Raw genomic sequence first — 287633 nt, 5'->3', positions numbered from 1 at the left:
TCTGCAGGAGTTCATGGTGTTGATCTGAGAGGATGTCACACAATCCCAGTATTTCACAGAGCCACAGAGCCTGCCCAGTTATCTGTTTGCCTGCATCTGTTCTGGAAAGTGCAGATTTCCCCTTGTGCTCCTCTCCCTTGCCACAGGCTTTGTGTAGGATCTGTTTCAGTTCTGCACAAAGATACAAACATTGACTGAAACCCTGCACTCTGACAAGATGTGTTTCTTTGGCTCTGAATCAGCAAAACCTTAAATGGAGGGGCTTCAAGTCTGGTGCACAATTTCAAAGAAAGCTGATCTGGAAAATGGTTATTTAAGTGCACCAGTTTTTTGGGGAGCATGTTCAGTTAGGCTTTTGCTGGCTCACTGGAAATGTCATCCCTGCTGGTGTGAGACAAGCGTGGAGTCAGCAGCCTCTTGCTAATTTAGATGCTTTCTGTATCCTAGTCTTGTTTTCTAATATGGAAAGGAAAGACTCTTGAATCTCTGTCAGGTCTGTTTTGCATATGGCTCAAACTAAGACTGCAATCAATTATTTAGTAGCCACATCATAATGGGAATGTATTTTCTGAGCCTTTAGAATGCTATGATCGAACATCACAAGGCAACTGATGTGTCAGCACTGCAGAAGAGAAGGAAAGTGGCTACTACACTTGCAAATTGCTCCTTGGAGTTTGCATCAGAGCACTCCTGAGCTCTATGTGTAATTCAATAAATAACTTACACGGCTCAGTTGCCTCCAGTGGTATTCAGAATAAACCTGTCTCTAAAGGAGAGGAAAGCAGACAGATATCCATAGGTGGGGACTGCTGGTTTATGAAGGGATAAATGCTGCCAGCATGCTGTGTTCTCTGAGATGGGCTTCAGGAGACTGAGCTTCCCTACATGCAAATACCTGACATCTGGTAAAAGGCCTTTTTGCTCCAAATGTGCCCTTGGGGACACTGGTTGTAATGATATCACAGTGTTAGCCTGCATGGGCTCTGTTTAATCTTATAGGGATTGAGGCACCAGGGGAAACCAATTGTTGTAGAGTTGCACAGGGTATTTGAAGGTGTTAGGAACAAGTAAAGGTTTGAATGAAAGCAGTCAAAATGAAGGAATTATTTGTACCAGAAATTGTTTTGTTCTGCAGAGGTTTAGAATAGTCCTCAGCTACTGTGTCCCTTAGAGAAAGCCTCCTATAAAAAGTCCCTTAGGAGTGATGAAAAAATACAACTACACACATTTTGGGGCACCACATCCTGGGTGAGGTTTCTTGGAGATGAATGGTCTAATGAGGGAAAAGTCACAGGTTTGCTTGAGAGATTTCTTGTTTGAAAACTCTCCAAGCATAAAACTCTGCAAAATAGGATGGAACTCAGGCTTGTGAGATACCTGCCTAATGGAAAACCTGGAATATTTTGTCTGTTTGGAGGCACTGGCAATGAAGCATGGAATTAGAGGCCAAATTTCAGTCTCATGGATGTTAGTTCTTATGCCTTCAAGAAACAATTATTAGGTAGGAAAAAATGAGGCATCAACTTTGTTGCTTAAACATCTTTCAAGGATTTTTCAAACTATTGTCCCAGAAACATCTGTCACAGCAGCATTCAGCATCTTCATGATTGTGTGAATCACACATCCCTTGGGTGTCACTTCAGCTGCAGACATTTTGCATAATAAGCAAAGAGGTTTTGTCTTGCCCTGTGGCTCCAATTATCTTCTGTGATAATTTGCAGCATAAAGGAGCAAAAATCCTTTGGTGTGAAGTAGTGTTTTATCCAGGCTTAATTAAAAAAAAAAACAAACTCCGAACAAACAAAACCCCACCCCAAAACTCAGTTCCTCTCTGTGTATCTTACAGGAGAGGTTTCTGAATGCAAATGTGTCACTAAAGCCATATAAATATAAAGTCACATCCCATTAAGGCATGCCTACAAAGCAGAGACAGCACATCACAGATTTTCATGCACAGAGGCAATCAGAATATGGATGTAAGCTGCTTTTCAGGTTTGTCATGTGCATCACTCTCTTTTGTGCAGGTATAAGTCATCTTGTCATTATTGTGACCTTGGTTACCTGTTGCCATGCCATCCATAACAGCTGTCAACTCTGGAATTATTTGGTCTGACCAAAGTGATGTTTATTATTTTGTTGTGATGTACAAATCCTTTCATCTGCTCCTTTGCCATTCCCCTGGTAGCTCAGGGACCAGGGCTGCTGGTGGCTGGGGATTAGATGACCCTGGGCACTCTGGTTGGTGTAACCCAGCAGCATTTGGAATGTCATATGGGAGCTTCACAAAAGCTCTGCACTGATAAGTCCACTCAGAGCTGGGCTGCAGGATGTTATCCTGTGTAACTTTCTGAAGTGGGGGTTTGATTTTCATTCTGACTCTTGAGCTTTGAGCTGCCATCTCTGTGGAGATCAAGGGGAAAATGCAGCAAGTGTTTTCTCCAGCCTTTGGAGAGTGAAGTGAGCACGCAGATGTGGGTGGAAAGGCTCTGTGGAGAGAGACAAGGGGTTGCTGCTGCTGGAGTTGAAGTGCAGCCCTTGAGTTCCAGTTTGCTGCAGAACAAACAGCTTTTCTTCCTGCCTGTGTTGTGCAATACTGGGAGAACTCTTGGAGCTGGCTGTTGAGCTGGGTAAGGTGCTGGCACACCAGGGTGTGCTCTAGAGCTGCATTTCTGTGTGTGGGGTGAGACCTGAGCCTTTGAGGTAAACTTACTGTTCCATGAGGGCAAACTGACGAGAGATTTATAGATTTCAAGGCCAGAAAACCATGAACTTTTTTCCTGCTTGAAAGAGTTCAATGGCAGGCAAAACAGAGGGGGAGCTGTAATGCAGTCTTCCCTATGTCCTACCACAGTGATGGTTCTGCATTTGTCCAACCCCACTGAAGCCCTTCAGACACCTGAACCTGAGTGTGCCTTTCTGTTTCCCAGGCTCCACTCGTGCTGCTGGCTGCATTTCAGCTTCTTTCCCAGCCTGGCTTTTTTCTCTGGTGCTTGTAGAGATCCTGCCAAAACTGATCTGCCTAATCCTTTCCTGCTGGAGTGGAGTTCCTTCCACAGCTTTAGCCAGTACTTGGGCAAAGCATGATTTCTTGTGCTGCTTAGTGGTGATGTTTAAAAGATACCTTGTTCTGTGACTTAAACCAAACAAATTGAATGCAATTAAACAGCTGATGGATCCCTGCATGGTAACCCATGTGTCCAAGAACAAATAAATTGTGTAATACACAGGAGAGAGGTAAAAGTATTAAGGAGCTTATTTTCCCTGCTGTTAGCATGCTACAGGAGGTTGGTGCTTTTTCTCTTGATTTGGTATGTCTAAAGTAATTTCATCATGTTTAGCAATTATTCAGGCTCCCAGCTGTCATAGGGGTTGGAGGGAACATTAAGCTTATTCTCCTATTCTGCTCTTTCAGAAAAAATATCTGTTTTTTCAGAGTGGATAAATATAGAATCCTCAGGACCTGCAATTATGAATTCAGATGGGGAAATTTTGTTTAGGTACTTTGTAGACCAGTGAGTAGTTTGCTGCCATGCCTCGGGATCAGTGTGCTCTTGCATATGAAGAACAATTTGGGAAGCAGTTAAGGAATCTTCTAGTACCTGTTCATATGTGCTTATTTGCAGAGAGATGTACAGTATTCAGCATTTTCTTATCTGTTGAGACTCTCATTTAATGTGCTAGAGAAACATGAGCAACTTTGAAATGAGAGACCTCATCTTAGCAAGATGGATTTTTTAATAATGAGGAAAAATCTTTGTATCTATTTGGTTGACTCATTGAAATATAGAAAGTTTTCCTTCTAGTACTGAAAATGTGACCCTTTTGGCTATTTAATTTACTGTTTACTTATAAGAGCTGTGTACACACTTCTGGCTGTGGGGGGACTGCCAGTTTGCAAAGCTAATTTATGTGTAAAGATCACTTCTAGATAAGAGTAATAGCTCAGGGCCAGAAATCTCACCATGTGGTCAGAAAACTTTACAGTTAACCAAGAAAAGTGCAAACTAACACCTAATAAATAATCCAGGTGAGGAGATGATAGGTCTGAGGCAGAAATGTGGAAAATAAAGTGATGCCAAGAGAAACTTCAGAGTAGGTGAGTAGATGGTAGCTGGGGTGTCCTGTAACTGCAAGGGGAGCCATTCTGGCTGGTCTGGGAACCTTGTCAGCAAGCAGGGAACAAACTTTTATTCTATTGATACATTTTTGTCATTTTGAAGACTGGATTTTAGATGTCATCTAGACAAAGATTTTTGGCAAACAAGATGGAGACACAACACCACTTGGAAGGTAATGAAAAAACTGATGTGTTAGAAGCATTAAGCAGAAGATAGATGAAGAATTTATGTATTTGGCTACAGCCAAAATAATGGGATGAAATCAAGCCAGGTACAATTAAGATGAAACTTTCTCATGGTGAGAACTACTGGCTTATTAAGTGGATTCCTGGGAAGCACTGAAATCTCATTGCTGGCACTGTTTTAGAACCTGTAGGGATGAAGGCCATCCTGCAGGGACTGCTGGGCATCTCAGTGGGGGAAGATTTTTTTATGCAGCAAGGACCATAGTTAAAGTTTGTAACCTTGAACACTCCTTACCAGATCTCATTTCAAAATTGGGATTGTGCTCATTATACAGGTACATGAAAGCCCTGGTGCTGGAAGCCTGTTTTTAACACACAGTGAGGGAAGATTGCCACTTGCAAGCTGTGCTGGTAGTGATAGTGGCTGTTCTACCAATTAAATTGGCCAAGTGCTTAGTTATGTGTAATTTCAGAAGCTGTGTGGGCCATCTTTATGAGCAGCTCATTGATGGTGCATTAAGAATACACCAAAGTTGAACCTTTTTCAGTTGATCTGTTCTAGAGCCTTGTGTTTCCAATGTTTTCCTCCCAAGCACTGTTTGACAGAAGTGATGTTTTCCTTGGTTGCAACTGTAAGCACGAAGCCTGTACTTGGTGCAGCAATGTAACCAGCCCCCAGTTCCAGTTCTGGAAGTTGGAATGCTTCCCCAGTGCTGCAGTAATGTAATTTGAGCAGTCATTAGGATGTTATATAGTTATTTTTTCCTTCCTAGCCCCTCTTGGGAAGATCCAGCAATCTGTGAACATACCTCCCTTTGCATCTTCCAGCAGTTTGTTGATTGTTATATTTGTTTTGTTTTGCAGAATACTGTTTATATAATTTCACTTTGCCTGGGCTATTCTATCCTTGAGGGGGAACACTTCCACTTGAATTATTTGCTGGATGAATCTTAAGGTGTGTTTTTAATTCAAGTCCCGTGTTTAATTTAATACTGGGTGTATTAGCTTGCAAACTTAAAAATTAAATAATAGGAAATTTTGGCTTTCTTTTTCAAAGAGCTTTTCTAGGCATATATTTGGTATTCTTGTCCCCAAACCCCATCTCTCTCCCTTGTTTCTTCAGTTTTTCTCTATTGACATAAATCATAAAATCACAGAATAGCTTTGAAGATCATCTTGTTCCACCCCCTACCCTGGGCAGGGACACCTTCCACTAGACCAGGTTGCTCAGAGCTCCATCCAACCTGTTCTTGAACACTGCCAGGGGATGGGGCAGCCACAGCTTCTCTGGGCAACTTGTGCCAGGGCCTCCTCACAGGGAGCAATTTCTTCCTAATGTCCACTCTAACACTTGCCTCTCTGTCAGTTTGAAGCCTCATTGTCCTGTCACTCCAAGCCTTGTAAAAAGTCCCTCTCCAGCTTTCTTGAAGGCTCCCTTTGGGTACTGGGAAGGTCACAATTAGGTAACCCCAAAACCTTCTTGTCTCCAAGCTGAAAAATGCCAATTCTCTTTCCTTTTCTTCACTGTTCCATCCCTCTCATCCTCTTGCACAGGTAAAAAAATAGCCCTTCCTGTGCTGGGGACCCCAGAGCTGGATGCAGCACTGCAGGTGGGTCTCACCAGAGCAGATTAGGAGGATTTTGTTGCATCAGAGGAAGCAGCTCATTAGTTTGTAATAGTTAAGGCTGGTTTGTGATTTTTATGAGCCACAGAAGGAAGGGGTAGATCTGACTGGAGCATGACTGTGCCTTGGGCATCTCATTCTGCTGAAGGCAGTGCAGAGTGTGGAGCTCTGTGCCAAGGAGCCTGCTCCAGGCAGCAATCTCTGCTTATCAGGCTCACATAGGATGGCTCCCTTGGCTTTGACTTTCATTCAGTTCCAATGTGCATTTCACAGAGCAACTGTCCTCTCTGCCACCTCTGGCTGTAAATACTGAGAGAGCAGGAGCAGAGGAGAAGGCAGGTGGTCACAGAGTGCTGGCTCTCACTGCCTTGAGGCTGCTGTAACAGCACTTGCTGTTACAAATCACAATCCATGTGATTTGGCACATGGACCATTAGGTCCAGATTACTGAAGTTGCAATCTTTTAGTAACTGCCTAAAATGAATTAAAAGGAGCAATCCCAAGATAACAAAAACATTCCCTTGGAAGCCATAGAAAGCCCTTCTTTAGAATTGTAATATTCTGATAATGGATTGACCAGGGCTGTTGTGTGAAGTTTGCCCAGCCCCTCAAGGATGGACCAAGTGCTTTATTTGCAAATGAGGTGATGAGGTGCTTTCTGCATCTATTTCCACCCAGCCTGGAGGCTGACCTGGATCTCTGCCACACAGCTTTGCTGTGAGAGCCAATCTCTTGCTGAGGGTGCATTTGGGTGAGTCCCAGCACTTTTTCTGTCCCCTTCAGGCAGGTGATTGAGAGTTTTCTGAAAAACTGCATTTCCCTCGGTCAGTGCTGGTGTTAGAGTGAGATTGGCACCAGACCCAGCCTTAATGGTTATGAACAGCTGCTAAAGCCAAGCCTGGAATGGGAAAGGGAAGAGGGACACCTGCTGCATTCAGTTCAGACTTTAAGGGACTCTCCTGTGTACAGGAAGCCTGAACATGGAATGCAAAATATCTCTGTGGCACCCATTCATCCCCACAGGTTTAGCCCTCCTTTGCTGATGTGCCAAATGCAACACAGGAAGGAGAGGGGCTTTCTGCTGAGCATTTCCCAAAGGATTCAGTCTGCTTCACAGGATTTTATTTGTTACAGTGAGTTTGGAAATGGTTGCATCCTCCCAAAAAGCCAAAAGGTCCTGGTCTTATGCATTAGGCTGTGTGCAAAACCCAAATGCCACAGGGCTGCTTCTGGCTTGGGATATTGTCAAGGAACATTAATAATTCTGCCTGGGAGTGCTTGTAGGGGAAGCAAGAGATGGTGTTTGCTGAGAATAGGGAGAGAATTTTAAGTGGGGAAAATTGAAGCACCAATTTTTTGATGGAGAATAGTGAGCTCTGGAAGAAGCAGGGGGGGAGTTTTAGGACTGCAGGTGGTTGAAATATTTATATAAATGATGCATCATTTATGTGAAAGGAAACAAACTGGATGTTTTCTTTCAGTAGCTAAAATCCCTCCACGACCTCTCAGCTTGTGTTCGATGCTGAATTAGGATGACAGAAAAAGTGGCAGAGGATATTTGTGGTTTGTGGGAAAATGTAAGGGATTTCAGAACAGCCTGGTTTTACAGTGAGACACCAAGAGATCTGCTTTCCCTGCAAGTGAGAGGCAGGGCCCTTTCCAGAGCTTTCAAACAAGAGGAAGGGGAGGGAAGTGAGCCTACGTTCTGTTTGTGACTAAAGAAAGGAAGCTAATGAGCATTCACAGAGGGAGGCATGGGGTTACATTTATCCTGTTTTCAAAACAGCTGTTTAGGTTTTTGTTCTCTTTCACATAAACTCGTGGGTTGCTATGAATAATCCCAGGCTTTTTGCTCTGCTCAGTGCCCTAATAAACCCTAATAATGAGCTCATTTCCTAAATGTTCCTTCATTAGCAATGAGCTCAGTTAAACAAAAAGTACCAAATACAGGTTCAGTTGAAGCCTCTGTTGCTCACTCTAGGACTGCTCAACTTCCAGGCTGGGAATTGCTCATCATCTGCTGTGATGTGATTGATACACAGCAGGATCTGTTCCAGAGCTGCAGTTTATGAATTTCTTACTTATTTGAATCACTGAAGTGCCACATCTCTTAGAGGAGCAGGAGTTAAACTTTCCAGGTGGCAGAAGCAGGGTTGGTGAGGGTACAATCCAAGTGCCCTGCTGAGAGCTGGGAAACCATGAAGCCCAAATGCTGTGCCTCCAGAGGTGAAATTACCAAAAAACACAGGTGTCATGTGTTGTACCTTGCCACTCACTCAGTGCCCAGTTAGTCATTCCTCTGTACTTCATGTATTGATTTACACTTGTGCAGTGTGGCTGTAAAGGAGCTCTTCATGGTTTGTAGTCATAGAAATAATTACACAGAGTACAGAGAAGTGAAGAACTGGGACAAAATGTGAGCCAGTCCTCCCACTGTGCTGGTGCTGCCAGATTAGGTAGACAAACCTGAAGTAAAAGATTTTCTTGAAGGTTAATGCAGGAACAAGACTTTTTAACTCTGCAATTGTGACTTTGTAGTCTTCCTCTGAATTTAATTGCCATACTTCTGTCTCATCTTGGATTGGTTTTGTCCTGCATTTATAGTGAAACATGATGGAAAAAGAAATCAGTAAAACAGATTCTATGCTAACTCTTTCTATTATAAAAACAAGCAATATAATTTTTGGAATCTGTCAGTCTCAAAAATAGTTTAATATAACCTGATTCCATATAAATTATGTTAAAAGAGCCTTGTTCTGTTTTGTTCCTGATATATGTAATCTTACATAATTTTCAATGACTTTGTGTCCACTTCTATACACTAATCTAACTCACCAGTAAAATGAGATCCACTTACAATCCTGAATTGAAATAATAGTTGAGTACTTCTGAAAAAAGATGGAGGCATTTATTTTGAGAATTAGAATTTCTCATATGGCAGAAGATCCATCTTTTTAAACAATTGAGGTGCTTATTTAGCCTTTCAATTGACTCTTGGAATATTGTAATTATCAGCTGTAAAGCTTAGTGGTGATCCACATTGTCCATTTTAAAAAGATTCTTCTCAATTACATTTTAATTGAAATTAATCTGGAAGCATCTACATGAAGGGCATGGTGAAATATCCTTTCCAAGGCTGCCATTTGCTCATAGCCAAATCCAGGTTAGCAGGTGCTTTGGCAGGAACAGCAGGGAAAGCTACTGTTAGGTGAATAATGCTGAGGGATGGCAGAGTTCCCTCATGGCAGAACAGGGCTTGCTCTTCCATTTCTCTTTTTCTTTGTATGCACAAGTCTGTATTTCTTGCTGTTTCAAATCTTAATTGTTTTATTTATAGAGCTTGTTTTTTCTCTTATTATTCTATCCTGATTAGAATTAGAACATTTTATTTGGAAAATCTATAGCCAAACAAAAGGGCTGCAGATTCTGACCTGTGACTTCTCCATCCTTTTGCATCATGCAATCCTTTATATTTTCAAGAAGAGGCAGGAGAATGATCCCTAATACATATGTAGTGGGCAGTATAATTTTGGCATAAATAGGTGATGTGCATGGAATATAAAAAGCCAGTTTTTGTTTAGCACCTAAATTCTTTCATGTATGGGGTGCTTTTTTTTGATAGCATTTTTAACCTTTGTCTTCAGTGCCATGCAAGTATTTAATTTCAAAAAGCAGGATTTAACAGGGGTGGGCTGGAATGCCTTTTATTACCAGAGCTCTAATATTAATTAACAATTAGCTATTAATTATTACTAAATAATTCATTTAAAGCTACTTCTAGTATTTAAATGGATATTTAATGGCTGAGGTCACTATGACCATTTTCAGTACTAATTTTTCTAGTAATCTGTATGTGTGATCTGTTAGTCCATGTCCCTGGTACCTCTGCCTGCTCTTCATAATCACACCTCAGAACTGCTGCTTGGAAATGCTGCTGGTCCCACTTAGCAATTGGGATGACAGTTTTTCATTTGCTAATTACATTTTGTCATTCCCCAGCTCTCACTTTTTCCTCTCTGGCACAGTTTCATCACTAACATGTTCAGGAATCTGACTTTAATGTGTTCATTTCTTCGGTACGCCCCGTGGGTGGCTGGTTTAGACTCAATTTACATTTTGCATAATTAACTCTGAGCTTTGAGAGCACTGAGAAATTCACTTACATGGCACATGCCACTTTTTGGAAGATGTGCACTTGGCTGGCACAGAGCTCATGTTTTGCTCTTCTGGGGGTTCAGCAGCCACAGTCCCTGCACTACAAGAAGTTGGAGTCAGTGTTTGAAGGGTGGAGGCTGGAGATTTGGGAATGTTGGAGTGTGAGGAGGAGGCTGCTGCTGGTAGGGAAGAGGGATCAGTGTCTGACCAGACAGGAGCCAGGCAACAGACAAAGCACAGGGGTACAGTTTGGTGCTGCAGCTGCAGGATTTGAGAGCTAAGAGGATCCCAGCTGTGTGTTTAAATGCTTGCTGGATTCTGGAAAACAGTACAAGTGGGCTGCAGGGTTATGGGTAAACCTAGAGATAAATGTGGGAGTGTTGTCAGAGGCTGTGAAACAGGGGCTACATAGTCCCAAAATTTTATTCTATATTGTTATGTGTCTCCTGGTGGTTCAAATAAAAGTGATGCTGCCCTTAAAAATAATTTCCAGCAGAAACAGTAAAATAACAGAAAAAGCTCGTTGCTCGGTGCAGCAGGGTAACTCGTGGGTGTAGCATCCCTCACGTCCCAACACAGAGTAACTGCTCATTAGTTTCTGTGAGCTTGCACTCACAGGGCTTTGAGGGTGTGAAGGTGCAGGAGAAAACAACAGCAGGACTTTTGGGCTCTTCCTACCCAGCTCAGTACAGTGCCTTGCTTCCCCTTGTGGCCCAATGCAGCCCCATGCCAAGGTGAGCCACAAGCCTCCTTCCAATGTAAGGCTCAGGTTTGTGATCTCAGAAGTGACATTCCCCATGAGCATCTGCCCAAGTGATGGCTGCAGAGGAGGAAATTGGCTCTTCTGGCTCAATCCAGCATCTCTGACATGGGTGTGTGAAAATTTTCAATGCACAAATAATGTCAACTTACTCCTCCTTCTGAGCTTTGGGATCAAGTGGCAAGAATACATGAAAATACAGAAATTAATTAGCAGGCTGCAGAGAGATTTACAGGTGCAATTATTTTTATGTTGTTTGTGATTGTTTTGGCTCAAATCTATTCCTAAGGGCTTAACACAAACTATGCCTACTCTGCTGTGAGCATTTAAAAAGTTTTTGTCTAGCTTCCAGTGAGAAAGGTCATGTGTAATGCTGATTAGAAATTATTCTAGGTTTCTGTTAATAATTTATTAACCTGTCATAACTGTGAGCATCTCCAGCTACTGTTACTGACAGCCTTGTATTTATTAGCTAATGGTAATTGTGAAAATAACAGGCTTTGTCTTTTCATTTCTTAGCTGGTCAGGAATAAGAGATTCATCTTTCCAAAGAACTAATGAATGGATGGAGAAACATGCTTTATATATGTAATTTCATCTGAACTCTCAAGATGAAGTGATGCATCTCCAGTCAGGTCTGGTCACCTTGCTCTTGCTTTCTCAAACTTAATGTTGAAGGATGGAAGCATTGTGTAAGGAGTCGATGCAAACAAGGCTTTTAGGATCATGAAAAGCCAGCATTGCTCCTCAGAGAGAGTGAAGAGCAAGGCAAAATGATAGCATGAAGACATAAAGTGAGATGAACTACAAATTTCAATGCAATCAAATCTTGTTCTCCTGACATGTTGGAACATTTGCAAGAAGATAAAACAAAATCTCAATTTCAAGTTATGCAAGAGATTCAGAAGTAGTGTTTCAGATGCAGTACATTTCAAGGAATTGATTTCCAGTCAGATTGTCTGTTACCATAAAACATAGTCAGATACAGGATAGATTTCTGGTGCTTCTTGCATTGATGTTGTAGAGCTTTGTTTTGGTTGTTTTTAAAAACAGTAACTCAAAGGTGTTATTTTATTTTAAAAATAGTAACCCAATAGTAACCCAACGTTAATGAGATCCAAGTGTTGTGGTGTGCAGAGTTTGAAGTCAATATCCAGCAGCTGATCTCATCAAAACTCAACAAATCCTTGAATTCTACGGGAGTTCTGATATTCCAGCAACCTGTTGAAAGAGGAGACTAGAGCTAAACCAGCCTTATGACAGGAATATGGTGTTACTATCTGTGTGATCCAGTAAATGTGCTTAAGTAGTTGCCATGGATATGCTGTGACTCAGCTTGTGCCTGGGGAAGAGGATGGCACTCCCTCTGAGGAGTGTAAGTACATAAAACTGCAGGTTTTGTCTGCACTTTAAATCTGAAAGTAGCTCTCAGTACTCTTCAAGTATAGTTGGCCTCATCTCACTTCAACTTTCTGTTGAAAAATCTTACATATTGGATATGATAATATATTTTGTCAAGCAAAGATAATTAAACTAGAAAATACAGCATTAAGAGTTGCTTTTTGTCTAGGAAGGATAATAAATATTGTTGTCTTCTCCTGTGCATAGGTGGTAGAAATTCCACACATTTGAATCCTACCAATGAGATTTTCTTGTGCAGTAACACTGGCAATTTGCTATCCTAGTCCCAGACTTTCACTAGGAGCAGAGGTACAGGTTGTTCTCAGGGCTGGCATCTGCAATTCCAGTCAAGGGGAGCTGAAATTGTCTCTAATTACGATAGTGTGGCTTTTTAGCTTCCTGACTGACACTTTAAAAGCTATTTATTGCTAAAACACAGCATAGCAAAAGAGGCAGAGGACCTCATGAAACATGAATTGAGACTGTCACATAGGTATCAACGTGAATAAATGGCTTTTTGTTCTGATACAGCTAATTGGTATTTTTGTGAGGTATTTCTGCACTGATTGAGATGTTGAAAGGGAAATGTTATAATAGAGATGGTTTTGTCTTTATCTGTCAAATCACTCCTGGGTTTGCAGCCTGCTACAGAAATGCTGCTCTCCCACACCTGGAGTGTGCACTACAGTAGTACCTGTGTACTGTATAATTTGTATTTTACCTAAACAGGAGGGAAAAACATTTTTTTTCTTGTTTTATGTCCATATTCAAGGTCATGGGATTAAAGAAGTTATCCTGGATGACCAAGTCTTGTACCTTCCTGTCACAGCCACCACATCCTGCAATCCTCTTTGTAAATATATTTACTCCATCTTAAAAGTCGCTTACTTGTCTCCATTTCCTTTTGTCCTGACTGCCCCAGGACATCTCCTGATCCTCCTAATTTTCAGTTTAAAACCAGCCACTGTATTCCATTTCTTGGGAATTGTCTTTTGTCTTGAGCAGCAGTTAATCTTCACAGGATTTCATGTGATTGTGGGAAGCAGCCAAGTCCTGCCTCCCAGTCCCTAATTTACCAGGTTGATTGAAAAGGGCAAGCTTTCAAACTTTGATTCTCCTCTTGGTGAGGTGGCTGCTCTGCTTTCCATTCCTATTCACCATTTCAGCTTGACTTTTTTTTTTTTTTCCATATGGATGACCAGGACTGCAGAGTGACAGCTCTAAAAGAACATTGAAAATCAAATTGCCTTTCATTTCAAAAATTTTTGGAATGCACTGTCTTCCAGCATTTACTAATGTTGCTAGACATTTGTAAGCTGCTAAGAAAAATAAACAAGTTGTGGAAAATAGGTGCATGTCTTGTTGCTGAGATTGGAGATAGTATTTCCTTTATGCATTAAGGGGGGAACAGAAAATGCTGTCCCTGTGAAATGGATCTGTATCATCCACAAGCTTTCAAATCACAATTTTATCCATTGAAGCAGATAAGTTTTTCTTAAGATGGAATTGAATGCATGGTTTTATCTCTTGCTTGCCAGATAAAGTTGAGTACCTGATTCCCTGGAATTTTCAGAAATATTATCTGGCTTCTCAGTTTGTTCTTTGCAGAAATGGTGTTGGAGGAAAGGCCAATCTGTTTGTGCCATGATGCTCAAGGGACAGCTGGAGCTCGCTCATCAGCCAAATCATGTCAAAGAAATTCTTTTTCCCCCTCTTCACAAACTTGTTTCTTGGGTTTCTGAGATTCAAGATAAGCTTATCTTATTTCTGCAGCACTGTTTTCTTCCACACTTTCATTTACAAATTTAAAAAAATTGCTTGGCCCTGCTAGGCCTTGAAAAAAGGTTTGATTTTTAAAGAGTAGTGTCTCTTTCTCAACAGCACACAGCTCTTCTCAGAGCCCAGACTAGGCCCAGATTATCAGATTATAGTAAAAAATTATTTGTGAATAAGCAAGTACTGAAGCTGTCTCTGAAAGCAATCTCATCAGAACAAAAAACCTCCACCAAATCCCAAAGGTGGCCTCCTCAGCTAAGAGAACCAAAAAAATTTCCCCAAGCCCCCTTGACAGGATGAATGCACAACCAGAAAAATGGGGCATTTCTCTAAGTAGATCATTTAGGTGTGCTTCATAAAAAAGTTTTCAGTAACTTCATGCATTTTCCCTGGACTCCCTACCTGTCTTAGTGCAAAAGAATTACTGCAATTAACCTGGGGCTGATCTCCTGATTCCCCCAGAGGGACTGACTGAGCAAACTCTTGCTCCTCAGGCTGTGTAATTTCAGGCTCCTGTGTGATTTTCTGTATGGCAACATCAGAATGAGTCACAAGAAATAAAACAGATAAACCTGAGTTGAACCCAGTCACAAAGACAAATTCAGCTCCTTTTATAGCAACAAAATAGAATCCCTCTAAAGGATTAAGATAGCTCAAATACAGCACTAGTACTTTTTGTTCAGTAATTAATTTCTGTAATTCTCTAACATTTCAAACATATGATTGTTCTATGTATAAAGGGAAAGACAGATGAAAATGTGGTAAGTGGTGATTATCTGCACTCTGGTTTTCTCCAACAAAAATGTCTCAAATGGTTATTAAAAAGTACAAAGCTCTATCAGCTGACAATCACATAGTAGTAAAGTACTAAAATAATTGTTCTGACATCAATATTCAGAAATAAGGCATACATTTTTGTGGTGGATCATGCTAGGGGGTTTTGTGGTTTTTCTTTGATTTTATTTTTTTTTTAATTTAACCTTGAAGAATGAGTTCTCAAAATCTTCATGTAGTTCTTTGCTTCCTTAGTGGTTGTGGGCCAATTTTCCATGACTGTAATGAGGGCTGAAGTAGCCTGGAATAATGGAATGGAGTGAGCCTTTTGTTCTTTGAAAACTGCTTTTGGTGGCTGCATTTCTGTGAGCAGTCATTCTCTTTACAGGATTCATTTTGATGTTGCCCCACACAGTTACACACATCATTAGGAGTTGTACTTTTTCTTACAGACTTACAGAATCTGATCATCCCTATGCCAATTTTTGGATAAATTTCAGTGAAATTAATTCAAATGTATGCATTGCTCTGTAATCTACTTGATGCTTTTCTCAAATGGCATTGAAGAATTTAAGGTATTTAATATCTCAGCCTGGTAATCACTGCATTGTGATTGATTTCTTTTTCATTACTTTTATCACATCAGCTCTGCTGCAGAACATACATTAATGCCATAAACTTTCAGAAAATGCTTTTTGAGCTTACTCATGAAATAGTATAAATCATTAGTGCATTTTCTGATGCTCCTAGAATGATTTTTACAAGAAGTAATGTGGGTTGGATGTCTCTGAGAACAGAGGATTCAGTCCTCAGTAGGATTGTCTGCTGCATAAAGCTCTGTTCTGGGTGAGATTTTGATATATAACTAAGGAACCATCTTTCAGAAGTTACTTTTAATTTGTGTTTTGTTTGTACTTCATACTGACAAGAGCCCTGCTTCTGGCAACTGCTAAGTTTTCAAAAGGATTTTTCTTTTAGAATATTTTTCAACAGAATAAGTTTCATTAATTTTTTACAAGAAAGCTGCTGATTCACTGTCAGTTTTTAAATGTGAGGACCCCAGCTCTATAAGCAGAGTTGTGGGAGCTGTGGAGCTGCAGCTGTGGATCATTCCCACTGATAAAACCCCAAGAACCAAGGGTTGGCACATGGGAACACTTAGTCACTGTGGGTTATTCTTTAAAACCTTTCTTGCTTTCCTTTTTACGAGAAAATGTAATATGAATGGCTGTCAGTGCAAAAATTTCCACAAATATCAAGGCCAGTCTCATTCCTACTCTATACCTGCTTCATTCTTACTTTGTCATGAATTTTAATGAACTTGACTTGCAGTATGTAAAATACAGGCAAGATTTAAACTATTTTCTAATTCACTTTCTGTGTTTTACATTGGATTAGTTTTCTCAGTTATTGGATGGATGGAAAATTACTTATATCTGTTAAATTTAAACCCATGGAGCAGAGTAAAGCAGAAAAAAAACCTAAGAGAAACACAAAAATTGAGTGAGATGAATATTAATAAATCACTTGAAAATCAATTTTTCATTTAATTATGTGCAGAAAACACTTTAAATTGAATATATAACCAGTCTACCACTGTTCTACTGTAGTGTTTTCAATTAGAACAATTTGTCATTCACAACATTTTACAATTAAAACTTAGATAATATCCCAAAATCATGGAAAGTGCTGAGGGTTTCCAGTACTGGAAAGTACTAAATGTTACAAGGCCCTAAAGTTTTCTGGAAGATGAATTTGATAATAAATTAGATCTTGGTTTGCTATGGTCAGAAAAAGATAAATCCAAAAGATAAATCCATGATGGTTGAAGCAGCAGCCCAATTACAGGGTAATTGGCATTTGTCTTTATAGATACCAAGTCAGATAACGAGCAGGACTGTGGGCAGGTAGCAGCAAGCAGGAGAAACAAGCAGGATTATGGAGGAAGTGACCAGAAGAATGCCAGAAGATTTTCCAGCTGGAGACAGGTAAGAATTTTATGGTTTGGAGTTAACACTCGATATGAAATCTAGGTTGGCAGAATAAAGACAAGGTGGGGGGAAACAGCAACAATACACATTAGAAATAGTGGGTTCCTGTTAGCAATGAGGAATGTCAGTTTTGTGAAATTTTCAAACATTTGTGATCTGAAAAGTCAGACTGGAACATTCAGGGAACAAATTTTCCAACAAATGTAATAACTTGATTTTTTTTTTTTTTAAATCTTTGGCGTTATGACAATCAGCCTTTCTCACTCCAAACAGTTTTCTTCTCATGGGAGAAAAAAGGAACTCCAGAAGAGCAGTATATTGAGTGTGAAAGGAGTGAACTTCTTTTCACCACTTAAAAGGTAAAGCATCTTGAGCTGGTAAGAAGAGAGACACTGAGGACTGTGATTACATGGAGAGAGAAAAAAAAGGAAAGGAGGAAAAGTAATTCTAAATAAGCTGCTTTGGAGGAAACAGTTCAGATGATGGATACCTATGCTATTACTTTGCTATTATGATTAGTGGTAGATGAATCAACCCTGAAAACGATTAAAACTGACACTATCCCAAGTTCAAGTATGTGCATAAGAATTTCAGAGCATTGCCCTGCACAAGGGCATGCCTTTTGAAATTATAATTAAAATAGATGGTCTTCCTTTCATAATGAGCCAGAAACCACCATAGCAGCTTGCTGGCTCCTCAGCAGGTGCTGCAGCCCCTCCACAGGAGCAGGCAGCGTGGCTCTGCCAGCACAGAGCTCAGTGCAGATTGATCTGTTTGGCCGCATTATTGCTGCAGTCAATCTGCTTCTGGTTAGCAGGCTGAAGGAAGCTCAGAGACCTTTATAGCCTGCCATAGACTCCAATATTGCTCTTGGTTTCCAAGAACTCTTTATGAACCTGTTATAGTTAGTAAAGCTGTGACGTTGGCCTGGGAGCTATTTCCTTGGATACCACATCAGCTAAATTCTACAGGTTGTTGTTTTGTAAGGTGCTTGAAAGTTCACAAGGAAGATAAAAAAATCAAGTGTTTTCTTTCTTTGGCTTCACTTTTACAGTCTCTTGGTGGAAAAAGTCTCTTGTCACAACCCAGAGCATCTAAAGTGAAGGTGCTTGGACCAAGTTGTTTGGGAATCAAGCAGCATTTTTGGTGTGAGATGTGGCATGTCACTTCAAAACTTCATTCTAATGATAAGTGGGTCAACTGGTCCAAAAAAGACAGTGTAGGGTGTTTGACTGTGAGGAGCAAAGATTTGAGACTCAGAACAGTACAAAGGAACCCTGGGTGTTGGGAAGACAAGAGGAGCAATGTGTTTAGTGGTGGCACAAGGCTGGGAGTGGGGTCAGACTGGCTATGCTTTCAGCTGACCAGCATGTGCTTGGGTTTTGTCTCTGTTTCACTAATCAAGGGAACTCTGCTGCTCTGGTCACAGCCCCAGGAAAGCAACTGCCAGTTTGCTGGTGACTTGCCAAATCTGCTGTGCCTCCAGCTGGAGGAAAACCAAATTCTGTATGATTAATAAATGCGGGATATGCAAATGAGAGATGGTTGAATGAAACTGTGAGTGATCAGTGTTCTGTGCTCTGTGTGCCCCAAGGAGCAATAGACAGCCCTTCTATGTAATACAGCCTGGAAAATATAAACTCTTGTAAAGCTGAGCTTGGATTTCTGGGGATTCCTGACTTGTTTGCCATCAAAAACTTTGACTTCTCTATGACTCAAAGTCTTACTTAACCTGTCTTGTTTCTGCTGATGACATGTGGTTTAGAAGGATAAACATGTGCAAGAGAAGTCACAGCAGGCAAATGTGCTGACAGGTGTGAAAAAATGGGTCCTGTTTTACACCTTTTAGTTATTAGTGGTCTGTCATTGACTGCACAGCTCGAATGAAAGTAAGCCAGGATTACAGAACTGGTTTTCCAAACAATTTGCTTTTTTTTTTTGCTTGTTTTGGCTACATCCCAAGGAAGTTTTCCTGTTGCAGTGGCTGTGAAAGTTAATTTGTGGATGGCAGAGAAACAAATATACAGTAATTTCACGAATACAAGCCGCACCAATTTGACCAAAATTTTGGTGGAAACCCGGAAGTGCGGCTAATATTCCGGGGCGGCTAATACATTAACAATATTCTAAAAGCTGCCAACACGGAAGTGAGAGCCTGCGGCAGCCCCAAGCCAAGCTGGAGCCCGGCCGGCCCCGGCAGAGGTGGGAAAGCCTGGCAGAGGCGGGGCCAGCAGTGTGGGGGCGGGCGGCAGAGCCTGAGCCAGCAGGGCGGGGCAGGGGGGGCGGCAGAGCCCGGGCCAGCAGGGCGGGGGAGCCCGGGAGAACTGGGGCTAGCAGTGCAGGGGAGCATGGCAGAAGCAGGAAGGTCGGCGGGTGGGGCTGCCTGGCAGCGGGGGAAGCCCAGCAGAATCGGGGCCAGCAGCGTGGGGGAGCCCGGCGGTGCGGGGGCCTGCAGTACCGGCCAGGGCGAGGAAACGCGGCGGCGGTGCAGACGGGAGGGGGCGGCCGGCGAGCCTGGCGGCGGCGGCGGCAGCCCTGCCGGCGGGGCGAGCGAATGCAGCAGCAGGGCGAGCAAGGCGCGGGCGAAAGCGGCGCGAGCGAACGCGGCACGGGGCGAGCGAGGCACGGCGCGAGCGAACGCGGCGCGAGCGAACGCGGCGTGGGGCGAACACGGCGCGGGGCGAACGCGGCGCGGGGCGAACGCGGCGCGGCGTGGGGCGAACGCAGCACGGGGCGAGCGGCGAGCCCGGCGGCGGCAGCCCTGCCAGCCGAGCGAGCGAACGCGGCAGCGGGGCGGTGCTGACGGGAGAGGGGGGCCAGCGAGCCCGGCGGCGGCGGCAGCACCACCCGGCCAGCCCCGCCGAGCCGTGGCGCTGAGCTGGGCCACCCGGCCCCGTCGGCAACCATGAGCGGGCCGAGCCTGCCTGGCCCCGCCCCGAGCCAGTAAAGCCCGCTATACCGCGATCCTGTTACTAATTGGCCAATTTGTGAAAGCTGCGCACGGATTCTCGCGACGAACGAAAGTGCGGCTAATATTCGGGGTGCGGCTTATCTATTGACAAAGACAGCAACATTGTCGAGGCACCGGGGGTGCGGCTTATAATCTGTGCGGCTTGTATTCGTGAAACTACTGTATTTTGTTGTGTAACTTTGTTAAATGAATAGCAGGTATTTAGTAGCAAAAATAGCAGATCAGAGGCAACCTATTTGTGTCTTCTTATGGTTTGAAAATGTCTATTTGAAACAGTTTTTGGATAGTTGGGGATTCTTATCTTGATATAAAGTGAAGGTATTTGAATAACAGCATTATTTGTAAGAATAGATTTAGTTTGGGAAAAGGCACCAAATAAAAGGTGAGGTTTTACCAAATGTTCCCTTCAAACAGAAACTGCCTGGGACTGACTGATTCCTGTGAGTCAGCCTCTATAATATTCACTGACACTGACTCAATTGTTCAGACCAGCAGCCAAATCATATTTAGAAGAAAAAAATAACCAAGGTACACTGGTTGAACTTAGCTGCTTTTCTTCATCTGTGTGCACTTCAATTTTAGGGGCAAAAAGTCTTTCAAACTGAAGAAGTTGTTAGTCTGCAGTCTATGAGAGAAAAGGAAGGACAGCCAGCTGTATGAGCTGGAGTTTTAAATTCCTTCTCTTCATCTTTACTGGGTTTTTCTGGGTATACAGGTAGTACACAAACTTTTACAGTGAGGTAGTCTCCTTCCTGATTAGACCATGCCCCAGTCAGCCCAAAATCTGTGCTTCACAGTTACTTCCTCCAGCTGTTGTGGGCACTTTCAGGGACATTTCTCCTTGTCCTTGTGTCTCACATGTGTGGCTCTACACTACTCTGCAAGTTTGAGTGGGATCTAGGCAAAAAAGAGGGACCTCAATTTTTTTTTCCAGTCTCCATGCATTGTCATGCATCTAGCCATCCACCTATTTATCTGTCTTTTACTTTAAATGACCTTTTTTCCTCAAAGGGAAAAGATATGGAGTTGGTGCTATGTTTAATGTTAGCTCCCTTATTGTGTTTTACGCTGACCATTACAACCTCTTCACTGTGTGTCAGCCCCTTTGGTAGGCTTTGCAAAGTTCACTTTGATGGAGTGTGTTGAGAGCTTTGTTTATTTTGCACCAGGATACAGTTCTCAGGGCAACTAGCAGACTTGAGACTCTAAATCTGACTCATCTGCATTTGGGCTTCACAGTTTCTCAGACATCTTGCAGTGAGATCAGAGTTTTGGTGTTTTCAGATGTTTTCTCTCCTTAACCTTATAGATTGAGGTACATTTGGCATCTGTGATTTTCCCATGCACCCCACCTTTTTCTCTCCCAATAAAATGGCTTAACCACACAGCCTTGCTTTGGTTTTCCTCCTGAGAAGCTTGTGCAGTGGGCTCCCCTCTTGCAGGGCTGGCAGCTGGGGCTGTGCTTCACTTGGCCCTGGGCTGCCTGGGGTGTCTCTCCAGCAGCAGCTCGTTGGCCTGATTTGTGATTCTCTGTTCAGCCACAAAGAGCTGGCCCCAGGTTCTGTCTGGTTGGTTGATGTGTGTGCTACAGCTGGCTTCTTGTTCCCAGTCAGATGGGAAATTGTGCTGCCTGTCCACTGCTGGACAGTGCTGCCAAATGGTGCTTTAGACAGCTGCTGCTCCTCACCACAGAAGCAGAGGGGTGATAGATAAAATGTGGATGTATTTGATCTGATTGGGAATTTTCTGAAGGGCCTTTATCATTGACTTGGTGCTATCCATGCTATAAAAGGTTGGAAGTGGTGCTCTGACACCCCACCTTGCATGGATGGGCTTCCCAGCTGGTGTGGGGCTCACACAGCTGTCAGCCCTTTTCCCCAGTGCCACTGGCAGGAGAGCAGCCAGGTGTAACATCCAGGAAACACTCTCCTTTGTCACAAGCTCCTCAGAAAATCCTGCTATCCCTTCATTTACTTTGCAGGATTCTCAAGGTTGGATACAACTCAGACACTGTGAGCACTGTGCGTGCTTAAGTTATTCTGGGCCATGCCTGCACCTGCTTTTGGCTGTGCACAGAGACTGTGAGAGTTAACTGCCACTTAAAAATCACTTCCAGGAGCAAAAGCTTTCTCTGCTTTGTTGCTGTTACTTTCAATTAATTTCTGAGCATCTGAGATAACCTTGAGAGAGGCTTAGAGGAATATAAAGACTCTTGACAAACTGTTGTTTAGGTGAAACAAAGAACTAAGTTTTCTCAGAAATGAGAAGCATCTTCATGAGAAGATTTTCTTACTCTTAAATAATGGCTTTCATTGTCAGTGACAAGCTAGTTTCTCAAAATAAATGCTTATCTTTCAACAATTATTACTATAACTTCATTGTATCTGTGATGCATCTTTTAAAGTAGGGATTTACACAATAAGGCAGCAGCTCAGTAATGGAATAACAAAGAGCACAAAAGCTGAAACTATAAAATTTTAGAGAAATGTTGATTTAATTGGTTTAGTTTAGGAGGAGCTAAAATCTCACTGCTGTTGAGTAATGATGCACATTCAAAATTCCCTATGTGATTATGCAAAGGGGAGTTGGAATCTGTATGTTCCTTGGTATCACATGTTTGACTTTTATTAATGATTAGGACAAGGACCTGGAGATGGAATTATTCAAATCCTCTGAGCACACTGTGTGGAGTAAATGCCACAAGCGTGTGGGAGAATGAAAAGCACGGGATTTGTTTGGAATGATCTTTTCAAACAGGCAGTGTAGTTTGAAAAGAATAAAAATTCATCAACAGGTACAAATTCCAAGCACAGTGCTTAGGAATAGGAATGGCGTGGGGAGAGCTGGCTGTGGAGTGGCTGTACAGAAAAACTGGATGGTTATTCCCAGCGAATACTATAAAGAGAAAAATGCTGTTGAGTCATGTGCATGAGATTTTTAGCCTGTGTGGGAGATGAGTGAATTGTTCTGCTTAATTTGGGCTTGTCCTAGGGAATCAGGGGATCTTAGAGCATTTGGGTACCAAAATCCAAGCAAGTGGTGCACCGATTCAAGACTGTGGAGATAGAGAAAAAGAGAGATGTGAAAGTGTGAAAACATGTCTTGTGAGAAAGATGAGTCAAATTGATATTCTTCAGCTTGAAGAAGAGAGGATTTAGAGGATCCATCCTTTGCACCTAATTGCAGACTGCTGCAGTGTGGGAGAGAATGGCTTGTTCTGCCTGGCTGCTCTTGGTACAGCAAGCATGAACAGGCTTAAATTGAGGGAAATTAGAGGGTGCTTGCTTGGACCTTTCCAAGGTAAAGATACAGAAATGTTAGCAAGGATTGCAAAGGCTGAAATCTGTCAGGCTCTGAAGCCTTTAAGAACAGGGTGGAGAAATCCATGTCGGGAATAATATACACAGCTGGTCATGCCCCTGGGGACAGAAAAGGCATCTTTCCCAAGCTCACAGTTTGGCCACGAATTCTGGGGATCTTACTGCCTGTGCAGCTTCCATGTGCTGGGCACCAGTGGTGAACAGGAGCATGAGCAGCCTGGGTGATGCTGTGTGCATGTGGTGGAATTTATTAGCTCTTGATAGACAATAAATTTCTATAATCACTTATACACACCCTTGGCCCCCTCCCCAAAATCTGCTGTTTTCTCCAGCTCCTTGCATTTGGCACTTTGATCTCCTTACAAATGAAGAATCTACAATTGCTGAGCTGCTTGTGATGTCAGCACCCACACATCTCAAATGGCCTTTCCCATAAACTGAAATGAGAGGAAGGTAGTGAGTTATTAAAAGCCTATTTGGGCAATAAAATCTAACCAGGCTGTGGTGGAGTTTGCATCCTGCCTGCTCTGTGCTGGTGTGTGCCTGCAAATCTGCTTCAGGCATGAAGGCTGTGTGCTCCCAGGGAGTGAAGCTTAAATCAAGTGTAATGGCTACTGGGTTTTCAATATTTATGCCTTCCAAAAATGCTGTCTATTTCCTCTATACCTACCTACTCACTAGGCAAGCTGGATTTACTCTTTTGTGGGGTGAATACCTTTTGAAAGGTTCTTTCAGGCAGTAAAATAAACTCAACACAAATATTTCCTGGAATAAATGAATCTGTTAGGCTCTTCTTTCTGTTTAATGGATTAAGTGTCTAGTCCTTCAGGCTTTTAGTATTAAAAGATTTTTCTTTTGTTTCCATTTTATATAAACTGAACAATATTTCTAATTTTTCAGTGAAGATTCTGACCCCTTGAGGGTCTCTGTAAGAACTGTCAATCAGATTTTCTATGGAAAATTTATTATGAAATGGGTAGGTGGCTATAAAATGCATAAAAATCATTGTTGGATGAACTATTCACTGAAATGCTTGAGCTGCTAATATTCCATCATTTTTGTCTATTTGATGTGGTAAAGAAAACAATATTTTTCATTTTTTTGATAACTGCATTCTAAATTCATAAAAGCACCAAGAAACAGGATTTTAAAAGCAGAGCCACAGCAATGTGGGCTTCAGAGCTCAGTCTGAGGGATATGGGGAATTCAGGCTGCCTTTCATTTTGCAGCTGGCTCAAAGATAAGGAGCAGTTCTGTAACTGCTAGTGTGCAGTACAATACTTCACATTAACTTGTTTTTTAATGCTGTATTAGTTTGGAGCAGGAATCCTCAATAGTTAAATAAAAATAGTTTGGAATAGGTGAGGCAGTCAGCTATCCAGGGATAGGAATAAGCTGAAGATAAAAAGATTCACTTTGTCTTTCCCCTGCAGGTCAGTGGTGCGATTGCCCCAAGTTCTTGACTTACCAAAACCACCCTCAATTACCCTGAAGTAAAACCTTAATCTTTAAATACCTGATGGAATCAGAGCAGAAGGTGAGTTGAATCTCCACGTGTGAGGACTCCTTCCTTGTTCACTCTCATGCTTTTGTGATGCCTCGTTGAGCTGTGTTTGCTTAGACTTGGGTGAAGTTCATTCTCCTGGCAATGCCATGGCTCTAAGCAGTACATGGGATGTCCTTCTGTACCAGAGTGTGAGACTCTAGTTTGAGAATTGAGCTAGCTGACTTTAAAAATGAGTCCCTCACTCTGGCCTAACTTAAAATTTTGACTCATTTTTAGAATGAAATTCAGTTGAAATTTCTTCTGAAGTTCTAAAATGTGCAGAAAATTGCTTTCTCTGTCTATCAATCTGCTGTTATCAAAGCTGGACAAAGTGGATGGAGTGCAGTATTGTGACAGACTATTTGTCCAGGTACTCTTAGACCAGAGGTGAAAGGCCCTGAAATCATGAATATGAAGGTGTCAAGAAGCATCTAGTCAAACATTACAAACCAGGCAAGTGAGTGATTTCAAAAAGCACTTGTGCTTGTCAGCAGTCATTTTCCTGCATACATTTTGAGATGGGACATTGATCTAATTTCTAATTTTCCCCAGAAGATTTGGAGCATGTTTGGCTATACCTTTTAAAAAATGTTAGGATTTTAAGCATTCAAAAAACCCAAATGACCATTACCTCTTGCCCTGGTTGGAATTACAGATTTGGTACCTTTTTTCTGGAAAACATTCTGATCTTCTCCATGGGTTTTTACTGTCAGTTACATTTTCAGGCTTATCACTGTATCTTCTCCAACAATTGTCCATTTGATGTTGAAACTCAGTATTATGCACACAAATCTGAGGAAGAAAGAATTACTAGTAAGATGATTTTTCTATGCTGAAACACAGTTTTCTCTCTATTGTTGAGCCATGCAGTTGAACTATAATTTTAGCCCACACACATTTTTCTAGCCACAGTAATGAAATAGAAACACCTATGGTCCAATAACAGTACAAATGTGACTGAGAGTACTGAATGAGTTAGGATAAATGTAGCAATTTTCTTACTGAATTACAATGTCCTATTTGATAGCTAATCAGCAACAGCTAAAATAAGGTATTTCTGCAGCTTTTATCATCATGGAAAACACACTGACTCTTATAATTGATATTTTAATTTGTACTCTTATTCCTTACTCATTGTTTGGTTGATTCATTATTAGAAAAACAGCTAAATCAATTGTAGCCATCCCTAATAATAGGCTGCTTAAGCACCAGTGGTATTTACAGGATGTACTCAGTGTCTTGTTTCCTTATTTCTCTTTTGAAAATGCATCTTTTGGGGGTTTCATACGTTCTGAGTGTATTGAGAATCACAACTAAGTCATGACATGGTACAGATAAAGTCATTGTTCCCCCCCCCGATTTTTTTGTAAATTTTGAATTTGGCTGAGTTAATGTGATTGAATCAGTCAAAAATCAGAGGAAGGTGGGTGATCACTGGCCAAATAATTGGAAATTTCTTCCCTGTTAGAGTGAAGTGGCTAAACCTGTTATGAGCATTTTTTTTCATTACCTTGGAGAAGGCAGCAACAGGAGGCTCTTTGGAGGGTTATTCCTGTCCCTCTTGGCAAAGCAATCAGTGATGGGGATAGAAGGGGAGCAGCACTGGCTGATTTAAATTATGTAAAAGACCTTCAGGACTCTGAAGAAACTAAAGTTTAAGCAAAACTTCTTTCTAGTCAGCAAAAGAAACTGTTACATGTTTTTATTCTTCTGTCTTCTACACCCCTATTTCCCTGAAACGGACAAAGCTTGAAAATCTAATTAAATAACTCTCTGAGCATAACTTTCTGACCAGGAAATACAAATTGCTGGGAAGCACAGCTGTTTATAAATGAGCTAATAATTCATTTAAGATCCTTCTAACCTACACAGAGATTTAACATCAAACCTTGAAGCACAGAATGAAGAATAGTGAGTGTTAACACCTTCTAGAGTCTTTTTTTATTGGTCCACAGCTGTACTCTTTGCACCACAATTTTAGAGACAAGCTCTGAAAACTCCAGCACTTTTTTTTATTTGTTTACTTCACAACTACAAAGCTTTTATGTTGGTAGTGTTACTGAGAAACACTACATTGTGTTTAAAAGGGCAATTTCTGTTGTATGTATTTATGTATTTACTGAAAAAAAAGTGTGCCTTGTAGAGAAGCAAACACATTCTAAATTGCTTTTTGAAGCATTTTGGCTTATTTTCAATTCCTTCTCAGGCTTTTTTTGAATGGAATTATTTATTATTCTTGACAATTGCATCTGTGGGACTATATAGATGTTACTGAGAACACTGCTTGAAGGAAATGAACAAAGCTGTCCCGTTGAGATAAAGCTTCACAAATCAATTAGGTTTTTGTTGTCACCAGTGCTAGAGAGGGAAAGCCCCACTTGGGCACACTTGCTTGGCAACTCTGAAAGCTGTTACCTGGAAATGGAGTGACGATGACTGCTGATTTGCAAGGGGCTGGGGGGGAGAGGGGTCTGAAAGCTGTGCCTTTTCTCCTCCAGAGCATGCACATCACAAATCGTTATGAACAGGTCCCTGCTAGTGAGTTTTTTATTTAGATTTAGTATTAAGCAAGACACCTGTGCACAAGCCCCAAGAGCCACTTGGGCAGTAATTAGATTTGCAATTGCTGCCCAGCAGCGCAAAGACAAATGTACCAATAAATAATTTGTGCCAGCCAGCTGCAGTGAAAACACTGATTTAGCCCAGCAGATGAAAATAGAAGAATTTCACCCTTAAACTCTTAATTTCCACAGCTGCCCAGAAACAGGGATCAAACCTTTCTGGAGGACTCTGGCCAGAGACTGGTGTGATGTGTGTAGCTGTCATCTTTGCTGGAGCCAAGCAACTCATGGGCATCATGTGTTGTTGTGGTCCTCATCCATCGACCTGTGCAAAGAGATGCTGCTTTCAAAGCCTGGGAACTGGGTGGTTTTTTACCAACAGGTTCTTCTTTTACAGAGAGTAGAAGGTGAGTTGCTTCATGTAGATTATAAAGGCAGAAAAGTTTCAGAAATCATAGATGCGTATTTGTTTTCTTGCTATGAAGAAAAATAAAAATATATAAACCAGTTTTTAGAATGCAAGCCATCTTAGAGATGTTTTTAGAAGCAGAGAGACCTTGTACTCTGGTAAGGTAAACAGAGGGAGCAGAGGGGGTGTGTTAGACACTGCATATGTTCATGGCTAAAGGCAAACCTGAGATAACCACATCACCTCAGCCTCCAGTAAAGGAAAAAGAGAGAAATCTGGGTGACCTTGCAGCTGTTGAAGGCTCTGAGTAAGTGTTCGAAGTTGTTTAGAAGCAAGAGCAAGGAAGGAAATTTAAAGGACAGGTTGCCAGGGAATTGTGTAAGCAGTCTCCTGTAGACAGCACGCCTGTGCCAGCCCAGGAAAAGGTTCTGAGTGTGACAAGGAAAACAGAAAATGGTTACCTTGAGGGACTTGCTTGGGACACCCCCAAGGAACTCTTCAGCACTCATTAAGTAGTTGAATTAATAAATTTGAAATGCTGTGTTACTATGATTTCAAAAGGAATTGGCACTTAACCTGCACTTTTTAAACAAAGTGATCACACAGTAAATAAGCAGTGAGTTCCATGGCTGCCATTTTAACATGTGCATATTTAAAGTTGCCCTCTTGTTTTGAGAACAGTAGCACTGATTTCAATAGTGTCTGTGCTCCTATTTTACTTGCAAATTCCAATGGTTTCTGAGAAAATTGGAAACAACAAACTACTAAAAAATGCAGACTGGAAGTCATAATTTGAATCAAGATCTAATGTTCAGCAGTTTAAAATTGTGATTGCACGAAGTAATTGCAGTTGCTTCCCCTGCTTTCCCTTTAATCACTGTGGGTCTGTATTAAGACAAATTCTTGTGGTGGCTCCCCTGTCAGGGCCAGGAACACTTTGTTCCTTTTTGTTCCTCAGCTGCGGGTGGTACAAAATCCACTTTCTGCTTTCCTCTGGCACACTGGTGCTGAACTTAGCTGGAGATGAGGCACATACTTTAATGGGACAGACCTTTGAGGTGGCACAAAGGATTCTTTTTCTGGTCTTTCCCTGACATTTTTGCTTCCATGTATATGCTCAGCTTTGAGATGAGCTGTAAATGAATTTGCCCCACAGGGATCTGTCAGATTTTCACCTTTCTCTGAAGCCTAGGGAGCAGATCTCCTGCTGGAACTGTTAGGGCTTATGCCACTCAATCATTTCCCTGCTACTACTGCCACCTGAGGGATAATTGTCCTGTCCCTGGCTGGGAATCAGGAGCCTCCTTATAGCTGCAGCACTTCAGATTAGGTTCTTTGGGCTTTGTACAGTGAGTCTGAGGGAAATTGGAGGGGAGGTGATTTTCTTCCCTTAGATTTTGAAATGGATACACCATTATTTTCCAAAGGCAAATCGTGCCCTTATCTTTCTCCAGGGACCCACAGCCTGGAGCTCACCTGTGGAGCCTCCAGCCCGTGGTCTCTGCAGAGGGTGGTGGTGCTGCTGAAGTGCCTGGGAGCTGTCTCCACCCCAGAGTGGTGGCTGAGCATTGAAAGACAATTGCCCTGGATAATAATCTCTGAAGGGAGCGATCCACACCTCAGCTGGAGCTGTCACAGCTCTGGGGAGCCAGTGCTGTGCTCCTCACACATTTGGCACCCCATGAGGTGACAGAAATGCCACTGGCTAATGAGCATGAGCTCTACAATGCAGGCAGCCATTAATGGAGGAAAGCAATTAAGAATCAGTAAGCTTTTCTGAAGCTGCATTTAATGTTGGATCTAATTATTTTTACCAGATGGTAATTCTTTTGTATGTCTTGATAATGCTGTACTTCTCCTTCATGGTAAATTGAATAGCTGAAGTTGAATTTTTAGAAGAAACAAAGCAGTAGTTGGGCTGTATTGAAAACCCATCAATAAAATGTAATTCTAGGCTGTAAGAATAATAGCCTTCAAGAGCAGACCTAACATTCTCTCTTAAAAAACTTTTAAATGAGATTAAATTCTTAACTAATCTTTCAATTTAAGGAACAAGTGATTTCCCCCCTTGAACCTAATGGCAACTTTGATTTCTGTGTGTCAGAGATGAATGACTCAGAGTAATTCTTTCCTTCCCATTTCCTTTTCTTTTGGTCCTTTTCTCTGCATCCAAAGGAGAGCAATGAAGCTGGTGAAGGGTCTGAAGAGCAGCTGAGGAAACTGGCAGTGTTGAACCTGGAGGAGGTTTCAGAGGACTCTAGCACTCTCCACAACTGCCTGAAAGGAGCTTGCAGCCAGCTGGAGGTCAGGCCCTTCTCCCAGGTAACAAGTGACACAGGACAAGAGGAAATGGCCTCAAGTTGCATCAGGGGAGGTTTAGTTTGGATATTAGAAAAAATTTCTTCACCCAAAGGTTTTGAAACCCTGGCCTGGACTGTCCAGTGAAGTGATGGAGTCACCATTCCTGGAGGTGTTTAGAAGAGGTGTGGATGCAGTGTGTAGGGACATGGTTTAGTGCTGGCTTAGTGGTTGGACTCGACCTAAGGGTCTTTTCTGAGGATGAAAATGCCATTCATGACCTTGAAACTAATTGCAAAGCATTATCTGACCAGCTGGCAATCTCAAACTGTCTCCAGTATTTTCTCTTCATGATTGCTGTCAAGAGAGAAAGCAGGGATATTGTTATGACCTGCAGCATGTGTGGAAGCAGTGTCCAACTCTGTTTTTCAGAAATTTGTACTTGGAAATGAAAGTATTGGTGAACCCCTGCCTTACTAATGAGACAGGATGGACTCCAAGTCATGTCCATTAAACACCCCTGTGGTGCTTAATAAAAAATGTCCAAGAGAAGGTGAAACGTGGGTATTGCAGGTTCTGAGTTGGAAAGGGAGAGCTCTCCCCAGGTAGTGTTCCTGTCTGGAGCCTGGTGCTGCTGTGAAGTCCCTAAGCCAAGGAAGTGTTCAGTTGTACCAAACAGGATGCAGCAAAAGCGTTGATGCCTTTCTAAGAACAGAAAGTGTAGAATATTTTCGCAGGTTATTGACATTCAACTTTTCTCAGTCCTTCCTGGAAGGAAATAACACCTGCCCTCGCAGATGAAGGATAATCTCCCAGTGTGCCTGTTGGGAAGGGATCACTCCTTTTTATAGGTTAGTTTGAATTGTGGATGACAGCTTAAAGTTACCAAAGCTGCTGCTGCCAGAGGATTGTTTTAATACTGACTTTTGTAGAAGTGCTCAGTAACAAGAAAATTTACAAAAAAAATATCAGTATTTCCAGCAATTTCAAGTATTTCCTAATGCTTTATTGATGATTAACTTTGAATGTGCAGAGGTGGCTATAAATGTAAAGCAGGATAGCCTTATTACTAGGTTTGTTTGTTTGGTTTTCTTTTTAAGAAGAGACGCTAGGTTGTCATGGGAATATATGTTTTAACAAACCAGAAATGATTACGCTTTCCCGTGACTGAAATTTCAAGAAGTATCTGATGAAGAGGCTGTCAGCAGCTACAAATCTCAGGCAGAAATAAAAGCAGTGATTCTTCAACTCAGCAGTAAGAGGGTGGCACCTAGTTCAAAATTAATGGAGCCCAGTGTTAAAATAAAAGCATCTTTCAGGGAAAAGGAGACTTTCCTGAAAGCAGTGAGCTTATGGAAGGAAGTAAGCATCACTGCAGGAGTCAGCAGTTCCCCAGTTTGTCAAAGCTCTGTGACAACAAACAGCATTTACTCTGCTGTCCTTCACCCCATGTTCACCGGCCCAGAGCATTAGAATAGGAGCAGTGCCCTCTTTATGGACAGGATCAGAAATAAATGTTGTCACAAGTATAGATGGTCACATTTCCATCTGGGAACAGTTCTCACTGGGGTGCTGGAGGGCAGGTGTCTGAGCTCAGCAATCTTTCTGCACCATCACATCCTCGGGGGGAGTTAGATCACTGTGATCTCACCAACAGCTTTGTAACCTGCCACTGCACAGAGTTAACTGAGGAAATGATCAGAGAGGGAATGGCTTTGTACCCATTCAAGAGAAACACTTCTGAGAAGTGAGCCTGGCTTTATGAAGTCCTGTGACACATCAGGTTTAGGAAAAACCCCGTTTGTCAATGCAAGTGCTTGTGCATTGCAAGAGAGGGCTTTCTCTAGGGGGTTAAGTATAACTATGGAACATAAACTACTTAAGTACAGCCTAACAGTTCAAAACTTATTTTACTCGTTAAATTAGGAGAAAACTGGGAACTTTGATTACACTTATGCAAACATAACATAATGCTGTATGGGTTATTCTTGCTCCTCTATGACTGATTGTGTTGACAAGTGAAAATGTGTGGAGTTAATGCTTTCAAAATGGATTCTAATGGTAAGCATGGTACTGTTCTCTTTCTCTGCTCTGTTCTCAGACTTTTTCTCTCTTGGTGGTGCTAATTCCTCTCACTGTCTCCAAAGCATTGAGGATACCGTATTTCACACGTTCTTTTCTGTCTGCCTGACAGTGTGTGTTTATATTTGTTTTGATATGCAAACTTCAGGTGCCACTCAGGTGGGAGCATGCTGCTCTCTGAGAGAATGAGGCAGATTTATTTAAGCAGCACAAAAATAGGGGCTGCCCTTCACTAGGCTGAGAGATTAAGGATTTAAATGTGGTCAGTCATTTCCTCTCATTTTTTTTCTCTTGCCAAACATAACCAGTTTTAAGGGGAACAAGTTTAGATAAGGTACACCTGTAAAAATGTGAGGGCACTCTGGAAAAGAAATCTTCCAGTGAAGAACAGGACAGCAATTAAAGTGGTTCCAGCCAGTTGCCATTGAAATCATACAAGTAACTACTGTTTGCTGGGGAAGTAATTTCAGCTGAAAACAGACGTAGGAATGCCTGCAGAAATCACTCTTATTGATTTGTTAGCTGTTTCCAAAAGTTTGAAAAGTTAGAAAAAGTCAAATCCTTGAGGCAATATTCCTTCTCTTACTGTGACTCTTGGGATTGGTGACATCTCCTGGGCCATGCCTATGTGAAGCCTGTAAGGCATTACCAAACACCTGCTGCTTTCATTAAGTTGCTGCTGGTGGCAAAGTGAGAGTAATTGTTTCCTGAAATGAACGCTCTGTAGATATCTTCTCTATAATTTATTCTGAGCTCCCTTTTCTTAGTAAAAATAGTAATTTGAAGTTTGGAAGGAAAGTTATCATACGAATAAAAAGGTTTAATTGGAAAAACAAGTTTTCCCAATTTCCTGGCAGAAATGGCATCTGGATATATACAAATATTGAGGTCAGAAGCAGTAGGCAAATTAAAAATCTTGGCCTTTTTCCTCACTTCTCAGTGTGACAGAAGCATTGCTGATTGTAATTGGAAGACCCCTGGAATTCCTGCTGAATTTATTATTAGCCACAGGTGATCAAAAAGCCTGATCCTTCTGCTTTGTAAAAGTCCTCATTGTTTGGACCTAGCAGTGGTCATCCATATACTGGTCACCCCCAGTTCTGTCATTGGATGTCTTCAGCAAAATGGTGCCTGTTGTCCACAGGAACCAAATAAAATGGCCTGACTCTGTCAAAACTCATTTTCCAAGATTATACTGCTGCTATGTTCACAGTCCTGCAGTGTGTCCTGGCCAACTTCCACAGCCGGTTTAAGATCTTGGTCCTAACCTTGAAAAAATTATTTCATCATTTCATAAGGTAATGGCATCAAAGGTGTATTCCTGTAAGAATTTAAATCCTAATATAAGTCTCAGTGGTAGGGATGAAATCCATGAACCCACAAGAGAGCTGTGCAGCAGGGCAGGTTTGCTTCCTGAATTGCATCTGAAATTTGAAAACAGTTTCCTTGAATTGCATGTCAATTGTCAAATCTTTCAGAGACATGAAATGAAAATGCTGTGGGTTGTTTCTAAACTTGAGTGCCTTTCAAGGCTCCTCATCTCTCCAAATCCCTCAATTACAGGATGGTAAGTTAGAGTTTTGAGAAGCATTGGGAACTTGTGTGTACACTTGTTCCTAGTGTTTTTTTTACTGGAAAAGGTCTTGAAAGATAAGCCAGTAGTTACATGGCACTTGAAAGAAGAGTGCCTGGAGCACACCCACTTGATTATCTTGGAGTTTCACTGTGAATTCCATTCAGAACTGGATTCCAAATACTTTTTTTTTATTTAGAAAACTCACCATAAACCTGTAAGAGAAATTGGGTGACATTTCCAGGTCTGTTTGGAAAATACTGTTAAAATTAATTAGCCCTATCACTTTGTGTTGCCTAGAGCTATATGTAAAAACCTGAAGAGAAAATGCAGTATTGCATTAGAAATCAGTAATGAACTCTGAGAGAGAGCATGTACTGAAGTTTTCAGTCTTGGGAAGAATATTTATTGTTAGCTGCAGCTGTCAAATTATTTACTGAAAATATACCAGCCATAAGTACAGACTGTGTATTGTGGGCAATGGTACCAGATCCTAATCATTATTCTGGAATAACAAACATGATGACTGAAATAACTTTGCTAATTTAGGGAAAAGCTGCTACCACAGCTCTTTGAAACACAGTATATTCTCTGAGCTACAATTTTTGTCACAGAAAAATCAGTGAAAAGACCCAGTTACATACTCTAAGTTGACCAAATGAAATCCCATTTTGGCACACAATCACATGGGCTTGCTAAAAGGAAACTAGAGAATTATTTTCTAAGGGCAGGCGTTATGTATCAGCTACACACACAAAAAAGGTGATTTGGTTCTACTACCATTTTTTTAAAAGCCAGAATAATCCATAAACTTGAGTAAAAATTAATAAATATGCATTTGTTTGGTATAATTAAAATTTTATTGCCCCAGAACTCAGTTTCATTAGTAAATGGTGGCATTTATGTTTACCACATGACAGATTGCAAAATTTAAAGACTTGGTAGTCCTGATGTCCCAATCTAAGTAGTTTAATATGGGCTAGCAGATGAATGGTGAGAAGGAATTTCCTTTACCTAGCTATACAACATGGGCCTGTTTTCAAAGGTGTATTACCTTGTTTCACAACAGAGAGATGAACCCCATGGCTCTTACTGCAACTTTGAATTCAGGCTCGGCCAAAAGAAGCATTCATTGAAAATGCTTTAAACATGAAATATTACTTTTTTTAAAAGAATATTGTAAAGTCAACACTTGGAAAAGGCACATGTGGAATGGATCTACCTGAAAAGAAAGTATAAATTCCCATGTAGCAGAGAACTAGAGCAGGTTTTTGACACTACTCTGCTCAGCCTGTGACAACATGAAGGAATCTTTGTTCAGAGCTGTTTGCCTTGTCTATCATCACAACATTGCAGTTTTAATTACCTGGCAGTGTTTCTTGGGAGCTCACTCACGTCCCAGGTATCCTTTCTTGTGGTGCCACTGTGCCAGCCGTCGCTTGGGGCAGCCCCTGGGACAGGGAAGGCTCAGCCTGGCTGCTGTGGGTTACCTGGGAGAGGTCTGAGGATAATGAAATAACAATAACAGCTGCTTATTTATTCCAGATGCCCAAAGGACTGTGTTTCTGGAAAATTGTTAGGGCTTTCTCATTCCCAGAGGGTTGAGAGCTGCACTGTGGTCAGAAGAAAGCAAAACTTTGGGGATTTAAGTGACAGGAACAGAGGGCAAAGAGAGATACCAGGCTAACCTAGCACTTGCTGTCTGACATGCTGTTTATTTATGCTGTGTACCTCAGCCCAGTGAGTCATGCCTTTAAGTAAGAGCAAAACAGAACTGACAAATGACACATGTGAGGTTCCCTCCAGAGTTGTTTTTTCCAGTAAATAGCCAACAAAACAGTGTCTGAGAAGCTGACAGCTCTTTCCAAGCACACTAAGAACACTTGAGAGGATGAACAGCTGCTTGAAGCTGGGAAAAACTAATAGTGCTCAGGAACAGGTGAAACAGGGACCAGTTTCTCCTGAGACATTTCTTAGTATCTGTTTGCCTGTGGTGTTTCAGGCTTTCAGCTTGTGTCTGTAAGAAAATTTTCAGTGAACCATATTAAAATGGAAAATAGTCCCAGTCTAGGGCTCTGTGATATCTTGAGCTGGCAGGAAAAACAATGTGTTAAAGTTTTCTGCAGTGCTCTTCTGCAGAAGCTTCATGTGATGAAGCAGGGTAATCTCTGGAGTTAGCAGAGTTTTATACAGCTAAGAAAATACGAATATGCCCTTCTCAAATGAAATCTTGATACCTGGCAGATGGTCTCTAATTTTATCACATATTAAAGGCCAAGTGTCTGATTGGCATGGTACTTATTTTGCCTCTGAATTAAAAAAATTCCATAACAACATCTTCTGGAAAATAAACTTTGTTTTCACATGGAAATTATAAGAAAAGGACCTCAATAATGCTCTTCTGCAAAGGCAAAAAGGTGGGAGTATATAATGAGGACTGATTTAAAGCAACAGGAAGCAATCATGTTTTCATACCCAAATTTCCTTTCCTTCAGCATTCATACTTAATTGGTTTGCAAAGAGCAGCTGAGCTGCACTGAGTGATAACTTTTGTGGTAAGCTGATTTGCAGGGGAGCCAAGTCCATAGAACCAATTCATAACAGTTCACTTGGACAGCTATCAAAAAACTCCATTACCAATTCCTCAGTCAGTGATTTTCCTCATCCAGCGGTTTTTATTCTGTACAATGTTGGTGCTTAATTGCCAATTCTTAAAATTCTAGGTTATGTTTAGAAATGTAATTTTTCCAAATGTTATTTTAGGTAGAAAATGTATTTAGGCAAAAGCTAAAGCTGCAGGCTTTTTATTAGAAATAAATAACTTTAAAAATCTTTTGTGCACTGAAATAGTATGACTGTCATAAACTTGAGGATGTGGAAGACACAGAAATGAGAAAATAACACATTTTTCCTGGACACAGATAAAGTTCAGCTGTCTTTTAAAATCAGTGCTAAGTGAAAATGCCATTTCCATGTCCAGCGAGCACCTCCTGCTCCCTCTCCCCTCTATCCCATGTTTCTCCATGTGTGTCCCAGCAGCACAAGGTGAAGCAGGTTCCTGCCATGTGTCAATGTAACTCATAAACAGGCCCTGGGGCAGAGGACTTGGATTTCCAGACAGGAAGTCACCTGGAGCCTGCACTAGGGAAAAGATTCCTGCAGGCATCCTGTACTGTTCCTTTAGTCTTTCTCCAGCCCCAGTTCATCTGGGTGCTGTGTCTTCCTGCTCTGTTTTTCCCAACAGATCAGAAGCTGTTTCACAGCAGTGGCCCCAGCTCAGCTGTCACCCATCTCACAGCCCTTGCTCCATTTCTGCTGCCAGGGCTCAGACTGAAGCAGCAGCTGATGCCAGGTAAGGCTGGGCAGTGACACAGAAGGGACACTTGAAAGTTTTTCTTCTTTACATTTCATGACTCCTGTAGGCTTGGGATGATTTTTAGTTTTCAATGGATAACAGTGAAGGAAGGGCAATTTCCAAAGCTTGTCAAATGTTGTCAACCTAGAATCTGAAGTTAGCAATTAATAAAAAAACCCTGAGTCGTTGATTTGGCTGCTTGCTGGAGCTGAAATGACAAGGTATGATGTTTATTAATGATAATTTCTAGTATTTTGTCTGAGTCAAAAATTATTTTTTTTCTTTTGTGGCATTTAGTATTTCAGCATTATGGAGTTAACAGTGAGCTGGAAAACTAAACTCTATTTGGTTTCTCAGAATTGTGGGTTTAATATTTTATGCTGTAGTCTGCTTGAAAAGAGAAAACAAACCCAGGGAAATTAATTTGGGTTTGGAGTTCTTTTTGTTTGTTTGTATTAAGCAACAGCCATGCTCACTTCACCAGCTTCTGTCACTCAGTGTTATTCTCAGACTCTTATTCTCTCTCCCTTTTATCGTGCATTTCCAAGCTGAAGAGTTTTGGGCATGGGAAAACTTGGTCCCATGAACCATCCTTCTCCACACCTTTCCCAGCTTGGCTTGATTGTCTTTCAACTGAGAGTAATCAGAATTGCATTTCATGTTCAACATATTGGTATTGCAAAGGCTGATGCATTGGTAAGGTTTAGTAGACATGTGGGCTGTGCCTGGTTGCACTCCAGAGCCATCACCAGCACTGCCATTAACTGTAGTCATTATTGTGTCCTCTGTGACAGAAGGGAGAGCTCCTTGTTAAAACCAGTCTTTGTTCACCTGGGACTGCAGCCAGGAGTTTGTTCTGGATATGAGTGAAATGGGAAAGCTCACAGCTTAGGGAAACTTTCCTAGGAATTTATTGAGGAGTTATGCACTTAGCTCATTTTATGCACTTAGCCTGCTGCCTGTGGCCCCCTCAAACACAAAAGCTTGTCCAAACAAATCAGCTGTTTGGGAAAACTCCTTGCACTACCAGGGAAACATGGATTAGTTTCTTAATACACAAGTGGTTTAACTTTTGAGGATTTGGGAAACCTCTCATTTGTGTGCTGGCATAAGACCTTCTGATTTACACAATATTTTTGCCAAATGTCTTTGCCTATTTCAACTAAATAATTAGTTTATTCAGTAAATGACTGGAACCATTCATGGAGCCATGGTCAAAACATTCCTTGAAAAAAAATATGGAGTTCTCTGCCTTTGATTCCTTAATAGGCTGAGTATTTTCTGAACTTTTTTCCATATAAAATTATCTAGAAGTTCATGGGGAGCAGTGTACAATATAACAAGAACTATGAAATATTAAATGGCAAAGATTTGATTCATAGCTCTATTTTTCTTGTCTCTGTTACATTCAGGAGAAAACTCCTCAGATTTATTTCCTGGTGTTCACTTTGTAAACCACTCATTCTTACAAAACAAAGACCACAGTGGCCCTGAATACATTTTTGTAATGTGAAAAATGCTTATTGATACTGACACTGTTTAAAGATCAAGTTGTTCCACTGCACTTCAGTTAAATTAAAATTCTCAAGATTTTTTATACAATTTAATCCTTAATGTTTTTTCTTACTTACTTTTTTTTTTATTGTTGGAGTACTCTGAAGAAGTTACTACCTGTGAAAATAACTCTTCTCTTATGGACAGTTTAGGTACCTATAAAAGCTTCCTGTGCATAAAATTGTCCAAAATTCTGGTCCTTGGTGGTTGCATCTATCTAGGTGAGCTTTTTGTTGTTTCAGCCTTAAACTGAAATTCTGTAATGGACAATGAAAGTCCTACCTCCTCTTTTTCTAGTTGATTATGACATTTGCTTACTCAATACTTGAATATTTTTAATTCTTTTTAAACTAGATTGACTTTTAACCTGTTATTCAAAAGCAAGGTATAACCCAGTAGTGCTTGAAGGGGGAGATAAACTCTTGTTTTACCCACAGGGAACTGTGAGAATGAGATCCCATCTCTTCCCACTCCTGTTCTTTCCCCTCAGTCTTGCACTTGCCGATGCTTTGCCAGCCCAGTGACTACCTCGTTAATCTGCTGTGACTGTGACAAATGGTACCTCTTCCTATTGTTAACCCTGTGTGGCATTGTGGGACACTTGATTCATGTGTTAACTGAAAATAAATTACCCAACCTGTCCCCAAAGCCATCACCATCATCTTTAGCCAAGTGGAAAACAATCCCCAAACCCTTAAAAGCACAATCGCTCCTGTATGTTGATCTTGGCATTTTTAATATGCTCTTAGTTAAATATCCTAATTTATTTAGGAATCTGCCTGTACTTTGAAATCTGTGTGTTTGCACACACATCCCCTTCTTTAAGTTTTATTTCTGGGGACAGCAGGTGGTAACAGCAATACAAGCAGCAGAAATGTGCTAGCACAAACCTCTTGCTGTGTAGCACGACAAGACGTTATGCAAAACATTAGAAAGGAAGAAGAACAATTTAATATTCTAATTGAAAGAAAGAAATTGCTCATTCAGAGCAAGCTGATCTAATTTAGAATAATAAGGTTTCTCTGAAATTCATCATATCTAACTAAACATGGTGCAATAGCATGGCAGCAGGGTCATCAGTCACAGCAGCATTAAAGAATGTTTAAATGATGCCCAGCCTACAAAGAGCCTCGTGAGCCCCACGGTGCTGGGCCTGGCCTTTATCCTTGAATACCACGTGGATTGTTTGGAGTAGAGTGGTGCACAGGGTATTTCATGAACTGATTTGGTTTTAATCCTTGCTGAAATATTGTGATTATCTTTTAATTAGGAAAGTGCTGCCAATCAGACCAAACATGCGGGGGATTGAAGGTTCTTGGATGTAATAAAACCCTCTGGAGTTTAGAGGGAGAAGTTCAGCTGCTGCTGAAATCATGGCAAAGCAGCAAAATCCCAGATCAAAAAAGGTAGGAGTAGCCATTTCCTGAGAGTTTCCTAAGTGGTGGTGCCTTTCAGTGGGACTAGTACTTGTTAAGCCATCAGATGGTTTTTGAACATCTTTTGTAGAAGTGGGATTGTTATAATTACCTTCTCAGAGAAAGTGCAGATTAATCACAGTAGGGAGACTCTTATGTGAAAACAGGTCTGAGAGTCTAATTCTGATTTCATCAAAAAGGATAAGAAATATATTTTATGTCCCTGTGGGCTACCTTCATTTCATTCTATTCTGAAAGCTCTTTTGTGGAAGGGAATTATGAGACCAAACAATACTACCAAATTTTGCTAATATTTTATGTTGATCTTTCCTAGTTATTTCTGTTGCAGTCTGTATTTCAGCTTTTTCCCCAGGTAATTTCTCAGCAACACTCTCTTGCATTTGAAGTGGTTATTTTCCCTTTATAAATCCATTGTAACTTGTAAAAGGATTTTTGAAAGGTTGCAAATACTAATCTGGAAAAAAATCTTTACATGGAAGTGAATATGGCACCTTCTGTTTACCTGCTACTGTTGGCATTTGATCCAACAAGAGCTGTGATTTTTAAGTGTTTATTTAAGACAAGGATAAAAAGGGAGCCAGTCAATTGCTTTGCTTCTTTTAACCTGTAAAATGTCACAACAGGAATTAAGTACTTACCAGCATCTTTTCAGAAAGCAAAAGCCATTCTTGGAGAGGCAGAAGCTATAAAGCATGAAATCCACTATCCTAAAGCAAAACATGGGTTGTTGCCATGAAATGGCCAGCAGAACTGTCCTGAAATCTGCTGCAGATCTCAAACTCTTTTTGGTGAGCTTTCCAAAAGAAGAATCAGTGATTTCACTTGGCCAGAAGGTAGGATTGTGTTATCTTGCTTACTGAAGTTTAATGAGCTCATTTCACGTTTTTAAGTGCATTTTCTAACAGGGATTTCTCTTTCAGAAATAATTTAGGGTCATTTATATTCACTGAATGCCTGACCTATAGAACTGCTGCATTATGTTCTTTAGAAAAGAACCTTCCCAGAGGTGTATTTGATATGTGAAAAATGAGAGACTGACATTGTCACACAGTCATTACAAGTGAAAACAGCTTGAATCTCTACTTGACAACATGAAATTAATGATTATAAATAGAAACATTTAAAATTATTGAGAGCATTACAGTATGGTAATCTTCATATCACAGTGTTTTAATAATAATAATAATAATAATACACCAAATCAGAACAGTAACTTAAATTTAAAATGCTAAGAACAGTTCTCATAAGTTCTTTTTTTTCCAAAATGGAGCAGCTTCCCTTTTCATTCTTTTTAACACCATGTTCTGCCTGTCCCTGTGGAGGCTTAGATCCAAAGACTCCTTGAATTTTAAGCTGACATCTAGAAATCAATCAGTTTTTTTGTGAAAAGTAGATCTTTACTTGAGAAGCAAAAGATCCAGGTCTCTGCAGTACAGACATTTAACACCATATTTTCTAAATGATAAAGTTGGGTGCTAGCATCAATATAAAGGAATAAAATGAGAATTGGACTAGCAGAAAATGAAATTACTGTTATGTTTTATTTCTTGAATGAAAATGTGGAAATTACTGTGGCTGCTCTTGGTTGGAGAATTAATTCTGGTGCAAGATAAATTGAATGCTAACAGCTAAAAGCTGTGCCATGTAATTGGCCTTCTACAATTAGGTAAGGCTTTGTGTGACAGTCAACCAAAGCCTAAAAAATTACTACAAAAAAGGTTACTTCAAGTGACAGAACAAGCAAGGGGTATTCAGCCTTTCTAATATATTTGGAGCTGAAAGATTTTGGATGAAAGAGAAGAGTTGCTCTTGCAAACCTTTCTCTGCAAGTGCAAGTGGGATTTATAGGAGGTTTAGAACTGATTTTTGGGTACAAGTCATCTGGAAATCATTGAAATAAGTGAAAATGACACCAGAGCTGCAAGGAGTGAGGAGATTTGCCATTGTCTCCTGATGCTCTCAAGAACAACATAAATAGATTTGGGGCTGGCCAGGGAGAACACTGCTTGTTGTGGGACTTGTGACTATCCCTAACAAATGGGACTGGGCCGAGGTTTAGCCTTGGTATTAAATCAGAAGATGAGGAAATTTAATTTCATATCTGGGCAAACTGTGGCAGTTGATAACTGGTGGCAGAAAATAGCTGGTTTTCTGTCTATGTGGATAAAAGAGAATACCAATTGGAATTGTCTATGGAAATGGAAAAATTTACTGAATTGAGGATGGATGAGCTGCTGCTCAGCACCAGAAGGAACTTAAAAACCCAACCAATGTATGGCTTAGTATTTTGGCATGTATAGCAAATGCTACTTGCACATCATCACTAGCTATTTTTTTAAATTGAACTCACTCTTAAAAAAATCCCCAAACCCTCACAAGTTAAATATTTTATATAAGAGATGTCATTTTTTTTCTAAGTTGTGGAACTGTTGACCATTTTTGTATTTTTACTTCATTTGCATGAGGAAAGAGAACAGGAGAGAAAAGGAATGAAGTATTAAAAGCAAGTACATTAAATTCCTTTGATTCCACAAGTTCACTAAACTTGTCATCACTGTTGGGATGACAAATGGCAGGAGGAGTCAAAGTGTCTCCAAGTCCAGCACAGGCTTTGTTAAAAAAGTATTAATTTGCAGTAGGAAGAAAACCCAAGGAAGGAGCCCAAGGGAAGGTGGGGTAAGAGTAAGTGAGGTAAGTGTCACATGCACCAGGAACTATGAGAAATGTGCTTCTTTGGAGGGAAGGGAACAATTTCTAAAGGTGATTATAAAAGCCTCTTGCTCAATGGAGCAATGTCTGTGCCAGCTGTACAATTTGGGCTAGAAACTGTAAATCAAACCATGTCAGAACAGCCTGAGCAGCAAAGTCTTGGTTTGGGTGAGTAAGAGCCTGCACTGGGCTGGGTGGCTGCTTTTCCTCTGAGACATCAAGTTAGTCTCTGTGCTAATTCTTCACAGTGGCAGGCAGGGTCCCACAGGGAATTGTTGGATACCTGCAGCTTGGTGAGGTTGGGCTTCCCAAGCTTAAACACAGAGCAGTTGACGCATGCAGTTTTGTCATTGAATTGCTGTATCAAGTACGACCAGCAGGCTCCATAGGGCTGTGAGGTTTGTGTCCTCACTGTGCCATGCATTAATTTCACTGCTGGAAGGGGCTGGATAATAAAGCTCAGTGGGGATCCCTAAATCCAGAGGTGCAGAGACACGAGCTTCACAAGAATAAACATTAGCAGCCAGCAGTGTTCATCAGCACAGCCCCACAGTGGGAGGCAAAACATTTGGAGTTAAGCCAATGTGCTAAGTTAACAAAATTTATTTTGTGTTCAGCCACTCCAACCTGTGTGCTACTGTGCTTTAGGGATTGATGCTTCTCTTCATAAATATTGTCTCCACAAGTCATGGGAAGTAAAGCATGCATGAAGATGAGACAATACCCAAAATTAACTGAAAAGACCAACTTCGAGCTGTATCCTTAGATACCAAGTAAGATTCTACTCCAATTAGTGTCCAGTTTTCCCTCTTCCAAGATAATTTATAGTTTGGCAAAATGTGTAAAAGCATGTAAATCTAAAGCTGAAGTTTCAGCCTCAATGCTATCTCCAAACATATATTCTCAACAACAGCTTTATCTAAATTTATTTATTTAAATGCTTTATCTAAATTTATGTTTCAGAGGCTGCCTTGGCAATTTTAAGAGCCATCCTAAATCCTAGTCTAAAATTCCCTAATGATAATGGTAAGCTGTCCCATTGCTTTAAAGAAGCACCCTAAAGCTGTGGTACTGATCCTAAAAAGGATCCAAGGCCAGGAAGGTTTGCTAATCATTCATTGCAGTGGCTGTTTAGAAGTTGGTAACATGGATCTGAATTGTCTCTTCCAAAGTATTTTGACACGTGAAGGGAATGAAAGAGGAGGAGGAAAGGGATTCTTTGTTAGTTTTGCCATCTCTTTTGCCTGAGCTAGACAGTATGAGTAGAGATTTGGAAGGGAAAAAGAATATGTTTGAAAATTTCTGGTTTAGGATTATACAGTAAGTATATGCTTTGTCAGTGTTCCAAATGTCTGCTGTTCACAGTTTATACAAACTTCATGCTCAGTTGTCAAAACTTATGCAAAACTATGTAGGCATGTAGTTTTTTGTTGTCACCCCTTTTTTCGCAGGTGCCAGACATGGATCTCTTTGCCTGCTCTTAGAAGGGAAACAGAGTGCAAGTACAGCTCCTTTCCTCTGTAGGAGAAAAGGTTACTCACTGACTAACAGGATTGCTCAGACTGCAGAAAACTCACTCTCTTTTGAATGAGAAAGAAGTGTCACGCAGATAAATCACATAGGCAAAAAACAAATTAGCATTTGGTGACACAAAGCAATGAGTGGTTTTGACAAGAGTGCAATCTGGTACAACACACATTTAACAGCTTTCTGTGCTTATCAGCCTGTCAGTGACCAAAGAATACACAATGCTTCTGAAGCCTAAGGAGAATTACCCAAGATGTGATCTGTGTTCAACTTGCAAGTTTTTTTCCACTAGGATTTGAGATACAGAAGTAAAATATTTATAGCCACTTAATTAGTAGGAGGCTTTTTTTTTTTTTTCTAGTTAAGAGTACTGAGAAATGCATTGTTTCCATATAATCAATTATTTACTAGAAGATTTTGGGCTCATATCTTTGAATTAGGAATGCCAATTAAGGTTCCACAAAGCAGTTTCATACCTTTTTGGTTAAGAAAAAACTTTTTCCAGTTCTAGGCAAAACATGTTGACATGGCTGGTGATTTCACTGTGTGGGCAGTCAGGGCTCTGCTTTGTGGCTGCAGGAAGCAGCAGGAGCTGGAGCAGTGGGGTGCAGGGTAAGGCTCTGCTCTGAAGAGTAAACACTTTTCACAATTATTTGTAGCCCAGGGAAGCAGAGGAGTCATTTCAGTAATTTCAACAGGTTTGGGATGAGGTCACCTTTTGTAACTCAGCCCTTTTAACTCCAAATGCAATTTCATCCAAGTCAAGGAGCTGGCAAATACGGTTACTAGTGATTTGCCCTACAACCTGTATGATGTCTCTGCTCTTATTGTTTCAGCTAAGAGGATGGATCATGCCCAAAGAAAATTACAGTTTCTGTAAATCCTACCTTTATCTTCCCCATGTAGGTAAGTACTGACAGGAAAAGTTATCTGTGAAATGATCTGCATTGTGCCTCTCTCTGCATGCAAAAAACCCAGCTAAATCTGCACTAGATGCAGTGGCACCCTTCCATTGCCTCCAGCTTCAAGATTTGTTTATGTTCTGTGGAATAACCATTGTTGATGTTGTTCATTTTTAATGCTGTTTGATTACTTGTAATGAGCAGTCATAGTAATAAAATGAGGATATATGAAAAAACAAATGTCCATGCTAACCATAAACCCAGAGTATATCTGCAATATTTAGGTGAGAGCTTATTCCCATTTATTTGTTCCTGACACACTTGGATGCTTTTTACAATGAACAACACAACACTGCAGTCCAGGATGACAGACTGACCTCCAGGCCTGGCCCTTTATCAATAACAGGAATGAAATCTGCTGAAAACACGTCTGGTTTGTTTGCTAACAGAAGAGCTCCTAAATGAGGTTTCTGTTCTGCACAAAGTGGAGGGAGAAGAGGGAAAAGAGAGGACCAGGAAAAGATGTGTGAACACAGGACATGAAGGTGGCTTCAGGCTATACCTGGGAGAGTTCAAGGGAAGGTGCTGGGAAAATTAATCTCAAAAGAAGTCTGTGTGATAGGGAGCAGAGGCTCAGCAAGATCATTATGGGAATAAAAGAGCAAGCTTTTCTAGCCAACAAGGCAGGCCTAAGGGAATGTGAAAGTCAGCATCTAAGTCTAATGAGCATTTGCCTTCCAGAACAAGGCTCAGCCTGTCAGAGAGGGAGCCTGATGATATTTCTCAAGTGGAAAATGCATGGCAATGCTGCACCAGAGAAAAGTGACATCTCCTCTCACCATGGGATAATAAAGACAGTCTTTGCCATGGACCTGCACCTTGAGAGGGTTGTCAGCACTTGGAGGACTGGAGCAGCACAGGTTAGTGCAGGCATTGGAATTTCTCTCCATTGATTTCCACTTAACGGATTTTTTTTTTCCAAAGACGAAACAAAAGATCTTTGGTCTTGTTGAGCACATTTATTTTGCTGAAAATGAATTGGTGGTGAATTCTTCCTTCTCCAAATTTCCTTGGCAAGCCAGAAACTCTATAAAAAGACAGCTTTTGCTAGACTTTTCCCATTCTTTTCTAGAGTTCCCTTGTACAGGTAAAGTTATGCACCCAGGGCATGGAGCATCCATTCCATACAAAATCTAATTTTGCAGCATTCTCCCTGGTGATGTGGTTTCCCTATGAAAAAATCTATCTCTGTGGGGGTGGGAAGTGTTGCCAGGATAGGTTTCCATATTGTTATTGCCTTCTCTGGATACTTTTTGGTAATTTCTTACGTGACTGATTAAAGCTAGTCGTTGCAATTCAATGTAATATTGTACAAAGACAATATTACCTGTGCTAGTAAGAAAGCCATGCTGGGTAATATAAATTAGGCTGGAAGAGAAATCAATGCATATTTTCAACTTGGTCCCTCTGTTAGACCTTAACTGCCATAATTATTCGTGTTTAAACTGCAGAGGCATTTTTCTTGCAGCCAGTTAGCCGAGTGCACCTCAGCAGCCTCCATGACCTTACCTGAGTAGCCTCGCCAGCCAGGTTGTGTGGGATGGAATTGTCACATCTCCTCTTCAGGAGCTCCTGTGCTCTCAGTGAAGTCTAGAAAACTACTTTTCTGTTTGAGCTTTGGGGATGGCCTGCAGTAGTGTTAGAACAAAGGGGCAGATCAAATCCCTGTGCTAAAATTGTTTGGGTGGGCATGAACCAGCAGCACCCCGACCTGCTGTGGGTGGGAATGGCCCTTATGCAGGGGGACATGTTCCTCACAGCATCATCTCTTTCCTTCTCAGCCTGATCCAAACGTGAGGAGGGGTTGGTTTGGGAGTTTCAGCATCCACCCTGGGCATTTCTGGGCTGGGGAGACACCGATGAAGGGGTCCCAGCGCTGTGAGGGGCAGCTATGAGGGGGTCAGTGCAGTGGGAGATTGCGGGGTACAGCGCGGGGAGAGGCAGGTGTGTGAGGGGAACTGTGAGGAGCTCCTGGGGCTGTGAGGGAGGAGCTCTGACAGGGGTCCCAGCGCTGTGAGGGGCGGCTGGGAAGGAGTCCCAGTGCTTTGAGGGGCTGCTCTGACGGACTCCCAGCGCTGTGAGGGGCTGTAAGAGAGCAGCGGCGTTGTGAGAGGGGTTCCCAGCGCTGTGAGGGGCTGTACGAGAGCAGCGGCGCTGTTAGGGGGTTCCCGGTGCTGTGAGGGGCTGTGAGAGGTGTTCCCAGCGCTGTGAGGGGCTGTAAGAGAGCAGCGGCGCTGTGAGGGGTGTTCCCGGCGCTGTGAGGGGCTGTAAGAGAGCAGCGGCGCTCTGAGGGGGTTCCCGGCGCCGTGAGGGGAGGCGATTTGAGGGGGTCCCCGCGCGCTCCCTCCCGCCCGTCCCGCTCCACAGCGCTGAGGCCGGGGCGGGCGCGCGCCCGGCGCTGATTGGCTGCGGCCCGCCTCCAGCCCGCCGTGGCCGCGGGTGGCGCCGCCGCTCCAAGTTTGTGTCCGGGCGGAGCCGCCGCCGCCCGCGGGCTGCTCCGGCTCTGTGCGCTCCATCCTCCGCCCGCGGGCTGCTCCGGCTCTGTGCGCTCCATCCTCCGCTCGCGGGGTGCTCCGGCTCTGTGCGCTCCATCCTCCGCCCGCGGGCTGCTCCCGGCTCTGTGCGCTCCATCCTCCGCCCGCGGGCTGCTCCGGCTCTGTGCGCTCCATCCTCCGCCCGCGCGCCGGAGGAGCAGTGGTCCGGCCATGGCGGGGCGCGGGCGGCGGCGCTGAGGGCTGAGGGGGGTGTGTCGGTCCCCGAGCGGGCGCCATGCGGTCCCTGAACATCACCCCGGAGCAGTTCGCGCAGCTCCTGCGGGACAACAACGTGACGCGGGAGCAGTTCATTGCTCTCTACGGGCTGCAGCCGCTGGTGTACATCCCGGAGCTGCCGGGGCGCACCAAGGTGGCCTTCGTCCTCATCTGCGTTCTCATCTTCGCCCTGGCGCTCTTCGGCAACTGCCTGGTGCTCTACGTGGTGACCCGCAGCAAAGCCATGAGGACCGTCACCAACATCTTCATCTGCTCCCTGGCGCTCAGCGACCTCTTCATCGCCTTCTTCTGCGTGCCCTTCACCATGCTGCAGAACATCTCCTCCAACTGGCTCGGCGGTGAGGGCCGGGGCCGGGCTGCGGGGAGGGGGCAGCGGGGAGGGCGGTGAGGGCAGCGGGACCATTCCTGCCTGCCCTCTTTGAGGGACCCTTCCTGCCCTCCTTGAGGGATCCTTCCCCTTCCCTCCCACCCTTCTCCATCCGTCCCTCACGTTGTGTTAGAATAACCCGGTGCGCTTTCCTGCTTTTGTATTCCTTAAAAGTTGCGCCGTGCGTGTGGGGAGCGGTTCGTTGTGTGGAGCTGGCCAGGGAGCCTTGCCGTACTGCTTTATCTCTTTTTTTTTTTGGTTTTATTTTTGCTTTTCCCGCTAAGTAATGAAATCTGTCTGGCAAGTGAGATATCAGTCTTTATAGAGCTTAAGTTCCTCTGACAGCTGTCAGCCCGTGGATAGACCTCCTTAACCTTTTGTGAGGAAAAAGAATTTTCTTGGAGGAACAGGTGGCTGAGACAACATGGAGAATTTATGCTGAAATAATGCATAGTTTTAATTTTTCTGTATTTCTTTTTTCTTGGGACTTATGTTGTCTTCCTGTTGATGTTAAAAACCTTTTCATAAAGCCTTCCTGATGCCAAGAAAGAAGGATTTCCTTAACCTTTTCTATTCATCCCAATTCCAAAGTAGTAAAGAGCAAGCAGAGAAAGGTGCAGTAGAACTGTATATGGTATTTATCTTGCTTTTTTTTAGTTCTTAAAACGGTGTTTGACAGTAAGTGGAAAAATAAAAGGAATGATTTTGCAGCAAATTGTAGCCAACATCTTGTATAGCCACAAATTGAAATATTTTTCAGACTATTTCAAAACGATCAGAAAAGATGTTGATAAAGTGACACATTTATGTTTCAATTTCCAAGGCTAACTGTGTTTCTGTTGTTTGGAGACAGTGAAGGTTATTATCAGAGATTTAATTCCAGATCTTCCCAGACTAGAATGCTGGGTGGGAATGGACAGGTTGGAGGAGACTTGGAGCACATGTGAGAAATGGGTTTTATTACAGAAACTTCAGTGGGAGCTGGTGAATACAAAGCTCCTGGGACTTACTGATAGTAAGGACAACTGTGCTATTTTCTTATGAGCTGTTTTGGGGAAGATCTGTGATTCTTCTCTCTCCTAAGGAAGGCTCTGATCTTCCCAAAAATCTGATCAGAATCAACTGAAGCTTCCATGTGGGGTGAATTGCAGGAGATAGGGCATGGGCATGTGGAGCAGCATAGGGGAAAATATCAATGTCTTTATTTACACTTTGTTGCTGAGGGTGCCTGACAGAAATCTAGAATGTAAAAGGTCTGGCATAGTTACCACAAATCTCTTCAGATATTCAGTATTTGGGTAGCTAAAGTACACTGTTCTCTGGGGGTTACTGTACTTTTTGCTGCCCTCTTTGCTGTGCTCTGGCATTTTCACTACAAGTCCATCTGTAGGTCTTTTGATCTGGTGAAATCATGAACTTCAACAGATACAGTGTTGGGAGGACATTAAGTAATATCACTGATGGGTGTTTAACCCTTTACTCTGTGAGATGGGGGGTGAGAAATAAATTTGAGGAAAACAAATACATGAACTGATGGTATCCCAAGGGTATCTGATTGCTGATGCTTACACGGTGAAGCGTGAATGGTGACTACAATTGTACTGCAAATCAGAGCCTGCCAGTCCTGGAGGAGTCTTTTCCTTGCCAGCTTAACTGGTTTAATGCCTTTTGCCTTTCATTTTGGAGTCTGAAAAAATCTTACTCTCATCCATTGTAGTGCAACATCACCCAGTAGTGCACGATCCAACTCTGTTACAAAAAAGGTGCTTTGACTTGTGATGTATCCTTGGTGGACAAAGTGGTTCATCCTGAGACACTTGATGCTAGAAATTTACTGGGGATTCTGAGCCTTGTCACTTTATATCTTGATTTATTTGCTTCACTAAAACAAGGCAGTGTGAGCTGTGTATGTTTTGTACCTGTCTTTAATTTAGAACTGGTTACTTCCATGCCTGTGTATGTATGTGTGTGTTTCTTCCCTTTCAGAAACCCACAGAAGAAAGGGAGAGGGAAGGAGAGAACTGCAAACACTCTAATGCAAACAAAAGAACAGCCACAGTTTCAGAGCAGCTGAAACAGTGACTTTTTCCATAGCATTTTCACTTATACACTCTGTACTTCACCTGCAGTTAAAAATCTGTGTTCCCCACTTTGCCTGATGATCAAGCAGCACTAACACAGAGCTTTTATAAGGGTAGCAACTGGAAGCAGCACCATGTTCACTAAAAATAAATTTGAATTGGTCCTGCTTTTGATTCTCTGATCTCTTCAAGAATCTGTGTAGCTGTGTGAGTGTGATAGTGGTAATATATGATTTAATTTCCAAATTTAAACTTTGCAGCTGAAATGGCTGTCATTTCTAGAGGAGCTTTGAATGAAAATCTGGCATGCTCATCTCTCTGTAATGCAGAAGAAAATGAAGACTGTGGCTTTGTCATAAATGATCTCTGGGATCATTTTTATTGGTAAGAAGGATGAAATGGGAGCTCAAGTGGGAGTAAATGGATGCCTACAGCAGTACCAGTGTGTCTTGGTGCAAACTGAAGCAGCTGAGGACTTGCTTTCATATAGTCATAGATGGGAGGCAGCAGTAGTGGTCCTGACAGCACTATTAAAGATAAATTTGGGCTTTTGTCTCTGGGTCAAATATTGCAGCGGTTTCTTTGTTTCCTGACATTGCTTAGTTAGCTGAGTGTTGTCTTTACAGAGCTGCCTGGGGCGATGGGAGGATTAATGTGATGTGTGATATGACAGTCCTGGTGAAAGATAAGGGCACTACTTGAGCTTACCACACAGCCAGCACCGTGCTACATCCTTGTGCATTGTGCATCTTATCAGTGGGAATGTGTGCTCTCAAGACAGGTGTCAAAGGGTGACTTTTCCTGTCACTTTGAGAGTAGGGAGTCATCTGGCACCCTCCTGAATACTGAGGTGCCCTCCTGTATCTCCTCTGGCCTCCAGCTGCCACTCAGGAGAGGGGTGGGTCTTGTGTGTGTGGCTGTCAGGTCTGGTGCCTCTTGAGGTGACACTTTGCTCTTCTCTTAAGGCTTGGTGAAAAACTGACACCTTCTACCCAGCTGAGTTTTTAAGATGCTTTCTGTTCCTTACCAAATGTCCTAGGTCAAGCAGTGTGCTGCCTTACAACTTCTGTGTGTGAGAGCACACAAACATTCTCGCTGAGAGATGAGAACTCAACATTGCATCTGTATCAAGAACTGGTGTAAAACAATGCATTGCCCAGTTATGCAGCACCCATAGGGATCTGTGTGGTGATGACTGATGTGTACTGCCCCAAGTTACAAAATATGAGAAAAATCAAGTTTGCTTCAAGTGAGGTGGAGAGAGCTCATTACAAGCTGTGATAGAAATTCTAGTGTGAGGGGTTGATCAACAGCATTTCACCAGAGGAAGGAGCAATTTAATTTTTATCAGAGAATGGTTTCAGGCTTTTACTTTTGTTAAAAGAAAAAGTGATATTTGAAATGACTAAATCATAGTTCCAGGCAAAATGTCTGGTAATGAAGGCATAAAACATTGTTTAAGGGAATGCCATTTATATTTGCAGTCTTGAATGTGTTATTAGTGGGAAAACTATTCACTGCTTGAATAATCTGCAGATTTTAACAGGCAGTGCACAAGGAATACTTTTAGCCTCTTGAAAAAGAGAAGCAATTAGTTATTTTCAAATTATTTTCTTTCCCAGTGGAAAGTGGTCAGTATCAGATGCTGCAGTGCTGTCTTGACTGACAATCTGTCGGAAGTGTTCTCTGAAAGCCTAACACTGTGGAAATTTAAATATTTTGATACATCCTTAAGTTATTAATTAAAGTGTTATCATTGCTTAAATGATTCAGAAGATTCAACACTTTTCTGTACTGTCACCAATGCAGAAGGTAACACAGTTCTGGTGATTTTGAGGTGATCCCAGCACTTTAGCCTTTAACCCAGCACTGGGAAAACTTATGGAGTGAGATTTCAATAACCTTGACTGAACCTCACTGAAGTGGACTCTTGTTCTTTGTGTTTGTTTGTTAGCCATATAATCTTCAAACCATGTTCCAAACAGCCACATTTTTACCAGCTGGGTTATAACAAAGATGTAAGCTAGAATATTCCTTTAAAGTCTTCTGTTGCTCTGTGTTAAGTCTGAACACAAGTGTGAGAATTCGATTGAAATTGTTTTAATTTATGTATTTGACACAACTGGTTTTTTGTCTGTCTCAGTCAAACCAGTTCCTTCTTGTAAGCTGGAGTGGCTTTCAGCCTGACCTAGCAAGCAGAAGTTTCCCTGTTCCTTGTTCCCTTCATGGAAGGTTGGATTAAGTTTTCAGAATTTTCTGTCTGTTTTCTATGCTGTTACTGCTTAAGGTGTCCATAGCATCTCAAAGCTTGACTGAAAATTGGATCAGATATTTCTCAGGCTGTTCTGAGTTTATGGATTGTTTCTGAGTAAGATATAAACACTGGTCTAGTAAGGAAAATAACCCTGAAGTGAATAGCTGATACTAAACTGTAAGAGTGTGATGGAAGTATGGACAGAAAATTCTCTCAGGGTCAGAAAACAGCTAAGTGAGAAATACATTGGAAAGGGCATTTTTACAGAATGATTTATACCACTTTCCAAGATGGCTGGGACTTGAGAATGAGTAGTGGAGAATGGCTAATGTGTTAAGAATTGAATGTGGACTTGGGAAAGCTGTGGCAGCAATAAAACTTGAATAAATACAATAGGAATCTGTACAACTTAGAAAATGCGGGCAGGAAAATGCATTTGGTTTGGACAGTGGCACTAACAAAATTTGGTAATCAGCAGAGAGGGAGACTTGGAGAACAGAAGGATGATGAAGAGGTTGAATTTTTCCTTTTATGCCTCCTCTGTATATCTCACTTGACAGGATGATGCATTAAATGCTGAAGTGTACAGATAGACTGATATCTAAACAAGCTTAAGGAATGTGTTTGCAACAGCAGAAAAGGTAAAGTTTTAAACAGGTAGCACCTTCATAAACTGGACTGTAATCTGCCAAAATGAAAAAAGTAGTAAGTGTCTTTGTAACTTGACATGTTTGAAAACAGATGATGGAAGACTTGGTCAAAAGTGAAATAGGAGTGAGTGTCAGACTGCTAACAGAGCAAGTGAATGTGTCCTTAGACATCTTGGCTTTGCAGAAGTGTACAGTAAAGAATAAAGAATGGCTCTGGAGAGCTGCATTTGACAAATGGCTTAAACAGATGATTTAGCAGTTTAGATGTTACAATAAATCTGAGAATCTTGGTCTGTCATTTCTAGTAATGGAGTCTAGTGTTAAGAGCTGTTGCATGCTTTATTTTCTGATCTTTGCAGGTGCCTTTGCTTGCAAGATGGTGCCATTTGTTCAGTCCACTGCTATTGTCACTGAGATTCTTACCATGACCTGCATTGCTGTGGAAAGACACCAGGGAATTGTGCATCCACTAAAAATGAAGTGGCAGTACACCAATAAAAGAGCTTTCACAATGCTTGGTAAGATTTTAAGCATCTCTAGTAATTGTGTGGGAGAAATAATCTTCATTGTGGATGGCATGGCCATCCACAGCCAGAACAGAAGGCATTGATTTGACCAGTGTTTCAGAGGCAAAGTTAATTGACCTTTATAAAATAGCTCAAGGATTGTGCCTACAAGTGCAGTATTTCAAAACTCTCACAAGCAACTTAACGTCTGAAGTCAAAAATGTACTTAAAGATAAACCTTTAGCAGCTGTTTCTTTTTTTTTTCAAGAAAGGTTCAAAATGTGCAAGCACTGCTTAAGCAATGTCACAGGGAAATGGCCCTTCCATTGTTACACAGATTTCCTTACTGCTCCTTATGCAGATGAAGTGGCTTTTCCTGTGGAATATCATAAATAGAAATAGTTTGAGACAGAACGGTAATGTCAAAAAGAGCATGCTCTTATTGATCTGAGTGTTGACTGATGTATGCCTCACAGAAAACTTTTCTTGGCTACAATTTTCTGCCTTGCCTGACTTTTCAAAGCTGTTAAACTGTTCATACTGATTGCTGCTTGTTGGACAAAGTGTTTAAAAATGTTTTTGTTTGCAGGCATAGTCTGGTTGCTGGCTCTTATTGTTGGGTCACCCATGTGGTACGTGCAACGGCTTGAGGTAGGTTAGGTCAAATATGGGTTTGCTTATTAAACTCACTCCTTGCTGCATCTTCCTGTACCTTTAGGTGGAATTGAATCAGCTCCTCTGAAATTAGAGGGGGATAAGGGAGGTGGAACTTTGCTTCTGTGTACCAGCCTGGGAAAAGCTGAGGGTTGGAACTTGCATGCACTGGAAGAAGGAATCCCAACAGGGACTAGTCGTGCCCGCTCTCCCTAATTGCATCAAAGAACAATAATTACATCTGTCACCTCCACTGTGGCTTTCTTTTGGTGTATAGATGCACAGAGCAGTAGAGGGCTTAGATTGCTGTTTCAGGATCATTAGTGCTCCCCAAGATCTGGAAGAACTGTGCTTAGTTTAAAATTAATTAGCTGCTCATTAGAGTGGATGAGTTACCACACACGTTTGGAGGTTAAGTAGGAGGCTTGGCAGAGTCTGCTGCTCGTGAGTCTGAATGTTAATAATTTTCTTTTTTTTTTAAAGTGAAGTTTCTATACATCCTTCTTTTTTTACTTACAAAATGTGTAGCCAAGGTCTCCTTTGAAGTGCAAATCACAGCATCTCCCGGCCTCTCTTTGTCAATTTGGATTGAGCCCGATACTCAATGTGGAGAAGTGCTTGAAAGAATTTTATCACTTCAAAAAATCTGTTGAATTTTGGTCATTCCATTAAGAGCAAGGAGTATCTGAATATGCTTGGGTTTTACACTGGGGAAAAACACCTCAGTGACTCATCTTCTTTGCATTTGTTACAGGTTAAATATGACTTTCTGTATGAAAAAGTGCATGTTTGTTGCTTGGAAGAATGGGCCAGTCCCATTTATCAGAAGATCTATACGACCTTTATTCTTGTTATACTCTTCCTTCTTCCACTGATGCTGATGCTTTTTTTGTACACTAAAATTGGCTATGAACTCTGGATTAAGAAAAGAGTGGGAGATGCTTCAGTTCTTCAAACCATTCATGGGAGCGAAATGTCTAAAATATCAAGGTTTGTAAACAAAATACACTTGGAACTTTGACTTAGAGAAAGCTTTTTTCCTCATTTTTTTATTCCTATGGAATAGACTTGAAAATAGACTTGAAAAAACCTTGCAAGACATGCTAATGTCATGCTGCAAAATGTTCTGCTGTCCCAGCAAAGAGAAATGAAGTGCTAGATTTATGTGATGATGCATTTTTCTTTTGTTTCCAAGGGAATTGTGTCCTTCTGAGCATTCCTTGAGGGTTTTATTTGCATCTACAGCCATCAGAGCATGGTCACAGGTGTAACTTGAAGAGAGATATGTAACTGCCAGCCAGTTCCCAGTGATTCAGTGTGGAATTCTTGGTGCAATTTCAGGAAGAAGAAGCGAGCAATTGTTATGATGGTGACAGTGGTGTTTCTCTTTGCAGTCTGTTGGGCCCCTTTCCACGTGATTCACATGATGATGGAATACAGTGAGTACCTGCCATATCTCATAAAAATGTCTGGGTTTTTGGGGTTTTTTTAGTAATGGAATGTTGGGTTGTGAAAAGTTAATGATGCTACAGCATTCAGCTCTGGAATACCTTCTGCTAGCAAAGGTTGGTGTTGTGCTTATAAGAAAGACTTAAGGAAAAACAGGACTGTTAGAGGGGTGAGCATCTCTGTGTAGATTGTTTTTCTTATCATGTCTGTTATGCTGAAAAGTCAAAAGTACTTGGCTGGAAGGTAAAAGTTATTTCTGAGCATAAAACCTCTTGAAGTTTTTTATTATATTTAATTTAACTTAACAGTTTTGAGTTAAACTTAAAATGAAACATACATCCCTTTTATTGAGGTAGGCATATTGGAAATATAAATACCAGACATCACAGTGATGATGCCCAATGAATCCAGCTGGAATTTTTCCAGTGCTTTTTACTGAAAGCAGCTTGGAAATGCCCTCAATGCTTGTTGTGTTGGCTTTTTTTGCTATTTGCCTGATGCTCAGGGGTCTTCCACTGTTCATCTCCCCCTCCTCCATGGATACTGGAGCAGCCTTTGTGCAGGAGCAAGAGGAAATTTTCAGTAATTGTACTCTACTTGCTGAAGGCAGGAGCTGTTTCTTTGTCTCCTATCACAAATAGATAAATCAATAATTCAGCCAGTCAGCTTTTTGGCTCATAAATTTTCATCTTCCAATTGTTTCTGTTACTACCTACATACAAAGCAGGACTGTGTAGTAGATGTTGATTTTATGTTGTTGATGAAACTCAATTACTAATGCTAAAACTGGATATAAATAGTCTAAGTAGTAAGCATTTATAACATTCTGTGCTTACAGAATGTTTTTCTTTTCCTCTCCAGGTAATTTTGAGAAGGAGTATGATGATGTGACAATCAAAATGATCTTTGCAATTGTCCAGATCATAGGGTTCTTCAATTCTATTTGCAACCCTATTGTGTATGCTTTCATGAATGAGAACTTCAAGAAAAATTTTCTGTCTGCCCTCTGCTTCTGCATTGTGAAAGACAGCACATCCCCAGGCAGACAGCTTGGGAACTCAGGAATTACCATGAGGAGGAAAAAGCCAAATGCATCTCAGAGAGATGCCATGGATTCAGATGAAGGCAGGAGGGAGGCGTTCAGCGATGGCAACATCGAGGTCAAGTTCTGTGATCAGCCAGCTTCCAAAAGGAATTTGAGAAGGCACCTGGTCCTGTTCAGCTCTGAGCTGACTGTGCACTCTGCAGTAGGAAATGGACAGTAGCATCACAAGGGGTTTGGGAATGGAGAAATCATTCTCTTTGTGATCATTTCAATAAGCCATTTAAAAGAGTTTGCTACTTTGCATGCTGAAATGAGGGGGGAAATGATGTGTGGACTCTAATCATGTTGGGCTAGTGGCTGAGAAAATGTAATACTTATTTATGAAGACAAGGAGTAAAACTTTGGAAAACAGCATTACTGTATGATTTCCAGAAGAAAAAAAAATATTTTTGTCCTGAGCTAATTTAGGGCTTGTTTGCCCTCTGCTTTAGGTAAACAAAACAACTGCTGCTCGCTCCGTTTATTCTGTGTCTGGACTGTACAAGCTGAATGCCAGAAGACAGGAAGTATGGAGAGAATGTGCACCTTTTTGGGAAAACTTGCAAGTCTGCTCTCTGCAGCTTTGAGGACAGAGCAGCCTCAGCTCTGAGTTCAGGAAAGAACTGCTTTAGAAAAATGAAAGGGATTGTGGAAGAGTTATCCAGAACGTGACTCTGAAGAGATTTAGGATTTTAACATCGCATGCACGTTCAGATTTTGTTACCATATTAATAATTAACAATGCATGCATAATTACTGTGCTGTTTTTACAGTTAAATTCTTGGGTACAAATTTAAATGCCATTGTATTGCCCTGCAAACTGCATTATTCTGCTGGAAAATGGAGGAGCTGCAAAAATGCTGTACAAGAGAGTGTAGATGCAGGAGGTGTTGTCTGTAAACACTGAATTGAACTTGCAGTCATGCTTGGACACATGACTCTTGGGTTGAAAGGGTGGTATTGCCATTTTCTGGAGGGTTATAAGGGCCTCATCCAGTCTGATGGGACTTCACAGAAGACTTTGAATGGAATATCATGGTCTTTTGACCAGACATGCTTGTGTTTTTGTCTGTCCATCATCTTCAAAGGGGATTAATTGCCATCTGAGAACTGGGCCAGTGCTTGGTTATTTTAGGTTTCCCAGTAAATTGTGGGGTTGATATCCATATAAATTCTAAATGTTTTTGCTCTCAGTGGGCCAAACTGCAAAATTGCAAAGGTGTGTTTACAAGTGTTGGACTGGGGGGGATGTGTGATCTAGACTGGCACACTGGGATCTGATCCCATAAATGAGGCCATGAAATGCAGAATTTGCCACTCCAGGTGAGGCTGGGTGGGATCCTTTAACAGCCTGTAAAATGTCAGTGCTCACTTGTCACCCCTTGCCTCACCTATGGGACCTTGGTGCTGCCAGTCAGTTTTAAGATTCTTTCACATTGCTGCTTTACACTTTATTATAAATGAATACTTAGGATAAAATATCCTTGTATAATTTGGAAGTACTACAGATTGCAATGGGTTTGTGACACCCTTTATTAACATATATATTTTTATATTCCATATGATACACTCCTGTGCAATGACAGAATGTTCCTGACTTGTCCTGAGGGGCAGGAATTAAGAGCTTAATGGATTATTATCATAATAGTTTTCCTCAGCAGATGTAAAGTTTAACTGCCTGATGGTGAGAACTATGTGTTTGGACAGAATCTGTGACTGAAAACTAATTTATTGTAAGCTATTTATTTATTTGTGCTGCTGATTTCAGTGACAGATTTTAACAAGCATTTAACCAAAACTTCCAAGTATCTTATGTTTTTGTTTTGTCTTACCTACTTCTTCTGATGTCCCATAAAATGTTGTGTCAATGAGTAACTGTTGTAGTATTAATTTTATTTTCATTAAAGTTCCTTTATGGCTTTGTTGGTGCTGTTTTGCACTAGGGGATGTCTGCTGTAAACTTTTCATGGAGTTTCTCTTTGTTTAAAGATGCATGTGAGCTTATCTGTGCCTCTTTAGTGGTTAAATTCCACCTGTTACAGGTGCCAGCTGCTCCTGTAATCCTGAGAGCTGGGATGTGAAGGACTCTACAGAATAAGGTGAGAAAGGGGAAAAAAAGTCCAATTTCTTAGACTTCCTTCTAAAGTAGAAATGTTTCAGCACAGATTTATGGGGCTATGGTTAGATTAAATAGAAACCAAAATACAAAGGACAGTTCTCATGTTGTTCTTAATGGTAATTATATTATTTGTACATTTTTGTCAGCATTGTTGTTTTGAAGCCAGGTAATTTTGTCCTGGCTGCAGGAAATAAAAGATCCATTATTGATGTAAGCACCACCAGGATTTTCCCAATGTTTTTTTTACATCTGTCAGAGCTTCAGCTTTGATTTAGCCAACCAAACCAGATGTTCTGTTGAAGTGTGTCAGTTTGGAGTCCAGGCTGTCCTTGCAGAGGCTTGTACCCTGTGTGTGGCTGTAACTTCAGACCAGGAAAAGCCCTGCTTCCCTCAGCCTGCCTGTGCTTATTTCCATTTTCCAGTGACAGAAATATTCCTGTCTAGTGAATTTATCAGAGAACATAAAAAACAACCACACTCATTTCCCTAAACTGAGACTATTTATCAAAGCTGTTGTGGTGTTTGAGGAAAAATGTTTCTTCAGGTTTTTTATTATCTTAGTTATGAATTAATTATGGTAAAATTAAAGAGAAACTTGTTTTATTCTCAGCTGCAAGGGGCTAAGCCTTTAAGTTGCAGTGAGATGATGCCAGGAACTGGCAGGCTGATGAAGACAGGAACCTGAAAGGACACATTCAGCTGAACAGAGACTCTGGAAATTGAATGGATGAGGGAAAAGTGTCAGATTTGTCAGCTTGTTCAACTGATACCAGAGCATTTATAAGGAAAACAGTGAGTAGAAGGGAGTGAACCCTCTCAGTAACTGTGATAGTAGCAATTTAAAATATCCACTATGGGCCTGTCCCAAGGAATAACCAATTGCCAAGGATGGCCAAAGCAGCAGAGATGTGTGATGTGCCTGCATCCAGGGATTAAGGACAGAAATTCTCAGCTTGGAGACCTGTTAGCCTTTTCTGTGTGCTGATTACAGGATTAGCTCATGTGCAGTGCTTGGATGTGCTGCTGGCAGAGTCTTTGAGCATGGCAGAAGCTGTTGAAACTGTGATCCAGCAAAGTGAAAGGGACACCTGAGAAATGAGAGAAATACTCTCATAAGAGGAGGCTTAGATTATTATTGCCCAGGAGGAAAAAAAAGAAAAAAAGATAAAAGGTGTAAGTAGAGGCTTTAGTAGAGCTGTTGACTTGGACAGATGCCAAGATAATCATATAAGCTATTTTCTACGGATTTGAGCTCATCTGAGTGTTAGAAAAGTTGGGAGAGTTTAGGAACTGTATTCAGAGAGCAGTTTTGTGAAACAGCATCTCGGGGCAAAAGGCTGGGAAGAGTGGATGCTGCTTTTTGGTGCCTCTCCAGGTGGGAGCAGTGGAAGGGACCAGGAGCTTCACCAGCCTGAGGAGACAGGTAAATGTGGGTTTAATGTACACTTAAGAGGATAGATTGTGTATATCCCTTCAGAAACACTGACATTACAATCTCTTTATGTTTATTTATTTACTCAGAGTCCTGCTTTGAACCCTAAAACTGGTTTCCAGGAGTACTGCTGGACACTCAAGCCAAAATTAACTTCCACTGTTGAAGCTCCAGTGAAGCTGATGGATTATGGAGTGATTTTAAAAGCTCTGGTGTGGTTTGAGATGAAGGGTCACATGCTGGTTTATTATTATCAGAGTTTATTCTCCCCTCAACTCCTCATCCCCATCAGTACAACAAAACCTGCTCAGTCAAGAGCAGGTTCCTTTCATTCCAAAAAATAGACTCACAGTCCTACAAGTCAGGCTCACACAATGTTTGTTTGCTACAAAAGTGCTGTCCTACAAGGCAGGGTTGTTTGTGAGAGGGTTTAATGGTATTTGTGTGTACCTTATGCCTTCAGAAAAGAAGAAAACTACTAGAGAGACAAACAAATGTCTATAAATTGCATCTGTGCCCTGTAGGGTGTTTAAAATGCCGTCCAAGACTTGAAAAGATGACTTGCTGAAAAAGGCAATTTTCAATTTTGTTTCTCAGCTTTCTGTAGAGTAATACAAAGCTTTCTATGAAAAGCTCTTACTGACTTGCATTTTCCTTTTTTTTTTTTACAAAGCAGAAATTTCTGTTTATTTCTTATTCTTTGGAGAAATAATCATAAAACCTTTTCCCCAAACATATTTTGGAATGTGTTCAGTATATGAAAGGGACTCTGTCCTAAAGTGAAATAATGTGCTTGTATTGAAAAGCTTTTTTACATTAGCACTTAGAGGAAAATGTCTCTTTTTAAGAGCTTCTGTTGAGATCTCTTTACAGCCTTCTAGTTTTTATTTGCTCTTTTCAATGCCATCACTAATTTTTCCTAAATTAATTTCACCAGGGTTTCTCAGGACTCAATCTCATCAAATGAATTTACTGTTCCCTTGGACATGGTCCTTTTTTTCCTCTGATATTTTCCATGCTTTATTAAATTGTATGGTCTTACACCATCTTTCCTCATGCTCCTGAGCAAAGCCTTGATTAAATGATTTAAAATCTATGGCACAGTCTCCATAAATCTCTTGTTGCATCTTGGAAATTCATGAGAAAGCTTTCAGGCTTTTTCAGTGCTCTCAGATCTGATTTGTAAATCTATTTCAGATGGGAAAATGAAATGGGCATCCTTGTGTCCTGGAGTGACTTTATGATGCCTGTATACCTGTTTATGCTGCTATTAAGTTCTGTACCTTTGAGACTGGTATTTGCATTACTATTTGCATTTATGCCACCTTGATAAATATTCCAATGTATGCACCTAGACCTCTTGCAGGAGCAGGGATAGTTCTCCTATGGTATCACAGGTGCAATCTTTTCATTTCATTTTCTGCTTCAACAGTCTGCTCAAGCAAAAATTAGTCAGGGTTGAACTGTATTTTCCAGTGTTGACAAATAAGTTCTTGACTGACTTAATAAAGCAGAAGTGCACTGACTTACAGATCCATGACACTGGAGGGGAAAAAAGATTTCAAATATTTTAGGAAAAAATATTTTTTTTTTTCTTAAATAATCTTTCTACTTGTGAAAGAAAAAGGTCAACATGTTTGGGGTTTTAAAAAAAAATAAATTTATTCCTAGTTACTTTTTAGGGTGCCTTTCCCTAGTGTGCAGATTCTGCTGTGCAGGATGAGAATGCTGCTGAGTGTGTGGGAAGAGGCTGAATTTTAGTTCTCAATTTGTATCAGGGCTACTCTGTGCTCTGCTTTTTGAGAACCTTCTGCTTTCATGGAGTCACTGAACTCTGCAGCTGTCTTTGTCTAAAATCCCTCTTTTCCTAACAGCTTGGTTTAGTAGGAAGTTGAGCTTTGACTTCTGCCTTTTGCCTTGCTCCTTTTTATTTATCTCAGTGGTTTGTTTTACTTTTTCACTTAGTATCTTTTTTTATTTCCTATTGCTTTCCCTGAAGCAACTCCTTGTGACCTTATCTCTTTTATACAGATTGGAATAACCAGGCAATGAATTCTGAGAACAAAGTGAAGCAGCCCTGTGGTTCAGAATTTTTATTCCATCAAGTCTGATTATCAGATTCCAAGCTGCATTTCCAGTCCTTATTTCAGGCACCCTTGGAAAGACCTTGCCCACTCCACTGGTTACATTAGGTTTGCATGTGTATATTGTTTGTGACTTGACTTTATATATAGACATTTTATTTTTCAGGCTGCTTATTGACATATTTCTATTTTAATTCCTAGGAAGGGAGGCTTCTCAGTAACATGCCAGCTGCACTGGAAGAGTTCTTTCTTTTTGTATTAAATAACAAGTATAGCTGTCAGTCTTTATTGAACAGATGACAGCTCCTAACTATGGTTTATAAAAAGGTCCAGCAGCTTTGTTCTAGCACTCTGTAAAGTACACTCTGTGCAGTGTCTTTTGTGTGTGTGTGACAACAGAAATGTGATGTCCTTCTGCTTCTTGCCTCTACCACATGGTTTCCATAGATACATCTAAACACCCAATTTAGCTATTGGTGAGTTCAGTCCATAACTGAAGAGTGTTTAACACCATGCAACCTGAGAATAAACAGCTAGAAAATATTTCGTGTCTCCATGGGTAAAGTATAAAATATATCCTAGTAAATATCGGTATTATATGTCACATTAAAGTTTTGTCCTCGGGCAGAACAGGATTTTGGCACATGTAAGAGTTTAGGGTGGCTCCAGCAGCTCGCTGGGGTTGTTGTGGCCTCGCTCGGGCTGTAGATGGCATTGTTGCTGCACAGGAAAAGCCGAGCTCTTCCAGTCCCTCCCGAGGGAATTGTTATCCTACAGGCGTCTGGAACAATGTGTTTCATGGTAGGGCTTGGGAAGGGTTTGATAGTTCTTCTTTCCCTAGGATTAGTGAGAAACATGGAGAGAGGTGTTGGATTTTATTTTATTTTTCCTTTGTGAAATAGTGCTTTGAAAAGCAGTTGGAGCTCTTGAATGCATGAGGACCAATGGTATAAACAACCCAGTCAAAATTGGTTTTATTATATCTCAGATGTTTACATTTTCATCTAGAAGTCATCCCTTTGCTTGGCAAACTTTTTTCCTAAACAAATAGTAACCATGCTTAACACTGTCTTACTTTTGAAGCTGAGCATTTGAAATACAAATTAGTGAATGGATCTACAAAAAAAACCCAAAAGAGGTCAAGGCTCTCTGAAATCCCTCAGACAAGTCATTTCCAGATTCCCCTGAGTGTACTAAAAAGCTGTAGCTGTAGGCATCCCCCTTCCCAAATCTGGGGATATAGTGGAAGGAAGCCAAAGGGGAAATGGAAAGGGGAGAGAATAAAGTGTTATTTATTAGCAATCAGGAGAGACCTCAGTTCCTAAATGGTGAAATTAAAAATATAAGGGGTCTCAAAAAGTGAGGAAAAAACAAAACCAAAAACTGTTTTTGTTACAGTCTTCACAGATACTTGTTTAAACATTTTATGCACACTGAAAAAACCTGTAAGTTCTCACAGGGCATAGAAGAACTTTGCTATTAAAGTTGGAAAAAAAGCAAAAAATACCCTTGGACAGGGAAACAAATTCAGCAGTCTGTCAAGATTAGCTGTAAAATACAAGTCTTGCCATAGTGATTTAAGTTAAGGCTCCACAAATGCAAGGACAAATGAATATATTATTATTTGAACTTGTTAAGAATTTAAATGAAGGACAAGACTCCTGGCTATCCAAAGTAACACAAACCATGAGAAGAAGTGGAAAGTCTTTGTCATAGAATTTTCTCATAGAATGGTAATATTTTTCAGTGAGGTATTGATGTGTGTTAATAAAGTCTGAAGTAGAATAAACCCACTTTACTGATGAGGGGGGAGGAGCAGAGAGCCACAAAAGTGGTTTGTTTGTTTGCAAACAGGCAAAGGAACTTTCTGAATTTACAGTAATCAGCTCTTTTGAGTGGAAATATTTGATAATCTTGTGAAAAACGAGGCAAACACTGGCTTCTGTAATTTTTTTTTTTAAGGAACATATTATTGTAGCTTTCTTAACATGTGGTATTTTCTTCTTCAAAGTAAACTTAGCTGTGTTATTCCTTCCTGATTTTTTAAAAATATATTTTGGGGATCCCAAATGCTCCTGTAACTTTGTTCCTGGAAGATTTGCTGCAGCTGAGTGTCTGCCAGGCAATAGGCAAAGTAATTCCTTACACCTGGTGTACTTGGGGCATCTTGGAGTTCTGTTCACCTGTGAGTAATTATGTCATCTTCTAAGGCTCTAAATCCTACTGAATTTTAGAGATTAAGAAAAATTAGATCCTGGATTGTCATTTCTGCCTGAGAGCTGTGTCAGAAATGGTTTTCAAATGAAGCAACCTTTCTCTCAAGTGAGATCTGTTTTTTTTCAAGAAAGGGAAATACAGGGGGGTGGTAGAAGGGGGAATATAGGGAGTATATATATTTTTATTTTAATCCAGCACAGTATTTTTAAATTCATGCTGAGTTGATGCAGTGTTCAATAGAAAGGGCCTGAAGTGATAACTGTAAATGAGGATCAAGCACACCATTATATCTGATAGCAGATTTTTCCAAGAACATGTGTATAGCTTTCAAGGTAGGTGTGAAAGATGGGCATGAAACTGTGAATGATCAAAATAAAATGAGACAAACCATCTTTTCCAGCATTAGCCTGGAACTGAGGCAGAGCTGATGACCGATTTTATTTCTTTCTCTCTATTAGGGTCAATTTTTTGAGGTAGCTCATTACAAGCTGATGCCTGAAGTTGTTGCATTTCTCATTGATCTGTGTGTACTCGGTTAATTTGCTGTTCAAATCATTGCCTTACAGCTGAACAGCCCCTGCTGCACCAGGACACTCCTGCTTTGGCATTAACCCTCTCTCATCCTGTTTCAAAGCTAACATGTTCCCAAGGAAGAGGGAGCAAGGATAGAGAAGGACATTCCAGGACTATTTTGGCTGATGCATCTCTAGTGACACCTTGTGGGATGTTTCACAGAATTGCCTACAGCTTTTTTTTTGGGGGGAAGGAATAAACTGCAAAGGTTTGTTGTGCAAAAAGCCTCCCAAATACTGGGATACACTTAAACCTCTGCACTCCCTTATAATTAAAAATGAACTACCCAGATAAATCTTCCTCATGTTGAAGTTGTCCTTCCTTAGTCCACTGAGGTATTAAACACTTCACCTGTTGTGGATATACAGACAATATTACCTAGAAATAAAATTTTACTGTTAGAAATAAACATTCAGATTGACTTTGGAGTGAAGCAATGTAAAATGGGAATGTTGAGAATCAGTTTCAGCTGCCATGATTTGGGTGTACTCGGTACACAGCTCACTGTCCTGCCTGGTAAAGATTTGATGTTCTGAGGAAAAACTGGTCAGAAAAATATCCCAAAAATTCTGTTTAAAAAATGGATATTTAGACATCTTTAATCGATATTTCACTATCCAAAAAGTCATTTTTAGAACCTTCTGGTGATTTTTACCTACTTGTAAGATCTTTTTTCCTTATGGACTGATAATGGATAACTGTTTTGGCTAGATGTGTTAAAAGATTTGTATCCTGTTGCTTGCTCTGATTTTGTGGAAATGGCCAAGTCTAGGGGTAACAAAAATCTCCTGCAGAGAATGTAAAAAATTGATCTTTTTTATATTCTTCAAGTTCTATGCTGGTTGCAGCTTCACCCACCTGGCATTTCAAAATGCCTGCTGCTTTGCACTGGTCAGAAGACGAATCCCAGCTAACCCTGGGGAAACAGAGCAGGGTTTATTTGGGAAAAATCTGAACTAAATTGAAATAATTTGAACCAAATAAAAATTTAAATTTTTATTGCTGGGCCTATGGTTGTGGAGATTATAGTGGGGGAGATGGGAGATGTAGCAAGATAAATGAAGAGAATTTGGAAAAGAGGACTGGAAAGAAATTTGAAAAAGATTTTCTGGTTCTTACTTGCTCAGAAGACTATTTCTTCCTGTGCAAAAATATAATGAATGGAAATTTAGCTTGATCCTTTACTGACTGAGAAGGAGGAATTGGAGAGTTCTGGAAAATGCTGTGGGTTATCTTCCAGCATAGCCCAGCTGGACAAATTTTTAATTTTTTTTTTTTTGTTTTTTTTGTGTTGTTTTTTTGGGTTTTTTTTTTGTTTTTCTAAACACTGAGCCTTTCCTTCTCTTGCATGCCTGGTGCCTCTGGCTTTCTACCCCTCCCTTAGCCACTGCAGCCTTCTGTGGAGAGTGTGATTAGTCCTTTAATTGGTGCTCTTGATTCCATTGAGTGTTCTTTCTTTCTGTCTTTTCTCTAGATGGAAGCACTGGGCCTGCTGAACCTGAGAAAAGTAAAAAGGGGTCTCTGAATCTACTAATCAGTCCAGAGGACCTGTTCTGTTCAAAGAACCTTCCACAAAACTCTGAAAGAGTAACAGCTTTACAAAGGGGTGAGTTTGATCTCTAATTTATATAGTAACTAATAATACTATTATTAATAGTTTTGGCCAGGTCTTCTGCAGTTCCTGTGGAGAAATGAAGCTCTTGTACCCCTAATACTACTTTTATTTTTAATTCATGTAAATTGATACTGCCTGCTTACTTCTTGCTTTCCATGCCTAGCATTTGAAAGTGAGACATTTGAATTGTTGCTCAGTTTTGTGGTGGTTTGTTTGCATGCAGATAGCACAGGTAGAGGGCAGAGGTAGGAGATGGATTGACCTGCTGGTGTTGCCTCCAGTTTCCATCTCTCTGTAGCAAAGTAGAACTTCTGTAGCCAAGCTCAGTGCAGAGATGATTCCCAGTCAGCAGTGATGCTTCTTGTTGGGGCTGAGTGCAGGAGGGCCATGAAGTTTTCCTGCTCTCCTGGACTGAAGCAGACAGAAGTTGTGACTTGGTGAGGTAGCCCTGTGATCCAGTTGCGGAACAGCCCCGAGTTCAGGCTCTGCCTGCTGATCTTTCCCCAAAAGTGTGATGCTGGTGTGCCAGTGCTCTGAGAGCTTCACCCACTGAGCAAACACCCAGTTACTAAAAATCCTAATTGCTGGTATCTGTATTCAGGGCAGGAGGTGGCCCCTTCCTATCTATGAAACAACCCACGTAGTTTGTAACCACTCTGCTGCCTTCACTGTGCAGGGGGTTTATCTTTACTAGAAACAGTAGCTTGAAAGGTGAACTTCATACTTACTGAAAGCATCAGAGCTTGGCTGTGACTCATGGAAGGAGCCCAGGTATTGTGGAATGATAACACTTCACTCTGCTGCCTGGTTCAGCAGTTAAACCAAGCCTACTTGTGTGTCAGATACCATCATGTAGGTGATGTGTGTGATGGCTCTGTCCCTGCCAGAATCCAGAATGAATCAAAAGCTCCAAAAACCACTGCTGGCTGCTGAAAGCAGCTCTGTGTTGGCTCTGCTGGTTTTCAGAGTGAAGCCTCACACTCTGGTGTGTGTCTGGTTTCAGTTTTAGAATAGCAGTTTGGACCATGAGCCTCCAGTTGAAATAAAAACTTTTTTTTTCTGTGGTTGTATCGCCTCCCTAAGGAATCCTTGGTCTCCCTCTTTACTATGATCTTTGCTGATTTTTGCCTCCTGTGATGTTCATTGGTGCTTTACTTCAGTAGGAAATCCCCTTTTTAAAAAAAAAATGCCTTGTGGTGAGTCACTGCTGCTGTTTGCCTCAAACTGAAGGGGATTCCAACTATGAAATTGTATTCTTGCTAAAATAGAATCCTGTTCCATTGCGTAGGTTGCAGTTGAAAGCAGAGAAAGGTCTGGGGGAGTTGTAGGGTGAGCAAGCAGTGTGGCTGGTAGTTTGTTTACTAGGAGCCTAATGGCAATTCCAGTAACAAGCTTAGAAGTCTAGTAGATCAAAAGCAGTTCTGTATCTCTGAAGCTGAGCATAAAGAACCAAAAAACAACCCCCAAACCATAATAGTTTGTGTGCTTCTAGCAATGGGTATTAAAATCAGTTCAGCAAGAAGCATAGTTTGGGTTTTTTGTGTGTCTGTGTCTGTTCATTAGGGATTCCAAATTGAATTGCTCTAAGAATGGTTCTTTTAGACATGGTAGATTGCTTTCAATTTTCTTCTTTCATTATAAATCTGACTATCCTTATATCTATATTACTGTTGGTTTAGCCCTGCTGCTTTAAGCTGTAATGTTCTGAAACCATCGTCTCTCACTTTCTTTCATCTGAAATAACTGCTGCACTGCTCTGTCATGTTGGAGTTTTGACCAATTTGCAAATCCCTGTGTGTGCACACAGGAGCTGGAGGTGGTAATTTGAAGTAGGCTTTGTTTGTGTCAGGGTCTATCCTCTGGTTGTTGGCTTTGCACCCCTTCAGCTCTGGATTTCTCTCCTTATTTTCAGAGTTCACCTGAGATCTTCCACAGGCTACAGCCAAACAACCCCTGAAACCACAAAAAGCATCTTGTATCAATGTGTTCAATATGAAGATCTTGGAGGCTTTGGTTATTGAGCATTGAAAGGACCATGAGGCTGCTGGTAGCACCACAGAGTGTAGAAAGAGTCTCACTACTGGTTTTACAGCATATTGCTGGAAAGGAAATAAGTTAATAAAAGCCACAAAGATGTACAATTTCCCATAGCCTTTGACTAATGCTGTAAGAAAGAGAGCAGTTAAAAAACCACTCAGAGCTGAAGGTGGGGGGATTTCCTTAGGAAGAGTGCTTGGAAAGGGCCTTGCTCTGAACCAGACTGCAGACAGTTGGTTCCTGACTTCCTGACAGGAGTGCCTGTGCTGAATGGGAGGACACAGCTCCATCCCTCAACCCCAAAAAGGCTTTTGGGTTTGCATCTCTTCAAAGGTGTTTAATGCTGAAGATTAGAATCCCTTAGCAATGCCATTTAATACCTGATTTGCTTAGCTGCAATCCTCTCAGGTAACAAAAAGCTGAATATGCTTTTTTAGGAGATCAGTTTGAACTAACCTTGAATGCTTGCAAACATTTAGAAGAATTAGAAGTAGTGATCTGTCAGACTCACCAGCAGTCTGCTGTGGTTTAAGGCTTCCTTCAAATAGGACACCCAGAGAACTGCAGAAGCTTAGAGTAAGGTCATGATTAATGGGTGGATAAATATCCCTACATTATAAGACAATCCTCTATATTTAATGGTTTTTCTACGTTATAATTGCTGGGTAAGTAGAACTTTGCTACAACATTTCAGTGCTCCAAGAACTTTTTTCAGAACTCCAAAAAAAAAACCCCTTATCTCTACTCCAGCAAATGGCTTTTCCTTACATTGTTTATAAAAATTCATCATTTTAACAACTTTTTTCTTTACTGTTCAAAGAAGTTTTACATTTTTCTTGATTGTTCCCCAATGCCTATACACTGCCTCTGTCTATGTTTTATGAGTAAAATCTAAATAACACAAGGGTACAGTTTCCATAAAATTAAGGTCATATGAGGTGGAAATAGCAGCCTAAGATCAGGAGTTCCTTCATTTTTATGGTCCTTTCTTTTGGTAACAGGAAACAGCTCCAAGGCAGTTTGCTTGTTGAATATATAGGAGTGTTTGCCTTTATAGATTTGTGTGTGTGTGTCTGCCTGCTTATGTGATGGAGAGCTGCCTTAGGAATATTTGGATCTGGCTTCCAGCAGCCAGAGAGAGCTCTCTTGTGTGGTTATTAGCTTTACCACACACTTGGAGAACAATATTGCAGAGTTGTAAGCAGATATTACTCTTGATTTCACAAAAAGGGAAAATTAGATTCATATGCTTCATGGGGAAGGTGGGGCGAACAACTTCTGCTTCAGTGCTGTGGTGAGTGCTGGTGGCTGTGGAAAGGTCATCAGATCCTCCAGAGAAGCTGGGAAAGAGTGCAGTTCTCATCTGAAATGTAGATGTGTCACCTTCCTCTCCTCCAAAGTGCCTTTCCTCCTGTCCACCAGCAGCCAGGATACCTCCCCTGAGATACCTTCACTCCTCTTTGCTTTTGGTCAGCTGCAAACCCAGATGGAAGCATCTTCTATTCAGCCACTTGTACTGAGGCAAGCACCATTTCTCACTACCTGGGTACATCAGAGTTATTTCCTTTCTTCCTTTTCTTACTTTGCTTCCTTTTTCCTTTCACTTTAACCCAGACTCATGTTGTTGTCTATCACCTTATTCCATCCTCAGCCCTGTCTGAGAAATTATCCACTGTAGTGGATTGTAGCTCATTGCACTCCTTGCTGCTGAGATAAAAATCAGAGACCAGAAAAACTTAGTTTTGTGGTAGATCAAGCTGTGGAGAAAATTCTGAGTCCTCTGGGCTCTGTCTGATTTTATTTTTGCAGCTCAGCCAAGATATAGCAAAAGGCAGGAAAGTGTCTGAAACGTGCAGGATTTGGCAGTCCCTGAATCTGGGTGAAAATGCTTTGCTTCCTGCAAAAATACCATGTCTCCATGTCAAACCACTAAACATTGCTTTAAGATTTCATTGATGTAGAGAGCAGTAAATTTAGTATAGCTCCAGGGTTGACTTTTCTCTCTTGGTAATTGGCAAGCAGGTGAGAGTGTGTATGGATATGGAGGAAATCTCTTAGAATTTGGTGCAGAAAGAGAAAATGCTTTCTTAGAGGATTTAGACACTGCTTAAAATTAGGTTTAATTCCAATTTGAACCAAGAATTTAACCATTGTAGTAATTTAATAAAAAATGTAGTGGTAGAAACCAGTGGGTGGGCAACTAGCTGGAGAAACAAGGTGGCCTTATCACCAAGAAAAAAAATGACACTAAGCTGCATGCTTGAAGTTGGTGGGATTGACAAATGTGATGGAAAGGATGTTCTCTTGGAACTTGGAGCCCATTTTCATACTTGATGTTGTATGAACTTCATGAACATCTTCAGGAAAATCCAGTGAAATAGCATAATGTATTTGAGTAAAAGTAAAAATTTCATAGAATCACCATCTAAGACCTCATAAAGGAACTGTGGCATTTCCAATTTTTTCATAAGGAAGAGAGATTTTGTTGTGGGTGGTCTTCTGTTCCTGGCAAAGCAGTAAAGCCACACAGCAAGCAGGAACAAAATGGGTGGGAAGTGCCTTGAGTTTTAATCCATCTCATGCAAAAACTGTTTTAGTCCAAACTAAAATCAAAGCAGTTCACTACAATTTTAGTCACTTCTGTAAGCACAAAAAATATATTTTAATAGTGTATGAAGAGTGGATAAGAGAGAACCTCACCTCTGAGTGTTTAGTTCATCTCAAAAACCTGACAGCTGGGGCTGGCTGTCTCACTGCTACTTCTTGATCTGAACCTGTTCAAGACATAGATAACTAAGAAAGAGCAGCCAACCTACTTGGGAGTGAAGCAGAAGAGAGTATTTTATCTTGAGAAAGCCCTGAGTGCGTGGGAGCAGTTCTCATTTGTGCACCAGAGAGAGAGGAGTACAGCTGCAGACAGCCAGGGAGTAAATGAGACTTGTGTGGAAGACAGCAGGCTGCCCTGTTCCAGCAGAACAAACTCCTAATGCCCTAAGTGTGGTATCAAAGAGTCAACTTCAAGCTAAATCTCAGAACATTTCTGGGCAGAAAATCTGTCTGAAGCTGCCTCTCCAGAATACTGGGGTCCCAAAGTGTTTTGAGCACTTTCAAAATTGCTTTTTCCCCCCAGTCTTCTTTCTTCCTTGTAGTTGTCTTTTCTCTCCTGAATAATACTTACATGTCAATTAAGCTTTTTACAAGTCACCAAGGATCTGGTACTTTAAGCTGTTGTCTTTGCATTATATTAAATTTTCTCTAACTCATTTCCTTATTTTTCCCCTATGGGAAGCCCCTAAACAAGCAGTTCTTCAGTGGACGATAAAATAATTTGAATGGCAGCCATCCAACCTGGCCTTTTTGTAGATAAGTGGTTGGGGTATGCATCAGGAGCAATGAAATTTTTATTGTTCAGTTATGTATGGTGTAGCCAAAGGGGTTTTCTTCTTCTGAACAGGGGCAGTGGTAAAAAGGCAATTTCTGCTGTACCCCCACAATTTTCCACTGGAGGTTGAAAAGAAAGGCTTCCCCCTTCAAATTTTCCATTGACTCTTTTCTCTGCCTCCACAAAACACTTTGTTGTGCCTGCCTTGCTGTGCTGAAAATGTCAATACTTTCATATCACCAATGTTTACAGGAGTTAAGAAAGAAAACCCTCTAATTGTTTGAGTCAGGAGGGCTGTGAAGCTGCTGCTGACAGGAAAGGAAGGGCCCACGTGTTCATCTCCTCTGGAAGCAGGAAGGCTGCTGTGCCCTGTTAACTTCTCCTGCACAGGTAGAGCATCCCATCCCTGCCTGTGCCTGCTTTGGAGTAGCCCAGTAGAACAGGAAATGCCCAGGTTCAGAAGGAGTCCAGTTAAAATATTTGTGTTTTAATCAGGAAATGCTCCCCAGAATCAATTCTCACCTTTGGTCACTTCTCTTAGCTCATGGGATGGCATAAGAAGGCACCTGACCTTAAAGCCTTAACAGTCCTGGCTTTGCCTTGTCCTGCATGAGGAGAAAAGTGGCTATTCCTGGCATCCCTGGCTGAAACCACAATGGGTCAGTTCAACAGGTGATGGATAATAAACCCAGGAGCTGCACACATGCAGAATTTTAATTTAGCCCCATCACTGTTGAGCTGACAATGACAAAATAACAACCACACCCTGAACTATTTCCAGTCCCATTGCAGATAAGCACGTTGGTCAGTCCAAAGGTGCAAGCTGTGTTAGAGGGCAGTGAAAGCCAAAAACATAGAAGGCTAAATTAACTGTTTTCTGTGTGAATGCATTGCTGAGTAATATTTAATGCTATTCTCTTCTTACTCAGTCATCCAGTGGGGAAAGCATTTTCCCTCAGAGAATTACCTCTTGGCTTTGATTTCTTTTCCTGCTTGGATTTGAATATGTGTCACTCATTTCCCAAGACAATGCTCCAGCACTTTGCTACTGAGCCTTTGCTGGGTTTCAAACATCCCCTGTTGAGACTGTTCAGCTTTTTAGAAATGTTTATATAAAATTGAAAAAGAGGTCAGAGTAAGAACAAGTGACTGATGTGGAGCTGAGTGTATAGGATGCTGTTCTGAGAAGTGGAAGATGTTGATGCTGTTGCATTTTTTTAAAATTTATTTTAAGCAGGCAGCCAGTAAATCTGACCTTGTTGGTAAATGTGTGAACCATCAAACTGAACTCATTAACGTTTTGTCTGAGAAAGTGACAGTAAATGCTTCATATGCAGTGGAACACTGTTATTGCAAAAGACTGGAGAAATCACCCTGCATCTCCATCAGTTAAAACATCAATCCAGGAAGTACAAACACAGTTCAACTCCCTTCAGGGGAAAGAATTGGACCTTGGTTTCCCACATCCTGATCCTGACCCTGGCCTGTTGTTTCCTCTGTTGTAATTGCAAATGCCTCCAGAATAGTTTTGTTTGAACAAACCTGCAGTGAATTGAACGTGAATTTGCAGATGACTGCTGTGTGCATGTGAGGAGCTGAGTAAGCACTGTGACAGAAAAAGATCCCCCCTGCTCTCCAGATATTTCTGCTAGGAGGATGGGAATGCTCACAGGACAGTTAGATCACGAGTGTTACTACAGGAGTCTCCTAAAAATCTCAGCAGGGTTTTTAGTCCTCGGTGCAGAGCTGCACAGGTTTTGTTGTCGTCAAAACCGAAACCGATACAACAATCAGGCTTAGAGATGAGTGTTCCTCTGAGCTTACCTATTGTGAATCTTTCACTTTTAGGTGACAGCATGATAATGTTAATTTTTATCATCTGTGAAAATTGATTAATCAACTCCTGTGTGCAGGAGGCTATAGCCTGAAATGAATAGTAGATTCTTGAAAATGCTGCATCATTTCTTGTCTGGTGAAGGGGAGGCATTTCTGCAGCCTTCACCTCTCTAATCCCTCTTCCTCAGAATGAAAATCAGATATGATAGGGTGGTGTTTCTTGTCAGGGGTAGAGCTGAATGTCACTGCTGATGAGGAGACCGTAGCTGGTCAAACTGAGCATTGATTCTGCAAGGGAAACCTTTAGAATAAATTCTAATTAAATTGCATTCCTAGAAATGGCTCCCTGACCTATTTGCCCCTTACAGTAAATTATTCTGCTTCTAGATTGATATTTGTGTTCTGTTCAATTGGAGTTGATGCAGCTTTTCCACCATGCTAGACCACCTCTTTTCCCACAGAGCGGCTCTCGCTGGCGCGTGGGCGAAGCGTCGTGTCACTGTTCCGTGCTAATCTGAAGAATGAGAGGGAATCCTCTGTGGTCTCTTACAAGCAGTGCTTTCAAGTAGGTCTGTGTGGGCTGTGTTTGTTTGAGAGAAATGAACGTGCTCTCAATGGTAGAATGACTTTAGGAAAGGGGTTTCCCTCAAGCCTGGGGTGTAGGTTAAACCTTGAGATATATATACACAGATAGACATTTGCCTCCAAACCACTTAGTTCTCATTTGATTCAGAGAGCCTTTATTTGAGACTGGGATGTCCTAACCTGGCAGAACAGAGACAGGCACCTTCCCTAAACATGGTGAGTAACTGCATTCATTGGAAATTTCTGCTGGTGGATCTCTCCTTAGCCTCAGAATTGTCATGTGCCTCTTTTCCCTTCTCAGCTACCAAAAAGACCTCAAATCCAAAACCTGATATTTTAATGGGTTTTTTTTTTTCCTACTCTTTATGTAGAATCACTATAGGAATGTTCTTTTATTTACTTTTCCTGAATAAAGCTGGACAATGAAGAGCACAGCAATATTGCCATACATATTACTGACTATATTAAACAATTATTTTGGGGTAAATTTAGTGGTACAAAGATTCAATGCACCTGTACTGGATTTGACCAAAATCCCTTTTTTTGGATAAGGTTTCTGCTGAGAACTTTGCAGATTTGATCTGTTCTGTGGAGTTTCCCTGAGCTACTAACTCTGCCTGGAGAAGGCACAGGATTTCCTTAGGTAATTCTATCATTAGGACATCTACTATAAATTATTTTCTATAATCCACAATAGCATCTGAGAATGAGCTAGGTGATATTTTACTTGCCTTGTAAGTTGGCATTAAAGCTGCACCTCAGAAGTTCTGATGCATCCTAACCTTGAGTAAGGAATACTTGGAGTTGCAGTATTACAACATCCTTTTTCCAGGCTGGTGTTGTTTGCTGCCAGAGAGCACATTCCTTTTTGTGCTGGGGCAGCTGTAGGAGCTCTAAATGAAAATGAAGCAAAAGTTCTCATCTTTCCTTGGCTTGATTCTGGATTCTCAGGACATCATGATACGCTGAATTTGTGGCAGCAGCAGTACAACACATCCAGAAATATGGGAGTACTGGAATGTGTGGAAAGCAGCCTGTGCTTCTGAGTCATTTGGGACAGGTGTTCCTGCCAGCCAAGCAATGCCAGTGATTTTTTGCTGCTGGCTGGTTGGATCATTCCTACCTTTCTGTGGGCTCTTCTTTCTCCTTTGTTTTATTTTTTTGTCCTGGGATTTTGAAGCTTTTTTGGAGGGCATGACTCTTGCGTAGAACAGAGCTACATTCCTCTTCTAAACCAACCCTTCTTTTCTTCTTGTTGTTAAACTTCCCTTCTTTTTGGTGCATGGCTTTTTGTAGCTGGGGCTGCCTGTGCCTTTTTTGTGACCACGTGGCTCCTGTGCTTGGAGCAATCTCCTTTCTGTTGCTTTTTTATATTCTACCTCCTTATACTGCAGACATTTGATTCCAAACTCATGGATTTAATACATCCTAACTTTTATCTCTTGGTTTGGAGTATGAAAGTAAATTTTGTCCTTTCCTGTCACACTGTCAGAGTTTCCCTGCAGTGACATCTCTATTAAAAATTGTTCAGCAAAAACCCCATATTTTGGGCACTATCAATGACTGTCATCGTTATTAATCTTGCTTTTATACTGCAGCATTTTTCCTTTTCACTTCTATATTTTATCTTTAGGAAAGCTTCCTATCCGTGCTTTGGCAGTGAATAATAATAAAGAACTTTTTTTTTTTTTGCTGCATAATTTACAGTTGACATTTAACAAATAACTAAGTACTTCCTTCCCATCTTACCCACCTCCAAATAATTTGTTGAGCAAATTAAAGTTGGACACAGATAATGAGAAAATAGCATTGAAAAGATATTAATTATTGCAGGCTCTATTTTATCAACACATTTTATAGTGTTTTAAAAATGAATTTGTATTCTATTAATGATTTGCTTCCACAGAAATTGTGTACAATAAATGTGCTCAATGGACTTTGCACCCAGATCTCTGTACACTAATTGACTTTAGCTGAACTGAACATCTGCTATGAAGAAAATATTTATTCTAAATGTATTTAAAATGAGGAGTCTCATTTTCAGCAGGAGAAGTACTGAGGGTGTTTTGAGGTAGGCTGTGTGTGACTTTGATGGCTTGGTAAGATGATCTTTGCAACTTCCTCTGGTCACTTCTTATGTGACTCTTTTGCATGTTGGAATTGTGGTCGAGATATTTTTGGCACTGAGTTTGCGTTTGGTGGCCTTTCAAATGAGTGTGTGTGCTTTAAACTCACTGCTGCAGGTGCCTGTGTGGAGTGGCTGACATGCTGAGCCCAAATGTAAAATGTGTGTCACCCGAGGCTGGGCACAATTGTGGTGGCTTTCTGGTGACTGATTTCTACTTGAAGAAGGATTTTATACTCACTGGGGAATCATCTTCTGACTTTCAGATCTTCTCGAGATCTTGAGGCCAAAAATGTTTAGAAATTTGCTGGTTGGCAAAGGGAGAAACATGCCTGTAAATTGGTTTGGTTTCAGTTTTAATTCAAGGAACAAGTGTTGTATTGATTTGGAATAAGGTCCTGTTGTTTAAAGCAGTGTTTTGCACTCACCAACACAAATTTGTGTGTGTCAAGAGGAGCATTTTCACCTACACTGCTTATCAAGGTGTGGTTGTCACAGCTCCATGGGAGGGCATTTGGGAATTAGGTTCTTTGCAGGGATTGCTGCTCAGAATCTACTGTTACCTTAATCAAGGAGGATTCTACTTAATATTGAGATCAGCTTAAGGTAGCATGAAATCTTCCTGCATCACACAGGGCAGGTACCAGTTTCGTTTTGTCCAAATTAAATTAGGCAAGACAGAGCTGAGGAAACTACTCTTTATTTTTGGCTAAAATCGAGCTTCACATTTAAAATTTTAGTTGGAAACTGTCTTACATTGAAGTTTCAGCACTTTATCAGGAAATAACAGGGGGAGGAGACAATGGCAGATCTTGCTGTGTTTGTGGCTTTTTCTAGGCAGCATTTGTGTGTATGAAGCTGCATTTTCAGCAAAGGGCAGACACACACAATGTAATGGCTGGTTCAGGTGCTGCTCTGAGAACCAAACCTGGGAATATCTAGGTGGGGGGAGATGGCAGAAATGTTCTATGCTTGATTTCTTCATGCCAAAAAAGTCTTGAAGGCTTTATTCCTGTTTTAGACTAGTTTTAGTGAGTGTTGCTTAGGATCTGTTTCCTCAAATGCTTTTATTTCTCTGTTTGTTCTTCCATTTTGATCACATTTACTGTAATAATGCATCTCTCCCTCCTACTCCTCCTACACAACACCCACACACAAACAATATTTCACCTGCTGCCTTGTTTATCAACAGCACTGGTGATGCTGTTTGTTCCACTTTGTTGTGGAGCTGTTTTGCAACATGGGCGATGCTTAAATGAGGTAAGTTTACTCAGCCTGGCTGTGACAGGCCCTGCAGCTTTCACAACAGAAAAAATCTATTACTGGAAAGGTAAATTATGAGTGGGTTTATTCCTAATGTGGATTTTGTTAGCATGTACTTTAATTTATTTGGCATATTGCTTCTTTTCTGTTTTCTCTGCTGGGACAATGTTTGTTGATGGTGGTGCTCTGTAAAATTGAGTGGATCTAGGCAGGAAAACCAAACCAAACATCTCCTTTTCCCTTTTCTCCATTTTTAGTCTGGCTCATCTTTTGCATTCATTTTACATTGCATTCCCACAAAATATTGCTTTGGTACTAATGAAATATAAGTGAATTACTGAGCAAGTTTGGGTAAAATGAGCAAGGGTTTGGAAATATCAGATGTTCTTAAGCTAGAACTAGACTTGGGAAAGAAAAAGAGAGTGGGGCAAGAGCAGGATTTAATATTTACAATAAGGATGTTTGTGAAAAGCATTTTGGAAAATATTTTGAAACACCAGTGTGATGAGTGCTTCTCTGGTTGTAATCAATTTTACAGTTAAGATTTCATTAGAATTAGTGAGTCCTCATTGTCTTTCTTGAAAATTGTATTTTTTTTTTTCCTCACCAAATGTGTTTTTTCCATGTGGGAAATTAGTTTTTAATGCAAATTAATACTCCAGCAAAAAAAGTGCCTTTTTGACCTATTCTGGATGTATCTAGGAAAATATTTAGGGCTTGGAGCCATGATCAATTTGGTGGGTGAGCACCAAGGAAATTCTGCACACTTTTTAACAAACATTTCTAATTATTGCAAAACCCCATAAATCTGTGAGCAGAACTGATGCTGGTTTACTTCAGGGTGTTCCTGTTCTTAAAAGCCTTGACAGAAAGCAGAGAATTTATGTAATTCTGAGCAATCCTTTACGTGACCATTACAACCCTCTCTTTTACAGAGCCTTAATTCTTTGAAGTAGCTGAATTTTATCCATTTTGGCTTCAGTCTGCCAGGTCCAATAAAAACCTACAGCATTACACTGCATATTATGGTTGTAAAAACTTCTGGTTGTTCTAACAACAAACACTTGCACGGGGCACCACGACTGGGTCGCATCTTTTTCGTTCAGGTTCTCAAAGGGAGATTTGGATTTTAGCCGCACAATCTGCATATGACTAAGAGTCAGGAGACCTGCCCAATGTCCCCCACCCCAGCAGCAGGGCTTCTGAAGAAATGCATGTTTTTGCTGCCTGGGTGTGCAGCTGGGCCACGCAGGGATGTGGGACTTGTCAGCTTTTAGCGGCTTTTTCTGTGTTTCCCTGGCTCGGAAAACCCGGAGTGCCCTCACTGCAGCCCCAGAGAGCTCCCAGCAGGACCCCCAAATCTGGCTCACACAGTAAAGAACACCTCTAACAACTAAATAAGTGCTTTGTTGGTTCATTCACCACTGCTTTTTTTCCTTTGCAGTTTTTCAGAACGAAAACTCTTTTTTTGCTTGCTTCTTCCATGACTCTTAGCAGCATGGGTGTCATATTTTCAGTAACATTTGACCTGCATCCCTTTCATGTGGGCTGCAATATTGTGCCCAGCTTGGCAAATACATCTGAAACTGGTGAAATGTCACAGCTCAGTGGGACAAATTAGAGCTGGAGTAACAGTCTGAATTCTATAGAGTTCTGGGTCAGTTTTGGGTTTTTTTCTGTTCTGATTTCTTTTATTCATTTTGCTTTATTTTTTGTTGTTTCAGTGGTGGTAGAGAGTTTTCATTCCAGGTCAATATTTTTTAAATTTGATTTTTTTTAAGTTAGACACATGCAGGCCATGTTCAGAGACTCCAAAATAAGGCTTAATCCTCATTAGTCCCCAGTGTCTGCTGCTCCCATTGAAATCAATCAACTGCAACTTTCCATACTTCAACGTGATTGTGTTATGATGAAACAGACACTCATAAAACTCAGACAAGCTGGAATCAAGTTTCACATGAAACTCAATTGACATTTTTTTCTAAATAGGATCCTTGTAATTAGTGATTACCAGATGCATATAGAATGTGTGAAGTGCCTGCAGGAATAGGAATTAAGAAGGGGGAGGCATGCCAAACACCTCAGATCTTCTGCTGGCAACCTTTCATTTTAAATTTCTGCCCTGCACATAGATGAAGCAGCATGGTTTCTATAAAATGTTCAGCTGTGGTTTCACATTAAGTTGATGTTACCAATAAAGAGAGTGACTTGTAATTGGAAACTTATTTGCTTATAACTAGCAGGTTTAGCTCTGGATGGCTCCCCACTTCATTTCAGTGGTCACCTTGCTGTCCTTAAGATAGGTCTTATGAAACCTGTCAATTCTCAGTTCTGGCAACTACCATAATTATGTTGTTTGATCTAAAGAGAAGAATAAGGCTTCTGGGCTCTTTTTCTGATGAACTAGAGGTGTCTGAGGTAGCCTACCCAGAGCTGTCACCAGCCTGCAGCACAAGAGCAGAATGGTTCCTCTGGATGAGGTGATGTTGGCTCACTTGATGTACAATCTCTTCTCCCACTTGAGATGGAGAGGTGGTGCTTGCTATTTTCATGTTCAGACTTTTAATTCAAAACCTCCAGTTTGAAGGGATTACTTTAATGTGGACTGCTACTGTTACCCTGTAGCAGCCCTTTTCTCTGGGAGCTCGGTTTGGGATTTTTTGTCTCGCTTCTCTTTGGAAATGCAGTGCTGGAGAACAACTTGTCTGACCAGAGGGAAGCTTGTTAGGAGCTTGTAGAGTGCTTGAACAACATGCTCATGCTCAATAACTTACATATGGCTCCTTCTCTCTTCTCTCCAAGTGATTTAGAGTCATTACTCAAATTCTCTTCATTTTGGAGCAGTAGTTTTACTGGGCACTTCAATGAAGCATAGGAATTCTTTGGACCATGTGAGGACACGCTTGAATTCTAGAGTATGAAAATTAATTTATTCTTTTAGGATGATTAATAAAAGGCCTTTTTGCAACCATTCCAATGTTCCTGCTACTGCTGGCAGCTTTGTTCCTTGGGTAGATTTTTGTCACCACAGCCAGAGATTGTTGCTGCTCCTGCCCTTGCAGAACTGTCCCTGACACAGTGGTGGACTTAACAGGGGATGGTGCTGGGAAGGAGGAAGTAGTTTCCTGGTTTGCTTGTCAACCATTTGGAATTTATGAAGAATAAAGTAGAAATACAAGACCCTGATATCTGTCTCATTGTAATTGGATACTTTTTCTTCTTAAATTGCTGATTTTTTTGTTCTTCCCTGTTCCTAATAGATTCACTGTGAGGAGCTCAAAATGAAGAAGAAAGATGCAGAGGATTGCATGGAACTGTGCCCCCATCAGTGTGCTGAGATGGAAAGGTACTGTGTTGATGTTACATGGAAAAACTCCTTCGTTAAAAATTTTTGGGCACCTGCAGTTTCACAAGGTAGTATTAGTTCTACTGATAATACTGAGAGAATTAATATAGAGCAGTGAGTGCCCTCTCCCTTTCAGCTGAGGCTGCCTGGCAGCCACCACGGGCAGGGAGCTGACCTGACTTAAAGAGCTGATTGTCCTCTGTCAGCTACTGTATGTTACATTCCCTGGGTGCATTTCCAAACGGTTTTCATCTGTCTGTCCTGCTCGTGGGGGAGACATGGACTCACGTGAACTTGTTTTCCTGCAGAGGTTCAGCCCAGCTCAGCAAGGTGCTGGTGAAGAATCCCCATCCTGGCCCAGGCTGAAGTAGGAGGCAGAATGGGCTGCTGTGGTGATGCCTGGTGGGAAAAGAGAGTAGTGGTGTCAGTACCAGTTAAAAATGTCAGCTCTGTGCATCAGAGGAACGAGCAAATATAAGATGTGAACAGACTCGTGGGGCTCCAGCTGAATCTGCAGGGCAAGCAGCCAGTCCAGAAGGGACCATGGGAGGGACACCATTCCAGAAAGGCTTGTACAGGGGCCAGGGAAGTGTCCTGGAAGGTGCACAAGCTTTTCTAGGCATTGATCTCCACAGAAAATATAGTGAGCTCTTGAAAACATCTAGATTTGCCTCTCTTTGTGTCTTTCTAGCATTCAGTCCTTTCGACACGTTCCTGCCACCTCCCCCCAGCTTTCTGCATGCGTGCCTTTCAGTGGGGGAGTGCATCTGCTCAGAGAGCACGTGCTGCTTAGTGGCTCTGCTTGGCCAAGCTTTCCAGCTGATGGATTCTCATGGCAAAAATCAATTCCCTGTGCACTGGTGATCCACACGCAGCTACGTGAGGCCTTGGGGATGAGTGTGGGTGACAGTGCCCCACTTGCTGCCTCTCTCCAGGGAGACACTTGTCTGCAGCTCACTCACAGCTCATTTGAAGCCTGAGGAAGTTGATGGAAATAATTTAATTTGCTTTCCTGAGGTTTGAACACAGCCCAAATGTTGTCCATCAGGAAGACACTCAATGTCTTGGTAGTATAATTTAGTAGAAGATCCAAGTGGAAGGGGGTTGATGCTCTTTTCCTGATGTGAGACAGCAGCATGGAAACTTCCCAAGGACAGGAACACCCAGGCATGGAGGGAACAGCACTGTGTGATAAGTAACATTTAATGCACACCAACAGCCATGGTCTTCTTGCATGTTGCAAATTTCCTGAGGGGAGCTGTCAAACACTGAGACACTGAGAGCCTGTGTATCAGTAGCTGTCCTTCTCCTCACTGAGCTGGGATGGATTATAGGTGCAGCTTCACTTAATCACTGGGCCTCCCCCACTTTTTTTTTTTTTTTTTTTTGGCTTGTTTTTAGAGAAAACCAGATGTGTTTCCATTAAGAACATGCCTCCCTTTTGTTGTCATTTGTGTAATTCTTAAAATTAAGCAAAAGTATTAGGGAATAATTGTTTCTGCTCACATTAACAGCACACAGCTTCTCCAGATGTGGCATTTGACAGCCCAACAGCTGCTGGCTATTAAATGTGCCTTAAAAGGCCCATTCTTTGTCGTAAAGGGAACAGAAGTGTAGGGACGTTTATGGGGTGAGAGGCAGATGTTTTGGCTACATCAGATTTGAGGGAAAGTTTTAAGTGGTTTCTCTGCTATGGTCACAGTGCATGTTTTAACCCCTATCACACACCTTATGGAGCTCTCTTCTTGGCACTGGGGTGAGGTTATTCCTAATCTCACTCTGAAGACAGCACAGTTCTGCCAGGTAGATCTCAGCTGATGCTTGGCTGACTTTCCAGCTGTGCTCTTGAAACACTGGATATATTTTTGCTAGTGAAACTCAGGTTAAAATATTAAGTTAGAAACAATCTGAAATAATGTGTTGCCTCTTTTTCCCCCTTAAACTCTTTTTAAGTATCTACTCATAATCATCAAAGGCAGGTGTTCTTTTTGTGTTTGTCCCAGCACAGTATGCTTTATGCCCAATAAACTATTTTTTATGGTGGTACATGTGAGGTGGAACATGGAACGAGTGGAGCTCAATTTCAAAAGTTCTGGCTCAAATTCCCAAGCCTAAACTTTGAGTGGAGTGTTGAGTACTGGAATAGCACCACTGGTCCTTAGGGAGCTGCACCACTTTTTAACTATTTTCTGTCAGCTCAGAGTCTGCTAAACTTCTAAGAGCTTACAGGGCTGCAAATTTTTTTTTTTTCAGTAACTAAATCTTTTTGTCTTCTTGGCAAAATTTTATTCTTCCTATTGCTTATTGGACTGGAAATTCTTTTCCTATTATTTAATCTTATCTGGAGAAGATTTTAATGTAAAAATCCCAATGCATTAGCATGAAAAAAAATCAATTCTACAAAACTGAATTAAAAAGGAACAAAATGACATGGGACATAGGAGAATAGGCTCGTTCTACAGATAAACTGTCATTTTTGAGATCTGTATCCCTATTTTTATTCCTAAATTAAGTCTATTTCTAGTACAAGTTAGATTAAATATTCTGTAATTCACTCTGATTCTCTCCCTTGTTCTACAGGCCTTTTTTTTCTGAAATGAAGTCTATTATCATAAATAGGGGCAACATTAGCTGAAAAGAATTCTCTTGAAATTTTCCACATTTTTAATTTATCTGATTAGTTCATTCTCCATAATTCAAATGCAGAAATTTCTTTCCATTATTTTACTCCCTGAACTTTGCCAAGCAAGAATCCTACATCCCAAATGCCCACCCAAGGGGATGAAGCACATGTTTTGCCATTAAACTCTGGAATTCATTTCCCATCAAAATATGACTCCATGGTGTTGGCGTCTGGCTGTAAATCCTGGCTTAAAGCCTTTTTTCACAATTGTTTATGGTGTGTATTTGTGCTTTCACCACCACAAGAGAATGACCCCAACACACCAGCCTTGAAATTAGTATTTACAATAGAATTGTATGGCTTGGGTATTAATATTGTGCAATAAATGCCTTGGGACATGTAGGTATGTCCATTGTTGCCATGTAACTGCTATGAGAAAGGAATAATGCCAGTGAAAAACTGGGAAAGCCAAGAGATAAAACTGGGACTCTTAGGGAGCTTGTACCTGCTTATTTGAGAAATTTGTATTTCTCAGCCTTCAATCTATGCTGCTCAACCCAAAGTATGGGGTCAATCATGTTCTGGCTCTCAGCTTAAAAATGGAATTGCTGTCAAAAATACACAACCATTTATAAACAATCGTTATTGCTTAGAGCATTATGCTATTATAAGTAATGCCAATGATCATAAATACACCAGTGGGGCCCAGAAACAGAAGTGGTGCAAAGATGTACCACAGGGCAAGAAGTGAAAACCATTCTAAAGGCAGCAAGTCAAACACATGGGAGAAATGAAAAACACCTTAAATGGAGTGCACAGTGAAGTTCTGCATGGATATGAAAACTTGAAAACCAAAGGGAACATGCCTAAGTTTTTATTCTTGCAGGACATGGCTTTTCAGATATGACATGGAAATTGTGAGAAAGGTTGGGCTCTCTTCTTTGCCTGCAAGCTGCTAAAACTTTTATTAAAACTTTTATTGGGAGGCCAACTTCCTTCATTGCATCTGTACCTTCTGCTTCCATGTAAAATACCTTAATTAAAAAAAAAAAGGAAATTTTGCAACTAACTCAAAGTATACAAAGGAGAGTTAACATTCTGATCTTTTATTGTCTCCTGCAGTAATCACAGCTTGCTATGTGTAGCTTTTATATCTTTGTGTGCTTTAGAAAGCTTAAGCACATAGAAGGGATATACTTTGTCTTGTATGACCAAAGAAAAATGCTTTTAATATTTTCTGAAAAGTTTTAATGGTGCAGGGCATGTACCTGTGAACTCCAAGAAACCAAAAGCAGTTTTGAAAACTGTTTAGTGCAGACACTGAATGCTGTGTGCCCTCTAGAGCTCTCTGGGGGAAGCTCTGATAGTCAGCTTGGCTAGGTCTGGGGTAGCTCCTAATCACGAGTGCCTTGGTGTATTCAAGCACTCAGAGCATCTCTGTGTTCTGCAAGTCCAGATTCCAAATCAGATCTACACATCAGGTATGATTAATGTTCTAGCTCACCATAAATGTATCCTCCTGATTATCAACGTGGCTGATGATAAAATGCAGATAGATGCAGTAATAGTTTCTCAGTCTAAAAATGAAGTAACTTTCTGACTTTCATGATAATCATCAAGCACATGGGTGTTGCAGAGCAGAAATTGGTTTGTAGAGATCTGAGCCTTTTGTAGCTCTCTTTCTTTCTCCCAGGCACAGCTGGGTGCTGCTCTTGCCCAGGTAAGTCCAGAAAGAAGAATGCAGAGAGGTAAGGGTAAGAGCAGCCACAGGTGAATGGCATTTACAGCTACAACATCAAACTGTGGGGAGCAGAGGAATGAACACTTCCTGGCTGAAAAAACAGATATGAAAAGCCAACCCCCGTGTTTATGGGGTATTTCTCAGCTTGGTTCATGCTCTGACCTCAAGAGGTTGTGGTCACACATCTCCACTTGCTGTGGCTGAACCAGCAGCAGAGCTGAGTGCAGCCTGCCTAAGCATTTGCTGCTGCACTGCTGCCAGATTGCTGCTCATCTTTTGCTGTCCCCAGGGCTGCACCCAGGCATTGCTCCTTTATTCTGAGTATTTTTTTTCCTTAGGCTAAGCTGCTTTATTTGGCTTAAAAGAGTTGAAGAAGCACTGGGGGAGTAGGTTGTGCTGGCAGCTGGGGGTGGCAAATGGCAGCAGCGAGTGGCTGCTTCCGTGCTGTGGCTTTTCAGTTCTTCTGAGCAGCCTCAGAAGCAGCCAGAGCTCTGCACAGGGTATGTGCACCTCTGTCACACAGAGCTGTCTCAGACAGCATCAAGAACTGGAGTCCAAATGGGCTGAAGGTGCTGTTTTCCAGGGAAGTGCACTTGAGGGTGCAGAGTGCTCGCTCTGGCTGCTGCCTGAGTTCTGGGAACCTCAGCACAGAATTGCTTAGAAAAAATGCCACTTACCCTGGCTTATCCAGGATTTTGCAACATTTAGCCAGACAGAGAAGAGCTGGATTTCTTTTGCAAGGTTGGTTGCTTTCCTCCTGCTCTTTTCTCTTTGAGCTGCCACGCTGTGCCTGTGCTGCTGCTGGGGCTCACCTGCCACCCACACACAGCTGAGGCTCTGGAAAGTGCCACCAGCCCTCAGAGCAGCTGCACCACCCTGGAGTTGATGAAAATGTGCCTTGGAAGGTCTTGCTTTTAATCCTCATGGCCATGAAAGTACAGCTTATCTAACTACCAGCAGCAAGTAAAAAGAAAAAAAAATAACTCTAGAATTTTACTAGCCCTTATTTGCTACTGTTGGTATTTTATTTCCTATCCAAGCTTAGAGAAAATAGATTTCTGCTACAGTCTCTGTTTTTTTAAATATGGAGCATTAAATGAATCATCCTATGCTATCAGCACAAAATTCACCACACTTACTCCTATGATTAAGATAGATTGGTTTGTTGATTAGATAATTTTATCAGTTTTGCTTCAGGAGTTTCCTCAGAACTTGTGGTGCAATCCCTAAGGATTGCCTGTCTAAACTTCAGGAAGTATGATGGATAAACTCCTACAGCTTTCAGTTTTTCTGGTGGTTTAAATAGAGAATTTTGTATTTTCTGCCTAAATCAAGAAATAATCTTGCTGTAACAGGTTGGTTATTTTTGAGCCTTCCATTTTACGTTCTGGTCACGCATTACTTATATTTAGAATTGGTTTAAGTTGATTAGACAATGAAGTCTAAGCTTGCAAAAGGGATGAATCTTTCTTGATAATTTGAGTTGATCTAGGAGATTTAGGGGGCCTGTGTTAATTATATCTCAGTTAATTATCTGGAAGTCACATTCCACCATTACAGTGTATCACATGAATCCGCCCTGGCTGCGAGTTTGTTCTGTGAATTTGGAACGAGCCCTTATGTGCACTTAAGTCCTTAGCAGAGAGACTGAAAGAAACAAATTCTCCCACTAAAAAAAATACAATTTTTAATGATCTCAACAGAACAATTTTTTAAACAAAATATGAATGTTTTTAAAAGGAACCTTTAAGAAAAAAAAAGGAAAATGTATGTCAGGTGTCTACTACAAAGTGATAGAGAAAACAAAATGTGCCATCAAAACTTAGTGAACTGAGCACCTAGTTTTACAGTTCTAAACCTATTCAACTATCCTGATTGCATTTTTACTGAAGTTGAATTTAAAACTCTTGAAAATGAGTGGGTGAGGCTGAGGGCACATGGTGATTTTCATATAATCCCCAAAAGGGTTGATTTAGATTTTGCAGGTGAAAAGTGGTACAATTCATAAAGGCTTCTTGTGTAAGTATTTTGAATTAATTTCTGCCACAAAGCATTAGAGATTGTGTGTCACTGTCCAGGTGCTCTCTGCTTGTGTTTCCACAAGGGAAGGGAGCAGGAGCCTGGTGCAGGACCAGCTCTGTGTTCCCACATTCAGAAGAAAGCCTCAGGTTCTGGTGTAAAATTTAATACTTTTTTCTTCCTAAGCAGGTGTGAAAGTAAAGAGCTGGATCTTGAAATAAGGAACCTGATAGGGAAGAACAACGCTTTGGAGTCGTGTGAGGACCCCAAACCTCTTGCCCAAGAGAGGCTGAGCCCTCAGAGAACTTCATGTTCCCTTAAGGTAATCACAGTGTGCTTTTGCAATGTGTATCTGCCAGGAAAGAACACTCAGGGGATGTTCTCTGCGGGGCTTGACTATGCATGAAACTTTAGGATTTCTGAAATGATGCAATGAACTTGCTACACATTTTTTTTTTCCTGATGTAGCTACTTCCTGGTATGAGGAAGAGTGAGAAGATACATTTTGTAGTGCTTTAAAAGGTCAGCTAAACCCACTGATTATTATCCCAAGTGTCAAACCCTGTAGCCAGATGTGCCTTGTGGATAGTACAGATCCTTGGAACTGTGTAACCCCCAAAACATTGCCATTTTTGATACATTTTCAAGTTCTGATTTAACTGGGAACGAGCAGAGGTGTGGGACACAAAGACCTGTGGAAGTGTCAGAAAGGCTTTTAGGTGAATAGGAAGAGAGGAGGAGGAAAATGGTGATGATTCAAAGCCACACTTCTGTGGTATTGCAAACAGAAAATCGTAAGCCACCTGCTACGGCGGTTCTTTGCCTGCAGTGAAGCAGTGGTTAACAAGCCTGACAGAAACTTGTTCTGGGTTTCCCTCTCAGTTTCACTCCTCTCCCCTAAAACAGCGAGAATAGAAGGAATTTCCCTGTTTTCCACAAACTGGGAACAGGAGGAGGGAGTGATGTGGAGGAGAGGAATGATTAAACCATGAATGCAAGCGGTGAGGCTCTTACCTGTGTGACTCCAGCACGGGATGGGGAAAAGAAAACTGAAGGCTACAGCCCGAGGCACGATGCAGGAAATCAATGAGGAGGTAAAAGGGAGATGAGTCTCTTCTACGAAATCCGAAATTACACGCAGCTCCTTTCACATGCAAACCGCCATCTCCAGAATGACTCATGACCTCGGGGCATGAAGCTGAGCCCAGCCTAAGGAGACACCAAGGGTCAGACCAGTGGGATTAGAAACGGTGAGACAGAAGCCACAGGGAGGGATGGGGATTCCCAGAGGCAGGGGAGAAATAAGTGTGGGGAAGCAGAAGTCAGTGCAGAACCAACCTGTGAAATTAAAAGCCACAGATGATCCATGGAAACACCAAGCTCCACATGTTAGCCTCTCTCCAGCAGAAGGAGACATAGGAAAGGATTTGGGGGATGTGGAGAAGGAAGAGAACACAAATGTGCTCACCTGGAGTCTTTCTGGGGTGTGCTGCAGTGTTTCACATAGGCACTATTTTATCTGTGGTGCTTTTGTGCTCTTTGCATTTATAGCACTTCTTGCCTGTAAAATATGTGTGTGTGGTTTGAGAGCTTAGAGAGGGACACTTCATGATATTTCTGCACCAGACACATGCTGGCTATCCTTTATTTATACTTTTAAGTCAAGCAGCTTTTCACTTGGCTGGTTATTGAGCTGGGCTTCAAGTTAGTGACAGCTTGACAGTTCTGATGAGCTTCAGCAATCTCAGGGTAGGGTGCTAGGAGTACCTGTCTTGGATTGTGTCTTTTGGGAAAGGAGGTCATGCTTTTAACACCTAGAAGACTTTGTGAAAATAATGAAATAATATTAAAATATCTGTTTGTGAAATTATGCTGATTTGGATTTAAAATGAGGGGCAAATTATATGTTTAAGGGCTAAGAAAACATTATTCATGAAACAAAAGTGTACCCTTCCCTAGAGTGTCAGTCATTCATAGGAAGTTATTTGTCAGAGCCAGGAGGTCATTTTCATTCTGTAACTTTTTTTCTGAAGTGAAGAGTACAAATTGCACTCTGCAGAATGGCATTTCCTTCTGACCTTCAATCGCTTTCAAGGCTAATCTGTAAAATGTCTGTAAACCAATTTCCCTTTTTGCCAGGATTTTTTTTTTCATTAAAATTTATGATATTAGTGTGGTTTTAAATGCAAATATTTGAGAGAGAGAAAATAGAGGTCTGCAGAATGAACTTCTCAGCATATCCTTCAGTTTATGATTCCTTCAGTTGCAGCTTGTCCTGATGCTGCATTCTCCATTCCAGAAAAGGGAATAGATTGGCATTTTTTAGATTTGCAAATGTCATCCAATTATTTTCACATGAAACTTGGTTTTTCATCAGCAGACCTGAGTTTGCAAGTGTTTAAGTACTTGGGAGGCCATGCTCTTATGGTTAGTGGATAAAGGAAATCCTGAAGCAGGAGCCTGCGCTCAAATATTTTGATTTACTCTGAAACCTTGTCTTGCTTTAGTTTTATCTGGTTCCCACATATTAAGACACAAATTTGCATCTGCACCTATTTTTCTGTCAGAGGGAGCATGTAACTGGGCAGCACAAAAGGCTGAGGCTGACACACTGAAAAGGGAAAATCCCTTTCTAGCACACCTCCCTGGCAAGGCACAAAGAGGCAGATTCTTCTTCTGATTCAAAAACCACTTTTATTCTTCAGCTAAAATCTCATTTTTTACCATTTCACCACATGCCTCAGAGTGGGAAAATGGATATTGTGGCAAACACTGCTGGCATGATAGCTTCAGCAATAAAGCCAAAAACAAGGCTCAGCTGAAACATAAGCAAGGCTCCCCAAAAGCCACCAAATTGTAATTCAAGTAATCTCAGAGTTAATCTAGCTTCTACAAGTCTGCAACTGAAGAATAATGTTTTAAAAATTAAAAAAAAAAAATCCCCAACAAACCTCACAGCAGATGCATGATCAGCTAGGCAAAAAAACATGACTTTGTCATTTTGGTCAGTTGTGTTATAGTCAAGGGAAGCCTCACATTTGCTTGCATCAGGCCTTTTAATGATTCTTAGTTTCACTGCAGTTACTGAACAGACAAAGGATTTTCAGAAGTGAGAAATGGTTTTCATTATCTGAATTTATGAGTGATATTTTTGTGGTACTGTGACACAAGTTGTTCCCAGAATTAAGATCCAGCACTCTGAAAATGAGAACTTTTATCATCTTGTGGTGCCAAGGCTTGTGAGAGGATTCAGGGCTGACCACAGCTCCAAGGCTCTGATTTTTCTCCCACTTGCAAGTTTCCCAAGGATGCCTAAATGGGAGGAACTCCTCAGGTCATCCTAGAATACAAACTAAAATATTCCTCATTTTTAAGCAAGACAGTAAAAGAAAACAAAACAACAATCTCAAAGCTGCTGCTAATAGAAAATACGGAGTATAATGGAAATAAAATAGAAATTAATAAGAGGCTTCTAAGTTGTTGAAAGATGCCATTTGGGAGTTAATTTAGGGAGTGTGAAGGGCAGCAAATCCTCCCACTTACTTCCTGAGCAGCTTTTTCCATACCTGGCAGATTTTTAGATTTGTTATTGCATTAGTCTGTTTTTCAAGTGGAATTTTCCAAGCAATTTTAAACCGTGTGTTTTGTTCAGTAGCTTCAAACCAAGTATAAATGCTTTAAAATATTTGTGGAGCTTTTTGAATTCTGCAACCTGATAGGTCTCCAAGTGTCCTCCTTTCAAGGATTTCTGTATATCTCAGCTTTCTGGAGTGCTGTTGTACTACTAAGTTTTTCTTGATAGCAGTAAACATAAAATGTGGTGTCTTTATCTGTGATATCAATGAAAATGAATGTTGTTGTCTCCTTCTCTTTCTTTTTGGTGCTATTAACTGCTTTCACAGGGACAGGCAATGATTTTGCTTCAACCCCTCAGTTTTTTCTGGAAGAATACCACCAGAATACCTCTGAAGGGCTTGAGTTTTTGTTCCCTCCTCATTGACATTTCTTCTATTCATAATTTCAGACATACTCCTCTCTCTCTGATCTCTTTTTACATGGCAATTAGTTATCCCTATGAATGCTAAGTTGGATGAGACAGGCACTGAAAAGTTCTTTGGTGTTAATTCTGTTCTGTCCAGTTTTATGTGAAATCATTCACTTCAAGTTGTCATGAAGCAATCACTAACAAAGGACTTGGTGTCCTAATGTCCAGGTAGCTTTTGATCTAGGTACAGATGAAATTCTCATTCTTGATGAGTAGGATGACTTATGTAGAATCTGAAATGTCTTCATTAAAATAACCTTTGTTTTCTAATTTTTCTCTTGATACACCACAAGTTTTCCAGCTGCTCCATAAACCAAGAGAAAAATGGAAAGAACCTCAGGGTAACAGGACATATGTCATATAAAAATATTATAGAATAGTAGCTTTCTTCCAAACTGTGATTTGTATCTTGCAAAAGAGGAGTTTCTTAGTCACACATTGTGAACCAGAGATCTGGAATGTGGCTGCAAAACTCCGGCATTTCACAGGATTGCTTTGCTTTGTCTAAATCCGCTGTTGGAAATTGAAAGAGGGGTTTCTATTATTTTATGTCAAATTTCACAGGCGAGCTTTCATTTCATTCCTTGAAAATGAAATAAGCAACCTCTGCTGCCACTGCAAAAGCTGTAGACCCAGAGATATTTCCACAATGAGGAGCAGGATTTTTCTTTCATGCTTCCCTCTGAAATCCATTATAATTCAGAATTGCAAGACTGAAGACGAGAACACTTTGCACTTTTCTGTTCCATTCTGACTTTTTATGGGAAGTCTGTGGAAGCCTTCTCTTTGTTAATCTTTTCTGTGAGTTTAACTTGGTTAAACTATGGTTAACATCTTCCAAATGGGACACTGAGGCACAGGTTTGGAGCGTTGGGTGCCTTTGAGTACCCAAGTCTTGAGTAGCTTGAAGCTGGATCCGTGCTCAGGTAAGGCAAGTGGCAGAAGTGCAAATAAAACATCTGCCATTCTTCATCTTTGTCCAACTTTTCTTTGGGGAAACAAATTTTCCAATTTCGGTTTTCCCCTAAACATCTTGGGGTTTTTGTAAGGAGACTCTTCCCTGTAGCTGTTAACAGACTTTGCTATTGCTCCTTTAGAGGCATGACTGACTCATTTTTCTGTTCTGGTAGTTCACTCTTAGTGTCAATAATTGTTGTAATTACTGAAGTCCTTTTATATAACTGGAACCAAGGATAGAAAAGCCTGTCCTCCTATTTACTGAAAGAGCAAATATTCTTCCTTCCCTTACAAATGCAACTTCCTCTCTGGGGGGAGCTGGCCAGGCAATTGTGATTTCCATGCTCACAAAGCAGAGAGCTGCCTTGCTGGCACATTAGTCATAGGCATTGTGCTTCATCCATTCTGGGAAGCCCCAGCCAGGAAGGAGGAAAAGGTTAAAATCAGAATTCCATCACTTCTTTCTGGACCTTGGCTGCTTCCACAGGCAGCACTTCTGGATCTTCTGGGTCTGAAAGCAATTCTCCTGCTCCTTTAGCCAACATAAATTTCATTGCTGTTCTTCCTCCAAAGACCCACAGTGAAGGAAACATTCCAGGCTGGCTTGGATGCACCTGGGAAGGTGGGAGTGGCATGGAAGCTCCAGCAGAACCACTGGAAGTAAGTGACTGTGTTGGCTGTTCTCTGAAGTGTTTTCTGGTTAACAGGAGCTGGTGCAGGTAGATTGACAATTATGGGCTGATCTTTGTGTTCTAACAGATTTTTCTGAATGATTAAACTGTGTAAGAGTGGAAGGAAATGTTAGAAATCTTTTTGCAGATGGCATTCTTAGAAAGAAGCCCTTTCCTAATGGGTTTTTTTTGCACAAAAGGTGCAAAGTGGTTCATTTGAGTGACCCCACAAGTTCTGTGAGCAGTATTTGAGCTACTTGGTGCCAAGTGTATGTGCAGTTGTTAGATTTGTGAGTTGCCCTATTCACTTTATCACTATTCTTAATCATGCTCTTCAATACATGCCTAAAGCCCAGATGCTGAAAGCAATTCAGCATGGGAAGAACTCCATTAGCTGCCAGGTATTGCTTCAGATACTCTAAATTAAACATGTCCCTGAACTACAAGAAGAGGAATTAAGTGTTTTCTGGCTTGGAAGTCAAGGGCTCCACACCAGAATTCAGCAGGACTGGCCATGGGGCAAATATGTGGTTGGGATTTTTGCCTTTGAAAAGACAACAAAACTGTCCTTTGATCTTCATTGGTATTCAGCATTAAATTCTCTATCTACAGAAAATTTAATCCAGATCTCAGAAGTGCTCACACTATTATTCTTGTTTTTTGTATATTGGTTGAGAATTTAGGGAGGGAAACAAAAATCCTTGAGCATGTATCTGAACAGAGTATGTTCTATTTTTATGAGACTGTCTCTTTTTTTCCAGTACAGTTCTCTTTCTCTCTAATAGATCACATGTTTGTTTTCATGACAATCCATAGAAACTTCCTGGAAATTATGATGTACAACCCTGCCATTATATAGATGAGGGTCTCTCTGCTGCTGTCCTGCATGAGTGAAACTCCACACTTGAAAAAAATGGAACAATTACAGACTGGTCTTCTAAATTTCTCCAAATGGCCTGTTTGTTTTCTGTGTTGCTTGTTTTGAGCCCATTGTGCTAAAGTTTATCACCTTGGGCCTGCAAACACTTACAGGGGCAATCCTACTAATTATTCTTGTAAATGAGGGGAACTACTTACACCCACTCCAAGTCATGCTCAACTTTTGTGGCATGTACTCCTTGTTTGTATTGTCATCTGCAATATAAGTAAAATCCTGGTTTGTGTTCTGTGTCTCAGATGGTACAAATAGATACAATTTTGGTTATTTCAGAGGCTATTTGCATAATGGTTCCATTAAAACACAGCCTGAGTGGGTGTAAAGCAGATGTGTGCTCCAGAATCAGCTGTCAGCAGGTGTGAAGGTATTTAGATACAAATTTGGTGTGAGAAAATTGTTCTTTCAGTTTCTTTATGTGCACCTGTCAGGGTGGATGGGAGCTTTACATGAGGCTCTTGAAGAGAACAAGCCAGAAGCATTAATTTTTGAACATTGCTTTTCTCCAGTCAAGGCACACATTACTGAGCAAAAAGAAGCCTTTATCATCCAATTCTCTGGAGCAACAGATCCTCACACTGGAAAGACAGAGACGAGAGGTAATCCTAAATATTCCCTTAACCACATGGTGACTGATTGTACCATGCTGTGAATCTGCAAGAGCAGATTTCTTATTGTCCTTTATTTAGTACAAAGGGCAAATTTTATTCATGACCACTATTGCTAAAGGCCAAGGAACAACAAGCAGGTTTGCACTCAGTAATATTCCAGTTAGTTGTAGTCTTCCATTCATGTGTTTGAAGTTAAAGACCTAATTGGAAATATGGAATTTAGCAAATAGCAAACCAGCAGGAAAGTCCTTGGCCATTTAGGAGTTGCAACTTGGGACTTGTGCAGTGTTGCAAATGATCCACCTGTAGCTTATTGTGTATTTGCATGTTTGCTGAGTGCTGCTTCCTGAATGTTCATGTGCTTTAACAGAAATACCAAAGCACTGACAGATGGGCTGCAAGGCTTGCCAAACCTTCAGCTTGCTTCTTCTGAAATAAATGAACTGGCCAGATGATGAGGAGGTTGGGAACATTCACTGACAGAGGATCAGAATGCCAGTCTGTTTTTGATTTACTGAAAATGTTGAAATAAGGGTTATTTACTGTGCCTTCCTGGTAATTACAGCTTCTGGAGGTGAACAAGCAATGGGATCATCAATTTAGAAGTATGAAACAGCTTTATGAAAAGCAGGTAACAATGCTGACAACCTCTGTTGCAATATGTGTGCCACCTGCTGACAGTTCAGTCTGTGTTTAAATACCAGCCAGCCATGGCCATGGTAAATATCTTACTTGGTCTTGAGCTCAGAAATTGAAACAGCTTCATTATATAAAAATGAAGCCAATGTGTGTCAGTCTTCAGTAGGACAAACTAACCAGAGAAGCAGGATCTCCCTAAAATAGCAGGAACCAGTGTGGACATGACAGCAGAGATCTTCATGCCCTCCACACTGGTAAAAATGGCACAGAAGTGAGAGCACAACCAACAGAAAATCAGCCTGGTGTGCCAGCCCCTGATCCACATCATCACACATATGCTGATTCTTATCCCATCTCTTGTGAAGCCTGAGAGCTCCCTGGTAAATTCTCCATGAAAATTGCCCTCTCTAAGCAGAGACATTCAAAATTAATTGTAAAGAAATATTTTGGTTTTCATTTTTTTCCCATCCAAGATCCAACTGACAGAGCTTTTATTCCTTGCTTATGGCTGTGTTGATCATTGCTGCAGACATTATCATCAGCTGCCTAGTGACATTCAGTGCTTACAGTTTTGTTTGGTATTCCAGAACCCAAGTTGGTTCATTGACTGACACTTCTCATCTACTGTTTCCTGCTATGAAAAAGAAGTTTATAGAATGACTTAATGTGCTTATCAGGAAATTTTTCTCTCTAATATTTTCCAGAAAACTTTACTGATATCTGAGTCATTAATTTTCTTTTTCCCCCAAAGAGAAGAGGAATCCAAATGGCTCTTCCTCATTCAATCTGGAGCTGTTTTATGCCTCTGGCTCAACACCCTGAAGGTGCTGTGCCTTTCAGAATCCCCAGTGAGCCCAGCAAGGTCTGTCACTTGCTTTTCAGCTGGCAGAGATGAAGGCAAAGCTGGACGTGTCGGAGAGGAGAGTGAGCGAGCTGCAGCAGGAGCGACAGTGGCAGCAACCAGAGGAGGAGAGGTGGAGAGCACAGGGCAGAGAGAGGCTGTTGCAGGAAAAGGTAGGAGGGTGCCCTGTGGCACCCCATTTGTGCTCTGTGGTGAGCTCTCTCTTGCCTTTCATCTTTCTCCCCTGGTGTGAGGCAGAGCGTGGGTTGTGCACAGAGGTGAGACTGTGGCTCCTCAATATCCCACCCAGGGCAGGGGCTGCTGAGCTGCCTCATCACAGAACTGTGTATGGAGAAAGAGTCATTTCAGTATGACTGGCAGACAGCACAACATTAGTGTGTGTGGGGGAGTAAAGAGCAGGCTGATATCTAAACTGCACAGATTTCCCTCCTCACAGTTCAGTTCAGGGTGAACTTCTTTGTGAAGGAAGATGCTGCAGTTATTTCAAATGGAAGAGGAACACCAGCGCAGATGTTGCACAAAGTGCTTGGCAAGAAATACTCAAGGAGTGAATGCAGCTCCAGTCCCCTGGGTTTTGGTGTTGACAATGCTCTCTGCAAATAGTAATGACACTGCCAGTGCAGTTATCAGGGCTGGAAGTGTCTGGGCTGATCAGCTGGTCCAAAGTATTGCTCACCTCACCCTCAGAGTGGTAGGGCTGCTCTTTCATGACTCCTTGGGCACTGGCTCTTGTGGTGGGCTTTTGCATCTAAATTTAGATCCCTGAGCTGGATTCCCACCACAGTAAAACCACCAGCCTGAATGATGGGCACTACACACAACTTTTTACTCCATTTTAGAAACCCCCCAGGGTGGTGCTTCCTGTTCCCATTCTGCTTCATGGTGTCATGTACTTCATGACCTCTAGTGAGAGTTTCTGGATGGTGATGATGGCTGAAGTTGGGCTTCTCTATTCACGTGGTAACCTGAAGTAAGTGGCAATTGCATCACGATTGCATCACTTCCAGGCTCAGATAAAATGTGAATTAGCTGCTGCAGGAAAAAAAATGCAACCTCCTTAGCTTACATCTGCATAAGCAGAACATTCTTCTTCCTTGCGTATCAATTAGTCTTAGCTAAGCACATGCTTGATTCCAAATCCATAGAGCCCTTTACATGTTTTAACACAAACTGTGTTATGGACTTGCTGAATCACTGCTCTGAGTGTTGATTCAATGTGACACAGTCCATATTTCTTTTCATGTTACTGCCTGCCTTTTAATGTATAAAACCTGGGAAAATACCTACCATAAAAATAAGGATGAGTAGTACACTCTCTCAGAATTTTTCACTGCATACATGAATAATGAACTGAATGACAGTGTAGTCCAAAACCTTTTTATGGGGACAGGTCAACCAGCATGGAACTTTGGTCTTAAATCTGCAATTTCTTTCAAATTTCACACTCAGCCAGTAAGTGCTTGTCAGCTTGAGCTAGCTGCTGGATGAGCTCTATACTTATTGTAGAGATACCCTGCCAATCTTGCCTAGTTTTTTGAGAAAATGGAAATGTCCCAGCTAACTTAGAACACAGCAGAGCCAAGCTTCCTTGTGTGTAAGGAGCAGTTACTCAGGGGTGTTTTTACTGACTCAATTAGCACATACTGATGAACTTCTGATGAGCCCAAACTGTGGCTGGTGCAAAGACATGTGCCTTTTACACAGAAAAAAACCCATTCTTGTGGTGTGCTGTGCCTGTGATTGTTGGATCTCACTTTTTATTCACGTAAAGCAGATGCAGAAAATAGTTGAAATACTTTTTTTTTTCTGTTTTTGTCTTCAATGTTGTATGGCAGTGGCCATACATTTGGCCCTGGTCTTATTCTCTGAGTACATAAGAGAAATGCAGATCTGGGGTAACTGTAGATGGGATTTTGATCTGCTTGGCTTGCCAGCATTCCCATGCCTTCGTGCAACTGCAGAGAGCAGGGATTTAGTCTGGTATGTTGTCTCTGTCTCATCATATGGTGAGTGGTCAAAACAATTTCTACAGACTTTATCATGTCTGGGTGTACTAATGATCTGCCTTCCTGATGCCTCCTTTTCCAACTGTCTTTGGGACACAAAAATGCAGCACATCTGTCAGACAGAAGATTATTCTGAAAATCATTCTTGAAAAATGTTTCCATCTGCATTTCTGCAGCATCTCTGTGTTTTTGCATCCCAGAAAGATACTGAAGTCCTCAGTGAAGCTCTCCATGAAATGAAGGAAGAGAACAGGCTCCTGAAGCAGAAGAATGCCTCAATGACCAGAAAGAAAGAACACTATGAGAGTGAAATAAGTCGACTCAACAAGGTAGGAACAGGAGTGAGCTACTGATGCCTTTAATTGTGGGATCTCTGTTTCAGTAACCATCCAGATATCATCTTTTCAATCCTGGGTGAGCAGCCTGGTGGCAAACACATGATCACCATTTGGGAGCTGGGGAAACAAGCAGGAACTCACTTCAGCTCAGCTCTGTGCATGCTGCCCTTTTGTAGTGGGGGTGCATTGCAAGGAGAAAAATGGAGAAAGTATTTGGTTTCTCCTATAAAATCTCTCTGTATGTCATGTCTAAGCCCTCTCACATCCTCCCTCCCAGAGCAAAAGGGAAATGGCACAGAGATACTTCTGTATGCACCTAGTGTAAGACTGTGGTTGAAAGGAAAGGTCACACAGCTTAAAAACTCATTTTACATGTATTCTGTGTTTGAGAATGATGACTTCTCTTCAGAAGACATGATTTTATTTTTTATACTCATTCACAAACATATTTATACCTCTAATATTTTGTGTATATATGTCTCACTGAGGAAATTGTCATTAAATAGCTACATGGGATTTTTTTTTAACAGAGGGAAAGTAATAAATGTAATTTTCTTTCATCAAAAGATCACATAAAGCAGTGGGTGTTTTCTAGCAATTTTGTATTTCATGGTGAACCACAAACACTTCCTGAGGAAATGCACTGCAGTAACCATTGCTGTGTAACTTTAATAAATGCTTTAATAAGCTAGAGGGCCATGATGTACAGAAGTCAAGCCAAAAAACATAATGTTGCCATAAGAAAAAAATCTGGCAGCATCCATGACCTCTAGCTCTTTTTGAAATGCATTGACAAGACTTGCTCAAAGCTCCAGTCTAACTTTAATTCAAGGCCTTGTTTGTTAAACAACTTATTTAAATATTTTATTTTGCTGTCTTATGATGTGGCTGTAGTAAGACAGATGGGTATATGGACCATTCTTTTAAATGAAGCATCAATTTCATGTACACTTTACCAGCAGTAATTTATTGATTTTTCAGTGCATTTGCATCCTTCAAATCTCATGTCATGAATACACATGAGACAGGAAGGGACCCTCTGCCCTTTTAACTTCAGTCCCCTGCTATTTCTGGTTCAGCCACTTGAAGTAATAAATTCTCTGAAATGAAACAACTTTCTTCTTTTTATGTGAATGGATAAAGCAGGGTCTCCCAGTATTGTTTCCATATCTAGCTTAAAAATAATCTTGACCTTACCATTAACCTTTTGAAGCTTGAATTTTCTGGATTTTTCTTTTTTTTCCCCTCCATAATTCTGAGTTGTAGAACTTCCTCAGAAGGGTATTAAAGGGGGGGTTCAAAGGGGCAAAAGAAGGATTAATCAGTAATCAGGGTCTGTATTTTCACCCTCCCAGTTTTAGGTTCAACCTTCTTTATGTATTGGCATGGAATACAAGTTTTGCCACTATTACACCAGTTTCACTTCTGCACAATTCTTAGGGACAGCACCTCATCAGATAAAAAGCTTTCTTTTTCTGTGCCTTCTATAGAAAATGCTTGGTTTTCCCTGGGCCTTGGATAATTAATACCAATCCTTGGATTACTTTGGATACTGGTTCTCCTGCTTGGCCACTTCTTCCCCCTTTGTCTCTTCCCCCTCCAAATATCTTCCATCTTCCTGCAAGGGAGAGCTGAGGATCATCAATATGAATACAATTTCTAAAAGGGATGAAGTCAGGGTTTCATATCATATATGAGAGAATTTGAAAAGTTCTGAATGGTATTTGTGCTTGAGTAAAGAAAATATGTAATTATAATGTGTGGTGTAGACAGAGAGATGTAGGAGTGATTTAAAGATTATTCCAGACCAAGGGAGAGCTGTGTAGTACTGTTACAAATAAACAGTCTGCAAAGAACTGTGGCAGAATATCAGTGTAAAACAGTTCAGAGTGGTGCCAGTGTTGTGTGTATTCATAACTCCCTCTAGTGACAAACTGTCGAGACTACACGATTTCCTTTCAAACAGGGTTTGCTTTGTTCCATGTGAAGGAATCTCTACTTTCAGTACAAAAAACATTTCAGCCAGACTTTAATAAAGTGGATTTATATCCAGTGTATATAACTGAAACAACTACAAGTGAAGGGGGGAAACCTCTTTCTAATAATTTTAAAGGATACTTTTTCTTGTAGTGAATCTCTATTTAGCAATTTTGCTGTTTGACCTTGCAGGCCCTCCTGGATGCACTGAAAAAGCAGCACCCACCTGTTGTTGGGACTCCTCCAGGGAAGGGTGACAGGAACAGCATGGAGGAGATGAGAACCCAACTTGAAGTTCTTAAACAGCAGGTAAGAACAGCTCAAGTGAACCTGGATGCATTTCACACAGCCTAATTTTGCCTTCTCTGCCAGGGACTGTGCTTGGTAGACTTGCTGTGTGGAGCTTTTGAAAGGAAGAGCCAGTTTAGGCACAGCCCTTTGGAATGATGTTTCCCCAGATGCTGTCATCATAGCAGTGTCCACAAAGTGAAAATGAGTCCTGCCAGACTGGAGCAAGGACTTGAGGAGGGCTCAAAGGAGCAGAATGGCTCTCCTGACTCCTGGAAGTGTCCTGCCAGCTCTCTGCTAGGGGCTGAGTGTCATCCAGAGGGAATGCTAAATTTCATCAATTACTGGTTTGTTTTCTGCTCCTTTTATCTTAGAAGTTGCCAGTATAGTGAATTATCCAAGGATCCTAGTCTTGGAAAACTAAAGCATTGGCATTGCAGTTTTTCTAAGTGTGAAACAAACCATTTGCATCCACAACCTGCATCCCAAGGACTATAGATTTGTATTTATTTATTTTTTAATCTTTATTCTGAGCAACTCAAATGCTGACAGCACTGTTTTTCTTTCCAAATGAAAGAATCTATTTCAAAACAATATAGTTTTCAGGTAATTTTAACACTTCAGGTCTTTTGTCCTGGATAGTGTCAGGGTTAACATTATTGACACACAAATGGATGTGATCAGAATGGGAATTTTATTCAATGGGAATAAAATACTTGTTTCTGTCACGTTTGACAGCAGAGCCAGATTTTGCTCTCTAATATAATGCTTGCCACATGCTGGAGAACAAAATCCTGCACTTGATTGTACAGTAATGAGTTATTTCATTCTACACAATAAAATAGAGTAAACCTTTTCTTTTTCCAAAATCCTCATGGGGTATCCATTTTATGAATGTGTTTTTCTAGTTGTATAAATCAGTACAGTGAGTCCAGACTTCCTTCTACACAAAATGGAGCAGAAGGCTCTAACTGGATGGGGAAGGGAGTCTTGGGACAAAGAGGGATGTGACAGAGTCCCACAGGAGCTTGGCTGTCATCAGCCCATCCCTGGTCACAGCAATGGAGATGAAGGCTTTCATTCCTTGGGAGGTGTCCCCTCTTTCTCAGGGCAGCAGAATAAATGACAAAACTGTGCCAAAGAGGTTCCTTGTACAGCTGGAGAGTGGGAGGGAGGGAATTGGGAGAGAAGAAATGAGGAAATACTGAGGACAAAGTGTGTAGATGGACAAGGGATGCAGGGATTTCTGCAAGTCACAGCTTTGTCTCTGCTTCAGAAGGTCAGGAAAAGAATTTATAGAGCCCTGTGTTGACCTTTTCCTTCCCCTGAGATATTAACATTTTTCTAGTCCTTTTGTGAAATCATAACGCTGCTTCCAGCAAAAAGAAAACTGAATCTGTCCAATGGGCAGGGCATGAGCCAAGCAAGTTTTTTGGGAAGAGACTGTCAGCAGGCTTTTGTGAGCAACCAAGAGGACATGAAAGGGCTTCTGAAAGTTCTGGTGGTGGTTCCCACCCAAACATGCCTTTGCTGTTATTTGTTAGCAGAAGTGCCACCAACCTCCAGCTTCTCACCAGGTGGATGCCTTACCCATTAGCTGAAGAATTAAAGCAGTCATCTTAACACCAAATAATTTATGCATTTGTGTGCTTGCTGCCCATGCCTGGGGTGGTCAGATATTTTTTAATAGGATGAAGCTCTGTGATTCCTGACCACATAAAAAAGAACAAAGCCACTCCCTCCTTCAGCATTGCAAGGCAGCTTATGTTCTAGGAACAGGGTCAAACATCTGTATTTCCACTGGGAGTTGTGTATGTTCCATTTGGAATTGTGTACATTACACTCCCCTCTGCCTCTACACTGGCATGGGGAGGTTCTTCTTGAAGTCCTTGCACCTGAGATACAGGAGGGAGTTAAAAGTGCCCAGAACTGAAGAGAAAACTGGAAAAATGTTGGTAAAATGTTTGTTCTGCTACTGCTAATCCCTTAAAAAGATTGATACTAGTATTTGCTATCTTGTTTAAATATTTAAAACTGCTATTTGCCAGTCAGCTTTTTGAATTGCAGAAATTGGCACTGGGGACTGTTTCAGTTGATGTGTGCCACTTGATAATTGCTATTGTTTGTCACTTTGTATTGGTCACAAAAAAACAGGGAAACTTTTGTTTGAAGGATTGTACAGAGCAGGGATCCCCTTGGAATTCATCCTCCTGCTTGGGCAGTGCTTAGAAAGCAACCAAACCACAAAGTGGCTCTGCTGAAGTTCACATACTGTTCATGATGATTGCAGGTCCAAATATATGAGGAAGACTTCAGAAAGGAGAGATCTGACCGAGAGAGGCTTAATGAGGAGAAAGAAGCACTGCAGAAAATTAATGGGAGATTGCAATCTCAACTGAATAAACTCAGCTCTCAGGTATGAGTCAAAAGAAAGCTCCCATTGCCAGCACATGTGTATTTTATTTTTTTTTTCTCACTTTCCACACAACTCAAGGCTTTCTGGCTTCCATTAATTGACATTGGATTTTATATGAGGTCACCACCTGGGATGAAATCATTCTGAAGTAATGCAGTAAGAAGATGAGAAACGATTAGAGAAGACTTCCAAAATAAGTAGATAAAGGGAGTATTTACTGCAAGAACTTTTCAAACATATCTGAAAAGGGAGGAGGGGGAGGGTGGACACAACCAAAAACAAATCCAGAAGACTTTGATTGTTTCATTGGCACTTGATTTAAGAGTTGTGAGATCAAACCAACTTTTGAAATAAAGAGCTTCTGTAGTTAATCCTGACCTCTGCAATTGAATTACAGAGTGATGTTAATATCACTGAGGAAAAAAATGGTCTCCATACAAATTAGCTAAGCAGCCTCTGCAATAATTTTTTCTTGCAACATCCTTTTTATCTCTTCAAAGTAGTGTCAGTAGGAAGCCATAGTAAAATCATGGCATGCAAAACTCTGAGCTTTCTCAATCCCCATTTAAGAATGACGAAATTCCGAGGTTTCCTGTCTTGACAAAATTGTGCAATGCTTTGAAAGAAGGGCTGATTACCAAAATGCTCTGTGGTGATTTATTGTCCTCCCCAGCATTGTTGTGACACAGAAGCTTAAGGATTGTCTCATTCTGAACCAAGCCATGCATCACAGATGGTAGGGTCTTGCTGAAGTGTCAGAGGCTGGGTGCTGCCCCTCACCCTGGATGGTTTCAGCGATGCTGTGCTCGACTGTCCCTGCAGTGCACCAACAGTTCACACTGGAGATCTTCCTGTTTGTCTCTTCCTGCCTCAGGATTTGATTAAACAGAGCTTGTGGAGGATTTTAAAGATGAGAACAGGCATATAAAATATTTATTGGTTTGTTTTCTTAAGTCAAATTATTCAGTTGTGACTCACAGAATATTAATTGTCTTTTACCCCTCCTTGCTCTGTCCTTAGGCAAATTCCTGTTGACTCTACTGGAATGCAGAGGGCCTAAGAAAAGGCAGACCCAAATCTGAGGCCAACAACTGTGGTCCTATACCAAAATTATTTACTTATCTTGTCATGCAAGTGACTGTCCATGTAGTTCTGCTTCAAACTATTGAAAGCTACTGTGTGTAATGAAAATACAGTGAACATAGTATATAGTGAAAATACAGTATAATGAAAATATAATGAAAAAAATGCTTTGGAATATAAGAGACACAGGAATGTGCTTGTCATATCTTGAAACCAACGTTTTCCTCTCATAAAAGATGTCAAGACTCTGGTGTGGCACAAGTCAGCTGCCTTAAATAATTTTATTAATGATAAGTACTCTGAAGGTCTAAACAAGCAGCATTGCAACTCACTTGTACCTGCATGTTTTATTGATTGTATTCCACTGCTGATGCATTTCTTCTTGTTCTCATTTTCTTGACAGACAAAAGAGCAGCCAGTGCAGCCTGAGAGGCCCAGTTACCCAGCTCCACTCTTCCTCCCTCCATGTGTCAATTATGGGGGTTGTGGGATGGTTCTTCACTGTCCAGATCCTCGGGTGCATCCAGCGCCTCACAGGGCGCAGCAGCAGCAGCAGCGCTTGGTAAGGGCCCCATCACCACCTGTGTGACAAGGACACTGATTTTGTCACAGCATGGTGGCCACAAGTGCCATCACCTTGCCATCCTCAGCAGCATCTCAATCTGTGATTTCCTAACCTGTTGTTTAGTCCAGATCAAGATCGAGTTTACTTTGGCAAATACTCTTATCTGTAACAGGATTCTTTTACATTTGTTTGTTAATTAAAAAATAAGGTTGTTTGATTGGAATCTTGCTGATTTCTTAGATTAATTTATTCCATGACACACATTCAGAGCCCTTTCTAGCTGTATAATTACCCCACTCCAGAAGTAGGGATCTGCTCTGAGCCTTCAACATAAGATAATAAAAACCAAATCAGCAGAAGTGGAAGTTCTGAGTGTGGGTAACACAATGAGAAATGTGCCTTTTTTTCTGGAACACAACAGGGTCCTGTCTCCCTCAGCATGAAGAATAGCTTTGCACTGGAGCAGGTTCTGTGAGTGGGAGTTATTTATTCCAAGGAAAATACTGCTTCAAAGAATATTTTTGAAGTGCTTTGGGTTATCTAAGTGGGCTGGCTTGTTCCAATCTAGTGAGAATGCATTTAAACATGGTGAATGTCATTTTAAATACACAGTATCTGTTTCTGGCTATAAAGCTGTCACATATGGAAAGATGCTCATTATTTGAGAAATTATAGCTGAGTTTTTGCAAAATGCATGTAAGGCTTTCAGGCTGTAGAAATCCAATGGAAAAGCTGTGGTCAGACAAGCAATTTCTGTGCTTCAGGAGTGTGCTTATCTGCCTATTTATCAAAGTTGGAAGTATTGCAGAATGTTTTTCCCTGCAATTTGGACACTGGCCCAGATTATTTTGGCTCTTCTCCCTGAACTTTCATCATCTGGGTTTCTAATTCTGTGAGAGATCACCGGGTTTACAACTTTGTCATTCCAGCCGGAGCGCCGGTGTCAGTCTGACTGGTTGCTTTCTAACTCCCATTTTCATTCTGACCCTTTTTTTTCCAATTCTTTGCCTGTGTGAGTTGCTGCTCTGAGCTTTGGGTACCTCCCTGAGCAATTTGTTAGCAATGAAGAAAGGTGTTAGAATTTAATGGGTGTCCTGATACGTAATCCCGCATGTTTAGGCTGTTCTTTTTCTGTTCGTGCGCTTTTTCTTTCCTTTTTGCGCTCCAGTAGAAACATTTTGGTTAGTCTGATGTGAAATAAATATCTTGTTCCTGAAATTCATTCAAGTTTGTGAGGGATAGGTACATAAAAAGCCAAGAATTGATCAGAGAACATAAAATTCATTAGAAACTCAAAAAAGCAATGCAAACGAGTGTTATTTGAGTGTTATTTGTGCTTAAAGCTTTGTATCAAAGTCTACTTTGTTTGCCCACAAGCACAGAATTAGTTAATAATTCCTGTGACTGGTACAACTTAAGTTAAAATACAATAGCTGCTTTTATTCCTGACAGTGTATGAGAGGGATTACTGCTGTACAAGCATGAATGACAGCAGAACATAAAAGTTAAATCTGTTTTCTCTATCTCAGTTTCATCCTGCAATCTGAATTCAGGCAAAACTTCTGTAGGAGTCTATGAAATTTTTTTCCCTGCTAATTGAAATCTGCAAGATTCCCCTTGGGACTACTCAATGATTTTTGTCAGAGTAATTTCTGCAAAACAAGAATCATTTTTCCAGTGTAACTAATTTGAAGCAGCAATTACCTAGAATTTGACAAGCTTGCAACTCATTCCAGACAGACAGCCTAACACAGCTTCAGCTGAAATGGCTGGTCCCAAAGTTGTTTTCTCTAGTGGTAATTTGCTCCTCATTTACCACAGTGGGTGGTATAAACTATAATGCACTATTTCTTCCAAGATTTCCCTGGACAAAACTATGTCTGCATGGACATAACCTTTCCAGTACTTCCTCTTCCAAGAAAGATGGGAATTTTCCCTATCCCACGGTGTTTTCAGGAAGTTATGTGATAATAGCTAATGTTATAGTCACAGCAGGGCTAACCTGTGAGGAAAGGGAGGAGGGGAGAGAACTTTATTCCGTGGTTAATTCCTGTCACACTGGAGCATTTCACAGCTGTTACAGATGCATTCAGACTGGAGCAGCTTCACCTGTCAGGTGGGCCAGGTTTCTGTGGTGGAGGGAGATGCCTGCTGGTATCTGCTACTGCACTTTATTCCTTAGCCATTGTAAAATCTGGTTTGGTTCTCTTAATGTTTCACTGTGATTTGTGGGATCTAGAAAGGTCTACACCAATTTTTCTACAGCCATAGGAAAGGAAGCAAGTTGGAAGACTGGGATGGCTGGAAACAAACCTAAATATAAGATTATTTTGTAAACCGCTTTTGTGAGGCTAATGAGGAGCTTCATAGCACAATTATGTTTTTATCATGTCACTGTTCTTTTGTTTGAAGTGATTGTGAAGTCCATATTGCTGCAATAATGTTTTATTGTTCTGTGCAGCCAGACTATCAGTGGTATGTTCCTGACCAGCTTCCGCCAGATGTGCAGCACAAGGCGAATGGTAAGACAACAGCTGTACAGAGCATGTATTAAATGGACTTTTTTTCCAAATGGAGGCCTTTGAGGGATGTAGAATAAACTTTCCTGTCTGTCTGTTGAGTGCTTATGTGACAGCTTTGCTTTGGAGAGTCAAGGTTAGTGTGTGTGCAGCACAGGTGAGGTTTCTGATGTAATACCATCTATGTTACAGCTTTGTTGCAATTCATAAATGTCTCTATTACACATTACTGGATCACACATTTGCCTCATTAAACACCTAGTAATAGTTCTAAAGAAAAGATAGCCTCAGAATTCTCCTTAGAGCTTCTGTTTCTCCAACAAAGACCAAATTTAATGATGTGCCAAAACTGGGGGCCAGCATGGGGCAGGTTTAGGAGTCCTTGGTAGCAAAGTGCAGGCTTTAGGATGTTGTTTCACCTTAAAGGCAAAATGCTGCCCATTGCTGTTCCTGATCTGCTCTGGAAGTTCAGGTACCAAGTCTGAAAACAGAGCCCTGCAAGTGAGCAGAGTTAAATACTTTGTCAAAGCATCAGTATAAACTATTTTTTGGAAACTGGGAGGAATAATTAATATTTGTATCTGGATTTGAAATCACTCCTGGGTGTTTTGAAGTACTTGTTTCACACCACTCAGAGATGGACACCACAAGGAATCTCTTCTGGGTGGGAATCTGCCATCCCATGGTGGGGTGGCAGGGACTGCTGAGTCCAGAAGCTGTTTTGTTCCATCTGGAAGAAGATGATGGCTACAGAGGAACTGTTCCATTATTTGCTGTCATCCAGAAGAGATGGTAGGGTGGGAATGGTGCTCACCAAAATGGCTGATGGGCATCCCATAATTACACAGCAGCTCTTTGGAGGGTTCTGATGTGGTCTCAGGGAAAGTAGTGCTGTGCCTGCACAACAGACCAGGAGATGAATTTTGCCATTCCTCCCACTCCAACTCCAAGTGATTTACTGCACCAGAGGACACAGGGAGGATGTTTATAACAGGGGATGAAACCAGCCCAGCCACCAACTGCAGCTGTGGTCCAGGGCACTGCACTTGGGGGATCAGAAGAAAGAGAATTCTTCTTCTCCCCTGCTTGGCTATGTGACTTGACTTCTCATTCCCTGGAAAAAACTTCTTCAAGATCTTCAAAACTTCTTCTTCTGTGCTCTGTTTTTCCTTGTCCAGAATATCCAAAAACCTCCTCCTCAATGGGATAGGGATTAGGATACTTGGAGATACTTGGAGGCTTTTCCCTTCCCTTTTTGCTCCTGTCACTTTTAAAGAGGATTTCTTAACAGTCCCATCATAGTGCTGTGTAGGATGTCTGCTTTAACACCTTCTGGGCTCTTATTCTTTTTATCCTGGCTGCTAAAACTGATGATTTTGATCATTTATCCATTGATCACACAGAGGTCAAACTTCACTCTCAAAATATTGAGTCACTAGCCTGTCTTTATGTGTAATTGTCTATATTAAATCTGCCTGAAAGTATTTTCAGAAAGGTTTCCAAGATAGAAGCTCCAAGAATATGTGATGAGCAAGAGTTCTTGATGTTCCCATTTATTTGCTCCATTTTATACAAGTGCTAATTACCCTGGTTGGTCTAAATGAGCCAGTATGTGCAGCAGCATTCTCAGCTCTCATCCTTCATTTTCTCTGTAGATTATAAATAGATCAATAAATCATCTCTCTGCTGAGCTAGGTCTTCATTAAAGGAAACAAATCAGCAGTGCAGTAACTTCTAGGCATGAAGCAGTTTCCTTTAGGAATGCTATTTCAGTAGATTGATGTTCCTAGGGAAAACCTTTAAATTTCTCTTAACAACTTTTCCTTTGACCATGGGCTTTTTTCCTTAAGCAATAATTATGAAACACAGGTCACAGGTTGTAACTTCAGAGCTGAGCACAAGTGAAATGAATTGGGAAACTGTTATTTTTGGTAATATTCCATTACAAAAGTCTGGGTTAGAGATATCTGAAATCTCAGAGTCTCATGATGTGATTGGAACTTCAAAGGTGCGTGTCACTAAGCAGGACTTAGTATTTTTTTCTGTAGTTTTGAATAGCTGCACCTTCATTGTATTTTGCTCCCTCTCTTGTGAGGAGGAAAGCTGTCTGCATTTAACTTGGGTTCTGCAGGTCCTTCTGTAACCAGCTGTAATCTCATGTTTTCTTCTCCTCCTGTAACCATATCTGTACTTTTCTTCTGACTGGCACCACTTTCCTTAGCTGCTTCCATGGTAAGAGAGGGCTGTCTCAAAGGATTGCTGCATTTAAGCCCATTTTGTCTTTCCATTTTGTTTAAGAAAGATTTTTTTGCCAACATCTATAAATATAGGATTATCTCTGAAGAATTTTGTAAGTAAAAAAACCCAACTCTTTGCTACAGAAATGTGATGAACACTATTTGATGCTGTTTTCTGAGGTTTGTTCTCCAGACTGTTATGTTCCCCAGAGATGTGTTTTGGTAGTGGCAGAGGATCACCTATGCAATGTTGTGTCCAGAACTGAGCTGTTATGGTTCTGTGATGGTTTGGTTCTGGCACTTTTGGATTTGAGCCCTTTCTAATAAACTGGGAATGAATTCATCAGAAGATAGAAAAGGATGAAGGGAATAGGGTAGGCAAAATGAGAGCAAATAAAATCCCCAACCCTCAAAAAACTGCTTAGAACCTCAGATAACTCATAACAGAGTTCAGCTTGTCTTCCAAAAAAGCAAAGGTGTTTCCTTTAAGGTCACAATAAAGGAGAAGCAAAGTGGAAATGTAGGGGATACAGGACAGAGATTAAGGAAGATGATGAGATTTCCTTACTGCACTGGCAATGTATTTCCAAGAGAATAACTCTCCTTTCCCACCTTTGGGATTGATCCCTCCCCATGTACCTTAGTCTTAATCCTAAATTGTGTTTAAATTCTCCCAGCCTTGCCTTGTTGGAGGAACTTTAGCTCCTCAGTCTCTCTGTGCTCTGGCACACTCCTGATGTCAGTTCCTGACCTTTTTGTTCTTGGTTATGTGACTCTGGTTTTTGTGGTTGATTTGTGTTTGGGTTTTTTTTAATTTTTAAGGATGAAGGCAGAAAGATTTCCAGCAAATGTACTTAATGTCACTTTATTTGGCAAGCAGTGTGACTGACTTCCTTATCCAACTGTGCAAAATTGAAAAGACAGTTGTAAAAAAGAGCTTGATCTTGGAGGCTTTCCCTGGACCCAGATTTTTAATGCAAAATTCTCTGGAAAAAAGGTTTATTGCTCCAAAGCCTACTCAGAGCAAGAACCCTTTTGCATGCTGCAATTGCTGGCACATCTTGCCTTTTCCACTTCCACACTTAATCCTACTGCATTTCTTTCCTCGGCAGAAAGATTCCTAGTTAGGTGCATTTAAGGACCCCAGTTACCTCTGCAGAACATCAGATACAACCAGTGGGTTTCTCCAGCCTGAGCTGGGTGGTTTTATGTTGGATCCAGTGATGCCAGGCACGGGGAGAAGCCCAAATGGAGCCTTTTGCTTCCCTCTCCAGGGGCAGCTCTGGAGGCTTGTGGGAGCAGCTGGTCACCTCCTCATCTTGGCAGAGCACAGCCCTCAGGGTGCCCAGATGAGCACGTGGATGTGCCCATTTACTTCCATTATAGTCTCATCTCCTCTTCCTTTCCACACACCCTCTGCTGCTTCCCAGATTTTTGCCCTCAAGGCACCTAATTTGCTGCTAATGTTGTTATAATTGCAACTAATTGGAAGAAGAGGAGGGAGAAGTGTGGGGTTTGCCACTGAAAATAATAACATCTGTAGGGAGAGGGGGGAAAATACGAAAAACTGAAAAAAATGGATTTGTGGAGGTCTTCAGTAAAAACCAGACAGGAAAAAAAATTCAATTAATTGCCATCTTAATTTTCCTGGAAAAAATCCCAGACCCTTAACGTTTTTGGTATTAGCCTGTCCTCAGTGCATACATTACATGAGAAATTATCAGTGCTTCCAAGTAGTCAAGACAGATTTAATTAGCAGCTTGCCATCCCCATTGGGAATGAAAATGGGATTATTTTCAGCATTTTTACTGATACAACTCCATTTCTGCTACTGCAAAAAGGCCATTAGCACACTTCTGATTCCTAACTCCAGAACATGTGTAGTTAAGGTGCTTTTAAAAGTCAGCTTGAGCTGAAGATCACAGAATTGTTGTAGTTCTTCAGAATACCAGGCAGAAAAGTCTCATGGGAAGAGGAACAGGAGATGTGATTTAAACAGCTGCAAGATTTGATCATTTTATTTCAATGAGCCAACAGATCAGGATTCATCATTGCTAATGTTTCTCTTTAAGTGAAATACTGGGTACATTTGTGCTTGTGCTGCTAGAGATGGGTTATAGCATTTCCAAACCTTTTGAAGCTTCAGGAAGTATGTGTTGCACCAGTAATAGCCTATTTCCTTTCTTCAATTTTGTTTTATTTTCCTAGCTTGAGTGAGTTACCATCAGACACATTTTTGGGCCACAGACACCTGTTTAGCCATGGGTGCTACCACCTAATTATTCCCTCTTTTGGGTGCACCTAATGCCAGTGTACACCTGTGAGCACTGCTGAATGTCAGCTGATCTTTTTAGAAGTCTGGAAAGATTTTACAGGGGAGCTTAAAGCCATTAGACCCTACTGTTTGCTCTGCATCAACCATCAGGATTAGAGCAAAGTTGAGACAGAGACTCCTGGAACACTCTGATATCCCCACTCTCTTTGACTTCTTCACTGCTGCTGCCACTTGCATTGGTTTGATTACAGTCTTGTAATGAAGCACAGTGTTGGCTTTGGGGGTTTGTGTGTGAAAGTGTTACAAAATAGAGGAAAATTACCCCTAAGTGAATTATATTTTTCAATGTCACAATAATTCCCATTGATTTTTGCTTTTGCAGATTCCTCCCTGGAGAAGGGAGCCCATCGCTGACAGCCTCCGGCCTGGAGAAGTGTAAACCAAAGGCTGCAAGGGACTCCTGCAACTTCATTATTCTGTTTTCTTCTGGGTTTTTTTACCCCTTATCTCTTCAGTGCATGTGATTTATGTCTGGTAAAATCCCTGCAAGGACAATAGAAAAGCAGCTCATCCAGGCTGGTGATCCTCAGGATCCAGTTAAACTCTGCTGGGAAGCCGTACTGCCCTTTGTTCTGGAGATGCTGTTTGTGCTGCCTTGTGAGAATCTCTTTAAAAGCCTGATGAGAAGAGATGCACTTCTTGCTGGGGATTCAGACTGTCACATCTGGTTTGAATTCAAGAGCTTACAAGCCCAGTAGTGGTGTGATTTTTGTTGTTGTTGTTGTTTGGGAATTATGAGGGTTTTTATTTGATTCCAGGGAATGATTTGTTGATAAATCACTTTGAATTCTGTCTTTGCTTGGTTGGTGGAAGGGAATTCTGCTTCACTGTTTAAACCCCTCTGTGTAGTTGTAATCAGGGTACCACCAATGCCAGGCCAGGTAAAAGGTGCCCACTTCCCCTTTTTGAGTCCAACTCAGATCTCCTTTTGTTTTGACTCTAGAATTTCATATAAAACATAATCACAGGGATTTTTTTTTCTGTGTGTACTTATTTGTATTGCAAGAATTTTAGTAGAAATACGGAATGAGTTTAACTTCTCAGTGAATATGGCTTTATATTTCCAAATTATTCTTGTAATGATTTTAAACATCATCATGTAACCTCTAACCAAGAATAAAACCTGGCTTTGTAAGTGAAATTGTATTTAGACAATTAATTTTTTTTTTCAGAAAATTTTGCTAGAGGAGTGTCCAGCAAGCATTACTTGGTAATCTATGTGCAAGATTGTCTCTTCCTTTCAGATTTTTAAGAAGGCTGCTGTTGAGAAACAGGTGTCTAAATCTGCTGGGACCCTGCCTGAAAGAAGAAACAGAATTTGGCAGATCATGAGATGTCCTGCCTACTTTCCTGGTAGCTCAGGAGTATTTAATGTGGATTTAAGTTCTGATTCAAACAGTTTTTTTGAGCTGTGGGAAGAAAGAGTCAAAGAAGAAAGAAGACTGCCTGCATGTGCCATTTCTGCTTATGGAACAGGTATTTCCATTCCTTTCAATATCCCAAGGCCTGTGCATAGAAATAATCACCTTACAGGATTAAACATGTCCAGCATTTGATTCTGGACTCAATGGGGGACAGTCCATGGGAAAGGATTCCTCTGCTTTTGCATTGTAGGGCAATTCTGCTTCTGCCAACAGGGATGAAAGAAGTGACATTCCAACTTCTAGCACGGACTCAGGAAGGGCAGGAGCAAAGCGCTGAGCCAGGCAGCCTCTGGAGAGGAGTTGTTTTTTGGTGAACTATTGAAAATTGGAGTTTGACTGCAACCTTAGCTCCACAATAGACTCCCAAGTCTGTGCTGCAGAGAGGGGAGTTTTTATCTCTGCCTGAATTGGGAGCTGGCTCGCAGACACTGCGGCAGCGATAATGTAACCAGCGCACAACATCGCCGCGCTCCTCCTGATCAGCGATCTGGCTAATAAGGGTGAGATCATGGAAAATGCTAATGCACTGCCTTCGGAAAATCCAATTAGAATGTAACCTCAGTGAATGGGAGCTCCCAGCAGGTGATCGGGCAGAGCACCCCGCGCTCCGAGCGCCGCAATGCCCCGAACAGACGCGCTCTGTGCGCTCGCTCTGGGAGCGCCCACCGCGCTCCGTTCACCCCAGCCATTCCTGCTGCTGAACTCATTATCTGACAGCATTAGCTGGCCCAAAGGGATGACTGAACAGCTATTCACTGGGAGAAAATGGTGTTTGCTGGGCTATCTTTATAGTCACAGGCTTTTCATGTGGGCACAAGACTGGAAACTTTGGCTCACGCCAAGCGTGGGGTATTCCTGGTGTTGGATGATAGAGAGTTTGTGTCTTTTAAAATGCACATGAAATGCCTGGAAGTTGCTTTTCCGCATGATTTTCTTGGAATGATGTATGTTCCCCCAATGCAGGTGCTGTCATCTGTCTGAATTAGCATTGTCAGGCTCAAACACTTTCTGCAGTGACCCAGGCAACTCCGAGGGGGTGAGTTATTTTAGTTAAAATCAACCATAGTGTTCGTAGCAGGGATTTTTTCCTTCCTCAGCTGTGGCAGAACTGGATATCAACACTCCCAATTCTCCCTTAAAAGCTTGGGGTCTTTGGGGAATTTTTTTCCCTTTCTTTCCTTTTTTTTTTTTTTCCCTCCTGTGGAGAAAAATGTTTTGTTTAGTCTCATGAATTATAGCAAGGACATGCCACCCATGAAAATATTTTCTTCTCAGATGAAATGAATTGTATAAACAGTAGAATTAGAAATACATGGTGAATGCTGTGGGTGAAATAATGCTCTGTACCCTTTGGCTCTGACTCCTCACACCCAAAGACTTGCACTTCTTTATTTTCCCATCATCCACCCAACTTCCTACCAGTCATTGCTCAGTCATGACAGCAGTTTCTGGGGAATCAGGATTATGGGGTGCCCAACATTCCTCATCTCCATCCCTCTCTCTCTTTCAGTACTCTGGAACAGAATGAGGTAAAGCAGGTGGTGTCTAACCATGCCTTTTGGTCAAGCAATCTCAGCCTCCCATGGATAGGGAATGTACCCTGGAAATTCTACCTTGCCCATATGACCCTGTGCTGAGCTGAGAAGGTAATTCTAATCAGGTTAAATTTCTCTCTTATTTAAGAAACAATAATCCTGAAGTGTAAAAATGGTTTTTGTGTTTTAACCGTTGTGAGAATGACAGAAGAATTTCTCTGATTTGTGCAGATGCGAGTTGAAAGGTCTGTGAGACACCACGGGGTGGAAAGCATTTTTCTGATTAATAAAACACTTTCCCCCCAGGAGCCAGGATGCTGGTTAATGCTGTGTTTTCACTTAGAGCAGCAGCAGCCCTGTTTCCACCTGCCCTATAAAAGGGCAGCACCCAGGTGCTTCCTGTCCAAGGGCTGCTTTTGTGAGAGCCCAAGGCCCACGCTGGCCATGGGCTGGCAGAGGTGAGTGGAGCAGGGCTGGGACAGCTCTGGTGAATGGTAAAGCTCCTTTGTTGGCCTTTTTGTCATCTGGGTGGTTCCTTTCGTTGAGTTGCTTGGTTTAGCTGGGAGAAGAGAGAGAGATGTTTTAATTTTCTTGGAGGAAGTTTTCATGTTGTGCCTTCCTGTGTTCAGGCATCCTGTGTGTCAGCTGTTGGTCATGTTAATCCCACGTTAATCCATTTAAAACAAGGGCATTACCCTGCAGGGCTGGCACATGCAGAGCTTCTTTGCAAGTTATTCACCAAACCAGCTCTCTCTTTGATTACTTATAGCTGTCACTTAAAACTCTCACTTAAGGTTAGGCACAAAGCACCAGCCAGGTTATTTCCCTATGCTAAAAGTTAGGAAAAACTGCACTTTTCTGAAGGATAAAAAGACAACTGTCCTTTATAGTCATGCCCCAGCATGGAATCTGTAGAAATAATGTCAGGAGAAACAATACTAGTTATGGAATGGAGGGGATTAGCAATGATACCAGAAAATCATGTTCATTGACACCAGGATATTTCAAAGAAAATTCTTTCTGTGTAAGTGACCTGTTCAGGCACTAAAGCAGCTTTGGAGGGGCAGTCAATCTCCCCATATTTCCAGCTTTTTTTTGGGAAAGAAAAGCTTAACAGGAGAAAAGCTGATCTCTTCTGAACTGGAACAACAGTACTCTCTTATGTTGGCAGTAGCAAGAGAGGGATTAGTTTATTCCCTGTTAAAATTCCCCTGTGGTCAAGAATTAAGTGAGGGGTGGGGATGCCAAAGAGGGGACTTGGAGTCTCCAGTGATTTACTTGCTCCAGAAGGGAAGGGAACTCGCTAAAAATCAGGTTTGAGGCATGAATATTGCATTACAGTTAACTAAAAGCAGGCTTGAGTCTGGCTTAGTAATGCCAGCAAAATTGTTGCTCACAGGGATTGTTCCTAATCCTTAATAGTGATAATTAAAATTCAAAGTGTGTGTGTGTGTGATGTTGTTATCTCACTGCCCATGACTTCTGAAGAGACAGATCTGACTTCCCTGAGGATTTGGGTGTGGTTGGGTCAGAGCACTGGAGCTGCTTTTCTATTCTTGGGTGATAAGTTAATAACACAGGACTTGGAAATACAGAAAGAGCTGCAAAACCAGAAAACCTCCCCACCAAATCAAACACACTGCATTACAAGATACCTGTTGGGCAACTGAAAAAAAAAAAATTAAATATCCAGGAAAAAAAAAAGGCAATTAATCTCAATGTGCTGTTAATTTAATAGTATTCCCATGTGGAGTCTTAGTGCTACTGTCACAAGCTGGCCATAACTTCCTGCTGTTCCACAGATGCTTGTGACAGGTTCTGCTTTTCATGCTCATTTCTTTGCAGCCCTTCACTTTGGAGTCACAGCAGACCATCTATTTGTAATTTGTTTTCTTTCTTTTTTTTTGTCAAAAGAGGTTTGCAGAAAGCAAAATTCCCATTGGAAAAGAACTTAGAAAAATGCTGCTGTGCTGGCAGGAACTTTTTTCCAAATAATTGAATCCTTATTAATAGGCATTTTCACTTTGATGCATGCAAGCATTCAAGCTATGGCATGCTGTGTGGCTTTCTGTATCTGAAAGCACAGATAAGAGATGTGGGAAATGCAAACAAAAAACCTGAGTAGTACCAGGGAGGGGGAGGATATTAATGAGGAAGAAATATCCCATATGAGTTCCTTGTTTGCTCATATTCATTCAGCCTATTTGCCCAAATTTGTTTAGTTTCTGTATGTAAACACCACTACTGTTTATAAGCAGTGTTTCATTTTGGTTTGGAACAGCTTCAGCTTGTGACAACTGTCAGCCTTGCTCCTTCTGAGAGGAAAAGGATTGCAGGCATTGCACCTCAGGTTGTGTGTGCTGGGAGGGTGTGACACTGCCAGGATGGCTCATGACTCCTGGGCAGATGCCAGAACAGACAACTGTTCTCAAAAATACTGCATTTCAGTTGCAGGCATCTAAATCCCCATTAAATTCTTCAGGCTACTTTAAGCTTTGACATATTAGCCCCTGAAATTGTGCAGACATTGTGCCTCTGAAGTCCCCAGAGGGAGGGCTCTGCAGAGCCCAGACCGAGTCTGGCTTTGCTAAACTGCTCGGATTTTCCTTGCTGTGTAGGAAAAACCTCAGCTCTTCCAGGTGGTCTAGGGCCTGTGTGTTCAGCTGATGATGTTTGTGCACAGTCTGTGTTTACTTGCATGTTTCTATTTCTATTATACACACAGAAAACAAGTGTTCACTTGTGAAGGTTTGAGTGTAAGAGCTAAATATATCCCTACACGTGCTCTTCCCTCTAGGAGAGAAATCTCCTGGAGGTTTAGCAAGGTTGCTAAAACTTTTAACCTGGCCACATAAGAAGAATCAGTGTCCCCAGGGGGGAGTGCTGTAGTGAGAGAAAATGATTTCTCTTCAGCCTGGAGTTCAAACTTCACCATGGGCTGATTTTTGAAGCCTTCCCAGGCTGAGCAGCTCTGCCTGTGGTAGTTGTTGGATGTGATGCACTCAGGGCTGGCAGAGCCCACTCCCTGCCACCCTGCTTGCTTTCTCAGTGCAGGCTTTGTGTTTATCCTCTGCTGAGGGAGAAGTTGTTTCCATTGGGTTTTATTTACTCTTTTATAAGACTACTCCCATTTTACTGGAAGAGTTTAATTGGGCTCCAAAGCAGTCTCCCCTGCTCACGAAACTGCCTTGTTGCTCTGCTTCTCCACCAGGATGGAGAAGGTCAGAGCTGTGCTGACAGCTGAGAGTAAAGGTTTTGTCCAAAATGACCTGATTTTAGACCAGCCTGAAAAACCATTCCTGGCTATTTAAACACAGAGAGACCTATGAAATGTCAAATTTGGTACAAAGCCAGCAGGTTCCAGGGGTGTTGGTTTCCCAGACATGGGCAGGTGGAAGATAGGGGACCCTTTAAGATCGAGGAAATCTCAGTGTGTTCTCTGGGCTTGGTGGACATCAGAAAATGCAAACAGGACCTCAGCCAGGTGGGACCTGTCCCCAGGAGACCCAGCTTGAGTGAGCCAGGCCTGTTTGATCTCATCCCTGCCTCTGCAGGATGCAGGCTGGTGAGGTTTTTCTGAGGGGCCATAATACCTAAATGTGGGATGTATGCTACAACACTGTGATAGCATGTGCATGTTTGTGTATAAGTAAAAATCAGGGCATGTTCAGAAGATGGAATCCAACCTGACCATTTTCATCAGTGGGAATTTTGTCTGAGTGAGGGTGTCAAAATATAGTCACTGCTGTACAGACTCACCTCTGCCTTGGAGATCCTAAAGGTCTTCAAACAACTTTGTGTGTGACTTCATTGGCTCTAGAGAGAATGAGCATGTCAATTGTGGGACATTTGTAACCCACATCCAGGCCAATCCAGAGGAAATCTGCAAAGCTGTCAATAAAGCAGGAGAACATTAGGAATTAGTGCATGATAAATGAGCTGGCAGCTGATGCCATCAATACATTGGAATGTCATCACTGATGCCAGGCTGAAGTGCTTTGATGCTGGTCTTCCCTGGATTTGGCAATGGGATTTTTGTGGACATGGTCATCATCATCACCTTGATGGCTGAACAGAGCCACTCTGCCTTCTCTGGAAAAGTGGGGCATGTTAAGGAAGTGCCTGGTGCTAAAGCCATCTCTCTCTTTAGTGCTTCATCTTTCTTCTTTAACAGGAGTGAAATCCCTTTTGAAAACCAATGTACTGCATCTTACCCTGCCTTCAAATATTGTGATGATGATGGGAAAATTAGTGACTCCTAAGCTGTGTGTTTCCTATTTGGCTTTTGCCTGGGTTTAAAATGCTGTTTCCTTTCCTTTTCTCCTTGCTGAGCCAACCCTGGCAGATCTTAGAAAGGAACCCTGGAAGGTTTTTTCTCAGCAACACTGGGGATATTGCCAGGTAGGGGATGGCCCTGTTTTCTGGGGCTTGTCCTTGGGGTAGATGTAACAGATTGTTGGGGTGTTTACAGACCATTAATGCCAGTTCTGTGTGGAGAAGTGGGAGAAGAAACTGGGGCTGAGAAATATTTCATTGGCTTGTACAAAAAACCCTAAAGCTGGTGCTGAGAAAAATAATTATCTATAAGCAAACAATTCCACTTGGAATAGTAACACCACAAAAGTGTTTCCAGCCTTAGTTCAGGGGTGCTCTTTCCACGCTCTCTGATTCAGTTGATTCCCTGTGTTACTCCAGCTGGAGTTGTAAAAATGACAGGAAAGATTAATTAAATGTATCCCATCAATTCCTCCTTGGCCCTTTGGTAGTCAGCTCTTCTGTACAGATTTCTTGATGTCTTGAGGCAAGCTCTCCCATGGGCTTTCCAGGGGACCACACAGACACTCAGCTCCTTCTGGCATTTTTTTCTGCTAATTGCCCACCTTCTAAAAAGCAGAGTGGCAAACAACTTCCTTTGAATAGCTCGGCTACCAGGGAATGGCAAATCAATGGAATTGTCTTTGTTGTGCCTTTTGCTCCTCACAGCATATGAATGCTATGAAAAAACAGACACACCAGTGGGGCTTGTGGCCTCCACACACACATCTGAGGCTGTATCCATGTGAATCCTGCTCCCCCTGCCCAGTTTGGGGAGGCTGGACCAGGAGCGAGCGCTTCCCAAGGCAAAGCGATTACGTGCGTTCCCACACGCTGTGTTCTTGAGGCAGAGGCAAATTCCTGCAGTTACATAAGATGTTGGGCTTGAAGCTTTGCATAATTGTGTTCTTTATCATTTCAATCTTGTGTGTTTTTAAATTTTGCTTTCCTGGCCAATGCAATTTATTACAATTAATTTGTAATCTGCTGCACTGGGCTTTATCATCTCTTCACTTGAGACGGGAAGCAATTATAGATCTTTAGAAGAGATGTCCTACTTAGACACAGCAAAATGTCTTTCACAGGACACCAGGTTTTATAAGAGAGGATTTAAAACTCTGATAACATCCTGGAGTGCAAACTTGGGAACTCTGTCCTTCCTGAGCTGTGCTGTCTCCCATCGATGGAGCTCTGTGCAGTTGCTGGAGCGGATGCTGTGGGATTGGGGCTGCTGTCCCTGCTTGCCATGTGTCACACCTGGCTCTCTTTGCCATTAAAAACAGTCACCTAGTGCCATCTGAGATGCCACTGGGTAACCAAAGCATCTGCAGACATGGTTTTGGCAATGAGAGGTTTTGCCCTTCAGTGCAGGACCCCCAGAGATGTCTCAGAGGGTGCTGGGTGCTTTCTTCAGGAGACTGAAGCAGCTTCAATTTCCAAAGCAAGACCAGCTCTGTGGCAAAGGGCTGATGCTGGATGGTCGGTCCTCTGAGCTCTCCTTGAAACTGTTTGTACCTCTGGCTTTGACCCCAGGACCAAAATCAATCCCCTGAAGCAAGTTATGGCTGGAATTCCCATGCCGGGACACGTGTATTTGGCCCCAGGGAGGGCTGGATGGATGCTCCGACTTTTTGGGAAAGCCCACCAGATGGAGCTCGTGTTTGAGGGATCAAACTCCAGCCAGGAGCTGGGAAAATAGGACATAGACCTGTTTTTTATTGGATTGTTTCAGTAACAGGGGGTGAGTTGAGCAAGCCTGGCTTCCCAAGCTCTTGCTTGTAACAGGAAACGTTCAGTGCTAACGATGTGGAAAAAGGAAATGTTTTTGCAGCTAGAAGTGCTTGGAGCTTTCACTGATGTTTTAATTTTCTTGTTACTGTCTTATTTTGCAGAACTGTTTTAGCACTCATCCCCTCAAATATATCTGTCCCTTAGTGTGCTTCTCACACTGAATTATAACTGCACCCCCTTAGTTACTAAATCCACGTGAAATCAAAGCAGTGGAAAACTTCCTTAGTGGATTAAAAAGAAAAAAACGCAAACATTTGGGGAGTGGAAAGGAAAGGTATTCAGCCTTAAACTTAGTTACCTAGAAGACAACTAATAAAACTTTGGAGTGTGGCAAAGAAAGCAGAATTAAGCATGTCTGGGTCTGCAAAGGTGTAATCCATGAATTCAGAGGTCCAGCCACACATCATTGCCGCGCTAATTTTGGTGTGCGCGTCACCTCTCGGCCGTGTGCTTCAAAAAACACATCTTTAGAAGCCCATTTGTTACTTGTGTAATCAAACTGCTCCAGCAATACATCAGGGAGCAGTATAAACACTCTGGCTTTGAGGACATGGTGCTTATCTTCAGCATGGGTGGTGCAGGCACTGCTGAGGTCCAGCCCCTGCTCCACACACAGCCCGAGGTGGCCACAAGTCACGTTCTGCATGGGAAACACAGCAAGTGGATGCCACTGATTGCACCTCCTGATGAGACAGACATGCCTCTGTTCCCTGCCACCCATCCTGGTGGCACTGGAGACATCTAGGGGTAAGGTGAGGCTGAGTTAGACCAGCCTCACCAGCCAACCAAAAAACGCGTTCATATTTAACAGGCTTTAATTTCAGCCAGCACAAAGCTGGGCCTCTTGCCTCACGCTATTTTTCACTCTGTGAGACAAAAACCAGCGAGATGAGCTTTTATTCTAAATCATACAGGATGAGCTTGCCTTCAGTAATGCCTTTGGAAGAACCATTCCCACTCTGTCAGTGCCTGGAGCTCTCCTCTGCTGTGTGCCTGTGAGTGCCAGCACACAAAACATCCCTGCTAATTGCTGAGTGCTGCTGGATGCACTTGGGTAGGAAAAAAGGAGCATATGTGCTTTAACAGAGCTGGATGTGTGCTCTGAGTTCTGAAGTAGCCAGATGTGGCACCATGCTTAATTTAAGCCCTCTTTAATTTAACCTCTCTTTGTGTTGTTAGAGCCTGTAGTGCAGGCCTTGAAAATGGACCTGGGGCTCCCCAGAGGAGAAAAGTTTGTTCCCTCATTGCTCCCTGTCAGCAATGACAGGGAATCAAATATTAGCTCTGCTGTGTTTCAGGTTCTCCCAGTAATGTTATCACTGGTCAATGAGTGATAATTTCCCTTTTCTCTTTATTTCTTTGTTTTCTGTCTATTCAGTAAGTTGCATATTCCAGTTTCCTGGGAGTCCTGGGTGCCACTGGTGACCAAAAGAGAAGAAGTCTCAGTCTTGAAATGAGAGCTGAGGATATCAAAGGCTGGTCCTCACTTTGAGGGAGGAAGGAGAAGCAGAGGAGGTTGATGCCATGGATTTCTCAGTGGCCTGGAAGGAATTAGGGCATTACAGACTTTCCTTGTCTATCCTGAGTAAAGGTAAATCCTTCCCAATCAGTTGCCATCACATAAACCCAAAATCAGTTCTTCAAACCCATTCCAGTCTTCTGCATTTCACAGGCAAACACTTATGGAGACCTCACATTGGCTCTAAAAATTGCACTGAGGATTTATGAGCAGCAGAATGTCCTATTTGCCCACACATGTGCAGAGCTGAAGGTAAGAGCACATGAAGCATTAAATAAATAATAAAAAAAAGTAATTTAGTATTTAGTTTCAAGCGCCATTTCTGAACAGCTGATTCTTGTTGCTCCATTGTGTGAGTGTGTAAACTGTGGTGGGAAAATAGTGACTTAAATCAACACTTTGCAGTGACATGTCTGAAACAATTCTTCTTTGAAGACGGGGATATAACAAGAGCTCGGGTCTGGGCTGTGTCTGTGGGAACACCTTCACACAAGAATTAAAGGGTGAGTGTTCTAGATCAAAGTAACCTATACTTCATAATATGTCTAATCACCATACCAGTCATCTTCATTAAATGAATTTGTTTTAATTAAAAGAATAGATATTTGGCATCAGAGTTTACGGGGTCTGTTGGGCACTTGAGATTAAATCAATGGTTTGTTAACAATTTTATCTGGAAAGTAGATTAGATTATTTAAATTATGCAAAGCAGCATCGTTTTTCTTTCTCAGTAGAATGAAGTTCTGATTAAGAAATAACGCTTGGAGCATGAAAGCTCTGCTTGTCATTATTTTTCACATTCATATTTGGGATTTTAGAGTGAAGTTGTTTATCTTCTAACTGGTTTTATAATATTATATCAGGTTTGGCAAAATAAAGCAAGTGCTGCAGTAGTGTCTAACTGCAGGTGTTTTCCAATGGTGATATGGAAAAGCCAATGCTGGATTCTTGTTTCAGTTGGACCATATTTTAGATTTGTATTGTATTTTTGTGCTGTTGGAGCATTAAGTCTTGTTAATCAGTTCATAAAACAGTAGGATTAAAAAAATGCACTGAAGGTGTAAAACAGCACCAGGAGAGCTTAAAGAGTAGCTTAATAAATAAAACATAATTGGATAAAATGGGCAAGCAATGAGTTGAGGGCAGCCGAAATGTGTAATTTCTTGGGGTCAGTGGCAATGCATCAGCTTGCAGTGTGTCTGGGTGAACCTGGAGGTGTTGTGGTGTTGCATTAGCAGGGCTGGGCTGTTGGGTGCCTCATTTTATCCTGTTCCACCAGCAAATGCTGGGTCCAGTGGTGAGTGGTGCAGCAACCACTCCATGTGCTTTTGACATCCCTCAGGAGGGGGGAAGGAAAATGCCTCTTGTTAGGGAAAGAAGGCAGGGTTGGGAGCTAGCAGGGAGCCAACCATGAGTGCTAGGCACTGTGCTCATGGAGCACCCAGCAGCACACAGCAGAAGGTGCTGGCTCTGCCTGGCCACACAAGGTCACCTCTGCCACAGCTTCAAGCAGCACTCACCTGCTCCCTGAAGGGCAGAAAAAACCCCTCTACTCAGATGAAACCTGTAGGCAACATCATATTCCTGCTGGAAGTAGGAGCACGATCTCCATGCTCACAGCATTCGGTTTTAGCCCTTCCAGGCGCTGTTGCTGCTCGGGTTCCACCTGGGCACTCGTGTGTGGCTGTTCTGGAGGAGGCACTGGCAGCTCCCAAGCCAGATGCTTCCAAGATGCCTCGGGAGGCCCCTGCTGTCCCGCCCATCCCTCTTCTGGGAGAGTGAGCTCTGTGTGCTGCTGCATAACTAAAACCCATCACAGCCCGGGTTATCAGGCAGCATCGATCCGTAAGGCTGGTTTAGCACCTCAGTTTATGATGTTAGAAAATAGCAATGCCCTCTCCCTAGTAACAAATGCTAATCAATGGGCTACTGGTAATGGATCTTCAGACCTGCACCACAGTGAGAACCATGTAATTGGGCAAAAAAAAATTGTATGTAAACAAAATGAAGCACACACGCAAGCACTCCCGGTGTCATCTGTCTTCCACACCAAATGCACGGCAGTGCTGGCTGCTAAAAGTTGCAATGAATTATTTATATGATGAATTATCCTTCTTCCTCCCCTCCTAGAATATCCAATTGCCCGTTTCCATTTTTGTTTCAGACAGATTTATTATTCAGGATTTTTTTCACTGGATAGCTTATTAAACATTTCCTGCTCTTTCTCTCCATCGTACATAACACGCATCTTGTTTCCTGGTAGCACCTATCCATCCACTCTAAGGGGGCCTCCCAGTGTGGGGGAGCTGTGAGGAGTGCAGTTTTTAACCAGTTTGCAGCCCTCCTTGGGATCCAATTAGAGATGTTCAAGATTTGGGATATTTATTTGCTCACTGGAATTGAAGCTGTTTCAGCCCCCAAGGAAGCGATCCACAGCTACAGACAGAGGTTGAGACTGCATGTGGATGAATAATTTGGTTCCTCAGTTCCCTGAAAGCCTTTGAGAGGGTGGGAGGAGGAGGTGAGTGCCCAGAGTGCTGCTCTTCTGCTCCTTAAGTTTCTGGGTTTTGCCCCAAAGACAAAGGAAGAGCATTTTACACTTGAGGACTTGTTGCCCTGAGTGTTGTACGTGACCATGCCTGGGATCTGTTCCTGTAAATGATTGTGAATCATCTCTGGTTCCAGGAGGGAGTATTTCAAGGCCAATTTTCTAGGAGCTGGGACTATCCCAGCTACTATTTAATGGATTTCAAAGGAATCACCTACACGGGAGAATTTTCCGCATTTGGCTTTCATGGTTTGGTTTCCATTTAGGAGGCTACCTCAGTACCTTCCAGACATTCCCGTAGTTTCCAGCATCTAAATCCCAAATCTGCTTCCTGTATCTGCATTGAATGTTTTTGTACCTTATAAATTTTGGGAGAGGCGAATCTTGTTGTGGAAGTGCTTTAACTGTGCCTCTGGCTGAGCGTCTCGCTCTGTGCTGGGCTTTAAATCACCACAGAGATTTACAGTGGCGATAGAGGTGGAACTGCAGGCATCCAAAACAAGAGTTATCTGTGCAGAGGAGCCAGTGTGCACACACCCCTGCAAATAATATCCCAGGGATGTCACTTTGCTTCCCCTGGAATCACAGACTGTGATACCCCCTAAGAACAATAGCACTAAAACTGTCCTTGGCTTCAAAATAATCGGTTTGCCTGTGTGTGAGGCGCACGGTCTCCAGAGCTCTTTGGCTGGGTAGCAATATTTTACCTCTAATGACCTCAAACCCGAGCCAGCCATTTTTGCAGGCTCTACAAAACCCTGTTGTGCCATGAATTGCACCAGGAGGTAGCTGCTGCCTTCACCTGAGCACATCCCTCCCTGCTGGCTCCTGCTGGTTCCTTCCTGGGGGGAAGCTCGTCAGAATGTACCAGATTTTCTTCACTAATTTCGGCTTTCTCGTTTAATCAGCTTCTCCCATTTTTGGATGATTGAATCTTTGTGTCTTCTGCATCAGAAGAGGAGCACATGTAGTTTGCTGAGATTTTTTTACTGAGGTGCTGCAGTCAGAAGCAAACAATCCTGTAGGAAGGGAGAAGTTGGGACGCTGTCTGCAAATACCAGGTAATTTTTGGTTCTCCTTAAACATGCATAAATTAATCCTGAACTTGTCTTTCTCCCTTCCCTAAACTCCTACCCTTAAAACCTATTTGAAAATGATGAATAGAGTTGTTAAATATGTAAAAAATGAAAACAGAAGGATAACTGGATAGGGACTCCCACGGGGCTGTTTTTCTTAATCCTGGGGTTTTTTTTGGTGAATTTATATTTCTGAGCAGAGCCTTGGGCAGAATGCTGGCTGGCTGGACCCTGCTGCTCTGTGAGTTGACAGAGTGGGAGGTAAGTGGCAGTAACTAATGGCAATTAGCAGAGTTCTGGACAGCTACGTGTCCCTGAAGGCATGAGCTCTTCTGGGGGTTGTGTCTTCACAAAGAGGAGCTGTTTGTCACCCTCCACGTCACCCTACAGAATATGACAATTTGCATTCCCTCCGCTGAGGCTTTGCTGTCAGATTTGCTCAGCTGTCTTGCAAGGAGAAAGAAAAAAAAAAAAAAAAAGAAAAAGGAGGGTTTATTGAAATTTGCTCCCCAAATAACTTGTTTAATCCTTATGTAGCACTTGATGTTTTTATGACTGGTGTGTCAGAAAGGAAACAAAAAGAGATGGGTTTGTTTTTAAACAGCAAAGGGTAGTTTTGTCTTTTTGCTGCAGCTCTCAGGTAATAGAAATTTGTCCCTCGGTCCCCAAACCTGAAAGCTGCCTCTGACCAAAACGTGATGAGGGTGAACATGCAGCTCCGAGACCCGTTTGCTCAGTTGCAGGAGGGTTTAATAAATCCCATTTCTCACGCATCCTTGACGGTCTCTCCCGCCTCCATCGCTGCTGGGATGTTCCGCAGCGTTCCCGCAGCCCCGACCGACTCGAGCAGCGTCTGCGTGAGAGAGCAGCGGGAGCCCCGCATTCCCCGTCCCGGCTTTGCTTTCGGGCAGGATCCGACCCTCCAAGATGGATGTTGAGTAGGCTCTGGCAGCGCGGCACAAAGCCGGGCGGCGCTGCCCCTGCGCGGCCGTGCCGAGCCGAGCCGTGCCGTGCCGGGCCGTGCTCCCCGCGGTGCCGCCGGCTCCCCCCGGGCCCGGGCCCGCCCCCGCGGTGGCGGAGCGGTGGCGGGGCGGGGCGGCCGCGCCCCGGGGCACCCCCTGCCCGCCCGCCCGCCCCGGCGGCAGCAGCGAGACGCGCCGGGCGCCGCCGCTCCGCGCCCCCTCCGCCAAACTTTTGCCGGCGCTCGGCCGCCCCGCGGCTCCTCCCGGGAGAGCCGTGCCCTCGCCCCGGGCGGGGAGGGTGCCCGGGGGTGCTCCCGGCTTCTTTTCTCAGCTTTTTATTGTTTTTCCTTTTTTTTTTTTATTTTTTTTTTTATTCTTCCCCGCGGGGAGGGGTGGGGAAGGGAAGGGGCTATAAAGCGCGAAGGGACGTGCGTGACACAGTCCCCGCTGCAGCCCGTCTGCGCCGGAGCGGGGGGCTAGGTCAGCACCCGTGCCCCTAAAAAACAACCCGAGCCTCCCCCGCCGCGGGAGGGACAGCACGGGACGGGAGCGACGCCGCAAGGTAAGGCACGGGCAGCGGGGCGGGAGGGGCCGCCGTGCCCGAGCCGGCTGCGGGACCCTCGGCCGGAGCGGGGCTGGGGCCACCCTGGAACCGTCCGGGCCCCGCTCCGCCGCGGCTTCTGCGGGATGCTGCCGGGAGAAACCTCGGCGCCCTCTCGCATCCCTCCCTCGCCTTCGAGGTTTGGTTTTCCCTCCCCGTGTTTGCCCTCCTGCAGCCCGGCTCGTCCTGCGGCGCTGCCGCGGAGCGGGTGTGTGCCAGGCAGGCAGCGGCTCCGGCTCCGCCAGCATCGTGCCTTGTTGCTCGGGGAGAAAAAAGTGGCTACCAAAAAAAAGCAGACAGAAAACTCTACGGTGGGATGTAAGCGGTGAGGTTTGCTACGTGCAGCCTTGGTTCTGTTTTTATTTCGACAGCGCGGAGACAATGGGTACAAAGCGTTGTTTAATCACTTGCAGATAGAACTTTTATGTATTTAAACCTTCGCACTTAAAGGCTAGCGCAGATTTTTGAGAAGCTGTGATTCTCTGAGCGTGTTTGTGCTGGTTAAATGTAACACTTGAGCGGTATCATGCCCTGGTTGTCCGGACGGGTTAGCGTGGTGCCAGGGATGAGCGTGCTCCTGTCTGTGCCCTGCTGCCCGGGGCTGCTCTGCAAATCATCCCGGTGGACACCGACGTGGACTGCTTGCTCTGCAAGGCTGCTTTCACACAGCGAGCGGGACGTGGAGCTTGTAGCTTCCCTTGGATTTCCCCTCCCCACCAAAGGAGCTGGTTAGCATCTACTTACAATGTTAATTAGAACAATTAAACAGTGTCGCTGTTCTTGTGGCTCGACTGCAGGAGGCGAGCGCAGAGGGGCGGCAAGGTCCCTGCCGTGAATTCCCGGACCTGCCTGTCCCAGCTGGCTGTGCACAGCCATAGGGAGATAGCAGGAGGTGTTCGGTGGCACAAGTGTGGCACTGTCTCCGCCGGGCATCCCGCAGTCAGGCAGCAGCACTGAGGATGGGCTCCAGCCTCGACGCACCCATTTCACGCTTGGTCGAGGCAGTGGAGTTGTGTCTGTAAGAGTGGAAGGGGCGAGAGCGATGTGAGGGTGAATTCCTCCCTGGGCTCCTGGCGGCGAGTGATTTATGGCATCAGTGACCCTGGCCAGGCACTGCTGGCTTGGCCATAACCTGGTTTCCATAAAAACTGCGCTTGGGTGTTAGACACCCTCAGCACTCCTGGCAGTGCCGTGAGGGAGCAGGGGGAAAAACTTGGTGTTTCTGCTCAGCCTACTTTGAAAATCGCTGAATCTGAGCTATTTTAGGAATGGCATTTCGGATTGCTTCTTGTCAGGAATGCCCCATCCTCCCGACCGCGCTCTCCTACCTCAGAGCGAAACACGTACCTGCAGGAGAGCTGCCCAGGTCAGCTTTCTAGTGCCACTACAACTCCCTGAAGTACTCAGAGCAATGCCTAGAATTTGAAACTTGCTGCTATTTGAAGCAGGAGAGGAGTTTTTCAAACACTGAGAGATTCTTACCTTCTATGTGCAGTGAGATGTGCAGTAGTGCATCATGTGCTGGTACCGTGTGGATGTACCCAGGGTTCTGTGTCTGTGTTTCACCCTGTTGTGAGCAAAGTGTTCCTCATGAACTTCCTGAATCAGCAGATAACGAGCCCTTCTTAATTTTGAGAGAGCTTTATAATAGGTCTGCAAAATTCCTTGCCATGTTTCCATGATGGGGACTGTGGGTGCATCCCACTTTCCTTGTCTCTGTGCGGCCCTGGACAGACCCCTGTTGATTTCTGTGCTGTGGAGGGTGGGCACTGTGGCGTGTCACTGCAGCCCTAGCAGTGAAGTGACAAAATATGCATGTCCCACTCCTGAGTGGGGACGTGCCAGGCTCTGCCAGCAGCTCCACACCTGGCAGGCGGTGGCACACGCCCGTGACGTGCCGCTGGCGTCATGGCCAGCAGGTCACCTCACGCCCTGGGGAAGGCCAGGGTTGGGTGGTCAGATGAGAGGAATTTGAGCTCTGTGTAGGGTGCTGATCTCACCAAGATGACTGTGGTGACTGTGGGCCCCTTTATTTAATTGTGAGAAGTTTGTCACCGAGGCGAGGCAGAGCTGCGCAGCATCGCCCCACACGCCTGTGTTGTTGTGAGTGAGCGCTTCGGAAACGCGGAGGAAAAGCTCTGAGGTTTCCCCGATGTTTATAAATACAATCTGGTGCAAACTGTCAAGCAAGCTGTTCAAAATCACATCACGCCTGCTCTGCCTTCGCCCCAGAGCCGGTGTTCTTGTGCTGTTCGGAGCTCCCAGCACGCAGCCCCGGCCCATCTGCAGGGCTTTCCCTCTCCTCCTCCTGCCAGCCAGGCCGGGAATGCAGCGCTGAGAGCAGGGTTGGTGCTGCGGCTCCTTGTGCAGCACCACCCGCTCATCGGAGCCTGAGCATCCTTCAGTGCTCTGAGAGCCCAGGCTGCCCCAAAGCAACAGCTCAGAACTGACAGACAGACCAGAACTGGGCAGGAAGGGCATCTCCAAGTCCCCTCTGTCCTCCTCAGAAGGTTTGCCTACCTTAGATATCCCCCAAAAATGAAGGGATAAGCCCTTTCCTGGAAGCTCCATCCATGCAGTGGCCTTCTGCTCCATGCCATGTCCTCAGGAGGGCTGGATGGAGGCTGTTTGCCTCTCAGGCATGCCAGGGTCTTCTGCCTTAATATATATAAAAAGATGAGATGTTTATTAAACTCAGACCCTGCTTTTTCTTCTATGATTTATGCCCCGAGAGGCTGGCGATAAACAGTTTATTAAAAAGAAATCCTGATTTATTTCTGCAAATGGTTACGTTTCAAGCTGGTACCAAATGGTTTTGTAGGAGACCACCTTTTATGCTTCCCATGGCAGTTGAAAGCATTGCTAGAAAAACAATCCAGAATCGAAGTAGGTTTGGATAAAGGCAAGCCAGGACCGTACGTCAGGCTATGTGGTGCTTTAATGCAGCGAGGCAGCGGATTTTACCACGGAACATCTGGGCACTGGCTTCAGTTACAGCACAGATTTTAGTGGGATAACAAGTCTTGCTTGGCTTCGCGTTCATTTTGAAGTCACTCAACTTTATACGAATAATAAAACTGTAAGCCCATTACTTCACTGTTTGCACGGGGCTGTTTCAGTCCCCATTCGGGGTCTCGCATCTTTGTGGGGCTGGTTTTACTTTGCTGTGCTAAGTGGGTATTTATCTTCTCAGTGCCTGGCTCGCTTTCGCTGGAGGCAGCTTTGCTAATTTGAAGCGATGGCCACTCCGGGGAAGGCGGGCGGGTTTCCATTCGCCCCCGCGGAACGCGCACGTTTTCTGCATTAGGGGCGGCCTCGTGAAAGCCGCGCGTTTCTCCTTCCCAGCTCCAAGGGGCTGAGGTTGGTGACCTGGAGGGCGACAGAGCTGCTCTGGGCCACCAGCTCAGCCACTCGTGAGAGTTAAAGTAACTGGGGAGAGGTTGCTTGCTTTTTCTGTTTGATTATAAAATGCAGAGGAGAAGAGTGGACTGGACTGAAGGAGGAAAGGGCCGCCTATTCTATACAAGAAAACAAATTTGCAAGGCCTTAGAGCACATACTGCTGGGAATGCCTCAGCATCAGGGAGGATAACCTCAGCTAGTTATGTATCAAGGAATCTGTGTTTGGAATGCAAGTTCCATGTGAGAGTGTACAGACAGGCCACGAGGCCGATGTTTATGCTGATCATGGAGCACCTGGTGTGATACTGAATGCTGATGAGCTCTGTGTTTTTGGTGTCACTGACTGTATGGGCAGGCATAAATCAGAAGAAATCAGAATTGCATCTAAGGAAGGAGAATATCCCAGGTAAGACCAGTGAGAAGGGACTTAAGTACTGCTTGAGCTCTGCTAACTCGTGAGTGGAGCAGTGAGTGAGCGAGCAGCGCTGTTGGGGAAAGGCAGAGTGCAGAAACTGTTCTGTTTCACATCATCAGATGTACTTCTGTGGCAGAAATCCTCATTAGATCAAACAGGGATAGTTTCTGCCTGAGAAGACGACTGAAATAAGCTCATGGATGGATGGAAGGAGCTTTGAAGGCTGAGATGTTATGTTTGAAAACTTTACCACGATGTCATTAGGAGAGGAAGTATTTGCCCTTAGATTGGGAAACAGGTCAGGATAATAAATCATAACTCCGAGAGAATGTGCTTAAAGCTGGAAATACATTCAGAGGACAGAGAAAGAGAGCAAATATTAGAAAGAAGTTTTTTCTTTCAGAATTAATTTTCTGATTTGCTGCATGCAAGGACACCCACTGAAGAGGGGAAGGATAAATGTTAACACAGAGCTGTAACAGGAACCAGCTGAAAATCTCACGACTGCGTGGATGGCTTTGATTGCTCCGCAGGGAGCACGTCAGTCATGTAGGACACGTCAGAAACAGGCAGTGTGTCATGTCACCTCATGTGTGAGGTAGCTGATAGTCCAACTTCACCAAAAACCTGATGAGAGGCATTGTACAGGATGGGTTTAAATGATGTTGGAGTGATCAGCAACAAGGCTGAGAAGCCAGCCCCACTGTGCTCCACTAAACACAAACATTCCTGAGTTACCAGAGGGGTGCAGCAGATCCTGCACAGAGCATCTCACAGAGGGCTCTGCCCTTCCACCCAGGCAGGTATTTTCAGCATTTCTCACAGATTTCTCACAGGGTTGTTCAGGTTTGGCCTGAGCTGGGACTGCTCTGGCTTCAGGGTAATTAAACTCAGGGGTTGGAGAGATGTTTGTTGCTTGTGTGACAGCTGAGATAGGAAGCAGTGGGTACTTGCTGCGAGCACCTGGAGAACTGAAAAGCAAAAGGCAATAATTTATCTCTCCTACCTCATTCCCTGCTCCACGGGCCCGGATATGAGTGCCCCTCCAGTGTGACCCTCGCATGCTCCCAAGGTGACACAGCACCGAGGCCGACACTTCCCCTGTGATTTACAGGGGAAAAGCATTGTTTGCCTAATTGACTCTATTTTTTTTCCCCTTGTATTATTTGAGAAAACACAACTTTGTTGAAACTTTATTAGGGAGTGAGAAAAATGATGCTTTTCATCTTTCTCACCTTTAACTTGCTCGGTACCAAGACAGAGCAGCGCCAGACCAGCCAAGGCATGGCAGGATCCTCACACACATTTGTGGGGATGATTGTACAGGGAAGATGTTTGTACAAAGCAGCCAGAATATCGTGGAGAAATGAGTGCTCCCTCTCTTTCTACTTTGCTTAGGTGCAGCAGATTTACTGCTAATTTGTTTATAGTCAAACAGTCTGAACGTGCCTGAGCGTTCTGAAATCCAGAAACCTGATGGAAATTAGGCAGCTTACAGATGGGGATGATGATGGTGTGGGAAAGCCAAGTGTCTTGGAGCTGCCAGCTGGTCTCTGGATGCAAAGGAAAACATCAGTGAGCAGTGTTAACAGTTTCTAGTCCCCATTCCTTCCTTTCCTTTGGCTACTAAATCTGTGTTTAATTCCCTGGGGGTTTTCTCTCCTGGGTAAGAATTACTTACTTGTGTATGATTTGTACGACTAATAGGATCTTATCCTTACTTGGGGAGGACCCTAGGGGCTCTCTCAAACTGATTTTTCAGTAATGAGAAATAATGAATAAATGTCTAATAGTCCCAGGGGGTATTCAAGTTAGAATTTTGCAGGGAAGATTTAATATCAGTCAATTAAAACTTTTCTAATCCTGTTATAGTACAATAGTCAGGAAAAAAATAATAAGAGGGAAAATAAATAGGTTTTAAGACCCTCTCGTGTCATGTGAATGGGTCTAAATTTTTATGTTTGAATTAAGCAGTTATTTTAAAACAAGAGTCTAAGACATCTCTTGCAAGTGTGTGATAACAGGGTGGCAGGCTCAGAGAAACAAATGTGCTATGTTAATTTATGGAGCACTTTCTAATTCCCACTCATCTAAGAAAAAGCAGTTGCAAGGTGTTTATGAGAAAACCCAGGCAACTAGGGCTTAAACTAGAAAATATAAAACTCATACACCTCAGCAAAGTGTGTTTCCAGTAGCCCAAAACACGTTCTGGCTCAGAGGGTGTGTGACCATCCCCATGGGCACTGTGGGCTCATTGTGGGACTGGGCAGGCCCCAGCTCATGGCTCTTGGTGAGGTGTGGGAGCAAAGTGGGACCTGGGGGCATCGTCCCCATGGGCAGAGCCCTCCAGCTCAAGCCTCTGCTGAGATGATTTGAGGGGACAAAGAACCAAGGAGCAGATACTGCTTTATGAGTTTGCAGCTTTTTGGGTTTAACAGTGATCAGCAATGATGCTGGATTGATGCTTTGTCCTTCAGCAGTAACTTTCATCCAAGAATGTTGAGGCCATTTCCCGTTGCTGGTGAAGGCAGCGCCAGATCTCCCCTAGAGCTCTCACACATCTTCCCCTTCTGGGAAAAGGAACATCCTTGGTGTGCATCTCAGCCATCTCTGAATGCAGAAACTGCTCCCTTCTCCCTGCTTTCCCCTGTGTCAGCCTGGGATGTCTGGCTGCCTCAGGAAGGCCGGAGGTTTTGGGGCTGTTTGGATGTTCGCTCACCCATGACAGCCCGGCCTCCCCTCCCGCACGGGCTCCCTCCGCTTTTGTTGGCAGCCAGCACATGAAGGGCTAACCTTTCCCCTGCCAGCCTGCACAAATAAACACTGGCCCAGCACTAAAGTGGAGCTGAAACCAACCCTTGCAATAATCTGATTTTTCACACCCCTTACCACAGCTCTGCAGGTGACCTTGGCAGGTTTGAACCTCTGGTGCCACATCCCTTTGGAGCAGCCGTCCCTTCTGCACTTGGGAAGGACTTTCCAGCTGGGAAATGCACAAGTCCACTGCTTAGGAAACAAGAAAGTGCTAGAAGGAAGACTGAAGGCTGGCAGCTCCCAAATGTGCTCCTGTCCTGCTGTGGTGTGATGGGCTGGTGAGCTGTGGTTGGGTCTTAGAGCCTCTCGTGAGAGGTGTGTGTGTGCCAGCTCTGAGCAGGGCAATCTCCATGGCTCTGCCTCACTGTCCCACTTCATTTTGTCTTTTGGAGTCAAATCCTTGCTCTGTCACGTGGCTTCTTAGTGCTGGAGGGATTGAGTGATGCTGGGGAAAGTTTAGGTTTCTCTGGAGGCAGTGGGAAGTGTCAGGCACCGTGGTGGGGACAGCAGGTAGCTATGACGAGAAATTTGGAGCAGTTCATGCCCTCCTCTAACAACTTTCACTAATTTATTGAGCTCATTTCACTGTTTATCGATAGGAATCTGTGTTGTTTTTTAAAGCAGGATGCTGGGAGAGTAAATAGAAAATTTACCGACCCATAACTACCCATGGACTGTATAAAAACAAGCATGCAAAAGAGGGAATTAGCTGAGTGGTGCCCAGGAGCAGTGCTGAGGCTGATTGTGCTCCCTGGGATGTGGTTCATCCAGGATGAGCTCTCAGCCACTGCAGCCCCTGAGGAGCCAGTGCTAAGAAATGGTGTGTGCTGCTTCCTGGGGGTGATGGGGATCAGTGTGGGAGACAAAATCCATGCTGGATCTTGGAATCTTTGCTGCTGTAACCGTGGCAGCAAAGAGATCTGCCAGCTCGAACACTAAGAGCTGCTGGTAGAAATATGTAAATACAAACAGCTTCAGCACTACATTTGATACTTTCCATTTTCAAACACTTTACAAATGTTTACATATTTTCAGCAGCCCTTTTCCAGCTAGGGAAAATGAGACACAGCATCTGTGAATTGCTCTGATATGCAACAAATCGTTATGAGAGGGCACCTTAAGGGTTTATTAAGGACTTGCAGGGCCTAAGGTTTCCTTTGCATACTTTTAAAGCTGGAAGAGGAAAATACTAAAACTGAATCCAGTTTTGGATAGTGAGTGCAATTAGAAAGATTTGGATTCTGATGATAATTCAGGGATTGGAAATTTTGAGGGATCAGCTATCAATATAAGACATATTACTGTGATCATAAGTAATATGTACTGGTCTCCACTCCCAAATAGAAGTGGAAATGGCCTCAAGCTGTGCTAGAGGAGGTTTAGATTGGATTTTAGAAAAAACTTCTTTGTGGAAGGGGTTGTCAAACACTGGAACAGGCTTTCCAGGGCAGTGGTGGAGTCACCATCCCTGGAGGTATCTAAAATATGAGTAGTTGTGGCACTTGGGGCATGGGTTCCCAGTGGCTTAGGCAGTGCTGGGTTAGTGACTGCACTCAATGGTCTCAGAGGGCTTTTCCAACCTAAACAATTCTCAAATGGGCCAAACTCTGAATGCAGTAGGAAAACTCATCATTCCTTTGCAGACAGCACCACTGCAGGACACCATTCTGGTGGCAGCACAGGGATGCAGTCTCTTCCCAGGTATTGCACATTAGCACTGTGATTTGCTGCTGCTGCTGTTTGGCTCTGCTTTTCCAGCCTTCTGGAAAGCTGCTGCTGTTCTCTCTGTGCTACAGCAGGTGAGAAACCCTCAGTGGTAATAAGGGGAGGATAACATGGCAAAGGAGAATTCCTGAGTCGCTGTTGTGGGAAAACTCTGTGTGTAGAGTTAGGGAAGGGAGTGGGAATAGCAGTGCCTGTGGGCTGGCTGTGTAGTGTGTGGTGGTGTTTCTGATGCTGGAGGAAACTGCGTGTCTGATGGAAGCCCCTGTGCACTTGACAGGTTTTCCAAGCAATATTCCCTTTATTAATCACCAAGCAGAAAGCAGAAGGAGAGAAGTGCATAGGGAATTCCAGTGTGCTCACGGCACAGCTTTCCACAGAATGTGAGTGCTCTGGTTGTTGCTGGAGCTCTGCTTGCCCTGCTCTGGGAGTCACTGTGGTGACCTGCAGCCCCCTGCCTGTCCCTGCCCCTGCTGCAGCTCCCTGCCCTGTGCCAGCCCCCTGTGTTCTCCCCTTGAGCCAATACCTTGCTGGCCAGCAGCAGCTGCCGTGCCAGCGGTATTCCCTAGGAGCGGCTCAAGCACCCTTTGGTAACTCCTTTGGTAGTTAAAGAAGTTAATGACTTTGGGTTTGTGTTGCAGCACCTTTCCCAGTCTTCCTGCCCTGGTGGTTTGAGGATGTGACAGCAGGACTCAGATCCTGGTTCTGTTCCTGCCCTGTATCATGCCCTAACATTTCATCCCTGTCTCTGGAGGATTTTGGCCAGGGCGCTCACTTGTAATGTCATCCTGAAGTATTGCAGAGGAACAGTGGGAAACTGTAGCAAATACCAACACGCTGGTGTTGGTTGTAATTTGTAATTGTTCGTGTGTTCCTCCCCGCTAATCCCCTCGCTGAAATTCATTACAGAGAGCGAGCAACCTACACCCGGAGAGCTGTGCTGAAGGCGGAATGACTTGGCCGAGGAAAGTAGCTATTGTTTTATGATTAAAGGAAAGGATTATATTGGGATTTCCTTGAACAAGGAAAGTCTCTGCCCTACTTTTATTGCTTGTAACAAGGGGATAATAATTACTTTCCATTATAAAACACCCCCAGCGCTTGCGCTGAAAGATTTGTGGTAGAGCTGCGTGGCATTCAGGGCTGGTTATCTTAAATGGCCTGCAGTTGTGCAAACTTGAGATTTCTCTGCCTTATTTCTCCTTCTGGGGCTCAACCCCTGCTGAGACTATGGAAAAAATTGCTCTACTCCGAGCTGGGTCAGACTCTCCAAGTGTGACATATTTTCCTGTGGAGGAGCTGGTGCCAGTCACCTATCCCGTGACGCCTGCCCTCTCCAGGAGTGACATCCAACCACCTGCAGGTTTTGTACGGGCTTGGGAGGATGAGCAGGGACCCAGCTGGGGCTGGAGTGCCAGGGGAGGTAATATCTGCCAGCTGGCTCCAGCACATCCCTGCTTCCCGTGCCACTGCCACCCCCCAGGAGGAGAGGCTTGGAACAACCGAGCATTGTAGCGGGGGACGCGCTGTTTGTTTGGGTTTGACACTCGGCGCTGAGCCCCGTGGGCAGAGGTGGCTGTGAGAGAGAGAAGCGCTGGCATGTGGTCTCTGACTGAAAAAAGGAAAACCACGAGGCATTTCCTTGATTGTCCCAAATGGCATCTCCTGGCTCAGCTGTTTTTTGGAGCTGAGATCCCATTGCTACCAGCTCCAGGGTGACGCTTTTGCTGTGATCAGGGTTGAATCTGTTTCCACTAAAAGTGAAAAAATAACTCTCAGTTTAGAAGCAAAATAATCCATGTAAAATTTGATTTTTTTGGTACCATGTCTCCCTGAGTATGTTTGCTTTTCAGCATGTCAAGTTTGAGACAGCTCTGCATTTTCTAATGGTGCCCCTTTGGAGTTCACCTCTCCCCCAAGCTGTAGCTCACTGCCACTGCTGTCCATTAAGATTTGGTGGAAATCTTGTACCCTTATTTCTTCACACCTTCCTATTTTTACATGGTTGTATTTTTCAGGCTGGCTGTGGCACTACACAAAAATTGGTCTTTAAAATCCACGGAGACAGCGATGCACCCTCACATCCCTGTCAGGGCTGCATTCCTTGTCCCCAGCCCCTGGAGAGGTCCCACAGCCCTGCCTGGCCCATGCTTTTCCCCAGGAGCCAGGCAGGACCAGACAACAAGTTTTCAAAGTTTTCAAAAGCAAGGCATTAAAAAAAAAAAAGGAACCACAAAAAGGCCCAAATGAAAAGCATACCAAGCGTTTTCCACATCCTTTAGGGAATAGTCAGCATTAAACAGCAGGCCTTCACTTTTCCCCTCTGGTCTCCCCCTAAACAAACAAACTGAGCAGCTCCCAGTAAATGCTTAAATTGCAAGGGCATTATTTTTCCTTGTTTGCACATTAAAAATAACTAATTGCATTACAATCCAAATTTATAAGCACTTTTAAACTCCTCTGTTCCTCAGGTGATAACTGTGTGTGCTGAGGTGCATGTATTTGTGGCATATATCTCTGGAAATTGAGTGTATAATGGAAAAGCTCACTACCTCTTTACTTGCAGCATTCCTGTAATAAGTCAAAGAAGTCACACAGTGCCCTTTTATTTCCAAAGCTGGACTTAAATCACGTCAATAAATCTGCAGACTTACTATGAGATGCAGCATGGGTAATGTAAACAGAAAAAACTCCCACCCCCAGCACACCAGAGTTTAAAAATAGGATGTAAGGAAGAAAAAAAGTTAACCATCCATACAAAAAAAGGAGAAGAAATGCAACACAAGAGCACTGTGTCAGGCAGTGCCTTGAAATTATCCTCACTAAATTACAGTCGTGCTCTTCCCACTCTCTGTAATTAACCTGAGGGTTTGGTTATTCCAGATGCATTTGCTCCAGGTAAACCCAGATTATTTTTTTTGTGTGTATGTTCTAAGTCCTTCACAGGTCTGGGTGACCTGCAGACAGTTGAAGAGTAAAGCAAATTATTTCCATAGATGAAAGGAGATGACTGTGAACAGGTACCAGTGTTGCATGTGGTGAATCCAATACTTTGTTCCCTTTCTCCACAGCATAGGTGTGTTTGGTGAGATGGAGCCTTCCTGTCAGTGTCTGTGTGAAATAAATGCACAGTGAACACAACTGCTGGGATCCTCAACAGCCAAACAAAAGGGATTCTTGGCTTGCTGGGTAGGATTTCTGTGATGGGAAAAAAGGTCAGTCAGAAAATACCGTGGGCTTGAGCAGGGAAATCCAAAATGGGTGATTTCATTTGTCCACCTCTTTCTGGCTTGGGTTGAGGATGTGTCCACCCTGCTGAGTCTGAGGGAAAACTCCCTGAGGTGCTGTCACAGCTCCAGCTAATTTGTCCCTCGACTCAGAACCTGAGCCAGCTGCAGATCCCATTATCCCCTCCATTTCTGGTCCTAATTGCAGTTTACCTGAGATTTGCAGATGGAGTTTGTTACCTGGAGGTCTTAAAGGCAGGAGAGAGGGCTGTGTAGGGCTTTTGTAGGTGGGATTTTGGAAATGTTGGGTAAGGAGATTATTAAAAGATAGGAATTAATTGTAATTGTCATAAAAGCCATGACCTGATTTAAGGATTATTTTCCTGTATGTGCTTATAACTCGAGTTTATAAAATGCCATTTATAAAATGGTTATTTATACTTTGTGAAAGAAGGAAAAAGCCCCAAGACTCTGGTGAGGTGGTGAATTTTGAAGTGTTTAAAATCATCTATCTCCCTCTCCAGTGTGCAGCATGTATTTTTCATCTGTTGATCTTTTTAGGTAAATACAGCTGGGTTAAGCAAATCTCTCCTGAGGTGTGGCTCTTGCTACCAGAGTGTTTGTGTAGCCTGGGAGCTGCTCATCTAGGGAGGGCACTGCCACATTCCAGGTTCAAATCCAGGGAATCACCTAGCCTAGCCATCAGTGTCCTGGTGCCTGGCAGGCAAAACAGAGTGGCCTTGTCCCCTGGGAGCAGCTGGGACCCTCCGGATGCTCCATGCTCACTCTCACTCCTAAGGTCGGTCAGCCAGCAGGAATTCCCCCTCTGGGTTTAAGGCTCAGCTGAGACAGAGTTTGGGGAAGAAGTGAGAGGTAAAGATGGGCCATTAGAGGGCACTTTTGCAATCCTGGAGAAGGAAAACGGTGCTTATTATTTCACTTAGGACTGTTTGTTTTGGCACTCTCTTAAATTCAGTGATAAACAGCAGGCAAATCCCTCCAGTCAGCAGGAATATATCAATAAAATATTGACTCAGAGTTTAAAAGAAAAGAAAACAAGACAAACTTGCAGAAAACTGAATAAAAGGCATTTAAGGAGGCGGCACAGGCTAGAGAACAAAAAAATCACACAAAGTATTTCAAATAATTTGTGTGGCTTAGGAGAGCAGTGCTTAGGCCTCAGCTTGTACCTGGCTTCTAAACATGAATCCAAGACAAGAAAATGGTTTGTGGGAGTTTCTGAGGGCTGGGTGGCAGAGCCTGAATTCACAGGCTCACATCTAGCAAGTGCATTTTCTGAGGGGCTCTGTCAAAGTCATTGGTGAGCTTGCCCAGAAACAAACATGGGATGAATAAATGGGCTTTTTGCTTTGCATGAGTAAACTATAGAGGGTTTAGCTTGAAACCCTGCCAAATTATAATGAGTGTGCTGCAAAAACTAAGATCTGTTTATTAACTGGTGTGAATGGGTGGTGTAACACTGACAGCACAGCTTCCAAAACCTGGGAGTGAAGGTTGGATGCCTCTGTGCTGTTGTCCCACTTTTGGAAGTGTCGTGCATGAAAATTGGGCCCATTTTAAGCCTCTGAGGTTAGATATGTGAGAATGAAAGCACTCAAAATTCTATTAATTTGTCAAAGAACAGAGATCACAAAAGTTTCCTTTTTCAGTAACAGTTGACAACTTTGCAAGGTATTTCATGTGTGGGACGGGCAGGGATCACAGAACTAAATTTAATGTGTCTTTTTGGAATTATTTTAAAGCCAAAATGCTTTTACAATTAGATAAAGAAATTGGAGACAAATCTGTACCTTGTCACTGCTCTGTAGCTGTTAAGGGGGGCAGAAACACTGTTTATGGGAGTTTTAAAGTGCATTAGCTGGTGAAATTATTTAAGAAGTAAAGCTTAGCCTATAATCAAAATGGTTTATTTTAGTAGAGGCTACATTGCACTGGAACTGACGATGGGAATACACAGGATTGCAGTTTCAGGGAGTTCACATGGAGGACGCTGTCTGCAGAAAGCCTCAGAGTTTCTTACCTAACCAAATAATCTGCTGTAACTGTTGTGATTAGGCTGGAAGGAATTTCATCCCTGTTGGCCAACAATAATACTCCAAAAATCAATAAACAGTGTGTTAGAGCACACGAAACTCATCGTGCTTTGTGTGAGGGGAGCTTTCTGCCGCCTTCGCTGACTCAAGCTAGCAAGTATTTTGACTCCTGGTCTTTGCTCCAAAAGGTCAGATGTCTTTAACTTTGCTGGTATCAACACTTCAGTCTGAACTTGAGGAACTATATCCACTGTCATCAAAAGCTAACTCAGGACCTGGTTGGGATAGATTTTGACAAAGGCTGGGAAAGACTTACCTGTAGGTAGCAATTGCATGTGTTAGGTAAAGCCCTGAACTCCTTTCCTTCTGTAGGGCAGAGCCTGTCATTAAACCGTCCCAAATGATAACAGAGCACACCACCTGAGACCTAAAATTGCATCCTGTGAGGGAGTGCTCAGTGCATGTCACCCCTGGCTTATGGATGCTGCTGAGTTTGCCATGTGTTTTCCCTCTCCCATCAATGGGAAAATAGAGAGATTAAGGAACTGAGCTGGAGAAAACAGTAGAAAGGGGGGAGGCAATGAGCTGATATCAGGGGAGAGCACAGAGGAGGGGTGAGTGGGGGGGACCTGCATGTGTGTGGAAGGAATGATTAAATAACAATGTCACAGGCAGAGGAAGCAAAATGAGGGTGAAAATAACCTCCCACAGCCTTGCTGGTGTCAGATGCCCTGCTGTGCAGCATGTGGGTGGCTGTGTTTAGCTGTCCTGAGAGCAGGACAGGCGGCAGGGGAGCTGGAGACAGCTGGGACAGGGATTTAGGAAGAGCAGTTTTAGTGTGGCTTGGACTACAGTGTGCCACTTCTCAAGGAGCTTTATGTTTGCAATTTTTATCTAAAATATTAGGGGTGGTGGGAAAAAGAATTGTCTGAGCAACAGATTTGATCTTAAAGGTAATTTGCTATACAGTAGTAGTTACTTCACAGTGCAGTACCCAGAGCAGTGCATTACTGCACACTCAGCCAATGGACAAGATAAAACTGCTCCTGCCAGCTCAGCTTTTTACCATGTTTCTCCCCAAAACCAGTGCTGACACAGTTTAGCTAATGGCCTAAATATCTTTTTTTTCCCTTCTCCTAATTAAAATGGTTATAATTTAACAATTTAGACTTGATATATTTGTACCAGAAATGGGCTGTTTCCCCTTTCCTCCCCATCCCAGAGCCATTATATATGAGATCATCTACTGTACTGAAAGGAGATTTTCAGCTTGTCCCACTGTATATGTTAGGGTAGTAATTTCTGACCTAGTTATAGACATAATAATGAAAGGCTGAGATTATGAATTATTATGCCTAATTTGTAAAGGATTCTCTGCTTTTGTGTTTTGCAATTCCCATCAGGCTTGAGGATTAAGCCCTGCTGAATTGCATGCTAATACCAATGTGCTTTGAATATGTGTGGGTTTGTATCACATGTTTTCCTAACTCGCTATTTTTGTAAAAAACAGTTTCACTGGAAATATTTACTTTCCAGAGGGTTGTTGGAAGCCCAACCAAAATCTCCTAGGGGCAGCAAAGGCCATGTACCTTCCATCTGCTCTGTGCTTACTGCAGCTCCCAAGGCCAGTGAGCAAAACATCAAAGGGTAACTCACCAAAACATGTGGAAGGCTTTTGCTCTTTGGTAGTAATTCCAATCTGAGCCAAATCTGGGCTTGCTTCACTCACAGTTCAGGATGGGAAAATCTTGGTGACACCCTTTATCCAAGCACTGTGACAGTGAGTTTTCCTGCTGTTTGTGTGGCACTGAAGGTGAGGTTGTTGTAGGTGTGCCCATGTTCCAGCACAGAGAGCTGCACGTGGTGCCCCTCCTGAGCTGGGACTCCCTGTCATTGCTGCAGGATGCTCCTGCTGCGCTGCCCACTGCTGCTCCTGCTGCTGCTGCTGCCACTCCACTGCAGGCCCCAGAAGCTGCCCACCAGGGATGAGGAGCTCTTCCAGATGCAGATCCGGGACAAGGCGTTTTTCCACGACTCGTCGGTCATCCCCGACGGAGCCGAGATCAGCAGCTACCTCTTCCGAGACACCCCCAAAAGGTATCTCTGTCTGAAACCCCTAAAATGTATTTCTATCTGACACCCCCAAAAGGTATCTCTGTCTGAAACCCCTAAAATGTATTTCTATCTGACACCCCCAAAAGGTATCTCTGTCTGAAACCCCTAAAATGTATTTCTATCTGACACCCCCAAAAGGTATTTCTGTCTGGCTTGAGTGAGGAAGCTGAATTTTGCAGTAGTTCTGGTTGCTGCTTTGAGATAAAAATTGGATCCCAACCAGAAGAATGCATATTTCAGTGTTTTGTTTGGTGAAGTAAATATGTGAGCCTCCATCCCAATCTGGCCTCCCCAGCTGAGGATCTGTCCAATTTATTTGATTTCTGGGATAAGCCCTGAGCTCCCCTAAACTGGAAAATTTCCCTGAAGTGGAGCCACTAACCATATCTGGAGGTAACAGGAAGGAAATTGGAAACTACAGGCTTGACCCACCACACTTGTCCCTCTCCATTGCTCCCTACTGTGCTTGAAAGAAGCAGCACTAGGCACCCTGATATGAACTCCCCACTTCCCAAACTCCACCCTATGGGTCAGAAAATACTGAGGATTAGACTGGGAAAGAACCTGAGGTTCCAGAGAGTTCAGGAAGAGCTGCATTGCCTTATATGACATAACTCCTTCAGCCTTTTTTGCTGAGGAACATTTTATAATAGGTTATGTGTAGTGCCTGGAGGGCTGTGGGAGGGCAGCTGGATGTGTGTGTGTCTCTAGATACTTACCTGGATTCAATGTAAAATGTGTGTCCTGCTTGGAAGAGCCCATCCCTAAGTTCCCAGAGAGATCCCTTTTCCTCATTTACATCTCTGTGATGATTTGTATCTAGGTAGTGTAGGGGTAGAAGATAAAGCCACTGGAGGGAGGGCAGGAAGTCAGAAACCCCCCTGCTGTGCCTTGACACAGAAGTGTGAACTCTACTCCTTAGCTCTGGTCCAGCAGCCTTTCCATGCTCCCTCTGCCTGCTGCTAACACTTCTGACTCTGTGGCCCCACCAAGAGCATCCCTGATGATGTCAAGTCAATCCCTGCTGGTTGGCTGCCATCAGGAGTTCCTGATGTGAGGGTGTGTTAACCTCCCTCTAGGTATTTCTTCGTGGTTGAAGAGGACAACACTCCCTTAGCAGTGACGGTGACGCCGTGCGATGCCCCTCTGGAGTGGAAACTGAGTGTGCAGGAGCTCCCAGAGGAAGCCAGTGGGGAAGGATCAGGTAACAAACCATCAGCAGCCTCCCCTGTCCCCTTCCCTGCTTTTCTCCTGGATTTAAGGTTCCTCAAACACTGAGTCTCACAGCAGGCCTGTTCTTATGATGTCGTGCTGTTTTGGTTTTCCAGTGCAGGAGATTGACAACAGGCAGCAACACGAAAACAAAAAGGGCTACAAAGAAGTAAAAGCTGAGGTTACAGTCACAGGGGTCTGCATGCTGCCAGAGCAAACTGTGCTTGCCCAGAGTGACTCAGTTTGATGAGAGCTTTGCTGTGAGGTGTTTACACAAGATAAGAACTGCAGAGACAGGGCTGGCATTGCACAGGACTGAGCTCAGCCCTTGGAGGGGCTCATCTCCAGACACAGAGCCGTGTAGTTGCTGCTCAGGAGAGGAAAGGGCTGCCAGAGCCTCTGACATGGGCTGAGCTGTCACACTCACCACATGGTATGGCAGACACACCTCTGGTCCCCACTGTGTTCAGCAACAAAATTTTAGTGTGACTCAGAAGGCCAGAGCCAAGGGTCCACATCCAGGAGCAGGCAGGTGAGTTTCCCCTGGGGAAAACTGCATGGCAGCTCCAACTGGGATGCCTGGCACTCCAGTGGAAGGTGTTAGCTGCCATTCATGAGACTCCATTAATGCTGGTCAGGTGGAATTTCTGTTATGTTTGGGTTTAACCTGTGTGCCAAACCATTTCCCTCCCTGATTTGACAGAAGTGTTGATCAATTACTTCTTCCTCAGAAGAGAAAACCTTCCTTTTCCCTCTCACATTATGTTTTATGTAGTAAAACATGCCTGTTAGAGTTGTGTTTGTTCACATTTGCAGAGGGTGTCTGTACAAACCTTTTGCTTGTGTTCCAGGTGACCCAGAGCCCCTGGAGCAACAGAAACAGCAGATTACCAGTGAGGAAGGCACGGAGCTCTTCTCCTACAAAGGCAACGACGTGGAATACTTTGTGTCCTCTAGTTCCCCGTCCGGGCTGTACCAGCTGGATCTGCTGTCGACAGAGAAGGACACCCATTTTAAAGTGTATGCAACCACCACCCCAGAGTCAGACCAGCCTTATCCTGAGCTACCTTACGATCCCAGAATCGATGTCACCTCTCTGGGACGTACAACAGTGACGCTGGCATGGAAACCGAGCCCCACGGCCTCCTTACTGAGACAGCCCATCCAGTACTGCATAGTCATCAACAAAGAGCACAACTTCAAAAGCCTCTGCGCTGTGGAAGCCAAGCTCAGCTCTGACGACGCCTTCATGATGGCTCCAAAGCCAGGTCTGGATTTCAGTCCCTTTGACTTTGCCCATTTTGGCTTCCCTGCAGACAACAACTCTGGCAAAGAACGTGGTTTCCTAAAATCGTCCAAGTTTGGGCGGCAAACAGCCCCAAAGCCGAGAGTTGACCTGCACAGAATTTGCATTGGGAACAAGAACATCTTCACCGTGTCTGACCTGAAGCCAGACACGCAGTACTACTTTGACATGTTTGCAGTGAACACCAACACCAACATGAGCACCGCCTATGTCGGCACCTTTGCCAGGACCAAGGAGGAGGCGAAGCAGAAAACAATCGAACTGAAGGATGGCAAAGTTACAGATGTGTTCATCAAAAGAAAGGGAACCAAATTTCTGCGTTTTGCCCCTGTTTCATCTCACCAAAAAGTCACCTTTTCCGTTCATTCCTGCCTGGATGCTGTTCAGATCCAAGTTAGGAGGGATGGGAAACTTCTCTTGTCTCAAAGCGTGGAGGGCGTGCGGCAGTTCCAGCTCCGGGGGAAAGCCAAAGCTAAATACCTGATCAGGCTGAAGGGCAGCAAGAAAGGCGCTTCCATGCTGAAGGTCCTGGCTACAACGAGGCCCAACAAGCAGTCATTCCCCTCCCTTCCCGAAGACACGCGGATCAAAGCCTTTGACAAGCTCCGCACGTGCTCCTCGGTCACGGTGGCGTGGCTGGGCACGCAGGAGAGGAACAAATTCTGCATCTACAAGAGGGAAGTGGATGACAATTACAACGAAGAGCAGAAGAAAAGAGAGCAGAACCAGTGCTTGGGTCCAGACACGAGGAAGAAGTCGGAAAAGGTTCTCTGTAAGTACTTCCACAGCCAGAACATCCAGAAAGCAGTGACCACAGAGACAATCAGAGGCCTGCAGCCTGGCAAGTCCTACCTGCTGGATGTTTATGTGATAGGGCACGGCGGGCACTCGGTGAAATACCAGAGCAAACTGGTGAAAACAAGGAAGTTCTGTTAGTGCCCCTGGACAGAGGAACACGGGGAACTGCGGACTGAGCGTTATCCTGCTTCTGATATACGGATTGACTACTTGCACAGCTGAGAAGTTGTGACCTGTATTTGTACTGTGTAGAAAAGATATCAACTTGTATATTTATGTTTACATAAGTCGTTGTGTGGAGGAGCTGAGGCTGGTGCTGTCTGGTAGCACCTGGCAGCGGTGTTATCGTGTGTCCAGTGACCCACGTGTGATGCTCAGTAGATGTCCAAGGTAGCAGAAAACCTCGGAGGAACTGGCACGCCTTTGCTTCCATATTGCATGAACTGCTTCTAAATTATTTTATACTTTAAAAGGCTGAGGTACATCATTTGTCCACCTTGTTACTCACACACACAACTCACAGACATGCCCTTTCTCTCAGTGTAGACGGTAGGGTTTCTGTAAATTATTTTATAGAGTCTTGTTTTAAATGTTTATGTTTCTATGATTGTAAACTATTAAAATCTCCCCCAATAAAATACAGATCTAAACTAAGTATTAACTGAGCTGCACATGAAGCAGTTTCATTGCTAATGTAAATTCTTACCTAGCTGATTTTCATGTTTAAATACTGTATGTATTTCATGTACAAAGTTGCCATAACGTTATATTCCTGTACATAAAATTAAAAATATTAGATTATATATTGTTGACTTTTTGTTGGCCTTTTTTTTTTTACATTCTAAGTGGGGAGACAGTCGTGGGGACAGAAGAGACATGCTGAAACTTGAACTGAGTTCAGTTTTCCTGTTTCATCATGGCTTGGAGTCTCAGTTAGAGAGGCCATGCAGATCTTTTGTGTGGTAATTTGTTATTTTTTGTTAGATTGTCATTGGAAGCATTTGCTCCCTAGATGCTGCTGGGTTTTACCACAGTAGTAATAAGCCAAAAAGATTGCATTTTTTTATATTGAAAAGAAAAACCCCAGGTACTTTAATTTATTTTACAGTTATTTCCATGGTGTTGCTTTCTTTAAGATATTACATTTCTAAATTGTCTTCTTTGTTTTTCCATGTCTCCTCCATGGACTCCAAAGCCTGTAGAGAGCTGCTTAATAGAAAACACTCCTCAGAGAAGCAGCTAGGCCAGCCCCATTTCAAGCAGTGAAGGTAGGAGGGAAAGGGACCAAAATCCATATAAAGGCTGAAAGCAAGTTACTCTTAGGATGCTGACAGGGAAAACCAAACCTGTCAATCTTTGCAGAGGTGAGTTCCAGTTTTCCTTGGCCCTGCAGTGTTGAGTTCCTCACATTTTCCTTTCTGCTGGCCCCAGCACATTGCAGACTGGTGGGTGGCAGTAGGGCTTTGTGGCTGCACAAGCTCCTGTGCCATTCCACATACTGAGTTTATTGTGATTCTGCACCCCAAAAATTAGGTACCATATGAAGATTGCTCAGAAGACACCTGCTGTGTTTAATGTGGTTATGTACCAAAGGGAATAATGGGAATGCAGATTTCTCTGGAGACCATCTCTGAGTCCTTAAAGGAGTTCAGTAACACACATTTGCTGGATTACCATGCCAGGGTGTACAGGAGCAGTAGGTGACTCCAGCTGGGAATCCTCAAGAACACGACACCGGTACCAGGGTTAGATCACCAATTTCCAGGGACATACTTTCCCTATATTTTCCAGTCCAGAAAGCTCCTGAATCCTTAAGCTAAAGACAAATTTTTAAAGCCTTTGTCCCTTTACTGCTGCCACTTGTGTGGGGATCAGTACCCCTTCAACTGGCCTAGTATGATGTTTATTTCAAAACACATGTTTTACCACAATTCCAGCTCTGCTTGTTCCCTTTAGCCAGATTTCTGTTTGGATATTCACCCAGCACATTTGGCTTTTCTGCCTGCTAACCCCTTATGTTTGCAGCATGTCACAAAATTTAAAAACTGCCCAAGATGCGTGCAGCTTCTATTTCTGAACGTGCTGTTTTCGAAGAAAAATGTCACAACAGTTGTCTTTATTTCCCACTGGAATTCTTCTTTTCCTGAACAGCTAGCTCTATTTATTCTCATGGATGAAAGTGAGATCATACTAGTTACCATATATACTAATCATCACATTTTTATTCAGGTTTTAATGATCTGAGAGAGGCTGTTCTTTGAAGGATAGAGTTAAAATAAGGGCACTGTTTTATACAGTGCAAATATAAGTCAGCCTTAACTGAGAGTTGACTGAAGCAGGTGTTAAAGGGAAATAGGTCTCATCTGCTGGGAAAGCTCCAGAGTGAGTGTTTGTGAAAGCAGAGAGTCCATGTAGGAAGTCACAGCATGGGAAACATATATGAAAAGGATTTATAAAGAATGTAATAGATGGATACCTGGTGTAAAAGGTCAAAAAAAGCCAGTATATCAAATATATATATATACATACAAATATATGTAGGGGCTTTTTTAAGCACAAAGCTGGTGAGTTAATTAAAATAGAAACCTAAGCTGGGAAATAGAAGGTTACATGGAGTTCAGTATTTATACTGATGGTATGAGTCCCTTTGGGACAGAATGCCATGCTGGAATTTGCAGCTGAGGAACATGCAGGGTTATAGGAAAGCAGCAGAGGTGGCTCACAGGGATGGCAGCACCTCCTTAAGGCTCATATATTTTAAAAAATTAGAATAGTTTGTTTGCTGTTTGACTAATTAGGGTTAGGGTTACCATGTTTGGATACACTCAGTTAAATGGGATGTGGAAATGCATATAATTTAATTCAGTACATAATCCATGCTGGGGAACTGTGTACCAGGAGCTCTGAACTCTTCTTCCTCCCTCTGCTTGGAAACCTATTCAGAAAACTTCATGATAGCAGAGATCAGCCTTCAATTTTGTGGCAATACATTAATTTGGTCAGAATGAGATTGTCCCAGATGTGCATAGCACAGCTGGTGACTCGTTCTCAGTTCTGCATCTGTTCATTCAAATTCCCATTTTCCTTGATGTCCTCTTCCATTTCATAATGTTTGCTGTTACTTAAAAGGTGTCCTGGCATTCCAGTGATGTTAAGAGACTAGAGGAATATGATTTTTTTATTATTGATCATTGCACACTATTTTTTTTTTGTCTCTTCTTGCTGCTGGTTTTCTTTCAAACACTTCTGTGTAGAAGGTGCAGGAGGATAAGATGCACAGTTTTGCCCAATAAAACTCAGAGCAATTCTTCTTCTGGCAGGCAAGTAAAACTGACAGTGTTAAAAACCATAGGGCTGTGGCATATCAGCAACCTGAGGCCATAGAAATCTGAGGAAATCCTTGCAAAAATGCCTTTCTTTGCTGTTTTTCCCTCTTGCATGGACTTTTTTAATGGCAATATGGGTGCAAATAAAGCCACTTCCATCTGCTTGTACCCCATTTCCACTGATTTGAGCAGTGGCACAAGGTGCAAGCCAATTCCTCAGCCAGAACCCAGGAGGAGGCAGCTGTACTTCATCAGCAGCCCCACCAGGTAATCCTGCTTCCCTCAACAAGCCTTTGCAGGACAGCTCTGGAAGAAGCCTTTGCCTTCCCCTGCCCTAGGAGGATGGAGAACAGCAGTGGGTTCCTAGAGGTAGGTGAGTCTGTCTGTCTGTCTTTGCTTTTTAAAGTCTGTTTTTAAGTAAAAGGAGAATGTTCAGACCTTAAGAGGCATTGTTTTTATGCTTTAATTCTGCCAGAGAGAGTTACTAGATTTTGTATTGTGGCACTGGTATTTCAGCCAGTTGTTTGCGAGGGCTTAGTAGGTGTGGCCCTATTAAAATATATTTTCTCCTCTTTTCCTCCCCTTTTTCTGAAAAGTGTAAAAAAGCCTGTTTCCTTGTATGAGGTCTCTTGAACCTGTTAACCTTGTGCATAACTTAAGACATGATGCCTTGCTTCAGAGAGCAAACAAAAGAATTAATTTTTCTCTGAGCAAACAACAAATAAATGTTTTGTATCCAAAATGTGTATGGATAATATAATGGCAAAGCTGCTGCAAGGATGATATAGAGGAAATAATTAATTGCTGGTTTTTGAGGGTTTTATTGCTGTATTGATGCATGCTATGGCTGTGTCTTAATTCTGGGTTTGGATATTCACATAGGGTGACACCTGCTAGAGGTAAGGAGTCACATGTTTAATTGTTTCCTTTGATTTAGAGAAATGTGTTGTAGCAACAGGCAACTAAAAGGACTGTAAATTTCTGCTCCAATGCCTTAGCTTAAATAAATGCTGACAGGATTATTAAGTATTAATCTTATAATGCACACCTTGCAAAGAGACCTGAATTCTTGGTTTAATTTAATTGTGTTAAAATCCTTTTTTAAGTCTAGCTGGTGTGGTAGTGAAGAGTTGGTCTGACTGTGAAATCTGGCTGTAAGGTGGGATACAGTGTTGTAGCTTGCTTTGCTTCTAGAATGGAAATTAAGAAATTATCCTGTTAATTCTCAAAGTATGGATTTTTTAGTTGGGGGAGAAAGATCACAGAGTCTGGATTATAAAATTTTATGTTTCTGGTACTCAGGGGTTTAATGTAATTCCTAATTAGTACTGATTTTACCTGTGCTGTTCCATGCTTGGAATTGCACATTATTTCAGGTGAAAGAGGGATAGACAACTGAAACTGAGATATTTTGTGAAGCAAATGATTTTAGTCCCCCCCACTCTGCCTCCTGATTTCTTTAATTGTTAAGTAGAAATGAGTGTCATAAATATTGATTTCCCCACTCCCTGCCTTTTTGAGCCACTGTTTTTCAAATGTTGGATTTTCCTGTTGAGCTGCAGCAGCTGTTTCTGGATATGTAATTTAATCCTATATGTAGAGGAGAAGCTGAGCTTTTCACATCATTTCCATATTAAACCCTTTCCCCAGTAGCTCTGTGTTAGTGAGGAGAGCCTTTCTTTGGTTGTCTTGAGATGCTCCATGGATTTCAGAGTCTCTTTAGAGTTTCAGTGAATCCATGAAAGGCTATGACAGCAACTGACACAATTCAGGGATGGTTTAGTCTTCTAAATAAGTGTTTAGACTGGTTTGTAAACTTGTGGTATTAATCCTGTCAGGGAGGCAAATTCTTACTTCTTCATGTGTTTGATGGTTCCAAAGCCTGCTCTGGAGTCCACATCACTGCTTATAATAATCATAATCCTCAGCCTGCCTAGACAGCCACTGCTGATAGCAGGCTGTGAGGAACATCCTCCCTCCCCTCTTTTTAAAGCCATTTCTTTTAAAGAGAACTGTTTATAAATGAAAGTTGAAGTGACCCAGTAACACTGATGTGTTTTGTGAATGCAGCTAGTTATTACTTCCCACCACAACAGTAATTTGTCTAACAAAAAAATGGGACTTGTCTATCTCAAAATAGGCACAAATGAATAAAAAATGTACAGCTGGCATCCAATCTTGCAGTCATTGTGTATTTTGGAAAGTCAACTGATTCCCAATTGTAAACTGTGTAGGGTTGAGGTACCCTTTGATGAACTGTCAGATAAATGTTTATCATTCAGTTTCTTCTGTAGAGTGCCTTTACTGATCCTACCTGCAGTGAAGAAAACTGAAAAGGAGCAGGTGGAAGTGTGCTTGAATATTTGCTGTTTATGGACATAAAACAGCATGGCTGTTAAAAAGGATGTTACATGTGAAAGGCAGATAGCATGAGGGAGGGATGATGGTGGCAGGGTGTCTCAGGCAGTTAACTGTGCTTCTTATTTTGCTCCTTAGTGAATCAGAACTTCCCTCCTTCGTCCTGGGAAATGAGTTAATGCTTTGAGGACACAAAGAATGGGATGAGGGATGAGGATCCCTGCTGAGCTCAGGCAGGGCTCACACGCAGGCTGTGGGCACTCTTGATGTTTTTCCTCCCACACATCCATGCCTGTGCCAGCTGCAGTCCTGCCCCATCATTATTGCTGTGCTCATTCTCCTCGATTTCCCATCACACAACTGGGGAGCTGACTGTGAAATAAACACAAATACATTTACTTCAAGTTGCCTGACATGGTGTTGTAATTAAAAGCTGGAGCAAACTCTCTCCATTTGTTGTTCAACAAGGAGGCATTGTTCTTCCTCCTGGGTTTTGTCTTCCAAGGAACTGTTTCTTCATGGCCACTCTCACAGCCCACAAGTTTTGTTTGGGTTTTTTTTAATGTTTAACACACTTAAAACTAATGGGCAGGTACACTAAGCTGTTGCAGAGATTGTGCTGTTCTGGAGAGCTGGCCTGGCCCGTGCTCAGCAGAGCAGCTGCAGACCGCCTGCAGATGTGGAGCGGACGGACAGTCGCTCATGAGTGATTCCATTATGTTTCCTCAGATCCCTCTTTGAGCCATGTTGGGCAACTGCTCCCAATCTCTAATGGCTTCCTTATGTTCTCTCCTGCTCTCGTTCAAGCTGTGCAGCTGGCTGTGGGGGGACAGCACGGTGACAAAGGCTGCTGCAGCACGCTTGGCAGGCAGATGCTGCCTGACAGGGCATGGACAATGCAGGGGCTCGGCTCCCTCCGTAATTGGTGGCTGCTGAGTGCCGGGTAATTGGGCTCATGCCCTCTCCAGAGCGGGTGGAACAGGCTAAAGGACATGGAGAAAAGGCTGCTTTGGTGGGAGCAGTGGGTTAAAGCAAGGCACAAGTGTTTCTGGATCCTGGGTAGCCATAGGTTCCCTGTTGGTACTGACAAAGGCCCTTTTCTCATTGTGTGTTGGAGCTGTTTGATCAGTGTCCTCTGGCCTTGCATGAGTGGCATCACAGCTGATTGTACAATAGCTCAGTCTAGCGTTCAGCACAGGCTTTGTAGGAGGCTCTGCTCAGAGCTTTTGATCAGCAGCTCCTAGTTCAGATGGAGCACAGGAGAAGTGGAGGAAGACTGGAAAGTTATGAAATCCTTTTTACCAGAATCCTGTGCTGCCTCTATTTCCAAGTGTGCAGGAATCACTTCTGAGATCATGGCTGTTTCTGAGCTCAGACTGTGTGAGGCTGGCACCCACTCACCCTTCTCTAAGAGGTAAAGCTTGACAAAATCACTGCTTCTGTGCTGCACATAGCAGCCAAGTCTTTGTCATCATAATTAAATGAAACACCAAAATACCTCTGTCATTAAAGAATACAAACCTTTGACGAGAGCACTGAGGTAGGTCTGTCCAGAGCCCTTCCCTCAAAAAGCTTTTCAACTCAAACCTCAGGTTTTCTTTGAACAAAGCCTACATCAGACAAACCTCTTGCAACAGAGATGAGAGAGAGGAAAGACAGACTAGACATGGGAAAGGGTTTATAAACAAATCCCCTGCTGCTCACTTTGTCCCTGCTTGCAGTCAGCTCTGTGGCTTTCTGGGCTGAAGCAGACAGCAAGTTCATTGTGGTCCCTAGGGAACTTTTCCCATTGTCACTGGGGCTGGTTTCTGGCTTGTCCTGCTGCTCTCAGCTATCTCCTGAGCCTGAGCTGTGTGCCTGTGTTTCCTTGATGTTTGCTTCTCCCCTCTTAAGCACACCCAGTAGCTCACACATGAAGATACCACATCTTTTCCCCTGCAGAGGGGCCCACTTGGCTGTGTGTCCCCTTTAGAAGAACATGATATACCAAGACAAACAATTAAATTGGATAATCTGTACTAGCCCCTAACACAGATATTTTTCTGGAAAAAAAAGTGTTTGTTGTGATAAATGTGAAATGTACAATATAAATATTTAGCTACTGTTAACTCATCTGTTAATGTTTCCTGCTATCTTTTCAAAGTTGTTTGTGTGCTTTTTTGTATGATGTTCTTTCCCATCTCAAAATAAAAAGCATATTTTTGAGTTCTCATACGATGTGGAACAAGAGCAGCTACCGACACCTCCAGTTTGTTTAAGGTTAATGACTGGGTGATCTATTTGACTGTCTTGTATTTTGGCTGGAATTTGTGCTTCCAGATCCTTAGTTGGTTTTTTTGGTGGACTGGGCTGTTTATTTCTGCTGGTTCAGGAGATGTGCTTTGAACGAAGAGTTTGGTTTAGTATTTGGTGTATTTTCTGCATGGAATGAATAATTCTGCTGTTGTAGGCCTGGGGGAATGCAAGTGTAGGGGCTTTGATTAAGAGGAAGGTTCTGATAGTGGTGATCCAATGAGTTTCTGGGAACTGTAACAAGCCTTCATCTGCTAAAGTAATGGAGCTCTGCATAAGTGAATATGGTTCCTTTTTCCCTGCTCCACACTAAACCTTCCCAGAAGTTCAGAGAAGTGGCTCTGGTGGAAACACCCCTCTAAATGAAGCACCAGGGCAGTGAGAAGTTACAAATCCATAACATCTTCCCAATGCCATGGCAGCAGAACAGCAGGACACTTCACAGGACAGGGACAAACAATGATACTGAGGAGGAGGAACGGACATGAAAGGAACAAACAATAATAACAAGAATAGAGACACATTGTCATTAAATGAAAACATCTTAAACAATGACCTTTCTGACAAACCACAGAAATAGCAAACATGCAGCCTTTTTAATAACTGTTCCATACTGGAGTTTTGCACACATACCCCCTGGAAGCTTAATGCAATCCAAATGTCTGTCCCTTGGACAAGGCCTGGGGGTAAAAGCTCTTTAATGCCTGAAGGAACAAGTGAAAGCTTGCAGGTTACTCAAACCTGGAGGAACCCCATGCTCCTGACTATGCCTCACTCCATTCCAATGTGAATTTTTAACATTTGATGTTTTCTTTATATTTTTTCTTGTTTCTTTGGGAGGGAAGTGAGGGGAGAAGGGGAAGATTTTTAGTCAATATTTTGTCCTAAAAGGTATGCTTAGTGTCTGTGCTAAAAATCAGAATATGCTAAAAATAACTTGTGTGGAATTTTAGTACTGATGTTGGGCTGAGGCAGCTCTCAGCAGTATCCTACTGCATTTGAAATGGATAAATGTCTCCAATTATGATGTATTTGAAATTTTTTGAAATACAATAATAGTATCTTTCAAAAGCCAACTGAAGAGCATTAGAGATGATGTTCAATCAGAGTTAAAATACCTGTGAAGGAAAAATTTTCACTCATGTCTATTTAATGTTTTATTTCAAGCCTTCTAGATTGTTGTATCTTTTTCCTATGTCTTTTATCACAATTCAGTGTTATTATAAATATTCTCCAACCTTCGTAATTTCATTAGGAGTAATGGTTATGCCCACAGCCTCCAAGTCTGTAGAGAGGTGAAACAAAGTAAACTACTACCAGTCTTATTTTATGGTGTTTTACCAGAATTAAAACAAGTTGTATATAACCCAGTAACTCTTATTGCAGTTTGTAAACTAAATGGAAGTAATGTAGTGTCAAGAACTGTTGCACAAGTAATTGAATTGAACTCCAAAGTGCCAAAGAATGGTTTCTCTCTAAAGGGAGAAGGGAAATGGAGATTCTGCTTCTGTTTTCTGCTGGGGGCTCTGTGTGTACAGATTTGGGAGGACCAGGTTGGTGGTGGGTTCAAAAATTCACTGGTTAGGCAGGCAGGATCCTACCAGAAACTGCACATGGAGTGCTCTGCATCCACTGCTTCCTTCCCTCTCCCAGAGCTCCCTTGGTGCTGTAAGGATAACCTTGCTCAGGCACAGATCAGGTACAGCATGTGATGTATCCTGTGACTCCATGCAGGTTAATGCTTTTCATCCCTCCCTGCAGGTTGGGCACAGCCACGTTGTACAGGGACTAACTGTGGCTGCTCTTGGAGTGCAGACAGGGCTTTTTCCAGACTTTCTGTGATGACTTATTACAGTTTGGGCAGACTTTCATATAATTTCCAAAAGGGCATGTTAATGTCTTGTACCTCTTGAAAGACACACTCTTAAATAAGATGCAGCTGCCCTGTACTTTCAGCCTGTTCCCTTGCTGCCTTATGAGAAAAGATGACTAACTCATTTACAGCAATCCTGAGCAGTAATAACTCCAAATTTATGGTGCACCCAGTGTCCAGATGCCTCAGGGCGCCTGACAGGCTATAACTTAAAACGTAACTTTGAAAAAAAGCCCCGTGTGATTGAACACAATGGAGCCGAGGGAGAAACAGAAACCCTATTGTGTGATAAATAGAACGGCGTCCCACAAACAATCTCCAACCCAAACTCGCTGCAGCCCGGCCCAGGGGGGTGCCATTGTGCTCTCAAGTGCCAGGGAGGAGCGCTCGCTGCAGCTCAGGGAAGCGTTTGGACAGGCAGGCTTGGCACTGCAAAAGCAGAACCAGCTGTAGCTTTGGTCCAAGGAGCTGTGGGTTTTGTTAACCAAGGGTGAATACTTCAGAAAGGAAGTGGCAGGCATCTTACAGATGTCTTTTATAGCTCTTGCTTCTCTTCAAAAAGCCTGCTTTTCAGAGTACACTTACACTCTTATTAATCTCATGATTACTCTGTACATACAGACACAAACATTCTTCCATTGGCCCCACTCTGATTACAGATACTTACAGAACTCCTTGTGGACTTCAATCCAAAAAAATCAACTTCTGCCCCAAAGTGCAGGTGTATCAAGGGTTTGAGTCAGCTTCTGCTCTTAGTGAACAGTGCAGGTAGTTCCTGAAGGGGGACATGTGAGATCCTCTCCCCAATTATTTCAGTCTCCAGATATCTCTGCTTTGTGTGAACCTATAAAGTTTAAACAGAAGGCTCTGTCTAAGAGAGGAAACTCATTTGAATCATGCTGTTGTGGCTTGTAAGGAAGGATACATTTCTAAATTTGTCTTTATTTTGAAAACATAATAATGAAGGGAATAGAGAAGAACTTATATTCCTGCCTTTAATCTTCCTATTGCTTTCAAAACAGAGTAATTTCCCTATGAAGTGTTTGTAAGAACACAACCTTTGGAACAGCTCTTGGGTTTTTTTTTTCATTTTTCCTTTACTGTTTGTTTTTCCAATGTGCATAAGTAAATTCACAGTTGATTCTTGCTGACCTGGGCAATAATATCCAAAAATCATTTAAGCCAGAGTCATCATCCATATTTTTTTAGAGGTGATTGATGTTTGGGACAGAGCTGCTGAGTAGCCCTGGTGTCGATGGAATATAATGAGGATGAGAGTTTTTTTAAATGGAAGCATTTCAACAGAAAAGCCTTTTTCAAATGCTCATCCTGCACAGTTTAATGAGAACTTAATTCCTGACAAATGTTGGTGTTTGGAATTTTTGTTGTTGTTGTTGTTTGGTTTTTGTTAGGCTCATTTCTTTCTAAACATGCATGTATTGCCCCTGATTATGCAAGCCCTTCAGCTTTCTAAAGCAGCTCGTGCCCAAAAGTATTGTTGAAGCTGGGTCTGCTGAGGCCTCTAGGTAGAAAACTCCCAGATTGTTTAAAATTTTCATATTCAGAGCTACCTTCTCTTTCTCAGAACAGAACATGCATTTGGATGGAGTGGAGCAAAGATCCACAGAGCAATTTAAGTGTCTATCCTCTAGGCCTGTGTTAAAGCAATAAGAATTTCCCATTCTTCCAGAGGAATTTGTTAGGGTCCTGGGAAGGAAGCATTTCCTGGGGGAAAATGTTTTAAATGAGAAAGTGACTTCAGTGGAGGGCAGGTGGGCAGGAGAATGAGAAGCAAGGAAAGCATTAAGGTGTGCTCAGCATAGCTGCTGCCTGTTGTTAAGTCAGTGGCTCTCACTTTGGTGTGTGCTATTCCCTCTTAGGACATGGATGTCACATTACATGGTGTGTTGATTTCAGCCATTCTAAAAATAACTAAAACCCAGCAAAGAAAAATAAATCCAACAGCATTACAAAAAACATCCCAGATCCCTGGTGTCAGTGGGAATTCCCCTTGCATTTCAAATCTTCTGTGTCCAGCCCTAATGGACTAATGATTTGGGCTTTTGTAGGCCTTAAAGCAAACTGTTCTCTTCTGGGACCAGGTTTCCTGAGCAGGGGAATTAAGTTGATCCAGCTCACAGTGCAGGAAGAAATGAACACATCTGTAGTGTGGATAATTGGGGGATTTGAGCCCTCCACTGGTGGGTAAGGCACAGCTGAATACTGGAAGATATGAATGTAGTGGACACCCACCCTGTTGAAAAGAGGGTGGCTCAAATGCTGCTTATCTGAAAATGGGAAGAAGAAAGTAAGGCCAAAGTGCATAAAAATTATGTGAAAGATGACCTGAGGCAAGTCTCTGAGTAAAGGACAGCACAGATTATGAAAATGTGTGCTCAGAATGGAAAAATGAATTTTCCATAGCTGGCAGTTCTGAGAAATACCTTCTGTGTGTATGTGGCCATCCTCCAAGGATTCAAAAACATTCAGTCAAGCAGCTTAATGATACTCAATGTAGTGGAGATTCATGGAGAAGTGAAAATAGGAATATCCAACAGCACCTGGCAGACATGAAAGGCAGAGGTCAGTCATGAGAGTTGTCATCCATCTGCTAAAATAATATCAGCAAACCACTGTGAATTCATAGTAGTCAGCTGTCTTCCTGCTGCAGGAAAAGCCAACATGGTGTTCCAGCTTCGTGTCCTGTTGAGGAATGGTGGAAAAATATTCCACAGCATTAAAGCTCTGTTGAGGTTTCAGAAAGAATTTGTTGTGTGGTTGGACTGCCAAATACAATGAGTTAAATGAGTGGCACAGACCAGGTACTGAAAGGGAGTCTGATTTCCATGTGTTTACAACAATTAAAAATAGAGAGCACAGCGTGGTGATGAAGCTCCTGTTCTGTGAAGATCCCTCTCATGATGAGGTAGGAAGCAGGCAAGTTGAAGGATTATTGCTCCCTGTAGGAGCACAGGATCAGCTCCAGAGCAGGCTGTAATGGGAAATGGGGCCTGGGAAGAGCTGTAACCTTCATGCACCAGGGCATGCATGGGAATGGTGAGGATTGAAGCAAGCAGCTCACCAGGGACAGGCTGGATCTGGGAAGTCACTTTCCATTAATGAAGGAAAGGCTGAGTCCATCCTGAAGGGGCTGACAGGAAAAACAGAGTGGGTGACATCAATTAGGGAAGTCACTCTCAAGCTGAAATAAGATATTCCTCAGCTGAGGAATGTGTAAGGATTTGGTCCAGTTCATGTGCTACTACATAAAGTGTTTGTCAATTGCTGTCTCTGAAGAAATTAATGGAGATGGTTTCTACTAAATGTTTTAAAATAAGTATTTTTAACCATTCTCTACTTGCTTTTAAAATTTATTTCCTCTATCACTTATGGGAAGTTTTCATGTGAGGTAGCAAAAAAAATCTACTATATCCTATTATATTGTGTTCCTTTTATTTCCATCAGTATGAAACTTGAATTACTGGCTTAATCTGCTACTCAATTTAAATTTTGTCTGTTTTTCTTTTTAAGACATAGTTAAAATCCCTCTCAAACAATAGAAGTGAACACTTAATATGCTACCAGCTTTGGAATGTAAATACAAATGCATGTCGGAATTTTAATATATTCAAAAGGGAAGGAGAAAAATTTAAATTCTGAAATCTTGGCACAAACTGCTAGGACTTCATATACCTGAGAGAGAAATTTTGAGAGCAACTCCTCTGTGCATTTAAGCAAAGAATGAGACAAGTTTAATCTTATCATTTACAGCTTTTCCTGAGTTTGAATATCATAACACAAGGATTCTACATTAGTTAACAGAAAACCCAAAAAGCCAACTGTACATTGATTAAAAGAAAGATTTTGGTAGGGAAGTAATTTTTTTTTTTTTACAATGTTTGCTGAATTCAAAAAGCTTCAAAAGAATCAGTGTAGGGGGAAAATACCACCACACAAAAAAGGGCAATCCTTAAAAATAGCTCTGAAAGGAATTTTGCTCAGCAAATCAAAGTGCATTAGGGAAAGAACAACTTAAGCTTTTCAGAGCACCACAAAACAGACAAAACAAACACTGTTAGAACTGGAAAAGACCCTGAGACACTGAGTAGATGAGACTTTTGGTCATATTTTAAACATGCACACTTAATTGTTTCAGAAAGTGGATTGTTGTACATGAAAGGGATTGAGTTCTGAGTTGCTAGTTTGACATATGGTTTAAGTTGACTCCATGTCAACACAATTTGTTCCAGGTATTTAAGGATCCCTGTGCCTGGTGATTGCTGGTGGCAGGGGTGCCATTGTCCCCAAAGCAGGGCAGGCTCTAAAGGTGTACACAGCTCTCACCAAGCTCAGGTAGTCTCTGTTTTTTTGAAATGGAACTCTGTACAGCTGAGGAAAGGAAAAAAATCCAACCCTGAGAGGCCTTTATGCTATTCCTCTTCCCATCTGTCACTCAGACTCTGCCATGAGGCGAGCTGGAACTTTTCCTTCCTGAAAACTTTCAGTGCAAAATGAATCATGCCAACCCTGTTTCCATCCTGGTGCAGGCACTGCAGTGTGAGAGGTCTGGGAAGTCACCATGGAAAAGGTCCCAAATGAAGCTAAGGACTTTGTACCTAGGCAGAGAAAGGGGCTTGGCAAATTCCAGGGAAATACCTGACCATTCCTGGCCAAAGCTGAGCATTATTTGCACACCTGAAACGTGCAGGTAGACATGAACTAAGAGGGAACAGTCTGACAATATCCATGTCCTGCATGTGAGGTACAATCCAGTCAAGACAAAGATTTGCTTTCAAAGAGCTTCTCCTTATCACACCAGGTTAAGAGGGAGTGGATGGGGTTGGAGAGAGTCCATAGACTCAGGAAGGAATTTTTCAAAACATACCTGCAAACTTGCTTAAACTGCAGCAGAGAAATGCTTTGTGGGCCAGTTCAAACTGGGAAGGATATTCCATTTTCATGAATAACACCCTTTCTCAGGTGTGCCAGCTGCCAGAATCTAATTCTGGCATTGCTATGGATGCTGCAAAAGTTAATATTTTAATACTGCTCTGTGCAAGGAACTCTTGAAAGGATTAAAAAGCCATTAGCCTCTCTGATTTCTGTCCAGCTGCCTGCAGAACAGGAGGAGGGAGGATAGAAATGTCGAGTCCCTAAAAAGTTTTAGAGATGATACTACACCATCTAAACAAGGGATTAGCAATGAAAAGCCAGCCTTTCTTCTTGGAGAACACATTTTCCTTCTAAGCTGCTGGACACTTCAGGGGCTGGCAGATTTATTTCTGGCATCTTGAAGAGCACTTGGGTCTTAGATCCTTTTGTTTGCTAGAATGTGATGTATTAAGTGTGACACTTAATTAGCTGTTCCTCGAGTGGAGGGAGTAACATACCGTGCCTCTGGTGTGGTGTTGCAACAAGTACTGTAACTCCAGACAAAAACTCTTGCAGTTATTTTGTTTGTCACCACAGGTGGATTCCTGCCATGGAATTTCCATGCAGCTTTCGTGACTCCACCTGAAATGACCTTGTTCCTTTTCCAAGGAAGTTATGTAAATGAATTTTGACGTGGAAAGCTTCAAATCTGGAGGCTGCTGGATGCCCTGGTGCTTCTCCCTGGCGTTCTGTATAGAGCAGGATGGAAACAGAGGGTAAACATGTTCAGTTTCTTGGTGCTGCACTGCAAATGAGTTACAGCTCTAAGGTAGATGGATGATTAAATGGAAAAAAAGGGTATTTTGCTACAAGGGGACAGGCAGTTGTGGATTTGTGACCACTGTCACACCACCAATACACTGTGAAAGACTAGTGACAGTTTTGTCCAGTGCTACAGCATTTTTTTCTGATTTGTTTAAACCAATTTGTTGTTTGTTTAAACAGAATAAGACACAGGTAACAGCATTCCACATTGGAATAATAATGGCTGGAACTTCCAAAACAGAACAGTTGTTCTTGTGTACTGAAAGAGCTTAAAACCAAGACACAAATGCATTCAAATTGTGCTATATTATTACCTTTAACTCATGTAGAATAAATCTTTTAAAGTTCAAAAGGAAGACCTCACAGTGATTTTTTTTTTCTCTTCTGAAGAGAAAAATACATAAAATGTAAAACATTTATAGAATGTTCATTACCTTTGGAAAAGGTCAGAGACAGGGAAAATGATTCCAGCATTTTAATCTGATATATAATAGGAAAGACTGGCATCCAATCTAGGAGGTGTTCTGGTCTCCAAAAATATTAAGCATGTTCAATTATGTATTGTGGAAGCTTTAGAGTTAGATCTTAATTAAAAGAATAGTAAAATTTTGCTTTTGGTCATAAAACTGAAGCAATTGGCCCAAGCAACCTTTTTCCCCTCAGTTCAATTAATTTGTTTTTGAGATGGCAGAATTCTAACTTACATAGATTTAGATGCTCCCTTTTTAATAAAATAGTAGGCAGCGTCCAGGCTATCCATCAAGGTGTGGTATCTGTGGGTCTGCTGCATTTTCATACCCAAAATTATTCTTTCAACCATGTTGTTGGGACCTTTCATCCTTTTTTCTTGTCAAATTAAAGGGCCTCATCAAATTTACCAGAATATTTGCTCATGTATTGAATATCATGCAGTATTTTATAAATTTCTCTGTATAGATGTGCATGTTGGTGGAAATCACCTTCGTAAAGATTTTTTCTTATAAAGCTTTATGATAGCTAAACTACAACACTGTAAATGCTAAGCATAAAACATTATTGTAGATAAGGGAACAAAAAGTAGGGGGAGTTTCATGTTCAGCTAGATCTGATTTTTTTAAAATTTAATTTTTCCCTAAATGTCCACCTATGGACGGGCAGGAATCCAACTGATCCAAAGCACTTTCATGATGATCTGTTCTATGGCATATGGTAACTAAAATTTAATTCCTTCCAAATAACACCAACAGAGAATTCTTCTAACACTCTGATGGAAAACTAAAAGCTTTTAATATTTAACTTCTACTATTTATATATCTGTTTAACATAAAAAGAGGTAGAGAGAAAAGAGGTTGCTATGCTCCAATGGTTTAATTATTATCATTAGCGGCACAATTTTAAAATATGCCTATAAATAGTTTTTTTCCCCTTTTTTTTTTCCTTTTCCTTCTTGCCTCACATGCCTTCACACTTATTTTTAATTCCATAATCAGATATAATCAAATCCCTTGTATAGCTGCACCAGCACTTCAGTATAGAGAGCAACAATGAGTACGGTGTTAATGAAAATCCCCAAAATCCCTATAAAACCTATTCAGCTTGCTAAAAGAAGGTCAATGTACATTGTGCATATTGTATATATAATGAATATTTATAATGTGTATTGCAGTTTTGGGGAAGAGTACTGGTGTGATGATAGTAACCTGTTGAAGTCGAACTTTTCGACTACACTGTGTGTCGTTTTAGTCAGAAAACCAAGCCTTTGCTGGGTATGTCGTAAGAATATAGAGAATATTTATTTTTTGGACGAAAAGCGCCGTACTTGTGCGTTCGCAACGATGCTCACTTTCTGCCTTTAGACCCGCGTTCCCTCAACACCAACCCCGGAAAGCGAAGCATTACTCGGTTTCGAAGCGAAGTTTCCCTCACGTATCGGTGGGACATTTTGAAAAAAGGGGAGAAATCCGAGCGGGACCCGCCGTCCCCCCCCCGCCCTCACCGCCGCTCCCCTCACGGCGCTTCCCGCCACTGCCCCGCCGGGCGCGCGCGCCCCCTGCGGCCGCCCCGCCCCGCCCGGCCCGGCCCGGCCGCGCGCGCTGGCCCCGCCCCTCAGGAGCCGGGAGAGCCCCCGCATCCAGCCCCTCTTCCTGCCCCCTCCCCCGCACCGCCGCCCGCCGCTCCCGGTGGGATGGAAGTGCCCCCGTAAGCCTCTTGCTTTCCCCCCCGGTAGCAGGCGGCGGGGCCCCCGAGTTCGGTGCAAAAATGCTGGGCATGTACGTGCCGGATAGGTTCGCCCTGAAGTCGTCCCGGGTGCAGGACGGGATGGGGCTCTACACGGCCCGCAGAGTGAAGAAGGTGGGTGATGGCGGGGGAACGGCCTGGCCCGGCCCGGCGGGGAGCGGCTGCCACGTATCACCGGGGAGCTGGGCGGCTCTCCCGCCCCTCTGCCCCGCTCCAAGTTGGCCTGAGCCGCGCTGTGCCCGCCCGGGCTCCCTCTGCTCACGGCGAGGCACCGCCCGCCCTCTCCCCCCTCCCGGTACAAGGAGCCTCCCGGGGCGCTCAGCCGGGAAGGGGCGTGGGGGCCGGCGGAGGGTTTGCTCTGAGGAGTTTTGATTTCCCCGTTTTTAGTTGATTGAGTTATTTATTTATTTATAGACTTGGTTGTGTGGCTGAGGGCAGAGCTGCCCCGGGCGGCACCGCCTCCCTGAGGGTCCCCGCTCTGAGGGGAGGGGAGGGGGCGCCCCCGGAGCTCCGGGCTCCTGTTCCCCCCTCACGGCTCTCCGGGACCACGCTTTAATTCCTTCTGTCGGCATAATAAAGCCGGACCCCTGAACGATGTCATTCGGCTGAACCGAGTCTCATATCCCAACCAGGTGATGCCTCTTCACACCTCATAATTGAAAGTCTCTTGGTCATATGAAATTCCAGCTGAGACTGTCCAGGTGGCTTGTTAGGACACATAAAGGCATACCAAAACTCTGAACCCATCATTACTATACACTTTGTTTGTTTTTTACGTTTCGCTTTCTATCTTTGTCGTCGTTTTGACTCTGATTTTTTCCTAATTTTTCATTGGTTTCATCAGTAGGACTTAGACGAGATGGGGTGGATATGTCACATTTTTAAGGTGTCCCTGAATGTTAAGGAGGGGGCTGGAAAGGGAACAATTTTATATCGTTTGGTTTAATTATTTAAAACTTTTCTACTGAGGTTCTGTAGTTTCATTTGAAAACTTCGTGGATTCACACGGCAAGGAAAGTTGTACACTATCAGTGTTTGTTAATCCCCGGGCTCTGAAACAGAGTGAGCTCTGAACTGAAACTCCTGGCAATCAGCATCCCCAGTTCAGAGCTGAGGGTCTGAGCTTCCGTCCTTTACACTGCTGACAACTGAACTATTGGAGCTGCATGCTGGGATAAATAGAGCGTTTTCCTGCCTGAATTATTCCTCCTTACTTGTGAACTTCATACAGGCAGTGTGTGAGGTCAGAGCTGAGCGAGCACCTAGAAAAAGTGTTTCAAGTGCGGTATGTATTTCATGTGGACTGCAGAAGGTAAAGGCAGAGGCAGCTGTAGCAGGATCTGTTAGAATTAGGAGGTGAATGTTTGTTACAGACCTGTCCTTTGGCTGTGAGTCCTCTGTGCTGGTGTCACAGACAGCTGTGGTGTGCAAAGCCATGGTCAGAAGAACAGGCAGAGGAACCAACTCTTGAGTTGCTCTATGGTTTATTAAAACATACTCCTAGAATTTGTTGGTGACCTAAGCACTGTGTTCTGTGTTGTGGGTGTGTAAATAACGCAGGTCATAGCCAGACTCTGTGGAAAGAAAATTCACACCTTCCCCATCTCTTAATGAGGCAGAAGTGCCACACTTTGTGGCTGTGATAAAGAGTAGCTTATAGCTGTTAAATTAATTCCATGGAGCTTTGGGGTTGGGAGGAGGTGTTGAATGTGGCACTTTATTGTGAAGTAAGACCTAAGTTGCTGAGTAGGAAATAGTGCACTGTTTTCTCTCTGTGGTTGTCACACAATTGCTGTTGTCTGAACTGAAAGTAAAAGAAAATAATTGGGTGATCTTATAATCAGAAATTGCAGTACCATCTCTCCAAGTGCTGTGGAGGCCTCTGAAGATTCTGCTTTTAGCAGAGTTTTGGTAACAATACATCCTGAGCTGCTGCTGCCTGCCATCTGCTTGTGCACCTTCAGGCGTGTGGGGCTTTCAGGATTCTGTTTGTAATCACAAAAGGTGGAAACTTTTTGTTTTGTTACCTTAACAAAGCTGGCCTCAGGCTGCATGGGGAGGCTCTTGGTGCAATCATCAGAGAGCCATTGCATTTCTCTGTGTGTTGCTGCAACTGGAAGATTAGTCACTGCTGAGAGCAACTGTTGAAAATAGCTTTTTCAGCACTGGAAAAATGTGCTTTTATATACTGAACCATTTCTCTGCCTTCAGACTGTGTTGTGTGCCTTGCTTTAATTTTAAATACAAACAGTTGTTCTTTTAGAAAAATGTGATTTTCTGTTTCCAAGAGGATCAGTCCTGGATGTTTTCCCTTCCGCTTTTTTCTCTTTACCTGTAGGCAATCTGTACAAACTAAGCAAGAAGGAAAACACATAGCAGGCATTTGCTGGGAATATGGAATCTGCCTGGAGGAAGGGATATGTGGACAAGATCAATACTTTTTAAAACCAAAATACTGTTGTTTTTAAAAGAAACACCACAGCTGCTTTTCAGTATACACTTAAAATCTCTTAAAATGCTTGAAAGCCGAAGTGCTTTTGGATCTGAATGCTACCTGAAGGAACACAGCATCCTACATTCCAGGTTTTAGGGCCTGTCCCTGCAAACAGGGACAAGGTAGTGTGTGTGAAGAAAAAAGTCCCATTTAATTATTTTGCCCTGCTGCTCCCGTGACGTCTGTGCAGGAAAAAAAAAAAACCCTGATGCCAAATGCTTTTGGAAGAACATATCAATGGATGCTTTCACAGCTGCTATTATGACTAGCAGGTGGTAGAACATTTTAATTTTGTTTATGAAGGCTCAAATTAATTCATAAGCACGGGCATACTCCCTTAGATTTTTAAACAAATACCACTGTATGATCAAGCCCTCAGTTATTCAGTCTTTTGATTTGTGGCACTTCAAAAAGTAGAGTTGCAAATAATCTCACAAATAAATCTAATGTAAGCTCGGTGCTTGCCAAATTCTTTGTTTGAGTTGGATGCCTGTTGCAAGGTGCTTCCTGAAAATTTTATAAGAAGTGCAAGAAATTTGACTTGTAAATTTCAGCCTTGTTTAAGGAAAAGGAAAATCCTGCTTCCCAAAGGAGAAACAAGCACTCAGAGGGAAGGTTTGGTTTTATGAGATTCTTCAGAGTAGGAGAAGAATGGGAATGAGCTTCAAGTTGAGCCTTTAAACGTGTGCACCTTCTTGGCATGTTGTAGGACAATAAAGGAAAACTCTCCTTTTCTGTTTGAAGCTAGAAATTCCTCCTCTGCTGGAGTTTGGTGATTCACTTGCCTTTTTCTTTTTTCCCCCCTACTGATTGTTTTCCTTTTGTTCCTCAGGGTGAAAAGTTTGGCCCCTTTGCAGGGGAGAAGCGAATGCCGCAGGAGCTGGATGAGAACACGGACTGCAGGCTCATGTGGGAAGTGAGTCAAGTGACATCATCACACCTCAAAGTGTTCTCAGAATTAAGATTTGCACTAACAAATCCTTTCTATCTTGTTTCATAGCTTAAAGATCCTGTAGTGAGGTTTAGTGCTTTGAAATTACACTGCCTGGGTGGAGGAGAATTGGTGTCTTTAAAGCTAAAGAAAAAAAGCAAATTATGGTTTCTAATCAATGAAGTGTGAAAAAAACATCAAGTCAAGCCAAATACAAATATAATAGCACTGTGAAAATCATTAAAACATGTGAAAATAAATAGAAACATTGAAATAATTTGAATTGGGGAGCAGATTGTAAGTTAGAGATACTGATTTATGCTGATGAACAGGTACCAGCTTATGGCTTCCTTCTGTAATATGTAACATTTCCTGCTGTGACACTTGTGTTGGGATTTGGCAAATAACATAAGCTAAGTTTTAAAATTTTAGCAGTTTTTAGTGCAATAAGTAGGTGTGAGATCTTTAGCAAAATAAAAGCCTGGTGCTGTGGGCAGCTTTTTATTTTCTCTGTATGCATTAGGCAGGAGCAGCAGTTTATATACTAGTTCTTGTAATTATGTACATAACCCATCCTTGCTCCTGTTGTACCTGTGTGTGCCTGAAGTAAAATCTGAGGAGATTGCATGGACTGAAAAATACTGGCAGTAACAACATTGCCAGCTTAAAAGTGCCTTCTTTCTGGTGCTTCTGTTCTGTCTTTGTAATCTTTATTTACTGCTGTGGTTCTTTGAGCAGAATTTCTTTTTTTTTTTTCTTTTTCTGTTTTTTCCTCAGCCAAGCAGTTTCTATTGAATGCACATTTAGTCCTCTTTTACACTGAGGAGAGGACTCATTTCTTACTTTTTTACCTTTCTGTGGTTAGAAGTGGAAGGAGGACTGTAACTGCACTGCACAAAAAAAGCTGATGTTTGACATCTGGCTTAAAGCACTATCAGTGCATTTTCCACAAAATACATGTGTATTTGAAAAATCTCTGGCATTAGCATCACTGAGCAGCTTATGAGGAGAGCAGAGTATTGATGCAGCTTTAGCAGAGCTACCAATAAATTCCATACTCTAGAGTCATGGGAGAATGTTAAAACCTCATCTTTTTTTACCTAAACTCAGTATAAATATTGTGAGTGGTGAACTATTCCTAGGTGAGTGCTATCTCCACCCTGTTTTCTTCCTTTCCCTTTCTTTTGTCTATTTTAGACTGGAGGTGTGCCCCAAATTCCCTTTCCCAGAGAAGAGGTGTGGACAATTTGGGTTATGTTCTCAGAGCAACCAATTTCATCCTTTCACACATTGCAGTGTGCTTTTATTACAGATGTTTGCTGAGCACAGCACATGATGTTCATGTGCCCTGGATCACTTGGCTCTTCCTGAGCTTTCTGCAGGTTGTTTTAAATCAGTAAAATGCTTGTGCTGGAACAAGGTTTTCAGAAAAGACAGTGGGTGGATTGCAGCAATGAGAAGGCCTTTAGGTTTGTTGGAAAGCTTTTTGATTTTCCAGATTCCTCACTGCTCACGCTAAAATGAGATTTATCTGTTTCTGCATGACAGAAAAGAAAGGGCAAATACACATATTTATTGGTGACACTAATGTGACCCCATTGACAGCAAATCAGAAAATGAGGTTTTTATGAGCTGTTTTAAAATAATTTCATAATATCTTACTGTAACCTAGTTTTGAGAGCCTTGAAAAGATTCCTGCATACCAAATTTTATGACTTCCTGAATGTTTTAACCCAAGTTGTTCATGTTTACTGAAGTTGATCTGAACGTGAGCTTTATAATATAATTTAAATCATGCTGGGAGTAGTCTGAAGTTGAAAACTGAGACCAGGAATGCAGAAAGTAAGACTTGAACAGCCCGAGTAGATGGTTATTCCAGAGCCTGTGGGAGGCACGCACAGAAACTGGCCAAGTTTGTGTGTAGTCAGCTGTACCAAAGATATTAAAAATAATTAATTTGAAGGCTATTGGTGGGAGGCACACTAAAGCCTGACTTCACAGTCTGATGGCAGACAAAAAATAATGTTTTCAGAGAGAACACCTTCAGAAAGAAACCTCAAGCAGTAGAACTTTTTGTAAGTCAAGGAAAAAAACAGACATTAGTGCAACATTTCTTTCCTTGGCATGGGATGCCTGGGATTCAGGCTTCAATTGGATGGAATATTTTTCTGTGAGGAAGTTTGCCACATGCATTTCTAGTTGTGCAGAGCGGTGCTCTGTGATGTGGTCTGTTTTGATCAAGCCATTCCTTTTTCTCTGAGACCAGCATTGGGAGTTGGCATCTTCAAGGCATCACATTGAGAAGGAATTGCGCGCATTGGGTTTTCCTTTGGTGTCGGGGAAAACGTGGCACCCAGAACATTTATGGAGCCCAGTGATTGTGTTCAGTAAAATTCTAAAGATGTTAGAGTTTCTCTTGAAATTAAATATAGCAGAATGCCATTGCTCTGCATAGTTGTGAAGAAATCAAAGGTTTATACTTGCTCATTCAACAGATTCTGAGGAAGTGGAAAATTCCAGCGGGTGGGAAGCATCCTTGATCTTGCTGTTATCTTTATAAAGAGCTACAGGCTGAAATGTTTTATTTATGAGTGGTGTGAAAGGGAAAAAAAGCCCCAAACAAACCAGTGGTAACCATTTAGTTAAGAGTGATGATAAAAAGCCAAGAAAATGTCCAAGAGACTTGGTGCTTTCTCTCTTTCTGTTAAAAAACACCTCTGTGTTATCCCCCAGCTCTGAGTGTTGTGCTGCTGAAGGACACAGCTTCTGGCTGGTGATGAATTGAGAGTTTTGGTCTTACTCTTAGCATCCCACTAACACCTTGATTAAATACTTTGTATGCATTAGTAAACTTTGTATGGAAACTTTGAACTCTGTATATTTGCTGGAGAAGCAAGTGCCTAAAGGCAAGCAGGAAATAATCTTCAGGTATTAAAAGTTCAGAGATGTTTTTGCTCTGGAGGCTCAAATGTGCCTTTGAGGGGAAGATATCAGTTCATTTGTGTATGTTCAGTTCCTTGTCTTCATTATCCCTAGCCAAGGAAGGGGAATTCATTTCACTCCTATTGGATTGTGGCAGGCATATACTTCTGGTGATGACTTTGGCAAATGTTGAAACAGGGAGGGCTGGAAAGATTTTGTCCTTCTTCAAATACTCTGACATACCATGAAGAAATGTTGGTCAGGGTTGGATGGAACATAATACACCATGTAATGCTGAATGTTACATATTTCAGGTTGAGTTTCTGTCTGCCTGCCAGGATCATGTTTTCTTCATTGTTACATTAAAACCAAAGAGATCAGAAATCAGTCTTTCAATGGAAGCCAATGTTTGTGTTTATTTACATAAGAAAATGAAATGAACTTACATTTCTACTGCTTAACTCTCATCACTTTTGCTGTGACAGTTGTTTTCAGTTAAAAAAGCCTGCCTGGAAACCAGTGAAGGCAACAGAAAACCTGCTATTGGCTGAATCCAGCTTCAGATCAGAGTTGTGGTGTTTAGGATTGAGGTATAAGAAGTCAAGCACATTAAGCTTGGTGTGGTTTTGTGGCTTTCTTTTTTTTTTTTTTCTTATTTTCTTTTCCTCTGATATCTTGCCTATAAAAGGTGCTTCTGGCATAGGAAGGCTCTTACACATAAGACATTAAGTCAAATTATGTCCACAGATTGATGATAAAATAAATCTTAATTAGATGGATTCTGTGTTTGCTGTCAAGGTGAATATAATATTACAAATCTAGTTCTGAACAATATAGTCTTTATTTTTTTCTGTAGGAAAACTATCTTCCCAGTCACTGTTCCTCAAATACTGTTAACACTGAAAGCTGTTGGCTTTTAAATGTTTTTGGGTGAATCTTGGTTTAATTTTCAGAAATGCTTTTGATTTTCTCATTTCTTAAGTGATCTGGGCTTTTACACAAATCAGAAACTGGTGCACTATCTCAGCTGCAAGTCTGTCCCAGAATTTCAATTTTGGTAAACTATTGTCAAATGGGATAGATAAGTGTTCAGAGTAGTTATTAATGTTGTTATAATCAACTCTCTTAAAACTTGTTTCAGTCATCTTTTTCAGTGTTAAATGTGTGACTTTGTATTAGTTTCAGTGACTTTTGGAGCAGGCCCATTAATGATCTTTGGGTTTTGGTGCTGACAAGGATGTACTCCTGGAAGCAGTTGAGAGTGTTAACCTCCCATCCTCAGTTGTGGGATCTATTTAAGGTGTTGCTAGGCTGAGGTGTTCATATTCCAGTCTGAACTTCTTGTAGAAGATCACACACAGTTGGCTTAGGGAGATTTGAGTATGATTCCAGAGAAGGGGAAGTTCAACCCTGCTCCTGAAAGCTCCACAGAATGTTTGCAGGGCTCCAGGAGAGAGCTGCCTGTACCCTTCTGTTCCTGGCAGGGTCAGGTAGTGTCATGCACCAGAAGGAGCTTCATTAGCATGGAAAACTTGCTGTATGTTTTGGCTGAAGGAGAATGTCACATGCTGTCTTCTTACTGAGTAAGCAAAGCAGGAGTTGCTGCCTCAGGTTTCTTCTGCTGGAGTTATTTTAATGCTTTCTCCAGCAATGTTAAAATGTGAATTTCTGCTCTGCAGTGAGCTCTGTGATGGTCTGAACTCAGGATGCAGAAGTGTTGAATCTAGCTGTTTTATGCTGCAACAATAAAGATCATATTTTCAGCTAATCAAAAAAGAAGCAATGCAGAAACTGGTACTTTTCTCTACATGATTGCTTGATGAACATAGATTTTTTGATATAGAAATGTTTAGAAAATGGTTTCCAGAAAGGCAGAGTGTTTACTGCCTTCACCAAAAGGAGCCATCTGCTTACTTGCAGTGAAGTTTTGTTCTTCTCTTCCCAGGTGTTCATGGTATGGCATTTGCAATACACTTGTTGGGATTTTGAAGTAGCACAAGTGACAAATTTGGATGTATTTTGAAAATGTGGGGATAATTTCATTGCAGAATAAAAGTAGTGCCTGTTGCTGGAGGACATTGCCACAGCTTAGGGGGTGTTTAGGCCTCTGTAGGGTTTCATATGGGGAGCTTATTGACCAGGGACACATCTGTTCTTGAAGTTCCTGAGCTCTTTTGATGGTCGTTAATGTGACCCCATTCAAATTATCCTGATTGGCCTTGAGGTGGAACCTCGCCCTGTGGTGACAGCCAGTGTCACATGTTTCATCTTACATTGAATTCCTTCAGTGACACCTTTGGTGTTGATTCTCAAGAAGATAATGCTTGGGCACCTCAGTTTGAGGCACATCATGTGGATGTGTGTATGTATTTTGGATGTTGGTTTTAAGTGCTAGGTTTGAGATCCACTACCATCAGTTTATTTAGGAAACTCCTTATTCATGCAACCAGAAAAGGATTGGTTCATGTCACCAACTTAGTCCATGCTAAGTATGGTGGTTTTGCACTTTTTCTTGACTTTGCATGCTGACATCTGTATATTCAATGCAGCATTATTTCTTTATGAGGTGAAAAAAGCAGTAGAAAATACAGAATGTTTTTAAGGGATTTATTGTATTCCTTTATCGATAGTTTCCTTATGTGCTAAAGCTCTGCTGTGTGTTTGGCATCTCTTTCTGGGCTGGCAGAGACTCTGAAAGCATAACTGAGATGACTGTGTATCACTGAAGCAAATATAAATTATTCTTATATAATTTAAGGATCAAGCATGAAAAGTTAGCTGGTGTAATGTATAGTTTTTATAATAGGGCCTGGATTGTTGCTCATTCCAGCTCAAGATCTTATGGAAGACTCCATGGTGGGCTCTGTAACTTGTGCTTTGGTAGCTAAAGCACCAAGCCTCTGTAGGGCTGGGTGATTATTGCAGTGTCACAGCATGGTTTGGGTTGGAAAGCACCTGAAGGACCATCCAGTTCCAACCCCCTGCCAGGGACAGAGATGCCACTCATTAGATCAGGTTGCTCAGGACCCCATCCCATCTGGCCTTGAGCACTCCCAGGGATGGGACATCCAGCACCATTAGTGCTTGGTGTCAGATGATATTGTTTCCAGATGCATTTCAGTGTGTAGGTTTGACACTTTTCACTGTGGTTAATCCATGTGTTGGAAAGTAAGAGCTTTTAAAGTTTCAGTGTTGGCACCTTTTCATGATGTGTCTTTTTTCCTCTTGAAGATTTTGAAGATTCTTATTTGTTTGCAGAGCTACAGTAATTCTTTTTTTTCTTAATCTGAGAACAACATGCTGTCACCAGCTATTATTGTAATGGAATACAGTTTTGTCTTTTTAATAATACCCTAAACATTTAGGTAATTGAAGCAGTCATACTGAAGAAATATGATATTGCATTCTATTAGAAACAAATATAGCAAGAATGTCAGCAATTTATACACAAAACCATGAAGACAATCTAATTTTGATCTTACATAGCCAAATTCCCTAGCTCTTAGGAAATACCTGCCCTGGATATTTGTTGTTGACAGATGGAAAATAAAACCCATTCATTATATAAATAAATCACATGGAATAATAGTGTGGCTGTACGACCTTTGTGCATGGCTCTGCTGTCTGGATCAGTGGAGATTCAAGTGATCTGTTATTTAAAATGGAGCAAACAGGGGTTTTGGCAGTGACAGATGTATTTTTACAGCAGTATGTCTTTGTGTTTTGAGGGGGAAGAATGATTTAGTTAATATTAACTTTTTATTTCTGTTATCTTCCTTTTTTCTGTCAAAGTTGTAGCAGTCATATGCATTATATGGATCTAGGTCTAGATATGGAAATGGATGTATCTTGTGTGCACAATTCTTTTTTTAAAGTGTTTTTTTTTCACTGAGTGGACAAAACCTGGATTTGGGTTTTTTTAATTTTAATTTTGCTTGGGGATTTTTTTAATTCTTTTTTTTCAGGTTCGTGGGAGCAAAGGCGAGGTCCTTTACATCCTGGACGCCAGCAACCCTCGCCATTCCAACTGGCTGCGCTTTGTCCATGAGGCTCCATCCCAGGAACAGAAGAACCTGGCAGCCATCCAGGTAGAGTTGGGGGATTCCTTCCATTTGCTTCCTGTTACTGATTCACTAATTACATCTCCCCTTTGGCCTTCATGTCTTGTAATAAAATTGTGAGACCCGAGCAAAGTAGCAAACCGCTTTTCTTTTTCTGCCTTTCTTTTTAGAAGAGAATCTTGTGCTTAAGATAATTCCACAAAGAAGAGTGGTAGGGTGAAAAGTCCTTGAATCTGATGCTATTTGAAAGGTTTAAGGACTGATTATTTAAATACCTGTATGAGTTTCATGCCAAACTTGACTATAGGCTTAGGTGTGTGTAAAGAAGAATCATGAATTTACATTATTGTTCAATAAAATTAGTAATATCATATAATATACAGGACATATTATATAATTGATTATGAAAATCTGACAGGTTTGAAAGGAAATATGGTACTGAAAATATGTAAGTAGAAAAGAGAAAATTGAACAATCTAATTATCTGATAGGATGAACATGTAGTGCCTGAGGGTAAATTAATAAAAAAGGTAATTTTCTTGTCTTTACTCTTGATCTGAATTTATCCACCTTATTTTTTCGTTTTTATAGTTGTCATTTGCAGCACTCTGTGGTAATGAGTTCCACCACTTCAATTATGTTGAAATATGCTTCTACTTTTCTCCCAGACACTGCTTAATTTCACTTGATTTCCTAGTTCTGGTTTAACAGTGGATAGTTACTTTATTTTTCTCTGCCATCTTTGATTTTATGGAATTCTGTGTTTGTTATCCTTTCACTCTTACTTGACAGCTCGTCTCAAGCTGAAGAGTCTCAGTCTGTTTAATTGCTCATTTTTGGAAGAGTTCTGTGACTTTACAGGATACAACAGAGACAGGGATACCTTTCCAGTTCCAGCTGCTGTTCTTTTGGAGATTACTAAAGAAATTAGCTGTCTACTTTTTTTTTTTTTTAGCAGCTCAGTTTCACAGTAAATTAATTTCCACTCCCACATAAATAAGAATTACATGACTGTGAATATTTTTTCTCAAAATGTGTACTTGACAGAATGTTGTTTCAGGCTAACTTAAGGTATTTGCTGATGTAATCCAAATAGGCAAATAATGAGGAAAAGGAGAATTATTTATCAGCATTTCTTAAAATTACTGTTCTGCTTTTTTATCATGAGATGATTTTTTCCCCCAAGGATTAACCTGCATGTCTCTGACAAAAGAATTACAGTTTGAGTCCAGACAAAACAATTTTGATTTTTCTGTCCCAAGGAAACAAAAGTTCATTTTGATGGAATTTGTTGTCCTCCTATGGCAGCAGATATGAAAGGCTCTCATACAGGAGGTGTGATTCATCAGTGCACAGTCACTGTTAGCAAATGCAAAGTAAGGCTCACAAGAGAAAACAGAGAACAATTAATATTCATTATTTTCTTTCCAGTAAATGACTTGAACTTCTGAATAAAAATTTTAATGGAATATCTAGTGCATACCAGTGGGCTTCTTTATAAGGAAAATGATAGAAATTTGCTAAATTGTCTCATAAGGTGTTTTAGGACCTACCTAAAGCCTACCCTAATAGAGAATATTCAGATGGAAAAATATTCTAACCATCATTGGGAGCTATTACTGAAAACTGCAGTATGGAGAAATGTCAGAATTGCTGTAGCAGTTTAGCTTTGTGTTCTGTTTAGTCTCACATTTGTGTCTCAGAGGTTTTCTGCCTTGCCATGCAATATAACACCATAGGAATAGATCAGGAGAGAGAGAGCTAAACTCTCTGGATCTTGTGTGTGGCTCAGGTGCTGTATTTTAGATGAGGTACAATCTAAATTCTGGGCTGTGTGGAGGGTGTGTGTGAAATCATCTCCAGGCATTTCCTGCATTGCAGTTCCTGCCCTCAGACATTGCCTGTGTTGGTTTTACCTCTGCCAAACTTGACATCCTGGAGCTGCAGGGAAGGACTGGGGAAGGCAGGGAGAACTGGCAGAACAGGAAAGCTGAAGAGCTGCTTTGCTGCCAGGGAATCAGATACAGAAGGAAGTCTGGTACCTCTCTGTAGGCACAGAGGCAAAGTGGGTAAGGATTAGGAAGGCTGGATTGGAGCCAACCTGAAGGATGGAAAGGCCCTACACTTCTTCAGGTAACACAAGGCTGCTGCTTCCTCCTCCTGTGTTTTAAACTTTCAGGAGTGATGACATAAGTGTTTTGTGCTTTTGGATGAAAGTGTGATGGACTGTCAGTGATGCCATGTTCCCTCCTACAAAGCAGATATGAAGGTGTGTAACTGCATGGAAAAACCACGACTGCATGGAAGAGGTAGCTGTAGTGGCCCAAAATGGAGATAGCAAGGGCTGTTGGAACTGGAAAACTGTGTTTGCTGATCAGGTCTGTGTGGCTTATAGTGCAAAAGATAACAGTGAAGGCAGAGGTGAGAAGAAGATAATTGAATAATAAACCAGGAATAACATGAAGGGAGATTGTTGTACCACCACGATGAGCAAGCACTTGGAGTTTTCTCCTAAGCTCCATTGTGGTCTGCTGCAGATGAGTGTTAGGAAAACAGCCAGCAGGGTCTGAGCACATGAGCAGGTGGAATGGCTGCAGATGTGCTCTTAGCAACAGAAGGGTTCTTAAAATAATTTAAAAGACTTTTTACTGTGTTTGCTGTGTCTGCATGCACACTTAATGTGATTCATGCAGGTGCTGCTGGTGGAGGGAGAGATGTAACTCCTTTTGTGGTTTCTGGAGAGCTTCCAGTGCTTTCACTCAAAATGCTGCCTTGAGGAGCTACTACAGCAAGTGGGTCTATCTTGATTAATTAGTGTTCTGAATTCCTGGCTATTAGCATTTGTTTGGTTGAAAAAGCCAAACAAATTAACTTTGGAGGAGAAATGAGTTTAGATTGGGCTGGCACCAAAGCTGATTTCTTTCCAATGCAAATGTAACCCAGAGCACTCAAACATTCACAGCTTCTAGTACTTAGGGCTTTATATTTGCCTGGGATACATTACTTTTTCTTTTTTTCTTGTAACATTCAAATTTTCAAAATCCTTAATTTTTAAATTCTTTTCATTATTGTTTTTGATAATTCAGTGCTTCCCTTCGTGAGGTTGTCTGGCTCTTAGAATAAGGTTGTCCTGAGCAGTGATGTATTGGAGATTTACCCCAATGGTTTTATCCTCTCTGTGTGGAGATGAATGTAGAAAGACCTTTTACTTTTCCTCGTGTCAAGAGGATTTGTTTTGACTTTAGACTGTACTAAATTAAAGGTTTCTGCAACTTGACAGAGACGTATGAAACCCAGCAAGTTGTGGATGTGTGCAGAGGTTAGGTTGGTGTGCTGATAGATATCTGAACTGCAGAATGGATCTTGAGGGGAAAAAAAATCATATTTTTTTGTTTTCCAATGGTGCTGTTGAGATAAGGACAGAAAAGTGGTGCATCCTTGGAAGTAGCAGCTCTATCAAGTCTGCTGAATTAAGTAGGTTTCACTCCTGTGTGACAGTATCTTGTGTAAAATATAACAGACCTCCTGCAGCTCAAGGAATGCTACATCTCTGTTGACAGTTTAAATTAATCTTAGTGTATTAGAAAATTAAAAGTCACTATCTTGTCCTTACCCAAGGAAGTTTGTTAAAAAATATATGGCTAGATGCAGGGCAAAGTAGCTTCAGTTAACTTTTCTGGGTGTTAATCAGATAAATTTTAAGATTTATGATAGAACTTGTGAGTCTTCATTGCATAAAAATGAGTTTCCTTCAGTGCTTTGGGCAATACCTAAAGCAGTTGGTTCACATATAGAAACAACAAAAGGTGTCTCTATCTTACAGAATATCAGTTTAGGGGACACATGTACAGATTCCTCCCCACACTCCACAGTGCTGGTCTTGGTAATTTTAATTAAGTCTTCCAAGCCCAAAGTTGTTGGCTTATGCAGCTATTTGGAGGCTTGTCCAGCTTGTAGTTATGTAGTTTGTGCTGTGTGCAGAATGGGGGCTGGATCCTTTGGCCTTTTGTGGATCTGCACTGATTTAAACCAGCACAGGGTTTAAAGTGCATTTTCCAGCTGTGCCAGCTAATTTGATAGTGAAGATAACTGACCAGGAGTGAAAGACTGTTGGAGAAGGCTGGGACTCTTAAAGAGAGAGAGAGAAAAAGAAAATAACACTATGTAAACATGCTGCTGAAAGCTGTGTTAGAATTCCTGCAGTCAGCTGGGGAGAGAGATAAAGCTGTGTTGGTTATCAACATTTTGCTGTTTTTCTAATCCTCAAATATTTCATTTTCATACCCTGAAGTTCTTGTCAAGTAGAGTGTGTCAGGAGAGGACTTTAATGCCACCTCCACCTTGGCCTAAGCTACAGGGAATAGTGGAAAAGCCTCACAGGAGGCAGGGGAATATTCCCAGAATTGCAGAATATAAATGCACCCTGTCCATGCAGCCACACTGGCAAAAAAGTCTTAGTAAGGCTGTAATAGCATCACCCCCCCTGAGGAATGGAGCCAACCCTTCCATGGTTGAGGGATAATATCAGTTTAGGGTCTCATACTTGTCTAGATTTTTGTTTTTCTGACAGGATTTTCTATTTCCTGTTTGCAACAGGAAGGGGAAAATATTTTCTATCTGGCTGTGGAAGATATTGAAACAGACACAGAACTTCTGATTGGGTACTTGGACAGTGACATGGAAGAAGAGGAGGAGGAGGAGGAGGAAGTAGCTGTTATCCAGGAAGATGAAGACAGAGGCAGCAATAAAGAAGTGCAACCAGCTGGTGAAAAAACTGCAGGTGAGCAATATGTAAAATACAGGGTAACTTGAGAGCTTAAAAGTGGTAATGAAGAAAGAGAACACTAACTATATAGGACTGGGGAACTGGAAAGTCCCTGGGATTTAATCTGAGTTCTTGCATTATTTTTATCTCTTTATTTGAGTTTGACTTGCACTTCTTTGCCTTATAAGGAACAGCCAGTCTTGTGAATTACTGAGTGAATGAGTGAGCCTGGATTTCTTAATTAGTAACCATTAAGTTTTGAACTAAAGACAGAGTTTGTTTCACTTGACACACAGGCTTTATGAACGACTGATTGCACTGAGGTTCTAACTCAGTTGAATGACTAGTTTGGCCCAACAGTCTAAGTCACACCCATCTAAATACTTTCTGTCCATTTTCAGTAATGCTGATAATAATTCATTTAAGATAGACTGTCTATAATCCCTTCAGAGACATTGTTTTTTTGTCAGCTTCATGCCACCATTTTGCATAATCTGTTTCTGGCAGAGAGTCTCCCTTAATGAAACCAAAAATGTGGGACCTGCTCCTTTACATTGGTTTTGCTTCCAATCATGCAGATCCCCTCACCTGTAAAAAGGACCATGCATGCCCAAACTGTGAATCCAGTTTTGCCAGCCAGGAGATCCTAGCTGAGCATCTGCAGACTTTGCACCAAAAACCCAGTGAGGAAAAGGAATTTAAGTGCCGGAATTGTGGAAAGAAATTCCCAGTTAAACAAGCTCTCCAAAGACAGTGAGTAGAAATTTCATTCAATCCTTTATTTCTCTTGACCTAATCACAAGCTAAACTTTAATTTCTATGCATCTGTGTTTATACCCTTACCCTTAATCTTTTAATTTCTTAATTTCTCATACTTGTTGTAGAATTCAATGGAAATTGCAAAAATATTGACAATTTTTTATGTGTTCAAGTATTACACTGGAGACCAGACCATAGCAGCAGTTTGGTGCAGCATTACTGTTCTCCATCAGTGGAATGCTGGATAGTTTAGGAGGTGTAATTTTCAAGCTGTGGATGCTGGTACAGAATTAAAGCAAGATTTATGGAAAAAAGAAGAAAAACTAGTGTTTCATGCTTGCTTAATTAAATATTTGGGCGATGGAAAAACAAAATAGAAACATGAAAGATGTGAGATTTAAGAACACATTTTTATTGTCACTAAAGTTGCATACCTTAGAATTTTGCTACTGCACAGAAGCATAACTGGTTTTCTTTTGTTGTGTATGTATTTTCTTGCAATTAGATAGATATATTACTTTTTATTACACATTTAATTACAGATTGTTAACCTATTTTTTATAAGCTCTATACAGTTTATAGCTGCTGCAAGCCTGTGTAAGTTGTAGAATGTTGCCCTTACTTTGTTTTTTTGTTTTATTTGTCTCTTAGTGTCCTTCAGTGCACAGAAAATATCAGCCCAGGAGACTCCTCAAGAAGTTTCCAGTGCTCTGTTTGCAATTCTGCCTTCAGCTCAGAATCGAGGTTTTGTGTCCGAGTTCCAGGACTGCTGTCCTGTCCTTGCTGGCCTCCCTTTGCATGTTAGCTTTCCAAAAGCTTGGTAGTGTTTGGGAATCCTAACAGGGCAAGGACTCAAATGCTTTCATTCCTCTCTGCTGTAAGTAATGCATGAAGTGGCCTTGGAACTCTGCAGTGCAGCATGTGTTCAGCTCAGTGCTTGCTACAGCTCTGGTTCATGGAGACACTGCCTGATGTGGGGTTTTTTTTTCTCTGTTATCCCGTGTAGTTATGAGCAGCACAAGGAGGCTTGCAGAGGGGATGCCAGGTTCATATGCAAGGCAGATAGCTGTGGGAAGAGGTTCAAGAGCAAGGATGCCCTGAAAAAACACAAAGAAAATGTTCACAGTGGTAAGGAAGAGTTTAATGTTTCTTCAGAAAAAGAACCCCTCTGACATGTTTCTAGCCTTAAATTTGCAAATCAGAGTTAACACTGTGTTTGGTTACTTTTTTAATGGTTCATTTGTATCAAATAGAAAATTAAGAAGTAACTTAATTGCAAGAGTTACTATTCCTCCTCCCGCAGGGAGGAATTACTGTAGGCTACCTGAATCATTAATCTCCTGCAGAAAATGTAATCAAAATCTTGAAAAATTTAAACTAGGCAAAGAATAGATGAAGCAAAATGTTTCAGTAGTGAGGAAAATCAACCACTGACACAAACTGCTGCAGGAAATGGTGAGTTCTTGATTTTTGGGTACTTTCAGGACACAATACCATGTCTTTCCTTGGCTAATCAAATGATTAAGCTTGGTGAGGGTTGCATAAAATCCTGTACCATGTGTCGTGCAGGCAACCAGACCAGACCATCCACTGGTCCTCTTAGGCCCTGGAGTTTTGGTATTTGTGTGCTGTGAATAGTTTTCACTCAAACTTCACTCTCTTCTCATGAAAAGGCAAAATGCTGCTCTCAGGTCCACAACACAGATCTCAGTTCTGGCATTTTTCACTCTCTCTGTGTGTCCCCTCTCCATGTCAAAGAAATATCATTGTGTGTGGGGACAGCAGAGTACACAGAAAACAATCTTCAGAAAACAAACTGAGATGCTTTTTGAGATTTTCAGTCTCTTTCTACTGCCAAACTTGCAGCGTAGAGAAAACTTTATGTAATCATTCTTACAAAATAATATCTCCTTTTCTTGGTATCACTAATAATTTTTTTCATCCATGAGCACTGTTATGTTTAGGCTTAGCTTTCATCAGTTATGTAGTGGTACATGAATTCCTCATTGAAGGACTAAGTGTATTCCTGTATTATGTATCAATTTGTGTAATAAGTTTTATAAGTTTTTACTTTTATAATGTTTTCTCTTCAATGTAGTAGGGGGTGTTTTACCTAAGCTAGGAACTATCTTGCATGAGCATCTTAAATTATAAACAAAAAATTAGGTTTATGGTGGCTTTGTTTTGTAATAAAATAGCTTTGTGGGGTACTAAAATGAATCTTTAAAGGTAAGTAATAGATAAACTGAATTAAGTGATCTGTGACTTTTAAAGCAGCTATGGAAAGGGAAGGAAAATGTCTGGTAGCTGACCTATAGTTTGTTTTTAATTTGCATTTTAGACTAGATTTGAGTTAATGATCTGGTGCTAATGCAGGTTCCCTTTTTTGTTCAGGTAAAGACCATTAATGATATTTTATATAGGATGCTTAGTGCTTTCTAAATAAACAAAAATGGAGAATGGTTTTAAGTTTGAGATCTTTTTTTGTCACTGCTGCATTAACTCCTCTATTGATTTCTGAATGAAATGAACTGTTCAGCTGCCAAGTGAGCTGTTCTCAGTTGTGAATTGTGCTCTCCATGTGGGATTGGTGGTGTATGATAACATCTATTTGAAAGGTTTTTTCTTTATTGTTCTTGCTTTCTTAATTTACATTCCACCAGTGACTGGTTTGTTGGACACCCACAGAGAACTCCTGATACAGAGCACTTTGAAGATGGGATACAAATGTAAAACTCTTATGTCAGTCAAATGATCTGTGAAAAGTCACAGCCTCAGTGGAAATATTTAGGTTCTTACTTAGCACTTCCTCTTAAAGATGTTGGTGGTATTTTGTTTCTGTTTCAGGAAATTCTAGGAAGAAGCTGATGTGTTCAGTGTGCAATAAGAAATGTTCCTCAGCAGCAAATCTGCAGGAGCATCGAAAGGTCAGTGAGATGAAGGCTGACTCCCAGCAGGCACTGACTTCCCTGAGATGTGAGGCTGTGCTGCTCACGTCACTTGAAAGCTGCTGTAATGTAATGCCAGCCTTTGGGTGATCCTTTCATGGTTCCAAGGCCAGCCTGGTTTAGTGTGGGTATTTATTTTTGTAGTCACAAGTATCTCCCTGAAGTTTTCATGCATCTCCTAGCAAATGCTAATATGTTTGTGCACTCCAGCATTAAGTCAGAGCTGCCTGCTGTTCTTCAGCATTCTGAAACTCTGTGTTATGTAATCATAGCATACATACAGACCATAAAATAGGTTAGTGAGCCTTTAGTTTTTGTACAAAACACAGTAATTTTCTTACTGCTTTTTGAAATACCACTTAGGGGAGTTACTTCTAATGTAGTTATGCAGTAGTAAAAAAAAAATTCTTCCTCAAACCCATATTTTTAATGTCTTTTTGTTTGTGCACATAATCTTTTATAACCAGAACAGGAGGGGTTAACAGTTGGAAAAGCATCTATTGGAAATAAGGGTGTTCATGTAGAAATACAGATGGACCATGAATATGAGATTCTGAATCCATTATACCCAAAGGAAGTCCCTGCAAGATTAGTTTGATAAATCACTAAAACCCAGGAGAATCTGTTTTTGCAAAAAGCTGCATTGTACTGTTTATCAGATTAACTGTAAGTCTTTAATAATGCCCTGGTTATAACCTGAATCCACTGAGGATAAAAATGATATCAATTAAAATATGTTGTTGCAAAGGAAATGGTGGGGCATCTCCTTTTAAATTTGTTTTTCTCCTTACACTTCTTGTCTAACAGGGCTGTATTTTTTTATCATGGTGTGCCTTGCCACATATTATTGCAAGGTTTACACATTGGCACAGGGTTTGCAAATATCCTGATTACTGTGTCCATTTTATTAAATGTCTGTTCTGTTTCAGTAGTTGTAATTCTGGGCAGACATTGTGACACAAATTTCTCATATATGTGTGGTCATGTCAGTTGAGTATTTGTCTTAAGAATCACTGCAAGGATTTTGTGCATAAAACTTTCTTTGCTCGCTCTTCTTGATTGCCTTTTCTCTTAAAATACCAAGAAAATGGGTATTCCAGATTTACACTCTTATATCAGATAGTGAAGGAGATTCTACATTGCAGTACTCAAGCTGTTTGCTTGAATCAATTCCCTTTTGTGGCCAGTGGGGCAGGATCATCAGCATTGCCAGAAACAGGCAGCCCTTGAGTCTTTCTGAACTTTTTAAACTTTGTAGGGCTGGACTTCTGCAAAGCTGTGAGTAGAGTCACACTTAAAAATGCTCTATGATTCCTAAACTCTATTCCCTTTTTTTAACCTGCCAGTTCCAAGCATCTCTTCTGAGTTAATTTCTGACCATTTGTTGAACATGAACAAGTTTTGTTTTCTACTGGGCAATCTTTATTTTTTATTTACCAGAAGCTGCTCTCAACTGCCTCCTATTTTTCCAGCATTTAGACCTAAATGCTGTAGTGTGCTGTGATGTTGAAAATACTGCATTTGTAGTTTGAGACAAAGCTTTTAAGAGAAACAACCTGCAAGAGTGTGATAGTACTTGTTTTTTAAAATTCTGACAGAAGCTATGAAGTGGTTTCTGTGTTATTTTTACGTGTGTCTTGTCTAGAAGAAAATGTCCTGACAAGTTAGTCTGCATTTGGTTTTTTAATGCTTTCCTAAAAATGATATTTTAAATGGATCTGGCAGTTAGAAACACAGGTGATACAAACTTGCAGTGTAGTTGTAATGATAATTTTTTGTTGGCAGTTATGGATTTTTACTTCTTGGGAGATGATGTTTTTCAGCAAGGGACAAGCAAGGGGGAAATCACAGAATATTCTTGACTATTAGAGGCTAATTACTGGCTAATAAGTAGCTACATTCTGTTAGAGAATTTCTGCCTATGCAAGAGGTATGGTCTTGTTTTAGACACACATTTAATTATCATAAAACATTTTGCAGGTCCATGAGATCTTTGAGTGTCAAGAATGTGACAAGAAATTCATTTCGGCGAACCAACTGAAACGCCACATGATAACTCATTCAGGTAATGTACAGAATGACAGAGCTGTCTGGATGTGTGGATATGGATTTCATCTATGTGCAGTTTTACCTGAATTAGTTTCTTATGGAAGGCACAATGAAATCTGTGTTGTCCTGAGCTGGGTAATCTCAGGTTCCAAGCCTTCCAAAATTCCAAGTGAAGTGGTGTCGTTTTCTTCCTCCTGCTGCTTTGTGGTGCTAGCTGGGCTAGATGAGGCCAGCAAGCTGGGGTGGGGCAAAAGGTTGCTGCAGGGTTTAGAGAGGAGGTAAAAAACCACTGACTGAGGTTTTATGCTGAGGAGAAGAGGCTGGGTGTGCTGTCAGTGATCTGTGCTACACACTGTGTTTTCCTGTTTATCTGTGCGTGTGTTAGTGAGCTCATGGAGGAGAGCTGCTCATGGGCCACCCCATCCCCAGCCCACCCACAAAGGTTCCCTTGTGCCAGCACCAGGCCACTGTGAGCAGGGAGTGTCCCATCTGTAGGTTTGGCAGTGTGGCACCAACTGGCTCTGCCAGGATTTCTGGTCACTGCAAATCCAGCATTTTCTGTGTCCCTCACCAGTGATTAGAAACATCAAGCAACACGATGGAAACACAAACATTTTTCTGTCAAATGCATTAGCATTTAAACAAATGCAGGTTTTTACAGCTGCACAGGCTTAGAGTTTTCTTGGTATCAGTCCACAGCAAAAGCTCATTTCTTGTAACATAATCTGTATCTCAGAGGCTCCTGGCTTTCTTTTGACACTTTTGGATGAGCATTAGTGCAGTTAAGTTGCAGTCACCAGTTGGAGCATAAAGGCTTTTTGCATTTTTGCATAAAGGAACTTTTGCATTTGGAAGCTAATATGTATATTGTTAATTAAGTTTTAAAACATTTAAACTGTCATGCCCTCTTTCACATTTGTAATCTGGAAACACAGTTTTCCTCTTTGAAGTCATTCTCTTTTGATTTAAGCTAATTAATCAGGGTTTAGTTTTAGCAATGAGTATTGCAAAGAATGTGCCAATTTCTTGAGATGCACCATGGCTCATCTTTTGTGAAGTGACTTAACTGTCTAACATAAAGGGCATTAGGTGTCTTTCTAATTGGTTTAATCTTAATTGGGTTGACTTAATTGCAGAAATCTCTCTGAGGAGATGACTGTCTCTGCCTTTCATCTTCTCCCCCTGTATAAACAGGAGATTAAATGTCCCCCACTCATTTTCTGCAGAAAAACGCCCCTACACCTGCGAGGTTTGCAATAAGTCCTTCAAACGACTTGATCAAGTGACTGCACACAAAATAATACACAGTGAAGATAAACCTTATAAATGCAAGCTTTGTGGAAAGGGATTTGCCCACAGAAATGTTTACAAGAATCACAAGAAGGTAAAGCACTCTGCTGTTGTTGTTTACAGGTCTGCCAGCCTCAGATTTGCAGATTTTTTTTTTTTTTTTCTTTTAAGTGGTTCATCGTTAAGCTCTGCCATGCCTATAAACATGGGATTAAAGTATTGGAGAATGTAGTTTTAGTGTTCTTTGTTATATCCAAAATCTCAGAAGGCTGAATCAATTCTAGTAAACAAAAAAGTTAAACAGAAGTAAAGCACAGTTGCTTGGTTAAAAGCATCAAATAAATCCCATTTTGACTTTTTTGTTTTGTTTTTATTTTTTGCTTTATTTTGCTTGTGGTTTTTTGGCGTTTTTTTTAAGTACTAGGTTACCAATTTAATGTTACTGATTTAAAGATGTCTTCACATACTTTTTTTTAATAGTGTAATTGAATAAAACTATGTGTAGTCCTCTTGCAGTCATTGTTGGACTTAGAGCAGATGCTTTCAAACTACACTAAATTTGAACTTGGTGCAGTGTTCACATATTAAAGCAACATCAGAAAAAACGTTACCTGAAGAATACTCACAAAGGGATGTTCTGCCTGTGTTGATTGAAGCTCAAATCTGCTTGGCCTAATTTCTGTGATGCCTGTCATTAGTTTAACCTGGGCTTACATTTCTAATGGCAAGGCTCTGCTGTTTCAGAATTACAAGACTAAAAAAACAAAAAGAAAAAAACCCAACCCTGATACGGCCATACCCCAAAGTCTTTCGCAGTGTGGCTCATGTTATATTCCATCTGGGAATTTGGCACAGGATCTTTGCACCATCTCTTGCACTTGCAGCCATAAATCATGTAAGAGCAATAATAATGCCTCTCACAGGATGAAGTGGTGATGACTGTCTAAAACAAGAAAGCATGCACCAGCCTGCTGAAGGACAAGATTAGCTCCCATACATTATATTTTATATTTTAGACTTCAAGGAAATGGGACAGAACTTTGCAGATTGGATATATTCTAAGAAAAATGTATAAAATACTATCTAGAAAGATAGCTTTATATTCTAAATCAATACTTTTTACATGTCTCCTTATGTTAGCTTGCCATTGATGACCAGTAGAGAGTTTGGGTTGAAAATGGACTTCAGGATTAAGTATGAAGGAGTAAACACTTTGACCCAATTCTGTGTTTAAAGCAGCAGCACCACCAGCATAAGCAAGGATTAGAGGCTCCACTTAATGGGAAAAATATTAAAATTTAGACAGCTTTAGTGGGTACCAAATTTTGATGGAATTCCTTAAAGCATGTTGGAATGCTGGTTTCCTGGACCTGTTTGCACCTAGTACTGGCTGTAAATCAACTCTGCTCTATATTGAGAGAACCTTGTTCTGTGTTTGCATAAAGATTACCCAAACAACTGTGGCTGTTCACCCATCCACATGTCAGTCTCTAAATTCACTTGCTGAGTGAGGAGGGGAACAGGAGAGACAGGAGACTGCCATGGATGGCCTGAATTGCATTTTTAGGCACACTTCTCTCCACTGAGGAAACAGCAGGAGGAGAGGAGCAGAGAGCAGAAGGGGAGTCTGGATGTGTGTGCACAACTGTGGTGGTTTGGGAGGCCAAAATAGTTTTGAGTGCCATGATTTTGGGAAGGCTATGCCTGGGGAAAGAGACCAGTGGTTCCTCTTGCTTGTTCACAGGAATGCTGATCCAGAAACAGTGTAAATGTAAAACTTTATTGTGTATTACACTTGTGTGTATTTCTTCAGCTTGGGTTTTTAATGATTTTTCAATGTGTGTTTCCTGTACGATGTCTTCTTAGGTTTATTTTCTTTTGGAGGAAGAGAATTGAGCTCTGAATAATTTCAGGGTGGTTTTCTGAGTTTCAGGATTAGGTTACTGGGCTAGTAGCAGGGAGCATAGATACCTGCAGTAGGAATGATGGATATAGGAGTAAAAACACTTAAATCAATAGGATTTAACAGAAAACATACTTTTAAGTTTGATAGCAACCTGCTTAAAAAAAACCTTTGGATTTTACAGCAGGCTTACATCCTTTATATATATAAGAGAGTACAGATGCATTTTGTGCCTTTGAATTCTTTATTTGTGTTTTACATGGAAATTCAGTGCTGTTGTTTCTGTAATTCCTGTGGGGAGTGGGTTTTAACCTGATTTCATGTTGGAAGTCTTAGAATCAAAATGTCTCCCACAACATGTGTTTTTAAACGTCTTTCAGATGTGGGTGTCTGTTGGGTCATTTCAAAAGTGCAGAAGGAGATTAGTTCCTCACATTTCACAGGATTTCACTTGGGAGATAGAGTGGAGTTGCCAAGAGCCTATTTGCTCTGTTCAGTGGAGCACTGGGATGTGAACCTTAACTTTGTTATGCTCTTAGAGCTGCACATCTGAGGCAGAAGCTGTGGCACCTCTGTGACCTGCTGCTCCTGCAAACAGGTGCTGCACTGCTCTGTGGGTGCATGTACAAGCTGGCTTTGCCTTTTGCTTGGAGATGCCAAGGCTGGGAAGTGTTCTAGGATATGGAAGCAGCTCAGATGTCCTCACACTGTGATTGACATGATCATATGAATACAGTTCCATTTCTGTGCCAAGGCAAGGGAGCAGTATCTGAAGTGAAGAGGCAAAAAGGGATTATCTGTGCTACAGATAAAAGTAGTCACCTTTCATGCAGGTTAGACTGGATGAGGGTGCGTGTTCTGAGCCATGTAATGCCGATTACCTCCATACAGGAGATGGTTTTGCTCCATCTGCTCCTTTGTTACTATGTGCAGAGGATGAGTTCAGAGAACAGAATCTGAGGACATGACAGTCAGCAGAAATAGGTCATCAGACGCAGGATTTTAAAGGGTTTATGGCTAATCCAGGGTTGTTTGGTCCTGGGGAGCATAATGATTTGAAACAACTGTATTCCATCAGTTTATCTGTTGGGAATAAGTAGCCTTGGGCTGGGCTTAAGCCTCCACAGATGCTGTGGTAGGAAAGGCTGCTATGAAATGCTCCACAAGAGCCCATCCTCAGTTGCTGCCATGGTCTGTGTACCCTTACATGTGGGTATGCCTGGTTAGGTGATTTTCCTTGTAGGGAAGTTCACATGTGCAGATGGAGCTGTGTATTTTGATCACAAGATGAGCAGAGTATAAAGGAGCTGCTAAGGAGGAGTTCTGTACAAATCACTGAGCTGTTCAGAACTGTCACTCCCATGGTGAGTGTTCCAAAGCAGGTTTTTGAAATAAGCAGCATGACTTTTGCGCTCGTGGAAGGTGCCAGATTGACAGCTCTGGAGACTGAACCCTTCTATTTATCCACAGAACAGGTACAGCACAGGCAGCAGCACTGCGAGCTTCCCCACAGTGTCTCGTCCATGTGTCCCAAGCCTGTTCTGGAGGAACCCCCTGTTGAGGTGAGAAGGCAGTTCAGTCTCTTCATGTCCTGTCAATCCTTGGCCTCACTGCCAGGGGGTCACCTAATGGCAGCTGGGATGGGAACCTGTAGAGTCTGGGCTGGAACATGCAGCAGATTTCAAGGAACATGAGGAATTCCATACCTGTGATGGTCTTCCAGCAACCTTTTTGCTTTTAGTGACTTAGGCTGAGGTCAAGGAATTTTGAACCCAAGGCCTCCCTATACCACTGCAGGATGTTCAGCTTTTGGTGCTGTGTGTTTGTGAGAGGACTTTGGTGTTAAAATCAAACTGGCTTCAAGGCCCTCAGCCAACCTCTCGAGAGACACCCCACAGCCCCCTTTTCCCCCCAGTTCAAGGGGTAGAGTAACAGTTCTGGGTAGCAGAAATTGATTATATAAATATTATATAATTATATTATGTAAATATGTTCCTACATATTATAAAACACTTATTGTCCCTTTTCTCTTTTCCTCTGGGCACTCCAGCTTGTAATAAGGTCCTTGTGAGCTAATAAAGTATTTGGATGCTGATGCTTTGAGAACCTGCTTTCCTTTGCAAAAATAGTAGGAAATGGGGTGGATAGTAAATTAATCAGTACAGCTTATTATCTACAGTGGGACAGCTGTTAAAAACACTAGGAAACAGGGAAAGTGCTTTAGAATTTATAAAAGTAAAATAAAGCTGGATGTTTCCCAAGCTTCAGAAAAGAAGTTTCTTCAGCAACTATGTGGTCTGGGAGATTCATCCAAGCTGAGCCTTTTATTTTATTCATAGCTTTGAGGCTGTTTTTCAACTACAATGAATTTTTCTACGGCCAACAAAAATCTTGGTATTGCTGCTTCCATGGCTTTGTTTATTTTCTTCTGGTGATTTTTGTTGTTTGGTGTTTTTTTAAATAAAAGAAGCTATATATAAAAGCAGTCTCATGATTTGAGGAATTTTCTTTGCCAATTTTTATTGCAAATCAGATTAATTTTGCCTTAAAACTTAACCATAAAGAAAGAGATTTGTGTGCCTTCCACTTGAAAGGATTTATTCATATCAATAAGTATTCCAGGTCAGTGTTAGTGAAGCTGAAGCAGCTGAAGCAATGTATTTTTGTTTCTGTTTATGTGCACACCTCATGTGACAGTTGTGAGGATGGGAAGGCACAACTTACTGAGTAGCTGCTGTGCTGCCTTTCAGGATCCTGAATAATGGCAGAATGAATATTTTAATTCTTCATCCTCTGATGCTTCCAGTTGGGATATCCCCTCCTGAGTTTTCAATAACTACAGTGAATTTTCTAGACAATGACAGCTGATGGATTTCCATGAGCCTTTGCTCTGACATTTTGCCTTTCATCCACAGACCCATTCTGAAGAGAGACCCTTCCAGTGTGAGGAATGCAAAGCCTTGTTCCGAACGCCCTTCTCTCTACAAAGACATCTCCTAATCCATAACAGTAGGTGCAAAGTCAGAGGGAAAACAGCTTTCTCCATTCTCATGTGTGACTGAGAAAAACAAACTTGGGGCACCTTGTTCCAATATACAACTTGCTGTGTTAAATTGATACTAAGATTCAACTCTGTACCCAGAGAGTTAAAAAATTCAGAGCCAAATTCAGACCTTGCACTTAAATGCAAATCCAAATACTCTGTAGAAAATCCAGCAATGGTTTGAGGTCTGATGGCAAGAAATTGATTTCTGCATTAAGTGTGATAGTGTTACCTCCATTTTAAGAAAGGACAAATGGCACCAGAGATAAGTTGGTGACTTGCTCAGCTTTTGTAGGTAATCCAGTTTAGAGCTTGACACTGAGATTGTCTCTTCTGTGCCAGCCCAGGCTCATGTTTGCTGCCTCTGGCATGGAACTGCAGCAGCTCAGAGAAATGCTGTGGCTGTTTTCCCTCATGAGTAACTTTTCTTGGCATTCTGTCCTTTTTTTTTTAGTTGACTGTGTTAAGATTTATTTTTGGTGGAATTTTCTCCATCTTAATACTTGCAGAGGCCTGTCATTCAACCCTTTGAACATCAGCAGTTGAGATTTTAGAAAAAGCTCATGATCTAGAATCCTTGTGGCTTAGAAGAAGATGCTTTGTTTTGGGGAATATTCACATTGGCATAACTAAGAAAACCACAAATGTTTCTTTTTTTACTCTGCATAACAGTGTTTCTGTTAAATGAATTATTGGATTGGCGTGTTCAGTTTGTTCTTTGACAATTGATTAACTTTCAAAGCTTCTGCAATTTTTTAAAGCATTGGATTTTTTTTCTCAATGTTAAAAATGATGGGGGAAAATGTTAAAAACCTGTTTGTAATGTGTATTCTAATGAACAACCATTTGCAGAGTCTCCAAAATATGTCATTGACAGTGTGCAGAATTGTAGGTTTTTCTGAAGGTTTCTCTAAAAAACATTCACTTGGACTTTTTTTTTGAAGAAGAAGATGGTAACTCAGGGAGACCTTTTTTTCTCTTTGTTAGGTGAGAGGACCTTCAAGTGTGATCACTGTGATGCCACCTTCAAGAGAAAAGACACATTAAATGTTCATATTCAAGTTGTCCATGATGGACATAAGAAATACAAGTGTGACCTGTGTGACAAAGCTTTTGTGACTCCCTCAGTCCTGAAGAGCCATAAGAAAGTGAGTAGAATCAACTGATCATTTCTTGTGTGATTCAGTGTAGAATCCCCAGCTGCTTCTGCCTTTTTGGCTTTTCAGGAGAAAGCTGTGATTGCCCTTACCCTAAAATGCTGATTGCAATGGTGGGGTTATTTTTAGAATTTGTTCCAAAAACTCATGCATGTATTGCTTGCCCTATAGTATGTGCTTCATACATATGTGTAAAATTGGAATTGCTTTTGCTGTGTGCTCCTGTCAGACTAGGGCTGGCTGTGTTTGTGAGCCTTGTAGCTGTACTGTATTGCTCCCAGAAATCCTTTTGGTATTTGGGTGTTTGGAATGAATTAGTAGCTTTCTGTCTGGTATATCCCAGTTGCTGCTGCAGATACAAATGATTTCCAAATAACTGTATCCTAATCAAGAGGAGTTTAGCATTCATATCTTTAATGCCAGGGAATTAAAACAATGCAAGTCCATCCAGTATTGAAATGAGATCTCATTTACTTTTGCTTCAGCTGCAGCATAAAATGTGCTATGTGAGAAAAAAAAAAATTACATTTTTATGATGTAATGAAGAATTTTGTGTTATTTCAGTGTCTTTTCATCAACATAAGAATTCATTTCCCTGTCTGAAGATGGTCACGTGCTAGCTGGAAACTGAAATAGTCAACTGCACATATAATTGAATGTGTTATCTTTCCTATCTCATTTAAATTAGCACTTCTAAATGAAGTCATCAGAAATTCTCCACTAAAAGAACAGCCACAGTTATAAGGAAAAGTAATTCAGTAGACTGATAAATCTTCAGAATTGTGTGTTGAAAGTACAGTGTGAAAAATGATGGTGACCTTGTGTGTAATTGATTTCAGGGTGATCTTGCTGTTGACCACACAGGTTGGATGGGAGAGTTTGTCATATTTGAAATAATTCTTCTTACACCAGTGAGGCCCTCTAGCCCTAAAAGCTTGATTCCAAAAGACAAACTCAGTGATTTACTGGTGGTGATAGTTACCATTTTCTTTTTGTAATCAATTCTCTAACACTCAGAGCTAATTAGAATCTTTGCCTGGTGTGATGGTAAAATACATAATAGAGGTAATAGCAGTCAATATCAATACAATTAAATATTCCATATTTCACTTTTTTATTCAATGCTCTACATTCATTCTTTTCTTTCCCCTCCCCATGTAGACTCACACAGGAGAAAAAGAGAAGATTTGCCCATATTGTGGGCAGAAGTTTGCAAGCAATGGAACACTGAGAGTTCATATTCGAAGCCATACAGGTATTTATTATGATGAAAAGAGAAACCTTGCTACAGATTTACAAAGTCTTCTCTATGTCCATAATTTATCTATCTACAAACAGGCAAATTTACAGGTAGGCTTAACACAGCATCTTTATCAGACTTTTTACCTGCTTAACGTGTAAAAGCTGTTGTCAGGTTTCATTTTGCAAGTTTGCACTTCAAATAATGGCATCAGGTAGCTGAAAAAGGTTTGTGATAATTTGTTTCCAACATAAAATGGTGTAGATTTGCCTTTGGCATGCCATTTTCTTCCCTCTGCATAACCAAGTTTGGCTTGCAGGGGGATGGCAGTAACTTGTGTGTGCTGCTGATGTTACCCATCAGTTTGCATGGAGCAGAAAGCCCCAGTTTTTCAAGCTCATACTGCAGATGGGTCTTGGAAAAATGCTCTGGAGCTATCTAAGTAAAAATGATTTTCATGTGTGTGCTGCTACCAGTTAGATTTCAGTTCTCTCAAGCAGGCTTTCCTGAATTTAGGAGTTGGGATAAAGTGAGTTTCATGAAACCACACACCAGGGGCATCTAACCTTGAGTACAGAGCCCTGCAAAATTTGTAACCTCTATTTTAGGAGACTGTGACATTCTGAACTTACTTGAAGCAGAAGGGCACTGAAGATTTCTAGTAGCTTGTAAATTTAATGCAGGGGGAGAAACTTGCCAGGAGATGATACAGGTTGGAATTACAGCAATATGGACTGTGGAAACAATTTATGAATGAAATAATTGTTTTTGTCATTCTGTTATGGTTCCTGGCCAATTTTTGATTATCCTGAAGAAAAATAGGGGCAAGTAGCTGCTAAGTTTTGACTTTAGGTTTAAAAAGAATATTTTTACTACATGGAAAGGCTGAGTGAGAAAATGCCATAGTTGGATTCATGTTGAGTTCTGGAGAGATGGTTTTGTTTGGTGCTGTACCTGAAGGCTTGAGCCATGTTGTGCTTGGTCATCCCACAAGCACACTGATCATGAGAGGAAATTGTTGCCCCATGTTCAGTGAGCCTGAGGAAACAGATTCCTGAGGAATAGCTTGCATCAGTCCCAAAGAACTTCAAGGGGAGCTGCTGAAGGAAATCCAGGGCATCTGTAAACAGCGTAAAAAAGATTGACCACTCTTAAGTTCCCTATAATATGAAAATCCTTGAACTTTTCAGGGAATTTCTAAGCAGTAAGAAATTTTCGGTTCATCAAACAGTGGAGCCACAAACTTTATTCAGAGAGGGATGTTTGGTTTCTAAATGTTGCAGTGATTAACACTTCATGGTATTGGTGTCTGTTAAATTCTTTGGGTTTGAATTAATCATTTCAAAACTGTGCCATCCTTTTCCTCTTCAGTCAGACTTCAAAGTATCACTTTTCATTCTGAGCTAGAAGTGAAACAAGCAGCCACCGTCTGTTTTCAGGAGATGATTCATCCTTCTGAATAAGACTTGAGCTTTTGGTACAACTAAGCAGTCCACCATAAATGTAAATATTGCAAAGACCTCTTGTCTTAGTGGTTACAGGTGTTGAGCTTTGAGGTCTGTGTCCAGACATTTGCATTATCCCATTTTCTCTTTATGATCATCTAGACTATTTTATTATCTACTTTGTGTGAGAGGTTTTGTTCTGTATTTACTAAATAAATATACGTTTAGGTTATTTTATAGAGACTTGTGCCTCGCTTTTTGTCCTTCTTATATTTATGAAATTATTCTTTACAAAAGCTGAGATTCTATGGTACCTCTGTGGTTCTGCTTTGGAATTGTGTTTTTGATATGCTCAATAATCCATATACACAAAGAGAAGCTCAGTGTGGTTTTGTCTTTTATTTAATATGCAGCATGTGCTCTTAAATGTTGTTCCACACAGACATGCATGCTTCCTGGATAAGCAATTTTCTTCCCTCTCCTGTGTTAGAATAAGACTCTGTAATTGAGCCCAAACAGTACTTGGCCTTTTGCAGCAATTGAGCTGGTTTGGGGTGAGTGAACATGTCTGCATGTGCATGTGCAGAGGGAAGGGGGTGATGTTTGCCTCTGAACCTGGAGTGTTGCTCTGTAATTCATCATCTGGGTTGCAGCCTTGGCATGACACGGACAGCGCTCTGCAGGTCAGCTGAAACACTAGAGCACATTCTCCCTCTCCTGTATCCTGTTGGTTTATGACTTCTTAGGGTCACAGGGAGCTGGGGTTAATTCAGCAAAAGAATCCTTTGACTGTGATATAAATTCCTTGGCTTGTTCATAAATTGTAAAAGAAATCCTATGGTCTGCTCCATGGGCTTGAAACCCGGGGGCTGGGAGGTTAATTGCTTCCCTGAAGTTTGAAGCAACTTTCAGTGTTAGCAGTTTCTGGCTGCAGTTTGTGCAGCTTCTCAGTTGCTTTATCCATATCTATTTAAAGGTGTTAATTTCTTGGGGGGGTGTGTGTGGATGTGTGATCTGGGTGTAAACACACACACATTTTATCTGTCTGCTGTTTGTTCTGTTGCCTTCCTAATTAGTTGTGTCCTAATCCCTTCCATCCTTGAGCAGTGAAACAGCAGTGAAAGTTCTTCTGAAGTGGTTTATATTTGCAGGCAAATTTCTTCTAGAGTTAGGAGAATTAAGGGATAATTGTACTTAAGAATTAAGGATTTAACTGTAATTCTGTCCTTTCCCTACTGTTACTTAAAGACTGATGAGGAATAACTAATGCCCATAAATGTTTGCCAGAAAATGGTGTGCAAATCTAGGTTAAAATATTACCTTACTTTACTTTTCCATCAGTTAGTTGAAGTCCTGATAATAAGCCACAACTGTACATCTGTCCTAATAAATGTTCTCTGAAAAAGGAATTTTTCAATTCTATGTCATTTGAAAGCCATGACCTATTGTGTCATTCTTAGATGTTACGTGCTCTGCTAGGTGCAAAAAGCAGCTTTGTTTTTTAAGCATGAGTTGAGAAGGTTCTTTGCAAATTTACTTCCATGTGCATGAGTAAAAGATAGTACCAAGAGATCACATTAAAACAGCAAAAAGCATTTGGACCACAGACTTCTATATCCTTTGTGCCAACACAGTTAATCTTACCTTTTCAGTTTATATATGAAGAGATTGCTTTATAAGCTTTCAAAAATATAACTTCAGGTGCTGATTCCCTTCTTGAAATGCCTCCTGGTGGAGTCACAACAAAAAAAATATCTTTGGTTTTTAACAGTAGTTCAATCATCTCTGAGCAAGAAGACTTCAAAGTACTTGAAGGAAGTAATGAGTACAGGATAACTTTAATTTATTATGGTGTAAAATATATCACTAAAAGTTTAATAGCTAAACAAGCAACTGTTTGTTCATGTACATAGTAATGTACAGCCAGGATCCTCATTCCAGCAGATCTTCTGCTCAATTACCTTACAAGTAATTTATATTTTCTTACACAGGAAAAAAGATAAAAGGCAAACTTGAAGGAACTTCCTCTCATATGCCAATGAAGTATGTGAAAGAATGTGTCTATCTAGTCAGTGAACAGCTTGCAGATGTCTACAGATAGGTTCTTTCTATTAATAACTTATAAATGATCCCTCTTTTATCTACCCAGTTTAAAAAGGAGCTTGCAGAAGGCCTCAAAGGTAAGGATTCTGCATTTCTAAACCTTTCAGTTTATACATCATTGTCTTGTTCATCTCCAGACAAGAGCTAAATGTTTGAAAATACCTGTAAAGTTTCATGCAGCTGTCAGCTTCTTGTTGTCTGTAGCCATGAATGAGGAAATGTTCTTTTGAGAGGTAGATTATTTGAATGAGACATCTTTAGATCAAATGAGTTACTGATTGATTAGTGCATGTTCTTTAAAAGACTTAGTTGGCTCTTTGGTTCACTGAAGTAATAGGTGTTACATTTTCCATTCATACAGAAATCAGATTAATTCCACCTATAGCTGCAAAGAATGGAACTGGTTTGTTTTTTAAAGTTGTATCTGTTTTTTATTTATTACTTACAATTACCTAAAATCTTGATACCACTGTAGAACTGATGAAAGTCTGTAAGTAATAATGGTAGTTCATGCTTTGCTACATGGATTCAGGTAGTTTTTATTTTGTAGATTTTTTTATTAGTCTTTATGATTCATTTAGTGGCAAATAGCCATTATCTCAATTATATAATGATAATTTTGATGGACCAGATAGGGCAAATATTTTATTGGTCTTAACTAGAAATAATCTGAATTTTTTTAATAAACCCTAAACTTTGCAGAAAATAAACCACCTCAGCTGTGAAAATACCATTTCCACACCTCAAAAATTAAAGCATGGCTAAATACTTAGAAAAAGACAAGTAATAGAAAAAAAAAGTTTCAAGCCTTCTGGTTTTCCCTTATTTTGAAAAAATAGGATTTGAGGTTTTTTCTTATTAAATATGTGAGTATTTTTGGTGGATGGGAAATTCATGTAGTTGATTTACATGAAACCAATTGTAGTTCTCCCTGGTGCCTGGAAAATGAGTGTTGGAGCTTGCTTAGAAAGCATTCACAAATACACAAACTTAGAGTTATTCATCATCAGTGAGGAAACAAACCACCTGAACAAACAGAGGCATTTCATCTCTTGTCTTCAGAGTCTGCCAGATTTGAATGTTGGTGAAAATGAACTCAGAATTGTCTCTAATTTCCCCATACCTGAGGAGTTGTTCTCAGAGCAGTCAGAGCTATCCCTTTCTTTATCTGGCCCACTATGAGTATAAAATTTCCGGTGCTTTTGGTGTCTCTGGGTCTTGTCTCAGCTGATGTCCTCAAGTATTTTATCTTTCACATCACCAAGTTACTCAGCTCTTGGCATGAGAGAGCTGTTTCTGTGTGGGGACTTCTGTACCTTCTCAAGTGCTAAATTTTGAGTGTTCAGTGGCTGAAAAGGAGGCAGGCCAGGATTTTGCACAGGCCAGATCACTTTTTTTGGTCTAGTCTGGATTAAGACTAGTCCAGATGTCATAAGGAAATCAGCTCACTGCTGCAGTTGGCCAAGCTTCTTGATTACTCTTCCGTTCTTTTCCCTCCCTGGAATCCCTGGTCAGAATTACAGAAATGCCTGAGAGATGCAGGGTATTAAATGCTTTTGAAGATGCTACTCAGGATGTAGAAAATTTCCACCTCTGCACAAGAGGAAGTTGGTTGTTTTAAAGAGATGTTGGTTTTCTCACAGGTCTACAAATACCAGAGTGGTGAAATTTACTGAATGTTTTCTTGACTTTTTAATCTTTGCACAGTGATTGGTTTCCTGGCATTTTCTAATTGAAGTTCTGTTGGAATCACTGGGTTCATTGAGTTCCTGTTTAATTTAATTTTGGTTCCTGATGAAGTCCCTTTCCATGTGGGAGAAGTTTAGATCTCTGTGTATTTTAGGTTTTGTTTGTGTGTACATATTTGCATAGTGCATTAACTGAATAATGCTCAGTTAAGGACACAACTTTTATAATTGAATGGGAGCTCTGTTTAAGGGCAAGAGCAGCTGAGGATAAATGTGTGAAGCCCTCAGGTGCCCTTTGTGAGCAGCGTTCTAAAGCAGATGTCACAGATTATAATTTTGTTACATCCGTTAACCTTTTGCCCATCCTTACTTGCTGCTGAATGCTGTCATCACCCCAGATTATCTCTGACTAAAAAATCCCCCTTGAAATTCCCATCCTGGGCTGCCCTGTGGATCATCTGGTAAGGAGTGTTAAATGTGTGATCCAGATGGCCTCCAAATTCCTCCCCAGGTGAACTGTGCTCGTTCCACTGCAGTTGGGCCATGCTGGAGGCTCCCTTCTAAACCTCTCCCTACCCCAGGCTTGAGTCAGGGCTTTAAAAAGGATTAGAGTGTGCTGGAACTATTCTGAAAGCTGCTCTTTTGAAACAATGCAATTATATAAATATTTTTATAGAAAAACATAATTTTTATTTTAAAAACAATCTTCTAATCCCAATAATTAATAGCTCACCATCTGAAAGGGAGCTGTGTCTAGAACATGGGAAATGTCTGTGGAACAGTCTGAGACCACATTCTGTGATTATATTTGTTCATTTTTATAAAGAAAACTGAAGAGAGGAATTCCTTGAGGCTGCAAATACTACACATGATCTGATGTTCACTGCAGTTTGTTGTAGGTCCTTTTCTGATGTTTGTGTGTGTTCACCAAAACCATTGATGCTAATACCCCAACTGAGCAGAGACATTAAAAAGTGTATTTAAAAAATACATAATTTCACTGCATAGTTCAAATTCTTCATTCCTTAACTGAGCAGTTGAGTTCCAGTAAAGACAGCAAGGCAGGAAATCCTGCTTGAAGGCTGACAGGAATACCTGAGAATTGTATTTGGGTGACTAAACAAGCTGCAGGGGAACAGGGGCAGTAAACAGGACTGCAGATTTTACAGATGAAATAGAAATAATACTTGGGTATGGTTTGAAAGGGCAGTGAGGCTGTTTCTTTGGTTTGCTGGGCTCTTCAGGCATTTTTTTTGCAGTCTCTTTAGATCAGGACTATTTCTCAGTTGGATGTTTCCTTTTTCATTTTCCTCATTGGATGGTAATGCATTTCTCACCTGTAAAGTACATATTTGCATAATCTTATTTGAGGTCATTGCTTTGAAATAATCACTAACATTGGTGCTTCCATCTAACTTGAAAAACAGCTTTTTTTTTTTTTTTTGTGGCTCAGCTGACTACAGGGAATGCAAAACACAGTGTGAAAATAGCAATGCATATGACCAGCTTGATTAACTGTTTCCAAGTCCTTATTAAATAGGACTTAGTCTAGCTGTAGTCACTGAAATCTTCAAAAACTACTGTATATATAGATTTGCTTCTTAATTGTTTTGTGTCTGAGTTTGGAAGATCTGTGTGCTAAACTCAGTGTAAATCCTGCCTTAGAGCACCTCTGACAACAGATGTTTTACAGGAAACTGTCCTGAGTCAAACTGGGATGGGAGAATCTGGTATTTAACTCCTTAAGCTACATTAAGGTCTGCTAGGTATTGTCATCTCAAGCTAGAGATGGAGGGGAAAAAAAAAGATGTCAGTTCTGTCATGACATGGTTTCAGATCAAAATCCCATATGTTTTTCAATCATGGAATTGTTTTTCATAATCCTTGTATTAAGGTTAAATTTATTTTTATTATGTTAAAAGCTTTGGTTTTTTGTTCATACAAAATCTGGAAGTAGAATGTCTAGACTTTGAATTATGCTAAATCCACTGCAATTTATCCCAGGATTATTTATTTGGGGCTATTTGTTCAGAAGTGCCATTAATGTGTTGAGCAGTTTGTTCTGGAACAGCAGGGACATGACAGGGTAGATGTTTGTGTAAGCACCAGGACGCTTGGATAAATTCTAAGCATGCAGGCTGTAAGGTGAAAGAAAATAACAAAAAATAAGAGCAACAGTAAAATTACTTAGGACCATTTTTAAAGTAGTTTTGCTGGCAATTACTGACACAAGTGCATGAGAAATTGATATAATTTAGAAAAACAAGATGCCTCCTAGTTTGAATGTCAAGTCATAGTAAACTTGATTTTTGGAGTGAAGATTTTTGACAGTGGACAGTTGGTAACAGCAGCTCCAAGCCTGACTGAATTCAGGTGTGACAGGTGGATGTGGAGTCATTGTTGCCCTCTGCTGGCATCTGCTGAGAGCTCCCAAGGTACTTTACTCCTCCAGCACCGTGGTGTCCCTGGTTGATCTGGGAGAGTCACTGTTAATTTGTTTCAGACAAACTCAAACCTATCCTTTGAAGGCAGAAGTCTCTCTCTTCACACAGACATGAGGGTGGGGGAGAGAGGGAGGAGGGTACAAGTCCTACCTGTCATCGCTCATCTGCTTACAAAGTGCTGAAAGCTTTAAATTCTCCATTCAAAAGCCCCCAGACATAAAAATGTCAGCTGGATTAATTAAATATTTGAGTACTGACAACTGTTGGAGTGTTTGAATTTCGGAGGCATGAATTAGAGGCATCAAGGGTCAGGAGAGAGAGGATCATATATCAAACTGCTCAGTGCAAACACAGCCCTAACACAGAGATTGTTGTCATCATCCTAAAAAAACCCCCCAAACCCCAATTCACACAGTGGTGCTTTCTGAGAGATGGCAAGAGAGAAAAATATTTGTGTTTACAAGTGCCTTGCTGGCCAGTCTTGTGCTTCTGTCATTTACAGTTACCTGTACAGAAGTGAAAGAAAAGAACAAAATAATCTACCTACAAAATAGGGAAGGGTGGCCATCCTCTTCCTTAAATAATCATCTCACCTCAGGTGCCCTTGAATCTCTACACAAGGTGTGGATATGGAAATTTCATGTCCAGCAGTGACTCTTGGTATCTTTGGGATATCAGGGAAATAGTCTGGTTTGGGTTGTTTTAAACTGTGAAATGTGGTTATTTGTACTTGTTTTAGAAGGTTGAGTGTTAATAAGTGCTTGACATTTGGTCAAGCTGTGCATTGACTTTATAAAACAGGCTGTGCTTAACTTATGATAAAATTTATTTGGAAAAACTCCTTCAGCATTATGGTTGTGTAGAACAAAATCCATTTTGGTAACAAAAATTTTTTATCAACTGAATTTTTTCAGCTGTTTTGAAATGGAAACAACCTTTGCTTTTAAAGTGTTGTATACAGGAGCAGGAGGCAATAGACTCATATTGCAGTGCATTGCATGAAGAGTTAAAAATTAAAATACATTTCTTCCTAATGATGGTCTCTGTCTCTGAATAGCTCAGTAGCCACATTACACTAATGTGAGTTTGGGAAAATTGATGCCAAATGACACCAGTGTAATGGACCATTAAACAAATACCTTTCAGATATGGGATGTTGCAAGGGAGATGCTAAGATTGTTCTGCTTCTATTTCAGTCATAAATTGGGACACAAATATTGCAGAAACTTTTGATTAACCAGCTTCTAACACAGATACAGCATCATAAAAGGGTGGATTTTGTATTCCATTGGGATTCTGACATCCAGAGGCCTCTAATAATGACCAGATGTGAAATAGAAAAAATATTTGGGAGCAGTTAATGCCTAACCATAAAAATGACCGTGTGTAAATCACTGTAGAATGTGGTCTGAGCAAGGACATTAGGTGTTTTCTTTTTGGTTTTATTTCCCCCAAGGCTGGCTGTGTATATTCTCATATTGTAGTGCAAAATCAAAGAGCAGCAAAGAGGAATATTTTGATCCAGCACTGCATCCCGCTCAGGCAGGATGATTTGTAATTTCTCTAAAGTTTGAATCTGTTCTTTGAAGAGAAAAGCAGTTCAGTTTGCCAGAGTTCATCCTCTGAAGGCACATTGCTGGGTTCTGATGCTTCTGTTGTTCCAGGGGAGCGTCCTTACCAGTGTCCTTACTGTGACAAAGCTTTCAGCAAGAACGATGGCTTGAAGATGCACATTCGCACCCACACCAGGGTAAGTCCTGACAAGGGTGAGTTTTTATTGCTTGAGGATTGTTTGGGACTCCTGTGATGAAAAGTAATTAATTGCTGTTTGTGTAGAGATTGGGCTCTGCCAACCAAGGTGTTTTATACCTATCAAAATAAGAGGTGAAGATTCAAGTAATTAATTTACAAATTCTAATTAGAACTCCCTTCTATTTTTTCTGTGTTTGATTTCTTTTATGTTGAAATAATAGCTGTAGTAACCTCTTCATTTAACCTGTGGTTGTTTAGAGATATAAATTAATGCTGTTTACAGAGTAAACAGTTCTGTAAAGACTTCACTGGTACTGAAACTTCAGTATCCACTGCTTTGATTGTTACTGGGCCTGTAAAGTCCAGTCACTCTGAGCTTTTGAGAGGCTGTACTTTATTAACTGATGACAATTTTTATATAAATTTTATCTAACTGGGAACTGTTACAGCCCTTGAGGCCAAACCAAGAAAATTCTGCATCTACTGGGAAATAGGAAAGGTGACATTTAACTTAGTATTCTCCATATGGAAATGGTCACACAGAATTGCTTTCTAAGTAAGTAAAATTAAAAACTGTTTAAATTTCTACTGTTCTTACAGGGTCTTGAGCATATTAACTGTGAGGTCCTAGAGAAGTTGTAGCTTTTGTACCCCAAATTCTACAAGTAATCAGTAGTTTGTGCAGTCCTTCTTGGTGGTTTGTTGGGAACAGGCTAGTCCCATGCTGTTAGTTGTTTCTCCTTTTTTTCCAGCTGTTAAATCACTTTAAGAAATGCAATAAATTCTGTGCTGTTGTCCCCTCTTAACTATGTTTGCACCAGGAGAAATTTCATGACCCCTCTAAGTTCTGCATGACTGTAAGGGGTAAACAAGGTCTGAAACAGTGCCAAATTCAATTTTTTTTTCCTGAATTTTTCATACAGTTTGAGTAAAAACAACAAACATCCCCCAGCCTCTGTAGAAGAAAAATAGAGGAAAAAATAATATTAGGCTTTTAGAGTCTACAGTGATTTACAGCAAATGGTGTTTTCTTCTAAGCATTTTTTAGCTGATAGGAAAGGGAGGAGTTGGAAAAATAAATTTTAAGGAGTGGATATTTCTTTTTAATGTATGTAGACACTGTAATGAGGCAGGCTTTGTGTTGCACTAAGAACATCATAAAATTTGTTTTAAAATGTCTCAGGAAATGCTCTGCTGTACCATGGAGACCAAATGCTATCCTTAGAGGTACAAAGAACTCAGTTCACACCAAAAGTGATCTAAATGTTTCCATACACTTGAGATGTGTTGATCATCTACATCTGAAAGGTCACATTTCAGGTTTTTCTGTTTTGGTGTGTGGAGGTGCTAAGCAAACTGCTGGTCCTCCCCACAGCTATGCTGTAGGATTAAAGTATGCAGGCCAAACATGGTTTTTTAGACTTGATTAGATCTTTTCGTTCTTTTTGTGGTGGTGCTGCTGCTCCTATCCCAAAACTTGACAGTGAGGCTCATTCATATTTGATTGCCATTACATGTTCATTTATCTCCATGTAAATATTTTTTTACTTTGAGGTAAGAATCAGTACTGATAACATTTACTTTAATAGTAATTTCTACATTGAAGCCTGTTGCTGTAATCCTGCATGCCCCAGCTTTCCCTCTTCCTCACAGTTCACCTTATTTAAGTAGAGCTGGACAGCTAAAAAATCAAAGGAGGTCTTAGTAGGAGGAGGAGAAAAAATGGGCTAGAATTATTAATAAAAACAAGAGAAGAGAAAACAAAATTTAGTACCAACTTTCCATGGATTTTCAACCCAGAAGGAGGAATTATCCATGAGTCTGTTCTGCAGGACATTATCCATGAAGTACTGTGGGAAAATAAGCTATTACTGTATTGGTCAGGTGAGTAAATACTGGTGCAGGTACAAGGGAGTAAATATGTATTTTAGCTGATGTGAAAGAACAGAGTGTGAAGGGAATTGGAAAGAAGGGAAAGGAAGTTGAGGAGCAGCAATACTGGCAGGTAAATGAGGAAGACACCATTATGTACAAGAGCTCTTGTGTGTTTGGCAAGAATGTGAAGATTTATTTAATCTTAGTAGTAGGTTGATGCTTGTCAGGAATGCAGGGTACAGGAACCAAACCAACTCCCTTTCAGCAGAGAAAGCAGCTGCTGAGCTGTTCAGGTGTGTCTGTCTTGAAGTGAGGGCTGGTGATCTGAATCCTGACTCTGAAGGAGATGGGTTCTAACTGCACCATGTAAGGGCTTCTCCAGGGAAGAAAGAAACCTGTGCAGAGAGTGAGACCCCTGAGCACAATGCTAATGTTCTGTGTTCCCAGGCTATTTAAACAAAGATGAACTCAAGATGAGGAAATCAAAAATGCAGTGTTTGCCAAAGGTTTGGGTCCTTCTGTCAGTTCCAAGAACAAGATAAACCAGGAAGTCACACTTGACATTTCTTTTTTCAGTCATCCCATGTTTTCACTTTTCAAAACAGAGTAAGGCTCTTCCCTTTTTTACCTTTTCCTACAAATAATTTTTATTTGAAATTTATTCTTGTATGCAAAATCATTATTGGAAGAATAAATAATGAGATGTATAAATCCTGAGAGTATTTTGCTGAGCCTAGCAATGTGGAAATAAACACAATCATAGCACCCTTCTGCAAGGGCTATTCTCATAAATATCTTGAAAAAAAGAATCTTGTCTTTTAGCCAGAAAGTTTGTGAAGTAGCTTAAAAGTAATCCTGTATCTTCACCAAAGACAGTAGAGATTAAATCTCAGTGTATTTTACCAGTGGGTAAAATATGCCAGACTTGATGCTGGAGATCAGGGAAGGCTGCTGGAAAAATCATTGCAGAAAGCTGCTGAAGGTCTGGCAGCTGCTAAAGTGAGCACAGCCTGGTGGGTGGTCACAGGTGTCAGCTCTGAAGTAAACAGAGAAGGTAAAGCCAAACCCCTGCTGGCCAGGGCAGGGGAGAAAACACCACCCACCTGACATTAAAGTGTCACCTGAGTCCTGATTTGTTTCTGTGAAAGTGAATGTGTTTGCTTTATGGTTTGATGGGTTTGGGGTTTTTTTTTTTCCTTAAGGAGAAATATAATAGCCTAGGAAAAGGTAAATGAGGAACTTATTGAAGTTGTTGATGAAATGAGTTTACAGACCATATCAGCTTTGACAGAGTTACATGCACATTTCAACCCTCACACTGCAAGGAACTTCAGCTTTTTCCTAAGGCTTTATTCAGTGCCTGACTTAACATTGCAACATTTGAGCTTAAACATGTGGAAAAATTATGGTATGGTACAGCAACAGAATTGGTAATGCTTGCAAATGTGGCCATTGATAGGTGCCCAGAGTTGTTGTCCTGTAAAATTGATGTTTTCATTACTTCTGAGAATGGTGATTTTATTGCAGTTGGATTCAGTGATGGAAAACAGAAAGAGTTGAAGCTGTTTGAAAATGGCTTTTCATCACTTAATTTGAATATTTCATATTTGCATATAACAGATATATTTAATTTTTATAGCTTGTTTAAAACTCTGAGTTCCAGTGGGTGGAAGCTGCCAAGCTGTGCTTAAATTAGGTGCATTTCTGAGGTAATTTAAAAATTAGAGAAATTTCAGTGTATCATTTTTGTTTCATGCATAAGTGCCTACTATTTTAAAACACATTAATATTTAAATACAGTATGTGCAGAAATTAACCAACCTTGAAATAATTTCGAATTTTATTTATGAATTTCATGGGAACAGGGATAAATCATGGTGAGTATGGAAGTGAGAGGACTCTTCCAGACAGTTTTTTTGTTCCCTGAACAAGACAAGGTCCTGACTTAAACAGGCTTTCCAAGACACTCATTTGGAACTTTACACTGCCCCCTCTTTTTCAACTCAGAAGAATATTGAGATAATAAGAAATGAGAAATAATGCAAGGACAATATTGACATAATTTACTTTTCCTGTGTTTACCAGGAAATATTTGAGAAAGGGTCATGTGTTCTAGAAGCACCCTAGAATTCTATTGTCAAAAACAATTTCTTTGTGTACTAAATATAGACTTGTGTGCACATGACAGTGAGTAATGAAATAGTGTGATGTGTTGATTGTGTTTGGAGGGGTTTTTCCATCTTGGATTTATCTGTGTTTCCCTGTTGAGATAGGGGTGAGTTCCCAAACATCTGCCTGAGGATGATGACTTTGCCAGGGCTGTGGTTTCCTTGCCTCTGGAATCTGTTTGCACACACAGTGTGGAAGGTTTGAATCCCATTGCACCTATATTTTCACACTTTTTTATGTAATGTTGACTGATGATCATCCCTTCCTCATAGTGTGAAAATGTACTTTTTCTATATTGAAACTGTTATTTTCCACGAACAGGTGGGCATCTATTGAATTTTCAATTCTGATTAAATAAACCCCCCTTCTCTAAATTTTTGGGGCAGAAATTGCCTCAGCAGTTAAAAAAACCACAAAGAATTAAGAATTTTTCAGTTTATGGGCAGCAAACAGGCAGGACCATGGAAAAGAAGAAGTTAATGATAAGGTAAAGCTCAATGAATTACATATACTGGATGTTTTTAAGAAATGGACTTTAATTATAAATTTTATTGCAAAAAGGATTTTTTTTTAATACTCCTAAAACTGAATTAATTGAGACCTGTTCTCAAAACCATTAGTCATTTCAAGCAAAAGTCACATTTTTGTTCAAATCTGCCAGAATTTTTTCACAGTTGTTTTAACAGGATAATCTTGACCTGATCTAATTTTATTTTTAAAGGATTTTACTTTTCTCCAGAAGAAACATGTTCTTGTAAAGTGTTTTTAAATTGAGGTTTAATATTATAAGTTTTAAATCCCTGGTGCTTCTGTAGAGCTGTAAATTCTAATCACCCTTTGTCTTCCAGTGTCAGTGTTCTATTAGTAATTTAAGGAGACAGTCTTTTTATTAACCCTCTGTTCAGCTGAAAATGCAAGCATATAAATCATATTTACTAAGAGTAATGTTAATATTTTCAAACTTTTCACATAAAATGCCTTTTGAAAGCAGATCATGTTACTGTATCAGTATCTCATGAATAGACATTTTAAGATTTTTTTTTAGGGAGCAAAGGAAGGTTTTGTTTTAGAAAAATGAAAAGAAAGGGATTATTTATTTCTTTGTGTGTGTCTCCTGTAGCATCACCATTATTCATATCTGTCAATTTTCATGTTCATGTCACAAGTGTAAATATTTACATCAAGACCTGATGGGCTTTTCCTTTTTTCTCTGAACTTCTCTCAAGCTTCAGTTTTCAGCATGTTGAAAATGCAGACCCATCAAGTTGGTAGTTGTGTTCTTAACTCTTCTTTTAATCTTGAGATGTTTATTTGATAATAATAGTGTTTAATTGATGTTTGTCTTGCTGTGACTGTTGAGCTGATGCAATAAATTCAGATTTAGAGAGCATGTTGGAGAGACTCCTACCAAAGTGATTCACATTTCACCTGTGTAACCAATATTACCAGGTTTACAGAAACAGGCAGTGTGCAAGTGCTAACTCAGTGTACATAATGTATTTCTATTTCTCAAGGCAACTGCTGCTGCAGCAGCAAGCAGTTCAAATATTCTGCATTTGAGTATTTCTATCTGCTGTGCTTGCAGGACACTCTGTGCCAAGCTGTTGAAGGTGCAGCAAATGTCCTTGAGATTGGTCATGTTCTGAGTGAGATCTTTAATGCAAAGCACAACTTGCTTAGAATTCAAAGTGTGATTTGTGATTCAGCCATCTACAGACACAGGAGTGTGTACTGCAGGCCCTGTTTTATTTGACAAGGTTTTAAAAATGTTTGATTCTCTCAGTTTTAATGGTGAAACCCATCAGAGATGGGAGATTTTAGATTAGCATGTGTCAGAGCAAAGCACCTTCCAGAGTACCACTGAGCTGTGCTTGGCCTTTCCTTGTTCAGAGGCTGAGAGGTTGTAAATCCTGATCTACATATTTCTATTCCTACCTGCCATGCTTAAAACTGTGCTATTAAATCACTGCAGTATCAGCCACGTCCTGACTCTCTTGCTCTCCCTGCTCCCTTCCTCACTTAGATGGTCAGTAAAAGAAAACACATGTAATCCTTCAGCTTGGCTACCACCACAGCCATGGCCTGGCAGATGCTTCTTCAGCAGAGGGCAGATTTATTGTACAGCACTTGCTGCCTCCTCTGAAGTCAGACTTGGATCATCCTCCCAATGAGCTCCTGTTTTGTAGACAGCTAGCAGGTTTTTCCCTTTTGTTGATGTTTTAAATCTATCCAGCTTTTTTCTCATCTCATCATTGGTCCCTTTTGTCCTTTTAGTGGTGGCATTAACTTTTTCAGACCTGTTGGCATGTTGTTTGTTTTTTTCCTCATATTTAAAGCAGTGATGGCTATGCTAAGCAAACATATTTTCCATGTGACAATGCTTTCTCCAAGAGTTGTGCAATGGAAATTTGACATGAGGGGGAGAAGGAGCAGAGGGAAAAGGAAAAGCATAGAATGTTTTGTTTTGAAGAAATTGATCTGTGAGGATGATGACTTCAAAACCAACAGAAAAAGAAGTCTTTTTTTCTCTGGAGATAGCTGATGGCCAAGTTTTGCTCTGGACAACACTACTGGTTTTCCTGAAACAGATGTGAATGGAGGGCAGCTTCACTCAGGGGAGAGGAGGCTGGTGTGAATCAGTGAAGTCACTGGGATATACAGATGGAAGGGATCTAAAATTAGATCAAAGACAGCTTTGGATGTGTTTCATGCACCACATATGTGAATTTCAATACCAATGCCAAGGGGATGTTGGATAAACCCTTTTTTGCCACAGAGAATAATACAAATATAAAAGATATAACAACCAAACATAACCTGGGAGAAGATAATAACAGGCTTCAGCTTCCAAGAGTTTAAAATGGCTTTTTGTCCAAATCCTGAAATCCATTTAGCACTGGAATGATTGACCTGGTCATTATCAAGTTCTTCAGCTAGCTGAAGACCAAGATGATCAAAAGGGAGCGAGTCCACGTGGTGCAGTTTGCAGTAGTGAATGCTTTGGTAGGTGTTTAAGATGTGCACATCATGCACTTCACTTTGCACTTTCTGGGCAACAAACTCCACACAGAAAGGCTCCTTTTGGAGAACTCACAAATGTGGTTTGTGTTAACCACAATGCAAAACCAATTAAGGGGTTGTTGCAGGAACCTGCTTTTCACATGGCTTTTTCATACATTTCCCTTAAAAATGCAGATCCTGCTCCATGAAGTCTTTAGTCAGGTCAGCAGAGCTCCCTGTCACATGAAACTTTTGGTGTAAATGATAATTTTTTTGTTACAGATCCATTCAAATATTTTTTAGGTAATTTGTTGTGTGTTCCTGTCTACTGAAGAATCATAGAATCAACACTGTCTTTTCTAGGAAACCTGATGGGAGGAGTCTGCAAAAGGTCTGTGGACCTGCAGAGAGCTGCCCTAGGGAGACTGGGACATAGCCAGCACTGATTGGCAGTGCACTGTGATAGGTGCATGGTGAATGCTGGGGAGTCCTGGCAGGATTCAGCAATGTATGGTGACCTGATGGTTCCCAGAGACTGAGAGGAGGAATTCAATAACAGACAGCTTCTTCTATTCTCTTTGTTGCTTTAATGCCTGAGTTGTTCCATCTCACTTATTCTTGGATCCCACATCAAGTCCCAGAAGAACTTGATTACTGCCTATTATTTGTTAATTCACAGATCTAGCTGCTTTTTTTTGCCTATTGATTTGCAGTCATTGCTTTGAATTTAATTTGGTAAAAAGTGTTTACTTTTCTTAAAATACCTTTCTTCAGAACTTAAGCAGTACAGAATTAGAGACCACAGAAAAAAAGTAGAGAGTGAAGGAAGTCTAGTTGGTTCAAAAATAAGGGTGCCTTTAGAGCATGGAAATTTTAATGAGACCATGTGCAGCGCCATAATGCTAATTCTTGCATTTAATTGATTTATTGTTGCTTTCTTTACACTTCTTTTGTAACTTTAGTGGAATCAAGGAAGAATTACACCTATATAAATTTCTGTATGAAGTAAGAACCTCAAAGAAAAAACATTTACATAAGTGGGTTTCCTCATGTATCTCTAATTATTTATGTGAGGTCAGTGAGATTGCAGCTTTTCCAGCATCATGTTCTACAGTAGCTGCTAACCAATAGTTCTAATAAAAATACAGATGGTTTGGTTGCCATCTGCACTTCCTTTGAGATTCTGCAATGAGTGTGTGATTAACCTTCTGTCACCACTTTTCAAAATAAGTTTTTCTGCTGCCACAAGCTTTCCTTGTACCACCTCTTCCTGTGCTTGGAAACCTCCAAACAAACTCGAAGTTTTTGTGGATAATCTTACTTGTCTGTATGCTTTAAGCATTTGTGGAGGGTAAAGAACACTGGAATTTTATGTTTCTGTACCTTTCACGTGACAAAAAGCAGACTCCCCAAATGGCTGGGTTTGAAAGACTGGAACAGATAATTAATTCATAAGTGGGTGCTGAAGTGGAAACTGTCAGGCCACAGCTTTCCCAGCTTTCACTTAATCATTTGAAAGTCGTTTTCTGTTGTTTTCACTGCCTGTAATACCTTGGAGAGAATATAAAACTTGCACCATCCAGCATGGAATTCCACTGCTTTAATGAGCTGGGCTCTGTGTTGCCTCACTTTCACTCTCTGTTGTCATTGCACGCAGGAAAAGCCGTACCAGTGCTCGGAGTGTAACAAGGCTTTCAGTCAGAAGCGGGGCCTGGACGAGCACATGAGGACCCACACCGGGGAGAAGCCCTTCCAGTGTGATGTGAGTTCCTCTCCTCCTTTCCTTTGTCTTCTCAGCCTCACTGCAGCAGCATTTCATTGCAGGGATGTTGTGGCAGAGTTGCACTTCACATGGATTGGATTGCCCAAGGAATGAGAGACTGCTCAGGGAATTTCATGTACAGCAATTTCACGATTATAAACCACATAATTTGACTAAAATTATGGTCCAAACCCAAAGTGCGGCTTATAATCAGGTGTAGCTTATATATGGACAAAGAAACAAAAGTTGCTGTTTTAGTTTGGAGGACAGGTGCCTGCTGAGAAAGGCAGGAGCTTCTCTTTGAAATGGAGAATGTAAACCCCCTCCCTCCAAATTATTATAATTTTGAAATCAAGGGGCTTTCAGGCAAAAATATGGGAATTAGGAATAACAGTTCTGTACTAGGAAAATTAAAATAGGAATACAGTACTACAAAGAAACAAACTCCAAACCCTGGCAAAGTCAGAATACAAACTGACACCCGTCAGGCAGGGTGTTGGTAGCAGTCCCATTCCATGGTGGCTGCATCCTCCTGCAGTGACAGATGTGGCTCAGCTGGAGCAGTGCTCCTGTACAAGGTGCAGTTTCCCTCCGGAGGTCCAGTGGTGATGTGGAGAAATCCGGTTTTCCTCCGGAGTCCAGTGGAGAAAGGGACTCCCTTAGTGTCCCAAACCCTCTGTTTTTATCTTGGTAAGAAATGTTGGGCTCTTCCCCCTGGCTGGAGCAACTCCCAATGGGATGCAGTAATTTTATCAGTCACACAGTGGGACTCAATGGCCATGAGCAGAAAATGACTCGCTGGAGGAAGGATGGGTTGTGAAAAGATAAAGAACAATGCCCTGCCTGGTTTCAATGGATGGCCCATGAGCAGATTATCTCCCATGGGGATAAGGATCACTGCCCCACCCTCAACAGATGGTGATAGAACAGATACCTTTTATCACACTCTGTATTGTAATTAACGTGCGACTTATAATCATGAAATTACTGTACCCCCTTTGCTTGCCAAGAGCCACGCACACCCGTTCATTTGATGGTTTTGGATCCCCATAAGAGTTATTTTCACCATTAGTAATGCAATTTGGATGTTACCATTTACAAGTTCATGCTGCTTGGGTTCCTGTATGAATTGTGTGACAGGTTAATAGTTGGAGATTAGCTTGTGCAGGAAAAGGGATTTCATTTATTACATGGAGTTTCAATGCTTCTGATGTTGAGTGACACAAATACGAATTCAGAATTGCCTGTTTCTGGTGAAATCTGGTCTGATGTTTTCAACATCTGCTCACAGCCCCTTGTTGTTGTTCAGTGAGGAAATCTGGGATGCTGTGCACGCTCTCAGGGCTGAAATGCAGCATATCCTGTGACAGTTCATAGATCACTGTCAGGTACCCTTCATGCAGCCTGCCCCCCTTGTATACAACATCTCTCAGCTTTTGGGAGGTAGGTGAGAAGGCTGAATGTGTAGAAACTCTTGGGGAATAATGTCTTTCAGAACTATCAAATGCCAAAATTGTAGCTCAAGGATTTAGGGAAAGGCATCAGAATGGATGGAGAATTAGTGTAGGTTTTGTTTTGTGATACTGACTCTTCATGAAGCACTCACAGGCTCTCAGTTATATCCTAGATGGCTCAGTCTGAGCAGCTGTAAATTTGCTCAGAAATTTATATAATTAGATGCAAAATTAGAATAACAGCTTGACAAGAAAGTTTCAAGGGTCTGTTAACTGTTCTGGTTTTTAATGAATGATCTGATGTCGTTTCACTGAGAATAAAATATATTAATTTCATGAAAAAGTTCAACTAAGTTATTTTGCTGATGTCTACAAGTTAGGAGATTTGGTGTATTCTTTTGGGATAATCTCAGCCTGGCTCTGGATAGTACCTTGAGGATTTCTCCAAATCATTGTCAATAACTTTTTCAGCTTTTAGATTGTTAAACTGTTTATCAGCTCTTGGCCAGCTTGCAGTGTAAATGCAATTTTTCCCACACTGTGGATCCAAGATTCACTGCTCTTGGATTCAGAGTGTGCTTTTGCAGACTGACTTGGTATGGTGGCTCTATTTTATTCATTTTCCTTGCTTTAATTAGAAATAGTAGCTGTATGAAAACTGACTTCCCTGTTTCAGCTTTTCCTGCAGTTTTCCTCATGAATTAAGTAGAGCTGTACTTTCCCAAACCATAGCATTTCTAGAAACAGCTGTAATCTGTGTCTAATCCTAATCCTTTGCTTGAGAATTTTCAGTGTACCTTCAGTTACTGTTGATATTTCTTGTACTTTAAGTTTCTGCCTAAATTTCCTTTTTACACTCAAGTATTTTCACCTACAATTTTTTTATGCCACTCAAGATAGCTGTAGATGCTCTCATTATTTTTCTTAAAATTACTTAAGTGGTAATTTATGACAATAACTTTCCCAAGTTCTTATCTCTGGAATATCACATACCAATTCTTTTAGTGTTCTTTTAGTCTGTATTTTTGCTTTAAATAGATATTTTTTCCCAGAGTCAGAAATAAAAATGTCTTCTCTTCCTGTCTCATTCTCCTCTCTCTCAGGCACATGGAACAATCATTATAGTGCAGGATTGAGTTACATGTGAAACTAATCCTTGTACTCTGTTTGAGGAAGGTGTTACAGTTTATTTATGTGTCTATTCCTGTGTCTTATCAGTCAGCAAAAGCATTTTCAGACCTTAATGTCTCAAAGCTCTCATATCCCACACATCATAGTGGAAATTGAATATTCCCATTTTAAGGTGGCAATTCTAATACCTGTCACCTAGAAAAGTGAAAATAACTGAAATATGGAAATAGAAATGCAATTTTTCATAGCAAATTAGGTGTCTGTCCTCTCTAGACCAGCCTGGTTTTTACTGAAGGCCAATTGAACTTCAGTTTCCCAGAGACAATAGATTATTTTTGGGGGGCAGAAAGGTCAAGTACTGCTTGTCCTGGTTTCTTTCCAGTACAGTATTTCCTTCCACTCTGCCTCTGGTTCACCTCACACTTACTTTCAAATGCCAGTCTTTTCCATCCCCCCTACCTGACCAAAACTTTGATCATTTTGAAGAGATTGATTTGAACTCAAGTGCACATTAACAAGAGTGATTGCAAATCTATAAAATATCAGTCTTGCTTCCAAAATTGATATATGAAACAAAACCTTCCAAAAAAATCCCCAAAACTTTTCTGCCATACCTTTAATAATCGTTTTTGAAGGACACAATATGATGGTTACATGAGCAGAATAAATGAAAAAAATGTACTTTGTGTTATAAACTGTTTGTATGTTGTATATCCCTGATTGGCCTGCTGGCTCTCTAGAAACATGGAGTGTTTACAAGTGTATGACACTTCTAACACCCTGGGATTTGTGGCTGTGATTAGATAAATGTTATGTGTTCCCTTTGTGTGCTCTGTGGAGGAGAAATAGAAATGGTGCTCAGAGCTGGCCAGTGGGTGCTGTAATTGAGGTTCAGTAACAAAAGGGTGGCTGTAGCTTGGGTCTCAAAGAGGTTTATTCAGAGATTATTCACTGGGGGAAAAGCTGGAGAGCTGCAGTTGCTGTAGGAAGGTCTTCAGCATTATGTCATGTCATAAAGACAGAAATGTTCTAGTGCAGCAGCACACACAGTGTGGGGGGAAATTATTTTGGGTACAAAACTTGCCTCTGGCCATTGCCATTTTATGGTCATTTAATGGTTTTGCCTTAACTGGCATGAAATCCATGTGCCAGAGGTCAAGATGATCTACTTGGATAGTCAGTTCTTGTGGTTTCAAAAGGAATCAGTCATCATCCAGCATTTGCAGTAGTTTGATGCCAATATAAATTGTTTTTCTCAAGAGGGATTGTCCTGGGTTCCTTGAATTCTTTTCTGCATGAGAGAGATACTGTCTGGAATGAACATTGAATTTTAAGAGTGTAAGCCTATGGATGTTCATTCTTGTTTAATTATATGATTCTTGTCATTTTACATCATTTCCTTGCATGTGACAATATAACTGCACAGTTTCAATTGAGTTGGTGTCATGCCTTAACTTTCAGTTCTAACTTTTCTTTGCTGAACTTGTTCTTTCAACCTTTTGTGTTTTTCATTTTAACTTCAGTACAGGGATTTTTATAAAGTGATGGCTTTAATATGGCAGAGTGCCTCGTGCTTCTATCTGTTTATTCAAATGGCAGAATGAACTGGACTGCTTGGAGGAAAGCAGCACACCAGATAATAATGCAAAGGAACTGCACCTTGGCCAGGCAAAGAAAGGCTGGAACAACTAAGTTTCCTTTATATTACTAATTAACCTTTCTTGCATTCTCACTCCTTCTTCCTTGTAACTGAGCAACCGGAACTGAGGCTTTTGGAAGCTGCAGGTGTCATTCTGGAGGTCAGGAAGGAAATACTTCATTTGAACTGATGGATGCTCATGATTTTTTGTCATAATTTTTGCTGCATCCCAGAACAAGGGACCACAGTGTTATCAGGACACCTCAAGGTGTTGGTAGTTTGAAGATGGAGTCTTTTTTAGACAGACAGCATCCTTGTACCTATGCTACCACTCCTAATATACAACATAAAAAGATGCCAGGCAGAGTAAAAATGTTTCAGGTGCTCTCTGAAGGAGTTTTTCTTCAGAAGACCAGCTCATTTATTAAATACTGCAGGTATGTGTGGCTGTGGCCTCAGTGATGTAACCTTAAGAGTGTTATACATGCTTTAAATTTTAATACTTTGTGTTTGTCCTGTGTTCACTGCCTCAGGTGTGTGACCTGTCCTTCAGCCTGAAGAAGATGCTGATCAGACACAAACTGACTCACAACCCCAACCGCCCCATGGCAGAGTGCCAGCTCTGCCACAAGAAGTTTACAAGGAATGACTACCTCAAAGTGCACATGGAAAATGTCCATGGAGAAACTGATAGCTAAATCCTCAGTGGGAAGAGTGGATCCAAAGTGGTGCATTTACAGGTGTAGAAACTCCAGACTTTCCACCTGGCCAGTAAGCACAGTCAGGAGAAGTGCCTTCACACTTTTTTTTACCCAGTTTTGTTGAAAATATGTTATTAGGAAAAAAAAAAAACACAAACCCCAAAGATACTCTGATGTAAAACAGCTTGAAAATAAATAAATAAATTTAAAAAAAGAAGATAAAAGAACTTTGGAAAAAAATGTTCCTCATTCAAACAAAGAAGCTTTAAGCAAATTTCTCTGTTAATGACATCCTTAGAAACTTAGATGTTAGTAGCAGTGCCTGGAAATTCTAGACACTTGCAACCAAACTCTTGGCTGTCTGCAAGTGTATTTCTGTATCTAACCTACAAGGCTCCAGTAAAATTATTTAATTTGAAACCACGCTGAGTTTGTCATTCTAATTGACTGCTGATTGTATCCAGGCTTGTTTTATTCATATCATAATTCTGCATTTTGTTGTAACACAATTTTGTCTCATTTTATTTGCAGTTTTCTCGTTACTGTATGAAACTCATTAACTTGAATTGATTCTTGAGATGCCAAAATGTGTGGGTAGAGAACTGTGGAAATCTGTCAACGTTCAGTATTCCTGTATGAGATTGAGGAGGATTTATTTCTTCTGGTTACACGAAACAAGAGTGAAGAGAAAATTCTGAGCAATTTAGTTTTAAGTACTGTATTCATACTCATCACTGTGGCTGGCAAGGCAAGTGGAAAGACATCTTAACAGGGTGGCTTGAGCAGCTAGAATTGTTGAGTTGACATGTGTTCGAATTTCTGGTGGATAGCTGGTTCCCACAGTGTTTCTTCCTGCTGAATCAGATGCTCTGGGTTTCCTCACAGTGCTGAAATACCTTTTTCTTTTTTTTCCTTCATTCTTTTCATGAGCACTGGGAAAAATGCTGCTTTAAAACCAAGTAACAATCAAATTCTTCATGTTATCAGAGTGAGTTGTTTGCTGCAGAGAACTCTTCAAAAAGAGTTCCCACAGGCCCTCTTGTACAGTCAGATAACCAAGAAATTCTTATCTACAAGGACAGTAAAACTGTAACTTCAGAGGATGAGTGCATGTGGAATTCCTGAGTTATCAGCAGTTAATATTAAGGCTCTGGCATTAGCAAAGTGTTCACATTCATTTTGGACCTGTCAGTGTTTTGTAAAATGAACTGAGACATCTGTATAGGGTTCCTGCAGATTTTGGAGAAGTGAAATTATGAAAAATTTCCTTGTTTGTGGCAACCTTCTGTGTGTGAAAGCATCCTAAGCCTTCATGCCCTGTTTGGTTCCTGAGAGGTAGGAGAAGCTTGGAGACTTTGCCAGTGCCATTCCAAAAATCATTTGTTCATCTAAATCAAGTGTATTCTATGTGTCTAAGACAAATGTAGTTAAAATAAGCATTATAAAGTTGAGTAAAGAATATTTCCTCTTCTTTTTTGGAGACATTTTGTTGCAATTTATCAGAACAGTTTTATTTCTAGGTCCAGAAAACCTTAATTTACTGGTAGTTACTATAAAAATAATATAATTTTAAGTGTTAGATAGCAAAAGCAGTCAGTATCATATACTGAGTTGTGTGATGGGTTTTTTTTAGCTTTATGTTCTTAATTATCTCCAAGGAGAATTAAATTGGTGACTTTTTTGACATGACTGGGGTGGGTTACTTTGTTGTTGTTGTTTTGCCTTTTTGACATCAGTGAAATGAAGAATTGAGTCATAGAAAAACCAAGATTCCAATTCTTTGTTTTTCAGCCTTTTATATTTTTCCTTCTTCCATTTAGTCAGTACAAACTCAGGCACAAAACAGGGCAAGGAAAATAAAACACCAAAAAAAGCCAAAACAAAAGTGAAGGTTTTCTAAGGAGTTTTTGAGGGACAAATCTGTTAAAATACAAAGAGGAAAATCCTTTTGGGAGAAAAAAAGAGGATAATTTAATATATTTTGCATAGGCTTTTTGCCAGAAATCTGTAATCTGGTTGTGGAAGTCAATAAGTAGAGAGGAGAATTTCCTTTTGTTTTTTAATTATTTCTAGGTAAGCTGCAGTATATAAAGATTAATCTTGCTGTATGTAATCAGCACCAGCAGTTAAACAGCTGAAGCTTTGATCTTATTAATGGTGTCAAAAGAACAAGGGATTGACAGGATCAGTGAGGGAATTCAGACCTTCCTGAAAGGCAAACACAGGAAGCAGGTGCAGGAGGTAGAAGCCCAGCTCCAGGTGAGCATCTTTTCCATCTTGTCCTCCAGGAACTTTCCCTTTGGGCTGAAATGGCTGCAGACCTGAGCTGCTGCAGAGCCAGCACCTGGCCCAGCAGCTCCAGGTCTTTGCCCAGCAAGAGCTGCCCTGTTCTTTCCATGGGCACCTGAATTTCTCCCACTCAGAGGTAATATGTTTCACATTACTGGACTCATGAACTGTGTAATTGATTTTATATGCAAGGCAGACTTACCAGTATGTTACATATTTTAATTTGATCGTTGCTTTCTTAAAAAAAAAAGGAGCAAACCAAAACAAACAGAAAGGGGAAAAAAAAAAAGCAAACCAGCAAGCCCTTCTTCTATGAGTAAAATTTTCCATTGACAGTGTCCCACTTGGTATTACCTGGAAAAAATAGAGAATGTTCTTTTCACCTGATTTGGAGAAGTGTTAACGTGAAACCTGTTGCTCCAAAGGTAATTATAATTTTTTTAGTGTTGTGTTTGTATGTTTGTTCATTAATCATCATTTATTAAAATACTGACTTTTCCATAATAAGTGGTGCCTTGCAGAATAATATGAAAATCAGGAGATAGTCCTCAAAGAGTGTGTAGTCACTGCAATTTTAGAAGGTTATGAGGAGGAGCTCTGTGCTGCTGTCAGGGTGAGATCAGGGTACAGTAAAATGTTTTCAGTTCAGTTTGATACTTACTGCACTCAAGTGTTGGGACTTTCTTCACAGTGAGATTTGAAATCTGCTTATTTGGGTTTTTTAGGCAAGTGTGAGCTCAGAATACAGTAACAGTTACAGCTGTAAAGTTGTGTTCTTCAGCAGGAATTCTGACAGCTGTATATTCTGTGGTACATCAAGATGATGGGAGAAATTGAAGTCATTTAAGTCACAGACTAAGTTTCCTTGACCTGGAAAATTATTCATTGGATATTTCAACCTGGGACAGAAAATGTTTTATTTAATAGTTATTGCCTATTTAGTCCCTTTTATCTCCTGTCTCCTTCTCTTTGTAAGCTGTTCCTGACCCTGTGCAATGCTGTGGGCAGGGCCAGACTGAACTGACAGAGCTCAGTGTTTGCAAAATGTTTGCTGCTCTCTTTCCCTGGGCCCTGTTTGTTATGCTTGAGTAGCAATGTCTTGGAGTTGGCTCACAGCAGCTGCCTCTCACCTTGGAGCAGCAGTGGGATCAGAGCTGGCCATGATATCCAAGCTGTCATCACCCTCCGGTGGTGGGGAAACACCTGCCTGAGTCACAAGTGCAGCAGAGACTTGATGGCCCATTGGTCTCCATGGAGTCTAACTGAGGTAGGCAGGAAAATCTTCCTGGATCTCCACACTGCACATGTCCTGGGCCTGGTACATCACAAAACTCTGGGTAGTAAGATGGAGAAACAAAAACAAAGCCACTGGTGTTACTGTGTAAGACCACGAGGTGTTTCCAACAATTAACGCAAGGAAACTTGGATTTAGGAATTATTGTTCAATTTGAGAAAGAGAAGAATAATAGGTTTTTGAAATGGTGTGATCCCACAAGACTTTCACAGAAAAGGTGTACATGCATATGCATTAAGTCAGATGTATATGCATGTAGGTCAGATATATAAAAGGCTGGAATGGAGAGGTGATATCACAGTTTCAGAGGGCTCTGGAAGTCTGATTCTGTGTGTGCTGCTGGAAATTAGTAGAGTCTAGCTGAATTTTGGAATTTGACTCCATTGTGTCATTCACTAGCAGGATGTCCTGATAAGCAGGAGCTTGGTTCTGTACAAATACAACCAGAAAATGTCCCAGTTTAAATTTTTCTATTTTGCTCGAAAAAAGAGCAATAATGAGACAAAATTGAAACATTTTATTATTAACTTATGTTGGTTATATCTAAATTTCCTGTAAGACATCTTGCATCACAAACAGGTATGATCAGCTGTATTTCAAATATCATTGGCCTTTGTCTTTCAAATCTCTGAAGCAATGGAAGTGTCTCAGCAGCTTTGTACAGCAGCAGCATCAGGAAGATGTAGCACATAGTGAACTGGGAATAACTGCTTGTCAGTTTTCTAATTTCATTTGTTGCATGGTTGTTCTTGGCTGAACAACAATGAAAGAGACGTTGTTTTCATTTCTGTTTTCCTTTCAGCAAAAAGGAACCAATAATAAAAGTTGTTTTGGGTTTGTGGTTTCAGGGTGGGTTTTTTTTTTTTTTGGTTCTCCTTCTACAGGGAAAAGACTATAAGCCCTTAAATCCACAAGTTCATTTCCAGTTTAGCAGCTGTTCAAACAAAACTGGGAGGAAGAGCTACAACAGGTAAGGTTGTTGCTGGAGGAGAGACCTCCACTGCAGCATTAGCCAGGTTAACTCTTTGATACTGATGTTGTGATCATTCTCTGTGTCATGTCTCAGACTTTGAAATATTCTTTAACAAACCTGGTCTGCCAAATTCAAGGTAGATCATAAATCCACTTTACAAGACAAGAAACACCAAAGTCAAAAAAACAACATCTTGCTCTAAATGTTTCAGAGCATTCTTTTGTCTGGCATGTTCTGACTTTTTAACATAGGTCAGTTATACTGTGATAAAACTTGGAGGGTTTTCCCTGGTATAAATTAGTGCATTTGCTTTGTACCAGAATGGCACCTTCCTGCTGTGTATTTCAGTGGCACTAGGAGTTATTTATCCTTCCAGCTGGAATTGTCAAATTCATCTTTTTTGAATTGACAAGTCTTACAAAGAATCATCATACTTAGATTTCAGGCAAACAGCTCCCAGCCTTGTGAGTGCTCAGTGTGGATGGTGAACAAGGTTGTGTTTCTGAGTTGTATTAAATGTTACAAGGCAAGATTTTTCCAGGAACAGAAAATTAATAATCAGTTTTGGAGCCCTTCATTGTGGTTGTAAATTGCTACTCTTGAGCATAGTACTGATCATGTGTCAAGTTCTTGGGTGAATAAATTTATTAGACCTAAAAAAACCCAACCACATGTGTGTTCCCTAGCAGACTTATTTCATAATTGCTGGTAACTTCCCTTGTGAATATAAAGACACAGTTAGTAGCTAATCCTGTAATTACAAATTTCCTATCATTAACTGTGCTGTTTCCTAAATTAGAATCTGCTCATGGGCTACTGTCACGTAGCCACAGTTCACCTCTCTGTCAGTAGAGGATAAACATGTAAATGTTTTGCTTCAAAAAGTATTTTCAGAAATATAAAAACATACTCTGAATGTGCTTACTCTGAAAGAATCTGGAGCTGTGCACTCAAAGTGGCTGTGGCATTTGCATTTGCTTTTTCTGAAAGCAGATCCTGGCTGGATAAACTGCTTTCCCCATCTCTTTTTCTGCCTGGTGTTCCTCATGCCATGTTTTGAAAAGCCCCAGACATAAAAACCAATACTTTCTAGAAACCAAGCAAAATAGATCACTGATGAATCCTTGGGTCTGTGTTTCACTTCAGACTTACCTTAGGTGAATCCACAGCTGCTGTAGATTTTGGCAATACATCCTCTGAGAAAATGAAAAATGTTTTCTTGTTCTCATCTTGTACTTGCTTAACTTTGCTTTGGGAAGTTGATTTATACTCATGTAGGAAGAAGAAATTATTAGAGTAAATACATGTGTCAGAGTGTGGTTATGGAGTTGACTGTTTACAGCAGGGACAAGCAGTATATTAAAATTAAAAAGTTTACATGTGTAGTAGTATGCATGCACATACACAGATCAAAACATGTACATTGTAGGGAAGAGCTGCTGTGAATGTGAATTAATTTTGAATAATGTCTGAAGAAGGCAAATCATTTGGTCATTATAATTATCTGTGGAACCAAAACCAGTTTCAGAACAAATGAAGAATTGCCTGAAGCTGGTTAATAGGATTCATATTTTCAGCATATGGCAAGGTTATGTTTTTAAGTAAAGGCAATCAGGGGTCTAAAAGCATTATTAATAAAATTCCCCCTATCAAATGGTCAAATTCTTCTTAAACCACAGAACCAAGACAAACCAAACCACACATTTCAGAAGAGCAGGAAGGTTTTGAGGCTTCTTTTGATCTGCTGTCTTAATGAGTGTCTTCAGTTTACCTCTGTGTCTGCCCTCTTGTGGAGTTTAAATGCATTAAATTGTGTAGTTTTAAATTATCCAGATTTTAAGACTACAGTAATTGTGATGATCTGGTGACTAATTTGCATTATCTAGAACAGCAAGGGGTGTCTGTGTTCTAGGGTTCTTGTTCTTCTGCATTTCTTCTGAATACATGATTTGACTAAAAGAATTGTTCTTCCTGCTCTCTGGTTTGGGAAGTTCTTTAGTTCGAACCATTATTTGTCAAGCATTTGTTGTCATTTCTCACTCCCACTGTCAAACAATTGCTCTTCAAATCTGTCTCAGGGAACCATGAATTGATAAAAAATACCACTGATAGATATATATATATATTCAAAGCATTGGGAACTTTTTCTAATGTCATAAGGTAGACAGATGAGAGCCTTCTACAACATAACACTTTTCCAATCCCACCTATAATTTCTATCTAAAATATTGCTGTGTCTACAGTAGTAGTAAATTGCTTTAAAGCCAGAGGGCAGGGATCATTCCTGTGCTGAATGCATCCAGGAGGATTAGTGTAGGTGAACCTGCAAGGTAGAATGTAATGAATAATGCAGAATGTTGTTAATGTATTTAAGCCAATGCAGCTTTGAATTTTGCTACAGGAATAGGAGGAAGAGGTGTTTGTTGTTCACAGTGTGCAACAGAGAAACTCAGCTAATGTAAAAGGAATGACCTATCAGACAGTATCATTGTGTCAACACTAAATATTTTAGAGAGCCTCTCACATTGTATGTTAAAAAGGATAACAGTCAAAGGACAAGAAAGGAGAAATGTTCACTATGGGCCCAAAGTCTGAAATTGAAAAGTGAGTTTTTGAGAAGGAATTGGAAATGGTTGCTGGTTTCCTCTCACTGTCCAAGGTGCTGATAGCACCTGAGAGACAGAGCAAGGTCTGCACCACAAAGGTGGGGACCAGTAAATCCCAGCTCAGAGGCAGATCTCACAGGCAGGTTTTGGTCTGTTCTGCACAGCAGCATGGGATGAGGAGCTGTCAGAGCCTGTCCTCCTGCCAGTGCTGGTGCTGTGATAACCACCATGGAGTCATGGTTAGAGCCATCACAGAGCATGGCCAGCTGCATTTTGCCATGAATGTTCCCCTTGATTAACATTATTGCTCTGTGATAACATTTGAATCCTTTGCATGATGGTCCAGATTATTTTTTCCATTTAATTTTGAGACAGTAGTAAAAATATTCAAAACATATGAAAATTAATTTCTGGATGGTTACTGAGCTTTAATGTGTCATATGCTACCTCATGTAGATGTGGTTCATAATCTGTGATTTTGTTGTTTTTTCTGTGTTCCTTTGATGTTGCAGTATTGCAGCAGAGGCTTTACAGGTCACTTTATAAATAGTGAAACAACAGAAAGAAACTGAGAGAGATAAAGACATTGAAGCAAATTTCTGCAATTTCTTTGGCAGAGATCACATAGATCCCAACTCCTGGAACCAGGAGAATTCTTTTTTTGTTCGGTGATGTGTATTGAAATAAATTTCAAAGCATATTCATTTCTACAAATGAAAGTGATCACATAAATGATAAATGGCATTCTGATAATTGAGCCTTTGTTTTAGTTATGACCATGAGCTTGTGTTACCCGATACTGTTCTGATGTTCTGTGCTCTAGAATGTGTATGGATTTATTTATTCACTACCTAGCACATAAATATGTGTATGTGTTTACTAAGACTCCAAGGAAACATTTAAATGCATGTTGGACTTCTGTGAAAGTCCATAGAATGCACATGTTTTTTAGAAAATAAGGCAGAGACATTCTGCAAAGTAAGGATGTGAGAAGTTTAAGGCTGGTTTTGACCTCCTTGCTAAGTAACAACTTACTTTGTAAATATCTTGGGGATTTTGTAAAGTGCTACTTATTCAGAATTAGTGATAAAACCTTTTCCACATATTTTAATACTGACAACAAATTCCCTTATTCTGCCAACATGACATTCCCATTTCGCTGAAGAAAACTTAGCCTGTTGCTGTTTTTTGCATCTCAGCTTTCAGTTCTACTAAATCTTTCAGTCACTTCTCTTTACATCTCTGTTTTCAGCACATTGAGGTAATCTGTAGGGTTTTAAGTTGTTTTAGCTTGGGTCCATTGTGAGACATTAATACAGGCTTGACAAGGTCCATGGTGTGGAACGTTTTGGTCTCCAGCACCAGTAAGAACAGATGGGGGAGCAGAGCCGTGTCTGACGTAAGGCGCGCAAAAATGTGGATCCCGCCAATTAATCACTGCACACTGCTGACAAATAAGTGACAGTAATTGATGCAGCCCTTTGAGAGACAATCTGGAACTACTGCAGCCTGGGAAAGCTCATTCATTTCTTTTCCTTTCCTGAGTTAGTGGTGAATAACTGGCCTTCCTTAATTGCTGCCCGGCGTTGCTTTATAGGGTGACAGTGTCAGTGACAAGCCAGGAAGTCAGAGTCTCGTTGGAGCATTATCTGGCTAAGTCTTGTCTGCCTTCTGCTTCTGCAACTGTTGATGTTTTCTTTTCAGTATATTGCCTGCCAAAGGGCTTATGCACATGCACCTAAAGTCCATTTGAGTACTTAAAGGTGTTCTGTTAGGCTTTCTGCTTGACAGTCTCATTATCAAAATGTTTTTGTTATTTATGTTACACTCCTAGTCTGGAGTGTCAGGGTTGCTGAGATGCCCAGTAGATTCCAGCAATAAAATCTGTGCACTCTGACTAGATCTGATTTGCACTCCGTGCTTTTTTTTAGCTGAATTTATCTGACTTAGAGGAAAGCCAGAAAATCTTATGGCTGTAAGAAGATGTGTAACTGTTTTAAGAGGCAGTGTGCCAGACCAAGGCAACATATATTCAAACCACTGTCTGCAGCTAAGGTCCTGCTTGCAGAGTATTCCTGGTCTTGACAGCAGGGCAGGGAGTCCAGGCTCAATCCAGAATACCAGAGCAAAGAGAGATTTCTGCTGAATTTTGTCTCCAGCAGGCAGTGGCTGCTTCCATCACATTGAGCAAACTTTTCTTCTAGAACAATTGCCTGCCTCGGTTATTACTGGAGTGAGGCCAAAATATTTCACTTCAGTGCAATAATATTGTTACAGCAAAAAGCTGCTGAGCAGAACCTGCTAGGACTGTCACATTTGTGGGTGGGGCCACCTCCCACCCAGTCGTGAATTAGATCTGCTGCCATTTCCTTGTAATTATCAGACTGGTTCACATAGTGTTCACATCCTGAAAAAGTCTTTTAACTGTTTCCTTGTCTTGCTTCCTCAGCTCTCCACTGCTACAGAGGAGCAGGTGTCCCCATCTGAGAAAAAGAGGAGGTAACTGGGGAACTAAAGCACAAGGCAGTTAATTGCCCTGTTTGCAAATAACCCAAATATTTGCATCTTGCATTGAGTGAAACAGGAGCTCCACAATCTTAGGGTCTCTGTGAGCCAAGCTGGTTACATCTGGTTTGCACAAACCTCTGCAGTGATCCAGTGGCAGAACAGAATAAATAACCAAGTGTAGAAGTGAGGAGGGGAAAAGAGAAGAGCTGCTAATGGATCATATCTTTCCTTTCACTAGATTTCCTGTCAGTGGCTCTGGTAGTTTACATCTTCCTAGTTAAGAGCTGCATTTCCTCTGTGGCCACAAATGACAGATTTTTTTCATACTTTCATTTAGACATATTTACTTTCTGAACACAAATTTCCCTCTTTTGAGGAGGTTGAATTGTTTCCTCACAGCATTCTTGTTGCTGGAATAACTGGTGAGAGACTGCAAGAATGTTATTGTTCTGTAGCAGAAATAGTTCAAATGTGGGGCTTTGCAGGGCAAGGTGTGGAAGCTGAGGAGAGAATATCTCAGAGTCTAGGTGTATGGCAAATGAGATGCAGAATGAACTCATACTGTCATCCAAGGTGAGGTGTTTTTTCATATGAAATAGAAGAAAATGGAATTTTAGCCATTGCAAAAGTCCTGGCAAATGTTAGAAGTGTTTCCTTGGAATATTTTACCATTGTGTTCTCAATTCCACTCAATCTTTTACTTTAGTAGAATTCTTGGAGTAGATTTGGTATGATACAAAATCTGTTTTCCCTCTTAGCTTTTTTCCCCTCTTTCCCTTTTCCCTTCAAGTTATTGTTGCTGTTCCATGTCACCTTCTCAATCTTTCCTTCCCTGGCCATCTTTTCTCTGTGTTTAGATCTTTCTCAAAAAAAAGTGGAAACATGCCTTCATCTATTTGCAGAAGAACAAATGTGCAAAATGAGTGGTGTATTCCCTGCTGATTGAACCAATATTTTTCCCAGTGTTTCCACAGCCTTTCTCCAGAGTCACCTGCCAGATCTCAATCCCTGCTCCAGCTCTCACTGCAGTGGTTTTCCAGGGTGGAATGTGACCTAGTAAAATGTGTCTGCAAGTTGTAGAAGCAGGAATGGGGTTTTTTTCCTCACATAAGTAATATGCAGAGTTCAAGATCCCTAGAAATGCTGTCTTCTGGTATGTTTGACACAACCTGTAATGTTTTTAACTTTGATGCCATGTAGGGTTTTTTTATATGGAGTAGTTTGAATATCACCTAACAAACCAAGTTCTCCTCTTGTTTTGATACGAACAATTGAGATTTCCTCTTTTGCTGGCAGACTTCATTAACTGTGTGGCTTTTTTAATCACCAGGCACTCACCCAAAATATCCTGTACATTGTTGGAGTGTCCTTACTGGTAGGAAGCATGACCTGCTCTCTGATGCTGGGCCATCCAAAAGAATGTAGTAAATTTTAATGTGATTATAACTTAGCCAGCATTTACATAAAAGACAACAATGATCTTCTTGTTGTGGAGATCATTAATGAAACATCAGCACTGGTCTGCAAATGTGCTACCATGTTGTGATCCAGCTGAAAAAACAGCCACAAGTAACTTGAGTACGTTGCATAACACAGGAAGAGGAAAAACAAACTAAATTTCCAGTGGTTGTTTACATTTTAACTAGATCTCAGTGAAAAGTCTACAGTGAGTTGCTTTTTGAGTCATTTAGCTTCTGTGTCCTCTGAAGGAATATCTAGGAGGACAAATGTATTTGTGGTTGCATTTCTCAGTGTGTTAATCTGAGATTAGAAATCCAAACAATGCCAAGTTCCACATAAGTCCTGTGGCACCATTTTTTTGTTTCTGAGTGGAGAATGGGATGAGTGCTCTGCTCTGGGCCTTGTGGTTGACTCAAAATCCCTTTCCTTGTGCAGTCAGGCATGTAACTTGGAAATTTGCTTACCAATTTATATCTGGAGAGATAAAAGCAGTAAGTCACATCTTGTAATAGGTGAACTCATGGGAACACAATAATTTACAGCACTTGCTTGATATTTTTTATCAAACTTCTAATTTCCAGTACATTCATTACAAACTCTTTTCCCTTCAATGGTGTTCTTCAGTTTTATCTCACTGTAGAAAGGCAAAAGTTGCAAAACTCAGCAAGATTTCAGGAGGATGCAGTCAGGAAACTCTGCAGCTATTTCTTATAAATTCTGCCATTTTCAAGTGTTAAATTCCCCTGAGGATTGTGAGTGATCTGATCCAAGTCTGAAATGTTTGGTAACAGTTTTAAAAGTCCTCCACTGCTCTTTATAAACTGAGATTTCTTGAGGAAGTTTATCTTGTTAGAAAGTTTTTGAAGGAAATTGCATCCCAGTGAAAACTGAACCACAGAATGAAACTCTCAGCTCTTGCTATGGATGGTGTGCAAACTAACATATGCATGGAGTTCAAGAGACTTATGTTGACTTTTTATTAGCAGGAGATGTGTTTCTGTGACCCAGCTGAAGGGACACAGACACTGCTGACCCAAAAAAGATTGCTCAGCATCACCCAGCAGATTGATATTGCCCTACATGTGAATTATTGATGGATGGAACAACCACAGTGTGATTTGTATTTTGTGTTATTAGCTGAAGAAGAAGGGAGGGTGCTGTGCTGGCTTGTTTCAGTAAATAGTGAGCAGATGGAAACTTTAAATTTCTTATGAACTGAACAAAATTGCAGGGCACACACTCATTACAGTTTCTTGTGTTATCATTAAAATTAATGACCAAATCATCTTCAGTGGAGATGTTCTGTGGTTTGGTGACCCTTCAGTGGGTGAGTGAGAGATGAGAGAATCTGAATCCTTTCAGACACGGCTTGGCTTTGGGAATTTTGTGCCAGCAGGACCTCAGGGCAGGTGGTGAGAAGCACTTGGCTGTAACTGCTGTATATCACAGCAACACTCTCAACCTGTAATATCTGCTCAAATAAACTATGTAGTATTAAATTTGCATTAAGTATTGTGGCTTATTTGATCTCTCCTTCCCTGTCCTCCAAGCCACAGATGCAGCAGTGGCTTTTCAATTGACTGAGGACACCACATAATTAATGGTTGCCTGGAGATTATTATTTGGATTTGGTTTAATTTAGGATTTGGGTATGTTTTTGTAATTATTTTTTTCCTTTATCTATTTTCCCCATATGAGAGTAATCTGCTTATGATATGTATTGCTACCCTTAGATTTAAAATATGTGACAATATACAAACTGTATTTCAAATAGTGCAGCACTGGCCAGTTTCCAACCTGGGTTAGATTTATAGGATAACAGTATATTGTATTGTTTTGTGTCAGATTCTTGGAGTGACACAACACTTAGTTAATTTTCACACCATCACCACCACCACCCATCTTTCTATATATAAAACAAATGTTACAAACTAGGTGAAAGCTGTGTGCTTCTTTTAAAGGGCTGACTGTTTCAGGGAAGATACTTGATCTAGAGATTTGCTGAGATTGACCCTGGGTGTGTGTGTTCCAATATCTTAATTTGTCTTCTACCTTTCAGTAAAGCCTGGAGGTCCTTGGCAGCTGAGCTAAGGGCTGTACACACATGATAAGACAAGTGGTCTCTGCAGTTCAAGAAGAGAGAAACAAGAGCTGGAAACCAAGAACAATTGCATAAAGCACAACATGTGCTTGGTGAAGGTGAATTTTCTGGTGGGTTTTTTTTTACTTTTATAACATATACATTATATGGACTGAGCTTTGCCCTCTGGTTGTCCTGTTTTGCAGGACAATGGCCTGGAATAAAAAAAAAATTGATTCAGTTTGGGATGTGCCACTCTGAGGAGAGAGGAAGGGAGGCAGGTGCATCACTTGCTTTAAAGTGTGTTTTGTGGTTGTCTATCCCTGGAAAAGCTGATTTTATAGCCCAAGGCTCTGAATCCCAAAGTGGCAAAGGAAGGACCCCTGGATTTCTTTATGAACCTCTACTTCTGACACTTGCAACCCAGACTGTCTTAACAATCAGATGGGATAATTTTCAGGGTAAAAAGAGACATTGGTTTTGTGCTGCACTTTCTGTTTTATTTGGTTTTTGTTTGCTCCTCAGTTCATTCTCCATAGTTTTCTGTTTCCAAATCTGAACAATAAAACAAAATATTAAATGATTGTTACAATGTGAAGTAACACATTAGAAATCTAAAACAAAAAAGGCAGCATGGTTTGTTTATCCTCTAATTAAAGGTAGATTTTTCTTCAAAATACAAAAAAATATTGTTTTTAGACTGCTAAATACCCCTAAATCCTGAAGTTCAATGGGAACACTTTGGAAACAGCTATGATCTAGAACTCTGAATGATTTACTGTGGCTACTTGATTCTGTGATCTGTCAAAGCCATGCTACAGTAATTGAAGCTGAAGCTGCTCAGCCACTGGAACTGCATAAGACAATAGGGGTCAATGTATTTGAACAGAGAAGAAGGGTTTGATCAAAGTTCTGTGCGTTATCAGAAGTAATTCCCTCTTGTAGCAGGAGGCTTCCTGCTGATACACATGTTTTTAACAGATACCAAAGCCTATTTTCTATTACTTTTGTGGGAGGATGTTCAACAGCCCATCCTTCAGTAGAAATAAGTTCAAAGAAATGTCGAGCAAACGTCGCTAATCCTTTTGAATTAGCGGTGCAAGTTCATGAGGTCACTTGTTGCAGTGAGGTAATACACAGAAAACCTCTAACAACTGAACATGTGTTGCATGTAAAGCCAGAAGCAAAGTAAACTGGAAGCCTGACATGAGATTGAGCAGTGTGTATTCTGCATCCACATCAAAGCTCTCACATGCCTTCCGCCCTGACAAGGATGTGGAGCTGGTTGTGTGTCTTTATCTGGCTTCAGGCTCTTGGAACCCACACACTCAACTGGAGCCTCTGGAAGTGGGTCTGGACTTGAGGAGACTTAGCATTGCAAATAACTGGGTGTAGTTTACTTTCTTGTTTAACTTGCTTTATCAGAAATATTACATTTGTGCATGTGGTGATAGGCATTTTATGAAATCATGTTTGGAATACCATTCAAAATTTTTCTGGTTTTTTCTCTGGTATCAGGGATTGCATGCAATAATTCTAATGCCATTTGCAGTTCTATTAAAATGCACTAAGTCATTCTGCATTAACTAACACTACTAGAAATCTGCATGCTCTGAGTTGGTCATCTGTTCTCTTGAAGAAAGCAGAGTGCCTTCCCCTGGAGCCTTGCTGCTTGATGGCATTCACCCCTCTGCATTTTGCTGCACTCAAAGTTAGGACAAAAGTAACTGGAAAAGGAGTGCAAAGACCTCTGAGTTTGCTCTGGCTTAGAACAGCCATAATGTGCAACTCAGTGCTGTATAGATAAAGCAGCACTGATCCTTGGAGCAGCAGAGCCCAGCTCTTGGCCTGAGTTAGCAATCCCACCGCTCAGACCTTAAACTGGGAAAGGGCTGTGCAGTATCAACTGCTGTGGTTTTCAGGTTTGAAGGTAATTCAGTGCTTCATCACTTTGGGTGTTTGCTTTGGAGTTCATTCTGGAACATAAATCCCTCTGGGATTTCCTTGGAAGGGGGACAAAGCATTATCCTGTCCTGAAATGAAATGAGATTCCATTGACTGTGGGATAGCTCCTGTTGTCCGAGTGCCAGTGCAGCACGGAAGGGCTGATTCATTGCTCGCCTGTGCTGGATGTAACTGTTTTATACTGCTGCAAAATGAGTGTAAAACCCATGGCTTACACTGGGAGGTGTTTAATTGCACCTCTCTGCTGTATTTATGGCTCTAAGTTCCCGAGTTTAGTGGAAAGCACTAAAGCATTGCTGCACTTGCAAAGCAGCAGTGGAAAACTTTTAGGAATTTATGGCACATAGACATGTAATGTCTGTTTTCTCTGATGCAACTGGTAGTTTAACTGAGGACTTTTGTACAATATTGTTTGCAATTTGATTTATTTTGACTATCAACCTTGGTGAGTTATTAGAAAATCATTCTGAACTTGCTCAGGAAGTAAGTCTTTCGATATGTTCGAGACATTAGTGTTGTTCTCTGTGCTCAGAAAGAACAAAGAGATAAATTCTAAGTGCAGGAAGAGCACAGTACCTCCAAAATGGCAGAGCTTTGCTGTACATAGAACATGTGTTGGGAGAGCAGAGCAGCAGCTGCCCCTAAGTACATCAGCTGGAATTAGGTGGCTGTGGTGTCAGTAAGATTAAAATCCAGAGGCAGATGCCAGCATTGGCATAGGATGATTTCTGGTCTTGGAGCCTTCATGCAAAGTGCACAATATTCCTCCCCTCTAATCAGAAGCAGATCCTCCCCACCCAGCTGTCCTCCTTACTCTTGCACATTTTTCCATGAGTAGTGTGGGCCAGGCAGTGAAAACTTCATTTCCGATAATATCTGGAAGGAAATCTGTGGGATTATCACCACCTGTTACCACTGTGCAGAACTCAGATGCTGCTCCATGCTGCAAGGTGAGAAAGAAAATGCAAATGTCAATGACAATAGCAGAAGGAGAACCTTGCTGGCAGGATTTCTTTTGCCTTGGGATCCCTGTCTGGATATTTCAGGACTCTACCCTTCAGTCCATATTCTCTTGTTTTCCTCCTCCATCTTTTTTACCTACTCTGGTCAGATTGTTTCCATAACAAAAACCAGCCAGCAAAAAAGATGAATTGCTTGTAACAGAGCTGATGCTGCAGACTCTGATACTGGTGAGCTGTGCACTGTGGGTGGGATTTGGTTTCCTGAGCTTTATCCCTACTGTGCTCTGGAAGATGCCCCAGGACAGCTCGCTTGGGCCTGAATTTGCCCAGAAGGACACGGGGTCCTGGCTCATTTGTCAGCCTCATGGAGACAAGCAGACATGGCCTGGGGGAGCCAGAATGCCACTGCACAGCCCTGTTTACACAGTGAGCCCTTGCACTCTGTGCAAAGGTTGAGAGAAAGTTTCCTGATGAGGTTTGATTTTGGACAGAAAATGGGGCTTTTATTTATTCCTTTGTGCGATACGTGCCTTTCCTGCCGGCAGAATTCCCAATTCAAACTTGGTTGTTCAGCTCACAGCACGAATGCAGCCTGCCAGAGGGGACAGAAATGTTTTCCAAGCAATTCCAGAGCAGCAGCAGTAGCTTACACCAGTGACTCCCGTGCTCTGTTGTGCATTATCACCACTTAGGAAGCCTTGCTTTTCTAATGCAATAGTGTGCTGTTTGGAGGATGGTTTCCACTGTGTGAATCCTACTCTTTTTTTGCCAGAAAAAAAAACCCCAGAAAATAGAAACAATTAGCAGAAAAACAGGCAATAACACACATATTTGTCTTTCTGTCATAACCCTGAATTCTTATAATACAGGTTTGTTTGCAGATTTAATAATTGTGTCGTGCTCGGTGATCTGAGAGCAAGTAATGCGAAGGTAAAGAAAACCTGAAAAGAATATATTCCTGGAAGAATTTGGAACAAAGTGCTGGTGTGGCTCCCTTTGTGCAGTCCTTGTGGAGGGTGCATAAGGATTTATTTAGAGATGCTGCCCTCACTCCTGTGATCATCTCCACATGGGGCAGAGGTCGGTCTCTCTAGAATTTATGCTGGGTGGGGTCTTAATTTGGAAAAGACCTGGCAAACAGACTGCTTATATGGTTCTGATCTTTCTTAATGTGATTATGGTGGCTTCTGCTTCCCTCCTGTTGCTGAGGAGGGGATTTTCAAAATGCTCTGTTGGCCATGAAGGACATCAGGGAGACTCTCCTGGGTGTGATGGAGGTTGAGGTGGGGCAATAATAATTGGGTCTTTTTCAAATTGTTGTTGGTAATTTTGTAGACAGCAGGTGGAATAGTTGGAATTAAATACTTGGTGCACAGGTAGCCTGTCAGGAACTGCTGAGGAAATGTGTGTGCAGGAATTCCACATGGAGAAATGTAGTTACTGGTAAAGCACTGCTTGACAATTGGTGTTGCAAGAATGGAGAGAAGAGGGAAAACAAGGATAAAATATAAAATGTATGGTGAGAGCATAAATGCTGATCTCCAAAAAACAGATGAAAGTTACTGTGTTTTGTTACCTGTCTACAGGTATTCTTGATTTCAGTACTCTCTTGTCATTGTCCTGTTATAACCCCACGTCCTTTGCTATTATTTAGTCCACAGTATGCATGATTGAAAAATATTGGTTTATATAGTTTATGAATGAAGCTCACCAAAGTGAACTAAACAGGTAAAGTACAGAAAAGCCCTGAAAGCATATTTATGTTTCCTCTCATTCATGACATGTTAACTATGACATTGGTTGTAGCTTGGTTCTGATTACCTGAAGATCACATTACAATATTTTATTTGTAGCATAAAACAGAATATGGACATAATATGTGTAAGTAGTGCCTATCTCCATGGAGAAGTTGCCAGGAGAAGAAGCAGACATCCTTGAGGCCCTCATGGTTTTTGCTGAAAGGGACAGGATTTATGTCCACCTCTTCTGCCAGGGCTCTGTATTTCACTTATGGATGCTGTCAGTCCCAGGCAGCACTTGCTGAAAAACTGCTACAAGATACTATAAGGACTGTTAAATGCTTTTCAAACCTGTGAGAGGATTCTGAAGAATATTCAGATGAGCAGAGCTCAGGCATTGACTGCATTATTCCTTAAACACTGGTTTTAGCTCCTGACTTAGGAAACCCATTTGACCTTCCTGTACATGTGGTGCAGTCTTCCAGCCTTGAACTCTTGGTACCTTTTCAGTTTCAGGTAGGAGCTGTTAGCTGGAAATCCCTGATATGGTTTCATATTTTGGGGATTAGTGTAATCAGATGAGTTTTCTAATTGGCTTGGACAGTGCCAGTGTTGAAATATTTCTCCTACAGCTTTCCAGTATCATCAGTATTTATCAGTCATAGTTCCTCATTAACACAATATTACCTTTCTACATTATCTGAGATTTTTGCTGGGTTCTCTGCATACATAACAATGTATTTCTCAGCTGTTTCCTTCCTGTTACTTTGTTAGAAAAATGGGACATTTATCAGTTCCTAGTAAAAGGATCAAAGGAGTTTAGCTTTTTTTCAGCATTGTGCCTACAGATGGTTTTATTAATCAAGTTAATCTTCCAGGAACACTTTTTGTCTTTATCTGCTGTCTTGAAAAGGAAGAAAAAGTGATGTTGAATTTCAGATTTGCTCAGTCACATTTATCTTGTATAAACTTTCTGTGCTTGATTAGAAGTTGCTGTGACAAATGTGAATAAAAGAGAGAGAGATAATAACTACTTTGCCATACTGAAAAATGTAATTGCAGAGTCAGTGCTACTGTCTAAATAAGCTGAAAGAGAGCCAAAAACTCTGCTAGTGTTGCAGAGTTTGGCTCTGGATGCCAAAACTGAATTTGATCTTCTCTGTTGGTATTCTGGTGTAATTTTCTAATCCTGTCTTATTCCAGAGAGAACTGTGGCATTTTGATTTATGTTTTCTGTACAATCTACATTGCCCTAAGCTAAGCAGAGGGTTTCTGGAGAAGAATGCAAGACCCTTGTCACAGGGCAGTATTCCAAAGTCCAAAACTGTTCCTCTGCTTGCTAAAGTGAACAAGGCATGCTCTGACACCTGGGTCTTCTTTCATTAGCCTCTATGGCAGTGAAAAAAAAGGAAATACATCCAAAATTCACCTCTAGTCCCAGCTATAGGTCCTTGATGAGACTTAACTAAGCCAGTTGTATGTGTCTGAAGCTTGGAGCTGTTTAATGCAAAAGCTGTGAAGATTATTTTCCCCATAGTGTGGCATAGCTGGCAGGCAGGGAGCTAGTTCATCATCTGTCTCCTGGATGAGGGAGTTTGGGGAATTCCTGGGCTCCCAGATGGGATTTAAGTATCACTTCCTCTGGTGACAGTCTCAAGGAATCATTTCTTCATGCTCCCACGGGCTGTCTCTTCCCTGTACTTAATTGTGTTCATGCTAATGAAGTACTAAAGCAGAGTTTAGCAGGAAAACACACACCTTGTAAAAATGGACAGTACATTCACTCATTATCTCACTGATCATGGGGAAAAGAAGTTAAAAACCTAGCATCTTAGAACCATGCAGCTCCTGGCTCTCATGATGAGATGTGCCCATGGATTGCATTTGGGATGGGATTGGGAGAGCCCTGACTTACAAGGCCACATTTTGACCAACATTTGGGAAAAGAGATTTTTGTGTTCTTTGACCCTGAGCTAATTTACATGCTTCCAGGGACTGCAGGCCTACTGGTGCTGACAGCAGATGGCTCAGAATATTCTCACAGGAGAGTGTGAAGTAACTGGAGAGATTGGATAATTGCATTCAAGCTGTTGACCCTGAAGTCCAGAGCTGTTACAGGCTGTGAAGGAGTGCAAAGAAAAGAGCTGGCCATGTGGATGTGCAGCATTAACAAGGTGAAATTGCATTGCCCTTTCCACAGAACTGATAGCCTGTTAAATATTCCACTATAAACAGGAGTAAATGAACAGGCACAGCTTCCTCAGATGTCTGGCAAAAATGTTGTTAATTCACTTGTGTAGCTGGGGTTGAACAAGGGGTGCAAAGCTGAGAAATGTCTTGCTCTCCATTTGTTTATTTTTAAAAGTTTGTGCTTCCTTCCTGGCCATTCTGTTGAATATATTCAACCAAGAAATAGGAACTGTGTATGACTGGAAGCATTTCCAGATGGGTTCTGTGCTACAAGAGGGAATACAATCTGTGGGACATATAAAACAATATATAGAAAGGCAGGCTGTACACCTATGGCTTGAAAGTGCATTTAGCATAGTAAATCCTCAGAGTGCATCTGAAGGAGGGGAGTGCACTCATCATCAGCACATACTGCTGCTAGTGCCTCCCTCAGCATTTCAAGGAGGCAGGGTATAGGAATGGCAGTAAACTAATGAATGCTTTGCTATCTCTCAAGCAAGTGGCAAAATTTCTGCTGGAGAATTGAGCAGTTTTGCATCTTATCTTACATATTTAGAGCAGGAAACACAGACAAGAACACAACATCAGAATCAAACCCCAGACCCCAAAGTGTTGGCTCTGTAAGCCTCCTCCAGGGGATTTTACAGAAACCATGGCTTCATGTCTCATTGCACGTGTCTAAATAAATAGTAAAGACAAGCATTTTGCATTAGAGATGGTACAGTGCAACAGCAAGGTTATTAATTTCTTTGCCCCTGGCAAAAGCATTTCATGGCTGTAGCCATCAGTTCCAATTATTTGTTACAGTGTCTCAACTTCTCTGAGTATTGTTTATCCAACAGTATTTACACAGAAGCTCGTTTGTGAGAGGTTTAAGTATTTTTACAGAGTGAAGTTGGTATGTGTTTAACATAAATACAAATTATTTTAGAAAATGAGGGCAAGACACAGACCAAACTGGCTGTAAACTGCTGCTGAATTCACAACAGGGAGCTGGACTTACATGGGTTTTAATACTTCAGATTCCTCCCCAATCCTTTTATTTTCTCTAAAGCAATTTCCAGCAAAACCACATCTTATTTCCCCTTGCTGAGACAGACCTAAGCATCCCCCATTCTTTGAGAACGTCCAAATTCCCTTAGGCAGACACCCAGGAATGTATAATCTAAAAACAACAAAAGAAAAGTAAATAGATGAGGAGAAGAAAAATACAATAGCTGCAAGGTTAAAACTGTATTCATAACCAGTTTTAAAAAATAGACAAATATAAAATGTCCTCTTGAGTGTAAAACCTTAGCAGGTAGGTATTAGCACTTTATTTATATTCGTGCATATTTGATAGGTAAAAATTTGATTTGCATCTCATATGCATACTACTCTTGTTTTTGCATTTCATCTTACAACAGATACTGCTTTGTAGAGATGACAGGTGGATAAATCTGATTCTTTCATCAGAAAATCTTTTGAGGGAACATAATGACAGTATGGCCTAAATTGATGGTTTAAAAGAGAGGACACACCTTTCCAGAAGGCAAAAAATTAAATTTCCTGCCTGAGAAGTAGAGAAATAAAATCTGCTTGGGTTCCCATTTCTCTACAAATGTCCTACCATTGGATAAAATTGAACTTCTTCTGGCATTATTGGCATCATGAATTGTTACATGGAAGTTTTGGTTCCTCAGGCTTTGGTGAATTCTTTTGGAGATATATCCAAAAGAGAAACTGCTGTGTGGGTGACAAATGCACGTGCAGTACCCCTGTTCAGATTTCTAACTCCAGATTTATTCCTGATGCTTGGTCATTCCCTGTGTTACACTGTTCCTTTTATGATGTGAAGAACAAACTTTGAGAGAAAGGAAGCTGTCTCCCATTTTTTAAAGCCTTGTCCAAGTTAAAAGTCACTTTATGACTTTGTGGGTAGTCTCACACCTTGGTTTTGGATTGTCCCATGCTACTAGAATTATAGTTCCTGGTTGTGTGTTCTAATTTCTCCATTGTGTAAGACACAGAACATGAAAGTGATGTTCTCCTTCCAGAAGTTTTCAGCTTGCCAAAGTACAGGTGGGAAGCAGTATCACAAAATCAATTGAAATGATAAAAAGATCCTGTTACTCAACCTGCTGTAGGCTTGCAGGCAAAAGAAAAAGTGGTTTTTTTCCCCAAAGCAGGAAGATTTGCAGGATTTTCTAAAAATAGCTCTTTAGCTGTGATTTTTTTTTAAGCAGACAAATAAAGCAGATTAAATTAATACTCAAAACAATCAGCAAACACGATGCTTCTGCAGGCACAACTGTAGGACAAAGGGACGTGTTTTTCTGTGTCAGTGATATTCCTGAAATATGCTAGGTGCAGTTAATTTCAGATTTGATGGTTATTAACATTTCTGAAGTGTCTGGAACACTGGTTTGGCTCTACTGTAATGTACTTTTTGAACTGATAGTGTTTTGTAATGCTGTTGTTTGGTGATGAGTATTTGCACATTTTCTTGGGCTTGTGCCCATAATTTACAAGGAGATGCTTTGTGGACTGCAGAAAACCCCAGTAAATTTCTTGTCTGGGTATACTCAGACAAACTGAAATAAACCTTCAGTTCCAAGATATGATACATGCTGTTCCTGCTTTGAATGTTGTACCTTCATCACATGTGACCTTGGTGTTTGATGATTTGGCACAGTGCCACAGCAGAATTCGAAGATCCACTGGAAATTGTGATTCTTTCATGTGGAAAACAATAAAAAGCATATGGTATCAATTATACTTCACTATTTCTTTGAGAATTCAAGCACCAGAAATAAAAAACACTGTCTGAAGACTTTGAATTTCCATTAACTGGAAACAGTTGGTATAAATTATTTTTACTGAAACTGCTCTACTGGCCCTGGGTAATAAAAGCAAAAATAACATCGGCGTTTGATTGACTTCATAGGTGCAAGATATGTCATGCTCAGAGGGAGCATAAAATTCCAGGTTGGGCAATGGAATCATTTTATTCAATACCGTATTTGTCATGGAGAAGCTCTTGGAAAAATCAGTGTCCTGTTCCCTTAATTTCTGCTGCATCTCTATGAGCTTGATTTGCTGATCAAATAAAAGGAGTAGTGAACGTGGTGGTTGCTACACTGAATGTGGGAGGTAAGAAAAGAGGCTTCTAAACTAAGAAGAATTTTTTTTTTGTGAAAATCAAAGCTGAGTTCTTCAAAGGAATGGTTTTGCTGACAGTGTATTTCTAAAGCATGGCTTGGACCTGGCTTTTGGAAATTTCAGAGCTGTGTATGTTGTGGTGCTTTCCTCTCCCAGGTTTGTTAGAACTGACCTCTCAAAAATTAGTAACTGCAAAGGGTTTCTTTTGTTTCTTTATTATTTTGTTCAAGATTTAATTACTCTGCTGAACTTAGGGTAGTTCTGGCTGGTAGCATCTCCTGTCAGTTTAAATTGTGTTGTATTAAACTGTATTTATCTCAATGCCCAAGATTTATCTTCAGTAAGCAGCCTTTTTTCTGTGGTTTTTTAATAGGAGCAACTCTATAAAAATAGTACCTTGTACTCAAACAGAAACTTAAACTCAGCTGATAGCAGCTCTGAGATAGAAATTTAAGCAAAATACATCTGCATTTGTTGTGGGAAGGCAATAAGCAAATCAATAACATATTTGGTAACCAGGAACTAAAATAGGAAAGCAGGTTAACTTCCAGATTCCTAAATTTTGTCTGTGAGAAATAGGCTCTTATTTCTGTTTAATATGACTTAAATCAGTGGGGTTGCTTGTGTAATTAAATCCCACCTGGTATTCAGAGGTTATGCTTATAGAGTTACAGTGTAGGTTTATTAGGCAATAAAAAGGGGCATGGGTAACTCACCTGAGAGCAGCCCTTGTCCATGATGTCCCTTAGGTGGGTATGTTGGTGATGGGGAAATGTCACAAAATTCACTGTAAATTACTCCAATTTTACTTTTAGCTCCAGTCCTGATGGCTCAATATACAGATGCTTTCGCCACCAGATTCCAAGTTTAATAATATTAAGAACATCATATGTACTTGGAAAGCATTAACATTTATTTTTATGAAATGGCATCTGATAGTTAAACTGCCATATTTTTTCCAGACTTCTTTCATTAGAGTGACTGATGACTATTACTACAAATATCCCACGGAGTATTCAATTATGCTGGAAGGAGGGTGAAAATGATATGCCAGAAGCTATGCAAGAGAGATGATGCACATTATTCTAATTTTATGAGGTTGTAGATCTTGGGAAAAGCAGAGATTTATAATGCCACTCCCTGCAATAATTAAGAAAGTGTGTGTTTGATTTATGTATATGTGGTGGGAGAAATCGACTGAAAATATCGTGGAAAACAGAATCTGTGTCAAAATGATCTGCCCAAAACTCCAAATGTAAGTTTATTCTTAACATTGAAAAATGCCTTTCTGTGCTTTGGTTGTCAGCTATTGTTTTCTCTTTTGCTCACAGTGGTTTGAAGTTGGGTAAAAAGAAATGTAGTCAGTGAAAAGTACCCTGATAAGCCACCAACATGATGTTTTATAGATCTTGCCTCTGAATGAGAACAGAAATCAGGTCATGTTTCTTTACTTCAGACTAAGGATTGGCATGATTGAGCAGGTAAGTTAAGTTTTTGCTTGCAACTGAAATAACTTTTTAAAGAAATAAGTCATCTTTGTCTTTGGAGGAATTCCTAATTTGATGGCTCAGGGGCAGAGAACAGTGGTAAGTTTTTTTACTTGAGGTCAGGCCCAACTGTGTGTTTGCAGATCTTGAGATAGAGTTTGGTTAAGCCAAGTTACTTTTCAAGCTCTTTCTTTCTCTTCCCTTCAAGGGCAGCTCAGGATTCGGTCTTCAAGCAACTGTAGACAGTGAATTTTTTTCTATTTTGTACAATTTTTTTATTTGGTGAGTTGCTTCTTTTGATCATTTGCTTTGCACTTGTTCCAAGAGCACATAGGGAAAGCAAGCTCTCAGTTTCTCAGGGAAATTACAGATAAAATTTTTCTGTTTGCCACTGAAAGTGCAGGGACAGTGAATTAATGCTTCTTATCCTCATAACTTAATTAACATGTCAGGCTGTGTTGCAGAATTGATGAGACTGTCTCATCTGGCAATGTTTTCAAGGAAAAAACAAGTCTAAAGGCTCTGGGTTTTTCCCTCAAGTCTTCTCCATTTTCTCCAGCAAATTCTGGATTTGACTCTGATCTCACTTCCAGTTGTTTTAGATGTTGAATAATAGTATTTTGTCTTAATCCACGATTCAGTTGGCAAATTAAAAGTGGAACTATTGTGTATCTCATGTTTCCCATTGTTTGTGTCCAGGATATTAGGATCTTGTTTGGGCATCTTTCTTTACAGCATTAATCAACTCTTTATTACTTCAAACTTTGTAACAAATGTGAATACTGGCATCATTGCCTGATTCATATTTTATTGATATCAGTGGTGGGATTCCCATTAATGGCAGTAGTAATTAGATAATAATTATTGATAATTTAATAGCCTGGGCTTGAAGTGTGGGAGTAACATAACAATCTGGAATGTTTGATGGTTTCCAACAAGATGAAGGAAAAGAAACATCAGAAAGTTTTTGTTTGGTTACTAGCTACAAGAGAGCAGAGAGATTAAAGCTGTGTGTATTGGTATCTGTATATATAAATGAAAACACAGCATTTGTAGAGTCAGTTCTTTCTAAAAGTAATTTAGTTTGTATGCTAATAGCATTTAAATGTGCCATTTACATTCTATGGCAAAAATCTGTAGCTGGTGGATACAGATTATTATAGTTTAGCTAAGTCTTTTAAACCCAAATAGGGTAATCTAATTAAAGTGAAGCAGGAGAAAATAAGTGTTGTTTTTCAAGTTCATTTTCTTACATGCTTCTTTCTTTAAAGAAATAAATCAGTAAATATCTCTTGGGTATGTGATCTCTGATTTCCCTGCTTGTGGCACAGAGACAGCATTACCAGGTGCTCAACCCACAACTAAGACTCTTATGTTGAGATTATAACTGAAGATCATATTTTTTGTTTTCTGTGCTGACAAAATGACAGAAGTAGCACCTTGTTTTGAAGAAAATTCGTATATACGTCAAACTCAGGAATACTCTGTTTTGGGCATGGCAGAGAAGGAGCTTGTCTTCTCCATCTTCAGCAGTCCAGCTCTTCTCACAGTCCTGTGAATAAGAGAAGTCAGCAGTCAGAAATGTGTTTCAGGGTGGCAGAAGTTTTTGTTGCAGGATCCCAGCAGGCAGGGAAGAATGAGACCTCCCATGTGACTTGGAAGCAGAATTTATGCGCACGTGCACACAGCTCTGCCTGTAAAACAAGGACACTGAGCTCTGGTGAGTACCTGTTCTGCTTCTTGCATCAAATTCCCTTGCTGGTATTTTTTTCCATCTTTCTGACTAAGTTCCTTTTAAAGTCACAGGTGACAGACCCCTTTCCTAAGCTGGTGGTCTTGTGTGCCCTGAGACATCAAAAGGAAATATTTGAGGTGAGGGAGTGATCTGAAGAGAGACAGGAATTTTGCACAAGTAGGATGAGGTTATTCCATCTTACTGCTTTGAGAGAAAGGTGGGACTTGGAGGGTTGTCAGTGCTGCACAAATGTGCATTTGTTGGGAAGGAGGAGGCACCTCTTGTTGATCATCAGTCTCATCAAAACATGTCTGACTCTTTTCTTCTTCCTTGAATGTGAGTCAAAAGTGTATTTGGACAGCTTGAATAAAATTTTGGTTTTTAGCTGGAACAGTACAGCTAAATCCTTGTACATTATGAATTGGCACTACTGCACTGAAATCAAGGAAGCTTTGTTGATTTGTATCAGCTGTTGCATATTCTTAACTAGAAAAGAGTGTAATGTAATGTGTGTGGTAGATGTCCAGATCCAAATGTTTTCAAGTCAGTTCTTTAGCTAGCTTGTTTAGGTGGCTGATACATCCTGAAAACACATTAAAAAAATATTAGGAGTTTCAAAGAATGTAGTACTCCATGTGTGTCTAATTGGGCTATATGCTGTACCAAAATAATCCTAAACCATGCTTCCTTCATATTTATGTTCTAAATAATACAGCATTTAGTGCAGCTCCTGTTTGAGGAAGGATTATCTGTGCCTAATCTTGCCTGCAGAAACCACAGGCTGTGTATAAACAAGTGGTGTTGAACCGAGGCTGTGACACCGAGTACAAAAAGAAGATGCAAAGTGCCAGAATGGAGCCTCACAGCTTTAGAGGGTTTGCTCACCATGCCAAAAGCATCACACTGGATGGATTGATTGATTGATTGATGGATTGCATGCCAAAACCCACTCAGGGTCAGACCTGGAGTTACCTGCCACAGTGCTCTTCTGGACAGAAATTTGGATGAGGAAAAGGAGGCAGTGACCCCCCCAACCCTGAGTCAGAACTTGGGGGAAACCAGAAGCTGTTGGCCTGGAACAAAGTGAGTGTAATTGGTCTCTTCTTGAGAGGAAGAACTATTTTTGCTGGCATATTTCCTCCTCCACTTGGCAAAGACCAGTGTGTTATGGTAGAATCTTGGAAGTCCGTGCACTGTTTGTGGGCTGTTGCCCATCTTTCATGTGATCCATCTTCCATACCATAGCAGTTTTCTTGACAAGATAGCAGTGTTGCAAAAAGGATTTTTTTTCTGACTTTAAAACAGTTCCATGTTGTCTCCACAGGACTGATTATCTCTTGGGCCAAGAAAGCTTCAACTTGGGTGCATGGAGCCAGGCACACACTGCTTTTGGCTGTGTTTGCAAGGGTTTGGCACTTAGATTTCTGTCTGACTCTTTGCCTTCAGCTGTAGCTTTTCCTATTCTTGCATTTGCATGTGAAATGTACTCTGGGTCTATTGCTGGTATCCTGCACCTTAGGCAGTTTCATAATGGCCTTTAAAAGGTATAAAAGAGGCTTCTTGGCATAGCAGCTCATCCAAAGTGGGCTGCCAGAGCTGCCCCACCAGTGACTGCAGCGCAGGAGGTCTTTGTGTCCTCGCATGTTTAGCCCTAACTCCAGAGCATCATTGTTTCTCTGCTCCTCAGAGAAAGGGATGTGGGTTACAATGTTTTGGCACTGATTCCATCTCCTGAAAGATTCCCAGGAGTTAAAGAAGTCAAGAGAAGCGTAGGCTTGTGTGGAGAGGAATGGTGTGAAAAGTTGGAAGTAAAGTGTTGGGGAGGGCTTAGGTTTAACATGGCAGTGAATTAAGAATTTGCAATTTCAACCTCCCTTTATTGCCCAGAGTGAAAGATTGGAAAGGAGAGGTTTAACTTTGCGTTAAAGCAGTTGCACATCTGAGAGCAGGCATTGGTTGGAGAAGAGGATTCTCAGCCTTTCAGGCCATGAAGAGGCTGCTGTGCTCACAGAGCTGCAGGAGGATGCAAGACCAAATCCCTTTGTTGATAGGCAAGAGTTGTGTGCTCCTAAGAATACAAAGCAGAAGTGGATATAGAAGAGGTGTCATTGACAAAAAAAAAAAAAAAAATCAAAAATTACTGTTGGGACCTTGTGAAATACAAGTTAATCCTGCTGTTGAGCAGATTGTCTAACTGCCTGTTTTATCAACTTAGGGGAGTTTTGGGATGGGCCACCATGCAAAGACACAGCAGAGCTTCACCCAGCTGATTTCCAGCTGCTTTCTCTCTCCTCTGAAAAGAAAAAGTAGACCTGTTTACCTAGAAGCTTGGAAAATACCTCACATTTACTAGTCCTACAAGAAAGGGAATCAGAATGAGCATAGAAATTATTGGTCAGCTGGACTTGAAAAATTCAGGAAAAAGTTAAGCCTGCATTTTGAGTAAGGATTCTTATTTTAGCTCCACAATATGCTTGATCCCTATTTATTTTGCTCAGTTGCTAATTAGTAATGTGATTCTTGTCCGTGATGGTTTATATAAAGTATCCTTCATTCCTGAGTGCCCAGAGCCCGGACTGGCTTTAATGCTGGTTTGTGTTACACTTGCAATTCATGGCTAGGCTTCATTTTAGGCATCTATATTTAGTTTTCTAAGGCACTGCTGAGGGAAAAGAATCTGCCCCAATAATACATCTCCAAGGAGTGCTGCTTGTGTGGAACACTGTATTTATCAAACAGAGTAAATCAGTGCTGGGTATAAATGCAGCTCTTGTAAAGTACATGTTACACTAAATACCAAGATGATATGTTGCATCTCTACACCCTCTTTTTATCTTGAATGTTCCAATCATCTTTTAGTTGTTGCATTTAGAAAGTGGAGAGGAGGGGAGAGTTAAGACAGCCATAAAAATCAATATATCTACAGATTAGAAGTCAGAGAAGACTGCTCTTCAGAGAACTTGGCACTTAATTGTATTCAGAAGTGACAGAGTGAGCCATGCTCAGTGAATGACAACAGGATGGGTGTGAGCTCCTGAAATGTGTGACAAAATGCCCCTGCACCACTGTTAGATGAAAACAAATAAGCTTTCCAAAAACTGGATGCTAAAATTTTAGTTTTGAAAATAAATGTGGCAATAGTATAAATATTATAAGTAAATATATAAATAAAAATACCATTACAATTTGAGTTAAGTCAGTCCTACACCAGAAGTGATCTATTTAAAATACCAAGTTTTTCAGTGCATGTCAGTATAACGTGATTCCATTCTGGAAAATGCAATTCAGTGTTAATTGTTCAGAGCTAGGTTAAGCTGGAAAAACTAATTGAAATTTATACCTCTGTTGGAATATATACTTTTTTTGTTATGTGTCATGCTAAAAAAGTTTTTAAAAAAATTAAATTTATATATTTACAGCCAAGTAGCTCCTACAAATAAAAATGCACTTTTAGAATGACAAGACATGATTCATTCCTGTGCAGAAGTGCTAGTGTATATATCAGCACAATTAGCCAAGAACTACCTAAACAAGTAGTTAATGTGTCTGTATTTACACCTCCTCTGAATTTCAGCTGTAGACCCAAGAGTGCTGGCTCACACTGGTGCAAAATACAGGTGTAAATTATTCTGCAAGAGAGACTGCTGAGCTGAATGCAAATTTAAATAACAGAAGAGTCTTTCTCCATATTTTTTCTTCTTGTTTATCACTTATTTTATACTCCCATCTCTCCAGATTAGGAAGAGATTAATACCAATGAATACACTTTATTATTCTGCACTTCAGTGCATTCCTCAAAAGATCAGAAATAAAGCTTCAAGGCTCTAGACAATAATATGGAGCAAACAACTGTTCTAGTTCCCCAGCTACTTTATTTTCAAATATATAGCCTTTGTTTGTCCCTGGAAGATAAGATCTGGGTTCAATTATGCCCTGGGACAGCCCAGCAAAAGAAGAAATGTCAGGAAGGGGAATACTTCAGGGAGCAAAACATTTGGTGAACTTCCTCTTGTATATTTGGAGAAGCATAGGACTTAATTTCTCTGAAACATAAGCAGACTTTTCTTCCTCTCCCTGGAAAACCTGTGAGTAATTGCTATGCAGAAGTAGTAAATAATATATTCAGGAGTTTAATCCTTTACTTTACTTGTGCTCCTGTCTCATCTTTGAAAAACTATGTGAGAAATTAATTGAAGCCATTAGAGATCTTGAACACCCCTGTATCTCTCTAAAAATGTGATTTCCAAAATGACAGAGGTCAGTGACTGCAGACAGGCTGCATGATTACCCCAGCAATGGCTCAGCTCCAAGACATCCAGGACAGGCAAACACAAAATCTTCCCCTTTGCTCAGACCCACAAAAGAGATCTCTGCCATGGCCAGAAGTCTCTGTTGCTCAGCAAGAGCAGAGTTCCTCTGTCAGCCTGTATCCTTACACACATTTGCACTGCCAGGTCTTGTCTTCAGCCCTTTCTTGTGTCAGAGGTTTGCCAGGAAAAATGATCCTTTCAGCCAGGGAACCATGTGTTCTGTGCAAATGAAGGCAAATAGTTCTGGTGTTAATCATCTCACTTGTCATTGAACAAAACAAAGCTTTTGAAGCTAATTCAGAAATGATCATCACATCCATGTGCAAGCTTTGCTGGCTCTGCTCACCTGTGCCAGGTTATTTCCATATTACACATACACAGGACTGCCTTGACTCAAGATCTAACAAATATATCCTGATTTAGTGATAGTCACTTGGAGGATGGTGTTGAATCCAGACTTTTTAAGTTTGTTTTGAAATAACTTGCTGGATGAATGTGTCAAAATTTGGGAAACATTAGTGGGCATTGCTGGAAAACTGCTCTCACTGTTCTTGACAGAGGCCTCTGCTCTGGTACAGCTTGGCTTGGCAGTCCACTGCTTTACCAGCTTAACTCCCTTTGCAATACAGGTGTTGCTTTATTTTTGAAATAGAAACCAAACACAATTTAAAAAGCAAAATATATTCTTCTTGAAGATTGCACTGATTTACGTCTAGGTTGCTCTTTCTCTTAGGGAAGCTCAAAGCCTTTTACTCTCTTTAAATAGCAGTGCTTTGTGTACCTGTCATTATCTCATTGTTGGGGTTGGTATGTTTGGTTGGCAACACATACTCATTTGCCTGATTAGCACCATGCTTTAATTTCATTTAATAAGTGTATTTCAGAGTTAGAATGATCCTCATCAACCAGAGTAATTTCACTTTGCCATGTAGAATTAATTAGGATGAAGACTGTCAAATGAAATTTAAAAAATAATCAGTGGTTCTCATTAAGAGATAATAACAAGATTTTTTGTGCTGTTTAGCAGTTTGGTTTTGGTCCCAGCATCAAATGTTAAGAACTGTTACATGTTGTGAACATTAATTTTAATACATTTGATCCAGCACCATGCAAATAATTAAATCCTTAAACTTCATGTGACAACCAGTAATTTAGACTTCTAGCTAAATACTGCAAAAGAGCTTTAAGAATAGGTGGCTAATTTAAGCATACATCAGAGTTTGATGACATGTGTAACACTTGAAAGAGGAGCTGGAGCAGTCAGCTAACGATTGTACCCAACAAATGGGTCAGGCCTGATACAATTTTGGAAGATCTGAGGTGAAGTTCTCAGAGAACTGTGTCAGGGCACTAAGGGGTTTAGAAAAACTGGAGGATTTGGATTTGTTTTATAAAGGCTGGTCTGACATTTCTCTTTTGGTAAAGCTAGATGTAAGATGGATGGTGCAGATTGATTCTCCAAGTCCCCTCAGGACAAGGCAAGAACTAGTTTGCAGGGAAAAGATATTTTGATGTCAGAAAGAGCTGACTTCCCAAAACAGGCAGCTGTTCAAAGTGGTGGTGTGTCCCTCCTGAAGATGCTTGTTCTGAAAAACAGGGCAGACAGGAATCTCCCAGCAGTGGTGGGACATGCTTCCCTGACTGGAGAAATTGGCACCTTCTCTCTGCCTTTGTGCCTTTGTTGTTCCAAGGGTGAGCCAAGTATGGAGAAAGGCAGCAGGCATTGGTAAGGAACACACTTGGTTAATGGTATTGCCTCAGCCGAGGAGTAAAAGTGTGGGCTAAACACCCAAACTGATTAAAACTTAAATAACAGCCATGAGATGAAAGGGGTGTGTAGCTTAAAACACAGATGCCTGTTCAACCAGGATAAACATTGTGGGCTGGAAAACAATTTTAGCAATAGAAAGTGTTGGCTATGTTTGAAGTTAAGGAAATTCTTCCTGTTTAAATGTGTAGGTTCTGTTTGATGGCAGCATCATTTGTTTTCTGGATTTCCTTTGTGTTGTGACATTTTCAGGATTATAGTAAACAAGTAATCATGAACTGTTCAAGGAATATCAGCTTTATAGCTCTAGAGATGTCATCCTGATTGCCTACAATTAAATCCAAGAAATAAAGTCTCACCCTTTCCAGCTTGTTATTGGGCTGTGAGCCCAATGAAGTAATTTTCCTTTGATTATGCAGCCAGTCCTGAACATATGAATAGATTTGATGACTGCATGCTGTGGTTTGTTGTGGTTTTTTTCATTTTATGACCTTTATTCTGCCTGGAGGCTGTACAGTCTGTTATGCTACCCATCAGCTTTGGCTACAGGGTCCAGCTTGGAAAACACTGTTCTTTTTCTGCCAGCTTGTTCAGCCTACAGTCACTACAACAGCTTGTCAGCTCGACTGAAAAGAGCCAAGCAAGACTTTACAGTCATGTTGCTTTCCCTCTCCTTTGCACAGACAGTATGTTTCTTGATTCAGATTGGGCAGAAGTTCTTGTGCTGGATGGCCAAGAAGTCTGGTAATATCTGCTGTGTTCAGAAGAGGCAGCCTGGCCCTGTTAACCACTGAGCTCTGAAGAGGAGCCAGCAAGAAAACAGTTCTTTCTTGTGAAGTTACAGGAATGTTCTATTCGTAACACAGCCATGTTTTTATGAGCTTCAGCAACCTAAACACAAGAGGGAGATGTAATTTCCACCATTTTGCTGTGGCAGGGAGAAACAGTGTGTCCTGAGATCATGGAATGAAGGGCTACTGAGCTACATGGGGGTAAAATCCTCCCAGGCATCCATGCAAAACGTGGCATCATCATTGTCTGAGCCACAGAGCAAAATGCTCATCAGAAGCACCCTCAGCACAGCCCATCAAACTGTGCAGGAAAAGCACATTTTAAAGTGAGGTTACTTTGAGCACACTGTCAGCAGGAGAACAGGAACAGCAGTGAGAGGAGGGAGGGTAACAGAAACAAACCTGGCATCTGTGTTGAGGAACACTGCACACCTGAGATAGCTCAGCACACCTGTGCAGACCATATGAAGCTAGCCCACAATCCCACAGATTTATCCCTGGCCATTCAGCTGCATCACTCTTAGTTAGGTACTTCATGGGCTCTTGGGGTTTGAATGTTTCAATTTTCTGGTAAAGGAACCCAAATCCCAGCTCTGTCCACCTTTTCCATTTCCACTTCTGAGAACCCACTGCCTACTAATTTGTTGAGCATTCTGGCATGCCAAAGTACCTACTGGTTCTTTCTGAGTGGAGGCAGGCATCTTCAGTTCCAGCATGCCAGATGTGTTAATGGCACAGAGGAGACCCTTCATCTGCCTGGCTGTGCCAGTGTTCCACACCAGAGCAAGGATTGGTGAGACAGCACAACAACAATTGTACCAGAATAAAAGCAGGACCATCAAAAAGACCTAGACCATTGTCCCAGCTCAAAAATTAGAGATATGATCAGAATTCAAACCTCCTAACTTAATTGAGGTTCTCCTGTGAGAACTGCACAAACTGGAAGGTGTATTTATCTACATTGCCTGCTAGCCATGACAGCACATGTGGCTGGGAAGGTCTTTGTTTTGTGGCCAGCCAAAACTATAGCTCATCTCTCCCTCTCTCTTTGCCTTTCCTCTCAGTCTCAGTCCCACTGGGGATTTTGTTTCAAGTTCTGGTGCCAAATTTTTTACATCTCTCCTGGAAGGCATTCTGCTTGTAAACTGCCAGAGATCTCTTTTCTTCTATGTGTTCACTCCTTTCTTCTCCTTTTCTGTAGTCTTTCCTTTTTCATTGCCCATTAAATCCTTTTTCTGTTTCTCACTCCCCTCCTCCACATTTTCATCTGGTGCAGTTTTTACAGCCTGCAAATTTTTGTAATTGCAATTTCTGGTGGAGGGTGCTATGTGGTTTCCTCTTCTTTTGGATGTCAATTGCCTTTTGGATCAAATGTTGACACAGCTTGTGCTTCCAGGTAACTCATATAATACCTCATGGAAAAGAAGGGTTTATATCCTATAAAAGCACGGAAGTGTGAGTTCATTTAAATATTTTCTAACTATGGTTGCTTAAAATTAAATTATTTTTCATTAACTTCACAAGTTATTATAAAGGAATATTGATAGAGGAAAAAAGTTATTTTAGAAGTAAGGTTTTCTGCAGTATCATATATTCATCTGCTTTTCACATCTGAATGACTTTGAAATGCTCTGCTAAGCTGAGAGTAAATACAGCATGTGAAAAAGCACTCTCTCTGTAAATGCTGAGATCTGTGTATTTTTAATACCAAGTACACTATTATCAAAACACATCCTGTCAATTGCTGAAACAACTTTCTCCATGTTTGAGTAATGTTTTGTATTCATTTATTTATCTAGGATGAGGAATGGCAGGACCACGAGAGGCCTTCCTGGGAATGCATCCAAGGAGTGCTGGTGGAGGCTCTCTAGTTAATCACTTGGTCAAAAGGAGCACTTTTTCCAGTGAGCAGCATTATTCACTTAACTTTCCATTAGGCCTTTTCATGTAAGTGCTACCAAAGCAAGCATCTGTGATAGGGAAACCTTTGTTTATGCCAGATCACTTGAACCTCCTGACTTTTCACCTGTGCATCAACAAACAAAGAGTGTGAATGAATATAGAGCTAACCCACAGCAGGCTGAGCTGCCCCAAATCCCAGCTCCAACTGCAGTCTTGCTCAGAGTTTGCTCTCTGTTCCTGTATCATCAATGAGTTACAGTAATTTCACGATTATAAGCCGCACCATTTTGACTAAAATTTTAGTCCGAACCCAAAGTGCAGCTTATAATCAGGTGTGGCTTATATATGGACAAAGAATAAAAAGTTGCTGTTTTAGTTTGGAGGACAGGTGTCTGCTGAGAAAGGCAGGAACCTCTCTTTGAAATGGAGAATGTAAACCCCCTCCCTCCAAATTATTATAATTTTGAAATCAAGGGGCTTTCAGGCAAAGATATGGGAATTAGGAATAACAGTTCTTTTCTAGGGAAATTAAAATAGAAATACAGTACTACAAAGAAACAAACTCCAAACCCTGACAAAGTCAGAGTTCACCCTGACACCCATCAGGCAGGGTGTTGGCAGCAGTCCCATTCCATGGTGGCTGCATCCTCCTGCAGTGACAGATGTGGCTCAGTTGGAGCAGTGCTCCTGTACAAGGTGCAGTTTCCCTCCAGAGCTCCAGTGGTGATGTGGAGAAATCCGGTTTTCCTCTGGAGTCCAGTGGAGAAAGGGGCTCCCTTAGTGTCCCAAAACCTCTGTTTTTATCTTGGTAAGAAATGTTGGGCTCTTCCCCCTGGCTGGAGCAACTCCCAATGGGATGCAGTAATTTTATCAGTGCCACAGTGGGACTCAATGGCCATGAGCAGAAAATGACTGGCTGGAGGAAATGACTGGCTGGATGGGTTGTGAAAAGATAAAGAACAATGCCCTGCCTGGTTTCAATGGATGGCCCATTAGCAGAATGTCTCCTGTTGAGATAAGGATCACTGCCCCCACCCTCAACAGATGGTGATAGAACAGATACCTTTTATCACACTCTGTATTGTAACGTGCGGCTTATAATCAGGTGTGGCTTATAATCGTGAAATTACTGTACTCAGAAATAGTCCCCAAGCATTTTTGTCCACTTGCACCATTAAAGTGGATTCAGGTGCTTGGCATGGCTGTCTCCAGGCAGATTTTCCTTCAATAATTGATAGCTGCACTCACACTGCCCGTGGTTCTCTGGCTGGCTGTATCATGTTGTGCTTACAGAACACGTGGGAAGGATCTCACTTTCTTGTTGATGTGACCTATTTTCATGTTTTCAGGTGAAAAACTATGCCAAATGATCTTTCTTACCCCCATTATGATATGATGATAAATTTCTGTTTTTACAACCACAGTTGTCCTAAAATGTTGTAAAACTTGTAGTGCTGTGAGGCCCTAGGGTTTGACTGCCAGAAGATAGTGAATGAAGGAAGAAGAGGGACATCTTAGAAATTAACCTGAGTGGTGTTACATTAAAATCTTCTTATGGGCAAAAGGAAATACATCAAATGAGGTGAACCAGGGACTTACCATTAGTGTAGCTTATATCTCATTTCTCTAGTCAAGCATATCTGATTAATTTTAAAAAGCTTCATAAATGACATGATACAATGGTACAGAAGAAAGTTTTCCCATTATCCACCACTTTTCTCTGGCATTATTTCTGGGCCCTCAGGGCATTGATTTTAGTCACCCTCAAAAAGAAGAGGGTGTTTATAAAGTTGTGTCAGCATAATAAAGACAGAAAGGGTTATTGTTTGTTAAGCAGTGAGTAGCAATTTGTTTTTTGGATTCTTTTTAATACTTTATAAACTGATACAAAATTTATTGTTTGCTTTGGGCACAGACTCGTGGAGCTTGTGAGGCTTGGAGCGGATTTGCAGGCATGGGGTGGGCAAACAAAGCAGAAATTGCAGTGGCTGCACTGGGGTCAGCTTTAAACAAGGCCTTGATGATGTCATTCTGTGCAATTAATAATGAGGTTTGGAATGGCTGGTTTCTTGATAAAGTTCATTTTTATTTTTTTGAAAACCAAAGTACTTAATGACTTACAGATGGAATTAACTTTTTTGATTATAGCTGTGCCACATCCTGTGTTGCACTTTTCAGGTGTAATTGCTGTGATGTTTTGTACCACAAAAGGATGGCTGCTTTGTGCATTTGGGCTTCCTCTAGATGAAAGGTAATGTCTGTTTCTTAAACATTTTACATTACAAACATTTCCCAAACAATTGTGTATAAGTATAATCTGCATATATTTGAAAGATATGAGCACTTGAGTCAAAAGAGAGGAACATTGTTATATCAACCTTGTCTTGGTTTTAATCATGTAGCAGACTTTGGATCTCCCCTTAGAAATCTCTTACAAGGGATCCCCAAATCCTCATTGTTTCAAACACAAGTTTTCCTGCAGAGTAAAATACATAAGACATGGTTTTCTTTCATGTGCTTGGGGCTACTGGGATGCTTTTGAAACTTCCTTGTGCTTGATGGCTTGAAAAACACAATTTTTGTCAGGATGCTGCACACCTGTAACCTCCACTGATTTCTGGGATTTGCAGTCTCAGCCTGTACCAGTTGTTATCTTAACCACAGGCAGCACTTGTTGCACAATACAAAGGAACTTGGTTTGTTTTTTCCACCTTTGAGTTGCCTCTGTCCTCCCAATGAACTGAAGAACTACATTTTTGTTTGACCCCACAGTTAAGGACAGCTTTAATGACAGGGTTGGTTTCATAGACAGGCCACTGAATTTGGTATTCCCCTGGCACTACAACATAGATGCTTTGTGCCAGTGGTGTTTACATTAGAAAAAAAGAGTTCCTTTATGTACTATGAAAGCAACAGATTCAGTGAAGTAGCTTGTTCTGTATTTTCTGTTTTGTTTGCTGACTATTATTAACTCCACAGCATTTATTCCTTTAAAAGCTGACTCAGAATTTTCAGTTGTGTAATTCTCAGTGTGCTAAAGGCTACATTTGAGGTGTGTGCATTCAAAAGTGGCTCAGTAGGGATAGTTTACTTCCACTGGTTATTATTTCAGGTATGTTTGCAACAAGGAGAAAAAGGTTTTATTGTTGTTTCAGATCTAGGATCTAGGAAATACAAGCACATGCTTTAAAAGGTGAAAACCTGGAGGTCCCAGACCAAAATTTTTCTAGTCTTAGAGGTCAGAGTACTAGAAAACCCATTCCCCAGTCTTTGCATTGTATATCCTGGAGTAAGTGAGGTCATAATTGTCTTGCTGCTTTATTTTACATGAGTAACTAAGTGTGGTCACATTTTAGAATGGTGATTCTAAGAAATACAATATTGCCATGTACTGAACGGGAAATAAGCTGGTTTGTGTCTGTTTTGGACCTTTCCCTCTGCCTTGTGCATCCTTTTGGTGACTTAGATGCCTCTTTGCTGCCTGCAAAGCATCTGGACTGCAGTGCTTTCCTGCCAGGAGGGTGGTATCTAAAGGAATGGCTTCCACATGGAGAGCAGTTGCACATCTTGCAGTGTATTCTGTCCCTTAAGTAATAAAAAGAGCCTTATAGGATGGGTACAAGCCCCTTTCAGTCATTGCTTGTCACAGGGCTTTGAAAGCATCTTTAAAAAACATGAGCTCTGTGTGGGGAAAGGCACATGGGCTGCTTGTAGAGCAGTGTGACAAACAGATGGACAGGGTGATGGATTGGGAGGGGTAGGGCAGTGCAGAGCTTGACAGCTGGGATAAATGGTAGGGGAAGGAAGTTTTGACGTGGGACGAATTTGATGTGGTAGCAGATGAGCATCTGGCAGGTGGATTTGGATGGGGAAGGGACACAAATGCTGAGCAAGGAGAGCAGCTTGTTCTTGTTATGTTTTTGTGGGGCTGCAAGAAAGGCATCTCAGAAAGCCAGGGAAAGCAGTGGCATGGAGCTAGGACTGAGTAAGGGCGTGAAGGAGAGATTGGAGATGGGAGTGGAATGTAAGCAACCACCCCAGAAATTTTACACAAGTGCCCTGGGTTTGTATTCCAGGTGAGCAATCTCCTGGTGGATCTGCAGAATCCCTGAGGGTGCAGGGCTAAGGAGGAGGAAATGAAGACATGTCAAATATGAAAAATCATAACTTGGTGTTTGGCTCCACTGCTGTGTGAGTCCGTCCATCACTGTACAAAGCCTCTGTGACAGGCACAGATTTGTCATGAGTGGAGCCTGGTGTGTGAAATCAACCTTCTCTGCTGCTCTGTCTGAGAGAAAGAGAGCACCTCTGACATATAGCCTCACTTCTAATTGCAAATATTTCATAACCCACAGCCCTAATGGAACTTGGGAGGAATTATTACAACAATGTATTCTTAACAATGTGTTGCAAGACCAAATTGGCATAATGCTTTTAAACCTGAAACATTCTGCACCTGATCTAATATTACAGCTAATCCATCAGAAATTGATCCTCAAATCTCTCAAAAATGGCTGATGCTGGTGTAAATGGATATAATGAATGCTGGTATTGTCTTGCCAAATAAGAAGTAATACTGCAAGTCCTCAGTGGCAAAGACAGATCAATAGTTTGTGGAAAGTTATCCCCAGCTACATCTGATGGGCATCAATCTTCATCTCTGGATATCAGTGCTGCAGTCCCCCATGTCAGAAAAGGGTAAATGTAATTAAAGAAGTATAATGGAATCATTAAAATAGAACCAGAGCTGATCTCAGTTGAGACAGGATCAACTGTACCTAAACCTCTGCACAGTCACTGAAACTGGGCACTTGCAAAAATGTAGATATGCTTGAGTCACACTGAGTTTTGTTCATTTCTCATGAGAGAATATTGAAGGTTTTGGTCCTCATGATGGACAGATTATAGGAGTTGTGATGAATGATTTCTTTCCCAGTGCTTTTGGGTGACACAGTCTATTAAATATTAGTGAAGTAGCTTCTCTCAGCTCAGCTCTTGGAGCTCTTGTCTCTCTTCTGCAGGTGTTTTGCTGTGTTTTTGTCACTGTATTTACTCACAGATACATTATTTCTGCTGAACTCCCATTTCACATAAAAGAGAAGTCTGGGTTATATGTCAGGGAAATTTTGCTGGAACAATTAACTTTTGGGGGAAAAGTGAAGCTGATTAAACAAAGTGGACACTGTGAGCCATTTGGGAGCTGGTTAACATCACTGAAAATTATACAGGAAGGCAGTAATTCTACAAAATGAAGTGTAAAAACTGGATAATCCAAGTGATTATTTTTCTGGGGTCCTTACTGTCTGTTATTTGGAGAGAGACAGGTAATGGTATTGTTAGTAATCCCATGGAAAAAGAGAATTGAGACAGCAGCATTTGCAGAATCTCAGTGAGTAATAATTGCAATTTTTAAGCTGTTACTTCACTATTCAGGATTATACTTGAAATGGAGAAAAAATGCTTTTATTTCCTAAAGCTGATACAGGAAGAGGGATAGGGAAAGGAGTTAAACCCAAGGCAAATGTGCAAATGATTATTAGTACTTTCTGTAGTCTGAATTTTTTGTCATACTTTTCAAGAAATGTTTTAGAAAAGAAGTAATTGTTACAATATTCTGGTCATTAGTTATCTGGGAGTTTTGTGTTCAAATATTTATTTTAACATGCCAATAATGGTTATTTGAAAGTATTTTCATAGTTTAAGATATCTGAAGATTACACCTCTTTTTTTCACTACCCCATATGTTTTCCTTTTCCAAATTTAAAGGAATGTAACATGATATTTGCTTCATTTAACCTCTGAGCTGGCAAACAGATAAGGATGAAATGGATGATAGGAGAATTAGCTTTTAAATTGCAGAGCACTAATTTAGAAGCAATGTAGAACAATCTCATACAAGCTGATGTTTGACTTTTTCCATGCCTAGATGAGAATTCTGTGGCTGTTAAAGACAGGAAAGCTATCTAGCAGTTATGGATGTCATCAGCTTTTGTCCAACAGCTATCAAGGGCTGTATCCAACTGAAAAGGAACAGAATGGTTAAATCAGCCAGGAGTAATAGAAGGTTTGGGATTAAACTCTGTTACCTAGGAGGACAAATTCTGCCACCTGCTATGGCTTTGCAAACTCAGGTTTTGAAATACAGCTTTCTCTTCTCACTAATATTTTTAAATAAAAGTAGCAGCCAGTAATGTGAATTGAAGTGGTTATGCTGGAAAACACAGTTGCAGAACAAGTTGCTGTGTAGCCAAGGGGTGGGGGAGAAAAGGCAGAACAGTTGACAACAGAAAATTTGGTTACTTAATTTTTACTTTGAAGAAGTGAAACAAGGCCTCCATGACCTGTTTGCTCTGGAGGATAATCAGTGTGTGAGTGGTCAGGGTGATATTCCATGGTGGATTGCACCAGTGTGATCTGCAGAGCCTAAACCCAAGTAACATTTGTTTGCCTTAAAAAGGCATGAGAAACTCCAGGCCTAAATGAAGTTTCAGCATTTTCTTGTTCCAAGAGATAGAAGTTATTCCACCTCTCACACCTGGTTTTCTGTCTGAGTGTGAGGTCTATTCCAGCAAGTACTCACATGAAAACAGAGTTGTGACTGCAGATTCAGGTCTGTAGTAGGAGTTAATTTTCATTAATTTAGGATTTGTGCTTTTGTGCTCTTTTTTGTGTGTTTTGTACTTTTAAGATAACAAGGTCTCAAAGAATTGCAGAACTCTCAGCTCCCATCCTGGCAGGTAGATCACGAAGAAATAGTCTCTGAAATATTGAAAATTCTTCTGGATAATTAAATATAGTGACAAAGATTTTTCCAAATGAACTCTCAGTGCAAGGTATTCCATTGCATTGTTCTCATGTAGACACTGCCAGTTTATTTCTTGCACTCTTTATCTCACATTCTTATAAGCACATGCTTACCTTTCTTTGTTCTGCTTCATATTGCCATTATTGCTTCTTCACTCAGTCAGGCCATTCCAACATACACATTGCACCTGCTTGGATATCTTTAAAACTACCTCTACAAATCCCTAAATCCATTACAGATGCAAACAAGAGCCTTGCAGAGAGACAGTCTGTCTTTTGGACACCAGGTTGTCATCAGAAATCTCACCATCACTTCTTCACCTGCTCATGTGGTACCCAGCTGTGCCTTGCTGGCTCTGCTTTTGCCTGGAGTGTGAGATTTGCTGTTCAGAGGTGAGATTGCCATTTCTGAAAGACTCCATGTCAATCTCTCTGTGTTCTTCCAGAGAACATGCAGAATTAGGTTTTGGTGGGAGAGAGGGGAATGCTTTAGTTCTTCTTCCATGTGCATTAAAATGTAAGTGCATATTGTAAAGAAAATATATCTGCTTAAGGAAGCAGAGTGGTTAGAGTGAAAACTTCCAATAACTCTGGAAGCCAGGATCTTTACATGTTTTACATTACAGTTCACTGTGTTAACACTTGGCCACGGTGCTGTGCAGCTCCTAATGCATCAGAATTATGGAAACATCTGGGCTAAAGAGCTTCATGCCGATCCACTGAGAAAATCCACCAAGGATTCAATACCTTTGAAGATATTTCATTTTCTATCTAGGATAGTAGGTTTTGTTATGCTTACATACCGATTTACAAAACACACAGGAACATTTTGTTTCTTTTTTTTTTTCTTCCTTTTAGCCTTTTAAGTGCCTACAGGGCACATCTGTGCTTTTTTATTAAGAGCTACGTTATGGCTGGGCCTTGTGTGGCTGCAGTGTGGGAGAGGGAGCACAGAAGTTCTTTTTCCCTTTGCACAGCCCATCCAGACTGCCAAAAATTACAAACCTCTCCAGAGCCAGGAGTAATCCTTTGAAAGGAAGATGTTTCTGCTGCATCTCTGTCCTGCTGGCCAGGAGAGCTGGCTGACCATGTGGGAAAGTACCAAATGACTCTTGCAGCACAACCAAAGTGCTTGGGGTTGGAAGCCCCTTTGCTGCAGGCATCGCTGTCTGTGCCTGGCACACCCTTCTGCTGAGACTGCAGGAGCAGCATGTCCACTGGCATCCTCTGAGCTCGCCCAAGTGCTGTTCTGGGGACACCCAGCCCTGCTTTGGTGGGTTTGTGTTGTGCTGGTACAGGGAGGATGGTCTGTAGCAAGCACTGAAATCTTGTACCTGCAGCTCCTGCTGACTGTGAGGTCTGTAGTGTTGTAAGCTCATCCCATTTAGTGTCATAAGGAGCTTTGGGATGCAAAACTTCCCTGCCTCCCTGAAAAGTGTGCATGCTGTACATTGCCCTGCTGCATAACCCTTATAAAAACCTAATAGCAGGGTGTTGTTCCAGGTGTGACTCTGGCCTGTGTCTTGCATGTCAGTGGTGAGCATCTAAATGTCTTGAATTTCAGTCCAGCAGATGACCTGACACCATGTAAAATAACTGCCATTAAACTTTTATTATTGGGCAAACTCTACATTCTTGTTCTTAAAGAGGTGAGGGATTGCTATGGAGCACTCATTTTTTCCCTGCAAGTGTTCATGTACTGGATACATCCTCTAATTGCTTCCTCCTTGCTCTGAAGGCTCAGCCTTCATCTGGTGTTCTGAAGGCTGGACTCCAAATGAGGCAAGGAGCTGCAGAAGAGACATTTTGTGTGTAAGGGACTGGACCATGCCAGGGCACTACCTTTGAAGATGAAAAGTTTGCTTCAGTTAACTGCTTGATCAGGACTGAGAACCAGTCATGGACTAGAGATCTCCAGGTGTGAGGACACAGTCTCCTAGGAACATGGCATCTTTCTGGGTGGAGAAGAGAATGTTATCATCCTTTCTGTAAGTGTCAGATAAAGCAAATTCAGCTTGTACAGCATGTAGAATACATTAATTTTTTTATCAAGTCAGATCCTTCAGTTTTACTCACATTTGAGAGCAGTAAATTAAACTGATTCTCATGGTGTAAATTTCTAAATAGTCTGATACAAAATTTTTCTTTTGTCTCCTTAATTAATTTGGTTCTTTTTTTTTTTTTTCTAATAAGGGGGATGATTTTCACCGACTGTAATGTTTTAATCTGACATGATAAACTCTTGCTCCAATGGAAAACCAGTTAAAAAGCAGACCTGGGAGCAGCAATAGCAGCTTGTCATCCAGCACTGCTCTCCTTGAGAACTTTAGTATCCCTTCTCCCAAGGTACATGTTTTGTTGGATATAAATAAGGACCTTTCTATGTTGTGCTGACTTTCTCTTCACCAGGCCAAAGAAATGTAAATATAGATCAGGAAATGTTCAAGACAACCCATGGTGTGGGGAGTTAATCTATTTTATATGCATATAAAAAGCTTTTATAGGGATGATCATCAACACAAGCTCTTGTCTGATGTGCATTATAAATAAAATTGTGTCCCAGGCCACTAAATCTCAGCAGCCTGGACTGCTCTGAGCATTGAGAGACAGCACTGAGAGCAGAATTCTGGCATGTAGCTCTTCAGGTCATTGTGAATTTCCCAGCTTTAAACTGAGCCCAGAACACGACTGTAAAACTGAGATGAGGCCTCTGTGACTGTGAGCTTCCCTGGGTGCACTGGGATTTTCTGGGATGAGAACAAAGCACCTCTGTCTGAGGGCTCAGCGTTCTTGGTGACTAATCTGGAGCTGGAGGCTCAGCCCCAACTGGAGCTGGTTCCTCTGTTCTGGGTTCCAGCTGCTGGGCACAGCTTGTTGACTTTACCCTCTGCAAACCATGTAATGTGTGTACTTAAAGGAAAAAAAGTCTACAAACTTCAGAAGATGAAAGACACCACTTCATAATCTTTCACCTCTGAGTATAGGAAAAAAGAGCCTACATGCAGCCATGATTATATTTAATGCATTGTTGCCAAGTATTCTGAAAATATACTGAGGAGTGTTCTGTGATTTTTGTATGCATTGGAATATAGATGTGCAAAGCTGAACAGAGCTTCACTTAAAATGTTTTGCCAAAGAAAAGGCACATCTCCCAGTTCAAAAAGGAATTACAATGGTGAGTGTTTACTGGAGAAGTAGTATTTTGTTTAAGGCTCTTTTCTGTTTGGTTTATTTTCTTTTTTTTAATTTAATTCTGATTTGAAAAGTAAAGAACAAAAATCTCTTGCCAGGGAAGAGACACAGCACAGTGTGGTTCTTTGCATTAAATACTAGGTCAGTGATGCAGCTGCACTTGTTCAGTTGGCATTACAGAAGTTTTCAAACCCCCAGATGTGCTGGTGACTGCTGAGTGTTCTGACATTCAGGAATATGAATGAATTTCATGTCATTCCTGCTTGGTTGTAGATGCACTTTTCTCATCTTTTCACAGTACTGAAAGTGCCAAGTATCACATTGACACTGGTTAAGGAAATCACTCATGAATTGAAAACATATTTTCCAGGTCATTTATTGACTGTGTGTCCAAGGGGATCCCATCAGCAGCCCAAAAGGGAGATGCCATTTGGAAAAGTCACAGGATGATGCCTTGCAGCTTTGACTTGTTTTGAGGACACCCATAATGTCCATCATTTTTCTCAGGTATTTTCAGGTGGGGAGGGATAACTTGGCACAAGCTGTGTATGGAACAGTTCTTTATTCAGAAACATTTATTCAAACTTGGTAATTTCTTACTGTTCTACATGGTCTTTACTGAAATTGATGCAGTGTTTATTTGCAGTGGTTTGGAAAACCCTATATGTTGTTTATTTCTCTTTTAAGCTTTTTTAATGGGAATAAATAAGGTAGAGTTGTCAGCATGTTCTGCATTCTCTGCTTTCCTAGTGGCAAGAACTTATGTGGAAAGTTGGAGGAAGAAGTTGATCCCACAGTACAAGAAGTTTGGCACATCCCCATGGCCTTGAGATGGTGTTTTCCCTGGAATGTCTGAAGGCACCTAAAGGTAGGTGATGATTGTTACTTGTGTTTTGCAGTTGGTAAAATTAAACCACTAGAGGTTTAAGTGGTTCACCTGAAGATCAGATAATAAATCCAGAGTGTGTTAAGCACCAAACACCCCAGTTCTCAGCCTCTGGCAGCATAGCTCCACTTAGAAAAGGAAAAAAATCCCCAAACCCTCTAATTAGTCATGGAAGGAGTGAATGTGCAGGAATCTCATACACTTTCAATCACTCAGTTCTCTTTCATTGATGCAAAGCGTTTCTGGGGTGTGAGTTCACAGGGAGAAAGGGTGACTGAGGTGAGAAGTGTTCAAACAGCTGAACAAACCACTTGAAATTACTGCAGGGTTTGTAAGTTCATAAAAGCCTCATAACTGTAAGGTTTATTAGCCAGCATAATAATTTTCCAAGGGAAACAGAGGGAGCTGTGAGTTAATTATCCATCCAATATGCTGCATGTGCTGTAACACTGGAGAAAAAGATGATTTTTCTTTTTTTTTTTTCCCTATATGTCATTGACCAATATAGTGGTGATACAGAGAGGTCATGTGGCTATAAAAACATAATAAAATCCCCAGCCAACCAAAAAGTGACACTGGGGTGTGTCATGCTGAAATGCCACCAGTAGAGATAACTCATTATTAATGCCCCTGCACCCAACAAGGGAGCCTTGGGGTCCCTCACATCTCTGTTGTTCCCCGGGTCCCCTCGAGTGTCCCCAAACCTCTGCGTCCCCCCCCGAGGTCCCTCATGCCCACCCTGCACCCGGGGATCTCTAATCCCCCAGCAACGGGTGTCTCCGCCCTGACCCGGGGGTGTCCCCGCTGTCCCCGGGCGCACGAGCGGCTGGAGGAGCGGCAGCTGCAGGCGGTGCGCGGGGACAAGCTGGCGCTGGTGCAGGAGATCCTGCGGGACATCGGGCGCCTGGCGCGGCCAAACGCGCGGGCAGCGGCGGCGGAGCTGGCCCGGATGCTGCGGGAGCCGAACTGCCAGCATCGGGGGGCGGCGGGACCCCGGCACGTGCCGGTCGCGTGCGGGTCGCGTGCCGGTCGCGTGCGGGTCGCGTGGCAGTCGCGTGCGGGTCGCGTGCCGGTCGCGCTGGACACGTGCCAGTCGCGTGCCGGTCGCGTGCCGGTCGCGTGCCGGACACGTGGCGGTCACGTGCCAGTCGCGTGCCGGTCGCGTGCCAGACGCGTGCCGGTCGTGTGCCGGGCGCGTGGCAGTCGCGTGGCAGACGCGTGCCGGTCGCGTGCCGGGCACGTGGCAGTCGCGTGCCGGACACGTGGCAGTCGCGTGCCGGTCGCGTGCCGGTCACGTGCCGGACACGTGGCAGTCGCGTGCCGGTCGCGTGCCGGTCACGTGCCGGACACGTGGCAGTCGCGTGCCGGTCGCGTGCCGGTCGCGTGGCAGTCGCGTGCCGGTCGCGTGCCGGTCACGTGCCGGTCGCGTGCCGGTCGCGTGCCGGTCCCAGGCAGCCTGGTCAACGCGGCCGGGGCGGCTGCAGGGCAGTGATCTCGGGACATTTTTAAGGTGTCTGGGAGCATTTTGGGGTGCAGGGGACATAACAAGGTGCCTTTTTAGGGTGTCTGGGACCATTTTGGGGTGCTGGATATATGGCAAGGTGCCTTTTTAGGGTGTCTGGGACCATTTTGGGGTGCAGGGAACATTGCAAGATGCCTTTTTAGGGTGTCTGGGAGCATTTTGGGGTGCAGGGAACATTGCAAGATGCCTTTTTAGGGTGTCTGGGACCATTTTGGGGGGCTGGTGGCACTTTGACTCCATCCTGGGGCCAGGGGGAGCTGGGGCTGGGAGGTTCTGGGGGACATCGAGGGGTCTCTGTGGGCTTGGGGAGAATTCCTGTGAAGTGGGGGGTCCCTGGAGCTCAGGGGGTGTCCCTGGAGCTGGGGTCTGCCTGGGAATTGGGGGAATCCCTGGAGCAGGGGAGGGTCCCTGTGTGGGCTGGGAGGTCCCTGGAAATTCGGTGGAGTTGCCCTCGTGTTACAGACTGTAAATGAGTTCGGGGTCTTTAGGGAGTTGGAGTTTATTACACCAGATTTAAAGCATAAATGGGCAAATCACGTTGGTGGGAGGGAGAGGAATGGCCTGGGATACGAGAAGTGGTTTCAGTAAGAACCAGTGTGAAATTTCATCCCCTTCTCAAGAAGACACCAGCCTTTTCATAGTCTCCCCCATTTTTCCAATCTTGAAGTAAGTAAATAGCTCATGCTCCCACTTGCTGGCTTCCAATGGAGCCCAGAACCAGGGGGTACAAAAGAGACCCAAAAGGTCATTTAATGGCTTGAAAGGAAATAGTTTTCAAATGGATGAGGATGAAGATGAGGTAGGATTGGTTCTCAAGAATTGCCCCATTTGGTGTCTGTAGCAGAGGATTGCAGCAGGAGAATTTTCCTCTTCCTATATTCACCAAACAGTCGATGCCAGGTGCTGGAGTGAAGAAATACTTAATTAGTAAAACTTTCATCTACATTAGCTCTAAACCCTCATTTTGTTACTAACTTTAATTATCAAGCCAAATAAACACTGAGGAGTGTGTCTCAAGTTAATTTAGGTCCAGGCTCAGGAAGGTAATTTAATTAAGCACCACTGTAATTCACAGCACATTAGAAGTCCCACTGAAACCTCCTTCTGCTGTTTTGCAGTTGTTTCGAAGCTGGTTTTACTTTTTGACGCTCCAAGACAAGCCAAGCTTATTTTTTTTTCATTTCAGCTCAAGTTATGAGCAGGGGAGAAAGGCAATTTGAGGTTAAGTAGAGAAAAATTTTACAGACTACTTGGGGAAAAGCTGAATTTTAAGTAGAAATGAATGCAGAGGATCTGAAGCACGTGTGGGCTGGGTGTTTGTCAGGCTGCAGGTGAGGTCCTTGCTGTGTGCCCAGCTCCCACAGGAGGGGACAGGAGGCCACTCTGTGTTAAATTCCCTGGGGCTGGGCTCTGTTTTCCCCATCAGGAGGAGTGCCATGATGAAAACTCTGTTGGAGCTGGCAGAAACCAGATCTGTGTTGATTGCTCACCTTGCTTGCCTGGGTAGCTCGGAGTGTGCTGGGGGAGCTTTTTGCTGCTGCTGAAACTGTGGCAGAGGATGAATTTCTATTCAAAAGCTCTCAAGAAACCCTCTACCTTGGCATCAGCTGGGCTGAAATACTTTTAAGATCCAGCTTGCTCAGAGTGTGGTCCTGCTCATGGTGGTATGAATAACTCCATTACGTCAAAAAAAAATTACGACTGCATAAATCAGAAGAAACTTGGGTCCTGTGCCATTCTTTCAAGAAATTGTGAATGCAGTTGGGGAACTGACAAATATCTGGACTATTAATGGGAACCACCAGACAACATTTTGTATTTCTTGTTATGGCTACAACAGTGTTACAACTCACTTTCTTTTAGTTTTAAATAATTATTTAGATAATTAAGCATTTTGTTTTAAAGCTATTAAAACCATGCTATAAAAATTAGTGCCAGCTTTATATAAAATGTAGAGAAACTCAGCTCATATAAAATGGTTTTCAGTTGAGGAAAATACCTGAACGACTTTCTGGAAGTTTTGAAACATCTTGACAGTACTTCTGATGTAATGATAGAGAAAATGCTGAAAGATTAGCATTTTAAACCAAATGTTTTTTGTGTAAAACAAGAAAAATCAATCATCACGTTAAAGGGGGGTTCTTATAACAATGAAGCAATTTATCAAATGCAAATGCAGGGTTATGAATAGACTCCAAAAAGTTCTTAGCTTCTTGTCCAGAGCTGCTTTCCCACAAAGTTAACATTAAGTCACTGACAGAGTTGCTGGGAAACTGGGACACTTGCACGTAGAAAATTTGTTTGGAAAACGTTTCTATTTTTGGATTTATCAACACGTAATTCTGAAAAAGGCTTGTCTCTTTCTCTCCATACCCACTCTCTCTGTTTGCCTAAAATTTCAAATGGGAATGTGAATAGTGGTGCTTGGGAGCATTTTAACTTTGTACAGTAACATTGAAATGCAAGGTTGTTATTTAAAAAATGAAATAAATAATTATTTTAAAATAGCACTAGTGTCCTGTCAGGCACTTTCAGTTAATCCCACTTATTTTAACTGAATTGTTTAATTTGCAGCACATCTGCTCAGTCTGTGGAAACTGGGGGTTACTCTTGTTTCTTCATCTTGTTTCTGAGTCAGCAAAGGGAACCCAGCACATTTTCCAGCATCCAGGAGGGAAGGCTCAGGAGAAAGGCAAACCACTGATGAGCCAGTAACAGTAAACAGAAGGGAGGAAGAGCAAAGTGGAGCAGCTTGGAAGGAAAGCCCAGGTGGACACCAGGAGGAAGAGCTGAGCACTCTTACTCTGGCAGTGGGGTAAGAAAATGTAGAGCAAGCACACATGATGGACTTCTCAGAAATTATATTGCACAAATTCAGAATCCCTGCTACACTGAAAGTCACAGCAGGGCTGCTTGTCTCAGTCTTGTCTCTGTCACTCCTGCTCTTCAGAGAGCTCAGTGCTGCCCAGGGGCTGGGGGAGTGAAGGAAACCCTTCCTTCCTCCCAGCTGCTCCTCACGTGTCCCAGGACTGCCGCAAAAGGGATTTGGGTTAGGGTTCTACTCCTCAGAACAAGCAGCCCTAAGCCTTCTCTAATAGGGCCCTCATTGTTCTTGTCCCTGTTTTCCAGGTTTTTGTGTTGTGCCCACGTCCTCCTGGGATGGTGGTGCCCACAGCTGAGCCAAGCATGAGCATTGCTCCATATGTTCTACAGATGACACTTGTTTATTCTCCCACAATGGTTTGCCATTTTTCCCAGCAGCATGATGTTGTTGACTCATATCTGTGATTTAATATATAGCTCACTAGTGAGATGGTGGAGGATTTGTGGGTTTGATTTCTTTTTTTGCCTTTCTGACAGCTTTTATAAAAAGAAAAAGAAGGTGCTATAGAATGACTGGCAGACTTAGTTTATTTAATTTATTGGTTTTCTCAATGCTCAGGTTGGGAAGCCACATTCACAAAAGTACCTGCTGACATTATGAATGTCACTGAGGCTGGGCTATCAGAGAGTTGTACAGTCCCTTTTCATCAGTACCAGCTAAGGTTGTGCTTGACTTCAGGTTTGTCTTCATAAAATAATGTAAATAGGGTTTTTTTTAATTGGTTCTGAAGTCAGAGTTTGAAAGCAAAGCTAAAAATCTAGTCCTTATTTCTCTTTCATTTCTGTGAAGCCAAAAGATTGTAGTCCCCTTGCTGTCTATGCAGTCTGAGCTTGTTTTCAGCCTAAATATTATCTGTGTGTCCAGGCCTTTTTCCTCCTGTCAACAAATCCATGGATGGCTGGCTCAGTTTTGTTATTCATGCTTAAAACTGTGTTTTACCTTGGTCTACACTGGAGACATTGTCATGAGAAATATCAGAGATAAGAAGTCCTGAAAAACCATAATTTGTGTGCAAGCTGACATGTTTCAACAGCATGGACAGGGATGAAAAGATTGTGGGGGTCTTTTGGGGGTTTTGTGTTGTTGTGTTGTTTTGGTTTGGGGTTATTATTTTATTTTAAATTTTAAACACAATTTGGAAACAGATGAGTGCTTAACCTCTTGAGACCAAACATATGTTAGTGTGAAATAGCAAGCTGGAGTTTGTTGCCCATTTCATGACTACAAGCTAAAAATATTTTGACATCACTAGTTAAAGTTTGATAAAAGGTAATTATTGGTGTAGAAACACCCAAGATGTTTGCCATGTTGGCTGCCTTTCAGTCCATCCCACTGAATATTGCAGTGCTTTCCAGTCAGACTTTAGAGACATTTCATGAATTCTTACAGCAACCTGGCAAAGTTTCCTGCCACTATATGTGCACTAGCTCCATAAATCCCAGAGTATTTCTTTCTGGGGCTGTCACTTAATACTCAGACTGTATCTTCTGCACACATTCAAGAGGGGAAAAAATAAAGTCTTGCAATAGTTCATTTTCAGCTGGTGTTTTGTTCGTGGATGTTGCAGCAGCTGTAGACTTTGCAAAGCAGAGTGACTCTTGATTTAGTCTGGGACATGATTTTCCTCCTTTTCCCACTGCTTCCTGAGCTCAGCATGTCCCAGTGTTGTTTGGGAGAGATATAAAGTCAGCTGGCTGCTTCTCCAGGCAGCATTACTCTCCCCATGCCTCTCCCTGCAGACAGCAACTTCTGTGTGATAAGGTGAAGTTTTCAGCTCAGAACATTCATCAAAACACACCATTCCTCTAGTGAGAGCATTGAACTGAGATCTCTGGTGCATGGCCAATTTGTCTCCTGCACAATGCTCCACTCAGCTTGCAGCTTTAATGCAGCAGGGTCAGAAATAATCAGGCTTTGAACCAGGACTGTGTGTGAGCACTCAGAGCAGGAAGCTGAAGGTTGTATCACTATCTGTGTCATGCAGCCCATGAGAGAGCTCTGTACCACAAATGTGGTGGAAATGGCACTCAGTCCTCCCTCTCCCCATCCAGAATTCTGGGCATGGACTGGACAACAGCATGGATGTTCAGGGCTGCATGGTTCAGCTTCTGAGTTTTTTGGTTTTCTTTTTTTCTGCCTTTGTAACTTTTCCCTCCCTCTTCTCTACAGCTGGTAGAACCAGACATTCATATTCATCCCAAGTCTCTTCTGCTTTTTTGCCAGCTCTGCTTCCCAATTCAAACAGTGGTTCTAAAGAGGCCCAGGTGCACGTAAGGAAGTGAGAACAGGAGACTCTGAGCTCTTACCAGCAGCAAGAAAAGGCTGCAGAGAGCTTAGCAGCCATCAGGACTGGAGATGGATGAGGGCAGAATGCTGTGAGTGCTGCTGGTTCCTGCACAATTCCACTGGAATGGCTGTTTCTGACTTAAGGGGAAAAAACCCTCCCCATAAAGAATAGGGTGGGTTTAGTTCTTAGGACATTTAATGATGTACTGGCACATAGTAACTGCACTATAAATATAGTCTGAAAAAATATGAGCTTAGTTTGGAAGCTGCTCTCAGCTAAATTATGGGGTTTTGATCCTGACCTAAACTGATCCCACATGTTCCTGTATTCTCCCAATGTTTGAGTGCACAGTAAATCAACTGTGATTTTTACTTTTTATTGCAAAGAATGAACAGAAGAGATTGGAAATTATATGACTTTGGCATATGTTTATCACATGCTTCAGGATCGTTTGATATCTTTTTGGGGTTAAGATTTAAATAAAGTTTAAAACAGGTACAGAGGATCAAAACCTGTTAACTGGTATTAGCTCAGAAAAAGAGATTCACCAAAGTGCTCATTTCACAAACATTCAGTGCCTCTGTAGAAGGAATGCACTGATTTTACAAATATTAATGTGTTCTGCTCACACATACAGACTGTGAAGAAATAATATCACAGCAGGGAACAGTAAAGGAGGAGGAAATACCAATGACTCCTTTGGTAATGATACCTACTGCTTTAAAGCAGCAGCAATTGTGGATTGGGGTGCTTCTGCTTTGAAAAATGAGCATGTTCAGTATTTATTCTTTTTACCACTTCTAAGGCCTTCTCTTCCCTCTTCTTCACTCCTCCTTGTACCCACTTCAGGGGTGATGCCATACACAAGTGTCTGCTCTGCAGCATGGAACTTGGCTTCCCCAATTCAACTTTAAAACTCTTTGCCTTTCTGTTCACAAACATTTTTTTGTCATCTGATCCCTGCCCTCTAACCTTTTTATAATTTTAAAGGTATTTCATAATTTTGTTGTGCCTTGTAACTTCTTCCTATTCTTTGCTTGCTTTTTTTTTTTTCTTTTAACTTAAGAGTTGCTATTTATATTCTTCCCTGATACTGTTTAAATATGGCTAAACTGTCTTCTTGAGCTTGGCTTTCCTAATGGACTGACTTTCCCCTCTGAAACATTAGTCTTGCAGCATGATTTTTGTGAGCTGACTGCCCACACAAGTCTGCTGCCATGTGGGCTGTAGAGTCAGCTTGTCTGAAGCCTTCCTCAGTAATTACCAGGTAATAAAAGTTAACTGCCCCATAAAACCACATGGATGAACCATGCTATTGCTGGCTTGCCCTACTCAGCCATCCTCTTCCTGTGTGCTGGATCTTTTGGGCAGGGGAAAGCACTACCCAGGGTCCCTTTTGGCTCTCCTCTGTGTTTCTGATAGTGGTGACCTGGCTGTGGGCTGCTGATGACAATGCTCAGAAGCACATCTCAAACTAGGAGCCTGAAGCAGTGAATCTGAGCTTAAAAGTTCCTATTTCATTCATCAAGAGGGGGGAAAAAAAAGAAGTTAAGGCACTCCAAAGTTATCCTCCAACACTTAACTGTTTTCTAGACACCTTGAAAAAATATTTCAGAGTAATGCTTCAAAGCTTATCTATTGCAGCACTAAATTAACTGCTGCAGAGTGGAGGTGTCTAACATGGACTCAAAAAGAGATCAGCTTTGCAACTTGCCTGAATTGGCCATGACTCAAACTGGCAGAACAAGTCTTAATTTTGTAGTTCAGCAGATGTGTGTAATAGCTTTATGGAGAATTGGAAATGTCAGGTTTCTGCCAACCTGCTAACAGGATTTATATTGCTCGTGTAACTCATAATTTTTACTGCTGTGCCTCTGCTATCTTATTTTATCCTGTTCTTCTGCCTCATTTTTTACTTCTCAATGAGATAGCAATCCTGTTTGGGGTTTGGGGTTTTTTTGTTTTTGTTATAACTAACTGAGTTTTCAGTCTTCTTCAGGGGTTGCAAGCATGTCTGTGCAGAGCTCCTGGGAGAATTGTAAAGGAGTTTACAAATTATATAGAAGGCTGTTAAAATACAGGGTGGCAGCTTGGGAGGGGGGTGCTTCTGAGTTGTAGAGCATCCAGAAATAGGCAGAATATCTTAGGATATTATTTAATCTATGCTTCTGGCCCAAAGAGGAATCTTTCCAATAATATTCTTAACAGAGGCTTGTCTAAATTGTCTTTACATAATGACAGCCCTTCAGCTTCATTAGGCAACCTTAACCCTTGGAAAGCTTTTCTTAATCTTGAGTCTAAGTATTCCAGGATCCCAGAAATAACCTGTTTGGGATAGTGCCAAAAGAATTCAGCTTCTCTTCTGCTTGCTGCAGATTTTCCAGAAGTGGAGGAGGGAAGCAGAGTATGAAAGGTACTTTTTGTCAGCTTGATTCTTTTTGTCATTAACACTGCTGAGAATGCCTGCAAACTCTTCAGGGTCTCCCCTTTGCAGTGAAATCAAAACCCTGAGCTTTCTGCAAGGGCTGCACATGGCCACACTGCTTCTGGTTTAAAAAAAATGGGCTGAGAGCTGGGCAGGGGAGCTGAGCAGGGGAAGCACTCGAGATTAATAGCATCCCTAAATGACAATGGCTGTTTTATGGTTTTTATAAGGACTGTAGTGTTTCTCATACATAAAAATAGACAAGATGTGGTTGCAATTAATGGAGAGATCTTTGTTGAAGCTGTTGACTGTAGGAAAGAACCCAAGGGTTTCTTACGCTCCTCAGTTGTAAAACTAACTGAATACATCTAGGGCTGCCTTGTGTCACTCCATGGCATCTTTCAAAGCTGTAATTAGCAGATATCTAATGAGTTGTGGCTATAGCATGTGGATCAGATGACTCAAATATTTGCTTTAGGCCTCTGATTCTCTGTCTTCACAGAGGAGAACAACTTGGGTGTAATGTCTAGAGATTCATTTTTCTTGGGTTGTCCTGCCTAGAAACTTCATTTCTTCCCTGTGGTCTGTCAAATTGAGTCCTCTCCAGTCTCCTCAGTGGCAAGGTACATCTAAAATGTTTACTGGTGAGTCCTTGCTTCAGGAAGGTTTTTTTAAATTTTTTAAAGAAATCAATTTGAAAACTGTATTTCCACTTGCCTTTTTTAGCAAGATTGTCCTGTTCCTTCCCAGTGCAACTTTTGAGCATAGGAAACAAATCAAGCCAGGGTATATTTTTAGCCAGGGAAGGTAAGGGGCAGCTACAGCCTTTCTTCTACTTTGTCTGCTTGAACAAAGGTTGTTAACACCTCACAGTGTCCAGGAACAAGTTATTTTCAGGACAAGTCAGTTCAAACTACCTAGTTTGAAGCCTTCCCATTTTTTTCAGCCCACAGGCATTTCTTCTGTGGTCTTTCCTTAGCCCATTTGAAACTTTAAATATAAACTTTGACAGTAATTGCATATTGAGCTGACCTCAATTCAGAGATTTCCTAATTGCTCTCTGTGCTCAGCCATTCCACCATAAAGGAAAAAGATTCAGATGAACCAAACAGTGAGCTAAATCAAAGCTCTATCTCTGTTAGCTGTTTTTTTTGCACAGCTGATTGTTCCTCAACACTGTTCAAAGCCATTCTTTAAGAAATAACTGCATGAGTGCAGCTGTGAGAACAGCACCACACCTAGACCCATACCTGCAAATAGTGTGTTGTGAACAACTCCTGGAATGGGTTTATTCCTGCAATCAACACTTTTCCAGGCATCTGTCCCAGGAGACCTGAACTGAACGTTCAACAAGTTTTTAATAAAGAAAGAAAAAACGTGGGGGAGGTTAGCATGTGCTGTAAGAATGTCTGTTTTATAACAGTCATGGTTGTCACAATAAACATGATTGATGTGCTCTTCATCACCAGCCACTCTTTTAATTCTTTAGATGGTGGCAAAGATGAATAGGGAGCAAGTTTCATCCTTCTGGAAAGCTGTGAATTTAAGCAGTGCCAATCTCCTGGAAAGCTGTGAATTTAAGCAGTGCCAATCTCTTGGTTACAGGCAGTTGACTGAATCCCATGGGAGGTGCAGCCAGGCCAGTAGTGCTTTTCCTAACCAGGGATTTTTCATGTGCCAGTCTGCTTTGCCCCTCAAACAAAACAGAAAGCACTTTTTTCTTTATCAAATTGGCTGCAATCTGTGGACAATGGGAGTAATTCATGTGAGTTATGCAGTTTATGGAAGGTAGGCATTACTTTGGCTCCAAAATACCTAAGTTTGCAATTACATCTCTGTCTATGACAATGATTTGTCATTTAGTCTAAAGAGATGGGGTTCTTTGGGTTTTATTAACTACACATAAAGCTGTAAAACTGACTCCTGTGACTGGTGGGAGCAGGATTTTCCATGGGCCATTAAGTAGGTAAATATTTTTTTGCTAATGAGATAGCCTGCCTTGTCTGTCAGTCAGGCAGATCTTATTCTTCTGCTTTCAGGCATGTTTAATGGACTGAACTAAAGGAAAATGCCTCTTAGCAAGGATCTTCTCACTTGAAGGATGTTTGTAATTCTCACTATGAAAGCTTCCCCAAAGTCATCTTTTTAGGATCTGTTTAATGAGAAAATCTAGAACTAAAACAGCTAATGAGAGTCACCTAGTTTCTTCAAGCCATAAGGAAAGTAATGACTGATTTAATGATTCAGGCTATCAGCCCAAGATCTAGAGCTGAGGGTCTGAATGCACAGTGTGATCTGCATCTGGGAACACCAAGGTAGAAATTGCCTGAGCATCCCTACCCCACCAGAGCTCACATCTTCCAAAGCAAATGGGTATGGTCAGGCAAAGGCTGGAAATTGTGAGCCTGGGAGATGCATGGCATGGCCAGACACTTTTCATTAGGGTCTCCCACCTCTTGGTGAAGCACCTTGGCAAAAATATTTGTAATATTCCATCCTTTTCTTCCAAAGAGGTGACTCATGTCTGGGAACCTGCAACTTTTCCTAAAAGGGAAAGAGTGAAGCTTCTGTTGTAGAAGAGCTGAATTCAGTGTTTTCCCTCTCTTCAGAACAACATTTTTTAACTGAACAAGGAGAAAACTGACAGAGAGTCTATCAGTTTTCTGTCTTGAAGTTCCAAACCATTGAAAGCAACAAAGCCTGTTCCTGAGTTTTCACTCAGAGAAGGGACATGGATAAAAGACATGATTGCATTTGGAGATTGGATGTATGAGTTGACCTTCAGGTCTTTCCAACTTGCTTGCAGTGATAGGAAACTATTATATATTAAAAAAATTATTTGTCTTAGGATTTAAAAAGCAGCTGCTGTGCTGTTTGTGACACACAGTGAAAGGTTGTTTTACTTCTTTCTCATTGTGTGGTTTGTGTATTTGTGCTGAATGAGAGGAATGGGCTGCTCATAACCTACCAGAGCAGCCTGCTGTGGTCTGACCTCACTCTGCTGGGCAGTCTCCCCTTCATAACCTTGGAAAGGGCTCAGCAATTTCTGAGATGGGATTTAATCACCTTAATTGCCTGTGCTGGCTGGGAGCACTGAGAGCTGGGTGGAAGGAGAGGATTCCTGTTGATGCCCATGCTGACACACCAGCAGAACCCATCATTTACCTGGTGAGTTTGACAACAGCTGCTGGGACAGCCCATGGCTCCAGCTCCACACCAACCACTGCAGGTATCCACACATTCCCATGCACAGCAGATGGCTTAGGGCACTGGAAGGAGACTTAGGGGACAAAAATTAGCAGGAAATGAAGATCTACTGATTTTGCTCCTCATGGAATAAACTTGTATTGTTGGAGTGGCAGAGCAGCCCCACAGGTCACTTTTTGTGAGGGTGAGATCCCTCTCATTTGATTTTCAAATCAGGTATCAGTTTGTCATGTGCACCTGTTTTAGTTCTTGTTTTCTCTCCTGCAGAAAGCTTGTTATAGATATAGACAGAAATCCTGGGAGTTTCTTTCATTTTGAACACATTTACTAAATACTTACATAATATTAGTGGAGCAAAGGCATAACCAGTATTTGTGCACCACTTGTGGCCATCAAAGCATAACCAGACCTGCCTTTTACAGGGGGTGTGTATTTTATTGTCCTTAAAAATTGCCTTCAGTTGATTTTGAAGATGTCAGAGGTTGAAATACCAAGTAATTGTTTTGATAACATTATTCCAAGATACACAGCTGGCAAAGATAATGCAGTAGTTTAATATCTGGGGTATGTCTCTGCAGAGTGGATATAATTTTTAAAAACAATATGTAGTTCACAATGCTTGGATGTTATGGACAGATGAGTGAATGTAGAACCAAGCTGCAGCCAGTAAACTCTCTCTTTCATATTGTCAGATAAACTTGTTTGAAGTCTAATAGCTACTTTTAATTGTTCTTCATTAACCTCTGAATTTTGGCCCCTGAATAACAGGTGGAAACTACTGTGACTGATGTTTTGGTGAGCTAGAGCAGAGTGTGCTGTGCTGGTGTGGGAATAAGGGTCTGTGAGACACAGCAGCCTTGGCCAATGACTGAATTGCAGCTTTTAGCCTGGCTTGGGTTTTTTGTTTATTTATCCAGGAGAAGGGGGAATACTGAAGAAATTGTGCATTATTACAACAGTGGACAGTTGGCTGCAGTTCATATCAAGAGACAAAGAAAGTCATGCCTAATGACTAAAACAGACAGCAGGTTGCAAATTTGGACTTCATGATGCATTCCAGCCAGTAACATGAAAGACAGGAAATATCTTACATGTGCTGCCTTTGGGAAACAAGAGAAGATATGGAGGTCAGGCATGGCTCTGCTACATTTGCTGATAAATCTTTTTCTAATATTTTTCCTTTTTCTTTTCTTTTCCCCCCCTGAGCAGTGGGAAGATGAAGCAGCCTTGCTGCCAGCTGCTCGGTGTTGGTCACTGCCTGCGAGAAGGATGAGCCCATCAGCACGGCTGAGCGCCGCCGTTCATCACCCAGCACGTGCAGAGGTGGGCCTGGGAGTGACCTTGAGCACTGCACCAGCAGCACTTGGCCAAGCAGTCATCATGTCCATCCCATAGCTCCAGGTACAATCCAACAGGCAGGGATGGCTCTGGGGCAGTTTGTAACTGATGGTGTTTGAGTGCGTGTCTAAATTCAGTTTAGTAGGAGCACTGCAATGTTTGAAACCCCTGGTGTTGCACTCTTGCAAAAATAAGTGGATGTTGTTATTCCTGTTAGCAAAATCTGGGCAAGTCACTAGAAAAATGGTGTGGAATTGAAAACAGTAAAATCGTGGGGGCTTTCTTCATAAATCCTAAAAAACTGTGAAAAATGGCAACTTTACAGTTGCTATCCAAACACACCACAACAGAGCAAATGACATTATGTGGTTCCTAATGTGTTGGCTGTAAATGTTCCTGTTGGAATGACAAGTTAACACAAGCTTTTAGGTTACTGAGGAGCAGGATCCTTGTTCCAAACAGTTATTTAAGAAAGGGAAAAAAGAACTTAAGAAGGTGAAGGAATAAGTTTAATGTCATCAATGGATTTCTCTTTCTCATCTCTTTAATTACTTTATTGTGGTGAGAATGATGAAGATTTTGTACATAATCACAGTAACAAATCAGCCATTCTACATCAGCAAAAATGTGTGCTGAAGTTCAGTCCTGTTTCAGCAGAAACCAATAGCCAAATTGAGAATAACTGCAGCATTATAGGTTAAGGGATGCAATCCCTGGGTTAGAATGCAATAAAAATCTACCGGAAGCTCAGAGAATCTGCCAAGAAACACTTGCAGAAATCTGATTTCCTGTGCACAGTGAATTCTCAGAACATCTTGTGGCCCAACAAGGTACAAATTAGGTTGTTGGTTTCCAGCTGCAAGTTATTGGTGTGGGGAATGACATGGATCAACAAATGCTTGTGCACTTCCATATTTCTGGACTTTAAAGAGCTAGTGACAAGGTAATTGTTTGATAGATGCAATATGTTATGGGACTGCTGTCCAAATAACACCAACATCAATATTTAGCCATATTGTCAGCATATGAGTGATCTGCCCTCAAATTGTGTCTGAGAGCAACAAAACCACATTTTCTCAGAAAAAAAGTTGCATTTGCATGTTCAGTGGAGAAAAATCTCTGCTGGTGATAACACATTGCGGTCGAGTTGCTCAGAATGGCTGAGTAACTTCTGCCAGATAAATGCACACTGAATTTACTCTGTGGAAGCTAAGCACGAGCTTGGCTGGCAGAGCACAGCCCTACTCAGACATGCTTATTCTCCAAGGGAACTCTGGGAACCACTCTTGAAATTCCAACTCAGTTGGAATTCAAACTCCCATTGCTCTGAGCGACACCATGAGTTTACTGGTTGCTTTCATTTGAGCCTTCCAGAAAACAAATTAGGAAAAAAAAAAAAAAACCCAGATTAATAGCACTGAAAATGTCCATTTATATATTAATATTCTTTGGTCTGGTTGCATTTTTCTCCATAATCATACTGTCATAAACATTTTCCACTGAAAACTACCCTTTTATTTTTCCAGGCCAATGAATTTTTAGGAAGAAGAACTGAATAACATTTACATAAATCACAAAGTGTTGATGGTTGTGTTTCCATGCATTGGGTCCATCTATGAAGGAAGCTGTAAGGCAGCTTTCATGTATGAGGTAAGAAAATGGTCAATAATAGATCTTAAAGCATTTTAGGAGACTTTGACCTTGGCAGTGTGTGTCATGTTAAACCCATAAATTAGAAGTGACTCAGCTCTTTTAATAACAAATCTAAGTAGGCTTGAAATTTCTGTAAGTGCCCTTAGAACAGATTTCACCTCAGACAGGTTTCATTGTTCTCCAGCTTTTCTCTGGTATTTTTCAGCTATGGGTGCATGTAAAATACTCATATTATCCTCTGTTTAGTGTCATTAGTTCCACACCATTCAGAAAGTGCATTTAGCTTGTCCTGGGGCAAAAAAAAAGCCTAAATTGTGCTTGACACTTTCTTGTTCCATGGTCTTGCATGCATGCTTTTCTTGAGAAAATGGTTCAGTGTTATTCATCTGTCTTTCCATTATTTCCATTTTTCTGTTTTTAGCATGGTTTTTATTAGCATGACATAATTAATGGTTAATTCATGGTTAAAATTCAGTGTGTCCTGTGTTCTTGACTGTAGATATTGCTCCTTGAAGATGCAGATTTGCTGAGAAACAATTCTATTTAAAAAGTAAAGTTTCCTTTTCTTTCAGACTAACACGAAAAACAATCTCTTGAAACAAATTGATTCAAAGTTCTCCAAGGAACATGGTTAAAAATAAATGGGAAGACATTTGTCTTTGTAATGGATAGTGTATTTTTAGGTAGTATAAATTTTATAGCAGTCATAAAGTTTTATGAATTTTAACAAATGTCCTTCTCAGAATAACTTGGATCTTATTGTCAGTGCGTTATCTGGGAAAAGATCACCAGATCTGTTCCTAAAGTGAGGAATTTGCAAGTGGGAGGTTACATAGACTTGGGAAGAGAGTTAAAAATCAATCCCTGGTTGCTAGTCCTGTAAGCTGCAAGATTCCAAACCTGAGCTTCAGGAAAAAATGTCCCTGGAATTCTGTGTGTCCGTGTCCTACGTGCTGGCTGGCACCCAGCCCACAGGTGTGCGGCACAGAGCTCAAAATCCTCCAGTCACCTTGAGGTGCCTTGCTGAATTTAATTCCAGCTACAGCCAGGATACAAACCCTATTATAATTACTGCTTCAAACCCCATTATGTTTGTGGATCCAGCTTGCAGTAGGATCCTGTGCAATGACACAAGGTCTGCTCCAGCAGAAACTGGGAAGCAATGAGTTTTACCATTTTTTTTCCCTGTTCACTTTAAACTGTTGACATGGTGCTAAATTCAGTATGCTGAAGGTGTTTCCATGTGTCACTTCTAATAGGATACAGGTGTCAGACAATTTGAGATTATTTCAAACCTAATTTTCTTAGAGTGAAGATACAAACAGTTACACCAGAAGCAGATGTTGGGCCTTTCTCACCCCTCCAAAATGTGGTTTGGCATCCATCCAGACTGAATCTATGGGGAAAAAGAGAAAATTATATTTAATTTTGGCTTGCTTGGTTTCCTCCTTTCAAAATCTACATGAGTGTGTAATAAAAAAACAAACCCATCCCTTTTCCCTCTGCTTTACACAGGGACTGAGTATCTTGTTGCAAACAGATGGAGTACAGGCAGGTTGGGACATGAACGCTTTTCCGTCTCCACGCTATCACTTTGTGGCCCAAAATCTGACATAGAGTGCTCTTTTCCTTTTTGCCTCCTTACCCATGTCTCTGCCCTTGCTGTCCTAGGGCACTGATGCTGAAGTAAGAGCCAGGAAGTAGAGGGGTGGCAAGGGCTGTGCCTAAACCACCAGCTCAGGGTCCTGCCCCTGGCCCATCTCAAATGACCAACCTGGAACTGGTCACTGGGACTCAGGAGAGAAGCCCTAAAAGAATCTTCTGTCCCTCTGTCTTCCAGCTGCTTCCATTTTCCCTATCTTGAAGTAAAATCTCAGCTGTACACATGGATACAGGAACTACATCACTTGCTGGCACTGGCCTGTCCCGAGGACAGCAGGAATTCTCCATAAGGAGCTTCAGTGAGTTTAGTTCACTTCATCAGAACTCATGTGGCTGTCAGAAAAATGGAGCTCATGATCTTGGTACTACAACCTCATATAAAAAGCCCTACTCCAAGGTTTGTTGTGTGAATGTTGAGTTCTACTGCTCAAATACCTCTTTTTGCAACTGCTTGAATTTTTGACTGTAAATGCCATGTGCTCTATGACAGTATTTAAAGCTAAATTACCAAAAAGTGCTCTACTTGAACAGGGGATTTTAATCAGTGTTTGTTGGTCACTCAAATGCTGCTGAACAAGAAATTCTGAGTTAAGAGCCACACGTGTCCGCTCAGAAGTGAAGGATATTTATATCCTCCAGCCCCACGTGCCAGAGGAAGAAGAGCACAAAGTCCTTCCACACATGGAGAGGACTCCATGAACAGATAGAGGGGGAGAAAGGAGCAGGTGCTGGACAGGAGGCATTGAAGCCACAGCTCAGGTGCATGGGGCCAGTCCAGGCTGCACCAGGAAGGTTCCTGGGTCGGCTCCCTGCCCAGGCCACCGTGGGGCTGGGGGAGTGTGATCAATAGGAGGCATCAAGGGTTGGCTTGGCAATCAAAGGCAGAAGTGTGGAAATGGCCACTCTGCAAATGGGGTTTCACTGTGCTGCCAGGAAGTTCTCCAGAGGCATTGGAAGCCCAAGCTGGTAACAGGAAATTAATCAGAAGGGTTTTTGAGCTGCTCCTCGGCTGGTGAGTGCTGCTGGGGCTATTTATACCTCTGAACTACAGCAATTTACCTTGCTAAGGAGCTGCTCAGATGTCACACATTAGCCACTGCCAGAACAAGTGACCTTTCTGTACAGTACATTAAGAACAAAGAGATTAAAATCCCTATTTTCCATGCATCATCCAAAAAAACCTCTGTGCTCTTGTTAAACCAGCTGCATTGAAGAGGAGTGATTAGAACAGGCTTTTTTTTTTTTTTTTTATCCTGCACCTGTCTCTGGTTCCACAGCTGAGGACACACTGAAATCTGCTTCCCTCCAGACCTGATCCTGTAAGAGCTTCAGGTGGTAATTAAATTCATCATTATCTACATCTAGTTCTACTTAAACACTTGAGGGGAAAAGCCACCTGAAGGCCAACAATTGCTGGAACTTGCAATAATGAGTCATCCACAAGAAAAAAAAAAAGCTCCCCCATTTCTCCATCCCCAAATGGGTGAGATTTTTCTTGGTTTTCATTCTTATGGAGACCTTGCAAAGGAGGGAGGATCATTTTGAGCAGCCCTGTGTGTCTCTGGAGAAGGTGACAGCTTCACTCCCAGCTAGGAGTTCCCTGACCATTCTATCAAGAAAAACTCAGGACAGGACTCTGCCAGATTTCTGCAGAACAGATGTAAGTGTGATTTTTTTATTCTGCACACTGCCAGCAGTCTGATTTCTGGCACAGTGACACAGACCTAATGGCTTCAAAATTGTCACTTATTGGCCTTTTTTAAAATCCAAAACCATTGAATATTTCTGCCTTTAAAATGTGATGGGTGGTTGAAAATTACTGGCACTGTACAATCAAATGATTCTTTGTACAGTCAGACAGACATCCCAAATAATCTGTATTTCTGGGGAAGAAAAAAAGTCAAAGCAGAACTTGAATTGTTTTGTGACAAAGTTCTGTATGCTCACTGAACATAACTAACCAAAAACACATCACTAAAACATGTAATAAATAATAAATAATTTTTAGAAAATTTAAAAAGATGCCAGACTTAGTGAGAGGTTTTTTTGCCTCCTAAAAATCATTATTAACATATTTATCTTCTGTCAAAATAAGATAGATTGTGACATTTTTTTTAATTTCAAGGCTGTACTGGAATTTTGTGTAGTTAGATTTGTGTTACATGATAAAAAATGACCACTTTAGGCATTCTAATCAGCTAGTGAACAAATTCTCTAAAAGCTAGGACTATGAACCAGAAAATGTTACTCATTAATTTTGTTTATGGTGATTTAATTTTAATTATAATACTTTAAAGCTATTTAAATCTACATTTCCATCATGTGAGAGTTAATGTAGCATATTTTGCCGAAATAATCAAGGCCTGGTAATACAGATCACTACAGAGCCTGTAATCAAATCTTTGATGAGTGTTTCAAAGTGTTTTTAAATGTGGCTTGTAAGGTGCTCTACAAAAGCTTTGCTTCTGTCATTGTGACTTCCCAAATGTTCCTCTGGCATTGTCCAAGTTTCATTTCCATTCAAATTCAAAATGGAAGAGCTTGTAATTGAATAATCGCCTTGTAAATAAGTGTTGTCTGCAGGTAAGGAAAACAATTAATTTTCACAGCAGCTTTCCTGTGTCAGTGTAAATAAAGATCCATCTTCCTGATGTCAATGAGCCCCAGCCCACTTGCCCCTCTGACAGCAGAAAAATGGGATATAAAGGTGTGTTCTTGTTGTTTTGTTTTTTTTCTGGAATGTTTCCTTGTAATTGAATTCCGTGTTCAAGACAGGCTTTCACTGCCTCGTGTTAGAAGATGGGAGCTCCAGGTTTGCAGTGATAAGCAAGCTGCCTGCAGGCAATTAGAGACCTCAGGGCTTGCAGAGTCTAGTCACTAAAATGTGTTCCAGCTCGAGTCATTGTTTAACAATCCGAGTCTCTTCCAGCTGTGAAACACTCCCATCATCAAGTGGGTCTCTGGGACTCCCTCAGGAACGGCAGGCTCTAGATATCCAGCTGCTAGGAACAAAAATAAATCTCTTTGAAGACTTATTTGCCATCACATTGTGTGAGGACTTAGAAAGGCTGAAGCATTTTAATCGTTCATCTCCATTCATCAAATCTTGTCGTTCTTAACAAAGCTCCAGAACAGTTCCAGCTGTGAGCTGGGTGCCGATGACACCAGGCTGTGGCTGTAGGTACCAATTTTGTGCTGAAGATGTGGCACACACAACAAGTTGCAATCACAACATGCAGAGACAATGGGGGGCATTTCAGAACTCTTTATTATTTATGCTCTTGTGGAGGGAGAGCAGCAGAACTTGAACAGCTATTGATCACCAGCCTCTATGGAGCACTATTAGAATCTTTCATGAATGGTTAGTCAGCTTTTGCTGCTGATTGTCTCTGCTGTGCTGTGATACCAGCAGCAGCAATTAGAAGTGATCACCTCACAGAAATATTCACTGCACAAGTTTGGTTGAAAAAATATCTTAATGCTTCTCAAACTCAACAAAACCTGGTAGTCTTGACTTCACTGGGATGTGAAGAAATCCCATTTTTCCTCCCTTCTGAGCTGCTTGCTTTAAAGTAGGGACTATTTCTCTTTATTTTTCCCCAAGATTTTAAAATTTTATTGCTGACCTAAGAAGGAAGGAAATAAAAAAAATGTAGGAAAATTTGTGTGTAGTTAAAACATTCTTGACCTCTTCCTTGCTAGCACCTAAAACCATTAGATAAATTAATAGCAAAGTGAGCTCTTAATGACTTTAAAGCATTTAAGCTGACAAGTATCTCTAGTGTATTTTTCATTAGACTGGTTTTTCTTATTGTGGTCCTTCTTTTTTATAAGGCATGTTTTGCTTCTCCCTTCTGGAGCAACCCAGAGAGCATCAGTGTGACACTGGGCTGGGCTGTGCAGTCAGCAGAAGGAAAACACACCCCATGTCCATATGCACAAATATCCACAAATATCCAAAGTGAGCACTTCAAAGGAACAGCAGCTCATTGCTGGCCAAGCACATGGATATTGCAGGAACACCCTTGGTGTTCCCTGCTCTTCTAGGAGACAAATTCCCCCAGACTTTGGGGAAACTTTGCTTCAGCACTTCTCTGTCAGGGGCACAAAAAGTCCTCAAATGATTTAGGGAGAAGAACCTTATCCCACTTCAGAGACAAGGTGCAGAGGTTAGACTGTCTTCCCAAATCAATACAGCATGGGAATGAGGAGTAAAACATGCTAGACCAAAAGTTATTTTGGAGGGGTTTTAGTTCTTTTGATGCACAAGTCAAAGCCCCTTGCAGGCTCCTGTGGAAATGTTCACATTAACATCAGTTTTGAATTTTTCTGGGGTTTGGATCTATTTGATGAAGGAGAGAGAATAATGTTGGATTTGCTGGAAAATGGTAAAAAATATTTTGACCTCCTCCTGAATTTTAATATATTTTTTTAAGCTGTGTGGTTTTGACTATGGTTTTACTTGTGCCTAATGCTGCAAGAAGGGAGAGCCCAGGCAGTGCTTAAGCAGAGTGAGGAGGAAACTCCTGCAGTAGCACTGCTGACCTCACCTGCTTTCTCAGTACAATTTCTCATCAAATTTCCCATAGCTTCTGATATTTTTGTTTAATTATTCCCTCCCAGAGAAGGTATTTCCTCTTATCCTTAGTTCCAAGGGCTTTCTGTCTGATTTATCTTCTATTTTCAGGACTCAGTGAAGCAGAAAAACAATGTTAGTCTTTGGTGGCCAGGGAAAAGGAGGGAAGCTCGTGGTGGTCTCCAGATGATCTGGCCCTGACTGAAGCAATCTCCTTCCACAAGGAGGGAGCAAAGGGCTGGCAAGTGCAGGTAAAGCTGCCTGAACTCCATGTGCTAAGAAATCACCCACACAAACACTTTCCAACTTTGGCAGTGCTCAAGTAATGGCTATTACTGCTCTAGGGAGGAAATAATTAAAGCCATTTCTTGACTCTGACAGTTTGATACTGGTGGTTTTCAATAGCAAATTACCAACATCTGTACAGCAAAATTCAGCTACTGCAGCAATTATTCAGCAGGGCTAACCACAGAGGTGCTAGGAATTTTTCATTTTCTAGATGTCCCCTCGTTAGGTGTGACCTGCAGTTGAGACCCAAGCTCCACACGATGGCAAACCCAGTGTCTCGCCTTAGAAATGTAAATGAAACCATCTGGAAAGCTGAATATTCTGTGAAAACCCCAGTGGCAAATGCATCAAAGCCAGAAAATGAAAGACTGGAAAGACATCTGAATGGCTTTCTTAACTATGTGACTATTTCAAGTTTCCAGAGCAATTCAGAAGCAGAATTTGTACAAATGATTCAATTTTACAAAAATTAAGGCTTTTCATTCCCACATACTGTTACAACTGTTGTGCTTTGTAAACACAGTGAGTGTCACTGTACAAGCTGAAAACTCACATCTACAACCTGTAGCAAGCAGCACAGCACTGCAGATCTTCATTGCTGGTGAAAGAAAGGGGTAGCAAAAAAACTAAATAAGCTCTCTACATCCTTAAGTCAAATATTTCTTTTTAAACATTAACTAGAAAAGGTAACACAAATACAATCAGAGGCTATGAGATGAAAGATGTTTCTAGGAGAGACCTGATTTGGGATTGATAATAAAAATCCCTTATTTCACTTTTGTTGTAGCTACTTGTTTTGTCAGGGTTTTATGTTAAAATCCACTTTGGTCATGGGTTTACTTGAGTTTAGTTTGTAAATTGGCACTCTGGCTTCAGCTCTGCTTCACTGTTATTTAAGCTGCAGGACCCCATCAAGGAGTAGTATAATTTGCTGTAAAAGTATGCAGTAATTTTAAATTAGAGCTTCAGACTTCAGCAATCTTTGGGATGGCCTGGTGGGGAAATAAAAATAGATTGTGCACCTATCAGGGGATAACTGAGAGGTTTTAAAATAGATTATAGTCTTCATGGCCCATGTCAGCTAATTAGGCTGTGGCAACAAAATCACTTATAGGCATGGGACAATTAGACACTTGCTTCCCTTTAGAGAAGAGAGAAACAAGTTCCTCAGAGTTAGATTAGTTTAATTTAGATATTGATATGCAAGTGCCAGTCAACTTAATAAAATAATGCCTTTAATGATTGCTACACAGTTATATTTTGAAGTTGATAAAGCAGATGTTGTTGTAATGATATCATAACTATCATGCAGCAATTTCCTGGCCTTGTTGCAAGCAGTTATGCTCAGATCTAACCAATATCCATCAGCCAAGTCCTCCTTTGGAACTTCAGGAAATGCAGGTCACAACATTTTTTATGGCAGTACAAAATTCAAGTTCTGTGCAGAGGAATTAAATGCAAACTAAACAGGCTGGGAAATATTTGTACAGTTTTGAAAAGGAGTGGAATCTGCTCTATGTTCAGTCAGATGCACATTATAGAGGAGAAAATAGCTCAGTGAGTATTTTCTTTTCACTCTTAATCTTCATTTGACATGAATGTGGACAGGCCAAGCCAGGTTATTATATCCACATCAGCAGTGCCTTCAGACACTGTGATGACTTAGTGCAGGGACACCCACATGAATCAATATTGATTGGCCACTTACTTTAAGGCTACTTAATTAAAACTAACAGCATGGCACAGCTTCCAGGCAAACCCACAGCGCTGTGATTTATGAGTGTGCTTGGGAGAAAGTGGGAAGGACACAGGGTAACAATTCTCTTTATTCTGCAATTGAGATCGCTTTGTGTAAGGTGAAATTAAAGAGTTTAAAAAGAGGAACTGAATGAGTGCAATAAATAAACTAAAAGGGATGTTTTGTCATTATCTAGGTTGTTGGGGAGGACTTCTGGCTTTTTTCCAGGGTACCTGACTGTCTCATTGCATATTGGTATCATCC

At 41.4% G+C, this 287633-nt stretch overlaps 4 protein-coding genes and 1 long non-coding RNA gene across 11 annotated transcripts; all 5 read left to right on the top strand.

Annotated features, from left to right (window-relative positions):
• The first annotated feature begins 47553 nt into the window (after positions 1-47553).
• Positions 47554-58779, top strand: QRFPR (pyroglutamylated RFamide peptide receptor). 2 transcript variants are annotated; one of them, XM_033061144.1, is made up of 6 exons: positions 47554-48197; positions 53571-53729; positions 54307-54368; positions 55126-55361; positions 55766-55810; positions 56682-58779. In XM_033061144.1, exons 1-6 carry the CDS (start codon positions 47858-47860, stop codon positions 56683-56685), a joined length of 846 nt encoding a protein of 281 aa, XP_032917035.1. In that variant the 5' UTR covers positions 47554-47857; the 3' UTR covers positions 56686-58779. The 2 variants fall into 2 exon arrangements, with proteins under 2 accessions (XP_032917035.1, XP_032917034.1); XM_033061143.1 differs by having other exon boundaries at positions 55713-55810.
• A 7917-nt stretch (positions 58780-66696) lies between these two features.
• Positions 66697-113505, top strand: TNIP3 (TNFAIP3 interacting protein 3). Of its 3 annotated transcripts, XM_033061447.1 has the most exons (13): positions 66697-66935; positions 81433-81518; positions 88091-88223; positions 93477-93563; positions 95018-95107; positions 95685-95750; positions 96641-96772; positions 98827-98955; positions 101134-101250; positions 103520-103645; positions 105132-105290; positions 107755-107815; positions 112707-113505. In XM_033061447.1, exons 2-13 carry the CDS (start codon positions 81454-81456, stop codon positions 112736-112738), a joined length of 1197 nt encoding a protein of 398 aa, XP_032917338.1. In that variant the 5' UTR covers positions 66697-66935; positions 81433-81453; the 3' UTR covers positions 112739-113505. The 3 variants fall into 3 exon arrangements, with proteins under 3 accessions (XP_032917338.1, XP_032917340.1, XP_032917339.1); XM_033061449.1 differs by lacking the exon at positions 93477-93563; XM_033061448.1 differs by lacking the exon at positions 95685-95750.
• Positions 113506-123406: 9901 nt separating this feature from the next.
• On the top strand, positions 123407-148021 carry NDNF (neuron derived neurotrophic factor). 4 transcript variants are annotated; one of them, XM_033060762.1, is made up of 5 exons: positions 123407-123470; positions 126424-126576; positions 143690-143884; positions 144982-145106; positions 145966-148021. In XM_033060762.1, the coding sequence occupies exons 3-5, from the start codon at positions 143691-143693 to the stop codon at positions 147354-147356; spliced, it is 1710 nt and encodes a 569-aa protein (XP_032916653.1). In that variant the 5' UTR covers positions 123407-123470; positions 126424-126576; position 143690; the 3' UTR covers positions 147357-148021. The 4 variants fall into 4 exon arrangements, with proteins under 4 accessions (XP_032916653.1, XP_032916651.1, XP_032916650.1 ...); XM_033060760.2 differs by lacking the exon at positions 123407-123470 and having other exon boundaries at positions 125897-126576; XM_033060759.1 differs by lacking the exons at positions 123407-123470; positions 126424-126576 and adding an exon at positions 127504-127529.
• Positions 148022-164873: 16852 nt separating this feature from the next.
• On the top strand, positions 164874-217829 carry PRDM5 (PR/SET domain 5). Its single transcript, XM_033060657.1, has 16 exons — positions 164874-165095; positions 168308-168391; positions 175294-175416; positions 179986-180169; positions 180733-180907; positions 181565-181657; positions 181920-182041; positions 183761-183840; positions 185842-185926; positions 187137-187294; positions 192019-192112; positions 193134-193294; positions 194465-194558; positions 203888-203973; positions 212677-212781; positions 217539-217829. Exons 1-16 carry the CDS (start codon positions 165003-165005, stop codon positions 217701-217703), a joined length of 1902 nt encoding a protein of 633 aa, XP_032916548.1. The 5' UTR covers positions 164874-165002; the 3' UTR covers positions 217704-217829.
• Positions 217830-263286: 45457 nt separating this feature from the next.
• On the top strand, positions 263287-268034 carry LOC116996239. The gene is made up of 3 exons (XR_004417916.1): positions 263287-263410; positions 263654-263771; positions 267950-268034. It is a non-coding gene; the product is annotated as an uncharacterized LOC116996239 (long non-coding RNA).
• The last annotated feature ends 19599 nt before the right edge of the window (positions 268035-287633 follow it).

Source organism: Catharus ustulatus, chromosome 5, assembly GCF_009819885.2.
Source record: "Catharus ustulatus isolate bCatUst1 chromosome 5, bCatUst1.pri.v2, whole genome shotgun sequence".
In the NCBI taxonomy this organism is placed as follows: Eukaryota; Metazoa; Chordata; class Aves; order Passeriformes; family Turdidae; genus Catharus; species Catharus ustulatus.
Note: the sequence above shows the minus strand (reverse complement) of the source record. Positions and strands in the feature narration are given on the sequence as shown.

What these genes read in the sequence shown, in the direction of transcription:
- QRFPR (XM_033061143.1), top strand. Translation starts at nt 47,858, where the DNA reads ATGCGGTCCCTGAACATCACCCCGGAGCAGTTCGCGCAGCTCCTGCGG. An exon ending in AAGAGCTTTCACAATGCTTG is followed by an intron (nt 53,730 to 54,306) that starts GTAAGATTTTAA and finishes TTTTGTTTGCAG; the next exon opens with GCATAGTCTGGTTGCTGGCT. An exon ending in GAAATGTCTAAAATATCAAG is followed by an intron (nt 55,362 to 55,712) that starts GTTTGTAAACAA and finishes GTGCAATTTCAG; the next exon opens with GAAGAAGAAGCGAGCAATTG.
- TNIP3 (XM_033061447.1), top strand. Translation starts at nt 81,454, where the DNA reads ATGAAGAAGAAAGATGCAGAGGATTGCATGGAACTGTGCCCCCATCAG. An exon ending in CAGTGTGCTGAGATGGAAAG is followed by an intron (nt 81,519 to 88,090) that starts GTACTGTGTTGA and finishes CTTCCTAAGCAG; the next exon opens with GTGTGAAAGTAAAGAGCTGG. An exon ending in TTGAAGTTCTTAAACAGCAG is followed by an intron (nt 101,251 to 103,519) that starts GTAAGAACAGCT and finishes TGATGATTGCAG; the next exon opens with GTCCAAATATATGAGGAAGA.
- NDNF (XM_033060759.1), top strand. An exon ending in TTCCGAGACACCCCCAAAAG is followed by an intron (nt 143,885 to 144,981) that starts GTATCTCTGTCT and finishes ACCTCCCTCTAG; the next exon opens with GTATTTCTTCGTGGTTGAAG. An exon ending in AGCCAGTGGGGAAGGATCAG is followed by an intron (nt 145,107 to 145,965) that starts GTAACAAACCAT and finishes CTTGTGTTCCAG; the next exon opens with GTGACCCAGAGCCCCTGGAG.
- PRDM5 (XM_033060657.1), top strand. Translation starts at nt 165,003, where the DNA reads ATGCTGGGCATGTACGTGCCGGATAGGTTCGCCCTGAAGTCGTCCCGG. An exon ending in ACTGCAGGCTCATGTGGGAA is followed by an intron (nt 168,392 to 175,293) that starts GTGAGTCAAGTG and finishes CTTTTTTTTCAG; the next exon opens with GTTCGTGGGAGCAAAGGCGA. An exon ending in AGAAGCCCTTCCAGTGTGAT is followed by an intron (nt 212,782 to 217,538) that starts GTGAGTTCCTCT and finishes TCACTGCCTCAG; the next exon opens with GTGTGTGACCTGTCCTTCAG.